The sequence below is a fragment of the Nesoenas mayeri genome (genome assembly GCF_963082525.1).
Source record: "Nesoenas mayeri genome assembly, chromosome: 3".
Taxonomy (NCBI): domain Eukaryota; kingdom Metazoa; phylum Chordata; class Aves; order Columbiformes; family Columbidae; genus Nesoenas; species Nesoenas mayeri.
Window position 1 is genome coordinate 71,977,873 of NC_137544.1, and position 288,358 is coordinate 72,266,230.

Sequence of the window (288,358 nt, forward strand, 5' to 3'; positions counted from 1 at the left end):
CAAAAAAAAGAGGCAAGTCATTACACAGATGTGTAAATACGCTTCACTAACATCCCACATAAGTGCTTCAATTTGCCCAGGCTGGACAAGTCCAGGTAAGTTTGAAATTTCACCAGCTAAGAAACAAAACTGAATTTTTTTTTTCTGATCACTTTTGATTTTAAGGGGTCCAAGTACTTCAACAATATACAAAATTTTATCTGTGGTCACAAGTGGCAATGCAGATTTATAGAAATAAAAGAGCAAATGGGGAGAAGATGCAGGTTAAAGGACTAAACAGAAGTGATGCAATTTCACTTGTCATACATTAATTTTTTATTAGGTTGTATTTAACTTTACTGTCTTGGGATTTGCTAGGCAAAATGTTTCACTTAACCCTTGGGTATCACAGGAGAAGTAACTGAAAACAGCGAAGTATTTCAAGATCATAAATAATTTCAGCATAAATGAAACGTAGATGGCTTTATTGAATTTAATTACATGTGAAATTGAATACCTTGAAAACAAAGCACAATAAAAACACAAACATATTTATTAGGGCAATGTTTCATGAAATTCAGATACGATAGCACAAAAGCAAATTTTAAGATCTCATATTCTGGTTCATCAATATGAAGGAATTTACTGTCCTGCTTGTATGAGTTAGGGCCATGTCTGCCATGGCTATGTGTGCATCGGATAAGAAAAGGGGTAGAGATAATTAAAGGTTTTAAAAATGATTCTTCATGACAATGTAGCATGAAAAGAATTCATATATCCATATTTCAGTCGTACTATTTTAATGCATGTTCCTTGAGTTGCAGTTTTGAACTACACATACTGAAAATAAACTAATATTCTAGTATAACCAGTGATAATCTCAGTATATTCTATGTATTTAATTTTAAAATGTCAGTTTAGTTTCCAGAAAACTCAGTCTCACAGAATCAGTTGTACAGAGCTGAAGCTTTGCCTCTTCTTTATTACTGGAAACACAAATCCAGTTAATACTTTTTAGGCAAGCTTTCATTTTTCAATTAATATGTTTTATTTCAAATTTATTCAGAGCTGAAACAAAAGTTACATTTGCAGCTGAGGAAAGCAAAGATGAAACTTTGTTCTTTCTTTTGTGCTCAGCCATACAATTTATTTTTCTCCTGGCAACAGATTTTAAATCTCTTTGCCTTTTTTTTTTTCCATGGGAACTGTTTAGTAAGTGCAGACATTAGACCTGACAACGCTTTGTGTGGTTTTTTTCCTTTTGCCTGGTTTCTGTGTCTGTGTGTGCAGGCATGCATTCATTAACGTAATTCCTCAACATTCAACAAGAGTGCATCATAAACCAGAGGAAAGAACCCTCATAAATATTTAGATCCTCCGTCTACCTTCCAAAACTAAAGTGAAAAAGAGTGTTTAGTGAGGACTTGGTTTGAGTTAATCTGCATATGAACTGAAAGGGGGTACAAAAGGATGAAAAGCTGGTGGAAAGGAGAACGAGAATACAAACCCCATAGTCTCCAGGGGGCCATTCATCTTGGTCTTGTCAATACAATCTCAGTCTTGCTGCTTGGCTGTTTTCTGCGCATGACCCAACCGACGAGCTGTGCAAAGACAGTGTTGCAAAGGATCTGTCTGCTTGCCTCCTAGTTTTGTTCTATCGTGTAATTTTTCGAGAGAATAAGCAAAATACTTCACGTTTCGGAAGCTGGAGAAATTTCCCTAAATGCTTTTCTGCTTGTTTGTGGTCCACACACTGACATACAAACTTAAAACGTTTACATAAAAGGACAAGCGGATTATATGAAAAGCAATTTTATGTAATTTGACAATTAATGAGAGGTAGTAAGATGACAATGTAGCTTAAAGCATATTATTACCTTCTGTACAGCTACAAAAGCATACAATTTGGACCTAGTGCTGTATACTTTCATATATAAAACTCCACTATTTCTAACAAACAACTGTCAAAAAGTCCAAAGTTACAGATAAGAAAAAACAGAATACCAATGCAATTTCATATTTCATGTATTTTCATTAACAAACAGTCACAAAATCATTTAGGTTGGAAGAGACCTCTTAAGATCATAGATGATGATCCAACTCCACACATGGAATTCTGCAAATTATTTTGTATTTTTAGTTTTAAAAATGAGGGAATTTTGCAATAAAATTTAAATAATTATTGAATGTATTTCATTATCTGACATCAAATGAATTTTGAAGGATTACATCATACTACCTACGTACAATGACTTGTGATCTCCAGCTGCTGTGCTTAGGTATCCTTTTCAGCTGAAAAGGCACAATAGCCATTAAACAGTGAAGTCTGTAATTAGACAGAAATTATGATTTCACACATAACAGACTTCTTGATCATAAGCAGCCGAAAGACAGCAGGTTTTTGCTTGTTGTGAGGACAAAGTTAGAATGAAATAATGTAACTCAATTCATCAAGCTCCACAGCAATCGTATGAAGATATGACAGGAATTATATCAGTATTAAAAGCAAAATGGTGGGTTTAGTCACATATCTGTAATATTCACTTACCGTACCACATCGCTAAGCTACTCTTCTGTACTTGTGATAACAGAAAAGTCCAAGTGTATTTTTCTCAAATTAATCTATATTTCAGGATCCTGAAATGGACTCTACTGGTTCGTTGGTAGGTTTTTGTTACCAGATCTCTCCAAAATGTTATTACTGGAGCAAGAGAGTTAACATATCAATGTAACATCAGGTACAAGCCTGAGCCTGCAAGCTGTGCATACACTGCTATGACTCCCTCACTAATCACCTGTTGTCAGTCTAACACAAAGGACTCCACCTACTCTGACAAACTTCTAATGAAGTACCGAGACATATCTGTAGCCAGAGGGATAATTGATTTCACTACTAACCTGTAAGACAGGTGCATACAAACTTCATAATTGGAAAAAAAGATCAATTATGCCTCTAGTAATGAAAATCAGATGGATATCTATAAATAGATTACCTGGAAAGAAAACCAAGGTGAGGTCTATACTTTAATTGACTTGTTAAGGGAAGACCACCTTTTGGCATGAAAATTGGCCATCTAATCAGCTATGTCATGACTTTTTAAAAGCAAGTAGAAAAATTCTAGAGATGGGGAAATGCTTTAGATCCAGCAGTGCCTTCTCGTCACCTCTAACAGAGAAGTGGTTTGCCAGCTTCCCAAATAATAGGGACTTTCCAGACCTCTCTAGGGTGGAAAAAAGGAAGGCTGCCTAATTTGAATTACTTAATACCTGTTTTCATGTTGTCTTTAATCAAAACAGAATTACCAAAATTCAAGATAACTTTTTTCCTGCCTTGCCTCAAGTAGTGTTTTCTTTATAGTTCCTGCCACAACCTGTTGGTTTTGAGCATACTGTCAGACTAGACTGTTCATTTGTTAATACATAATAAAACAGTATAGTTATGCAAACTGGATAGCAGAGTATACTCTCTGAGAAACTTCTCTGCTCCTTAAGCAGTTCTTCATTCCTGTCAGGACTGGTGGGGTGGTGTGTGTGCTAAAAACAGAGACAACTCTCACATCTGTTCTGCTAAGAAAAAACAAACAAAACAACAAAAAACAAACACACACAAAATCCCTCAAGCCCTCCCAAAATCCAAAACCGAGACAAACCTGTGATCAACAGAAGTGTAATAACCTTTCTTAGTTTGACAAGTTAAGTAAACACCTGAAAGGTAAAGAAAACTGCCCAGGAAACTTTCACACATGTATTTTTAAAACAAATACAATACCACAAGAGATGTTAACATTTCAATAATAAGCTTCATTTATGAATGACAGAATAAATTACATAATATAAAACTGCCTATTATAGAAGTTTTTAAGGCCACTTTCTCAAAGTTATAAGAAAAGTTGTAGCAGGTACATGGAAACTTCTCATGTTCTAAATAAACAGGAATATCTAATCTTACGTGAACTGGAACTGCACAAATGTAATTTGAAACATTTCAAATGAAGAATAATTAAAAAAATGTAAAATAATTTGAGAGATGGCCAGCAGGGTAAAGTGTAACTGTATATACCCTTCAAATTCAGCTGCAGTAATTGTTTTTTATCAGACCACTATATCTAAATTTTTACTCCATTTTGCATATATTTTGCCTCTATATCATAGTGAAATTTTCAGCCTACTCCCTTGCCCCTTTACTCTGTGGTCTATCCAAGACAATGGCATTATGAATGTGAAATACTAACTTCTGAAAACCATAGCTAGGGAATGACCGCATTACCTTCAAAAGAGTAATTGAGTTGGTGTCAAAATCCTGAACCTAAGCTGTTGTTCAGAATATTCTTGGAGCAAAAGTGGTTAGCAGAAAAATATTTCTGCATGCTTACAGTGAGATTCAGTTGACTGTTCGACAACTTGCAGGGGCCACTCCAGATGTCCAAAAGGTCTAAGAGACATCTGCACAGAGCTGGTAGATGTGATAGAAGAACTGCGAGAAGAGACCTTCTTGAGATTCAGGTGGAATACCAGAAGGCAAGTGAATCCCACTCTTAACTGTGCTTATAAACTTGTAATAATGAGTTACTGTAATCAAGCAATGAACTAACTTTAAATAATCATCAGATATTAGCTAAGTAAGATCATATGATTTTGTATGAGGTCACTGTAGCTCAAAATGAGTTAGATCTCCTAGATGAGCTAACAACCCAGAAACATGCACCTTTTGAATTTGAGCCCAAGAGTCAATTTTACTTATTGTTATGATTTGTCCTCTGGGCTCCAGTGACAGTCAAATAGGGACTTATAATGAACCAGGCTACAAATGCCAACCAAGATGGCACAAGATTTGGGATACTTCCTGTTTCTATGAGGAAATCCTGGATCTTCCAAGCGCTTAAGCAATAATTTTCTCTACTTTTGTAAGGGTTTCCATCCAGGAAACTTGAAGTACGTTTGTGTTTCGTAGCTTCTGAAGAGTAGAAAGCTGTGAAATGGGCTCTGGGGCATATCATAACTACAATGTATGTGGCTACAGTATTCCAGGGAAGACCTCCTACAAACAGATGGTGGGTTGGAGGAACAAAGGGGAGACTGTAAATTATCCACAAACAAAAAAACAGTTAGGCTTCTGAAGGTGAAAACAGATCATAGAAATATTGCGAGATTGAACACTACTGTTTCCTTCTAGAGAAAAGGCACAAATACCCATGAAATGCTAAAGCAGAGAACAAGTTTCTGAGCATACTGTAGCACAGAAATACAATGGTCTTTGTGTGGGAAAGCAACCACCACTGTAGCACTGCTCTCTGTCCTTTGCTTTGGATGAACACTGTTGCGCAATTCTGTCTCATCCCTAGCAGCTTTTAAAATTTGTATTGCTTGGTCCCTTTCTTTCCTTGCAACTTTTTAATGTCAGATGCTTCTCTTCACCATTAAATACATTTAAAAAAAAGTATTTAATAAAGACTTGGAATATATGAAGTATTTTGAGTGGGAAAAAACAAATTCCTAGTAAAAAAAGATTTTTTTTTTCAGACTGATTAATTACATTTTATTAGAAGGCCCAAGTTTCATGCTCATTACCGCGAAGTTGTAAAAAAATGTTACGTTTACTTATGGTTTGTTTAGATGTTTTATGCCCAGTTCGATATAAGCTCTTTGTGTAAGAACTGCTGCTCTTTGTGTACTGAACACTAGGAATCATAAGCAGTACAACACTAACAATCCCTCAGTGTAAGTCAATACACATATACATTCATACTTCAGATATTTTAAAATGGAAAGTTTAATGCACCAATTACATTTTAAGCTCTACTTGATTTCAGTAGTAATTTAGAAGAATGGTCAATTTTAAATGTATTTACAAAATTAAGGCTGAAAGCATTTAATTTATATTCAACAGTAACCAATATAGTATGCTATTTTACCAGAAGATGGTGCATCTGAAAAACAGAACCTGTTTCTTTAGCTATCAGCTCATTGCCACTGTAGTTGTCAAAATATATCTGCAAATTTCTCTGACAGTAACTTTTTTTTTTTCCTTCTTTAATCCTATAGTGAAGGTGAAAACACTTCTCACTGTGGTAAAAAGTAAAAATACTTTTGACTACCTATCTTACACAGAAATAAGTCTTTCAACATTGTATTTTTCATTACATGTAGCAAATAAAAAAACCTGCTGATGGCACTACTGTAGTTGAGATGACTGCTTCAATTAAAATTCAGAATGTTATCTTGGATAATTTTAAGGTTTGATATCTAGTGCAAGCTGGATATAAAGTAAAAACCACTGAAACAGGTATATCTGAAATAATGGCTAAGTTCTCTTAATATTCTTAGTTTCCAGATATCCTAATATTGTAATATTTTAAACTGTGTGTTAGCTGGACTCCAGTGAGATATATTCTATTCAGCAATGGTCAATTCAGTGCCTCCCCAGAGTTAGGCAGCACTTACAGTAATACACACTCACTGCTACTCCCACTTTTGCAACATGTGGCATAGGCTGGTTCACACAGTGTTTCTATATGCAAGTTCTCCACAAGGGACAGGCCAGAAGCCATTTGAAGTTCTCCCCTGCATAAGCCTTGCACTGCATAGCTAAGGTAGTAATTTGGTGACTGTACAGACAGGAAGGGTAGTTAGCACACTAACTGAAGTTATAGTACTGTGCACAAGATTAGAATCACTGGAAATATGCATGGTGTATTTCAAGAAATTATTTGGGTTCTTTTAGTGAGCTAGGAAGAATATCCATGATCCAACAGTAAAATTCACAAAAACAATGAAAATGTTTACAAATTACAAGATGCAGGGAAATTTATTAGCACAATTCAGATATGTTCTGTGAATAAACAGCTTTCTTCCTCCAGCTTTTGAATTTAAGTGCTATTATGAACAAGATGATAAAGTAGGTAAGTTTTATGTTTACAATATAGTACCTCGGTTTAGTTTTCTTAGTTGCTGGTATTTTTTTATCCTCTATGCTTTCTTAGATTGGTTTTCTTCCCTCCTCCTCACAGTTTTCTGCCTTTCTTATCAAGATTATAATAAAACTGGCATACATAAGATTCATTTTGATCTCCTACTAAAGAGTGTGAATTGAAACCAATCTAAACTTTGTTTCTAATGCACACAGATTTCTTGGGAGCCAAGCACAACTACCACACTCTAGACAGACACATTTTCTCATTGTTAGAATGGTATCTTTTCCCAAGAAGAGTCTACAAAGTAGTGCATAAAGAAACAGCATGTACATTCCATGTCCATGGAAATTATCTACTTAAAAATATAATCTAATAGGTGATTAATCTATGGCGATCTTGAACAGCACTGTAATACACTGGAACAGGTTGCCCAGAGAAGCTGGCCATGTCCCATTACTGGAAGTGTTCAAGGCCAAGTGGGATGGGGCTCTAAGCAACTTGATCTAGTTGAAGATGTCCCTGCTCACTGCCAGGGGAATGGAATAGATGACCTTTAAAGCTCCATTCCAACCCAAACTATTTATATGATTCTAACTACTGAGAGTTAAACAAAATGCTTAATGTTTCACAAAGCAGAATTTAGGCCTCTCCATCCTATCTGCATAACAGTCTTATCACAGTAACTTAAGGTACATGGAATATGTACCGTACCAAGAAAACTGCCTGGTACAAGACTTAGGTCAAAGGTAGAAAATAGTTTTTTGTTTGACTTAGCATTTTCTTTTCTCCCCAACTTAATGACTGCATAATTAATGTACAACCACAGGAACAGTGAGAATGCAGCTCTTCTTACTCTTGCATAAGTGGATGAATCAATAAGACAGCTCTTCTTCTGGCTCCTTTATTCCAACCTGCAGAATGGCCAGTTCTAACTGGAGTGATACTGTGGGTTACTACACCCTTCTTCATGGTTGTTATAGAGCTTGAAATAACTTAAGTATAGAAGAAACAAACCTGAATCCTTACAGACTAAAGTGTGCTTAAAACCTGTATCTTCCACTTCTTCAGCAATCACTTACCATCAATAGGTGACAAATTTAGGTATTATCTCTTCCAAGATTGCATACAGCACTCAGAAATGTGTTACAGTCTATATATATTATCTATATTTAATGGATTAAGTTCATTCTGTGATTTAAATAAAAGTCAACTTATTTCCAGCTCACTACTGTGTCAGGAAAACATTCAAGCTGCAATAAAGCATCCAGTTCTACAGATAAGATAAACCTGGCATCCAGAGTGGACAGGTGTTAGCATAAATACTTAAAGAACCTGAAGTGGCCACTAGAACATGGGCATACTTTTTTGGAAACTGTTTCCTTTTTAGACTATGAAGTCTTCTGCTTATTACTTTGAACGATGCACTTCTATGAATTCTATTTTAAAAGTTACCTGTGAGTTTGGCTTAATGTCAAAGGAAATACGTTTTTGTTGTCAAACACATCACAGAATTTCAATTTAATTGGTTCTTGAGATTTTTAGTCTGGGTCTAGACCTTATTCTGTTCATGTGTTAATCACCTTTCAGAGATGAATGGATTTCAGATGTCCATCTGGTAGTGGTCAAGTCTGACTGCTGCATTACGGTTACAGCAGTTACAATCTTGTATAGCATGAATGATTCAATACCTAATCACAAACATAGTACTTTTTTCTTGAGTAACTGTAATGAGCAAGTGAAGAATTGCATCATTCCCTCAAGAATAGGAGTATAGAACATTGGTACCTTCCTGTTATAGACAGCGATGGAGAAGGCAAATGAAATCTGACTGTATATGCCTATGATTTGGTCAGAGACACTGAAGTAACAGCCAACTAAAAGAGGATGTTTCCCAGTAGGCATCAGCCTTCAGCTCTCGTATTTCCCAAGGTGTTATCAGCTATGAACATTATGTCAGTAATTGAATTTGCTTTTTATGATCATTGCAGGTCTTTACTGTAATATACAGAGGCTGCTGCTGGCATTATCATAATTTTTCTTACTTCAAGATTAGATTAATGCAATAAAACTTCACCTTAAGAGAAGCTGTTGGAGAACAGGTTACATGATACAAGAAGGGCTACCTAGCTAAAAACACAAGAATTAAAGATAAGGACTTCTGCTTGTGTCCCAACAGAAGAGGCTGGGTAGTTACCTAAAGAACCTTACATGACCACAGGGCCTGATTACCTTGAAACAAACCAACCAAAAAAATCACCCCTTCTTCCCCCATATCAGTAGCACACCACCTCTCCCCTCTTACCTGCAGGACATGTTTATTCAACCCCCTGCATTCCCCTCCCCCCCCGCTATTTCTTCCCCCATGGGAAGCTGTGAAGTTCAATACAGTGCAAGAGTATTTCTAGTGCTTCTGCAGATCAGGCTGTAGACACACCAGTCTCAAAGGGAGCTATACCTTCTCGTAGCTCTTAAGCAGAACTAACTCAACTTTCCTTAAAACACCCTTTTCTGGGATGTGGAAGTGTGCGAATGTAAGGGCACAGAGAACATAAGGCAGGGGTGTCAAACTCATTTTCACCACAGACCACATCAGCCTCATGGTGGTCTTCAAAGGGCCAAATATAATTTTAGGACTGTATAAATGTAACCACTCCAACATGAAGTATGCCAAGAGGGGCTCTTAGGCAGCTTTTTGTTTTTACCATCTACTTGATAAAGAAAGATATTATGCTGATTTGCCTAGTTAAAACTAATGGTGAGTTATCTACATTTTGTTAAAGCACTCAGCTTTCCCAAGGGCATTTTTCCGATGATTTAAAGTCAGAGCCTTGAAGTATTTATGAAAAAAAAAAAATCAAGGATGAGAATTTTCGTTAAGCCATTTATGCCTGATTACATGAGCAGCTTCAGCACATAGCTTTGCCTCAATTTTTGTGCTGTTCAGGCTGAGAAAATAATTCAGATTAACAGACAGCAAACTAGAGCTTGAATTTTGCAATGCACCTGAGTGATTACTCAGTAACTGCTAGCATGCATCATCTTATCCTCCAGTAAGTAAGCACAAAATACCTTAGGATAAGCTATATTTTTCCTATTAGTAGGAAAGAAAACTGATAGTTACTGCAAAACAACGTGTGATTGTATTTCTTACCTTATACTGTGTGCACGTTATGTCTGCTCATATTCAAGCACTGGAAGCACTTTATGTGCAAGAAGCAATAATGAAGTGGTATCAGAACAGCTGCACCAAATCTGCTGAAAAAGTCTCCATATGCTATTTTTAATGTGAAAATCAGCAGTCCAGAACAATTACTCTATCATTATCTAAGTTCATCTAATTTTAAGATCAAAGCCTGCTGTCTGATGGATGCCCTTTATCAAATTGAAGGATTCAATACCAAGTTTTTTCAGGGTTAAAAAGAGCCTTCACTCACTGGTTAAAAATCCGCAAATGATGGGCTACAAAAATGCATCATATTTCAGACTCACCTACAATAAAAAGATGGCCATTTTGCTAAGCATAAAATTGTGACAAGCTAAAACACCACCTTATAAAACAAGGTTGGAAAATAGAAAACACAATCTTCTTATTAAATGGAAACTGCATTGTTTCATCATCCACAGCCATGCTGTAGTGTGCTTTGGGCATTCTATTGATAGACTAAGAATCTATATCTAAAAAAAAAATGGTTTGTAACGTTGCTATGGTTTTCTTTTTTATAACAAAGATAACATTTTCTTGCTGAATATACATTTTTTTAAAATATGAAAGCAATAAATCTGACTTATCTTACATAAGCCATAATTTTTACTTAAAACCCTGAAATAAAATAAAAATCCTCATGTCCAAATAATGAGTTCTACACATTTAAAAGGGAAAAATACAGTAAACACTAGAAGGCATGAAATAATGCAAGGCATTTTTACTATTATGAGAACTACACTTTCCCTACACTTTCATCATTGCATATCTTTAAAGAAAAGTTGAGTAATACTGCTTGACAATATCAAGTAAAATTGTACACCTGTCAAAGAGACAAGACAGCTGTACTTCTTTTTAGTTGTGGAAGCACTGTTCATTGTTATTAACCTAATATTTAAAGTTTTTTCAAATAGTGTGCAGTATATCAGCAAATAAATTTGAATTTTTACAGAACTTTAAGCAATATATAGACTTTATACCTAGTCCTATTAAAAATGACTGTTTTCAGAGAACCAAACAAAACATGAAGCGATTTTTATCTAGCTTTATAACATAAGCTGAACCAAGCTACTGAGAATTACATCAACGCTTTCTGACGACTTCCTAAATAATAAAAAACAAGTAAGAACACCGAGTAGCTGCACGGGGAAGGCATCGACCAGGGAGAATACGTACAAGCAACCGCGTCGTGCTGCTTTGCCTCTGCGGCTGCAGTGGATGGAGCACGCAAATTCTGGTTCTCGCTGCCGGATACGGCTGCTCCCATCACGTCTCCCATCCAAACCCGTCAAACGAGTCATGACTGATGCCAAACCACGGCGCTGCCCTGTAAGCGAAAAAGGGCGTCTGACTGCCTGCCGGCGAGGCTGGGGCACGGAGGTGGCCCCAGGGCACGGCCGGCCGCGGGGCACCGAAGCGGGCGGGCCGACCGGCTGAGGCACGGCGCTGCACAGCACCTGCCGCAGGCGGGGGCCGCCATCGTTGCTCTGGGCTCAGGAGTGAGGCTAGCCCGCCACCGCCCATGTTTCTCCTCCCGCAGCGGCAGCGAGCCCCTGGCCCGCCCCGCCGAGGCCGAAGGTAGCCGTTAAACCGCTCCGGCAGCACGCGGGCTCGCACCGCCCGGCCGCCAAGCGAGGAAGGGAGAGTGGCTCCCGCCACCTCCGCTTCTCCTCGCTCTCCCGCAGGGCCGCTACGGCTCGCGGCCGGGCAGCGCCCGTAGCACCGGTACCTCGGCCCCGCGCCGCGCCCTCCACCTGCCCTCGCAGCCGCTTTACCGGTTGGAAATCGCTCCTCGCGCCGCTCCGCCACCCGCACCGCCCACCGCCCGCAGGCGCATGCGCGGCGCATACAAGTCCCGCCCTTCTCCTTCCCCTCCACCCCGGTTCTACCCCCTCTGCTGCGCGAAACCGTGACCGCGCGAGGCAGCAGCGGCGTTGTAAAGGGCGGGCGCGCGCGTTTCTGTGAGGCTCTCCCCGCCCCCGAGGGCGCACGTGACCCAGCTCTGCCCCGCCCCCCCTCCTCGCGCGCAGCGGGTGAAGCAACACGACTTTGTTTAGAAGAGTTCTGTGCGCGCGCGTGGCTCCGCGCGGCAGGGGGGGCAGCGCGCGGGAGTTGCACGGGGCGCTGCGCGCCTGCGCCGCCTGTCCACGCGCAAAAGCTCGGAGAGGGCGTGGCCGGGAGGAGAAAACCCCCTTCGGCCCCGCGGCGCCCCCTTCTCTCCCCTCCCCCCGCCGCGCCGGCGCCGCCGCCCCGGGCCCCCCGAGCGGTAAGGGAGCGCCAGCTGGCTCCGCCAAGCGGCGCTGCCGCCGGCCACCGAGTAACGGCCGCCCCGCCCTTGGCCCCGCCCCCCGGCATGTCCCCACCCCCGCGGGCCCTGCCCCCTCCCCTCCTCCTGCCGCCGCCGCTGCTGCCAGCGCAGCCTGGACTGAAGCGAACTCCGGAGCGAACTGAGGAGAAGTGAGGAGGCGGCGGCGGGGCTGAGACTCACCAGCCACAGGCAGCGGCGGCGGGAGGGCGGGCGGGCGGGAGGCGGAGAGGAGGACACGCCAGGCGCAGCGCGGCGGCAACAACAGCGTCGTCGGCGGCAACAGCGGAGAGACACCGGCGGCGGCTCCTCGGAAGCGGCAGCCGCGCCAGCAGCGCCCGCCCGCCCCGCTCGTCCCCTCCCTCCCCCGCCGCGGAGACAGGGGGCAGCGCCGAGAGGAGAAGCCGGGCTCAGCGTGTGTGTGCGCGGGAGGAGGAGGAGGAGGGGGGACACGCCGAAGACTGCGCCGGCCGAGGGCGCACGGAGCAGGGAAGCGGCGGCGGCACCGAGAGGCGGCGGCGGGTCCTTGTGCCCGGGGAGGAGGGCGCAGCCCGCACGGGGGTTTCTGCCGAGTTTCCTCTTTTTTTCGGCCCTTCGGACTCGGCGGCGGGTCTGCGTTTGTCTCCGGATTTGAATCCTCCTCCTCCTCCTCCTTCCTCGGGGAAGCTCCCCTCCCCGCCCCCTCCCCTCCCCCACCGCCTCCCTGCCCGCCCGGATCCAGCCGGGCGCCCCGTGCCGCGGTCGCGTTGCTCGGCGGAGCTGCTGCGGGCGCTCGCCGTCTCTGCGCGGGCTTGGAATATGGTTGGGGAAATGGAAACCAAGGAGAAGCCGAAGCCGAGCCCCGATTACCTGATGCAGCTGATGAACGACAAGAAGCTGATGAGCAGCCTCCCCAACTTCTGCGGGATCTTCAACCACCTCGAGAGGCTGCTGGACGAAGGTAAAGGCGCTCGCTTGGTCGCCCCCTCCCCCGCTCCGCCGCCCTGCCCTGCCTCCCCCCCTCCCCCGGGCCTCCGCGGCGCTCCCGGGATCCCGCTCGGCCCCTCGCCCCAGCCCTGGCCGGGCGGCGGGGGGAGCCCGGGGCCTGTTTCCCTCTCCCCGCTCCTCTCCGCACGCTCTCGGGCCCCGGCTGGAGAGCCGAAAACAAAGGGGAAGTGCGGGCTCTCCCCGCCCTGGCTGCTGCCGTGTGGTGCCGGGGGACTGGTGAGCGAGTGGGAGGGGGAAGAGGCAGCCCCGGCCGCACGGGTCCCCACTCCCTCCTGGGGTTTCTTTTCCCCTATTTTTTTTTTTTCTTTTTCCCTTCCCCACGCCGTCTCCGAAAACCGGGGGAAGGGTAACCACGGCACGGAGGGGAGGGAGCGAGGAGAGGAGCTCAGGAATGTGCTCTGGGGGAAGGCAGGGAGGAGGGGAAGGCAGGCAGGCGGCACGGCACGGCGGAGCGCGGCGCGGCGCTCCCCTCCCTCCCGCGGCGGCGGGGAGCGGGGTCCGGTGCGGCGCCCTGCGGGGAGCGCTGGTCGGCCCGGCCGGAGGGCCCCGAGCGGGGTGGGGGGGCGGGTTGGGAGGGTGTTTGGTTTCGAGATTTGGCTGTTCTGGAAGCTGCTTGAACTTGAATGACTAAGGCGGAGGGGGCTGAGCTCTTTCTTCAGCTCCAGCACTACCCCACCCCGAACTGGCCACAAACTAATTATAATTTTCGTATATTGCGAGGCAGGCGAACAAATTCTTCTTTCAGCTCTCCTTACCTTTTAAAGAAACTAACTTGCAAGAGTCCTACGTGTGACTTTTAGTGAAGGGAAAAAAAAATTACGAAATTGCCTCGTTTACTCCAGCTACCGCTGCCCCAGCCTTGTACCCCGTTCGTGCTTAGAGGGGCGAGGGGCTGCTCCTGTGGGTTGACCCTCTTATTTTTTTTTTCTTAACTAGCTCCCTTTAAGGTTGAGTGCTTTTACAAATAAATAATCACATTTTGGAAATGAAAAAAATAAAGTATATGCTGGGAACTTCATTTGTCCCATGTATCTTCCCACTACAGTAGCAGGCCCATTGTGTTAAAAATAAGGTGATACACATGCTCTTAGTATCTTCAATTCTTTTTATGCTTGGGTTCACAGGGTTGCTTTTCTTGTTAAAAGCATTTCCTTTCTTACCACTTTGAACCTGGGCTTTCTGGAGAGTTAGAGTTTGCTTAATCGTGTTTGGTAGCTTTGTAAAATACGATAAAAGCATAAATTACTTAGGCAGTTTCAACTTGTTGGGATTGTTAGCATGAAATACTGAATTTCGAGATTTAGAGTTAGGATTCTTGTTTTCAGATGTATTCCTCCTCATTAAAAGAAGTTTGGGAAGTTGTTGACCTCGGAAGATGAAAGAGCTGGTTATATTTGGTAGAACAACTCCCCGCCCTCTCCCAAGACTGTAAAAATGAGATAGTGACTGTAGTACAACAAAAAATAGCATACCAGGAAAATAATACCTTCTGAAATAAATAATAGAGGAGTAAAAAAAAAAAAAAGCAACATGAAAAACAACACAGTGAAGAATACTGAAAGATGGATCGTGCAAAGTGATATAATGGGATATTCTGTTTTTATTTTCAAGACTCTTGGTGAAATTTGAGTTCATGTTGAAGCTAATATGCATGTGAAAATTAAAACTAGTTAAAACTTATGTTCTGGGTCACCACAGCAAACAACCTCTTCAGAATAGTTAGATTTACAACACACATCAAGAAGAAACTTGACTGAGAGGACTTCTTTTTTAGCACAAATGAGCCTTCCGGAGGTTTGATGTCGGATTTTTAAATTGGTGAATCTCTTCAACTTAAAGTATTTGGCCAGAGGATGCCTGAAACTTTTCGGTTTGTTTTTTTTTTTTTTTTGGTCTGAGAACAAAAGAAAGAAAGAAAAACATTTCACCATGCGAAAAGGCAAATGAAAATGGAATGTCTGAAATCCTTGCGCCTTTTAATATATTTTTAAATAGCGAAAGCTCTGGAAATATGTTTTGTGAAGTATTGGCATTCCAAAATGAGGGCTTTGGAGACTTGCTGAAAGAGTTTAAGGATTCTGTTGGAGGTATTCTTCACGCTCTTCTTTAAAAGAAAAATAAATAAAATAGAATTTGTGTTTCTAAATAGTCTCAGGAAGATGTCTGCTGTCCCTTTAAGCCTTTCTGCTTTTCCTGTTTACGTTGGCAGTTGGGTGGAAGTATTGTGGAGGCAGAAAACTTTTTGGAATGTTGAAAAAATGTTTCATGCAAATCTAGTAAATTGCTTCGAGACTTCAAAATTTGAACACTAAGGGGCGCCAGTTATTTTTTTTTCTGAGACGTGAGCCTGGCCTCTGAACACCATCACTGCCTTGAGCCGTGAAAATTAACACATCTATTAGAAGATACCAAAGAATGACAAAGTACTTGTGGATTTGTTCGGGTATCTATGTTCACGTGGACTTACAGATATTGTCTGCTTACATGCAGTATTATTAATATGTAGGTAGAGTAGTCAATAGCAATGAACAGTTGAGAAGTTGGAACAACTGTTGTTCTGTAAAACACCTTTCCTGGTTACCAAAGGGGCACCGTGTTAAATGTTGTGGAGCTATATGCTACACAGACATCCTCCAGAAGGGTTCTCTAGTTTTCTAGAAAGGTCTGCAAGATTTAGAATGCCTACTTAAAAGTGTAATACTTGATAGTTTCATCAGTTGTTTCATGTCACCTTTGAGAATACCAAATATTATGGGCAGGTGTGTGTATATATATATTTATCTCTCTCTAAAAATAGAGTGTTCACATACCCTCTGCCCGTGCCCCTCCTGCAATTTGGTTTGCTTCTTCTGGTTTGTTTTGTGCTTTAGATAGGTGGTGTTTGTGTGGTTGTTTTGTTTTAGTTACTATATGGCCGTTTTCCTGAAGGTTTTGTTTATGCTTGAGAAGAACAATATTACGATCAGCTTTTGTCTTCTAGTTTGTACTAGTTAAATTGAAGAAATAGTCACAACCCTAAGAATTCAAACAAATGAAACATGGCATTGCTTTCTCTCTTGGAATGCTAGGGGTTAGTTTATTTATTTATTTTTACATGACAGTATTTAAAACCAAAACTCAAATAGGCCTGTGTTGCAATTACTTCTAATTGTATGCAACAGACATAGAAATAGACCTGTTGGTTTAGATGAAGAACAGCACGTATAATCTGAGTGGGTTTCAGAATGTACATTTACTTTTTTTGGTCCTTTTCTGTGCTGTGTATGTTATCCAAAACACATTTTCCACTGTCCCAGTGTTCGATATTTGAAAATTGTAGTGCTTAACTTAGTAGATGGTCTCTGCCTTACGGCATTTGGTTTTGAAGATCAGCTTAAATGTGAGAGGTATATGGAGGAAACTTCAAAAAAAAACCCAACTAATTTATAATAAAATATTAAAGTCACAGTTTTGTTTAAGGCACCGATATTTTTGCATATATGTGCTTTCAACTTCTTATGTGTATTACTGTAGATTAACAAGGATGTTTAAAGTGCACATCATAATAACTAGGAAGCTGGATTGTTTTTATCAGACTAGTGCAAACCTGTGGGAAGAGAGGGCTCTTCCTGAATGTGGAATAGGCTTTATTTCCTGTCATTGTTTGCACCATCAAATGTGACCTGATTTTTTTGCATTTCAGCTTCTCAGATACTAACTTTCATGATTCTAACCTAGACTGTTTTTTTCTGACTATTTGTGTATTTTAATGGTGCCATTTGTGGAAGAATGAAGTTGTACCTCTTTTCTTGCACTATATATTTTAAACTCTGCAATTGCATTCTTATCTATTGAAATTACTGAGGTAACAATTAGCTGAGATCTGAGTAGTGTAATTTGTATATTTACTCTTTTTTTTTCTTGGACCTGTAAGTGGTCAGAATGTTGTACTTGATCGGAATGAGCACAGATCAAAACTATGGTCTGGCCTTTTTTAAAAAAGTATTGATGCAGGCCTTACTGGGAATTCATTTCTCCTCTGTAAACTATACACCAAAAATCTCTGCCTTCCTGTCAAACTTGTCTTGAATGTGGCTTAAAAGTGTGTCTACTTTTAAATATAAATTAAGCCATGCATCTAGCTTTTGGAGATAAATGTAATTTCATGTCTTTCTGACTAGCGGTTATAACAACGCCAACTGTAAAAACGTCTGGGTAGGGATTAAGGAGCATATTTTTTTATTGGATGTTGCTTTTTCTGTTCACTCTGTTCACTGAGAAAAGTGCATGTGAATTTGCAGAGCTCGGTGCCCAAAACTGAAGTTTTTCTATCAATGTCTTAACCAAAATGTCTGCATGAGTTAGGACTAAAGAGCTGTGCTCTGGTGTTGTAAATAAGTTCTTTCTGAGATGTTTTCTGGTTACTTTTGCACATGACCTTATTGTTTGTGATTATGTAAATGTAGCCTGTGCTTAGTGAGGGTTTTGCTGACTTGTCAGATTTGATGAAGGGGCATTGGCCACATTAGCATGACTATTTTTCAGTTGTATCAGGTCTTGCAATAGAACCTCATTATTTCCTTACAAACCGTGCCTCTTAATGCAAAGTGCAGAGAAGAATTTTCTTCAGGGTGAAGGCCTTATATAGGTTTTTGCCCAGACAGTCCCAGGCTAATTTTTGGATTTGGAGTTTTAACATTAAAATTGTACAAAACAGCATGCAACAAGAGCATCCAGTGTTGTTTGTGTGCTCTTTATCAATAGTGCTCTTTTGATTCTGGTTCTTTACTCAAATGTAAATCTTAAGGTAATGGTCTGAGGCAGATTTATGATTGTCACATAATAATGAGGCTGTCGAGCTTTTAGAACTCGTGTGTTCAAAAACTTCACAGGAGTTGTTCTGAGGTGTGTTTTTGTTGTTGTAATTCTTTGGCAGCCTCTTATAACATCAAAACAAAAGCTCCATTGCACTTAGGAAAAGGTTTATTTTTTTTAAGCTTGGGGAAGAATATTTAAAATCCGCCCCCCCGCGATCCCAATAGTTCAGATCTTTTTAAAAGAAGTTATTTTTGGAACTGCAACATTCATAGGATTGCAGTCACCTGGTGTGTATCTTAAAAATCTGTGTGGTGTTTTGACTGATAAAAGTTCTAAGTTAGTAAAGCAGTTATTTTAATCTTATGTTTTGAAAGCAGTTTTGTTCACTGTTGCGTACCAATAATTTATTATTAAGATGTCTGTCATCAGAGGGTTTTTTTAAGAGGAACCATAGTAGATGTAGTTCTATACGAGAACTGCTGACATATTTGTCCTTAAATTGTGAGAGACTTGTTTGAATTTTTCATGATTTTTGTTTTGTGTTACTTATTCCTTAAGGCTAGAATTGCATTGCATTTTCCTCATCTGAAGTTATACGCAATAGTTTCCAAAGTAAGTAGTGTCCTATAAAAATGTCTTGCTACTGATTAGATTAGGGAGTGGCATGTGATGTTTTTGTAGTGCAGAAAGGAAAAACTGAAGGTGTGTTGGTTAGTAGTAAAGTGAGGGGAAAAAAAACCCAAACAAATCAGCAACAACTGAGAAACGGTAGATTTTAAGAGCGCGCTTAGAATGTCTTATTTATGAAAATGAAATTTACATGCATCGAAAGAGAAAAGGCCATGTCAGAGAAAAGTTGCTGGTGTTTGGTGAGCAGTGTTCATGTGAAGAGAAGCCTGGACATGAATAGTTACTTTTGTAGATCAGTAGCTTTTTTTGACCAGGTTTCAGTCCTGAAGTTAAAACTTTCTTTCAGTGAGTACTCTAAACAATGCCAAATCAGGAACAGGATATTACAGTGATTTGAATTCTGTAACTTTGGTAGAAAAGCAGGTACATTTGAATTGTCTTTAATTACTGTCTGTAACCTTAAAATATTCTTCTTTTTGGAGAATGCATACTGATACAGATATCCTGTTAATTAGATGTATTATTAGAGGCTGATCTAGTGTATAGTCTGCGGCTGACTGACAGAATAGGCCTGTGTTCATGTTAATTACCGGACCATCCTGTCAGCTCAGGCTGATTGAAGTACAGCAGGAGTCTGCCATGGAGACTGATGGTTTGTATTCGACTGCTTATATGGAATGTCGGGGGAGTGAGAGACGGGGGAGACAAGGAAAGCCGGGAAAGCTGTGAAGCAACGAAATGCCCTCACTGACCCTTGTCTTTATTGAAACATAACTTGCAACTTCTTATTTGGGCTCTCTGAATTTTTCTATATTGATTTTTATCAAAATGCATGTTATGAAAATCTTCTGTTGATGTTTTATTGACATTTAATAAGCCAGTCCTAAGAAAATTAGTAGGAACAGTGAAATTGCCAGTGTTTTTAATCTCATTATGCTTAGTGCAATTGGTTAGGTCAGTAGAAGTACCATGGAAGATGTTTGTGGCTTTGTAGCAGGAGGATCTAGATCTGTGAAGGACACTACAGCTGAGACACATGATGGGTGAGTGTTTATAACCTGAGTTATAAACTCAGATTATATACTTTGCTGTGGTGAGACAAGGAGTTGGGTTGCTGGAAGTTAAGCAACATTACATTTTGACTTGAGAATATATCCCATGTTACTTTGTGCAGTGCAGGTAAAGCAGTCTTTGGGTTTCTTTTGGTTGTTTTTTGTGGAAACACTTCATAGAAATGAAGCTAGCTTTTCAATCGCAGAGCTTAGTTTTTTGAGACAATTTATGCTTGAATGAGCAAAGCAACCATGACAGCTTTAAAGAAATAATACGCATCTTCATTAGCAGAGCTACCCCTCCATGGTGTAGCTGTTGTTTCCATGGGAAAGGTGCCTGTTGCAGGCCAGTTGGGTGTCTCAGAACAACAAGGTGGTACAAGTTCAAGTGCTTCTGCTCAGGCACTTGTTACTAAACCTGTGTTGTCTGGGTCCAGTGCTAGAAGTTGCAGCTTTTTAGATACTCTCCAGCTGTTTTAGTAGGTGTTAGTGCTCAGAATGAGTGTGGAAACACTAGACAAGTGTGGGTTGTTTTTTGTTTTGTTTTGGTTTTTTTATTATCATGGTATAAAATACTGAGTAAAAATTGAAAACATGTTTCCAATTACTTTTTATTTGAGAATTGATTTTCATACTTGGTGTCAAAATAGTAAATTTTGCTTCTCAGTTCATTGCAGAACATCATTCTCTTAAAGGGAAACAGCAATAGGTAGCTATTAATGGATTTTCTTTTAGCATTTTTGGTGGTGTATAGTTGATTGAATAGCATGCTGGAAGTAATTCATTTTTTAAATCAGTTTAAAAAATATTTTTGACTTTTGCAATTTCACCTGAATACTTGTACTTTACTTCATAGTGTAGTGGAGAAGATTTTTCTGTACATCTAGGACAGAGTGTACCAGAGCAATGTTTTGATACATTTTAATTTCATTGCATTTCATTCCTGGAAGTGCATGGGCAGGAAGGGCCTCAGGATACCCCCTTTCTAAAGGGAATAAACCAGGAAGCAATTTGTATGATAACTGGCTGACATCTGAGCTATTAACAGTGGAGAAGTTAACACTTTTAATGGTATATAACCTGGGAAGTTAACACTTTTAATGGTATATAACTTTATAAATGTTTGTGCTTCTTTAAGACTTGATTTGAAAGGGAAAAAAATTCCCAGCATGACAAACAAGTAACATCTTGTTACTTTGCTGGGAAATTATGTTAGTGTAGTTCTGGGGGGTAATGCATCAGAGTGGCTGCTGATGTCAGAGCACAGGCAGGAGATGATAATACAGTATTCTATACAATTTTCTGGTGGACCAGTTTCTGGTTTAAAAGGTCAGCTGATATTTTGGACTGGTCAGGGGTTTTTTGAGTTTGTTTTGATGTGGTGCTGGCTTTCTTTTTAGATCAGAGCTATGATCAAACTCACCATATGTGATCTCAGAGTGCTTGTGTTGGCACAAAGGCTGAGGTGGCTCAATACTGAAGATATAGAGCAGAGCCTTGGGGAGAGTGCATTTGCTTAAACATTTACTTTAAAGTCTGAAACCACTAATTGATGTCAACTGATTGTGCATCTACTCCTTTCAAAATTTTAAGGACGTGACTATTTTCAGACTAGCTGACACTAGATGGAAGTCAGACTTTGCTGAACTCTTTAAGTCCTTTAGCTGTTGAAATAATGAACCGTATTATTTTGTCTAGTTCAGATTAAAGGACTGTTTTAGAAACCTCTGTAACTATTACTTGGTTGAAACATCCTATCCTAACTGCAGTATATTTTCTTCATTACTGTCTAGAAGGTACAGTACGCCTGAAATAATAAAAAGTAAGCAGCAGATCCATCTAGCACAAGTATTAATAAAAACTTAATGTTCTGGTTCATATCTTTCAATGGCAACTGAACTAAAACATTCAGTTGATGTTGCATAATGCTTCCATTTATTTATCAGGCTTTGAAGCTATAGCAAACCGGTTAATATTCTTCTTAATACAGCTTAATCTAATAACCCACAAATAATTATACAAAAAGTTAATGCATCATTTTCAATTTCTAGATGCAGAGCAAGCCAAATCCACTTCTGTTTGCTGTGGAATGTCTTCAGTTTCTTTGCAGGAATGGAGAGGAGTACACAAGGAAAAATTCTACTATATAGAATATAATACGAGCTGGTGCTGTTTTCTTTTAGAGCAATGTTGTTCATCTGTGTGTAGGGCTTTTAGATACTTTCAGTTTGTCTCATTTTGAAGGAGCATGAGCTGTACTTCTATGTCAGAAATTTAACATGGGATGTTTTTTAAAAAAGTTGTCAAACTGTTGTCATTTCCCCCCTCCTTCCTTCAAACCTTCCAGACTAACTTTGCCTAAATACTACATGTACAATCTATTGACAGGTGTGTTCTCAAACAGTTAGTTTGTGTGTTAAAGTTGAACGTTAAAATGCTGTAATAGGCTCAGCTGTCTTGTTTAAAGTATGTTTTTGCTGTGAAGATTGTGCAGTGAGAAAATGGTGCATGTTAGATGATTGTAGAGACAAGTTGTTGGTAGCTCTTTAATTGCTTGCTTAAGTATTGTATCATCTATAAAGATAAGCGTAGTTGGAGAGGCTTATATATAGTCAGTTTACGAGAAAATTACTACTACTTTAAATCACTCGAGGCTTTTATGGAAATCTGATACTGCCTGTGAATCAACCTGAAGCAAGACTGCTTATACAGATTCTTTTGTTCCCACTTTTCACATAGTTCTGTCAACTTTGCGATCAACCGGTAAATAGACTTGAACAAAATCTAGGCATAGATGATATGGTAGGAATCAGAAATTAATTCTAACCAAGATTCTATCAGGAAGACAGATTATATATGTATTAAAATGTCTTGAGCGGAAGACTGATAGTACTTCTCAGGTATAGAATTAGTGGCTGCAGTTGCTTTTAGAAGGGAAATATATTTAGCTGTTGTAATAACATGTTTACAGAGATTTGAGTCTCATATTTTGAAATTTCTTGCAATGCATTTGTGCTTTGTTGATAAATTTTGTGACAAGACTATCATAATCCTTTGGGAAAAAATCTGGAACAAACATTATCTAAAGATCAAATCTGCCTTGGAGGAAACTTCAAAAAGTACAGGTGACTTTCTTGAGAAAAGCTTATTAAGCTTATGGACTTCAAAGAAACTTTTTTAGAGATCTGCAACATTTAAGAAATATACTGATATTTTGAGGAACAGGAGGAGAAAAACTTCCCTATATCAGTTTAATATGGGGTTAATTGAGGTTGAATTCCATATGGATCAAAGTACTTCCAATTTCTAATAATTCTGGTGTAGCTTCTAGGGAAGCAAGGAATTGTGTGGAAGCTCTGTCTATAGGTAATGAGGTACCTAAGCCTAGTGCCTATTGATTTAGTAACTGTATTTTAGTCATAACTATTCATGAGGAAGCTTTTTGGTTCCAAATGGGAGGTTTACTGCACACTGAGGGCACTTGGTAGTGCCGGGTTTTAATACTGTTAAGTGTCTTCAGAACGGTATTCTTGCGTCAGCCTCAGATTAACATAAGATGAATAACAGAGCAATTCATCACCTAGGCAGCTCTGAAGAGTGTCAGCAAGAAAGCTGACGATGATGAATTGGGGAGAAATGGATGCTGCGGTAGATCACCCCTCTAGCTAGCTCGGGAGTATTGAGGGATGGCCGGTGGTATTTAGGTGTATGCTGGGTAATTAAGTGAGGAGGGACTGGGCTCCTTTGCTTGGCTGAATAGAAAAGAAACATCCCATCTACAATTTAAGATGGTTACTAAATTCAGCAGCATAAAATGACAGATGGGCCACTGGTTTGTGCTTTATTGAAAAGATTTGCATCAATCTTTAGGACTGATAAATGTGAGTGAAGTATTGAAGACAAATTCCTGAACTTCCCTTGATATTTGCAATCTCAGCAACCTTTTTGGCAATATGAATTTGGCTAAGTTACCTTTGAAACAGTTTTAGTTTATTCTGAACTTAATTTTGCCTCAAGTTTTGCACTAACTTGTCTTTTATCTTACAGCTTTTAGTTACTGGTGACTTTCAGGTTTTTTTGTTTGGTGGTGTTTTTTTTGTTTGTTTGTTTGTTTTGGTTTTGTTTGTTTGTTTGTTTTTAGGATAAAGAAAGTAGTTGTGAATTTGAGGGGGTTAAGCCAGAAATAAACTTAAGTGGTTTTTGTCATGTGCGTAGGTCTTTCTAATCTCATTTAATATGGTTTGTGCTAAAATTGTTTTTGACCACTCATTGTGGTATCAAATTGTTGAACACTTGATATGTGGAGAACAGTTTGAAGTAATAACATTCAAGTTCTTAACTTTGTGAAGGCTATTTGTATGGATTTTTTTCTGCTTAGTTACTGTAGGTAACTAACTCTACATGTACAGCCTTTCTCAGCTCTGAGTAGAATTCATTACTGAAATCAGTATTGGAGACAAGCATTTCGGTATGTCATATAGTAGTCATAACTAGTATAGTATTAATATAATGTCAAGTTACAGTATAAATTGCTACACAGATCAAACTACATTTTTAGTATGTTTTTCTCCTCCGGATTAAGCAACTTGGCTGCTGAAAGGTTTGAGTGATTGTTAATAACTAAAATGTGTTCCTGAACAATCAGAAGGATATGTTCTCTTTTTATTAAAACTTCTGTTGTGTGCTCTTCGTGTTAAATTTGAGATACAAAGGCAGGATACTAGTAAAGTACTAACACTGAAGGAGCCTTTTCCTAGCCTAGTTAAAGATCAGTAGTTTCTTGTAGTATGTAATATATATAGGTGAACCACAGCTTATGCTGCTATAAACATTTCTCTTTTTTTTTTTTTTTTTTTTAAGATGAAGGAATGAATATTGCGAGTAATGAAACCTGGATAATTTCTAGGCTGTTAAACTAATGAATAAAACAACGCCACAAATATGCAGATACTATGCACCTATCAATGTTGATACCATGAAAAAATTGACAGAAAGGGTACAGTATCTTTTAAGACCGTATTGCTATATAAGTAACTATAAAAATTGTATTACATATTGATCTTGAAACTGTTCATAAAATAATTCTATGAAAGGAGCAGAAAAATTCGAATACATTTTCTTGAAGTACCTGTATTTTAAACTGAAATGTCTTTCTGCCCAGGAAATGTTTCCAGTTTACAAAAATAATGGAACAATTTAAGTTAGCCTTCAGACATTATAAGATTATACACTATGCTTGATTTGGGAAAGGAGAATAACGCTGAGATACAGAGGTGTCAGTAACTGTTGTGTGGGATCCGAAGTAGCATGTCATCGGGTTTGGATCATCTGTTTGGCAAAACTTTTCCTTAGGATGAGAGAGATGGAGTAACTTTATATTGAAGTTAGTGTTTTTACAATCTAATAAAAATTTCCTCTGCATGTACTGTCTTTTTCCAGCTTAACCTATGCTGGTTTTCCTTGTGCTTGTCACACTGAGCTGCTCTAACCACTCCTTGTCCTAACCTTTTTTGACATAGCAAAGGATTACAAAGCAGGCATATTTCATTTTGCAGCACCATCAGTGAAACTTTGCAGTCACTTGCACAAAAAGTAACATCAAAGAGATTTTTTTTTCCCTAAACTTAATTCTTAGGAGTTTATATTTTGTTGTTGCATGGAAACAAAATAGTGTTTGAAATGAGACCTCTGAGACCACGTTCTCTGAAGTAGACAGCATCTTTTTTTAGCTTGCAAAGTTAATTGAGCTAAGTGAAAAGCAATACAAGTTAACCAGAATGGTGTTTTTCAATCTGCGATTTCCAGAACTACTGCCTATGAAGAGTCGCTGAAGATAACAAAGAAAGAGGAATAGGCTATGCTGAGCCTTCACCTCTTTTAGGAACTTTTTGTTAATCTCTAAATGGAAGAGGTTGAAGACCACTGGTTCAAAGGCATTTTCATTATAGCAATTGTCCTTGTCTGTGGGCCAAAGTAAAATTTTGAAAGATGAAACTTCAAGGAGATCACAAAAACAAATTGCGTTTACCATTATGTAAATGGAAACTTGTTTCACATATCTGCATTTATTCTTTTCTTAGGACTTCCTGCTGTTACATGTTTACTAAACTAGGGAGTATGCTGATGTTTTTTCCAGGTGAGATGTAGCGAATCTAATTATATTTATCAGTAGAGTCCAGTTTGGAGCACTGGAAGTCCACAATATTAACATGTTAATTGCCAAGAATAGTTATAAGAACTAAATTCTGTTTGGTATGCTATTATTATAGAATAATTTCAGTAGTGAAGTGTCTTTAAAGGCATCTGTAGCTTTCAATTTTAATTCTATTAAAATAGCCACACTATTGTCATTCATGAACAAGGATATTAAAGCAAATTCCAAATGGTTAGCTGAAAATATTTCAGGAGATGTTTTCTTTCAGTGTTTCAACATTGCCCTGGTCCACACACTGCTTTCCACACGCCGCTCCCCCCCGCCCCGCCCCGGCCCCGATGGACAGCCCTATGAGCTGATGGCACCTGTTTGGTGTTAGTGATAAATGAACTTTGGAGGAAATATAACAAAATGTAACTTAAAACAGTGTTTAATATGTAGTAATCCAGGTCCATATCCTGCCTGTGCCATTCCTATGCCATTCTTTAAATCAATCCTGAATATAAGGTCATAATTTGTAAGGTCCTTTATTGTGAATTTAGCAGAAGGATGAAACTAGTGTGATTCTAATCTATATTGTATTAGAAGCTTATAAAATTGTGTTTAAAAATTACACATGATTTATAGTTAGCATTCAGTTGAAATATTGAATGCTTAATTTGTATGCTGAGTGGCACTTTTTTGACTTTTTTGTTCCTAAAAGAGGCTGTTCTTAAATTCCCTGGAATTTCTCAGCTGAAGAGAAAATTGATGATTCTGTAGATACTCTGTAAAAACTTACATTATCTTCAACATTTTAATTCTATAGGTAGCATAGATCTTGGCTACCAGACCGGTAAAATAAATACTAGTTTTGTTTAATGTTCTCTATCTGTTTCTACCATGCATGAGTATAGACACAGATGCACTTTTTTTTTCCCCCAGCTTTCCCTCTCCCTTTCTTTCTCTTGTAGCAGTGGTACTACTTACTACCTGTTTCTAACAGTAAATGGAAATGGATTACCTAGTTATGGACAAGATTTAATATTATTAGAAATTTTTTTTTTTCTGATGTAATTAAAAATTATACATAAGATTGCTCTAGTTGTAAAGCCAAAGGGTAAGTGGGAGAGTCTGCTGTTTTAGACTTCATGTATCTGTCAGTTTTTAATGTGCTTTAATTAACTGAAAAGTTCTCTTTGTGAATGAAGCATGTTTTGTGTAGTTTAGAAATTTACTAATTTTTACTTTTAAGTATTTTTGTTAAAACTGTCTCATTTTAATAAACATAATGTAAATGTATTTTTATTTTTTGATAACGAAAATAAAATTCTTCTGCTTTAAAATCTATTCTTAAAATACAATGTTCACATTTACTTATAGAACATGGTGGATATCATCATGCAAAGTATCGTTACAAATTTTTTTCATACTGATTGTTGCTTGTCTTCTGAAATTTACTGATGGCGTGCAGAGCATTTTGTTTTATAATAAACCACACTTCGGTTAATTCTACAGACTTTTACAAAACAGTAATCCTTTTCTCATCGTGGTTTCAGTTAGAAAAGCTCCTATCTCAGCTTTTGCTGTAATGGCAAGAGGTAAACACTGATGTGGCATTATCTTATCTAGTTGATAATTTCATCTAATAGTCCCGGAACTTGATGTGCCAATTGTTAAATGCACTCGGCTGTGAAATAATGGGAATTTCAGCTTGCAAATACCAAGCTATTGTTTTCAATAAAGTTGAGTTGAAATCAGCTCTCTGTGCTGCATTGCAGTGGAAACCAATTAATTACAATGTGACAAGATGCCATTTTTTATTGCCAAAATAAAGTTTCTAGTATTATTCTGCAATAGGAACAAATGCTTGGCAGTTCTCTTTGAAAGTTAATTTTATAGTCAGATAGGCTAAAGAACCTTTAGTTGTTTAACTTTCATTTTTAGAGTTCATGTTTTTGAAATGGCTTCTCAGATGATGTCTCTTAATTTACACTACTGCTAATGCTCTGCAATATGTCTTTTATTAGTCATTGAGGTCTGGATGGTACTTCCATTCTATTTCATGTGACCCATCCGATATGGTGCAAAAACCTCTGCTCTGCAAGATTTAATAATTTCTGACATGTGCCCATGATTTACTCTTTTTTTTTTTTTTGACTACGGTCAGTTAGATATTGGAGATCTATGGTTTAACAGGTTTTTCTTATGTTTTCTCAATGCATGTAAGACTTGATCAGAACAACGTAATTATTTATAGTGTTATTATTTTCACTTATGTGGCCACATAAAGTGGAATGAGTTAGGAAGATATTGCAGGATAATTCAACTGTGGAATTACAGTTTGCTTGTCTGATAACAAAGTATTTTTGAAAAATGGTGCAAGAGAAATGCACCTTTTGAAATGCAACATTAGTAGATACAACTGAGTAATACTTAAATAATCTAATGTGAAATTAAGTCATACTGTGCATGTAGATTGGTTATTTCTAATACAATTTGATTATGTGTCAGTGTGACCAATACAGCTCTTTTACAGGCTAAAATGACACTCTTGTACTTTTTTGCTAGAATACTAAGGGCTTCATATTTTTAATTGCTGATTTTATGTGATCTTTAATTGTTTTACTCTAATCTGAAGTCTTCAGTTGATGAAGCACAAACCAAAATGAATGTAACTCCTGTTCTTAATAAAGATATGACATGTGGCTTTTAGTCAGCTCTTATTCCTGTTGGTAGTTATCACTTTGCTCCTTATTGTTTTCAGTAGTATGCTTTTGGTTTTAAAGAAAAATTTTATTACGTCGTACTTAGCTCAAGTAGCATTTATAAAAAGAAGCAAAGTGAAGATAGGGCATTTCTTTTGATTCTTAGCAGAGAAAGACATTAAAACATGTAATGTAGTTTGCTTGAATTGTGTTCGCCCCTATGACTTCCATATCAAGAGAGAGCAGATATTTGTAGTTAGTTTGTTGTGGGTTTTTTTTTGTTTGTTTGTTTGTTGTGTGGTTTTTTTTTTTTTTCTTTTTTCTTTCCCCTTTCTGAATACTTTTCAGTCTTGCCCCAAAATTTTAAGGAAAAGTAGATCATGCTGAGGTGGGATAAAATAGTGAAATTTGAAAACAAAGTTGTGGGAAAGGAAACAATAAGAAGAGAAAATGTACGTTAAAAAAAAAAACAAACCACAACAACAAAAAACGCCTAAACTCCTGTAGAGGGTTTACTAAAAAATACAAATATTTCAAGACAATTTCCTGTATTTTAGTAAGGAGTGCAAGGGTGTGTGTGAAGGTATAGTCAATACGAGGACTGATTTTATTCTCAGAAATGTTTTGATTAGCACAAGTAGACAAGTTTAATGTTAATATGTTTGTCTGTAAGCCTTCGACTTCTAGAAACACTTAATGTAGGCGGTGATGGTGGCTTTTACTGAAAAAGTTGAACTAAAGGTACCACCTGTGAAGAACTCCCTCTGAGGTATACCCGCTGTTAGGGCTTTTTCATGTGAGTGATAGGCCTTTGCATTACATTGGAGACGCTAATGTCTGAATGGATGTGATGGCTGCCTTGGAATGATGCTGCTGTTAGCAGTGAAAAATGTCTTCCTTACAATTCTTGTGCAGCAGGCCGTGGAGTGCAGCACATTTTTATAATAAAGGTGATGAATTTAATCGCAAACTGGCAGCCAAATGGAAATTGCAGACCTTGATACTGGGAGAAAATTGCCTATAAAGCAACTCCTGAGAGAGCAGGCTTTAAATTTATCCACCCATTTCGACATTGAGGAGAACATAGGAATTGCAGAGTATTTTGCTTGGCCTGTTTAGTCCAGACGGATGATGCTTCAGTCTTCCTTTATTTAAGAACTAGATACAGCATTGTGTTGCCTTTTTTTTTTTTTTCCCCTTAAATAAAATTGACCTTGCTGCTTAAACTTTACATAGTAGAGGGTTTCATAAAAATCTGTTCCTTTATTAGCTTGTAATTTGCTCCTGTTATAAAGTAGGACCTAATATGCATTATTAATTGAAACTTACCAACTGCTTCATGGATTTTCCCTTATGTCAGATGTAACCCTAATGTGATTTGAGTTTAAAAAAAAAGCATACCCATGTATTTGAAGGCTATTTGCTGCATTATACTGATGTGAAAAGCAATGCCGTAAATGATTTAACTAGTCTTGAAGTCCCACTGGAAGTAGAATACTTTTTCTAATAGTATGTCATATAATTTCTGATACAGGTGCAGCATTTTTCAAAATTGTTGGTACTGATACATTTCAGCAAGTCATCCTCTTAATATCTAATTTTTGGTGGTGCCGAAAATTCCTGTATGATAAGTAGGAACTGAATTTACAAATATGATTCCCATATCTGGTAAGCACTATATTAAAAAAAGAAGATAAAACATTCTTTAGGGAGCTTACTAAAAGATTGTATGTTTATCATCTGTTCATACAAATAATTGCAAGTAAGTTCCTTTAGAAATATCTGATTTCGTTAGACACTTAACGCACTGCAACACTTTTGGATTGCTCTTTTGGGTGTTTTGGGAAGTGGCCATCATTCAGGCAGAATTAAGAATGAGTAGCATTAGATTTTGTCACTGTCTTCAAGGTGAACAGAATAGGAACACTTAATGGCAAAATATTAAGTGTGGCATTTGGAACAATCTGGTAAGGATATTATTTAAACATTTCATTGGTCCAGTTTCTGCTTTTAAATGAAATCAGAAACATAGTCTGTACTAGAATGATTCTCTTGGTTATATGATCCCTAAGGTAAAATTCCCAAAGGTAAAATATGGCCTGATCCCTGGGCCAACATGAAGAATCTTTTTACCAAGTGTATAAAACAAGAACTGTAAATTTCTTACTCTCAATTTAACTTTGTTCTGCCCTTTAGAAAATCAAACCTTTGCTTAAAGTATAGATTTGTAGTAAAAGAAGATGAATGGTTGACTAGTTCTTGAATGTATTTTCACCATTTTGGATTATTTCTGTTTTTCTATAGAAAATACAGACTAAAATTTCTATGGAATATATTTTCTGTATACATTTCTGTATTAATTTTTGGTCACAGGAAGAGCATGGCCTAACTTGCTTGTAGAGTAGCATTTATAATCTAGTTTTATGTTATGTTAATATTCTGAGACTGCGGTAGATTCACATGAACACATTAACTGGACTTCTAGGCTTCTTGTAAGAGGGATCAGCTTTTCCTCAGAATTCTTGTTTTACTGCAGGTAGACAAGTTCAGATGCATACGGACATCTAGAGTTAGCTGGTATCCCTTTCACTCCTGTTCGTGTGCTTTTTATTACTTTCTGACTGTGAACATGCAGAGATTCCCATTCAATTAGGAAAGATCAAGTGCAGGTTTTGGGTAGAGTTGAAATCAGAGTGTGTATGCTGAGTTAACAGAAAAAGAGATTATGTCCAACCTGCCTACTGCAAAATAACTGCAGGACCTATTTATTTATTTATTTTTATTACTAGAAAACCTTGGAGAGAAATTATGGAAGATGGTTTTGAACTAATTTAGTAGCTTGATGATTCAAAAAGGAGATTCTTGTTTGAGAAGGTGTCCCTGTTAGTTCCGTTCTGCTAATTCTGGTGTTTGGTGGATTCTTCAGTGATCTGTTTCAGCTCAGTAACCTGGAAGAAAGCTGATGAAGCAAAACAGAGAAAAGGTTTGAATAGTCTTTTGCTCTGTGAGTTGAATTGGCTTACTATGCAGAGCTGGTGTGAGAGATGTTCAGGAACTCTGCAGCTGGAAGTGAGAAGACAGACAGTGATGACATCATTTCTCAGCGTTCAAAGGAAGGAGAAGTAGTACAGCAAAACAGACTTTTCAGAGCAATGCTCTTCTGATGGTCCAGATTTCTGATTTCTTCTGGACTTCTGTGTGTAATTTGGGATATACAGTCTCCTTCCTTTAGAGTAATGAGCTGTCTTGTAGTGTCTAACATTTCATAGCTTTCATAAGTATTATTGTTTAGCTTCTGTTTTGCTTTGTTGATTGAAAGCTCTGTTTTCAGTTTGTCCCTAGTAAATATGTATCTTGGCATTTGTCATTAATAAAGACTTTTAAATAGGGCATCCAGTCATTCCAAAGTTTAGGAATTAATCTGCATCTGATTGTTGGCCAGAATATGTTAAACTGAGAATTTACGTATTTTGAGAAATCATTATGAAAAACTCAGAGGTCCTTTTTTTTTTTTTTTTTGTTCTTAGTATTTCATTGAGATGTTTTTAAAAACAAAAATGCCACCCCTCCAGCCCCCCTTTAAACTTTTTCTCTTTCATGTTCTTAACCAGATCTGAAAGTTATATTAGGAGCAGATTATTTCAGAAAGAGAAGATTGTTTAGTACTGTTTGCTTAAGTATGGAAGGAACTAAAACATTGACATGAAGTTGTGAACCTGTAAAATTGGATGGGCCTTTTGGTTACTTTTCTTGCAAGAATGGAAAATGATGAGAAGCAGACAGGAAACTGAGTTACTTTGCAGTTTTACTGACTGCTGCTACTTTTCTAAGTGGGCAAAATTCAGTTTACTGAAATGCAGAAACAGAGTTAATTTTAGTAAGTTTCTCCAATACAAGCTATGTGATTGACAATCTCGAAATAATTTGGCAAAATCTTGGTAAATATGAGAAGTAGGTTGCTTAAATACACTGGTCTCCTGATACCAATTTAAAACTTTAATTTAGGATCTCCTAACAGTATTGGAAGTTCTGAAGAGGTGTCCAGATATCTAAATAATTTGCTTTTCTCCTTCATCATGCAGTCAGCAATACCTCCATGTTTCACTTTAGTTTCATTGCTGACCTAAAGGGGAAGTATTGCAGGTGACAGAGATTATTCCTCAAAATATTATGTCTTTGTTGTTGTTGTTATTAATTTGCATCTTGAGGAGTTGAGGGTTGATGGCAGCCACTTAACCTGGCTGGAGTGCAAAGCCCTCAATATTTGTCCCCATTTGAAGTGCACAGCTAGAATTACAGTTCACTCTTAAATTTTTGTGATTTTTTTTTTCTTTTGTTTGTTTTTGTTTTGCTTTTAATTTTGAGAGGAAACATGACAGTTGATACCAATAATGTTGCTGCCTTTCAAAACTGAAAAAATATACCAACCAATATCTTTTCATTCAATACTTACAACATTAATGAGAGAAACTATTAGAATTTGCTCACGTAAGCTTTTCCTGGCAAACTGAAATGTATTCAGCATGCACCCAGGCTGTTTAGAATAGTAATTATAACTAGTGTTACTGCTTGTATTTCCAGTTCCTTGCTACACTGTATGGAGCTTTATAAAGGGTAGAGTGCTTGTTGGTACTTTTAAAGAACACTTCACTGTATGATAGTCTGCTTCTGTTTTCTGTAAGAAAATAATGTCGAAATGAGCTTTTAAAGTGTCAGTGATGGACAGAGAACCCAAAAAAGCTCTTCTGTGCTCTTCTGTGGGGTTTTTGTTGGTTTGGTGGTTGGGTTTCTTTTTTAACACAGCACAATGTAATTTAAAGCAGTCAAGCTCTTATCAGATGCTCTGCAGGTCTGGTGGCAGGAGAGGATTGACTATTTGCCTATGCTTTTTTCTTTATCCTTCAAAGATGATTTCAAAAGAGAATTGTTTCCGCCTGCAGCCGGTATGTGGGAACAGGTGGGTTAAAAAGTTAGAGGGAAGGAGACAGAGACTTGCAACAAATAGAAGCCTGAAAGACTGTTTCAGGTTTTGGCTGCTTTTGTGTTCAGTGCTTATAAAAACAAGTCTTGAATGCTAAATGGAGAAAGTCAAACTTTCCTACTGTCGTTCACAGAATCACAGAATGTTAGGGATTGAAGGGACCTCAAAAGATCATCTAGTCCAATCCCCCTGCCGGAGCAGGAACACCCAGATGAGGCTACACAGGAATGTGTCCAGGCGGGTTTTGAATGTCTCCAAAGAAGGAGACTCCACAACCCCCTTGGGCAGCCTGTTCCAGTGTTCTGTTACCCTCACTGAGAAGAAGTTTCTTCTCAAATTTAAGTGGAACCTCTTGTGTTTCAGTTTGAACCCATTACACCTTGTCCTGTCATTGGTTGTCACCGAGAAGAGCCTGGCTCCATCCTCCTGACACTCACCCTTTATATAGTTGTAAACATTAATAAGGTCACCCCTCAGTCTCCTCCAAACTAAAGAGACCCAGCTCCCTCAGCCTTTCTTCATAAGGGAGATGCTCCACTCCCTTAATCATCTTTGTTGCCCTGTGCTGGACTCTCTCCAGCAGTTCCCTGTCCTTCTTGAACTGAGGGGCCCAGAACTGGACACAATATTCCAGATGGGGTCTCACCAGGGCAGACGGGAAGGAGAACCTCTCTTGACCTACTAACCTCTCCCCTTCTAATACACCCCAGGATGCCATTGGCCTTCCTGGCCACAAGGGCACAGTGCTGGCTCATGGTCATCCTGCTGTCTACCAGGACCCCAGGGTCCCTTTCCCCTATGCTGCTCTCTAACAGGTCATTCCCCAACTTATACTGGAACCTGGGGTTGTTCCTGGCACATGCAGTACTGTACACTTTCCCTTGTTATATTTCATTAAATCTTTCCCCGCTCAACTCTCCAGCCTGTCCAGGTCTTGCTGGATGGCAGCACAGCCTTCTGGCATGTCAGCCACTCCTCCCAGCTTGATGTCATCAGCAAACATAGTAGGTGTTAAAATTTTATTTCCCTTCTAGTAATGTAGCCTCAGCTATATGCCATTAGTAGTTCTGCATGGCTCCGATTTAATGAGCAATGGTTCTTCGGCTCAGGCAGAATATGGTTCTGAGCAATTAATGCTGGAAGCAGTAGTGTAAACTGGTGTGTAGTTGAGGCGTCATCTTGGTTCTGTTTCAGTACCCCGTGTTTAAAGTTGAAATACATTTTAGCATAGTGGGGGTGGTGGTGGTGGCGGGAGGGGGGGAGCAGGGAGGGTTATTTGTGTGTAGGGATTTGTGTTTGTGTGATTTATTTATTAATTTATTTGTGGTGTCGTTTGCAGAAGGTGATTTTCCTTAAGATGTATTGAGATAAACCATTAAATAAAATTCAGATAGTGACTTTATGGGCAGCAAATTTGATGTTATCTTCCGCTGTAGTATCTAGTGGAACACTATCACACTGAAAATAAATATTCTGTTAATATGATACCAGTAATCCTAGTATTTTTCATGTATAAATTGAAATCCTGTTTCAGTCATCCAGACATGGATGTGTTTCTGAAGAGGTGTATGAGTTATGTGATGTAACGCTGCAGATATGACCTGGAATGTGTTGTGCTGTCATATGTCTTTTAAGTAGCTCTGATACAACTTAAGCATGAGGTTGCATTATATATTCCACTAAATGACCTCTTTTATTGTATGTAACTTTGCAGAATTACTTACAACTTTTCATGTCAAGTGTGTGGGTTAGACTGAGCTATACTAAAAGCTTGAATTAAAACAGAAAATATTTTCAAGAAAGAATGAACATGGGGGAAAAGTCTTAATATTTTAAAACAAAAAATACATTTAAATTTGCTCTGAGAGGTTGCTGAGTGCTTTTATCATTTTGTCTAGCAGTCTTCCCAGATTCAAATGAAACACATCGAATGTTTTAATTTGAGCACTTCAGTGTCCAAACTGTCCTGCTGAGTATGTTCTGCACCTCCAGCTAGTTTCTCGTATGGTGCTGTCTTACCGTGGACAGGTATGCCATGCCTCAACCTGAGCAGGCCATGTAATGGAAGCTGTCGGTTTTGGTGTACCTGGGGAGTGGACTTGAGAGAATTGACGCACTTCCCTGTGTTGTGAGCAATTGGCTTGTTCTCTTCTGAAATTTCAGCTTTTAAGAAGATTTTTTTTTTTTTTTTTAAAGTCAGGAAGATACTGTGTTTGGATAAAAGCTCTGATGATGTAGCCATCCTTCATGTTTTGCATATTGTTCAGAAGTGTAAGAGAATGTTGGGTGGGAACTAGAACTGACTGAAGAACTGAAGGAATGAAGAATCATATCTTACATAGGTAAAAAATGGGATTTGAGTGGGGAGAAAAGACTGTTTGGGAGCAGGAGAGTGTTTGGGGTGAGAAAAATAGCTGAAAGGATTTGTCTACTAGAGGAAACTGCTTTCCAGAGCCTGGAGTAAACCCGAAGTTTTGGAGTCTTGCCATGTCTTTGCTGTCAGGAAATATCTGTGAAACCCAGAGGCGAATTGTCTCATTCCTCCTCTGCTACTGGACAGTATCTCCTTGTGCTGTCAGTTAATACCTTATTTCATGTGGCAGAGGTCTTTGAATGTAAAAATGCCAGCTTAGCTGACTGGTTGAATTTAGCAATTTGACAGATATGAGTACAGTTGTTATGTGGCAGTAAAGCTGATCCATAAGATGTACACAGATGAGGACTTTCAGGCATACTTTTTTTTCTCACAGGAAGAGCGATGTTTCTGATATCAGCAGATCTCAGGCAGCAGTTCTCTGAAGTTTTTTTTGTTTGTTGTTGTTTTGTTTTGTTTGGCAAAGGAGTAAGAACCAGACCTGTGTTTGTTAAAGGTGCAGTATCCTGCCATCTTGCTACCTTTTTTGATAAAGTACACTGAAGCATGCTATAAGTATATCCAGTTTTCAATTTCAAAGCTAAACGTATGTGCTGAGCGTTTTAACAAAATACTCATGCTTGGGGTATGGATTCTAGAATCAATTGTCTTGAGTGTCTTAGGGAAAAATAATCACATTTGCAAGCACTCACTTTGATTTCTTTATGATGTTTCATGAAATTGTTCATAAAGCTCTACTTCCCAGAGAATGCCTATTCCTTCAGATTTTTTAGAAAATAACTCTTGGTGTTGAACAAGAGAATACTAACTTCAAGACATAATAAGGTATAGACAAGGACCGCATGTATTTATTTACATGGAAAGAAGCATTGTGCTTATTCTTGAAAGTGTCATCTTATTGATGTGTTGTCTCAAGGCAGGGCCTAAATAACTGGTAATAGTAATAATTCCTCTTACTGATTAGTAATGATGATTGTGGATTAGAAATCTGAAGAATAATTTCAGTTAATAATGGCATTTTTGCTATGTATTTTGGAATCAAGAGTATATGAGAATATTATAATATTTCCTAGGATAGTTACATTGTACAACTCTAAAAAAGTTAGTTGTTTGGGACAAAATACCAACCTCTTAGTGTTTCTGAAGAGGGTGCAGTTGATGTCTGAGGAAAGGCTGTGGTTTTGGTTTTTTTTAGGTTTCAGCTGATTGCTGTTGTGACAGCCTACATAACCATACCACTTGGAATCTTAGGGCAAAGTGTGTTAATTACCTTTCATGTACATGTGAAGTGATGTACCTTTAAGAAGTTATTTTCAAGGTAGTTTTGACTTGTACTGAGTAAAATACTCCGAGAGCAGTTTTGCTTATGTGTTCCTCACCTGTCAAGGCAAATCTGCCTGATGGGGGCCTGATGTTGCATGCAAATCAAGTATTGTGTGAAAAACAGGATGATGAGAAGGCCCAACCTAATCTATTTTACTCTAATTACTAACAGAAGTAAGGGTAGTATCACTAACCAAATACTACTGTTTATGGAGTAGGCAGGCCATCTACAGTCTCATTATTCTTAATGAAAGTTCTGTTATGGTTGAAGGGAGCCAGCATAGTTCTGTGTTTATAGAAATGAAAAGACAGAGCAGATAACACTGTAGTTTTTGGAAAATGAGTATCTATCTGCCATGTAAAGGATGAAAAAGATTGTGAATCTGCTTATACCTCTGAAAATCTGATTTTGCCATATAATAAAAATACTCTTCATGGAGGTTTTTTGTAGTTGTTTTTGAAGGAGATAAAACTTTGAAAGATGGGCTGTGTTTTAACATACCCAGCTGCAAATTAGATTGAACATTCCATTCACTATGTGGAATAACAATCAATAATATAGGGCAAATAACAGCTAATAACTTTTTTTTTTGCGGTAAAAGAAACCTAAGTAGCAATGTTCTTGTTTCTCACTTGCTCAGAGGTTGATGCTTTAGTGGTAGTTTGTTCTCTTTAGTAAAGTTTTGCTGGCTGTGCATGTTTACAAAGTTAGTGGCCTTGCTGATTTCCTGCCTGCTGTAATATGTTGAGTCAGATGGCTGAACTAATGCATGGTACAAAAGAATGGATAACAGTAAGATTAGTATACTAATATATCACTTCAGTTTAGCTTTTGTTCAAGTCTGGAAAAATACTCAGGTTTAGTAAAAATTATAATTACTAACAGCCTATCTTTTAACCCTGAAGTTAGGCCTCAATCATGTAAAATTTAATTAGATGATTGTCAGGTTTCAGTTCCCTGGAAAAACGTCTTTGCATAGGTATATTTGTCTTTTAGAAAAGTATTGAAGTGTGTGTATTTGCAGTGAATTCAAGCACATGGATTTTTTTTCCTCTAGGTTGATGAAAAAAGAGCAGCTTTTTGAAGCTGACTGGTTATCTTAATCACTTCAATGTGAAATTGAAGTTGTTTAACAGTGTTAATAGAGGAATTCCCTGACAGTTTTTAAGTAGTCCTATTTTCTGGATATACTACCTCGCATAAAGAGAAACATTTTTTTAATCCTTTCAACACCTTGGTTAAGGTATTTAATGATACTGCTATGATTTTTTACTTATATTTTTCAAATACAAGTTTCTGACACTGATTGTGCTTGTATAATAAATTACAATTTGCAGTAAGGTAAAACATGTAGTGTTCTTAGTGGAATCTTTTTAACAGTGGTGCTTGAAATAAAGTGAATCTTACTGTAAATATGATACGTATGGGTCATATAGCAGTTTAGTAAACGATCTGCATACAGAATTATTTTATTCTTGGTTTGTGACCTGTCTAATTTGTTGTAATTTGAAGACTGTTTTGGTAAGGTATTCCTATTCCAAGCTGTGTATCATATATCTTACCTGAAAACAGGTCATGTTTTGATTTAACAATATTTTCCCCACCAACATCTTAATTTGCTGTGGTGCGTTCTTTCAAAATCACGTGTCCCAAATTCAGAGGGTTTTTTTTTTTTACTGTTACACTTAAAGCCCATTAAAATCTGTTAATACCATACAGAGCTACACCAGTTAAGATATGTGCTCTTCTGCTGCTGTCATTGCTTGGTCCCTCCTGGTCAGTGTATGATTGATAACAGGTTTTGCATCCTGTCTGCAGCAAACAGAACATTCTTCATTTGAGGGAGGCAGAAACTCCTAGTTTTGCAGCCCTTTAATCAGTTTTTAGAGATCGTTCGGTTCACCCTTTATGAGGTTTTCCATTGCCTTTGGTCAACCTCCTTGTGATTGTTACTTGGTTTTAGCTTATACCTTGAAGAACTTTACTAGAAATTGGCATTTTTTAGTTAAATTCCATGCAGAGTGGTGCATGGGAAACTAAACTTACACTGCTTTGTTTCCTTAACCACTCTTGGAGTTATGTTAGTGTATCAGAGTCTAACTTTGATAAACTTGTATGCTTTACAGATTTTCACATAGGTATTTTAAGTTTTTCAACATTTCTGAAATTTGGTGTAGTCATACAAACAGACTAATCTGTCTGGCTGGAATATTTATTCTTGAACTAAATTTTGGAGGCTTTTCCTGTGTGAATGAGTAAGTTTCATTGTTGTACTTCCTACTTAAAGTTTCCAGTTTTTCTTCTTACCAACAGCTCTTCTGTTCAGATGATTTTGCTATTACGACAGATTCCATTACTTCATCAAAGTCACCTGTTTTGAAATGTAAGCATAAATAAAAATTGTTGTTCTTAGTTTGTTCAAGATTTAGAACTTGATTTGCTGATCCATCTCCTTTGAAGTCTTCTGCTTACTAAAGCCAAATCAAAACTAACTCTCTATGTTGGTTCATCAGTGACATCATGGATAAAATCTATAAATTTATCATATCTAGGAATATTTGACTACTGCTATATTAAGACTTGCTGTCTGTGCTAATTAAGCTTTGTAACTTAAATATAAGCTAAACATGTTGGACATGTATAATCTTTTAACACAGATGAGTAAAACTTAATTTAGGGCTCTAGTTTGGTCAGCTGTGTTCAGTGTTGCTTATATGTTTGGTTCTGTAGAGATTGTGATTAAGTGGAGATTCTGTTTATGTACTGCTTAACTCTGGAAGGTCTTCCAATACTTAAAAGTTAGTTTAAAGTTGTATAGTGCATGTTGATAATGCACTTAATGTCAGAGGAGTGCAATAGTTAATGTATTTAATGTGGGAGATTATTAATTTGTTAATGTCAGTGTTGGTACTTGTCAGCCAAAACCTTCTACTTTATTATAGTCTTGTGAGTAAAATGCTAACAGGGCCAGGGTAGGGCAGTGTGTATAACAATACTGAGTGATAGGGAGCAGTGTGTTTAAAAGTAGGATTTTCTTTAATCATAGAATCATTTTAGTTGGAAGACACCCTCAAAGTCATCGAGTCCAACCATAACCTAACTCTAGCACTAAACCATGTCCCTAAGAACCTCGTCTAAAAGCCTTTTAAACATCTCCAGAGATGGTGACTCCACCACTTCCCTGGGCAGCCTGTTCCAACACCTGACAACCCTTTCCATTAAGAATTTTTTCCTAATATCCAATCTAAACCTCTCCTGGCACAGTTTGAGGCCATTTCCTCTTACCCTTTCACTTGCTACTTGGGAGAAGAAAGCAACACCCTCCATGCTACAACCTCCTTTCAGGTAGTTGTAGACAGCGACAAGGTAGCGACAAGGTTTCCCCTCAGCCTCCTTTTCTCCAGGCTAAACAGCCCCAGTTCCCTCAGCTGCTCCTCATGAGACTTGTGCTCCAGGCCCCTCACCAGCTTTGTCACCCTCCTCTGCACTCTCTCTAGTACCTCAGTGTCTTATGATGAGGGACCCAAAACTTAAAAAAGAATTTGAGGTCTGGCCTCACCAGCACTGAGTACAGTGGCACAATCACTTCTCTAGTCCTGCTGGCCACACTATTCCTGATACAAGCCAGGATGCTGTTGGCCTTTTTGTCCACCTGGGCACACTGCTAGCTGATGTTCAGCTGCCTGTCAGTCAACACCCCCAGATCCCTTTCTGCCAGGGAGCTTTCCAGCCAGTCTTGCACAAGTCTGTAGCACTGTCTGGGGTTGTGACCCAGATGGAGGTTTTCAATTAATTTTCATAATTTTTAATGTTGACCATTAAAACACTTGATTTTCTTTGATTCTTAGAAGTTTAGTTGAATTGTACTGTTTTCTGGCTATCAGCTAATTACTCATCTCGAGAAGCTTTCAGTTTTACAAAGACACTCATTTGAATGTGGATGGATAGTGTATGACAGTTGTTATTATAGATGATGTTATTTGGAGACACCAACTAGACTGCCGAAAGTCTTGTTCAGCTATTCTCTTAGGAACTTCTAAGCTGATTTTTATGTAAAAGATTTTTAGATTTTTTTCTGAGGCATAGTACTGGGATATGAGGAGACACAGGACTTCATCTCAAATGTACAGCTTTTTGAATTTATCAAGAAAATGAAGGAACTGCATTTAATCTTCTCTATATGATTTTCTTAAGTGAATGCAGATTGCCACTGTCAAATGTAATGCAGGGTTGATGGATTTTGATCAGACCTCTTCAAATTGTTCTTAAATATTTTCATATTAAATAATGTAATTGTGAGTTTTAGTATGTGGAAACAAATGCAGGACTTTAAAATTTGCTAGCTAATTATGGCAGAGTTCAGTGTCATGCTGTAAACCAAAACTGCTCACGTATGAAAATTTTTCAGAAGTGGACAGTTTTATCAGCTTTGGTGCTTGGTCATGTTTGTCTAAATCCTTATTTTTTTATTCCGTATTGGTTTCTGAAGGAAAGATGATGGGAATCTTGTTTGCCTTATGGTCAGGCATTTCAATCATTAATAGCTGAGGGTGGGTAGAGTAAGTGCTTGCCAACATTTTAGTCTGTACACTGATGATGCATGCAGGGTACAGCTCCATGTGACACAATATTAAAAATGACTTTTTTTGCTAGCATTGCTAGTTCTGCTGCATCAGCAATAGTAGTAAACAGCACTGGTGTTAACAGTGAAGACTGTTGAAATTGTGATGAATAAAAACAACTATTTCTTTGCCAAGTAAGCATACTAAAGCTGCTAGATTAGAAAACACATGAGTTGCAGCGTTCCACCAATAATAAAGCACTTAAAAGCTTTCTGTTGACATTTATACAAAAAGAACAGATGAGTGTGCTGTATTTGGTTTTGAAGTCAGTTTGATGCAAACCTTAACAACTGCCCACAACAGAAGGAGTTTTGCAGACTCTTCTTGCAAAAAGAAATGACTGAATTTTGATACCAAGAGTGCTGACAAATTGCTGAAAGTGCTAACCACTTATCACTGGACTGACAGTTTAATCATTGAAAGTGTACCGCTAGATTGGACTCAAAGGATCAAAGGAGAAGAAACTATAGTTTCCGAGGCATTAAAAGACGAATTAAAATTCGAAACGCAAACACTTTTTGGGGGGTGACACTGCTGTATGACTTGCATGCCATATTCTCTGTTGTGGTGTCCAGAAATTACAGATTTTCATTTTCTTTTTGAAAGTGTTGATTAATTCAGTGCGTAAATGGGGCAACATAGTGTTCTTTTGGTTCTTGTTTTAATTATTTATAATAAAGGTTGTATTTAAATCTGGTATGTGCTGGGTCAACAAGGTTCTTTTGAGGCAGGCGATGAACATCAGCACATCACTCATCTTGTAGTTTGAGCACATGCTCTGTGTTAACCTTCAGAATGCTTTCAAGAGGTTATAGAGCACCTGTCTTCAGAGATTTTTCATTATGAGCAGAATATATTTTTTCTGGTTTTTTTTTAATCTCCATTCTTAGTTATGTTTTTCCAGGTGCTTTGTTTACAATATTATTGGATGCTGTTTGAAGAAAATACTATCTATTACATTAAAATAACTGATATCTAATTGCAGTTGTCTAATTGATGGGTTAAGCTTTAATGGAACATGGAATGGATTGTCTGCCTGGATAAATCCTGGATCCATATTCAGTGGGTTTAGATCCTCCAAAGTGGTAATTGTGTGTCTGTGTGCTAGAATGTTTGTAGCATTTGTTTACTAGTTTTGGGACCTATCTGATTGCAAAAGAATTGTAAAAAGTCTATTTTCTTGCTTAAAAGTACTCTTACATTCTTAAATTGATGATCCAGCAGCAGTTGTGTACAGTAAAAATATTTTATTAAAATATTAACTTTTTGCGCACCTTGCTGCATTTCACATTAAAAAGAAAAAAAAAAAAAGCCCCCAAAAAAACAAAACAGGAAAAAAACCAAACCAAACAAAAACTGCAAAACCAAACAAACAAAAACTAAAACAACACGAAAGGTAAAAACAGACAAAATCAACCAAACAAAACATTAATCTTCTTAGGAGTAAAGAATAAGAAGGGACTTGAATCAGTTGTTTTCCTGGCCTGCTCCCTCAGCTCAATGCATGTGGATCTTCTGAATTTGAGTGGACTTACTCAAGACATCTCTGATAGATAGGTATCAGAAATTTTCACTTTTCACAAAAAAACCCCTATTATGGAAATACTGAAGGTGTTACTTATGCTTATTTTTAGTGCTATAGTCTGTAAGAAATGAATTTATTCTAAAAATTAACTTTTCCTGTCAAAATACTTAAAATTATACTATATGTGAAAAAAATAAATAATTAGTGTCACCGATATTTTGGGCATAACTTGATTTCTGTAAGAACATAGAAAACTGAAACTGAATGTTCTGTGTATCACCGAGATCCAAGTACCATGTAGATTTTTAGCTATATGAATGTAACTTTTTCTCACCATACCCTTTAAATTTTTAAAGAATTTGCTTGTAACTTATTTCATATGGAAACTACCTTAAGAATGTGGTGCTTTGCTTCCTTAAGGAAGCATGCTGACTGGTCTTGCAAGTTGGTTAGTGTTTTGATTCATTTGAGTTGCTTGCTGATTGTGGCTATTGCTTTGTTCTACTCATTTGCTGTGTATTGTAAAAATTAAGAATGATAAGCAAGTGGCTCTTCTGTGACAGATGAACACTTCTTATTTTCTTCAGTTTAAAGAGTTAAATTCTGTGTGCATAGATGGCTTAATGTTATATTAGACTTAGGAAGGGAACATAGGCTGAGAGTTGTATCAGTTTAGCTCGGTTTAAATGGCTGTAACTAATTTGGAGCAAATTGTTAACGTCATAAGATTTGTTTCAGTTCTTCAAATTTTTAGCTCTGCTTTAAACTGTGGTGAGGAATGTGTTGGTTTAAAAACTGTGTCCAAGTCTGCTTTTCTTTCAAAAGATAAAGCTTTATAATTTAGAAGAGGCCTTCATGATGAGAAATTCTAAAGCTGTGGGCACTGGGAATGAGGGTGGTTTGCAACTCAAAGTGATGAGAGAGGAAGAATTTGAACCTTTTCAGTGATTTCCTGCTTTGAATATGCTTGCTGAGTGGTTTATGTAAACCCATTTTACATTGCAATCCAACAGCCTTAAACACATGTGCAGACTCTTACTTCCTTAAAGGGAATGGTAATTAACAGTTGAGAAGCGGTAACTTCCTGGTGGTTTTTAATGTGGTGACAAACGTTCATCTGAACACTGTCCTTCATGTGCTCAAGAAGAATATTGTTAAGTGTTGTGAAGAAATCGAAGAAGCAATGTCTGTAGGTAAATGTAGTCAGTATAGACAGCGTCTGGCTTCAGATCATGTCTTAGGTGTTTGAGAGATTGAAAAATACTATCTTTGGATGAAGGAAACAAAAGATTACATTATTTGCGAGATTGAAAAATACTATCTGTGGATGAAGGAAACAAAAGATTACATTATTTGCATAGTTTTCGGGGACAGAGGAAGAAAAATGTTCTCCTGGATGAGAATGCATGTCATTGCCACCATAGGTGACCATGTCATGCCATATTAAGGTGGAACATGGTAACTATATTGAAAACTGTCTCTTCTTGAGTCTGTTTCTCCACTGCCTTGCTGTGAGCAAGACAAATGTGTCATTTACTGCTAAACTTATTGCTTAGAACAGACAGACCAAAGTGCTGTTAAAGGTGAATAATGTGGATTTTGAAATTCTTCATATGAGTTTCTGCTTCTGCCTATACTAGTGTACTTAGATCTTTTCAAGGGGAGGCCTATTTACTGCATTTGCAGAGCTCACAGGTTTTAGAGGTATGGTGAAGCTGCTGTATGTCTCTTAAAGTCATATCTACTATTATAATTAAGTATCTCTCCTTACTTAACTCTCTTTTAAATCCCTGGAATGTTATACAACATAATTACCACTGCACTGTTAAGATACGGGTAAAGTAGTTAGAACTGTACTTGGATGTTCATTTTGAAACTAAAGCTTTCCATATTTTTTAATCAGTTGGCTTTCTGTGATATGTCATGGTGGGAGAATTTGTAAAGAATTACAAATGTGGACAAGCCTTGCAAATGAACTTGGGAAGTGTGATTTCATGAGAGATGTGCCAAAGAAGCTTTTGGGAAGGGAAGATGAGGCATCTGCTTGGTAGTGTGCAAGAAATGATGGGAGATAAATCTAAATAAAAGACTGTTTACTTGGTTTCCTTTTATTTTCCAATGGGATGTGGTGTGCTTTGAGGATGTGACCTTCCTGCTGTTAAATATTTTTAAGTATATCAGGACAGGGTGAAATGAATACTCGCTAGAGGTGAGAGTAGAGCTTTTAGCTTTTGTAACATGCTGGTGGTGAGGATTTCTCGAATCTTATTGCACTTCTGATCAACTCTTGAGGAAGGTGCTGGAAGTACAGTAGCAGATAGTTCTACAGATATGCAGAACTGCTAAGAGTGGCGAAGTTTAAATATACTCAAAACTAGAGGCTTGAATTTGCTTTAATAGAGACTAAAATGAAAGATTATGTGATAAAAATTCAGTACTTTTGTATGGAGAGACAAAAGATGTGTGATTAAACGAGAGTCATGTATCTGAGAAAACTGCTGTTAGTCATTAAAAAAAAAAAAACAACCAAACTTAAAGATGTGTAAAAACATTCAGCATTGTCTGGAAAAGCCCAGGATATCTATTAAGCAGATAAATAGCTTTAAGAGATGTGTATTTGGGATAGTGCTTGTGGTTGGCTAGGGTGAAAAGTTGAGGAAGAAGATAGGTTGTGTTCTATCCATAGCTAGAAGTGAATGAGAATTGGTTCAGCTGGAGACTTGATCAAATTATTTTGTAATTTAAGCAGTAGTCCTTCAGTTCTGCCAAATGCAAGGCTAGTGAAGACAGGCTCCTAGGTGGTAATAGATACAGAAAGGGAATTTGGACACCCGATAAGCAGTTAAAGAAAAACTGGGAATACAGGCTTGTTATTTCACCTACTGCTTCTGAATGTTTCTTCTGAGGTTTTAGGGAAAGAATCTAAGGCAAGAGAGAAGATAAAAGGCCAGGAAGCAGAAGAAAGAGTAGCTCTTGAGTAGCTGATGATAATGATGATAATGAGTTCATGTAGCTGGCTGTCCCTGTCCTGATGTTTGTCAGTGTTACCAGTGGCGTCAGTGTGGAGAGAGGAAATAAAAAGCTACATATGCAAAGAAAACTAAATGTCAGGTGTCTGTTCCTGTAGTGGAGTAGAAAATCCTGAGTTGGTAGGTGTCTTCATTCTATATAGCATTTGAGGTGTGATAGATGGCTTAGGTTTCACACATGCCGGAATTCTGTGGTAGTCCCCAAGTCAGCTTATCCTGCTCTCAATGTGTGTTCTGAATGTCTTGTGTGTTCTGAGTGTCATGAATGTGACATATGAGTACTTGCAAGGGAAAGATTAAAGTAAGTGCTCTTTCTATCCTTTGAAAACTAGGATATCTGATGTTAGTGATTATATTCTACATGAAAGATACAATTTAAAATGAAATTTTCAGTGTAACTACTCAGCTGCCAAATAAAAATGACCACGTTGCTACTTATGCTTCAGTACTTCAGCAGACTGCCTAACTTGTTTTAGTGGGATGTAAGTTAATGGAATATCTGAAGAGAACAAGAAGGAAACGAAGTCTGCCAAAAGATAATATTTCTTCAAAGAGATGTGCTAAAGAATTTCTTTATATACTGAAGCCAGTACAAATACTGCTTCTAGTTATGAGGATTTTGTGCCTATTGCCAAAATTATTGTCAGTGTAGAAGCAGCTGTGGATTTTTTCCTTTAGCTATGATTATATGATGACAAAATTTCTCCATTGTAAACAGGCGTTAAGCACCAGATCATTATATAGTATATACAATTGAGTGTGTCAGTTGCCACTGGAGAAACAACTTGTTATTGAATATGCAGAGTCAGTTTGTTAGAATTAATTCAAACTAACTCAGTTGAAAATTAGGTCTGTTTTGTTTGAGGTTCGTAATTTGTGACATTCTCACTCTCCCCCTTAGTTTCTTTTTAAGTGGTGAAATGTTAGCTATAAATCATTTGCCAGAGAAGAAATAGTTTATGAAACAGAGGTTACATTAATCTGTCTGCTGCTAGAGTTTCAAGTGACTTCTTCTTTCTGTGGCTTCCTGTGGTCAAATGAAAACATGAAGTTTCTGGTTTCAGTTTCATTTTAATTCTGAAGATTTTGAAAGCAGTTGTAAGAATTCTAAGTAAAAGAACCATCATATGTCTTAACACTTTGGGAACAATGCCTGTTTACGTGTTAGTTTTCAGTTTGGAAGTTGGTTAATACATTCATTTTAAGTAATTATTTAGTGATATTGGATTAAACTCCTTGAGAAAATTTTAAACTAGTTGGGATTCTGTAAGGTATAAAATGTGGGGGTTTTTATTCGTATACCAGCGGTTTAAATATCAGTTTAACAGTTCTAGAAATGAAATGTAAGTGCTTGTTAAATTTGTCTTTTGGGTTAAATAAGAAACCTTTGTGTCCATTCTCAGATATTACAATTCAGTGAAACTAACCTGGATTTGAATAAAATTAGACATTTTTAGCTGCCTTTTATATAGCTGCTGAACTACATCTTGGAAGAAAATATCTCAAAGTGTGAGTAAATACAGGTGTAATTGCTAGAAACGGTACCTATAAGTCGGCTTGTGACATTCCCTGGTGCTTTTGAGGAATTTTTCCTTACTTTGCAATGAAGTAGTAGGACTTCCAGGTGTATGTGGAGGTTACTGAGGTCTCTGATACCATACTTGTCTTCATTGTTTCATTGTCTTACTAGAGGTGGTCAGTAGAATGATATTTACTAGTTTTTTTGTCACACTGTGTGCTCAGTAAATGCATTCTTGAGTTGTCAGATTTCTCATTGCTCAAAGATTTGATTTCCAAATGCTATAGTTAATGTCATAACTAGGAAATAGTACTGTATTGATGCATTTTTGTATCTTCTATGTTAATGTTAGGTACAGATTTCTAATTTATTTACCTTCTAGATAGTTTATTTAAAAAAAAATGTAAAAACTAGTTTTGTACACCTTTTAAATGATGTGCACAATTTGTGTCAACAATATGTTCTAAGGAGGTACACAAAATTTTTAATTCAATAGCTGAATTCCATAAACGAGACGAGTAGGTTGCAAATTTACAGACATGAAGAAAACATTTAAGATGGGTGCTGCAACTTAAACAAAACAAAACACCACAAAAAAAACCCAAACAAACAAAAACCCCGTGAAAATACCTCAATAAAACCAGAATAGATTTTTCTTTCAAGTTACCATGATGCTCATAAAGAGAGGAAGCAAATGACATTAAGATTTGGGAAAGATTAGAAAGCGAAGACTGTCATGCTAGATTATAATCTGTTACTGTATTTAATACCTAATATACGTTTTTCCCCCCACAGAAATTAGCAGAGTACGGAAAGACATGTATAACGACACATTAAATGGTAGTACGGAGAAGAGAAGTGCAGAATTACCAGATGCTGTGGGACCTATTGTACAGTTACAAGAGAAACTATATGTGCCTGTAAAAGAATATCCAGATGTAAGTATATCTTTTTAGTCCCTAAATTATTTTTCGATCCTTGTGGTCGTATTTAAATGTAAATTTAATGTGATGCTACCCTTGGATCACCCTGAATTGCTTTTGACAAGATACTTCTTAGGGAAGCAGTGTATCTTCCACTTGGTGGCTTGATTTGCAGTGAGTGTGAGTGGAAGGAGGTTGTGCTAAATACCAAACGAGTATGGATTGTAAAGCTGTAGATCTAAGATCTGAATTTTCTTGTTCATTCAGTATTGTAAGTCCTGAGACACCGTGTAGTGAGTTTTATGGGGGAAGTAGTTCTTGGGATGGTGTTTTTTCTTCTTAGTATGTATCTGAAAGTCAGTTGGAGAATCCTTGGAGGCCATACTTAACCTCAACTACTGTTTGTCCCATACCCGTGTAACCAGTTCTGTTGCATATAGCTGTCTTTATTTTGGGATTGTACCCCTCCTTCTCCCCCTGCCCAGGTCCTCCCCCCCAACAAGCAAAACTCCTTACTTGTATGCCAGTATTATGTTCTCCATTGGGTGTTTTATTCTATTGTAACTTCCTTTTTTGAGGAAGAATAGTTTCCTTTAAATAGAAGAAATATTCAGGACTTCTGTGGTCTGAATGGTTTCTTAAAACAACTCAGGAAAGATAGTTCTGTCAAAATCTATGCCAAATGTTTTCATTGATCACTGACAAAGTAAGAAATTGTATTATTTCTCTGTAATAGAATTTAAAAGTTCTGTTGCAGTGGAGGAGTGCAGGGTCCAAGTAAGGCATTTGCAGATTGAAGTGCTATAAAGTGGAGGAAAGTACTGAACAGCAAAAAATTGAGGTAACACTTGTGTAGTTCTGTGGCTTTTCTTTGTATCATTAATTAGATTAAGCTCTCCAAATTGAGTTTTATTATTTTAATGCTGCTTAGAACATACAGGCCTCTGAATAAACCCTCATTGTGCCATACTTCATTAAGAAAATTAAGTGCAAGTTGTTACTCAGAACAGAATATTTAGACAAATATCTCTTCTCCCCTTTCAGTTTTCACAAAGTTGTTTTGTTGCTCCTGAATTAAAATACCTGTACTGGGAAAAGCATTCAGAGAATTTGCATTGATAGTAAGGACACCTCTTTCTCCTTCCCTTCCATTTTTCTTCCAAATTAAATATACGTATATGCATATGTATATAGGTATAAGTACACATATATACATGCATATGTAATCCCACACCAAAACCAGTGATTCTTTTGAAACTACTTGGAATTACAGATTTTTGAGAGGAACTGTGCTATACGGTTCTTCCTTAGAGCAATATAAGTAGCTCTTACTTAGGTATCTGTATATATCCTAAAGTTAAATTGCTTAATGGCTTTTAAAAACGTAGCTTGGTTGTTGAAATCCTGGTTTTATAACTCAACAATGTATTCTTTGTGAGACCTGTCTAGTTACCAGTTGTAGTTTTTACAGAACTTGATCCTTGCTGTACTGGAATCATGAGAAGTGAGGAAGAAAAAGGGAGTTAGATTTCCCATAATTATTATAAGCTTTTCTTCTAGAAATCAAGGATGTGTAGTAGCTTAGCTCTTCTCTGCTAGTTAATTAGCAAATACAGTGTAAATAAGCAGGAAAGAGTTTGTCTCTAGTTAACTGCCAAAGCACTTGTGTAACTTTAGGTGTATGATTTTTCTAGCTACTGCTAGCTCTTTGTGGGCCTTCAGAAGAATGCTTTTGAAGTGGTCACTGATTTATTTTAATAAACTTACAAATTCAGAAGATGGAGAGACCTGTGATTTGTATACATGTGTCCTGGAATAAGAAGGTAGTTGTTCTTCTGAAATGTTTGTTAAAAAATGAACAACTTCTACCACTATGGTGGTACTTCGCAGTTAAAGCTTCATGGAGGAAACAAGCTCATTGTTGTCTGTGTGCTCCTGCCTGTCTACATGGTGTCTGTATTTGCTCTTAGCTACTCAGAATGGGATCTGCACAGCCTCAATAATCAGTTAAGCAACTAGAATATACCACTACCTACAAAAAAAAGCTGTGGCTTTGTATGTAGGCCTTTCTAAGGTCTTTCTGCAATAAATTAAATAACCTGCTTTTCATTCAGGCTAGTGAAGAAAGAAGGGTGACTAGAAACTGGTTTTGATGTAGATTTCATAATATTTAAATAACAGAAATTTTAAAAAATCAACGTACTTTTGTGATGTTCTAATCAACTTTTATTCTGGTAAATATTTTTTACTTGCAGTTTTAAGCATGTAGGTTTGTTGATTGTGGTGAATACTGAATAATATAATACTATTGTGCCATTTTGTGCACAGAATCCTAAATAAGTTGAGGCATAAAAATAATTGTCTACAGTAAGTTTAGACAAACTTATGTTTTTTAATATATGTAAACATACAAATAAACGTATGTAAAAAAGACAAAACAATAAATTTCTGTGGCCTGTGTCACTTCAGTATTACTGTTTCACTGTGCTTTGTGTACCTACACAGAGGAAATAATATATATTACAAAGCTAAAATAAATATATAAAATCTTCTATAGAATCTTTTAAAATTACTTTTTTGCATGAGTGCATATTGAGTATTTTTATTCTAATTTTTCTTTAAAGACCACAACTGATGCGAGGTTCAACTTTCCAAAATATCAGTTGTGTGAAACAGCCTGTGTAAAGTCTACATTTTTACTTTTGTACAAGTAAATGGAAGATGCATAAAAATCTTGCTAAAGAATAACTAACTTTTTTTTGTATGTCATAGTAGTAAGGAATACTTTGCTGTGATGTAATCATAGCTTGATAAATTACGTAACTGTTATGGTGGTCTGCTTTTCTAGATCATTGTTTTTCCCATAGTAAGATAAAATAATGCAGTTGTGTATATTTATATATTTTTTCTTCTAGCATCCTTGGAAGGTGTTAGATCTTTATAGAAATTTTAGTCTTAAAACTGATATTTGAACTACTTAGCTTTCCTGAAACATGTTATGTACTCCAGAAACTTGAGAAATAATGCAGAAGGCACCCAGAAGATTAAAATACATTAGTTGTCCCTAATTTGCCCTTCAGTTAAAAGTATATTCTCTCTACAGTTAAATATTTGTACTCTCATTTAAGTCTTTGGTGTTACAGTTTGAAGGTGTTTCCAATTCATAAGAAATATTTTCCATCAGAGTTTAAAAAAGAAAAATAAAAGATGTCAGGAAAATTGAGCTCTTAGGAAGCAGAAGAAAGGAGGATATGCTATTGTTTGTGGGTGAATAGTTAAAAGTCTTTAGCATTTCTTATGCTTCAGATAAATGATTAATTTTCTTGAATTTCCCTAAAGAGCTGAGACTAAACTTTGTGTCTGATATCAATTTAAACAGTTTTTTGGAATTAGTACCTACAAATGTTGGACTGAATAAATGTTTTCTATTATAATCATGGCTTTATTATTAATAAGTACCCTGTTAACTCTGATTAATGTGGAATTCTCTGTTGGAACTCTTCTGTGCCTCTTCAGTAAAAATGTAAGAACTCAGTAATTATCGCGTCTAAAGTAGCATGTCCTTTGAGTATACCAAAGCTCAAAGGCCAGCAGTGATAAACAGCTTGTGCGTACTTTCTGACCATTTTAGTTAAAACTGTTTAATTAGTACAACAGAATGATGAACACAGGGATTCATTTTACTACGGGGAACTTACTGACAAAACGTTTAAATCCTTTTTCAATTTGGTAATATCAGAATTTAATAGCTTCCCTAATATGGATTAGGAAAATGATAACATCCTCTTCATTTATTGTTCTGTTTCTTTTACTGAAGCTCATCGTTCCCTAGTGGTAAACAGGGAAGGAGGCTAAAAGAGCTTCTCTTGTTTACCCTTGCAATAGGAAGGAAAGAGAGAATATAACTTGTCTCTGTAAATAAACCTGAGCTGCAGGGAGGTTTGGCAAAAGATCAACTAGTAATACAAGTACAAAAGTGTACGAAAGAACTGAAGTAGTTTGATTACTGATTTCCAGTCCGAATGAGATATTTGGAAAAACATTCTAGTAGAAGTACTGGAAGGAAAAAAAGTTACTTTTGAGTTTGAACTTTCTGTATTTGTGAGAGGCTTTATGCACTCTGGTTGCAAATGGTAAGGCAATGGATTCATTGAGAAAGGTCCCCTTTGTTTAGATGCTAATAAAACAGAGACATGCATTAATATTCCTGTGAAGCTTTTTTACCTTTTCTGTCTAATGCTTTGTTGTATAGCCTTCCGTTACTAACCATCTGATTCACCTTTTGCAAGTGAAGTTTCTTTTGAGCCCTGGTAAACACTCAGTAGCTTACCATTTTTGGTAGTACCTTACTGGAAGATTACATACTTTGTCATAATTTTGTTCAGAAATATGCCTGTCAAATCTCCACAACATGTTTGTCCTGGGACGCAAAAGATTGGAAGACACTGGAGATAGAAATCCTATCCTTCAGTCTCTGATGGTAATCTTGCTGGTTCAAGGTCAATTCAGGAGTAGTGATGAACTTGATCCGTATTTCATCCTTGTGAGAATGATTTCTTCCCCGTTTAACCCTTCAAGCATTGAGTGCAGTTAAGTTAGACAGGTAATTACCTAGTCATTTATCTGTTCATATTCTTACTCCTATTTCATTCTTACTTTCAAGTTATGCTCTTTAACTATTTGCAGATACTCTATTTTGTTTATGTGGAGGAAAAAAAAAGGCAGGGTAGTAAGGCAGAGGTAAGACAAGTAAATACCTAGTAAATAGCACTTGCTTTGTCTAGTGCTGAGGCTATTTTTCTTGATATTATTCAAAGTAAATCTGGAAATCTAATAAGATAAGTGAGTTGCATCTGGTACTGATATGCAAGTTGAACATATTTGTTATGATACCGTTTTGTTACGGTGATGCTTGTATTAGTAACTTCTTCAAGTTGACAGAGGATATATATGACACTTCTAGTAGAAAGCAGTGAGTTATTTTTCTTGTAAAGTCAATATACAGGTCCAACTCATGAGGGTAGGAGTCCTCTAATATGACATTAAGGCCTAGTGCTAAACATTTAGGTGCCTTCTGTATACTGTGGATGAGGAGTGCGTATAGGGGGGGAAGCCAAGTGCTGAAGGAGGATGGTAGTCTAGAAATTCAGTATAAACAGTTAGTTTGTAGGTGCCTGTTGTTTTTTTGGGAATTAAATATCTAACATTTCAGTTGGAATAAATTAATTTTACTAAAAATGGTTAACGTTGGGAATTACAAAATTTGAGGTTTCAAAGGGTGTGTCCAACTGAACTTTTTGAAGAACAAGTTAGTAGTATCATGCTTGGTTTTGCTCACACAAAGCCTTTCATGATGGCTTGGCTCTCGATTGGTCTCTGCAGAGTTGTGCTTCCAATGGGCAGTCTATTAGATCAGAGCTATCTTCTTAATACCTTCTTCTGTTTTAAAATTCTGCATTTTATGCACATAAATTTCTTAACTTCATGGACTACAAAAGTATTTGTGTATATGGTTGATCATGTACTACTATGTTGTATCAATTTGTTTATGCTTTCTTTTGCTGAACTGTTTCCCTCAGAACTACTTTTTGTGTAGTAGTCCTTGCAAGATTAAGTTCTGGATAGTTGTGTGCAAATACAAGTGATGAAAAGTCAGTTGTGAGACTGAGATTCGTGGAATATTGATTCTGGTTTTCATTGTTTTATTGTTCAATCTGTTCTTTCAAGTGTTTACTGTAGTAAAGGTGTTTTATACAGGGAGGAGGAAGTGCTTCAGGCATGACTTTGCTTGCTGTTGTGAATAGGTCAGGTGTACTTGGGTACACCTGCTGAACTTGCTGAGAGTTTTCGTGAATTAACATCCTGTGTACTTTAACTAGGATTGGGGACTGCAGTAAACATGGAAATACATCAGTAAGGGCTAAAACCCTACCTAACACCGCAAAGTAGAGCTGTTTTTCAAATACATATGTGGATTTACAAATTGCTGTTTAGGTGTCACAATCCCTAGTAGATGCACTCAGTTATTTGAAGTCAAGAACAGGTCTTCCCTTTTCTTCAGAGAACTTAAGTTGACTCTTGAAGGATGGGGTTTGTAGCTGAGAAGTACAATGTTATAAGGAGGTTGGAAATACGGAAGAGAATTATTAAAGTTTCTAAATTTTTTCCTTTGGTTATTATAGTTGACAAAGGAGACCTAAAAAACTGACGTGCCATACTTGACAATTACAATACTATGATATCTTCCTTTTTGCTCTTTTTCCTCTCCATACCTTGTGGTCAGAAACCTTTTGACAAGAATATGAGATATTTCTGCCTTTTTAGTAGCTCTGTAGATTAGGTATTACTGTTTGTATGATCAGATTTTTATGGAGTTGCCCTTGCAAAAGTAATTCAATACTTTCTTATCAGAGGACAGCGTGAGTTCTGTAACTTCATATAGGTAGAACAGTGAAATGCAGGGCTTTACTAATTAGCTTGCTCTGTGTTTTGCTGGGATAAGAAGGCACTGAGCCTCATCCTGAATTGCTGTTAAAAGTAGTTTTGAGTACTAGTCAAAATATCAGCCTGATAGTTTCCTTGTATCTCTCCCAAGTCATACACTCAGGTAAGAATCAGCCTACATGTCCTCAATACCAAGAGATCTATTGTTTATCATTAGAGTAACCATAAGCCTTGGGAGTGCATATTAATTAAAAAAAAAAAAGTTGCCTTTTAAGCAAGAATATGGATTAGTGTTTTGAAGGTATGTGCTGTTTTTAGGTTCTACTGTTTCTGAAGTTATTTTCTCGTTAATACATTTTAAAGTTTGTAACACTTTTTAAGGAAGTCTTCAGTGTAAAGCTGCATTTATAGCATTCGTTTCTGATGTGAATTTGATCCATAATTTAAAAGAGCAGTATTGCTCTCTGCATTTTCTTCTCAGATGTTGGTCACTTGGTCTTTTTCTGTGATTCTTGTTGAGAGTAAGATTCTACACAAATACTCCAGCTTATGGAGTAAAAATTCTGTTTAGATGTTTTCTCCTTCTGTGTTTTGATTCATAGCTAAGGATCCGTTGTTTGCCTGTCTTAGCATTGAACATTGGATTTAGAATAAAACACAAATGCTACCTTTGTAGACACCTCTGTTTAGCTGATTCTGATATTGTGTAGCTAATAGGTATTCATCTATAGTTGTATGAATCTACTCAATTTATTTCATTAGTTTCTGCTATTTTTTAAAGCCTGTAAGAACAGTGGTTGTACATAGTTGCTTCATTTCAGTTACTTTGGTATGATATTAATTCACAATTCTAAGCTTTTTTATGGTTATTTTCTCTTTCTTATTAAGACCAGTGTAAGATACAATAGTTGAATTCTGTGAAGGCACTGATTGATTCCTTTGGAAATTTGCTACACTTCTCCGAAATTGTATGCATTGTTTTTCTTTCATATACACTCAGTATTTTAAGAAAAATAATGCTGGTGGTTGAGCATTCTGTTCCTTTTTATATCTTACTTGCACTTACTTTAGTTGTCTCTTAGTATAGAGCATAGTATCCTCCCATCTTTCAGGAAGACTCATGCACCTGTCCTGATGGTGTACATTCATCCTCTCAACACTTAATTTTAAGTTGCTTAGGTTGATTAATTTTTTTAGAAGCTTCTGTTTCTCTAGAGTACTGACATAAGCTTGATCAATATCTTTCAGCTCTATGGTTTATAAAAAATCAGAACATACTGTCCTAAAAAATCAAGTCCATTCTAGTTACAAACATTATGATCTGTAGTGTCAAAGGACACTGGGAGCTTTGCCCTGTCATCGGTAATACAGGGACTGCTTTCTCTGGAAGATCATCAACTGAATTATGATTTAAAGTTGTCTTAAACACGTAGCAGTTTCTCAGATTGTTTTCCCTGCCAAGTACAGGTGGTCTAAAATGTGAATGCTGCATGAAATGGATGTCTCTGTGTTGCTGTTCCGAATTTACCACCATGACTAGTGGACATGACCAGTTTTTATCTTGTTAGTGTATCTTAAGTATTGATGGTAATTAATCCGTTATTCAAAATAATATATTCAGTTTCTGGGTCATACTGTTTAACCTAGTGGTTTGAATTGTATAGTTCGAAGCCATTTGTCTGTGTTTGATTACTATTGTTTTAAAGTGAATGTCACTTGCATTGAAAGTAAAGCAAAGTTGCTGTCACTCGACACAAATACTGAAATAATATTTCTTGGGATGTGGTCTCTAGATTTTTGAACTTAGTTTGGCCAAAATAATATTTTGAATCTTTTTTTTTCTTCTACAAGTGCAAAATGTTATCCTTGAGACCTGGAAAGATGTAAACAATGGCTTGTGAGCCTTTCTGAAGGATTTCAGTTTCTTTGGGGAGTCAGCGGATGGGCAAGCTGAACAAAAGACCTGGAGCTCTGCCTTTGTAGCATAAATAGGGCTGGAAGATAACTTAGGATATAGAGATACATGTTACCATGGACAGGTAGATTGTCATGTGACCCTGAAGTGCATCTCCAAGCTTTATGATAACTTATGCCTTTTTTTCCTGTGGTAAATAGGAGGTAGTTCTTTCCTTGCAATGACTGTGGTGGCAGTCAACACAGAATGTCTGTCTCCTCACTTTCCAAACCCCTGGGTAAAAGACTACTTAGAAGTGAAGCCTGAATATAGTACTTGTTGATATGCTGCTATTTTAGTAATATTGTAATATTAAATGTGTGAGATAAGAGTCAATATGAATTGATATGCAAAGGTGTTCTTATTACTATAATACTGGACAATAATACTGCTGCTCTGTGCTGCTTGATGCTGGCTGAAGCACGTAACTCTGTAGTGCATATGTTGTGAGACTTGTACCCTTAAATGCTCCTGACCAGTTGGGCTTTTTAAGGTGTTTTCGGTGCTTTTCAGTTTTGCCTCATTTGTCTTTTTTGTATTACCTTGTTACAGATAGAACCCCAGAGTTGAGGTTTGGTAATGTAACAGCTTAAAGCAAACAAGGTGGATTAGACCTTAAAGCACTAAGAGAGATATTCAAAGGGCTATAATTCAAGGTATCTTCGGCTGTTCTCCTGCAGTTCTAGGCTTGAATTTTGCAAAGTTTCTGATTCTGACAGCTGTATATGTATATTGAGCACTTTTGCAACAGCTTTTTCAGAAGGTGAATGGAATTGTTCAGTTTTTCACTTTAAATATGGTCAACAAGGAGAAGCCTATTTATGTGGTGTTGTGTTTGTTTGGTTGGGGGTTTTTTTTGGTGTTTTTTGTGTTTTGCTTTTTGTTTGTTTGTTTTGTTATAGAAGCAATAGTTGGACATAATTACACCTCCCCCCATGAAGTCATAGTAAGTCAGATTTTGTTTCTGCTTTAGAGCTTTAATTCTGTGAGTCAGATTGCAATACTTGAATGTGTGTAAAAGTAAAGGAGCAAAGCAAAAATTAACTAATGTTATTTATGATTATAAATTACAATTTAGTCAGCTAAATTAGGTAATTAAAATCAGACACATGGGTGGAAAGCATGTTTATGTTTAGGAAGGTTAAATACCCTAATTTATGACTCACTTCAGAATTTTCATAAAATGCATTTTTTTCCCCAAATATCTTGGTTGAATATGGAAACTTTCATTACAGCTGTCATTGGTAATGCCTACCTTTTATCCACAAAACAGTGCCATGCATCTTTATCATGGGTTTACTTGCTCTGTTGTTTGGAGTAGTGCTTTATTTATTTTTTTTTTTTAACTTGTCAAAGAGAGTGCTATTGTGGAGGAAAAAATAGTAATTACTATTTATATAATATAATACAGCTTTAAGGTCTTCTGATTTCAGAGTGTATAATTTCTGTGTTTCCTCCCACCTTTCAAGGTGACTAATAAATTTATTTTTGGAACTTAGAATCATAAAGCACTGAATAATTCAGCATAAAACTTACTGCCTGAAAGGGACACAGAACTTCGTCTAAAGTTCCAGTAACTAATACAATGAAATGAAGTGGTTACTAAGCACATGCCCTTTGCATAAACATAAATGTCACCTCAAAACCTGTTTCTGCTTGGTCAGCTCTTCCTATTTGTGGGAAGAAAAGTGAGTGTATTTGTTTGATAATTTTTAAAAAGGGAATGGTGTCTCTGAAGTATAAGAATTTGTATTTCTGCAAAGTGTTTGTAATAACAGGATCACCTTCTGCAATGGTGCTCTAATTTAAACATGTATTTCTCACTTCTAATTACTGAGAATTGGAAGTAGTCTACAGCAAAATTGCTAACTTTAGGTGCCTTGGGTAATGTCACATGTAGTCACATCTAATTAAAAGGTATTATTATGGAAATTAGCTGTTGGACTGTATATCCTGAGGATCCTTTGTGATTGGAATATGAGTTTAATGATGTAAACTGTGAGGCTTAGAGGGCACTACTGGAACCTGCAATTAGGTTTTGGAGACCGATTTACACACAGCACAACTTGTTAATTCTCTAGATAAATGTGTCATGATTCCCAAGTAGAGCATGGAATTGAACAATTTTTACTTGTCTCCTGGTGTTATTGAAACTGATGTCACTGTTCTGAGAACCTCATCTTAGTGAATAGGATGAAACAGATTATTCACTATCTCACTTAAGCATGCCTGCTATTAGATTGTTCACGGGATCTGATTTCTTGAAAGAGTTTCTGTTAACAATCTTTCAATTACTGTTTAAAGGTTTTTATGACCACTTGAAGGAGGGAACTACCAAACTGTACTGTGGGCCTTTAAATCATTGCAAATGGTCCTCTAATGATAACAGAGATTCCTATTTTAAACCCGTGAAATTGTTAATTTGTCTATCTTTACAGCTCTCTCTCTTACACTGATAATTCTAAGCAATTTAAAATCCAATTATTTTCAAAATATGACAGTAATTAGATTAGTGTTTTTACATGAATAGAACGTGTAGCATAAAATTCATTTTGAGGGGTATTATTTTATAGTTACTTGATAACTTTATAGTTACTTGAAATAGAATTGAAACTACTGTATTAAGATTTTATGTAAATGTGTGGAATGAGGAAAAGGGTTAACGTTTAAAACAATCTTAAATGGAAAGCAAATGTGACTTTTGTGCAGTTTATATTAGTGTATATGAAAAGCATTGAGAAAGCAGAAGGGAAGCCAATAGTGCAAATTAATATAGTACAAATGGGAGGATTTCTGTCCTATTAGGTGAAGATAGAATAATGCTGATTAAACAAATGGCTGTTTCTCTAAAGATCCAATGTTAATATTTATATAAGCAACTACACAATTTATAAACAGTGAAAATGAGACCAGAAATTGGGGGGAACCCTAAACCTCAAATGCATTTCACTTGAATATGTTTGACAAGACATGGCTTTTGTCTCTGATCACTGATAAGGTCTCTACTTTGTTGTGTGTTCTTGTACCTTCTGGCTGCAGCACCAGTCCCTAGTGTTGGCAGCTCCACAAGGAACATCAGCAGAGTGGAGCAAAAGCGACATTAAATGGTTGACACTGAGAGGTGGCAGTAAATGAGATGGAAGCTAAATATATAGGTTTGTGTCATTCTAGCAGCTGGCTTAAGTCCTGCTGTTTGTTGCTTGGGTGTACTAGCCTTAAAAAGGAAGAGAATGCATTGTAGCGCGAGGAAGAAAAAAACAGCTGGTGGCTTATCAGTCAGCATTAATGACAGAGAAGGTTAAAGAGTTTGGAAGGACAAACTTTGAAAGAGTGCTTTTATTAGTAACAAAATTCTTAATTTTATATAAGTAGTTTTATAAAACTAGTGTAAAACTTTGAAATTTGCCATGGCTCGTTCTGTGCAAAAAGAAATTAATACCTCACTTGCTGTCTGTAAATTTTAAAAATTAACTTTTTAACTTTTGATTCAAACAGTTCATTAGGTGATTTTACAGTAACATTCTTTTGATGTTTTCTTGTTCTTTAATGGTACTCTTTGGAAGCATTTTGATACTTGTTTAAGTATCTTGCAATTTAATACTTAATTTAGAAGAAGAATATTTTTATAATAGATGAAGGCATGAATGTGCTTGAATGGTATCAACTTCATACATCTTAATCCACCCCTTTATTAGAGTTGTAGAAAATGATCATGTGATTTAACTGCGATTTTGTACTTGATGCATTTTCAAAATGGAAGTTAATGCTTGAAAACAGTGTTTAATCGCTTATAAGCCTCATATTATATATGTAACTTATAACTACATCAGTAGTTACATGCGGTAAAGCTGTTGGAATATAAGCTTGAAATCAGTCCAGTGCCTTAGTTGGAAGATTAATCCTTCTTGATGTTGTTTGCTGCTTCTTGTTGATGGACATTGCTCTTGTTTCTTCTCAAGAACTTGTTTAGTTCTTGAACCCAGATTTGATTGTTTCTCCTGGCTTATAGCTGTCAGTTGGCCTAAAGAGAAGTGAAGAGCAAAACTTTATTTCTGGCTACTCAGCAGGCAAACTAGTCATGCACAAGCCTTTCTGTCCTCTCTTTCATGTCTGTATCAGTGTCTGCGGTGGTGGGGCACCCAGGAGACGGTGCTGCCCTGGGTTTGATGGGTGAGAAGGGAAGGGCCCAGCCTTTCCCTGAGCCAAGCTGTGGGCTAAAGAGTTGGAAACTAAAAGCCTAAAAGCCATTAGTGGAGAGAACTTTGCCATTTTTTGTTTCTAAATGTGAACAGGCTCCTTGTGCAGCAGCATAATCTGACACGGTGAGAAGAGAACAGGAAATTCCAGATCTCCTCCTCTTAGGAGGAGCTGGTATGCTCTGTTCCTTAAAGTTTGTTGGAGTGGTGGTAGAAGGGTGGTGCAGCCCAGGAGCTTAGTGGCAGCTTTTAGAAGACTGCAACAATGATACATAAATCTCATGTGTCTTAATGTTAAGAGCTTGGGTGTCAAACCTATTTTCACTGGGGGCCACATCAGCCTTGCGGTTGCCTTCAAAGAGCCGAATGTAATTTTAGAACTGTATAAATATAGGAGTAGTTACATTTATACAGTCCTAAAATTACATTCGGCCTTTTGAAGGCAACCGCAAGGCTGATGTGACACCCGGCAATAGTGAGTTTGACACCCCTGGTTAAAAGCATTGTATTTTTTTTTTTTCTTCCCATGATAGGAGAAGCTTCTCCTTGTTACAGTGGTACTATCAGAATAGTTTTCTATGATATCAGTTTAAGATGGTGTTGCATTAATTTATTGTCTTTGTATGTGTTTATCTCTTCTACAGGGAATACTAAAATAGGTACTTGAAAGTTCAGGTGGACTATATGTAGCATGCTGATGGACCAGATGTGGTTTTCAGGCCTTGAATAAACAAGATTACACAGATTTTGAGCTTCTTTGCTCAGTGAATTTGATGTATTGCGTTAAGTCAGATTAACTTTTTTTATATGCCTCTATATAGAGAGGTTTATGGCTGTGGAGCTATATAGTAATCTGAAAATCTTCTCTTGCGTTTAGTACATGATACCATTTATGAAGTGCTGGTTACCTTTCGTGGTAGCAGAGCAGCCCTTTGTGGATCTCCGTTTTCAATTCTGTAAGCTTTTTAGGTCAATGCAAATATTACCTATGTGATACATTATACAAAAATATCAGAATGTCAGCAAAATTGTAGCTAATTTAATACACTTGCCTTTATTACTTTTAGTTATCCAATGCAAGTGCTGATTGTTCATACTATTAGCTTTGTGCTTATTTAATTCTGTACAGTAAATACAGAAGCACATAGCTTTTCTAGTTTTGTGTTAGAGATCAGTAACTTACGCGTTATTCTTAAATTGCTTCTCTCAAACTTTGTAGTCCATTTATCTGACTTCTGCTGCTTCTATTTAAAGTAACTTAAGCAGTGCAGCTTCTGCAGTCTTTTAAAGTTTCTAGACTCTTTGACAGTAAAAATGGTGGCAGTAAATCATTTTCACACACAAAAAAAGTAGGTCTTCCTTTTGGTTTCTTTGGATTGATTTCTAGTTTCCCTCTGAACATTGTGTTATCAAATGATGAAGTTAAATGATGGAGGTGTAATTTTCCTACAGAGAAAGGAAAAAAAATGCTTATGCAATCCTGGGACAGTAAAACTCTTTAGTTATTGCTTAATTTTAAATTAAATGGTTTACGGCTTAGGTTAATTTTTAGGAAATAATTGAATATTGGTTAGATGTGGTAATTCTTCAAATGCAGTAGATTAGTATATTTGTTGTGGTATGCTGTTAGAGAGAATGACTTTCAAATTAGTCAAAAAATTTGTGAATAAATGATGTTAGCTCTTTAGCAGCTAATCTGGCAAAATAATGCCCTTGAAATTCAAGCTACTTTCTTTGTGTTAACTTTTTGTTTTGTTTTGCACTTTTTATAATACATGTATGCATTTTTTTAAAACAAAGTGGAATCTTGTGCTTAGAGGAGCTGAAAATAGGTTTTCTGGGAAGACTGTGTTATGTTTTGTGGTTGAATGTATGGATGAAACTTAGCTGGTACACTACTAGACAAGAATATTTTGAAGATTTTGATTTTTTTTAATACACATGCATGAATTATTATATTCTGAATACTTATGGCTGCATTTTGATAACAAGTTCTGATAGAGACATAGTTCAAACAGATAACAAAGGAAACTCTATGTTGGCTTCTCTGACCAGTTTTAATGCATTCAGTTAACTAGGCTTGAGGTACTGCTGAGGCTGTTCTACCATGTGCATTAGAATTTTTGTGCTAAAATGTAGTTGTTAATTAATTAGATTTCTAGCTATCATGATAACATTTTATTAAAAAAAAATGAAATCTGAAATAAAACACCAAGTATTTAATCTGAATGCTTGATTATTTATTGAGGTGCTCTTATAAAATGCAAGTTAAGAATTTGGAGAAAAAGGTCGTATACTTCATTGTGTTACCTTAAGAAAAAAAAAAAAAAAATCTGTGCTCTGGGATTTTTTTTTTTGTCTTTAATAAAAAAAGCTCTATTACCATTATTGAAATGACCTGGAAAGCTAGCTTGAGTTTTTTGTTTTTTTTTTTTTTCTTCTTTTTTAAATAGCTCTGATCCATTGTATTTACATGGGGTTTGTAAAGCTGTTTGTCAGTTAAACAAGCACTCAAAGCCTTCAGCAGAGGTTATTAGAGGTGAATAATGTGGATTTAAAGGATTTAGTAATTCATCCTAAATCCTAGCTATACTTTTAAATGCATTTTATTTTTTGCTTTTTTTTAAAAAGGAGCATTTTAAGCATTAGGATGCAGTCTGCTGACTAAATCACATAATCCGGCTTGTCTAATTTGCAGTTGCAGCAATGAGAAAAAGATTCTGAACTTTTTGAATTATCAGCAGTGACTGATATTCTGCTCAGAAACTAATATATATAATATGGTAATTGGCAAGCCAACTCTAGCAATAAAAGTAACCTTGCATAATAGTTGTGTCTTTAAATGGAGAAAGTAGATATTTTTATTTTAGGATGGTTATATTCTTATGTTCCCGTGCTGTCTTGGGGCTTTAACTGTACAGTATTGTTTCATAAAAACAATTTAGTTTTTTTATGTAGTAAGCAATATATTTATTAAAATCAATTGCCCAATTAGAACATCAGGGGTTTTTTATCTGAAATTAACATGGTATGCTGTTTATTTTGTCATACACATTTTGAAACAGCTTTAAATTTGTTAAATAATGTTATGTTGCTGGAATATAGATACTAGCAAAGAGAACTTTTTAGTGGAGTAGGGCTCAGGGTTGCCCTTTGGAAAATGTTAATACTTGTGATTCTTGTAACTAATTGAATTACTTTTTAAAATTTAAAATGAAAAATCTAAATAGAGAAAAATCCTAATTTTTAGTATTAAAGAATCCTAAAAGTTCTTATTTTTTGTGCCACTTGTATTGTTACTCAGAGAACTTCACTAGTAAGAAACAGTGACAATAAATGAGCAGTTCTTAAGGTACACCAAATTGTTTATTATGGTAATCCACCCTTGAAATAATGAAATCATGTATTGCTGATGTCCAAGAGGGAAGGCTGCAGTTCTTAATCTCTCAGGGAGAACAGGGTGCTACTGTTCATCACTGATATTTTTAATGCCTTATTATTAAAGCCTTACTGGACAACATAGATCTGTATCCACATTTCTTATTAAAAGACTGTGTGCGGTCTGTTTATTGGCAAGGTGTGTTTACTAACTGACCAACAAATGCTGAATATTATGCTCAGTTTTGGTCAGTGAACTGACTTACACGTGTGTTTTCATTCAGGAGTTTTCAATTTGGAACATAATGTTAACTATTCAGTGTCATTTTACTAGCTCTCTAAATGAGGTGACATAGAGGTTAAACAGCATGGAGCAGGACTGACTCGTGCATGCCATGCAACATAAATATCCCAGTACACAGAACCAAGGTTTATGGTGTTCTTCCCTGCCCCAAATAGTGCTCTCTAGCGAGCTTGAAAAACTTCCTGGAGATGTTTCTACTTTCCAGAGATCCCATAGAATCTATACTGTTGCAATTGGTTTAAGGAGTTGTGCTTAATTTTTTAAAAAGTCTAATTTAGAGGAACTTAAAATGTTACTGCTACAATAACTACACTATGTAATAGCTAGGCTAAATGTAGATCTGGCAAACAGCAGTAGCTGTAGGTATTTGTATGGAGAGAACTCATTTACTATTTGTTAGCAGCTGATTTTTTCATTGTAGTATCTGAGACGCGTAATATGCAAAACCTCTGCACTAATGTGTTATTTTCATATTCCTTTACATGCTGATATTTTTGTATAATATCACAGACTTCAAACCACTGAATGTTAACTTTGTTCTCCTGCTGCAAAAATAATATATGTTTTAGTAATATATTACAATTAAGTTCATATCCTTTATTTTTGTATTAATAAATATTTTACTTACAGAAGTTTTTGAACTAGATGAAGCTTGTCTCACTCCCACAATAATTATCAGTTCTTGTCTGTAACAAGATGATTTACTATCTGACTTTGATGTTGAAAAATGCTTATGGTAACTGAACTAGGAACCAAAAAAATCTCCATAATCTAGGATAAAAAAGTATAAAATGAACTAAATAAAGATGGAGACAGTCTTAGTGAATTACATATGCACTGAAAATGATGCTTGGCCATTTAATAAACTGAGAAGAAGAAAAATCTTTTCATCATCTCCTTTCTTGACCAGTGATAAAGTTTTTGCTGTTTCCTTTGTAACAACTCAAATTTTGGAGAACTTGAGCTACTTTAAATATTTTTAGCTGTAACATGATCCTTTTATTGTATGTCGGGGATTAAGTTTCTCACACTTGGAGTAATCTCAAAGGTATTTCAAATGGTGTGCTAAAGGTTTTTATTTTGTTTATCTGGGACAAAAGTACCTAACTGCAATTGTGATGGTTCCTGACTTTCTGAGGGTTGATATTCTGTGTGTTGTTCTCTAATGGTGGTTTTATTTTTGTGTTTAAGTGATGAAGAGATTCCCTCATGATAACTTACATGGGTAACATTCTTACAGGACAACATTTCTAATGTACTAGTTCACTTCATGGTTTAAATGGTTCAATAGTTCTCAGCTTTGATTATGGTATTAGAATGGCGTATGTCAGATAAACCCAGCAGATCTAAGTGGATATATTTGACATAAGCAGATTATATGTGTCATGCTGGTATTCACTACATATGTACTCAGGCATTTATTTGGTTATTTCACTTAGAAAGCATGCTGTATTAAGGGAAGGAGGGAATGTTTCTCATGCATTGTCTGCAGCCTCTCTTTTATAACCAGTAGGTGATTGTGGAAGAGACTTCAGGAAACAACTTCACTCTTGTCTCTTGCAGTCTTAACAGTTACGTGAAGTTGGTTTGTATGTCAAAATTGACTTCTATATGGAGTTACTGTTGTGTGTGTTTACTGTGTTGACAATGATAATACCATCTGCTTTGTCAGCCTCCTCTCCCTCTAAAATCTCATCACGTAGCCTGTTGTTCTTAACTATGCAAAACAGTTGCCAAATTCTACTAGAACATATGTAATCCTCAAAATACAGGCTGATGCAGTTAATGAACAATTTCAGAATTATTTTATTCTTGAAACATTATACTTCTCCCACTTGATTCCTTAAATGTGTACAAGTGGCTGTGTATGTAAACTTTTAATTCTTTGTTTTCACTTAACCTGTGGTGTGGTCACTGAGTAAGCTGTGTATATGATGCACTTGTTTTTATTTGATAGTGGTTTGTACTACTGCTCTTCTTCAACAAAGGCTGTATAGCTGTTTTCTTTTGTGATGAACGTGGTGTTGAATCACTGGGAATACTTAGTAAAGCATGAAATATATCTGAGGTTTTCTATTCATGGAAAAGGAGACTTGTGATTTCCCTAATCATCACCTATCAAAAATCTAGTGGTATCAGCTTCTATACTGGATGAGGTAGTGTCAATAGTTTGAAGCATTTCAAGACAATATTTTGACTGAAGAAATTAGGAGGGGGGGAGCTGTCAATGTGAACTGAAAGACCATGTATTTCATCAATTCCTGTTGTTGTCTTACTGTCGGTGGCAAATTTATTCATGGTCATTTTGAGTAAAGAAAAAAATAATTTAGGTGTACATGTTCTTTTAAAAGTATGTCTGTCTATATTTGTTTATATGTATGTATATAAATACATATCACTACAGCTGCTCTTATTTAAACAAACAAACCACAACAATGACCAAAAAACCCCACCAAAATTGAGACCAAACAGAACACTGAAGATACTTTGTGATGAAGTTGTCATTGTTAAAATGGGCATTCGGTCAAGATACATTAATTTAATAAATATTGGAAAATGTTACTGCTAGAAAACATATTCAGTGTAACATAGGGTAAATTGCCCATTTAAGTTATTTCTATTCTCCTAAAAAGGTCTCAGATTAAATGGCTGAGAAAGTAGTCTCAAAGCTACCTATCTGTAATACTATTCTACAAGTTTTGGTTTCTATATTTAAATATCAAAGTACCTAACTAAAAGTATACGATCTTAACTTAGTAAGGCTTCATATGTTATATTTTGTTTTCAGTACCTGAAGTGGTTTTACGCTTGTTTCAAGTTAATGTGTATAAAATGTACTAAGCTATTTATTGTATCTAACGAACATATAAGCTAGGACTTTTCTTGGTTTCCTTAAGTTGAAATAGACTTTAAGAATAGCTTGGTTTGGCTTTTTTCCAATGATAAGTAACTAGCCCTGCAAATTGAAAGTATAGTAAATCACTGGAACATTTGCGAATAAGATGGTAGAATAAATTAGTTTTTAATTGAGCAAAATAATTGTTTAAGCAAACGCATATGCTTATGTTCTTTCCTGCTAGATCTGGATATTTTAATCAAATCATTTTTTTTCAAATTCTTCTCCAGTAATGAAAGAGTTCAGATAAGTTAGATCTTGCTATATCTTACTCTCAGTTTTCAAAGGAATACACAAAATGTAAAAGGGACAATCAATAATAGTGTGTAGTACTACTGGCCCCCCTCAAGTTCCTCAGATTTTAAGTTGCACGGAAAGTTTCTTAAGCAATGTATTTCCCATAACACTGTAAAAATCAGACACACTTTGCAGCCTCTCATTAGTCACTACCTTGGAGTCTTTAGTATAGCTCATTCTTATTTTCCTTTATTACTTGTGGTTTGGGTATAGTGACCGGTGAGACACAGAAGACTGTAAAAAAAAAAAACCAAAACACCTGGTCTGCTTGGGAAGAAGTTGTTCAATGCATGGGGAATGCAGACTCTATCAGGGAGTTTCTGATCCAGTGGGCTTGATAGGTAGGACACCAGGCAGAAATTCTGTCAGCTCTTGGGAGCGTTAGTCGCTTCAGACTAATGATTAATGTCCCCGAGTAGGTACAAACATTAGGATTTAGAACAACTTCTTTCCTAATCATTTGTTTCTGCCTAAACACCTTAAACAAAAATCCTCATGTACAGAATTTCCCAATGTATGCTGTCTCTTTTCTTAGGAGTGTGTGTTTTGAACATCTTCTCAAAGGCAGGCAAAATGTATTACTACAGGATCTTGCTCATGTGTATTTTGTACATGCTGGAAACTTCAAGCTTGTATGGGTGAACAGACTAAGGGAATGGGAGTGACAATGCAGAGGGGCAGTCAGAGCGGGAGAGCAACAGGGTGGAAATGGTTGGAACTTTGGCAAAAAAACCTTCAGCACTTGGGCTCCACTAGATACTCTAATTCTTTGGTTTTTTATGAATATTGGTAATGTTGTATACATCCTGATTCCCTCCATTGTTCCTAAAATGTAAAGGCTTATAGGTGGTTCATAGGATGGGTTTGTGTTTACGCATGTCATAAACATGTTCTTCTGGAGGTTGCTTCCTGAGTTCTGATTTTGAATTTGTATAGGAAGATTTGAAAACATGAAAATAAAACCTAGTTCAGCTCTTCTTAAAAAAATTAGGAAAATAATTGTGAAATACCACATGCCAAAATGTTAGATATATAAAAATATATTAAGTAAAGGGATACATTAACTGATGGGAAAGGAGAGATTAACTTGATGAAGGAAAGTTTAGTATTTGATTACTTTTTCTGTATTGTGGATGTAGAAGCAGTTAATCTTAGAATGGGTCACTTGAACTTAATTTTTAACATACTCTTTAACATATTCTGTATCTAATTCCAGCATGTGCGAGGTTGGATACATTCCGAGTGATGCAGTCTTAAATTGGTCAAACTGATTTGTGAACCACTGCTGTTTATTTTCTGGCAATTCCCTAAGGCTAAGATAGATCCCAGAGGATTACACAAGTGCAGAGTGAGAAAAGCTATAAGAAATAAAGGGAAATATTTCTAGCTTGGGTACTGTTAGAACAAGCAGTATTCCTGAACACAGGTGTGTTATTTGTAGGGAAACACAAGGGGACAAGGAGTGTGACTGGGTGAGGCTGTGGGACAAAGAGCCTGAAAAATCTTGAGCTAAAAGTGATAAAACCGGTCTTTTTAATTTCTCAGATATGTCTGGTTCCGATAGTACTGTCTGATAATCTAGCTGGCCTGGCAGGTAAGTGAAGCGATAGCTGCTGATGGAGCTGGACTCTGATAAAACTTTTGAGACTGTCCAACTAGAAGACTTTGTCTACACTGTGTTCCTGAGTTATGGTCTACTGGTCACTACTCACTCTACCTGGTCCCTTCACAAACGACTCAGAATTGTTTTTTCCTATGGAGTTCTCAGCTAACACTTTTGAGATTGTTGTCTGAGGAACTGAATACTGACAGTGATCCATCAGCGCTAAAACTTGTGAATAATTTGTTAAAGCAATAATTGGCTTAAACTGTGATAATTAATTACAGATGCCTCAGTTGAGACTGCAATTCTGGTGGGAGAGTTCTCCTTAAGCTTGGATCTCTAACACACTCAAGAATGACTTGTTTAGTGGGATAGAAAGTACGCTTAGAAAACAATTAAGCCATGCCAAGTGCTTTTAAAGATGGAATTAAAATTCAAAACTGTCCTGAAACTAGTGTGCCTGCAGTCAACAGTGTGGAATTCATTACACAAGCGTAAAGCAATATGTTGTTGTAGAGAGGTGTAAAAGTTGCACATTAATACAAAACTGGGGAAAAATGGCAAGTCAGAGTTAATGGAGAAGGGTATCTGGAGTCAACAAATGTTGAACAAAATGTAAGAGCTGAATTTTTAGGGGAGCGAAAGAAGCAGCTGGGATGTGTTAATAGCAGTGCAGTTTGTAAGCTGAAGTATTGCCTTGTCCAAGCATCCTGCTTTAAGAAATGAACAAATTGGAAGGCCCAAGAGAGGTAATAAGAAGGGTCAGAGTTTTAAAAAGAACACCTATCAGAAAAATTTCAGGGTACTAATCATACATTTTGGAAAGAAAAGACAGGGGGTTGAGCTACCTTGGAACAATTTATGAAGGCTCTTTATAAGAAGAATATTCTAGCTTAACATTTAACAGAACTTGTTGCAGTCTAGGTCATCAATTTCTCAACTGGAAGCCACAAATCTAAACAGTATTCAGATAACATGAATAAAGTTGCAAGTTTGAAAGTAATATAAATTCCTGATTTTTTCCTTCGTATCATAAGTTGTTATATTTACATTTTTTAATCCAAATCATCTTTTCTTAGAATTTGATTATTCTTTAACTTGTGATCCAAATTAATGAATTTTAAGAGGCTGCTGTTTTTCTTAGGAGATAGAGGATGTAATGATAAGTCACTTTGTATGTTGGTTACAGGAGTGGTCTAGAGTTAGGTTCACAATGTTATTTTAGCTTTAACAGTGGGTGAAATGGGGTAGATTATCTAAGGATTTATTGTGCAGGAAGTGTGGTTGTGGAGAAAGGCAAGTAAGAAGCCATTTATGTAAGATAGGGGTATTATTTTGCTATTAAGCATTAAATGGGTAATAAATGCAGGATTTTGATAATATTTCAAGGTTGAACTTTATAACTTGTAGCTGCTTCATTGCTTTATCCAGTCTTAGTGAATCTTCCTTCCTTTCCTATGGTTCCCAGTCTGTATATGCATTCACAAGTGCCTTCAATCTTTTTTTTTTTTTTCCTTGACAGTTGATTCAGGCTTCATAATATCTTTGTTTTTTGAGCTTAGAATACTAAATAATTTTGGGAGTGTATCTTCCCTGTGAACAGTTAAGGTATTGTGAAACACGATTATTTTTGTTGAAGAGCTTTAATTTGCTTGTGTTCATAATATCTGCTCACTCCTAAATAATTTCTGGTCTTCTCAGTTTTATAAGGATTTAAAATATGTTGAGTTGTACTACTGAAAACCAATTTTAATTAGCTGAGCAAATGAGAGCTGACAACTTCTTCATAATTCCATTGAATAGCTTTGTTTACCAGGATCTAAAATATCCAGGCTTCTCTACCTTATGCAGAGTTTCTGTTCTCTTAATATATTTTTTTTAATTTAATCTTCAGTCTGGAATTTCTAGGTTTATGTATCCTTTGAGCCTGATGTTTCATCTTTGCACTGTAGTCACACAATACTGCTTTATGTTCTTCATGCTATCTTCAGTTAGTGTTTTTTTTATTTATGTCACAATTTCCAGAATGTGTGATTGAAAATAATGAAAGGGAAAAAATCTTGGAGTATGACTAGGAAATAATGTCATGGATGGCTAAATGGCAGCTTTACTGTGTTAAGCATAGGCAGGGGGTTGTCTGCTGATATTGAAGTTATCCAACTAAACATGAAATACTTGCTCTATTTGTTTTATTCTGTGATATGCATGCACAACTGAGTAAAGGATACAACTTACCTAAAAATGACACATGCTTTTGTCATGTGTCTGTATATACATATATTATATACATGTATAGATACATACACATTATATATATGGCAAACACACTAGTTTCCCAAAATGTTTCCCATGAAAGCTAAAGTGAATACATAACAAGCACCAGTTGTTTTTTTTTTTTTTCTAAAGGAAATGCTATGGCAGCAGTCAATAAAGAAGATAAGCCCACCGGAACAGCACAAAAGGGTGCAAAAGAGTGTTTTCTGTAGACTCTGTAGCTGTAGGCAGGGAGCACACGAGCAGTGGGCCTGGGGGCCTCTCCTGGAGGCCCTGTGCCATTATGGCATCAGTCCCACCACATGGACGTTGTGTGTGTGTCTGATTGTGCATCCAGAACCTGTGTGTTTCCATGATGTGATACACATTATTGGCATCAAATGAGCATGTCTGATTATATTAGTCAAGAGGGAAGGAGGGAGGGAGGGTGGTGTGTAGTTTCTGTAAGAGCTCATATGGCTTAAAGAGGAGGAAGTTAGGACTCCAGATGCCCTAGACTACCAGATGTTCTACTTCAAAACCTATTTTCACCTGAAACCTGTATTCCCCAAAGTAGAGGTCACATAGGTACCCTATGTATGAAAATAGCACTTAAATTAATCTTTAACCTTAGGTATTTAGTGTAGTGTTCCAAACCAACAAACAGTTGTTTTTTAGAGACAGAAATACATACATCTAGTTACATTTTAAATTAATTTTGTTTACATGCTCTAATAGACAATTTTTTTTCTTTACAGTTTAACTTTGTTGGAAGAATCCTTGGGCCAAGAGGACTAACAGCTAAACAGCTTGAGGCAGAAACAGGATGCAAGATAATGGTCCGAGGGAAGGGCTCAATGAGGGACAAAAAGAAGGTAAGCTATTGAAAAGTAGTGTAGTTTCAGATGCATAGTTTTATTCCTAACAGAGGGTAAGCTCATGTCTTTCTTATTCTTATTTGCTGTGTTCTTATATATGCTTTTTCATCATCTAATGTTTTTTACAGACTTAGTAAATAACACAAACTACCCTAAAGAAATTAAATGTGCATGCTCCATAATAGGAGTCTAACTAGCAATTATAAAGTATTCTTCAGTAATAGCTAACTTCTAATTGTGTCATGTTTCACAAGGTAAAGGCAAAAATTGAACTTGAATGTATTTTTCTGAGGAAGAGCTGTTAACCTTAAAGGTGTTGTTAATAACTTTCTTGTATTGAAATACCAAAGTAGTGATTTGTGCAAGTAGTGTGGGTTGGAAAAAAATGTTTCATGTATTTCTGGAAGTGAATTCTGTCTGAGTGAACCAAGAAGCCCTGTGCTTCTGGATTTGTTTTGTGTTCAGATGGAGCTGTAATGTAATTACGGCCGTTCATTGCCCTGTCCTGTAACATACATGCTCTGCCCATATAAACGGGGAAACTACACTTCTCAAGATTGAGCCATCCTGAATGTCAAGTTCCTCTGGTGGTAACTCCTGGAAGTAATTTATTTTTGCAGGTTTATTTTCTAGCTATTTCTCTCCACCTGTGCTTAGTACTGCTAAAGTTGCACCAGTATCTCCACTGCAGTTTTGAAATGTGCACTTAACAGTATTCTTTCCCTCTTTGTTCCCATAAGTATTATTTATTTTGGTTCTTTCTGTAGAAAACCCCTTCTTTATCTGATCAGCTACACAATACATTCTATCAATACATATTTAACACATAAGAATTAAAATAGAAAGCTAATGTTTACCCATTTAAAAATTTCAGACTTGCCAGAGGTTATGACTGTGTTGCTTTCAAACTTCATTTGATTCCTCTTGTTTTCGAAATCTGCTGCAATACTGTCACCACCCTTTCTCTTATTCTACCTGTAGCTATTATGGATGTTTAGATTGCTAGCTATTGAGCAAAGATCTATTCTAAATCTAGGGAGTTTTTAGTTGGCTAGGTTTTGTAAAAGTGAGAGGGTGAAATTGTCTTAAATGATTGATTTATGAAGGTTTATTTTTTTAAATGCATTATAGTTTGTCCTAAATTTCTTCTACCTCTTCGCTGGGCAGACATCTAGCATATGAGTCCTACTGTTATGGGGTTTTAAACTGTAAATGGGTAAACAGAACTTGTAGATATTTTTGTGTATAGGATTTTGAAATACTGATCTCCTGTAAATGGGTGGGGGAGCGAGTAGGAGACATTGAAATTTCTTGAGTATTAAAACTTCACCCAACATACCAAATTGTGTGTGTAGATGTGATATTTTGAAGCAAAGCATGTGCTTGCTAATATGCAAACAGTTTTAATTACATAGCTTTGCTTGTAACTATTAATAGTAGTCAATTTTTTACATGTTCTGTCATTGTTTAAAAAAAAAAAAAGATACTATGGAGCAGGAGATTTACTGAAAATATTTATTCCCTCGAAGAGTTCGCAAACTTCACCTAGTTTTTATAAAAGAAGAGTATTCAATCTGTTCTTGAAAGCTAGCAGGTTTTGGCTGGTAGATTAATTAGATGTTAAGGCTTCTGATTACATGTATAACAAAGTAAATCTTCATTTTTGTGGAATATACTAAAATGTAGTTTGCAACGAATGAATTCTTCAACTATGATTTCTGAAGAGAAGTACCGATATCTTAGAATGAGTACTGAAAAGTTTATTCACCTTTTTGCTGTTTAAACATATTGGTAAAAATACAATGTCTTTTTAAAACTAATACCATTCTTTCCTTGATTTGTGAGCAGACTTTAAATTCATTGCTGCTCCCTCTTTGTTTTAGGAATGGTAATTGTAGGTCAGGACAGCTCATCAGGACTTAGGTTATGTAACTCTTTTCTGAATAAAAATGTTAGTTCTGGTTCATTTATGTTCATAGGTATCATGAGCTAAAACATTTAGGCATCTGTTCTTCAGAAGGCTTGTAGGTACAGATTGAGGCCCCAAGCTTAATGGTCCAGAAATAATGTCTCGCTGTTAGTAGTGAATGTATGTATATTTAAGACGGTCATTAACAGTGGTGCTGTGGAAAAGCACACTTAGTTGTGTTAGCTATATTTGCAAATAGCTACTGTAGTATAAAAAGAAGGAAAAAACCTGCATCTGAGGACTTTTTTTTTTTTTTCCTGAAGACACCCATTCTCCTGTAAATGTTTCATTTGCAGACCCTTTCATATAAAGCACTTAAAAGAATAATGATTATTTCAGATTTCAGGAAATTGCTGTGTGTTCCCTGGCCCACATATCCTAATCCCCCTGCTCCATCTCTTCCTTGTCCTGCTTGTTCGTATAAGCATGAACAGAAAGCAAGGTGGCCCAATGAGTTCCACGTGGGGTATGGTAGCCATTTCCCAGGGTGTGACTAACTACATTTTTGTTACAGCCTTCGTTCTTTGAATGCTTTTTATATGAGGCGCCCCCGAAGTTATGTGTGGCTACTGCAGCATTTCTGTTCCTGTGCTATCAGCAGGGCAGGCACTTAGGCACCACCGGCTGGTGTAGTACACGTGTATGCACCAGGTCCTTTGTTACTGTCAGCTAGGATAAACACATTCTCTACTATTTTGATGGTCACCAGCATGTGTTCTGACCTATCTATTCAACACTCATGCAGGTATTGGCATTTGTGAAATGTCTGTTAGAGAATCACAGAATGGTGGAAGTGGCTTCTGTAGGTTTTCTAACATCCCTTCTCAAGCAGGGTCACCTAGGACAGGTTGTCTAGATTGCTGTTAGGTTTAGTGCCTACGACCTCCTCTCACTGTGCTTCAGAACCTGTCTTCTCCTTTGGGGAGCCATCTCTCCAGATAGCTTGGGCAGGTTTACTGTCTGGGGAAGTGGTATTTTTGGACTCATTTTCCCCACTCTCCAAGTTTTTTTTTTTTCCAGTCATTCGAAGAAGAATAGGCAGTGTGAGTTACTGGAGTTTTGTCTTCGAGAAAAAAATGTAGAGGAGCTGAGACCTTCTGGGTACAAATCACCTTTTTTTTTTTTTGAAGTTCAGTAAGGGAAGGCATGTTGTCTTCAACAAGGACAAGTTCTGTATGGCAGATCAGCTATAACTTCATATACATTGAAAGCCACAAAATGATCCAGTCAGCACTTTAATGCCCATTACATCCTCTAAGTTGTCTGTTTGATATATTTGGAAAACAGAGTTCTTGACCATTGATGATTTCATGAGATAATACTGCAGTTAGTGTTGAATATTAAATCATCTAATATATTTGAGTCATATAATAGTATATTTGAATACCAAGTAATATAATATTGGTTGTAAACCAGTGTTGAGTACCAAATAATTTTTGTGATAAAATCTGTTCCTAATCTTTCTATAGCTCTTTTGCTTTCCTGAGGTGACTAGTATTAGTCAGTAGTTCAGCTTTTTCAGATGGGACTTTTTGTTGCTATACCATTGTTGCTACAGTAAGAAGATTTTTGTAATAATTTATTATGGTACTGTTTGTGTTGCTTCTCAATAAGATGTTTCTTCTAAAAATAAAAAACTGGAAGCCATATTTGGGACATGGTGATCACAGACTAAAGTAAGAACAACTGGCACTTAGCAGTGTGGGGACTAAGTACACTTCTTGTTATTGACTCTTGCCTCTTTTCCAGATAAATTATACTTACAGATGAACTCCATAGTCTTGCAGTGCAAGATGACCAGCTTCCTTGGCAGTCAGTACCTTTTAATGATAACCACCTTTTATTTTCTCCAGGGACTCTTCTCTTTGCAGGTTCTACTTCAAAATGCTAATGCACATCAAAGTGTAAAATATGGAAGTAATAAATAGCATTCTTGCACGGAAGGTTAGGTTATCCTTACCTTTCATCTAGGGTCAACGTTATTTAGAAAAGTGAGTATTCAAGTTCTTTCCAGTTTTTGACTGGATTGCTCTGAAATGCAGGTTAATTTGTATGTATATTTTGTAAGTACAATGTGAGAAGGAATTAATTACTAAACCAGTGTCAAACTGTAATGTGACAGCTGCATGGTACTAAATACCATCACCTGAAGTAAACTGTCCATCAGCTTTTTTTCTTCCTACCTTGCTGGTGGTTGCAGAATCCAAGAGAAAATACAAAGACTGACATGCTGGAAAACAAACCATCTGGATTTGCTCTGTAGAAAATTTTACTCCAGTTCATGCCTATGAACAGAAGTAATGAATTAGAAAACTTTGTCACATGGCCAAATCACTTGAACTAGCATCAAATCTTGAAACTTGCTGACAGATTTCCCCCAGAAAGCAAGGGGATCCTCACATCATTTGTATCTGAGGCTCAGCTGGTAATCTGAATGTCTCTCTAGGCAGCTTTAGACAAATTTAAAATCAAAACCTTAATTACTGAGAATATTATGATTAGAGCCTGGAGGTACTTGAAGATGATTATTGAGGAGGGGAGAGGGGTTGCAGGCATTCATCAAAAGCTAATGAATATGTGACTTTATTAGGACCAAGACATTTTTTGCTTAGTCTGAATGCACTTCTCATTTGGTAGTGAGGAAAACTAGCTATTTTCAGACCAATCAAAGAATACTGCTTTAAAAAAGGGAAGACTGTCTGATGATGGATGAACAAAACATTGTTTTTTGTCATTTCCCTTGTCTTACATGAATTCTCTAAAACATTGACACACCCATAGGGAGTCACATCTCTGATCTTGAACACATTGACTGCCATTGTCTCACTTAGAGGGATGTGAAGCTTTATGGCATCAGGCTGCTGGCTTCTGGCAGTCTTGCTCAACTACATTGTTTTTTCCTATTTCTTTTTGCCAAGAATCTTCTCTAGAACAATGTGTGAGGAGGGGGCATCATTTGTTTTTACTTTACGTGGAAGCATCTCATTATGATATGCAGAACTTTTTTTCTCATAATTGGTTATTTGAAAGAGAAAGGCACACAGCTATGCAGTTCTAAATTTGAACAACTCTGCCTTCATCCACTGCAACAGCTTCAAATCTGTTGGACCTTGCTACATATTAGATCGTTTGAATTGGTTTGTGATTCCTGACCTACAGCTTCCTCGTTCCTACATGACTTTTCACCTCACAAGCAGAAATTACTTAAGGTTTCATGAAAGTCAGGCTCTCCATTACTAGCTGTCTTGACCTTTGGCTGGTACAGAGTTATCACAGTAAACAGATAATTCCATTTATTTGGACTCTCCAGTGTGGTATGGTTTTTTTTATAGTAAGGCTAAAAAGGAATTAAAAAGTTATCCTTGGTACCTATGCAAAGCCTGAGGAAAAGGTTAGAGTGGAAAGATTTAACTGTCTTGTGATCAGGATATTTTACTATGTCTATATGCTGTATAGAATTGAAATATTATATATTTGTAATATTTTAATACCTTTTAGTCTCTGAAAGGCTGTCAGATATGCTTTGATTTCGAGTGGAAAGTCTTAACAAATATTCAGTTTAGCTTATAAAGTAGAGTTACCGACATTAAATAATATGCACCCGGTAGTGCATCTTGTTAAACAAGCCCTATTATTGCTACCCTAATTACAGAATGCTCAACATTCACATTCGGTGAAAAGTACTATGTGTGAACAAATAACAAAGCTATGGTGCTGAAACATATGTTGAAACAGAATATATTTAGCATATGGTAGCAAATGGTAAAGTTGTTCTTTGTTTCAGAATGAAGGAGTTGACCAGCCATCATTATTCTTGTCTTCTGGGAATAAATTGCATGGCTCAGGCCTGTTACCTCTTCAGTCTCCCTCTACACACAAGCATGCTGCTTCTGTTTGACAATTTGATATATCTGTTTTGAGAAATCATGACCACAGTTTGGAATAGCAATTTAAAATTACTTCTGTAACTAGCTGAAAAGGCAGGGTTTGAATATTTGTTAGTAACATTAGGAATAACAGGAAAAAAAAAAAAGTTTTAAGTCATTGGGGATGTCGGCATGTTAAAGTGAAAAGCAACTACATAGAAATAATACATCACCAGACTGACTGTCCTCTTAACTAACACACACACACACACACACACACACACACACGCACGCACACATATGTCCCTTTCTGACAATGCCCATGGGGTTTCTGGAGGTGAGATGCTTATTTCTACATGTAGAACTATAACTATCAGTATCCCTTGTTCAATAACCATCATTAAGCATACTATTTGTTAAAATGAATTGACTTTTACTTACCAGAAACTTGCTGGCTGAGGTAGTGTGGAGTGGTGGTTCAGCATGTTGGATCTCATGGATGATGTTTTGTTAACTTCCGTTGCACATGAAAGCTGCAACTTGTCTGTTTGAGAGGCTGCCAAACGGATGGTTACGTCCACTGGTAACTGCTGTCAGCTTCTGTGACTACTCATTAAAAGTCATTTTATGAGCAGGCCGCTCAGCTGAGATTGAGCTATTACCTGTATGGCATGTTCCTGTATCTACTGCATTCAGGTTATAAACTTGTAATAGAGAATTACTTAAGACATTCAGAATGCAGTATTTAAGGAACAATTAAGTTCATTGTCTAGCATCTTCTACAGTTACATTTCCACTAAACACAATTTCTCATAAGTATGCGTGCCTGCATTGAGTTTGATTTCTCAAACTGATCCATCAAACTCGGGAGGCTTTCTTCATACTTGTTTTTTAATCACTGTAGTAATTGGCCTTTTATTCTTAAACTAACTTCAAACAAAAAAGTCGTATTCATATAAAGGTACTGCAGAACTTAGGTATTTAGCATATCATAACTGCCATCTTTATATACAGTGCAGAATGTACCTTATTAAGCTGTATGAGGATTCAGATGTAGCTGTGTGGTGAAGAAAAATCCTCTAGGTTAGAATCCAAGCACATTTAAGAATATACTTGGTGGCTGATATCACTTTTCCTTCTTAGAGGACTCATTGTAAAACATAAGATGTAATGCAGATAATTTTGGCTCCTTGTAAGGTAGTATTTTTTCAGTAGTGAGTACTTAAAGATAGGTTTTTCTGATTTTAAAATCTTTATTGCATTTGTAACCACTTATTTTGAATGCAGGAGGTTAAAAAGCTGGATATTGTTGTTGCTGTTGTTAATAATAATTTATTATTATTATTATTATTATTATTATTATTATTAATATTAATATTCCTGGTATTCTGGGAGCAGTGACCCTCTGAAGAGATTAAGAATTTACACTATTAGCTAACAGTGGGGGGAAAAAAAAAAAAAAAAAAAGAAAAATTCCTCGTGGTAAGTTACTGGTTAAATTACATAACTAAATGCTAAAGGCTGTCTATTAGAAACTGTACTTCAGGAAATCCAAAAGGCAGCAGTGTGGAAGGTAACAGATGTTATTTCTTGAATTACCTCTGACGGAAAGCTTTTAAGCCTGTTTATGGGGGTTTTGTAGTCCAGAGTCTCTAGAGTATCATCGTTGCAATCTTACCTGCATACATCTTTTCTTTAAGTAAAAAATGGTCAGTTCACACTGACAGTAGTGAAGAATACAGCATAGGCACAATTAGCTTAGTTATGTATGGGTCTGTGAAGTTTACAAGGGAATGTTTTCCTGAACATTTATATAAGATTTGACAAATACTTCTTATTTGGAGTAATTTATTGCAAAAGGCTTTTCACTTAATGGTCTGAGGAATGCTCTTTCAAGAGCAGAATGATTTTATTTTGAAGAACAGAAAACTTTAGGTGCCTTAGGGCCTTAAGAATTACTGCAAAGCAATATTAGTCTCTCAAAAAATATTACTGAGATGTGTCCGATGCAATGCATCTTTTAGATAGATTTATTTAATACGTACTTTTGCTTTTTATTGGCTACATACTCTATGTGTCCAGTATAGATTTGGTATATTTCTGCATGTGCTCAACACAAAATTGCAGCTTTGAGCAGATTTTTACGCTATTAAGACGCCTTTTCTTATGTAACGTGAAAAGTAGCTGAACCCTTTGACTCTGATTAGCTTTAATATCAAAACGTGATTATATGTCACTTTGCTCTGACAGCACTTAAATTGGTAAATAGTTAACTGGTTATGGAAATAACTAATTTAATGGCATCAAGGAAGTATTTTGTTAAAGACACTGGAAACTGTAGACTGAAGGAGTATAATCAAAGCCATGCTGGTAGAAGCCAACTTAAACTATACTTTACTTTCTGTGTGTTTTTCTGTCACTTTCCTGTGAGTATGATCAAGAGGCAAGAGTATCTAGATTATCTTGAAAAGTAGCATGAAGTGTAGTGGAAAAAGTATATCAAGGGAATCTTGAAGCATTTTTATAAATTGGAATTCTGTCTGTTGAACAGTAAATGACTCATCTTAATCTGCACCATGGTAGAAACTGTCTGTCTGCAAAATTACTCCTAAGCTTTTGTTAGGTGGGAAGCACCGAGGGTGTTAATCATGTTATAAAAAGTTGAGAAGGCTACATACAGCTCACAGCTGTTTGAATCTGGCATTTGAATAGAAGTTTTGAAAGGCTTGGGGGCAATTCTTACTGAGTTGTTTTGAGGTATTGACAAAATTGTCTGCAAACATCTATCTACATTTTACTTTGTCTAGCAAAGTAGTGAAATAAGTGAATAGTTTAAATAAGGAAAATCTACTGTAACCTGAAAGTTTTTCCACACTTATTCAGCAGAAAAAGATGAAACAAGTTACTGAACCAGGTGAGACTTTTTTTTAACATGGTGTGGGTGTTCTTACGTCCAGTTATGATTTCTTAAAATTTTAATCTTCTCTTGCTGGAGTAGTAGTGGTGAAGCGTTATCTAATATTAAAATGAGGGAATTGATTCTTTATGAGATTCCACAAATGATAGATTCAGTGATATTTCCGCATCTTCATGATATGCTTTGAAGGACAACTAGTGGTTTTGCAGATGTTACCGCTGTTCTTATTTATCAGCACCACTAAACTGGATTCTAGATTTTTCAAGGCTGTAACCTTAATCTCTTGGGATGCCCTTCAGTGGATGATTTTGTGTTTGGCTTCTTTGGAACTTTTTAAAGAATTAATGTTGTGCTATTATAAGCTTGCTTACCAGAAATAATTTGTATTCGGGATTGCATTTTGAGTGTGTTTGCTGAGTATCGTGAAACTGTTCTTGGATTTCTGTGTGGGAAAGACCATACTTAGTTTGAGGCTCACACGAATTTCCCCATCCTACCCGAAGATTGCACCTGCTGAATGGAGGTATGGGGGCGGCACCTGTTGATCCAGGAAGGAAAGCAGCGTGCCTCTTTGTTTCCCTAGTAGGTATCGGTTTTCCATATTTTGGGGGGTGCTGCTCGCAGGTAGAATACACGTCGTTGTTTACTGTCTTGGATGTGGCTCCTTGGGGTCAGATTTAGCAATTCTATTGAGACTGATAGGAGCGAAAGAGTAAGCACAAAACAAGATACCACTATTGCTGAAACTAAATACTTAAATTACTCATGAACATTTAGAAGATAGAGATATTTGACTTTCTGCTACTTTATTGTTTTCCAGATAGAGACAAGTGATCTGTAGTGTTTACTGGATGCCTTTTCAACTTGGAAAAGTCAGCTCTGTGATAATCACAAATTGTAATTCCTCAAATGTCTGAGTGGTTTGCCATTTAAACTTGTTTTTAGGTGGTGACAGTTTTCCACTTTTCTCAGATCTGCTGGCTCTCTGTTAGCCTGTCTTACCTTGACTTGGATTAAAATAGACCTTATTAATCACAGGTTACCCTTTTGCTAGGAATGGCCTGCAGTACAGTATATTGAGCTTATGAATGAAATTCAAGTCACTGTGTAGATGTTAAGGGGTATACAGTGGGATAGTATCCTTACTGCATTATCCAGCTATAGTTGCAAGATTTTATTGTTGGTCTTTACTCTTTCCAGATATACAGAGGGATTTATTGACAGACAATTACACATTTTTATTAGCCTTTTCTGAGAATAATTACCAGCTTCTGTCTTCTAATTATTCCCATTTTTCACATTTGCTTGGGCAGTAAATGAGGAATGTTTTGATGAATGTAGGACTCACTGAAGTGCATACACACTGTGAATATATCTTAAAACGTGTTTAAAAGTAATAACTCAATTTGAAGTATGTGTTGAGGACCTGTATGAAGGGATAAAAACCTCAAATGTTTGTTAAGACCAGGTACACGAATCTGTTTTTCTGTTAAAGAAAGCTTTCTACTCTTATGTTAGCAGAACACTTAGCAGTGGCTGGTACTGAACTCATTGGGAGACTGTTTAACTTAATGGAATCTGACATTCTTTGTAAATTATCTGATTTGATTGTTAAGTGCTGCAAAGTTGATATGGAACACACACAACACGCAGTCTTCGTGCCTGCTTGGCAGATTTGTTAATGTGAGTAAATCTTGAATGTAATTTGCGTCATAAATCAATTCAGTACCATATTCTGTGAGACAACCAAAATCTTGTCCTCTAACATCAATAACCTGAAATGAAGAAAACATTAGGTGATTTTTGGATGTGGGAAGTAAAATCTGCAAAATAGGGATTTTATTCAGGGAATAGCTCATGTGTGCCTGACCGAATGGAATAACTGGCAGTTGAAGTAGCGTGAAGACTATGGCTGTAAGAAAACAACGGGAATACCTAATTCTTGGTGGCTTTCATTAGAGGATGTTATAGAATTATGCAGAAAACTTGATGAGAATGGATAGAATAAGTACAGGGAAGAGGTGTCTAGCTGGTAAAAAATGTCATTGATTTGCAACAGAATTGCTGAGAAGCACAAGGATGTTTTAATGTGGGAAGAACTAATATTTCTGTAGAATTAACATATGCATGGGAGTATAGTGCACAATCCAAAATAATTTACAGAGTAGTTATATTTTCATAGCAAGAGCTATGGGAAATTTTTTTCTCTTTGAATCTTTGTAAGATCATGGATATCTTTGTCTCTCTTAATGATTCTGTTCCTTTTGTTTTGAACTTGGTCAGTTTTTTTTGGTCTTCTCTCACGAACTTCTGCCTTATTTCCTAAGTTATGTTTATTTTCCTTGCATTGACATATGGTTCCTCTTAGTTCCTTAAGGAGATCTCCTCTGGTTGTCTGTTTTCATCTTGGTCCTCACTGACCTTCTGAATTGTCACGTGCTTTATAAATAATTCTAAAAAAATGAAGGTTAATTTCCATGGTGCTTCCTTTATCCCCTGAAAATACTGAGATGCTGTGGAAGTGCACTAAACTCAGTTTTGGTTTCTAGCAACACTTTACATATTGGCATGAAGGTAGTGAATGATATAAACAGGGGAGTTAAAACAGTTCTGCAGCTGGGGGACATGAGTAATTCAGTCAAGGAAGATAACATGAGGCATAAGACAAATCAATGACAGACTTCTCATACTACTAATTAACAATTAAAATCATTTAACATTCAGAAGACTGTCTGAAAGGGAAGAAAAAAATCCAACAGCAAAAATAACATAAAAATATTTCCCAAGGGTCAGGGCAATTGGTGAATTTGCACTGTTTACTTGCCTCGAAGTTATAGGAGTGTGAACTCTGAATGTATTAGCTTTTGCAGAGATGCAGAGGGTGCGAAGGTGTGTGGAGAGCAGATACCGAAGTTGCATGGGACCTGACTGGAGGTTTCTGTAGGTAATTGATGGATGTGGCATGAGGAATGAGTCATGGGACATGATCTGGGATGTGGCCAGTGAGTACATACAAGTGCTTTGATGTAATACTAATGTAAATTGTAAAAAAAAATTTTCTGTGGTTAGTAAGTCTGGTGTAGATGTTACTTTTTTCCCAGTCTTTCCCTACACTTCTCTGACCATATGCCAGGGTACAAGCTTGGTATGACTGTTCCCAGTGAGGATAACGTTTTGCGGAGGCAAAAAGGCAGTGGATGTTTTGGTGTTGGGTTATTAAATTATTTGGAGGTTTTTTGAAATGATGTTCTTTTAGTGTTGGTATTGTGGTGTTGGATATTTTTTTTTGTTTGTTTGTTTTAAAACTAGTGATATCAGTTTATCTTAAGAAAACTTCTTCCAGCTTGATAGTCAGGAAAATCATGCTCCAGTGTTATGAATGAAAAGCTGAAAAGATGTGTTTCTATTCTGCTGTCCTCTCTTGATATGGTCTGCGTTGTACATGTGTCATTTCCACAGTCTGGAGCTCTGGGAATAGTTTCCAAAATCCTGCCCAAAGCATGAACATGGTCTTTTAGTTCTCAGTATTTTTTCTCTTTGGCTTCTGCATTTTTCCATGTCAAAATGCCTGTTCTTTTTCTATCTGTAGGATCTTAAAACTCTGGACGACAGATCCTGAGATTTGGGCATAGGTAAACTTTTTTTTTCCCTTAGTGTGATCATGTACCTTAGTTTATTGGTGCAGAATGTTTTTGCTGTGGTGATGCTTGGAAGTGTAAGGAAAGAAGTGCTGACAGCACCTGGTCCGTTCTGTGGGAAAGTTGCAGTTCACTTCAGCAATTAGATGTATGTCTTGAATAAGGAAGAAGCAGGATTTTGAAAGATGGGACCCCTAGCACATTAATGCCAACTCTGGCACTGCTCTGTACAGTTTGGAGTATTTTTTAAAATGAATACCTGGATAGTTTAATCTTGCTTGTGTACAGAAATGATTAATGCTTCCCTGGCAATCAGATGTTGCTAAAGGATTGGAATGCCAAACCCCATTTAGCTGACTGTCTGAATCCATCTGAAGTATCTGACTGATTTTGTTGATCCACATGGTGAAATTATTTGGGCGCCAATTAAAATGCAGTACTACTGATTTCAAATGCCCACATATTTACAAGCATATGTATTCAAGAAAATTCAATTTATAGCTTGCTAGGGGTCTTGTAGGGCATTTGTTTTAACTAGCTTGCTGAACTGACAAAACATACTGTAATATGTAATTTGAAAAACTAAAAGCTAGTGGCTGTCAAAGAAATCTAAGATTTAGAATGAAATTTTACAGAGAAAAGTATCAATTGTTTTGTGCTGATAGCATATGTTGTATTTCTTCTCCATCTATTGAGTAAGTGACCTTCAAATGACCAAGAAGTCTTTGAGGTGGCTGTGAAACAATCTTTTATGTTTCGAGTTGACAACCCTGGAATTGAATGATCACCTAAATTTTAACTGACAAAAAGACCTAGAATTTAAATCTATTAACTCACACTGAGTCATAACAGCATTAATCAAAAAAGGTCTTAAAGTAAACTGTGTTGCAAGCCAAAATAAGTGATAAATTTTATAGTCATTAATGTGGTTTGAAATACAGAAGCTAATCTGGAAATTAGTCAATATGTGGTTAGGAAACAAGGCTGCTGCAAATGCCAAAATTGGGGTTTGCAGCCTGACTAGTGGAATTTTTCAGTATCCAGCCTTTTAAACAATAAGTTCAACTTGGCTTGAAATGCATCTTTTTGGAATAGTTAATTTGGTAATACAATAAAACTTCCCTTTAAAAAACAAAACATCACTTCTTTGTTTCTCAGAAGAATCAGTTTGAATTTGCCGTGTCTTCTATATGCACGTGAAAAAACAAACATTTTGAAGAGAAAAAACACATTTCATATTGATTATGTGTTTCAGCTCTCTTAAGGAAGTCTAATTTTATTTGGTTACTGCAGGCTTCAGAACTATTATTTACAGTCTAATTGAATGAGTGTTTCATGACTTACAGAATAATCTACCAGGTAGAATAAAGTGCAGTGGTTTAAAATGAATCATATTTGGTCTGTTACTTATTTTCCTATTAAACCCACTTTGCGATTAGCTAGTTTTGCCAGTTGGCGTATTAAGTATAGTAAATTTGACTAGATAATGCGGTACCACTGGCAAGATAGAGAAACTGGCAAGAATCTGGCTTTTTGAGTGTGTTTCTCAGATCCTGGCCTTTCACAGTAGCAGATATGGGATTTTTCCAGTGTCTTCCTTGGAGAATCCCATGATAGATGAGGGAGTGTTTACAGGGGCACCACTGGCAAGGAATATTTGGGTTCCTGTGTCAGCAGTACAGTTCTTTATGTTGAGCTGTATTGGGCAGGGGTTCCAGCTCCTCAAGCAGTTGTTTGTTGTGACCCTTGGGGAAGAAGCAACAGAAGGGATATAAACATTGCATGGGCAACAACAGAAAGCTCACAAGCAATGAGTTTTGCCATACTGACTGGTTCAGTAATGCTTCTTTATTGCAAGAGGAAGGAAGGAGAAAATCAAGTTTAACATTTAAAGGAAAGGAATTAAGCAAATTTGAAGACCCTCAAAATGTCAACTAATTTGTCACATATATTCTCGTGTTAACTCACAAATGTCAGTTATTGTAAAAAGTCTTTCCAGCTTTTCCTTGCATCTGAGTTTCCAGAACATTTCAGGGCCTACAGCTGGGCTTCCGTGTTTAGCTGATTTTTTTTCAGGTTTTTAAACAAACTTCTGAGTCAGGCATTTCATGTAATTTTTCCTGCTCTCCTGACCTTGAAAAAGGATCTGTGCTCCTGCGAGGGGCATCTTGAAGGGTGGCTGACAATCATGGAATCAACTAGGAAAGCTTTTTATTTACTTCAGTTACCTGGCTTCAAAGCTAAGCCTTAGGAAAGAGCTGCTTCAGCTTACTTTGTTAGTGTACATTTCCTCACAGCTGAGACACTGAAAACACAGGCTTGCTTCTAGGGATCTTTTTTTTCCCCTCCTTGTAGCTTGGAGGTGATTTTGTAATCATTTAGAGAAACAACTGACCAACCCCTGCCCTCATCCCATTTTGTTCTTGCTTCGTCAGAGTCTTGTGAGAGCCAGCTTTCAAACTGTTAATGGCACACCCTGGTTGTGGCTAACAGTATTTTATAGGCTAGCCCATCCAGTATTCCAGTAGGTCTGCTTTTCTGGGCTCTTCAGAGCTGCTGCCAAATATCCCTTCCCACCATTTTAACCTGTGAGCATTGGACCTCTGAAACTGTGGGCTCCTTCGAGAGCCCTCATGACATGTGTCACAAAGAATCAAGCTTAGATATGTGATCTAGGTGCATTAAATTGTACGTCTGCACTTCTAATAGAGCATATCTTAGGGACCTCAAAAAAAGAGGGGGATCAAAACATTTATTCTTGCCAAAATTACACTAACCACATTATTTGAGTGGTCTTCTTTATATGAATGTATTTTCAATACACAATGAAAAAAAATATGGATATTCCATAATTCTGCATTTTTAGCTGTAAAATATATTACCAACGCAGTATCATTAGGTATACAAATTAGTGAGTTTTTGTTAATTTGAAGATGCAGTGAGCTTAGGTATTGATCATAACAGTAGTGGGAGAAGTGCCAAAAGAATATGATACTTAGTTCCATCTTAGTTAACCACTGTCTTGTATATATTAAATTAATGGTAAGATCGTTTTCATTCCCTGGTGAGCCATATTCTGGGTAATGTGCACTCTAATATTTGCTTCTAAAACCCTGATAAATGCAATCTGTTGGAATGTTTTTAAGACAATAGCTATTTAATGAATAGCTTGTGTGTACAGGAGAAAAGAATAAGCTTGATTGCTTACAATCTGACGTTCAAAAAAGCATTTTATTTGATCTCTCGTATTTGCATATCTAATTGCTGTGTAATCAAAACCATGTGAACTGTAGCTACTTGAAACCAAAAAATGAAAGGCAATCATCTTTACAGGGGGAAATATCCCACTCATATGCAAGCCTGTCTGAATATCAGAATTATATTCTTCTTGTGTTTAATTATAGGTGTCCGACTGAGCAGTAAATTTATGCCTGTGTATTAAAGGAGTGAATGTGACCCTGAAACATCAGCTTTCCTTTGTTGAAGCAAAGCATTGGCATTGAGAGAACTTAACAGTGTTGTGTATTTTGGTGATAAGGGATTGTGCCAAAATAGCTGTTAATTACCTGCTTTGTTTGATATGGAAAGTAGTGGTTCCGCACTTTTCTTCCCACCAGTGACAGTACTCAATTAAAACTTGTATTAAACAGTGATAATGCTCTCGTTTATCTGGTGGAGAAGACGTGAGGTGAAGAAAATTAGCAGAAGTTTTTCAGCTGTTTGGAGGTGGCTTGTTTTTTTCCCCATGAACCTAGTGACAGTAAAGAAAACTGAGTTTTGTATTTTTGTTGTGAGGCTGTTTGGTAGGTTTCAGTGGTTTTAATTTTTTAATTTTTTATTTTGAAATATTTAATTTTACTAATATGCCCATAGTAGAAGTTAGGAAAAAAAAAATCCTTAAAAATCCTTAAATGTAATGTGGAAGTTATATATTTCAAAGATGCTTGCACTGTCCTGTCCCATGTCATTCCTCTGTGTGAAGTGTCTGTTGTCATGGGTCCTTGTTGCACTGTTTTTTGAAACTGTACTGCATTGCTTACCTGTCAGAAGGAGTGTTTCTGGTTTGTTTGGTTTTTGTTAGTTTTTAATAAAATTTATTGCCTGAACTTTTCTATTCTGAGTAGTTCAAGCATGGTTTCTAACATAGTTGGTTTTTTTGGCTTCTGTTAATATAGGCTTTTTTATAAAGAAACATCCTCAGACCTGATTTTGCAAGGTTTTATAATTAGCTTTTCCTCTTACTTTAAGTATGTGGAAAAAACTGAATGCAGTATTGCGTTTGGGAACCCTTCAGATTCTTTAAGTGGCAGCTGTTTTTTGTGTATCTAAACAGAAATAACAAGGGAGGAGTAAGGCAAGAAAGTTAATGTAGAAGAAAGACGTGGTAATCTGTATGGATCTTTGTTTCCTTCATGTAGCAATGCTGAAGAATATTCTAAAATTGAAAGTGTACAAATAACTTCAGTGGACAATAAGAAAGGTTATAGAATTGTTACAATAACACTAAAATGCTTTTATTTCATTCATCCAAAGAAATTAAGGAATGACGTGGTTACTTTACTTAAGAAGTCAGGAACGCCTGTTCAGCAAGCTTAAACAGCTCTATTCTGGAGTGAAACCTGAATGTTTGATGCCAGACTAATCTGGCAAAAAATGTGGAACAGTGAGTGAAAGAGAGTAGTTACTGTAACAGCTTTAAAGCATGTAAATGAAATTCTTTTGAAGATCTCTGTGGATATGGCAATGCATGGGAATTCAACTAGAACTTCAGAGCTTCAGCTGTTATGTGAGTAGAGGTCACATTTGGAAAGAATGATTGGTTGCCTGCAATAATTAGACACAATTAATAAGGTTTGTACAGAAGGCATATTGTACATACTGAATGGTTAGCAGTAATGACTAGTCTTAGATACAAACTTAGAATTAAATAACAAAAAAATCATTGCAGATAGAACAGTACCTTAAAAGGCTTTGTAAAGGTGTGGAAAACTTGAGAGGTTTTGTTGAAAACCTAAACAGTCTCATTGTTAAAGAGCAGAAAGCTAGCTTCTATTTGCTAGTGGAACTTTGAAATCTCATAGGCTGCAAGCAAATTGCAGTGAAAAGTCAGGTTTAAAAAAAAAAAAAAAGTTTTGTGTGAATTTATCATGGTTTACAGAAAGAAAACTGTAGAAAACCTTGCTTAGATGAGATCTCATAAATGACATGTTTTTGAAGTAGTCTGCTTTTCTGTTGAAGTAAATGTTTTTCTGGACATATTAAGTGATAAATTTCATGAAATTATTTATTTGCATATAATTAGCAATAAATTTTCACGACTGATTACATTTTTTTAGATTATTCACAAAGTCAGTAAATGTAAATTTGTTACTACTCACCACACAATTCCATTTTCATGCAAAGTAAACAAGATAAGCATTATATAAAAGTTTGATAGGGTGTTTTATGAACTGGCATTTTGGAGTGGAGTGATCTCTGTCAATTTCTTTAACTGTTTTTCCAATTTTCTTTCTTCCGCACTGTAAAAAAAAAAAAAAAAAAGTGGAGTTTTAATTTCGTTTCGCTTTATAAGAAAGTGTTGCAACCCACACACTCTAGTTGTGGATAGTTTTTTCTAACATCAAAGCTAGTTTGTTGAGGCTTCCTTAAAAACTTTCATGTATTCAGTATGAAGTCCCAACTTCAGGTAAAGTTGAGGACGAAGTTCTTCCAGAATGAATAGTTTTAAATTGACATATTGTACTTTTTGTTCTCTGTAAAGCAAAGATAATGAGCCTATTAGATTTTTCTGGTTAAATTAAATCGAGCTGATTACATTTCATTGACTTTAGTCCCTTGAAAATAATTTACTAACTTTTTTTGAGCATTTTCCTTATGCATTTGAGTTAGATTTTTGAGGAACTATTTCATGGGTTTTCTTTTGGAGAAACCTCTTATTTCAGTCTTAAAAAAAAGTGGTAGTCAGTTTTAAATAGGTATTGATCTGCTGTATTGTTACATAATTTCTACATGCAGATCTTTTTGCAGAGAGGAAAATATCGGTGTTGAAATTATTTTTAGTGTTAAACTGTGGAAAAATAAAGGAACTTTTTCTCCTTTAGTGATTGCCATTCCTAGACTCTTTTTATGTTCTTTACAATCCTTCTAGGAGTTGCAGTCACTCTTGGGTGGAATTTCAGTATATTTGATTGTGGCCTAGAGTGAGGTTCCTAAGTGCAAGACTGAATGGAAAATCTCTTCCAGTCTAACTTTATTTTTTTATTTGAAAAATGCCAGCTGGAAGGAACAAATTGGGTAATGTTTTGTACTCACCTGATCAACATTTTTTTCTGAATTTCATTTTTGTACAAAAAATGTTGGTTTAAGTCAAACAGTTGTTCAAGTAGCAAAAGCTCACTATCTCAGTAACCTTTGGAAAAAAAATCCTCAAATTTCTTCTACCAAGGAGCTTTACGACTTGAAAAGTCTACAAGCTGTGAGTTGACTTCCAGCTCTCCAGATAGTCCTTCAAAAAAGTACTGATTGTTAAGCATCTGATGACAGAGTTTACATACCACGTGAGAAAAATTCAGGCCCCTTATTTCCCCCCATAATCTGAGCTGATGGTACTTGTCATCTGAAAAGTGTATACACCTGCTAAACATGCTTTTTTCTCTCTTATGAAAACAGTACTGCTGAAAGTGTCATAAAACTTGTTTTTATTTTGGATGTACACAATGAATCATAGTTTGCAGCAGACTTAGATCCTGTCTATGTAGAATCAGCAACTAAAAAACTGAGAATGTAAACAATATATTATTTATTGTTGGGACCTATAGAGCATGTTTCACATTCATACCTTTTAGCTTTATAACAATGTACTTGCATGCATCTGGTATTTGAAGTATACTCTGCTGAGGTAATTCTGAGCACAACAACGTACGATTTTAAAGTAGATAGTGGTGATATTTATGTTCCTTATCCCCTCTCTCACTTTTCTTAGCCAGATGATTGAGAATGTGATTCTCTAAGGGGTAAAAAAAAAAAAAAAAAAAAAATCAAGATTTACTGTGAAAGAAAGTAAGGATAACTTGCCATTTTGCCCTTGGAATGTCTGTGCCTCAAAGCTAAGAATTTTTTTTAATAAGATTTTGAGTGATTCAAAATTCTCTTCAAGAAAATGTCAAGAATCCATCTAGAAACAAACTTTAATTCCGTATATTAGCAGAGTCAAGTTATGATGACCTTGGATACGCTCTAAACCAATTTATAATGATTACTGTCAGAGCAGTTCTTTTTCTGTTGAAAAGTAATGGCTTATGATATATTGGAGGCCAGATTAGATCATCCTGATGATTCCTTCTGGTCATAGTCTCTGAAATTGAAAAAAAATTACTTGGAGTTAAGCTTGAGTATTAAAAGAGGGATAACAGTAAGATATATTGAATAAAATTACAATATAGTAAAATGAAACATTTAATTTATCAAAGTTTTATATAAATCACAAAAACTTCCAAGGCCAACGGTATCCTGTCCTGTATCAAAAATAGCGTGGTCAGCAGGACAAGGGAAGTGATCCTTCCCCTATACTCTGCATTGGTGAGGCCACACCTGGACTATTGTGTTCAGTTCTGGGCCCCTCAGTTCAGGAAAGACATTGAAGTGCTGGAGCGGGTCCAGAGAAGAGCAACATGACTGGTGAAGGGATTTGAGCATAAGACCTATGGGGAGAGGCTGAGGGAGCTGGGGTTGTTTAGTCTGAAGAAGAGGAGGCTCAGAGGTGACCTCATCACTCTCTATAACTACCTGAAGGGAAGTTATAGCCAGGTGGGGATTGGTCTCTTCTCCCAGGCAGTCAGCAATAGGACAAGGGGGCATGGGCTTAAACTCCGCCAGGGGAAATTTAGGCTGGATATTAGAAAAAAATTCTTTACAGAGAGAGTGGTCAGGCATTGGAACGGCCTGCCCAGGGAGGTGGTGGACTCGCGTCCCTGGAGGTTTTTAAACTGAGATTGGACATGGCACTTAATGCCATGATCTAATAAACGGACTAGAGTTGGACCAAGGGTTGAACCTCGATGATCTCTGAGGTCTTTTCCAACCCAGTTGATTCTGTGATTCCATTCTTCATATATATATATATATATAATGTGAATACTACTAAAGCATGTAACAATTTTACACTAAGGTTGAATTTATGGAGTTTTTCCATTTGTGCATTATGGACTTTATACATACATTTTGTGTATGCTACAATGAAAATAGTTTATCGATAAGAATCAAGCTAAAATTTTGGGGTTCTAATATGGTTTGCCTACATGTAATCTTAGATAACTCAATGTTAATTGAGTATCTTTTTTAAAATGTTCTGTTGCTTTGCTCCTACTGTGAATGGGGCACTTCTATAGTAGCCAATGCCTTGTTAATCCAGAATTCAAGAAGAGTGTTCAGCAACAAGTTTTGATGATTTTGGGTACTGGGCTTTTGTTGTGCGTCTTGTTACTGACATTACCTTAGCTAAGAAAAACTTCTTAAACAGGCTTAGGATGACTTCTGGAGGTTTCGTTTGTTTGTTTTAAGAAAAAGGAGTATGTTGACTTGTGCAAAAAATTTGAGACTGTCTTTGAGGATTTTTAAAGAGAACAGAGGAAGTGGAGCATGACTGCACTAATGGCACCAGGAAATGAAATTCTGCAGCAGGTTTGAGATGAACAAGATCAGGCCTGAGAGATCAGAAGAAAAGTAAGAATAAGGTGTTAAGTCTCCACAGAATAGTGACAACTATAACAGAAGGCATTTTTTCCCCCAAACGTATTCATAAATGCTGATTTATCGGTGATTTTTACAGATATATTTTCTGTTTTTATAAACAGTTTCTTGTTATCTGCAGCTACGAAGAGTAATACGTATCAAAGGTAGATATTTTACCACTACTTTGAATTCCAGTCTGTTTACTCTGCCTTCATACCAGCAGTTACAGTTGTTATGGTGTTAAGACCTATGTAGTTACTTGGAGGTGGGGATGAATATTAGGATGTACAGAAGTTGCAGAATGCATGGATTTCAGTATCACGGGATGGCTTGGCTTACAGGTCTGTGTATGGTTGTCTACACACCGCAAAAAAAAAAAAAGCCTTTTCATGTGGGACCATATGTTTTTGCAGCAAGAACTTTGAGTATATGGTCTAGGCATTGTTTGTAAGTTACAGCAGAAGATAAATTTCTTTCAGATTACTGTGCATTATTGTGGAGAATAGCAATGAAACTGGTAGTTGGGGTACCTTCATTCTCAACTCTTTTGAAAGGTCTTTTAGTAACTACTTCTGTTCCATAACATTTAAATGGGATTTAATGCTTTGTATAAAATAGCTGCTTATGTAGGATGGTGTATGAAGATAAATAGTTGTATGGGTAGGATATACTGCACAGTAAAAAGAGTATTAAAAACATTACTAAAAAAGTAAGGTATTTTAGTGTCATTGGTATTTTTGACACAATATAAATGCACTTTTCTTTAAGTGGGTGGCGTAATGGGTATTGAGATAACCAGAGATGTCCTTAAATCAGAATTTAATTCAAAGAGTCTTTAGTGTCTTTCTTATGAGGAGAGACTGAGAGAGCTGGGTCTGTTCAGCCTGGAGAAGAGAAGGCTGAGAGGGGTTCTCATCAATATTTATAAATATTTCAAGGGTGGATGTCAAGAGGATGGGACCAGACTCCTTTCAGTGGTGCCCAATGATATGATGAGGGACAGCGGGCACAGACTGATGCACAGGAGGTTCCGTCTGAATATGAGGAAAAACCTCTTTACTTTGAGGGTGCCAGAGCACTGGAACAGGCTGCCCAGAGAGGCTGTGGAGTCTCCTTCTCTGGAGACATTCAAAACCTGACTGGACACATTCTGTGTGATCTGCTCTGGGTGAACCTGCTTTAGATGATCTCCAGAGGTCCCTTCCAAACACAACCATTCTGTGATTTACTTACATTTTTGTCAAATTATGCAGAATTGAAGAGACTCACACACTCTTAAGCAGCGTAAGGCCTCAGCTCTGTAAGTTAATCATAGTAGTAGTCCTCAAAGGACAAGATCTTCTTGCTATCACAAATTATTTAAGGTTTTCTGTGAGTGGTGTGGCACTGTTTGGATTGATCTAATGTTCAGTTCCTATTAAAGGCCAGAGGACATCTGTTCCTGCTGTTTCATGTGTATCTTCAGGAGTCAATTGAGTTTGTGAGTTTCTTACATCGGTCCCTGCACAATTTTTTAAGTAGCAGGGGCAGCTCAGGGCAAGTAGCAGAGTCAGGACCACTATTTTCAGTGATAGCTGGTTGTTAAATAAACTCAACTTGCAGAGTTGAACTCTACCGTCACATTCCATCGTATGAAATACATGAGTGTCTGCATTAAAATGGTTTTTACTTTAACTCTTAGTTTGCTATTTTGCCGTTAATTTCATTCAGTAAAGGGAGAAGTTTTTGATGAAAAGTATTCTCATTCCATGGCACCATCCCATCTTGCTTAAAATTAATGAGCTATAATGGTTGCCCCAACAGTAATGAGTATTAGTTAAAACAAACTATCCTTTTGCTCATAAGCTATCCTCTTTGCTCATTTGCATCTGATATGAATTTGACTTTTTTTTAAGATTAGTTTCATGCTGTCAGATGAAAGGCACTGTTTTTCTAGGAAAACCATTGCAGCAGCTTTTATATTCTGATAACTGCATCACTATAGCATACATACAGATTGTCTCACAGGCATATTAGCAGTGGAAGAGAAAGTCATGTTTATCTCCCTTTTACAGCTAGCCAGCTCATGATTTTTCACTCTTCCCCATTTGCAAAGAACTTCTAAAAATTGTTTTCTGCTTATTTTGCTATTCTAAAACATAAAGAGACCCTGAAAAGGACTTGAGCTTCCCGCCACACCCCCCCCCCCCCCCCCCCCCCCCCAATTGCTGTATATTTTAAAATACACTCTCAATCAGACTTCTAACTGTGGTGGTGGTTTGGTGGTGTGTTTTGTTTTTTATATATATATATAAAATGTTAATTCATAAAACTGTGTGTAAATCACCAGTAGCGATAGTGTAGGAATACTTGGCTCCAGAAAGGGATTTTATAGTGTTTGTCACTGCAGTGAAGGAGAACTTGAAGAGGTTTGCGGGCTGAAGGGAAAGAAAACTGAAGTTTGTTCTTTCTTCTGTGACTTAGCTTCTCTTGATTCTTGCATTGTTTTCCCTTAACTAGATTGTCTTATATTATGGGTTCCTCTGGATTTCAATCTCAAGGGTAAAAAAGAAGGACTATATTGTACCCATGATGGGGTAAAATAAAAGCCCTAATTTCAACTCTTCATGCCTCTCTTAAACATCTTAAAGAAGCAAAATAGGGCACAAGCCCAATTTTTTTTGCTTTTCAGGTCTCCTTTAAGACCAGAAACAACCATGATCCAACAGTTTTGGAGGTAGAGGCAAGTAAATGTTTTACTTCTTGTAAACATTCCAATCAGCTTTTGCAAATCACCTATAATTTGAGGAGAGCCTGGTTGACAAAGACTCTCAACCTTCCCCAAATGGTGAATTTGCTTTGTATGCTTGATGTGAGGAAAAAAATATTTAAGCTTTTATTGATTATTGACAGGCTTCACATCAGTTACATGCTGTTGTAATCACTTATTGGTGTAAAAAGTATACAAGTTTGATATAAGTAAGGTTTTTGTGGTAATAGTTGTTGAAGTTTTTTCTTTTGAACCCATATTCAAAATTTAAATTCTGTTGTCATTCATCATAATGATAAAAAACAAAAAAGTTGCTCATATTTGCTACCTCCAACTGCTGGTGTTCAAATCAGCTCTTCAGTGTTCTCACTAAGGGCAGTTCAAGAATCTCTTACGTACTGGGTCTAAACCTATAATTATTTCTACGCTGGGGACGTTTCTGAGAGCTCATGTTGAGTTTCTCCTGAAGGTATCACTTGTGTTCTTAAATTGCTATTTCTGTTGTTTTCTGAAGGCTGTATTGGATGTACAGCAAGGAACTATCCATCTGTATTGCTGAAGATTTAAAAATTAGCCTCAGAATGCTCCTGCTCATCAGGACATTTGACTCCTTCAGGTATCTCAGGTTGCTCTTAGGAGAGCTGAAAACAGGACCTGCTGTTCAGTACAAGTTGCATAGCCCTGGCTGGGCATGCTTTTTGCCTTTCTTGTGACAGTTACTGGTGATTTAAATGGCTGTGGCGACCTGTTTCAGTGCTAAGCCAGCTGAAAACTAAAGCTGGATACTTCCTGTTGCTTTTGGGAACTGTAAACTGGATCGCAAGCTGTGTAGTACTTCAAGGTGGGACTAACAGCAGTGATTTAGAATAGGTTAAACTGTTATGGGACTACAGGCTTTAGGCATAGTGTGGTTCTGAAATTAGTTGTGCTGGATGACCATGGCTTCTTGGTAGGCTGTGGAGATAATGCTTTTTACGTCTTCAGATGGTAAATGCAGGGTCCCCAACTTGTTTTTTAGACACAAAATATGGAACATACAGGTTTGAAATACCTGTTCTCTCCATCACTAATGACTGGATTTTCTCAGTGGTTTTGGCATCTTTTTCCTGTTTGAAAGTAGTGAAATTCATTTGTGACACATCTGGATGAATTCTTAAGTCATAATACAGTGCAAAGATTAAAATGTAATAGTGAATACTTGGAGATATTTTCATTTTGTTGGCAATCTACAATTATGAGAATATTAATGACAAGTAGTGTGCTGCTGCTGTTCATTCTTACATAACTTTGAGTGCTTTGTAAAGAACCCTCTTCACACCTAATCAGTCAGGAAGCTAGGTTTGTGGGTTTTTTTGGATGTTATTCTTCCTTATCGTCAATAAAAAGAGACAATTTGCCTCATTTTATAACAACACACCTTACATGTATTTAGGACAGTTGCTCAACTTCTCTTTTGGGAAATTGTGCTATTCCATGTTAGAGGGTTACAATGGGGACAGGAAGAGCTAAATTTTGGTCAGCTAATGTGAGAGTACAGTTCAGTGGGCTAAAAATTTTTGCTAGTTGATAAGCTGTATTGACCTAATTGAATATCTATACCAGTTTGAGAAGGGAGAGGAAAAAGCAAGTAGCTAGGTCAGGAAGTGGGAGGTAAGCACCTGTCAGTTGACAGAAAATCTTTGTCATCTGTTGGAAATGCATTTTGAACAAAGGTATTACGCTTGTGCTTTCCCGAAGAGTAGGAAACATTTAGAATGAAGGAAACCACCTTCTAGCTATCTCTCTAGCATGTGAACAGACTGTGTAATTATTTTTGTCCTCAATTCATGCATAATACTATCTTATTTTCTAAGATGGGTGAAACCATTGTGGAATGTAAGAAAGGCATGGACATAATGACCTTTTCTCTCTAGCCTTACCATCTTACTTTAACTTTTGTTATTCAGAAGTGCATTAATTTAAACTGTAAAGCTTTGGTTTCATTTTTGTGTGGGCAGATAAGCACACAGTCTAAAACCATATATAATGGACATTTTAGCAAAACAAGTTTGGAACTTGTCTTTTGAAGAGTAGAAGCAGTTAATTTTTTTTAATAACTTCTTGTATCTTTTTGATAATGTACTGGAATCTGTTAAAAATTACACACTTCATATGTCTTCAGACTTGGTTAAACCATCAAGGATTTACTTGGCTTCTGTGGCTTCCTACTGTAATAACATTCTGTTTAGTTATTTTAATCTGTCTAATATTTATTAACGATATTTCTGTCTTCATTGATATCCTTGAGCTGAAGAAGTAACCAGATCTACCCATGTTTCTCTTTGGGCATTGTTTTGAAAAGGCAGAACTTGAAATTTTGAGTATTTAATTAAGTCTTATTTTTTCACATGACAGTGACTTGCAATGGACCTGTGATAATTTGGTTAATTGTAGTTTATTCATTTTGTATACTCACTCAATCCTGTAAATGAAAATGTCAGCAGATTCACTATTTAATGAGATTCTTTAAAAAATTACATTCCTTTGGTGGATGTTTTTGTACATTTTACAAAAATCTGCAGGATTAAAAAAGTTAATGTGAAACTGGCTGTCTTTTTGGAAGGCTGATGTTGTCTCCTGAACAGCAGTTGTAGGACTTCTAGTTGTGGTCTAGAAGGATGAACATCTAGACATTATGTTCTAAGACTGGTATGTGTGTATGCAACATAAATATTGTGATATTTGACTTCAAATTAGAATTAAGTGTGGCTTTAACTTTCTTTTGTGTTTCTGTTATGAGCAAGGGTTTTATTAGACTTTATTTTCACATTTAAAAAGTCATAAATATTTTTTCATAATTACTCCTTTACAGAAAGGGTATTCCAATAATTTCACTTTAAATTACTTTTTCTTATTAAATATTTTCACAAGGTTTTGATTTTATGTGTGTTGCAGACATACTGTATAAAGAACTGATGGAGTGTATAGTGTATTAAATGAACTGAAAGAAAAGTGGGTTTCAGCTCGTTAAGTGTAGAAAGTGAACGAAGAATTCCAAACGCTGACCTGAGGGATAGATTCAGCAAGGACCAGAGAGCTCTCTGTGAAAGCTGCCAGAGAGGACTCATGGGTGCAATGTTCTAAATCGTATGTGTCATTAAAGTGGTACTGCTGAAGGGAACCACCCACTGGCTTACTGATTTTTTTTTTTTTTTTAATTACTGAATTGATGTCACCTGAGAGTTAAAGGGGGAATACTGATAGTCAGGATCCATCCTCTCTGTACTAGAGAGAGGTATTAGGCTTCCCTAATATATTATCAGCTGTATTCCTAAGAACCATTGAATATCAGTGGCCAGCTGGCACTCAGCTGTGCAGTCTTTAACTGGTATGACTATTACTGCATTTTAATGTAGCCTTGAGAACAGGTGCTACATGCTGCATATCCCTGTTCTACGGTCAATATAATCAATAGAGTTGTTGCATGAAATTGACCATGAAGGAGGTTTGGAGCAGTGGTCGCACTTCAGAGTTATGTAGGTGGTAACTTGGGTGTGTCAAATCCCTTATAATTGTAGCAAGTATTTGAAGGCAACTGCTGCAATAAAACAATATAATTACAGCCTATGTGCAAGGTTTCAGTCATAAGTACATGGAAGGTTTGTGTGCTGAGATAATTTGAGGCAGTAGTTCTGAATTCTTTAAAGAACTCAACTTTAGTTCATTAGCTAATATTTTTTCTAAGTTGTCTACTCAGTGACAAATTTGGGGAGTTTTCTGTATTCTCTATAACAAAATTTTGTTTTATTTTTAAAGTAGAAGTTAGTTTTGTTTAATTTGCATTAGTATCTTGCCTGATACTTTCTGTTTGTCATGAACTGTTGTATGGGTTGTTTACAAATAAATTTGTTTTGTAGTTGCTGCAACTGGGTAAATAGGGAAAGAATAGAACTATTTCAGGAGGAGGTAATGATTAAAACCCAAAGATATATAAATGTATGCTTATGTAATTACCATAACATTAAATTATTATAGTTTTAGAGTTAACTAGATGTTTTTATAGCTTAGCAAAAAAAAAAAAAAAAGAGATAAAATATAAGGCTAGACTGTTATTATTAAATGTATTAAAATCTAACAGTCTTAGCAGTAATGCTATATAAAATGCTATTGAAGTGCTGTTTTTTTTTCTTCTACTCAGTACTGTACTACTGATTGTGGGTCACCATTGAAGAAAAAATTGAATAAATCATGAACAACCAACTACACTAATATTTATGCGCTGCTTAGAAGTATTACCATAGCATGAATCCAAAGCAGACAACACAAAGCTCACATAGTCTATTCCTCAAAGCAAAGCAAAATAAGGGGCAGGGAGGGGGGAACCAAAAAGCAAAAGCTCAGAAAACCTGCATTGAATGGAGGCTCAACCTGAACAAAATTATTGCATGTAACTGGTGAGCTTTCCTAGCTATGGAGCACATGTCTTAGTACATGGATTAGAGTGACCCTGACATTTAGCTTTTCAGTTGTTTCCAACGGGTTAAAAATCCTCTTACCCTGTCTGGACAACACAGTAGATTTGGTAACATGCTGTGAACTTATGCCACCTGTAGCATAATGTCTGCTTAACAGCAATATTCTGTGGAAAATGAGTTTGTTATATTAGTCAATGTCTTTGACTGTTTATCATATCCAAAAGATCCCCAGACTGTAGAGGGGAACACTATTCAGAGCAGAGCAAGATGGCAGCTAAGCAGTGGAATAAGAACCGCAGTCAGTCAGTCATCATCTTAGCAGTACCTGCTCACCAAGATAACTTCCTTCTGGAATAGATGGAGTTTCACGAGGGCTGTTGACTGCAGAATTAATTTGAGTGTCATTTCTGGTCTCACTCCTCTCTAATGCAAAATGCAGAGCATCCTTCTCACGCTTCTGTAAATCTGAAAATTCCAGAACTTAGTACTGTGGGAGAAATAACTATAAAGAAATGAGGGTGAGTGAATAACTGAGAGACATATTAATTATATAATTTTTTAGTGGGAAGCACTCCTAAGTGATTACAAAAGGCTTTTTTTTAAAAAAGTCCCTCAACCTTATGTAATAGGGCTGTATTAGTGCTGCTGTATGATGAAGAGAGAAACAGGGCCACTGAAACCCAGTTGATGTCTCAAGTGAAATTGCACATTTTAAGAAGTGTTGAGATTGCAATTTCACATTAGAAGATACCAAAATTAAGGTTGCTAGTTATGACTTTTTTGTATAAATGAACTTTTCTATGGAGTTAATCACTATGCTGTGAGTGACTAAATTTTTTTTCTTTACGACACCCGTATTTAAGTAAATGAGACATAGATTGTTCCTTTCTCAGGCAAGCAATTGAGATGTAACATTTGAAGTGAAAAACGTTGGTTGCTTTGCATGTCTGAGGTGAGGTGAGTAGAAACTGAGTTTTCAAGAATATTTTTACACAGCAATTTCTATGTATTATAGTAAAATTACATTTGACATAAGGAGCACTGGTAAGTGCCCACCATGTCTACAGAGTTTCAGGTCAGGCAGTCAGAGCCTGGGGCTCCCCTCATGCCCACCCCCTGTTGCAAGTGTTTTGGCCCAGCTGTCTCAAGGTGTGACTGACAGCTGGCAGCTTCTTACAAAGGGATCTGCCTGTGCCCTTCTTTGTGCTCTGTCTGCTGCTTGTGGGATGTGTCACTGAGCCAGTTCAGCTGGCTAAACAGACAAAACCCAGTCTGACAGCAGTTGCCTGCTGCTGTGTTAAACCAGCTCTGCAAGGGCCCAGTCAGCCAGCGCTGGTGCAAAGAGGGAAGGGCTCAGCACACACCCACAAGGGAGGAGAAAAGAATGGAGCTGCCTTGTGGTGGTGGGAGGCAGCATTCACCATTTCAGCTCTGTTGTTGGAAGTCTATGCAAGAAACTCCTCTATACAAAGAAACTCAGAATACTTCTAACTTGTGATTTGGGAGTGTTTCTGAGCTGACTATGCAAGATCAGTGTTCTAATTACCACCACAAACATTGTGTCTAAAGCTGGCAATGTTCATTTAAGCAACCACTTTTAAGAAAGTTTGGTTTGTTTAGCAGTTTTCTTGTTGGCATAGGAGGAGGTGATTTGAATCTAATTATTGAGGCTAGCATTTAGCTGCCTAGGTACTTCAGTCTTCTTGCCATCCGTGTGGATTTACAGGAGGGAGAAGTGATTCAGAAACCTCTTCATTATGCATCTTTGAGGAAATGTTCAGGGCAGATTCATCCCAAAGATTGAAACAGAGAGGGGAAATGAGAAAAATACTAGGTGTAATCACATCAATGCTGATACCTCGTTTCTCATTAAGGTCAGGATTCTGCAAAGCACTTCAGCTTATGCGTGAGTTCTGTTGTAACACTGATTACTCCCCCCACCTTTCTTTTTTGAAGTCACACGGTGCATGTTCTTGTCAAGGCTCACAGTTATCATTAATTTACACGTTTATCCAGAGCAGAAAGAGCCACTCCCAAGCAGTGGAAGTTACAGATTCTGAACTAAAGCTCTGGGATTGCAACCATGTCAGCCTAGCCCTGGCACTAAAAACAACTTTGCTTTTCTGTGCACGGCCTCTTCTCTCCATTTTGCTGCATTAGTGGTACCCCAGCTGGCAAGTGTCTACTGGCAGAGTGTCACTGGTTAAAGTATTAAAGTTAGTCCCCTTCTTGTACCCTTTCTCATCCCCAACTTGCCTCCCCAACTAGTCTAAAACAAACAAACAGAGGTGATGAATGTTTGTTTCATTTGTTTTGGTTTTTTTAAACCTCACTGAGCAAGAGCAGTTTCTTTAAGGCTCGGAAAGTTATTTGAAGCTTAACTACTACCTAGATATGCTTGGTTGAGTCATGAGTCTCTTAGTTTTGTTGCTTTGACAAATTGTAAAAGCCTAAAGATCACAATGTCCTAAAATAAAGCTAACAACATATTACTATAAAAATAATTTTCTTTTTAAAGGCATTGCATTTTAAAGAAACAGTGGCAACTGTTCAGTGTTCTTAAACAGATTACTTACTTTTTTGTGCATGGGAATAGTAAAAACTATGAACCTGTTCTTTTTTATTTTAGCTGGTTTTTGAGGATAAGGAGTAGGGAAAAGTTTTCCCTTTCATTTTCTTAAATTTAGCTGGCAGTTCTGTACAGAGTTTTATAACGGTATCTGAAACTTGTCTGTTACATTGCAGGTTAAGAGGTGGTACTTTTCAATTTTCTTGGTACACTGAGGTTATGATAACATGTTCAATCTGAGTTTCTGTTAAAAATGTTCTGTAGTTACACCTTCATGTACTTTTGTGCAAAGATTTGGAGTGAAATTTCACTTTTCTTAGTGAGTTTTAAGCAGCTTCTGAAAAAATCTTAAGGAGGTTAGTAATCACGTTGTAAATGTTAACAGCATGAGAAAATGGGGAGGAGTAGTTCTCTCTTTTAAAAGATTTCAATTACTTTATAACTAAAAAAAGTGAACAGTTGGCCTGACTATTTTGATTTTACAAAGTTTTCTTTACAATATTCTCCTTTACGACCTTTACCAGGGTTTATGCAGAGCAATCCCTATTGATATATCTTATTTTTCATATACTTATATATTAAGCATACATGTTTCTCATCTTTGAGGAAACACTAAAAGCAAAATGGTTGGATTTTCAAGCAGTAGCTGAGTCACTGGACTCTGCAAGTGATAGCAAATGGAGATTAGGAAAGTAGAAGTGTGGATACATTGGCATTAAAATGCAAGGTGTAAGCAGCTCTGTTTATTCTTTTAGCTTGAAAAGGTCACTTAGCTATTACATTTTTTCTCTTTGTATTTTTTTCCTCCCTTTTTTCTTGAACAGTGCTGTAAATTCAGTCTGAAATTAAAAAAAAAAAATTGATTCCTAATTAGTTAAAGAAAATGAGATATATCAAATTATGTATTAATGTAGCTTTGTCCGTTTCTTACACTTCTAAATAAAGGAGTGAAAATTGCTGGAATTCATGCTTAGATTAAGCAGGAATATCACCTGAAGAAAAGTGTGGGTTTAATTTGTTATTTCTTGACCCTCATGGTTTCTTCAACATCACTTACATGTGGAGCTGTCACAGAAGAGCCAGAGCACAGAGAGAAATGGATCAGTTCAACACTGGGCTCAAATTGTTGAGGAGGGGAGTGTTCACCAGCTTTGCTATGCAAAGCAGCAATCAATTCTAAGCAAGGCAGAGAGGGAATAAAATGCAGATTAGAAAAATGGTTGCGTTTCAGTAAAGGCAGATGCCACAATTATCTGGGGCAGTTACTGTTGATGAAAGTTATATGATAGTACTTCAAAAGAGGGAAGAAAATGTTTCAAAAGGTCTAAAATTATACTACCAGCTGAAAAGCTGATCATGTTCTCCATTGAATACAAGAATATAATTTGTTTTCCGGTTTTTACTTTTACAAGTGCTAGCGACTAATGCAACACTGATTGCAGCGTTCAAAATTCAGTATGCTGTAAACAGTAGTCCAAATTGCAGGCAATAATAGTGTTTTGGGGGTGTGTTCTTTTTTGCGTGTGTTTTTGGTTTTGTTTTAAACTAGTAAAAAAGTCTCTAAAGAAATATTCAGGTGAACTATACTATGTAGACTAGGAGACTGAGAAACCTGTAAACAGACACTTTTTTTCCCCTTAGATACAGCTGAGGAGTAGTGGTAGCACTTCTCCTTAAACAGTAATTATTCAGCAATGTGAAACCGCAGCTCAGGTGTTTCCCGTAATCCCAGTCACGGACTCTGATGATGCTTTCTGTCTTTTGCGTTCATTACACGGACAACAGTAAAAGTTTCCTATTAATGGAAAAAGAAAAAACTAAGGGGCTCTCCATGAAGCTGGAAATAAAGGTTCTCTTCAGCGTGCTTTTTGTGAGTTTTATCCAATCATTCACAACTGTGAAAAGCCTCCAGTCCTAAATAAAAAAAGCAGGAACCCACCTCTTGGTGATGTCCTTTATCAGTGTGGTAGAGACACCTCCAGCACTGCATGTCTATTTTTTGTTTTCCTCACCTCCTGAGCAGTGATCTACCTTCTTAAAGGGTGAAGTGAACTGTTACATTGTATTTTTTTGGATTTGCAAGTTTGTTCTTTAAGCAACTTTATTGATGTTGCCATGCCTTGTTTTGGAAAGCTTAGGTCTTTCTGGATGTCAACACTTTCAGCTCTCCTAGTTTGAGAATCCCAGATGAAAACACAGGCATCAGACTTTGAGTTTAATTAATACTATTTTGCCTTTCAACAGGTACTTCAGCAGAGTTTTAGACACCTTGGTAAGTTTTTGGAATACAGAGGCATGTGTTAGCCAGTCTAGTACCTTCATGTACTAGTCTTCCTCCTGCGTAAAAATATAATGGTAAATTAAAATACAATACGACTAGAATACTGCTTAAGTAAAAGCTTAGATGTACAGAAGAAACTTTATGTGCTTAAAATAGTAAAGTTTACTATATACTATATAGTAAAAACAATGTTACTGATGTATTGATCCTACTTCAAGAAATACCTTTTTAGGTCATGGGGAGGAATAACTACTTCATAAAAAATGATATATTCTGGATATATTTTCTGTTTTGGTTTTGACATCCTGTTAATCATCAGTAAACTAAAACTTCTAAAGTATGTTAAGAGTGTAAACTGAGTAATTTAATATCTGTGTGTATTAAAGTGCATAGTGTATAGGTGCTGCTTGATACTAAGGTAGATGAAAGAATACTTATTTTTGCCAGCCTTTGTCCACCTAAAGCTGAATAGCAGAATCAGCTTTATGCTGATTAATAATGCTTATAAACTTAGAGGCAGATAGGTTTATGCAGAAGTGATATTTTTTGAAGTTAATTACATTAGTGGCTGCTAATGAATGGACTTGACTCATGAGTTGCAAGGAACTTTGTGTCTGTATTTCCTGATTAGAGAATGCTCTGAATGATGTGTCTGATGTCACAGAATAAGGTTTTGTTGATCTAAGCCTTCATTCTAAAATGTCTTTTGTACCTTGAGATTCAGAATATGAAGTTACTTCCCTTCATAAAGCTGTTTGAATTCAACTCTGAATCAAGATGATTATTGCATTCAGGTGTTATTGGTGTTTCGCTTTCTTGTAAGGGAATCTGATTTTTTTAATGGATATTATTATGTTAAAGAGTGGTCAATTTGTGAAAATAATCACAGTATTGTGAAATACCTGTACTACTTATTCCCTTTCGTATAGGGGAATAAAATTATACTTGGATATCAATGTAACTCTCTCTCCGTATGGAGTTTTATTACTTCAGGAATACTGGTAAAGTTAAAATGTTAAAACACCTGTAGTCCAAAGTCAGAGAAATGAACAGCCTCACTGCTCTGACTAGGTAAAGTTTGACACTTCATGGTAATTTTAGGTATCAACAATTGCATTAATCTCTAACAGATATAACCAGGTGTTGTGTTTATGCTGTGCATGTGATGTGATAAATTCTCATTTATTCCCTGAAGATACTGATTTTTACAAAACTTTCTTGCTTTCATCCCAAAACACTTGAATAGTCAGTCTTAATGGGTTCCTGGCTTTTGATAGCACTCGACAATACAGTTCGTTCTGCAAATCATTGCTTTTATTTTTCACGCTGCCACAATCTTGAGCCAGTTATGCAAGAAGCAAATCCTGGAGCGATGCAGTCCGGTTGCCTGTTTCACAGACACAGGGCAGTTTCTGCTGGCTGGGCGCTCCGGAGCCGTCGGGTGGTCCAGCTGTGCCCATGGGGAGCTCAGGGGTGGGAGGCCCTGCTGGCCTGGGTGGCAGCAGCGGCCGCCTCTGCTCTTGGCAGCCCTTGGCACGGCGTCAGCACCCTTGCGCCGGGAAGCCACAGTTTCAGATGGATCCTGTCTGGTGCTTCATCCCTGTAGGATCTCAGTTTGGGGCAGTGCTTGTTTTGGAGTTTCCTGAGCACAAAGTCTGTGTTGAGGCTCCAAGACAGAGAACAGAGTCTTGCCTTTTGTGTGCGTTTAATCATTAGGCTGTTTCATGCCATCAAATTTTTTTCAGAATAGTTCTTAAAAGATTTGTTTAGGTAATGCCCTTTGACAGTGTTTTGTAGCTACCAGCTAGTTTAATGTGAGTTGGAAGACACCCACTTCTTAATCCAGAATTGTGTTGAAGGGAACTTAGTATACAACAATACTAGATAATTAAAGACATACTAATACTAACTTGTCTGACGTTCGAAACAGTAAATATGTGACTGTTAATTTAAGCAATTGTTCTGTTCCTTCTATATGAGAACAACTTTGCTCAGAAATTCTAAATGTGACATAAGCTGCAGTGTTATCCGTGACCAGGTGCTTCTCCTTCAGCATTTCTTTTGTTACGTTATTTTTTCACCAGCTTTCTGCTTGTGAAACTGCTGCCATTAGAAGCTCAGTAGGAGCAAAAGTCTATGTTAATTTGCCTGACTGTAACCACACAATTAAAGCAGTTTATCAGCAGGGGTTAGGACAATCAGTGTGTTCTGATGCTTCGTGTTATAAAATTACTTCTGTTGTTCAAACAGATACTGTAATTAGTGCATCATTGTAAACTGTTTTTCTGCAGGGCTAGCTTGGAGTTTTATCTTATAAAAACCTCTACTTTTGCTACTTAGCTAAGCACTTATTTTGTTTGCAGGCCTCTTCTAAAGTGACAACTTCTATTGAAATATTAATGTCAGGAGTATATAATGTGGGTACACATGTGAGTGCAGGTTTTGCAGGCATGGGTTTTTTTTCAGGGTTTTTTGTTTGTGTTTCACCAGTGAGTCCTGTCAAGACTTAGATTTACTGGCAAAAATGGAAGGAGAAATCTCCATGTTTTTACTTACAATTATTACTACATATTAGCATTTAATGCTTAGTTCTTACATAGATGAACAAGTTGCTTCGTGTCAGATATTAAAGATAACTCTGTGTTTTGTCCTTGACATGTGCATAATTAGATTTAATTTAGGATAGTTTCATGAAACATGGTGAAGCAGTCCTTAAGTGACACTTATATGTAGTCTCTCACCTTTTCACTTTCCCAGTTACAGTGCTGACCTTGTGTTGGCACTCAGTAGCCCCTTATAATCTTATTCAATTCACTTGTCCAGCAGACAGTTAGAGGGAAAGAGGATGTGGTTGTGCTGTAGCGGCACGTTGGCCTGGCTCTCGGAAATGCTGGCGAGGTGCTGGGGGCCAGTCCCAGAGGAGGAATAAGGACTGCCTGGTAAAGGGAGGGAACCTTCCGAAGTTGTTAGATTAGCCACAAAAGGATATCATAAACAATAAGAGATGATTCAAATTATTTTTGTTTCATTAGGACAAGAGCTTTCATGAAGACTTATCAGTTGGCGTGGAGTTATTTTTATGTCTGAGACTGCTAAGTGGTTTCTTCCTTGCACAATATGTTGCAGAAATCCTCTGTCTTCCAAATGTTTATTTTCAACTATTTCTGCAGCAGAGACACCAAAAGTTTACAAATAAAGTTCTGTGGTTCAGGTTGGTTCAGGAAAAACAGTTATGAGAACCAAAGTTACATTGAACACCACAAGATAGACAACTCTTGTGGCCTGTGAAATGTGGGGAGTAATGACTTAGTTTAGGGCAAAGAACATTCTTTTTAGGTTCCTCTGTCTTGATTTTACCAGTTCAACTATGTCGACAAAAGGTTGTTAAGTAAGGTGTAATCCGTATTGGATGATTGAGTAATGTTTCTCTCGGGATCATTAATTCAGACCTGACAATGTTGCATGGCTACAGTATCTATCAACTCTTATTTAAAAATACTCAAGCTAGAGCAGGACTAGAATTTGCTTACAATGACCTTTCTAATTTATTACTTTTTAGTTAAGTTTAACTTTTGTTTCAGTTGCTTTAAATCAACGTGTTAACTTCTTGATCCATACAACTTCTTATAAACTGCCCATCCAGGTATTTTTAAAACTTTGATATATATGTCTGAATGTTTTCATTATGGAAAGTAAACATTGACCTAGAACTTCTGTCAACTGTAATGTACCTATAGCACAATTTATTAGACAACATATAGTATAGTAATTTTACTAAATAGCTGAACTTATTTCTCCACCTTACCTCTTGACTGTGAGAAGCAGCTTTGAGTGGTTGTACTGTTTCTTACATCTTAGGATAATTTTAATTAAAGTTCTTAGAATGTACTTGAATTAAGCCTTTGTACAGTTTAAAGGACTAATGCTGTTCTGTTACCTTTTAATTATGGCATTCAATTTGACATTATATGAAAACATTATTTCCTTTTACTCTCACCTTTCTGGGTTGTTTTTTTTTTGTCATTTGGTAGGGAGAGCAACAGCTTCTAATAGGTTGGTGAAAACAGAATTTAATAACCTGTCACTTCAAGATGAGTGAGGATACTAAGGTGGTTTCTCAACATTTCCTTGAGCCAGTGGCTTTATTTCTTTAAAAGGCCCCTGCTGTTGGTACCAAGCCATGTTTGTGTTTTCTAGTGGCCATGATTACTGGAAATTGTATGAGTTGGTGTGGAAAAAGTGCATAGGATGGAAGTTGTGCTTTTTTTTTAATATGGTCCATAGCTTTCTGAAAAAAAAAAAAGCCACACGGAAAACTTCCTTCCACTCTTCCCACGTTGAATTCATTCTTTCTGTGTTGTCGAACTAATATATCCCTGCCTGCATTTAGACAGATATTAGAAAAGTGTTTCTTTTCAGTGTTTATTTCATTTTCCTTTAGTGGCATTTTGACAGCTGGAAATGACTGGATTCTACTTCACCAGTTTTTAATTCATCAACTTATTTTTAGTTATTTGGCCATACTGTGAAGCTCTTTAGGCCTTTGTGGTGAGAAATAAAGTTTGAGATTTTTTTTAAAGTTCTTGCTAAAATATTTTGTGATGGCTTGCTTTGTGAAAATATTTTTCCCTTTAGCCGTTTGAATCTTTTGAACAATTTCAGTCAAGCTGATCAGGCAATTCTTTGCTTTGGGTTTAAAGTTTTTTGAGAATTATTGGCTAGATGGAAGAGACACCTAATTTAATGTCTCTCATTGACAGAAGGGACGTGCTAAGTTTTCAGTCATCTGCTTTGCATACCTTATGGACAGCTAGTAAGCTGCTGTCCCTTAAGGCAATAGTTGAGGCATTAAGAAGGAAGCTTTGGGATGGGATATGAAGCTGTAAATGGAAATGGCCTTGAAGGACTGGGATGCAAGAGGGACAAGACCACAACTTCGAATTACTGTGGTAGGATGAGTTGTATGGAAAACAAAGGATACAAATAAACAGGGAGCTGGACTTCAGTGTTTCTGCTCATGGAAGAGCTTTTCTGATATTAAAGCTTGGCTATATAGATTCAAGTTAATTGTATCCTCTGCTTTTTGGCTCACCCCTAGAACCCTCCCAAAGAAAGTAGAAAATAATTAGGAGGAATAAAAATTCTGCAATTATGTTAATTTTATTTTTGTCCAACTAAATTTCAAGGAATTTTACCAAGATTTTTTTTTAATCTACCTGATCCATTGACTTTATTAGCAAGATAAATATTGAGTACTTTCTTGAAGTCCATTATTATGTATAGGTATCCTGAGGATGAGCGTATACACACAGGCAACAGAATGAAAGCAAAATCTGTTTACAAAATTAGACTATATTTAAGTATACTGAAATTTCTACTGAACAAGGAGCACGGTGAAATTTCATCTGCCAGCTATGTTGCTCTTAATGTTCTTTAATTTAGCAGACAAGATAGTTTGATTGTAATTAAGCTTTTCTAATATTGTTGTTCTCCAAGGTTGTGACATAAATCATTTTACTCTGTAGTTCCCTGCATCTTCACTGCATCCATTTTTCTTGTATAATTCTCCCATAAACAATATCTGGAATGCAGGAAAACTTCATGCTGTAAATTACTTCTTGTGTATGTACTATAATTTTGAGTATATGCAATTGAATTTCTTTTTCCCAAGTCTTTTATTCAGGCTGGTTCTTTATTCTATGTGCATACCCTTTCTGCTGTAGTAACAAGTGGTTTTTGCCCAAAATAACTTTGATGGCAGTTTCTGTTCCTCTTCGGGGCATTTTTCTATAGGTAGACCTGGCCACTAGTCTGGATTGCTCAACAGTTGATACTGAAGGACAGGAGGCAATAGGCACACTGAAATGAATCACATCTAAACATAAGAAAAAACTTGCTTTAATTGTGACTGAACACGAGTTGAACACTGAACAGGTTGCCTGGAGAGTTGCTGGAGTCTCCATTCTTGTAGATATTTAAAACCTGGCCCTCAGCAACATGCTTGAGTAGACACTGTCCTGAGTAGGAGGAGGTTGGACTGGATGATGTCCAAGGTTCTTTCCACCTCAGTCATTCTTTGGTTCTGCGGAGTAACCTGATTCGTTGTAGCTGCAGTTCACTTGAAGGTAGCTACAGTTTGTAGTTTCCTTCTGCAGAGGTATGCAGTAGGGCAAGTTGTAGTCATTCTCTCCTGCTCATCTTTTTCTCCCCAAACAATTTCAAAAGAAAACCTTAAGCAACCCTTCAAGTTTTGAACCATATTTAATGAGTCTTAAGATACTTTCTAACTTGAATGATTGATTTACCCATTCAGACTTTTCTATACTAAAACAGGATTGGGAAAAGATGTTTTCAAGAGTTGTTGCTCAGAGTATTAGATTAATTTAAGTAAAGATTTTACTTGGGGGGAAAAAAATCTGGTTTTCCAAACCATCCCTTCGGAGTTTAAAAGGAGAATGAGGTAGCATAAAACACTGCAGCTCTTAACTGCAAGAGGTTGCATGTTCTTTCTCCCCCCACAAGCCTAGCCCTGTCATACATTTTGTATCTGACTTTCTGTTTGAATGAACTAGTGTAGATCTGAATTTCCTACTTTTGGTAAAAACAATCAATCAAATATACATATTGGTATAACATTCAGCTAGCATTTTCAATAAACCAGAAGACTTGGAAAGCTGTTTCACAGTAAGAAAGCAACCTCGCGAGAGAGAATGGAAGCAGTGGAGGAATTCAAAGCCCCAGTGTGTTGGGGTAGAACAGAAGAAACATGAAGCCCATTCCAAACTCTTATTCTCTTTTCGTTTTCAAAACATATTGTGTGGACTTTATTCTTCTTAACTTTTCTTTCAGTCTTACCATTTGACTTCAGAAATAGTATACTCCACAATAGCAGAACTTCGTATATGTACTTCATGACTGTAGAAGTAGTCATATACTAGTTTAGTTATCTTACTGATAAGAATTTGTATGATTGTGCTGTGAGGTCTGACCTTAAAATTTGTGATTATTGACCTTGCACAGGTGTTCCATTTAAAAGTAAAGTAGGCAGTGTGGAAAAAAAAAAATGTATAGTATCATCTGATTATTGTCCTATGTGCAGCTTCAAAAAAAAAAAGTCCTCATGCTACAACAGAATAATTTGAAGTATAGCACCAACATTTTCCCTGTGGTACTACAGTTGGGCAGGTTATCACACATCTCATGTGTGTAAAAACAGGTGGTGTCATCATTCTTGCTCTGCCCTCTGTTGGCTTAGGAACTTTCTCTCATTCATCATACCTGTAACTTTACTACCTCATATTAATATTGTCACGATCTTAAATGAAAACAACTCACTCCTGCTTTGGATTAAAGAAAAAAAAATGAATTGAATTGTTTAAATAGTAATGGTGGAGTTTTGATCATGATAGAGTGAAATAAGCTGCAAATAGCTTGTGGTAGATAGTTCTTTCAAAGATTAAATTACAGGAGAGAACATGTTATAACTCAGCTGCACTTTGCATCAGGTTCTGTTTCATAAATGAGAGTTATTTTTCTCTTTTTCAGCTTCTGAAAGTCACTGAGATTTTCACAGCCACCATTGTTCAGAAAGTTAGCTGAAACCCACATTTTTTTTAAAAAGGATCACTGTAGCTGATAGTATGGGGTAGTGCACATTACATGAAGAATACTGAAAAGAAATTTCTTTCTAAGTACTGATTCTTTTCCATAAATTTTCCATTGATCTCTCATTATTCTATTTTTTCCCGATTTTTATCCTTGTCTATTCCACAAAACATTTCAGATTTAAAGACAGAACATTCTAAGGAACAGTGCTCCCTCAGGTGTATACATATACAAAATACTGCAAATATTTGTTAGTATTACATCTTCAAACACTTACTCTGTATGTCTGATTTTCTGGAAGAATTTAAATGAAATCTGGGGGAGAAGACACATTTGCAATTAACTCTGCTTGCCCTGAATTTTTAAAATGTGAACTGTGGTTAAGTCACAAATGTCTCTTACAAAGTGAGAGGCTCTTCTATTAGGCCCAGGATTTTAAATTTTAACTAAGTGGTTTTTGTTTATGTGGGCCTTTATTTAGATTCCAAAGTTATACTAAAACTTCCTCATTTACTGAAGTTTTGATCTCACTCCCCTTTTTTTACTCATTCATTGCATTTTAAATATTGTCAAATTTAAATTACATTTCTGGGAAACTTAGCTAGCTTTATTCACTGTTTAATAAAAACAGGATTGGAAAATATCTTCTGTGTTGTGTTCATTATCTTATTTTGTGAAAGACTGGAAACATAAATGTGTTGCATATATTTAGTCATCTCTGTTTAAAAATGTTTACATTAAAGATTTGTTGTCCTTTGGAGTGATTCAGCTGGAGTTTCTGTGTATGGTGTCTGTTTTACTTTTCTTCAGAATATTAGATTGCTTAACCACCAGCATGTTTTATCTGTTTAACTCTTGAAAGGCTTCAAAGAATGTTCAAAGCAATACTGTACTTCTTGCTGTTGTTCCTTTGTACTCAAATCACATGTGTTTTGTAGTCTTTAAAAAAAATAAATAATGAGGTTCCAAAATACAAACAAAATCCTCAGAAAGTTATTTGAAAGCCCAAGTTCTTCTTAAGTAATCTCATAAAACTGTCTTAATAGTATGAAGAAGACTTCTGCCATCTTGCTGAAAATGCAGTTTGTACTATTCACAGAATTGAGTTTGCTTACTGTTTATGTGATTGTTTTATATGGACTGTTACAGTGCTTCATAGCTTCCATGTTTTAATTGTTTTAGGAAGAACAGAACCGAGGCAAGCCCAACTGGGAACACCTGAATGAAGATTTACATGTACTTATCACTGTGGAGGATGCTCAGAACAGAGCAGAAATAAAACTGAAGAGGGCTGTTGAAGAAGTAAAAAAGTTACTGATCCCTGCAGTAAGTATTTGTATGCAAATCTTGGATTTCCATTTCCACAAGTTATTTCTGAAATACAATTAATACTGCAGCAGTAAGAGTAAGTTGGCAGAGGAGCATCCTAAAATGAAATTTAAATATTGTTTTGTAATACTCTAGTGATCTTTAAAATGTTTCATCTTGGATCAAATTACTGCTCAAAACAGAATAAAATGTTTTTGAGAGAGATTTTTTTTTTTGCCTGTTTTGGTATAGATGGAGGAAATTCTTATCCCCTTTATAAGGCAATGCTGAAGTGTTACAAACACTTTTTCAGTATAGAAATGTTTCACTTTAAGGCTGGGAAAATATGACATCCTTTCATGTTTCCCTTTGAAATGGTTCTAATACTTTAAGAAAAGATGACATCGTCTTTCTTAGATCATCATGATATACACCTTCCAAAAAGAATGAAACCCCTCAGGAACATAGTATCAAAAACCTTTGCTATCAGTATACTGGGGAAGAATAAACATAGTGAAACTGGAAAATGGGGTGTCTTTCTCGCTTCTTTGTCATGGAAACAGCTTTTGCCCAGCCAGATGACTTAGAGCCTTTTGCAGGGACCAGAATTACCCTGGGAGAGCCCTTCTCTTATATCTCCTCTGCATTGTCACTCAAAGCAAAGTGACTCAGCGTGGCTGTTTAGTGCATCCCATGCCATTAACTTGCAATTTGTGCTGATTTTTACTGCCGCTTCTGTGCCATTATAAAATCATAAAAATCAATTATATCTTTTTCAGTGGAGGAAAAATTGAGATTATCTTGTGAAAGAAAGTAGTAGGTGGTATTAAAATGACCTAGTGATTTTGGGTGCTTAGTGAATACTAATGGCTAATAGCTGTGAGGAAACTTGTGGTGACACATGCTGTATAAGCACATTTATTCAGAACGCATTTTTAAAGTTACCAAAGATCAGAAGAGAGACTCAATTTTTGAATTAACAAAATATGGTAGAAAATTAAGCAGAAAGTATGAAAAAAATGTCATTTAGACCTTTTCACATTTCACATTTTCAGTCTCTGAAAGCAGAAGACAACTACAGAAAGTAGATCTTCAGAATTTATTAATTTACTAAAGAGATCTTGAACACATTAGCATTGAGATTATAGTCAGGTTTAGAATTGGTAATAAGAAAAAGGTTTTTTAGATGGGCAAAACTTGAAACTCTTATGTTCATTCTCCAAGTACTATGCAGCAAACTTCTGTGTGATACAGAATTAATTTAGTCAAACATCTGTTTGTTCTTCTACCTCCTTATTGCTGAATAATGTGACTGAAGGCCTGTGTCCAAGATGACCTCCAGTATGTCTGAAGTATTAACATTGTGCTCTGTGTATGTTTGTGTTACGCTCGGCTTCTGGAGCTGGTGGGTAGATATGTTTTTAGCCTCAAAAAAAAATGAATATGTTTGTAGTTTTTAATTGTGATAGCATCATCCACCTCTTTGTCGTGAAAATATTCAGTCTCATTTAGTAACTTAACCAGCTAGGGGAGCTCCAAATGTAGCATCAGTTGAAAACCACTTTGTCAGTTCATTTCATAAACATATCTATATATTTTGGGTAGGCATAAGAGATTTAGTGGTGCTCATTACATGCTCAAGAGTTAGAGGCCGTTGGTGCTCATTTCTGAAAATTATGCCTCGTTGAAACAGGCATGTGTAGTACACACTAATGAATTAGGACACTGGTGAACCTGGTTTTTGCACTGCATGTTGCATCTATTCAATTAGTATCAAAAATAGCTGTTTAATCAAATTATGGTTTCAGGCATATTAAGAGTTGAAAAATTCTGGTTTAGAGTTAAAAGACAAGAATTGAAAACTTCTTTAAAGGAAGACATAAACCTTTGATTAATCAGGGTAAGCATGAGGAAAAACAGAAATACTAGCTAGTTATAATAAGATGGGGGAAATTGTGGGTATTGGAAGATTCCAAACATGAGTGGAAAACTGGAAATTCCCTTTCACATGGTAGAGTACCTGCAGCTATTACTATTTTCCAAATAAATCTCAGAGAATTAAAATTGTGAAGAAGATATTAATGTATTTCTGTTTTAATCTCTTAATATCTTATATAGAAGAGACGATTTAGTTACATTCTTGCCAAATAGTGGCAACGCTTTGGTGGTTTTCTGAGATACACTTCAGAAAAGCAAGCTAATGTTAGAAATGGGAATGAGTTACTAATTTCTTGGAATAATCCGTTATTTTTATACTCAATATGTTAAGAAGCCTAATTACATTTTATAGTAACAGTGCATAAACAGGCACATTTCTAAAATGGATTTCCAATTGAAGTTATGTGGGTGAACAGAGAGTATTTCAGTAGTAAAGTGTGTTTCTTCTCATCTATGAATCTAGATCACTAGTGATTTATTTTTTTTTTTTCCTTGTGGATGTGAATTATTAATTTGCCATTCTACTTGCTCTTGGATTTTTACCAATGTGTTGGTATAGGCAGTTTATCTTTAGAAATAAAAAGGGCAACTTGAGGCACACCAGCTGAACAATCTGTTTTTATTCCTTAAGGAGAAAGGCCACAACTTTTTTTTTTAAATTATTATTGTTTTGTACTTAATTTACATTTCTTAATCTCTTATTATGTATTTAATTTACATTTCTTTGGTATGAAACTTTTGTTTTGGCTGTACTTAAAGTTCTGTAGAACTGTTTCTGTTCCTGTAGTTCAGCGAGATACTGGTCATTATCTGGACCTGTGAGATCATGTGCTGCTGCTGTACTACCCTTGTACCATCTTGTCTGAAGATGACTGCAGCATAGCATTAGTCACTGTTGCTCCCTGTCAAACTGTTTGTATTACTTGCCACTACAGTAATGGGATTTTAAGGTTGCAATGGGTAGGAAATAATGTTCCAGTAGAAGATGGTTTAATTTTGTTGGTACATTGGGTTCTTACTTGCAATAGTGATTTTAGACTTTTCAGTCTTGAATATCTTTAAATTTAGCTGTACATTATGGGGGAAAGTATAAAGAAAAATCATTGAGCTTAATTAAAATAAATACTGTAGCAATATTGATTTAATAATGTCAAAATCCTCAGAGTAGATTAATGTCAATGGCAAGGATTTTTCTTAAGATAATTCAAACACAAATAAAACCACGCTATAGAAGTGATAATTATTTCTTAATATGGAATAACATGAATTATGACTTAAAGTAGATAGGAGTCAACAAGCAACCAATTTTATAATAGTTCATAGAGAGTCCAAATTACCGAAATAGAATAAGCCATTCAGTAATAGAGGAAAGTTTGGATAATTCTTTTTGTATGGTAGAGCTGAAGTTGGAAATTAATTTTGCCAGTCTTCAGGTTAAGGTAAAACAAAACAAACTTTGCAGAGCTACAAAGCCTCAAATGTTAAAGCAGAAATATCAAACTGGCCTGAAGAGTGTTGGATTAACTGATGTTACTGCCCTTTAACTGTATCATAGCTGCTGTAGCCTGTTTCCAGCAAGTTGTTTGGAAGGCTGAACAAGTCTGAATTTGTGAAATTGTGAAATAAAAGAGTAAAGCATACGTTCTCACCTCTAAACTTTTTCATAAACAACAGAGAGACAATAGCTATGCTTAACAAATAATAGAGCATTAAAAATCAGACTGAGAACAACTGTGGAAATACCTGAAAATTGCCCCCAAGGGACTGAAGCAGTTGCTGAAAGTGATTGATTGAATCTTCTGGAGTTAAGGTTTTACTATGGGATGAATTTACTTTGGCCTGAGGGGCTGGCAAGGCACTATTAGAAAAGTAAGTGCAGGAGCAGAGAACAAAATGCTTAGAAGATGTGTTAACTAGGGCAGTAGGATAAGAAATACTGGCTGTTTCCAGAGGAAAATATATAACTTAACACTGCAAGATCTTGTATTTCGCTTTGATTGTAATGCAATAAAAACAGCCTCACCAAGTTGCAAATGAATTCTAGATCATGGAGAAAATGGGGAGAACCTGTGCTGATGCTGTCTACCTTCAGACAAAAGATAGGACTGGGAAAAATCTAAAGTTTGTGGGGTTTTTTTGTTTGTTTTTTTGGTCAAAAGATGAAAACAGATGACATACAGTGCTTATGAAAGAGAAGATTATTATGCTCTGTATAGGAGAAGGCAGAGGAATTAAGGATAAAGTAAATAGTGGAAAGAAATCTAGGTAAGCGGGATCTGATTTTCACCTTGAAGATAATATTCACTACCTTTCTGATATGAAGAAGAAAATGGTTGAATAAAAGAATGAAATAACAAACTCTTTGCTATAAGCGCCATGGAGCATGATACTTTTCTTTATGTTCAGTGTTGTGAAATATAGTATACCAACAAGAATATCAGCAAAGCTTTGTATGAAGAGGTAATGCAGACATCTAGAACAAATGTGCATGACTCAATGGTTAAACAAAGATGGTGTACAACCCCTCCTTCAGTATCTGTTGCTTTAAATTGTGAAGAGGTGTTAGAAGAACCAAGTACAAGCATTTTATGGTTACAGTGAATCGCTTGCTTGGCTAAACTAGTGAGTCTTTTCCGTGATAGTCCAGCTAATGTACAGAGATTTTACCCACAAATTTCTTCTTCCAAATGCTTGTTGTACTCCTGATCAAAACAGCATCAGAAAATGAAATTCTAGTGTTTAACCTGGTATAATATGCTGTATACTGCATGATTTTTATGAATTGAAACATTCTTTCTAGTGATGCTTGGTATATAAGTACTCGGTAACTGTCCTCCTTGTGTTTACTACTTGTTACTAGAGATGTTATTTTGGTGGTACTTCTATTTTTAGTCACTCCTGTATACAGCACATTTTCTTTATATAACAGGAGATAATATAATGAAGGGGCAATAGTATTGGCAGAATGTTTTATTTTCTAATTGGTTAAGTTAAAAGCTTTTATGACTACCTTCATCAAGTGTGATGAGTTGGGGTTTCTTTGTTAATTAAAGTAAGTTTCTAATACCTTCCTTATTAGTTCTAAATTGCCATTGTGGTTTATTTTCAATTTCTTAAAATATGATGAAGGATGTTGGTGAACAGTTGGACTCAGGGATCTTAAAGGCCTTTTCCACTCAAAATGATTCTATGATTCTATTAATTTTTACCTTTAGAACTTCTGTGTGCTGTTAGTTCCATAGAAATAAAACGAAAGAGTAGAAATCATTTTAAGAATTTTTTTATTGTGCTTTAGCTTTAGTTAAAAAAAAGGGGGTCTTGTATAATGCTGTACATAATTTGTTGCCCAGTAGCTAAGACTAGCAAAGCTTGAAATTTGAAAGATGTTAACAGAAGATTTCATTTGTTTTAACCATTTAAAAAACCCACAATAAATTCTACATGCAAGTTTGACTTCTCTGAATAGCTCTTCCTAATTCATTTCTGCATGGTGTACTGGTTTTACATTTTTGCTTTCAGGAGTGAGAATATAGTCTTGCCTTGTGTAGTCTCCCTGTCAAAATGTTGGTCATGCTGTGCAATCCATTGTTTGCTGCTTGTTCAATTAAAGTTATGAAATGAATAAGTGATATTGTAGCAGAAAAAGGACACTGCTGTCCTTAAATGCTTCATCGGAAATTCCTGCATTTAGATCTGTTTTGTCAGTTCAGATGCAAGTGTCTATCGGTGCATGTCATGTAAATGATTAAAAGGGAAGCTCTGTCGGTAGGGTAATGAAGCAGTCAAACTTCTTGGGAGTGACAGCATGTGGTAAACTTTCTGATGTGAAGGAGAGGTGATAGTGTGTTATTTTTAGTGGTGTGAAGCGGAGTTAATGTTTCCATGACAGTATGAACCAGGGGCTGCTGCAGTCCTGCCATTCCTTCATGATTTGCTGTTCCTGCTGCTTCTTTTGCATCAGAAAGTCCTGGCCTTCAGCTGACCGTATAGCAAACCCATTTGGTGGAGAGCTTAACCTTGGATTAGCTGACTTCTATGGGAGTCAGTTTTGCTTTAGCGCTGACAGAAGTAAGGGAATGAGAACACACAGCTAGGGGATTGCAGCAGACCACACTTATTCATTTGCAGTTCTACACAAGTTTATGTTTACCTGCAGATAGCATGAGAACAAAATAATCAGAAACTTGGTGTAGCAGAATGACAGTGGAAAACGAAAGAGGAAAGCATACTGGTATGTATGATTGTACTAGTATGTAAGTTCTCCTCTTCTGTTTTCTGCTATCCGGTATGTCTAGTACTGGTGATTTTAGTAGCTTATTCACAAGTCAAATAAAGAATTAGTTATTTTGAGCAGTCCTTAAGTAAATTCTGGTATGTATTTTAATTGTCTTACTCTGCTGAAAGTTTTTCCTGTAATGCAAGTCAGAGTTTTAAAGCACAAGAATCTCTTATACCAGTTCGTGTAGGAGACTTTTACATATTGTACTTGATATGTTAGTGCTGTGTTAAATTTTTGAGCTTACGCTACTGTTGACTGTTAATAAAATTATTTCAAGTGAGGTGCAAATGTAAAGCAGGTCTCTTCATCATTGTGTACCATGGTGGAAACTCTGAATACCAGTGGTTCCTTACCACCAAAATAACGTGTTGATGGAAATGATTTGTTGAGATCATATTTACTACAAGATATCTAGGTGATTTGCAACTTAATTGAATTAAATGTTGTGTAAACTCTGTTAAATTCCTCAACTCTCTTGAAATTATCTTCGTAACACTAAGGAGAAAACTAATATTATTCATCAGAATATTGTTCATGGGAAACATTTTGAAAGGGGTTATAAAATGTGCTTTTTTATATCATGATTATAAATCGGTTTTCAAGTTTACCTTTTAAAAAATTGGCAAATAATTAAAGGGTAAATACGAATTTATTATATCTACCATCACGTATTTCAGTTGATTGTTTTACAAGTTAGGACGTGTGGTCAAAATCAGATATAATTATGTAGATATGTCTTGTTTTATTAGCTTATAACTCAGGTAGCAGTTGATACTGATTGTGTTCTCCCCTGGGCTTTTCTTATACTAATGGGAGAAAGCAGCTCCTCCAGCAGTTATTTCTAAGAACCCAGGGAAATCAGTTAGTTGTGCCTCTACCTAAAGTTACTGCTGAATACCCGACTATTTTTCCCCTGTTCCTTCTTCTCCAAAATATTTATTGGAGTTATATGCCACCTTCCTTATGTATTCATTTATTTCAAGTGTTGCAAATGTGTAACTTGAGAAATGGTAGACTATAGTTCCTGAAGAAGACCTTGAGAAACCTACAAAATAGTCTCACAAAGAGAAACAAAGCAGCTCTATTGCCTGAAAGTCAGTAGACACATGCCCTTCCAGAGCAGGATTATGCATTGATTAGGTGCTCTAATTAGGTTCTACGTGGGTTTTGTCTGTTTTCCAGAAATGTGCTTAACCTGTTTGGTTTTTTTGGTAGACATAGTTGAGAAAGAAAAAATGATGACCTCTTTTAGTAATTCATTTTGTGGTATCTGTAACTGTTTTGTTTTTCATTCTTCATCCCATTTTTTTTCAACTCGCTTCCTTTATCCTTTGCTATTTTTCCAGTGCTTCCTGTAGTATTTGTTTTGTTCCATATCTTTGTTCTTTTTCTATTTATAGCCCTGGAACAGGACACGTAAGTTGGCATCTTTAGATGAAGTCTTGTTAAAGTATTTCTTCCCTTATGCAAGAATTAGATGACGAAGCTCTGATTCTCGTCTGTCCGTCTTGATAAAGTTGATAAGAAAACTGCAACAAATTACCAATGCATTATTTTCCTTATCCTTGATTTCTGGTTACAGTTAGGTTTTGATTGGTTGGTTTGTTTTAATTTTATTTTTTTTTAAACGACTGCCTACCATCTAAGTGGAAGAAATGCTAATTGTAGAATTGTGATTGCTGGGGAGACATCATAAAGAGTAGAAATTTTTTGTCCTGCACTTCTAACACATTTTTATACTAAATATTAACCAGACTATATTAGGGAGGTCAGATCACTTTATATTCAAGTTGCCTTGGCAGTTGTTTCTGGAGGGATCCTGGCAAATGCAAAAACTTTTGTGTGAAGTGATAGTAAAGTAACCAGTAAACATTTCCCTTTTCCAGCTATTTAGAGGATTATTGACAGTGTTAGTTTTGAAATCTGGATTTCTAATTATAGAAAAATAAACCTTGTCATAGAGACATCTGTAGTTTAGTGCTTACTAACAAGTTAGTCATCAAGTTGCTCCACATTATGCTATTTCGACATCACAGAAAATTCTAAGCTCTGGAAAAGTACCCAAAAGTTTTCCACCTACTATTCAGTAGAAAACTGAAGCATTTCTTTTTAAAAAAGTACAGAAATGCTTAAGCTTCCAGTGGACGACTAATAATAAGATTTCTTTTTCTTTCGAAGTTGTTGAATATTCTGGATCCTGTAAAAAACATAAGTAAGCATGATAAAAGAGGTGGGAGCCAACTATTTTAAACAGCTTACATCATTTTGGACTGGACCATTTGTAACATCCTTTAAATTAAACAGAAGACTGATAAACTGTCCTGGAAAATGGAAGATTAGTTGAGATATTACTGGAAAGTTGCATTGCTTGGAACTCAGTTATTAATGAGAAACATTTAAGACTCCCATCAAGTAGTGTATTTTTGAGTGTGTTGTTGCAAATGGTATGGGTTTTAGTATTTTTTTCCTTACATCTTATGTATATTAAAAGCTCTGCCTTACTTTCAAACGTATTTAATCAGTAGGGATAATTGAATGAAAACAGAATTGCGTTCTACATCTTCACTATTACCATTATTAGCTGATTTTTAATATTTCCACAACATCTGTGTACGTAGTAAGTTAAGTTCATCAGATTCAACTTATTTTGGAAAGTGAAGTGTGTTTTAAATTCCAAATCACTTGGAATTGTTGGATAGAAGGACATCTGAACACCAGCAAATCTTAGGAAATAGTTAGAGATCTGTAACACTTACCCAGTCCTTTGATATTGCAGTCTTTTATAAATGGATTTCTTTTTGACCACACGCAGCTGTAGGTACAAAAAATTTCTGTTGCTTTGTTTATAAATAAATAAATCCAGCCTTTGATAGATCATTTTCTACAGTCTCCTACATTGTATGTTGCAAATACTTTTTCATGAGACTAAAAAAATCAACCCCCCAAAACCACTATTTGGAGTTGGCTGTCTTAAGATCATTTGTAGTAATTTTGATGAAAACTAATTTGCAGTGGTGTAATTGCATGCACCACTATGCTCTCATCTTAGAAGTTGCTTCTTTGCTCTCTAGCTTGTGTTGTCCTAGTTTGAAAACAAAATTTAAACTTTGACTACCCTAGCTTTCTTGGGAACCATAGTAAGTACACTGATAGTAGTAACGTAACCAAATGATGCATCTGGAAAGGTGAAACTAGAAGGAATAGAGATTTGTCAGATGTACTCATGGGCACTTGAATTCTGTAGTGATGGAAGTTAATGCAATTTGACCATTCTAGTTCTTTGCTAAACCTGTGTTAGGCAGCCAGTGGCCTTATTTTTTCCATATCTGCTAATCGGAGCTTTTTGTTTTTAATGAGTAGACCTATAGCTGCTAGGAAACTTAAAGGAAAGTTTCAAAGTTTTAAAATGAGTGTGTACTCACTTTGTGGGAATTTAGAATCAGTGCTATCAATAGAGCTGTGTTGAATAATGAAATCTTCATGTCATATTGTGCAGGAAAGCTATTTGAGAGAGTTTGACTGCTTGTTTTGCTTTGGAAGATAAATTACAAACACGAAGAGAGCTGATAGGAATGTCTGAAGTTCTCCCACATTTTTGACCCATTGTAGTACATACTGAAAAATCAGATTAACTCTTCTTACCATTAATGCTCTTTCTTGTTGTTTGGAACAGATAGACTATTGCTGTAGTGTTGAGAATACTGTTTTTTTCTTAAGCCTGCAAAAGCAAAGCCTGTATTTGCCTTTCAGTAGTCATTCCTGAAATTACAGATAGATTTCTGAAGAAGGTGGTTGGACTGTAGAGAGGGGCTCCTTTAGGGATCCTTGCAGTATGAGCTCCTGTCTTAGTGGATGGTGCCGAACTCTGCCAAAAGACGCTTTGTTACTCAGCAGTGAGAAAAGCTTCAGGGAAATATCTTCCTTTTGAAGATCTAAAGGTCAATCAGATTCAGGAAAGAGACACATAAAAAAATGAGCTTTTAAAATTCCTCTGGTCATAGAAACACTTGTTTCCTCTATGCTAGCAAAGATACTCTTTAAAATAAATGTCAGCTTCCTCATCTATAAAGTGTGGTGATAGCTCCTTACTGATTTGTAAAATACTTGGAGGGGGTAAATGTTTACTTAAAAATTACATGAAAGGTCATTACTGGAACGCTAATTCTTTTGTAGCAATCCATAGTTTTGCACATGGTCCTGAAAACAGAAGTGTGAGCAAAGGTTATGTTATCCTATAAGACTAGAGATTGTGAGGGAAACACTGAAGGGTTCTTGATGTTCATACAGAAAGTTGTGCTAACAAGAAAAAGTTTCATTGATTTCAGCTTAGAATTAACTTGGAAATGGTTTTGTTGCATAAGACTTCATGTAAATTCTACGTATTACTGAAATATTTTTGAGGAGGAACGTTATAAATTTATATACTGAGCTACATAGCTGTTGCTTTGAGGCTTTAGTAAACGAGGTATCAAATGTTCTATATTGTTTTCCATAGAAAGTAAAGGGGAAGATGAGCAGTTTTGCAGAGTCTAGGACTGGAACAGTACCTTTTGACAAAATGTCATCTCTTGTTCCTGTGTAAATCATATTGCAGTGCTTGAAAATAAAGTGAAGCATGTAAGACACTAAAGCTGATGACTAGTGCAATTTATTCTTATTATGCCATGCTTTACATTCTATGTATTTTGCGACTGTTACCAGTAATCTCTTTGTAGCAGTCACAACATTAAATATGAATATTAATCATCATTAAATAATGCTTTCTTTCACAACTTACTGTAGTGGGGTTTTCTTAAAAGAGCCGTAGTGAGCCCAGTAACCAGATGCCATTAAATTTAGTAGTATTTTGTACATCCTGAAGCATATAGGACCTTCTAAAAATCCTAGTCTAAGTTACTTTTAGGAACTTGAAAGTAAGAGGCATGACTGTCAAAATGATGATAATAGTAATGATCAATGGTTGAAGTTTGAAAACTAGGAATTGATTTTTACTAAAAGCCTCACATTGATTTGGAGACTTTAGAAATCTTTGCAAAGACAACTCTTATGATACTGTAGTTGAGACACAATAGGTGCTGGTTTTATTTTTGCTGCATTTTAATCTGTTCAATCACCTCCCTTCAAATGTGAATCACACATGCCCTTTCAGCCCAAGTTTAAGGTTGAGGGGAACCAAGGTAAATAGATATATTATTAATGTCATGTAATGAAAAACACCTGTGGTTTAAGGCATGACTTCTCATATGGATTCACTAAACTCTCTTTTATGGAGATGTCTCTAATAGGTCGGGGGGGGGGAACAGTTACTCCTTTTGCTGTTCTGATATCAGTTTATTTTTTAATAGCTTTGCTTTTTGCTTTAATAATTTATTTCACAGATGTGTCAAAGTAAAATCCTGTTTAATTAAAACAGTTTATTAGCAGGGAGCCTTAACTAGCATAAGAGCAGTAAATATCACTCCTTTGTGACTTCTCTGAACAGCTTGTAATTCAAGGGAAGCTTATGTAAAATGTAGGAAAATGAAATTTTGGCTTTTAAAGGTCTTTAGAACATCAGCCTATTACTTGTGAATTTAAAAAAAAAAAATCAGGAAAAAAGTCTTCGTTTGAGAGTTGCAATTATAGAAATTCCTCTAAAACATTAATATTATTAGCATGTATTACCAATCCAAACAAGTTAAATAATAAATGTAAAAGCATAGAAATAATGATTTACTGTGGGTTTTGGGGGAGGAGAATTTTTTTTTTTTTTTTCAAACTATCCTTTCAGTGCTCCTCTTTGCCTACCTTCACACTATACTATTGGGGCATCCTTTAGATGTCTGATTAGACCAGTTCTTTCCCTGGCTTTGACCTCAGACATATGGCTACACTTCCTTAACTTTGTCAGGAGCATTTTTGTGTTTCTGGTGATAAAAGTTTCTTTTCCTCAAAAGAACATTGATGTATTGCGTTTCTGGCAGAGAGCAACATCTGCCCTGTGTGGCACATAACCACAGTTAAGAGGGACAGACAATGACACCACCTAGAAAGTGTGGTTGCACTCAAAGGATTTTCCCATTGAGTTTTTTGGAAAAGATATATTGATGCAGGAGACTATTCCTACATTTGTGTTTGTTGATCCAGAAGAATAAAAAGTTCTGATCACAATTTAAGTCTCAGTTCCCTTTCTTACAAGGAGTACTTCGTGCTATATTGCAGGGCCCTCATTTTTTTCTTGCTGAACAAATCACAGCATTTTGGGAATGCTAACTAGAGCATGGCTTCCCTGTCCTTTTTTGTAGAGTTTGGTTCTACACATTTGCATGAGGGAGGAGAAAAATATCTTAAAACCAGGGTCTCATCCTGCTGGGAGAGCACTCATAATCCTGAAGGATCTGATGTGAATGAAATTTTCTTTCACCTCAGTAATGAGCACTTTGCTCAAGTACAGTGCTTTGGTACATAAATCTATCCACTCTTGCCTAGCGGTCTCCTAGGTCTTCTATAGACTCTCCACCACCTTCCAGAATCTTTGTTATACATTACGTTCTGGTGCCTCGCCTCAGATATGTTGCTTTTGAAAAACAGTAGCCACTGGTATTTCTGAATCCTTCCTGAGTCCTGCACCCTCCTCCAAAAGATGTTCTGGCAGAAGAATTCATTAAATGGTATACAGACCAGTCAGTTGCTTAGGCCTTTGCAGTTAACATTCAGACCTCACACCCACAACAATGAGAAGATGTAAAAAGAGTGCCTTCCGTTGCTTCTATATTCTATTCATACTCAGCAATTGACTTGCACAAAAGCTTCTGCTATGTTATTTGCTCTTCCTTCTTTAGGTAAACCAGTTGATTTTTCTTACTCTTGAGATACCCCTTACTCTCCCTAGTAGGACTGACAGTCTGTTGTACTGTTCTGCCACTCTCAAATGTGGAACAGAGAAATCTTTGTTCCGGCTGTAATTTCAAGACTCGTTCCTGGTTTCAAGAGTCTCTCTTTTTTGGTGCCAACAGGATCTCTGCTGCTTCATGTGCGAGCAAATAATGATTAATGTATCTATGGATCTTGAAAAGAGTCACAGCTTTAGCAACTACATTTTTCATCTGTGAAAGTATTCTTATCTGGATTCTAGCATCTGTGGATCCAAAGACTGACCAGAGATACCTGTCCAAGAGAAGCACTGTCTCTAAGAGCAAAGATAAAGCATCACATTTTTTCCTTATCTGAACGATGAGCTTGTAGAAGATGACTTTTTGTAAAGGATGTGGTTGATCCTGGTTTAAACATTATATCTCCACTAAATTTCAGGATGAAATTTACAAAAATAACATCCATTTTCTATTTACCAGGCAGAATTCACAGAGCAATGGTGGACTGCTGAGAGGTTATGCCGCTTCATTCTCGGAGCAGAATTCATCCATTCAACATAAAAATCTTTCAGTAATACCAGCAGCTGTTTTGACTCTGAGATGTTGGTCTCTTGGCACCCGTGTGCTTAGATGACCTCAGATGCCAGATTTTATGTGATTTATGAAGGAACAGTCAACCTTCCAAATTTTCCTGTCTGTTGCAAACCCTGGACAGTGTTTGTAAAGGGATGCTGGTTTGTCTTTCCTCTTTGTACAAAGGATAATTTTGCTTCTGATAGGTGAACCTCACTCAAAGTGATATAGGTCTATAGGTTGCAAATTAGTACAAGCTGTACAACCAGATTCTGGAACTGGGGACTGTCATGGGTGTCTTCCAGCTGCTTTCACTGGCAAATATATGCTGGCAGTAATGGCAAGTGCAGCAATGATGGCTTCATGTCAGAAATAATTAGATAGTGAAGATCCTTCAAAATATCTAAATGATCAGTCAGCACCAGTTTCCCTGACTATCCTGTTAATTTCTCAGCAGTCCTTCGGAAGCTAAAAAGAAAAGCCACTCACTGGCTGTTTTTAATTTTCTCCATCGCCAATCAGGTTCACAGCTGATTCAGTTTTTTTGATACTGAATTTCTTGCTCTCAAGAATGACTTGGGCATTTAAAATAAAGGTGGTGTTTCTTGCTGCAGCGTAGTTCGGGTGATGTTGGCTTCTGAAGTGTTATACTAGCCACAGAGAGGAGATGACATATTTCACAGAAAGAAAAATGTACCATAAATGAAGTATGTTATTCATTTGATTTATTGTTTTGACTTTTTAATCCTTAAAGAATTATGTCTTTTTAAGACTTCTGAAGATTTTCCTGACTGTTCTAAAATATAGAGATGGCTCTAAATGTGTTCTGGAGTTTGTAGTTCCCAAGACCATATGTCTCTTCTGTATCATGTAGTTCAAAAAGTTGCATGAAAATATTGTTCATTGGAGGAGATAATTCATTAGAAACATTAGCATACTTCATCTTTATGCTGTTTGATTTTTGTTTCTGGAGATTACATGGGAGAGTTTTCCTTTACATATTTTCTAAAGAGAACTCTGGAGAAAGCTTCTCCTCTGTTGGAAGATTTAATTTCCAAAATAGTTTACGTTAGTGTTGATAGATTCAGATTTTTAAGCAAGTACCTTTAACAAATGTTGTTTTAACTATTATGATTCCATGGAGAACTTTACCCAAAAATGACTGCGTAACTATTACCTTACCATTAAACGTTTTCAGATTTTGTATTCTGAGTCTTTAAACTGTGGAGGAGTAGCTAATTTATCTTATAATATAAGTACTGCTAATTATATCTAACAAAGCTCTTGATTAAAAATTCTTATTCATACGAATTTCTTTGTATGGCAAGAGTTTGAGATCAGTTATGCTGCCCTGTAAAACGTACAAAAATAAGTATATTGTAGGGAATAGAGTAAGTGGCATTTCTCTGTTTGCTGCTGTCATATGGTATGTTACATTTGCACTTAATATGTATTTTGTAATGCAGTAGAGATTTAGGCCAATGTACTTTCCTGTGAATCAGGAAATTGTTTCAAGACTTTCCTTAGAGCAGATGTTTCTACCTTCCAAGAATTAGTCTTTGCAAGTAGGTAAGAAGCAGCAAGAAACCTTCCAGGTATGTCAGTATAAAGAGGTTTAAATTAAAAAGAGCAAAGAAAACTGTTGAATACTACCTTTGAAGATCTTCCTTATTTAGAATGCTTATATATATTTTGACAGTAATTTCATTTTGCAGTTACACTTTTCAGAAGGTTATTCATGTAAGTCTTAGACTGTTGAAATAAGAGCTTCCAGAAGGGCTAAAATGGGGGGAGCAGATGATAGTAAAGGTCAGCCTTTTTAGTAACTGAATAATCTACCTTCCTCATCAGAACTAAAGCGAAACCAGATTTTTTTTAATTGCTGTTTGGTGGCTAATGAGGCAACCAAAGGAAAATAGTTACTGCAATATAAAGTATGAAACCATGTAGTGATTTCAGATGCTGTACAAGTGGGCTCATTTACTGTTTACAGATCCTTAAAAATGATGAAGCAATGTGAGGAATTGTGGGTGATAATCTGTATTTTGATGTCATAATAAGGCAAACGGAGCTTTCTGTCTGTAAGCTGCCAAATACAAGTGTGTAGTGTAGTCTTCAACCTAGAAAAATGTGTCCTTATTAAAATACTAAGCAATAGCACCAGAGACTAATACTTACTTGATTTGAATGACAAATGATATTTCTGTATTTGAAGTTCATTGTTCAGCAGTTCTTAGGGTGGAAGGTGGTACTCATTCATATGTAGTAGAATTTAAGAAAGTATGCAGTACATGGGAACATACTAATTTAATATGGGTTGTTGGTGTCTCCCATGTAATATGCTTGTAAGCTTTAATATCTGTGAAACATGCTGAAGAGAAATTTCATACAAAATACTTAACAGAGCTGCTTTCTTGTATGGGCTTCTGACTATTGCTTCTGTTTAGAGCAGAGTTGATCTTCCGTTCTGGTTGTAGTACTTACACAGTATATAAAGGAATATGTGCAGTGTAGGTATGCATTGAATGTTTTATAGTCATATGAAGATACATAACAGACTTCTAGAACAGTAACAGGCACTTAAGTAATATAATTTGAGAAAGCATAATTAATGCTTCAGTATGGTTTTATCTGAAACATACCTTACATCTCAGATTAAAATACATCACTTGAAATTGTTTTTACCTATTCTTTGGTACTAGTCCTGACTTTAGTAACATCCTTGTAAACCAATGAATGAATTGCATGTGGACATCAGATGGATTAATATATTGGAGTTACTTTTTTTTTTTCTTCCTTGTTGATACAAGTTGTAGACTCAGCTTCACTAATTGGGCCAGATGGGTCTGACTGCTTTCTTAGATGACTCAACCTACACTTAAAAGATGTTTTTAACAATATGGCTGTATTTCATTAGAAATGTTTCATGGTTTCTTATTTACCGTTGCATATAGGTTCTTAGAACTAAATCTGGCCTTAAAATAAAAATGCAGTAAGTTTAGAATATATCGGTAATTTTTAAAAAGAAAGTTTCTGAAAGTTTATCTTTCTCATGTTACAAATCAAGCTAATGTGGAATTTAAAATCATAATTTAAGAAAACAAATATGAGATGTTAGCTACTATGACATTTTAGATGAAAAAGGAAACCAGACAATATGTTTTGAAATCGAATGCATGACTCTTCAACAAATGATGTCTCTTCAACATTTTAAAAGTTTGCTTTGTTTCCATTTTGTGTAACTTTCTAAGGATGCGTCTTCTTACTTTTGCACATCTAATTCAGTACTGGTTCTGATAAGCTTTCATCTGAAGAAAGAAAGAAAGAAGAATTGTTGTGATGTTTACCATAAGTCTTCTTGCTCTAAAACAAATGCTGAAATGACGAGTAGTTTGTAGAAAAGGTCAAAAGTTCATCTTTGTACTTCGGTTTTATGAGTAAAAGGATAGTTTTTCTTATTCTTGCATTTTACATAAAAGGTCTGTCTTTTTCCAGCTACATTTCAGATTTTTCCGTTTCAAAACATTGTCTTGACCAATAATCATAACTTTTCCTTCAACAGTTCTTTGTGTTTAGCCTACAACAATTTATTGTGTCAGTGTAACTCTGTTACACTCACACCTGTTATTTCCTTCCTTGCTGTCATCTTGTCCTGAGCATGTATCTGGAACAGCTTTTAGACTTACATTCTGTGTTCCCTGAGATGACTCAGAAAGCATTGAGTCTAATTGATGTCATCTCATCAGTAAAATATTTAGCGATGCTACACCATTCTTTTCACATAACTTTCATTTGGTGCTTCTGCATTTTCTTAAGTTCTTCTGAGACATTCCTGTTGTTTGTCTTGATTGCCATACAGCCCTTGATATGCTGGGCGTATTACAGTTATCTTTCTTCTGATGAATACCTAGTGAACTTAGACATTTATAGTTAAATTCAATATTTCTTCTGTGACACCTCAGCTCATTATTTCAAAATTGCAATGCTTTTGTTTTAAAAAAGACAATAAATGTATACATGCATCCTGAGGATTAAAAAGCTAATAGAGTAGTAGTAGTATGAAAATATTTCATTTCACTGCAACATTGTTTTCTGATGTGAAAATGTCAAAACACTTTGAATTGTGAAAGTATGTTCTTTGCTTATGGCAGTAAATGGAGGCCTCCAAGTCAAAGCTTACAATGCATTTTTTTTCAGCTGAAATGTCTGAATGAAATGTGATTATAAATACAAGAATAGCCAGCGTTGTATAAACGAAGCTTAACTAGGGTTTTGTATTGTAAGTCTGAAACCCTGTTTCCAATGAGGAGTGTTGCAAGAGAGTCAGGCTTCAGAGCAAAATCTAATAACTTGTGTGACAGATTGGCTACCTCAGTGAGAAGCCAGTAGCAGCTATATGAAGTTAAAATAGTACTTTTAAAATACTTTAAGTGGTCAGAATTAATGTAAATAAATTATTTTTAAATTACTTACGTGATTTGAATATTTACTATGACTAGAAACCAAACCTATTCAGGTCAAGGTCAATAGTGGAAAATATAGAGTGACCAAAGGTTGTTTTCAACAGTTTGTTCTTTTTCCTCACTGACTTGCTTATTAGAAATATCAATTAAATATTTAGCTTAATAAACATGTGAGTGAAGTAAATGAGAAAGTCAAGTGTAAATGGATAAAAAATGGCAAGATCACAGCATTGAAATAAAACACATGAATCTAGTGGATCTTTAGCATTCAGGAAAAGGGATTAAAACCTCCAACTGAAGTCTCCTAACAGTGCACCAGTTCAGTTTCTGAATGGATTAACTGACATAATATTCTGATAACAGATCGTGCAGGGTATGCTGTATCATATGAAAGGCACAGCAGTAGGCCCCATTATGAATATTTCTTTGTAAAAGTTTTAAATATATGATGGGGTGATTTATAAGCATCCTTGGTATCTATGGCATCCTTGTTTTGTTTCTCCAAACTGATAAAGAGATGGGATTAAAACAAACAGACAAAATACTTAATCTGTAGACATGAGCATTTTTGGATAATGTGGGAGGAGCTTTGATATGCATGTATCTCTGAACCGTGTAGAAAAGTTTTAGCAAAGTGTTTATGACAATACCCTAATTTTCTTTTTAGAGTTGAAGAAGTCAGTTGCTTGTATAGGTTTACAGAGGTTTAACTAGGGCACATCAATAGATGGGTTTCTTCTGTGGGTTATAAACAAGAGAGGAAGTAGAATCTATAAACTTACAGAAACAGTAGAATTTATCTAATCTTAAGGTTATACAGGTGAAAGCAAGTCAAGAAAAGTCATTTAAGATAAGTCAGTTATTAAATCTAGTATTGAGAAAGAGGGAGGTCAGGTTTCCATCCAAAGCATTCCCAGCTTTAGCAGTTACTTGGAAGTTAGGACCTATTAGAGATGGCACTGTCAACAGACAGTACTGCTAACCTTATAAAGTGTCTCAGCCTGATTCTTAGTGAAAGGGGAGAGGCTTTCCTGAAAGCAATAGCAAGTTATTGTTTAGCAAAAACCTGTTTTGAGGCTGATACCTTCTTCAAAAGGGTTATGAGATAATTTTGCAGCCATGGCCATACCAATTAGTTTATGATTCTTTAAAATGCTTGTTTGGTTAACCACACACCTGTGACATTTTTCCACCAATGAACAGCCTTGTGCAAACCAGCCACATGCATTCTGAAGTGCAGCTCACTGGCATGGGTGTTGTTCTCCAAGTTAAATGCCATAGAAGCCCTCAGATTTGGTGCCAAAACGGTCTAGCTTTGCTCAGACAAATATCTTTCCTCATGCTGACTCTTCTCGTGGAGGGAGGAACCTGAAATGAAGGCTGGTCAAAACTAATCCAGATTTGTTAATGCAGTCCATCAGTAGCTAACTAGGCTAAATTGTTAAAACAATTTTTCAAGAGAGAATCCTGTAACACTGAGGAGTTGTAGGTTATTTATAAAGGAACTATGGAAGATTTTAAAATAAATAAAACCATACAAATCTATTTTAATGTGCCCAGAACCCTTGGTAAAGAGGTCATTACCTCTGCTAGAACAAATAGTTAAGGGTTCATAAGTTGGTAATCACTATGATATAGCGCATTTGCCATCTCCTCATAACCTTCTTTTGGGTAGCTCCTGTTTTCGATGCTAAACCATTGAGTAAGGCAGGTAGTTCTGCCACGTGGAGGGAAGAAGAAGGTAGTACATATAAGAGAGCCTACTCAACTTTCATCTGAAGATTTACTGCTTGTTTTTATGATCACTTGCAGAAGATGCTAATGTATTGAGATTTTTCCAAGAGCATGTCTTCAAATGAGTTGTACGATGATAGTCTAAGGATGATGTTGGCCTTACTTAACTCATCTCAGGGAGGATGTTATTTTGTCTGATTTTCCAGCTCCTGTACACATTTGTAATACCTATGCCTTCCCTTTTCCCACTTTTTCAAAGCAAAAGTTCCCTTCTACTTCTTCAGAGCACTAAAAAAATTTTAGGAGAGGACAGTGAGACCATGATCTTCATTCTTTCTAGAAGATAAAATTAAGCCAGGGTTTAGGCTTTTCCAATACAATAAATGTTGTTCCAGAGACAGCAAATGTTTATTCTGTTCAACATTGAGCTGCTGTTTACATTTCAGTGGAAGAGGGAACAGCTGAAGCAGAAGAGCATAGGAGCAATCATTAGTTTCCTTTACATTTTCTTGATCAAAAATGACAGGGGAGAAAAGCATTGTCACAAAAAACCTGCACACTCTTCTCAAAATAAGTAATGCTTTAAAAGGACCTGAGTGGCTTTTTAAAAATTGAGATGTCCTGGTGACAGTGAGACAGTGGACACTTACAAATTCAGTGTAATGGCACAACACACAATATTTCGTAGTGGTTTATGTGGTTCCTTGACCTGTGGTTTAGACTATTAATAACGTAACATTAACTAATTTCATTGGAGAGATGACTAAATAACTTCAGTAGTCAAAACACTTAAAGATTCTGTTGTCTGTTTAGGTGTCATGCTCCTTGTTTTTTTCCTTCCTTATTGTTTGTTCTTCACAACTTGGCAGAGAGAAGATTCTCTGTGCGGTGGTGGAGCCTCTCGTAAAAAGCTGTAATGTGAGAGAACGTTCCTTCCTGTACACAAAGGTGTTGCTGCTGTTCTCTGCCTGCACAGCCATTTTAATCTGAATGAGAAATCTGTCTAGGGACCCGAGTACAGTAATTAGCAGTCTCTTCAGAGTGTCAGAGCAGAATTACCATTGTAATGGTTTAGCTGGAGGATAAAAGGATTGAATTTGGGTCTGCCTTCCTGCCAAACTAAATGAGTTGCCATGGGAATTTTCAAATATAAGAGGCGTTTACTTAAAGCAATTTGGCGGGTTTGAATAAACTCATAAATTACGGATTTTAGAGGAGAGATCCCTGCTTTCTCTGGCAGAGGCTGAACAGCAAAGAAGGCTGTTAGAAAGCTGCTTACATTCTTAATGAGAATAAGTTGATCCATGCTCCCGTGCAGACTATCAGCTTATTAAGGCTAAACTGTTTCTGCTAAATACAGTACAGTAAGCACATTTCGAGAGACAGAGTTTGCAACAAATCCCTGGAGTAAAAAACAAAATCTGATTGCTCTAAACATAAATTGAATTTCCTTTGCTAGATTAGATCTATTTTCAAGTAATGCTATTAAAAATGGTTCTCTGTATTGTTTCAATAAACATTAACCTGCTATTGATTTCAACTTTCCTCTGTGCATGTAATATTTATTACAACACTTGTCAAATCTGCTTCTGAAAGGGGAGGAGGGCACTGAAGGTTTCTTTTGAAAACAAATAAGGTGCTATGGCCCTTCGAACTGTGTTTTTTTCGGGTCATATGTAAATATTTTTCCAGTTCAGGCCTGCCTTCTCTCTGAAGGGAGTTGGGATTTGACCTCCTGACTTCTTTGTCAGCACCAATGCTATTGAAATGTGAGAAGATGGACTTGGTGCTTTCACAAATGCCTCAAGTGATGAACATCACTTATGCTTGTTTAACCTTCAGTTGTACTCAAGAAGTCAGCTGTAGTAGTAAGAACTGATGACCAGTATATTGCCCTGCTTGTTTAGAAGCATGTATTGATGTTCTCCTGGCCCCTTAGATTTGATAACTTGCAGAAAGAGATAACTTGCAGAAAGAGCTTGTATGTGCTTGAATACTTTGATAATAGATGTAAAAAATATACAGATTTGAGGACAAGCCATACTTGGAATAGTATACAATATTTCTCCCCCAAATAATTTATATTTGGCATTTAACTTAAGGCTTAAATGTTTCCTTGTGATCCTTTTTAGTATGTATCTCAAATCTTTACTCATCATAACTATTAGTATATGGTGGAGGAACTAATTAAAAAGAGAGAGCAGTACTGCCGTAATGGCAGTAATTTAGTCTTTTGTTTAAAGCAGTAAAAATATGCTTAGAACTCCTTGATAAAATCTTACATCACTAGCAGGAATCCTGTAAATTAGCAAAGGAAAATAGTAAATTTGTGCTGGTGATTCAGTAGTTGAACAGCTGCTAAGTTCTAACAGATTCCTGAACTGTTACTAATGATGCAGCTGAAACTCTGTGTCGTAGCCTCAGGGTGCTGTTTCTGTGAAGCTTCAGAACTATATCCAAAGAAATTAGTTGAAGGCAAGAAGAGCAGCATTTACTATTACTAATACTTGGAATTTTAGCTGTTCATTTAAAGTTGCTTTGAGAAGTATTGGTTCCTCATATTCATTATTTCTGCTACAGAGTGTATGTGCTTAACGTTGCCAGCAAATTGATTTCATCAGACTTGATCTTCACCCCCATACTTTCTTAAACGAATTCGTAAAAGGGGACAGCAAAATTTAAAGGTATTATCTAAGTGTTTGTGAAGTGGCTTGTGAAACTGAAGCTGTGAATAATTCTACCCTCTGTATTACAAGAGGGATGCTAAATGCTATGTGGACATTAACAGCATTTAAAAAAAAATAAGTATTGAAAAGTCAGTGTTGCAGAGAACAGTTCGGGATACTGGACTGAACTGAGTACATCGCTTAGATCCATAGTACCAATAGCTGACAGCAGCTCTGGAAATCGATGCTATTTACAGAAACCAGGCAGTAAAAAAAAAAAGGCAGGGGGCTTACTGGTATTACAGCTTTCAAATTTCATACTCTAGTATTTTTTTCCTGTATTTCAGAGTGCCATACATTGCGGGGCTTGATTGGGACCCATCTTAGTTCAAGTCTTTTGCTGTCTTCTCCTCCTCCCCTCTGTTTGACATGCACAGCTGAGGTAGAACAGCTCAATCTGTGTTTTCTGACAGGTCGGGTGTTGGGGCAGGGATATTTCATAATTACTTATAACTGAATATCGGCTACATAATATGATCTTAGTTTTGCAATAATCAAGAGGAAAGTGGGTGGAAAAGTGGAATCACTAGCTAATATTTTACTTTTTTTTTCCTGTTATGTGTTTTCATAACCTGAAAATTACTAATCAGACATACAAGAAACTTTCTTCTCTGGAGTGAATGAAGACATGCATTTGACCATTTATCTGATAGAAGGTGGATGATTTCTTTGAAGGATATTCTTTTTTTTTTACCTCATCAGCAGTGCAGAGAGAAACCTTATGGTTTTATTATGACATATTAAAAAAATCTGGATAGGAGTCAAGTTATCTTTTACATTGTCTTATGTAAAACTAAGTTGGACTTGCTGAGATCTGAGTCTGATTCCAACTACAGTCTGTTTTCATGAGCTGTGATGAGCCTGTGTGACAGTAAGGAACATAAGTCCCTTTTCTGCTTCACTGGTGAATCCAACTGCAGACTACTTATTTTGTGGATGGATGTAATAAAATAGCAGTTGTCAGACCTTTCCATGAGCTGATTTTATTTGCTAAATGGTAGAGGAGTAACCCACAACATTTTCTGGTGATTTTTGAGAGGTAAATCATTTTGCTGTATGTCTCACAAGCACCAGAAAAAACACCCAAATATTTTAATACGAAAACAATTCAGTTAGCTATCAGGTGGTGGATTCCAGTTAAAAAAGAGAAAAAAATCCATGATTCTAGATTGGAAATGAGGCTGCCGGGCTTCAGAATGAGCAAAACTAGACCAAGAGTGTTAATGGAGCTGAGTCAGTTGACAGCTCTGCCCAGGGGAGATCTCATCTCCATGCAGTCTCTGCTCCCTTACGCTGGCACACATCTGAGCCTGCAGTGAGTTCTTTTCAGTTGTGTGATCTGGCAGAAAACCATTCAGATTTTTTAAAAATTTCCCAGATTAGCAAATTGACATGGCTCAGTCATGGATGCAGTGATGGATACAGGAGACCAACAGTGGGGAAACAGAAGGATTGTGACCACGACCAGTTAAACTGGCATAAAGTGCCATGGGAGTGCCAGCTGAGAGGCTTTTTACATCTTCAAAAATAGGTTTTGGCTCCTTTAACAGCAGTGTAAAATGTCAGCCTAATCATCCGGAACTAATTTGTAGCCTGGGAAAAAGTCTTAAGATAGCATTTTAATTTTTTACGTTCTAGCATCAGCTGGTCTCTTTTCTAGGTAAACTTGTCTGAACGTGTTTTCTCTGAAATTATTTTCTGTAAGTTTTCCATCTGATTGATTCTCATTCCATTCTCAGTTTTATAAGGTCTCAGCTTTCTGAACTCAATCATGTGCAGATACACAGCAGCTTATTTTTACACATTCCAGAAAGAAAATTCCATTCATTTTTCCATTTGTTTGAATTGCTTCAGGATTGCCATAGCTTTTTGGACCTTTGTTGTCCTTATTTCCCTTAACTGAAGGAAAAGGACTTCATTTGTCTCTTCTTCCTGATGATGAGTAAATGAGTATTCTTCGCAGTTACTCTCAGATAGTGTCCAAAAACTTGCACTACTTCCTAGGTTTGTTTCTTAATTTTTCAGCCACATCTTCTAAGTGAAAGCTTTAATTGTTTTGTTTTTATTGAGGGGCGTGGGGAGGAGTGGTTTGATTTGGGTCTTTTTGTTTGGTGGGAGGTACTTGTGTATTTTTTGCACATGTTAAAGGAGGTTTTTAATGCAAAATGCTATGTATAATCCATAAAGTTAGAGAATATGTGAATTTAGGTATTACTTTGAAATATTCATGAGATTCTGGAGTTCAGAAGATTAAGTGGGACTAAGGTGATTTACCCTGTTGTAGAAAACGCATTTTAAGCTGCTTTTGCTTATGGGTGTGCACCTTGTCCACTGGAATATGAAATTATAATTCCACTGTCTCTGAAAGGCAGTTTAATTGTACATATTTCAAATAGCTAACTGGAATGAGTTGGTTTCTCCTGGTGATTGGGTTAGTACAATGTGTTTAGAGAACCAGAGTCTCTACACAGTATTTAAACAGGTTTATACAGAAAGATATGAAAAAAATTGAGGGTGAAATCTCGAAATGGGAAAATTGGAGAGTTTTAGTTGTTCAACAAAGACTGAAGGATCATTCTGAAAACAGAAATTTCATATTGACAGGCAGCTGACAATACTAAATGGAATGAGAGTGATGGTCAAGGCACTGATAGTAAATGTGCAGGAAGAAAGTAAGTTACCAGTTGAACCGTTTGGTACTCTTAGGGTTGATTTCTTTTTTTAATATTATCATTTTTTGTTCTTCACAAAGCTGATACAATATGCATTTGGTATTTAAGGTTAGTTGGAAGGCTACAGGGGAGATCCTATGTAGAAATATTATAGGATTATCCTATCAAGAATGGTTCCCTGAGCATGACATGAGAGGATTGATCCAGGGTGGCTCAGTGATTGTTGCAGTTTGTTTTGACCACAGGTCAGGTACTCAGCTGTTTAGAAAATGAAGAGGGAGGACTGTCAAATAAAATTTTTATGTAATATCTGATCCAGAGTCTGTAGCAAGCTGTTCAGATACAGTACTCTAAAATATGTGAAGATCAGCAACAGATAGAAGCACAGAAGTCTTGATTATTTCTGTCCTAGTACAGCTTTTAACTTGCGGGGAAATTTGATCATGTTTACACTGTGAGTCCTGCTAAATGGTTACTTAAGTGTAGTGCCTGTGTTTCTGCTGAGGCAGCAGATTTTTAAATTAGTATGTAGAGCAACAGGGAGGGATGGTAAAATTAATTATATAAGATAGGCCTGATACCTAATTCTCTCATTCTAGGACAGAAAATTAGAAATAAAGAACTTAATTGTTTTATCATGTAGGTTCATTTAATTATTATATAGAAAACAAATGCTAATTTGTCAATTCTGGTAACATAGCATTTTAGGAAAGAAGAGGTGAAAAAATTCTGGTCAGAAATTTCCTTGGGGACTTTCCAATAGGTTAACCAGTCCTTTGTTTTGGCGAGTTTCTCATTGATACTCGGATACCTCATGATCGCATTTCCTCCTGGGTAGAAAACTACATCGACTTTGTTTTACTCCAGTCTCTTTTTCCTCTGTGAACTGTTCTTACCCATAATTGCTTGTGGGAGACACGGTTCTGAAACATGGCTCATATAAAGAAAAAGATGGTAGATTCTGTTATTTATGCACAGCATAGTCTTGTGTGGAAAGAAAAAAAAAAAAAGTAGGTTTTACCCCAGAGTCCAGAAAAAGCGTTTTATGGAAACTGTAGTTTTGTTGTGTGTGATGGTTTTAGTTTTGTTTGTTTCTTTTTTGTTTGGTTGGTTTTGTGTGTGTATTATGGGCTTTTTGTTGTGGTATTTGTTTTTCTTTTAATTAAACATCAACAGTTTTAGGAAAGTTTATCTAACTATGACATATATATATATGTAAAATATTGAAATACATATTTTTTGTGCAAATTGGTAAATAGTGAAAAGGTACTTTTATTGCAGTGGAGTAACCTTTGTTTCAGAACAGAAGTGTGTGGTTGATTTTTTTTTTTTTTTAAGCACTAGCAATACCTTCAAAACTAAGTTACTGTTACTGGTAATGCTGCCTAATTTGAATATTAAGGATTTATAATCTACCCTTCAAACATGCAGCAGAATAAAATCTCATAGACTAAGTTGAAGGGAACTACTACTGTGTTACTACATAATGAAAAATAAATGGTTCTTATTGGTCAAAATCTGGATGTCAGATACTGACATTTAAGTATGTGATAAATTCCCAAAGCCAAATAGGTGAATATCTTGAACAAGAAGCTGGTTTAATTTTCTTTCACAGGAACAATGGGCCTTACTCCAGCTTCATGTTTCATTTTTTTTTTTTCCCCCAAGAACTATAATGAATAGTTAAAATAAGACTTGCATATGTCTGAATTTATCTGGATGATTACACTAGAAAACTATGTGACTACATTTTAAAAAAAGTGAAATTATTATCACTTCTACTATTCTGGAGTAGTTACGAGAAACTGAAGCCTGTTGCATGATTTTTCATTATTTACTGCGAGTCCAATAATCTTTTGTAATGAAAGTCACTAAGATTAAAGGAATTGATTACAAAATGAAAATCTGTTGCATCTAGATTTTTCTGTAGTACTTAGAAATATCAGAAGTCTTTTGGCTAAATGCATGAGACTTTGCCTTGTAACTGCTGGAGAGAGTCCAGCACAGGGCAACAAAGATGATGAAGGGCATGGAGCATCTCCCTTATCAGGAAAGGCTGAGGGAGCTGGGTCTCTTTAGCTTGGAGAAGAGGAGACTGAGGGGTGACCTCATTACTGTTTATAAATATGTAAAGGGTGAGTGTCATGAGGATGGCGCCAGGCTCTTCTCGGTGACAACCAATGATAGGACAAGGGGTAATGGGTACAAACTGGAACACAAGAGGTTCCACTTAAATTTGAGAAGAAACTTCTTCTCAGTGAGGGTAACAGAACACTGGAATAGGCTGCCCAGAGGGGTTGTGGAGTCTCCTACTCTGGAGGCATTCAAGACCTGCCTCGACACATTCCTGTGTAGCCTCATCTAGATGTTCCTGCTCTGGCAGGGGGATTGGGCTAGATGATCTTTTGAGGTCCCTTCCAATCCCTAACATTATGTGAATCTGTGATAAGGCTTTAAAAATTATTTTTATGACTAAATATATGTTGTGTAGGAATAAAATAATGATACAAACTGCTAGAAGAAGCTTTCATGCCTTCCCTCAGCACTTACGTGATAGCACGAATAACAAACTTGCAGGGCTAACTGGAGTCTAAGCCACCTTTTGTCAGTTTATCATCAAGTGAATGCTTTAACTGCTGATGTTCCTACCTGATAGACAACTCACAGCACACATATAGGGCAGCACAGGCTGCCAGTAGCAGTCTCGAAGCGCAGGAATGGCTCGTCTTGACTTCTCCAGGCAGGACAGGTCTACCTGGTGGTGAGACAGCCCCAGGTCACAGGTCTGTTTGTGGAGAAGAGAATGTGCTGAGTTGGTCAGGTGGGTGCAGGGGTGCAGCTCCCCGGGGAAGAGGAGCTCCTCAAAGGCCTTTTGTGCCAGCCTCCGCCAGGCAGCCCCGGGTTCTCGCTCCCGTCTCTGGAAAATAAGCATTGGCTGGTCTCTGAAAGCTGAAAAGAAAGCTCAATAAATAGCAAAGAAAGCCTTCTCCCTAGCAACACACTGCCTTGGGCAGCTTGTGCCTTCAAACGGAAGGTCATATGATTGACATGTTTGTCCCCTAAAGAGTGTGCACACAATTAGTTTTTTCATTTCTCTGTATTTTTAAGCTGTGTGAAAGCAGGCTTTAGCCAGCCGTACAAGAGACGAGACCAGCCGGTGGGAATATTACCACCCCCTTCTTCTGGACTTCATCAGCTCTGAGAGTTCAAGAACAAGAAAGACATCTATGGCATTTATGAAAGAGTTAATTTTGATTTTTTAAACAGTAACATTAGTATTAGAGTATCAGTAAAATGCACTTGGGACATTTATATTATATTATATTGAACAGAGCTGTGAGCTGCTTGTATACTGGTAAGCAGCTGGAAGTAATCGTGAGCTTTTAGTACTCATTCACTTTTTAACAGCTCTTGAGAATTACTGAAAGTATATGCTGAGGGCATAGGTCCTTTTAAGCTTTCAGTATTGTGTTTCCCCAGTTGGACTAGAAATTTAAAACTTCAGTCAGTTGAAATTTGGGGCATCTTCATTAAAAAATATGATTTCTCTAGATGTTAGCTTTATACAGGTCATTAGATGGCTCCAAATTAGAGGTTGTGTGTGTAGAAAAAGGCAGTGTCAACAAAACTGTGCCCTTGCACTTCCTGTTATTTGGGAAAAAAAAAAACAATTTATGCAAATGTTTTACAAAAGATAACTAGGAAAAATGCAGGAACAATCTCTTTAAATCACATTTAGCTGTCATAATTATTGAGAGTGTGACTACAGCAGTAAGTGTGACTGACAAGTCTAAAAAGCTATTGGAAGATCACTGCTCCCTGTATACTAACATTCAATATATGGATAAGCCTAAACATTCATAGTTTTGCTCTGTATTTGATTTATTCTTAATTAGTCAGTATTTCGTTTTCAGGACATCTCAAGCTGAAGATAAAATGTCTAAAAGTTACTACTACAGCTTGAATTCCTATGTGGTAGTCTGCCACCCTGAATCCTGTGTATAATGAAACACGGAAGAGAAGGTACACTTGAAAGGTGTGTACTGATTCACAGCAACAGCCGTTGTACTCCTCATCACCAGCTGTTAGTTTTCTGTTATTGCTCTAAAGAGAGAGACCTCTCACATTCTTTCTAGGTTACCCAATTTGATATGAAATGTCATTTTATTAGCTTTTTAAAATTATTATTATTTCTAGGTGGGAACATAATGGACATGTTTTCCATATGAAAACATGGGGTTGTATTTCAGTACTCTTTTGAGAATGAAAGGTTTTATTTATGTACTAAAACAGTAGCGTAGCTGGAAACAAAGTGAGCAGTCATTGGAGTCTCCAGAGTTTGCAAAAAGACCTAGTTTTGAAACCCCTCAATGGAGATTTTTCCACCCTCACCCCCACCTTGATACTATATCTGAGTTCAGTGTCTTTGCAGCTAAGTGAAATTTACAGCCATTCAGAGTGTATAAACTCTAAACTTTGAATAGAAATCCCATGGGATGAGAGAGGAAAAAATAAATGTTACAGGTCAGGCCAGACTTACCTACAAGTATTTTAATTAATCATTCCATTGTTATTTTTCTAACAACTGCCTCTGATTTGTACCAGTTAGAACAACCACCTTGATCATAGGTAGATGTGTAGCATAAGTTGGTTGATTGTGTAGCATAAGTTGGTCCCAGGACAGGTAATGTAGGAGGGATCAGGCCAGGGATCAGGTTAGGAAAGCTAAAACCTTGATAGAATTAAATCTGGCCAGAGACGTCAGGGGCAACAAGAAAAGCTTCTATAGGTATGTCGGTCGTAAAAGGAAGACTAGGGAAAATGTGGACTCTTTCTGGAAGGAAATGTGACACCTGGTTATCTGGGATGTGGAGAAGGGTGAGGTGGTCAATGACTTTTTTGTCTCAGTATTCACTGGCAAGTGCTCTAGGCACATCACCCAGGTCAAGAAAGACAGGGACTGAGAGAATGAAGAACCGTCCACTGTAGGAGAAGATCAGGTTTGAGACTGTCTAAGGAACCTGAAGGTGCACAAGTCCACGGGTCTGCAGATCCTGAGGGAACTAGCGGATGAAGTTGCTAAGCCACGGTCCATCTTATTTGAGAAGTCGTGGCAGTCTGGTGAATCTCCCATTGACTGGAAAATGGAAAACAACCCCCTCATTTTTAAAAAGGAAAAAAAGGAAGACTCAGGGAACTACAGGCCAGTCACTCTCACTCTCGTGCCTGGCACAATCATGGAGCAGATCCTCCTGGAAGTTATGCTAAGTCACATAGAAAATAAGGAGATGATTGGTGACAGCCAGCCTGGGTTCACTGAGGGCAAATCGTGCCTAACAAATGTGGTGGCCTTCTACAGTAGGGTTACAGTGTTGGTGGATAAGGGAAGAGCAACTGACAATAGAGTAGTGAGGTGGATTGCAAACTGGCTTTAGGAGAGAAGCCAGAGAGTGGTAGTCAATGGTGCGGAGTCTAGTTGGAGGCCAGTATCTACTGGAGTGCCTCCGGGGTCAGTACTGGGGCCAGTATTATTCAATATATTCATTAACGATTTAGACGAGGGAATAGAGTGTACTATCAGCAAGTTTGCTGATGGCACTAAGCTAGGAGGAGTGGCTGACACGTCAGAAGGCTGTGCTGCCATCCAGCGGGACCTGGACAGGCTGGAGAGTTGGGTGGGGAATAACCTGATGAAATTTAACAAGGGAAAGTGTAGAGTCCTGCATCTGGGCAGGAACAACCCCAGGTTCCAGTATAGACTGGGGAATGACCTATTAGAAAGCAGTGTAGGGGAAAGGAACCTGGGAGTCCTGGTGGACAACAGGATGACCATGAGCCGGCACTGTGTCCTTGTGGCCAGGAAGGCCAATGGCATCCTGGGGTGTATTAGAAGGGGGGTGGTTAGTAGATCGAGAGAGGTTCTCCTTCCCCTCTACTCCGTCCTGGTGAGACCCCATCTGGAGTATTGTGTCCAGTTCTGGGCCCCTCAGTTCAAGAAGGACAGGGAACTGCTGGAGAGAGTCCAGCATAGGGCAACAAAGATGATTAAGGGAGTGGAGCATCTCCCTTACGAGGAAAGGCTGAGGGAGCTGGGTCTCTTTAGTTTGGAGAAGAGGAGACTGAGGGGTGACCTTATTAATGTTTATAAATATATAAAGGGTGAGTGCCATGAGGATGGAGCCAGGCTTTTCTTGGTGGCAAACAATGATAGGACAAGGGGTAATGAGATCAAGGTGGAACACAAGAGGTTCCACTTAAATTTGAGAAGAAATTTCTTCTCAGTGAGGGTGACAAAGCACTGGAACAGGCTGCCCAGGGACGTTGTGGAGTCTCTTTCCCTGGAGACATTCAAAACCCACCTGGACATGTTCCAGTGTGACCTCACCTAGGCATTCTTGCTCTGGCAGGGGGATTGGACTAGATGATCTTCTGAGGTCCCTTCCAATCCCAAACATACTGTGATACTTTGTGTGACATCATCCACCTGGACTTAAGCAGCGCATTTTTGCATTACCTCCTTGTGTCTAAATTGGAGAGACATGGATTTGACAGATGGAGCACTCAGTGGATAAGGAATTGACTGGATGGTCACACTCGGAGAGTTGCAGTCAATGATTTAGATGAGATATGAGGAAGAAATTCTTGACCATGAGGGTGTTGAGGCACTGGAACAGGCTGCCCAGAGAAGCTGTGGATGCTTCATTCCTGAAAGTACTCAGAGCGAGGCTGGGTATGGCTTTGAGCAACCTAGTCTAATGGAAGGTGTCCCTGCCCATGGCAAGAGGCTTATAACTAGTTGATCTTTTAGGTCCCTTCCAACCCAAGCTGTTCTGTGATTTTTATAATTTACTTAAATCTCAGAGTGGGTTAAAGCACTTGTCCTTATACAAGTAGAGTGTGTGAATGCAGTCTCCAGGTGTTTTGGCACTGTTCAAAAGGCTACAGCTGGAATAAGGACCTGCAATAATGTAGCTTGTGTTTGGTTTCTGCTCTGTTCAGATTCTGGGGATGTTTATGGTACTTCGGATGTTGCTGGTAGAGCTGTGTGTGGGAAACTTGTGCCAGAGGCTTGCCTGGTATTATCGCACTCAGTGTGCTTATGGGTTAGCTTCTGCTTTCACAAGTAAATGAACCAGTGAGGAGGAATTGTGCATGTCTAGCATTCCAAAATTAGAAATACCAAAAATAAAATGTTCAGCTCTGAATGTTTTTTAACTGGGCTTGCACATCGCTAAAAATAGATCTAATGCATTATTGATAGCTGTTTAACTTGAATCTTAATACAAATGTTAGCAAATATCTATGCTAACAAATGCATCTTAATGTATTCTAGTATTATTCTGTGTTTTTGAAAACATTTGAGAAGGTCCTGCATAAATATTTTTTTCTTTTATGATTTTTGTGAGTTTGGTGTATATACATGTCATGGAAGATGTATTCCTGTTCTGGAGCTCTGTGAATTGCTGAAGCTGTTCTCTGTGGTGTATAGGGTTTCTTGTCACTGATTTTATTAACACTATTTAAAGGATGCGGTGCAAGGGAAAGATGAATGATAATTAAAATTAAAAAAAAAAAAAGAAAAGCCAAACAAAAAGCAAATTCTGGAATTAAGTATTGTTGAGTGTCTAGTATAATTGACACAAGGGATATTATTTCCTTGGAAGCCCTAGACCCCGTGATTTAAATATGAACCCATCACATCTGTCCTAAAGAAATGTTGGGACAGACGTAAAAATCCATTAAGGTCAAGCAGAATGCTGCTCCTGATTTATTTTTTTTTTTTTTAGTCCCTGCAATATAGTAACAACTAGTACCCAGACCGCACCTGGGGAAGCAAACCTCTAAGTTCCACTGGTGCTGTGTTTCAGTCTGGCTTTTAGAATGTACTTCATGCTGATTTTCTGTACCTTATCTGTATTTTCTTCTTGCAGAAATGGAAAGTGGGGGAGGGAGGCCATAAGGACTCTTGAAAATATAACTCGTAAGCCAAGTATCATGATTAAACAGGGGTATGTCAGATAAGGTGATGGGAAGTGTAAAAAGATATGCTGCCTTTTCCCTCAGTGTGTCTTTAACATTATGACCAATGAATTTGTCAAGTGAAACAGCACAGTCGTCTTTGCATATCATTTGAACTGAGAGCTTGCTTTGAAGAAGATAAGCAGACTGTGTTGCTCAGAAGACATAATGATGCTAATTTATCTTTGCCTGTCCTCATAGACATAGCAGTATGTGTCAGTGTTGAAAAGGAAATAGAGAAAGAACGGAGCTATAGCTTGCCACCTATTCAATGCCACAGAACTGTTGGTGGTGTACAGGGCTCTAAGACATATGAGTGGTCTTAAAGTAGTGATTCATTTTACTTTGTCTCAGAAGCATTTGGAAAAGTTTCCTCTGATATAAGAGTAGCTGCCAAATTATGCCAGAAAAGACCTCTTGCACAAGTTCTCCTCAGCACAAACAAAGCTCTTTTGTAGGCTTTCTATTCCATCACCATCAGAAGTGTGTAATCAGGGATGAGAGAGTCTAAGTAACAAGTTTACCAGAAACTTCTAACTGTCAATATTTATATTTTGTGTATGGGAAACTTAAGAGTCTTCGGCAATTTTTTTGAGGGGAAGAGATGGTGGGTTGTTTTCTCTAATACTGAGTAATAGAGTACCTTACCAAAAATAAAAGCCTTTACAAAAGTGAAATCTGATGTCTTGCAGTAGCTAATTGATTAATAGTTTAGGTACTCAGATTCAGATTCTTCAAAAAAGCTCTTTGTGTTTTACAGCTGGTTACCTGTCATCTTGCCAAGGATGTTGTTGCCATAGATACTTCAGTATTTTAACAACTTAGATATAAAAAAAACCCACAACCTTCCAAACATAGATTTTTCAATGTGCATACCTTAGCTTCAAGAATTCCAGTATGTTGTAGCCTATGATATTTTATAATATATTTTACAATATATTGATGTCTGTCTTTTGGTTTAATGTGTTTATGTCTCGGAATTTGTAGTATATTGTTTGTGAGGTCTTTTGTTTATAAATTATGAATGGAAAGGTTTTGTCCCTGAATGGAGACATTCACGTGTAAAGGCTGTTTGACCGGCGCATGGTGTGTTAGGAATACATACTGATCTACAAGTGAATTGCAGTGGAACATTTTTCTTTGTCAGGGAGATAAAAGAATTCTAGAGGCCAGAGAGTCCAGCGAGTGTGGCAGCGCAAGCCTGAGCGCTGCAGCCATGTGGCTGTGTAGCAGGTGGGCACTGCAGGCAGGCGGGGTGACAGACCCCTGTGGGGCTGCAGCACCCCTGGGTAAGGAGGATAAGATCAGTAGCAGTAAAATACTTCAGTGATGCTATTGTGTTTTACCAAAATTTGTTGTAAATTTAATAAATTGCAAGTGACTTATGATATTACGGACATGCAATTTTAAAGAATAATTGAAGTTTTTGTATGTAATGTGTGTATTTCCAGAGATACAGTGCTAGAAAGGTTATGTTTATTGTATGTGGCAATTGTAAATTACTTTTCTATTTGAGAAAGAATTTGAATTACCTATTCTTGTTCATTAGTGTAGTGTTCTTTAACTGCTAAGGTCTCTGCCATTCTGTTGAAAGTGTGTGTAAAATAGTTTCATGCCTTACTGTGTACTAAAAAATACAATGTACTATTGGAATAATTCTCTACCTGAAGTAAATGTGTAAAAATCCATATGGACTTGGACAGAATGTGGTAGCTGAAAGAGGTCCCTCTGAGGGTGGCAGGAAAGGTGGCAAGCCACTGTTCAGTATTGCTGTGTAACCGGTGGCAGTGTGGGAAGGGCAGGCAGATGGGCTGCATGAGAAGTTGCTGGGATGCTTGGAAAGCAGGTGCTGCTTGATAGAGCTCTTGTGTTGCCGAGGCTGCCTGGTCATTCTTTCCATGAGCCAGGTGGGACAAGCCTCCTGCAGTTGGCTGGGGAACATCAAGAGTGATTTCTGGCCTCTGTATTTGCAGTTGATTTATCCATCATTTTGCTTCACTGTCATTTCCTCTTCTCACTTGCTGCTTCTGCTCTGATCCTGAAAGGATAGCCCTGGAACAGCTTGTAAAGGACCGCTGCCTTAACCGAAGTCAGACTTGGTCACATTCGGTGCAAGATAAAACTGTCTGTAGTCTGTCCTAGGGTTGAGTTTGGTTCAGTTTCTGAGAATTGAGCTGAAGTCCAGGGATGTGTGTGACAGGATTGCAAAAATGTCATCCAAAATACATGACATTTGGAAGCTAGATTGTCAATGAAGGGCACTAACATCATCTAAATAAGTGTATCTTTATTATTATGAATGTAGGAAAAAGGTACATTTGTTATATTTTTCAAAGCAGCTACTTTAAAAGGAAAATGAGCATTATATGGGAAAAGTATGTGTTTGTACAGAAATGCTGAAAGCCTTCCCTGCCAGTCCTGGTAATAATGAGAATCAGAGTATGTTCTGAGACTTAGCCAGGTAAGACCATGAGGCTCAAGGAGCTCTGTCAGGATGAGGTGTCCCTGCTGTCATAGAAGTTGAGCGGATTGCTTAGTTTGTGAATTAACTCAGCTGCAGTCACCTTCCGTGTGGGTCAGTTTGGGTCTGCAGCAGTGTGGCAGGGCAGCGTGGGCATTGCCTGACACTGGATGCTAGCTCCTGGATCTCTGCTCTGGAGTAAACATTGCTACTTGATCCTTCTTTTCTTTACAGATAATATCTTTCCTTCTCTAATTTGTTATAGGCCTCTCAGAGTTCACTGTACACAGAATCTAACAGTCTGTCACCTCTGATGGATGACTGAAGTCATCTTCTGAAGTCCTTCATTGACATAGGATAGTGAATGCACATCTGTTGAGAGTCTGTATGCCTGTGTCTTCCACCTTGATAACCTGTCTGTCTAGTGTGTGTGTGTTTTGTGAATAAATAAGAAGTTAAACTGTATGATGCTCTTAAGGGTGCACTGTATACGTATGAGAATCTGAGGCATTTAAGTGCCTAATAATTATTTCAGAAGCATTAAACAAAATAATTCTCTGAGCATCCTGAGGTATCTGAGGTTGGAGTAAAGCTTGGACAATGATAATGAAAATAGCTTTATCAGAGCTCCCTGCTTCATGACATGAAACAAGCTCACACTAATAGCAATTTATAATGTAATTGCTTTCCTCTTTTTTTTTTTTTTTTTTTTTTTAAAACAGTATTGCCCAATGTAGGCGACAGAATTGTGGTTTTAACTGGGCATCAGCATGGTCACTGTTGTGTACTTCGTTTGAAATTGGTTTATTTGGGAAACATTTCCCCAGAGGTTTCATATAAGTGGCACTTGTGGTTGTTACTAGCGTTTTGAACCTTGTGACTATTAATCCTACTCTGATGAAGACTAGAAAATAAATTACTTAAAATGATAGTAGTCACTGGCATTTGGTCTCCTTTTTGTCTTTTTATTGCTAGCCCAAGCAGATCTGAGCTACTAGGAGGAGCACTGGCCGCGTGTTCACAGAACGGTAACTGCTGCTGTCTGTGCACAGCTGGCGTTGTTAGGATTTACTGCTTGTATCTCTTCAGTATTTGTATTCAGTGAGCAGCTGCAAGAGCTTACATTTAAAGAATTATATTTCAAGATACCATTTAAGGTTTTTTCTTAATCTGCATGTTATATTGTACATGAGAAATACAAGGAAAGCGCTGGAGATTTAAGAGGATGAGAGGTCTGAGTCAATCACTTGAGCTTCAACTTAGTAATGCAAATCTGGCTTTAAGTGACCTTATTGATGTTTGCTCAAAGTAGCTTCCTTTTGGTACAAATGACTGAGCTTTGTTGTAGCTATTGTACAGGTAATGTACTGTCCCTTTAGAGATTGCCTTTGTATCCTTGATGCAACCTCTCTTTGCTTTAACAGAGAGTGCCTGCAGCAATGCCTGGAGCTAAGATAGATTGCATCGGTGTGCCGCATTTGATCATCTGTCAGCAAGTAAGAGAGGATAGGGCAGGCGAAAACAGGCGCCCATTGCTCTACCCCAGCTCTTGGAAAATGGAGGCTTTGGCTAGTGGTGAATGATGTTCAAGCAGAGAGCTTGATACCAGGGAATGAAGGACACAACAGCAGCTCTGAAAGGGTCCTGGCCACCTCTGTGACTTATGCCTTGAAGAGAGGTGGCAAGCGCCTGTTGCAAGTTGAGGATGCGAAAGGGTAGCAGGATTTTGAGCAGTGTTAGTCGGTTCGTGCAAAATAGTGGTAAGCACCCATGTCTTGAGGAGATAGTATTGTATAATAAACAGTGCCATCTTCTGGGAGGCGTTGGAACAATGCCCTGGTGGTCAGCAGGAAAGAGGTTTTTGAAGGGACAGGGCCGTGTTTGGTTGGGTTTTTTTTCTCTCTGTCTAATGAGGGCTTTGAAAAGCAAAATACCAGAAGTTGAAAGGCAGTGTGAATGTCTAGTAATGTACGTCCACATCTTACATCTGTGAATTACAGCTGAGACAGTCTTCAAGGAAAAGTTTAAAAGAACAGAAGTTTATCAACTGCTGAATAGTACTCTGGAGAAGTAAATCTCAAAAATATAGCTTAAGGACTTGATCTGCTTTGTATGATGAAGTCCATTGTTGTCTTTGTAAACATACTTCATAAAACCTGGATCATGGCAACATCTTTTTTGTATAGGAAGCATAGTGACCTATAGACCAACATTAGAAGATCCAACATTGTTTTCTTTTATTGCTTTTAAGTTGTTATAACTCCTTGTGGGTATACCAGAAGGGAAAAAATGTTTTCTGTCTTAAAATTACCACCCTATAAATAGTTACTTTTGGGAAATATTCACTGTGGTGCAAAATCTGGGATTAGAGTTACTAAAATTATCCTAGCAAGTGGAATGTAAGATTCAGCATTTACTGGGACTCATTAATGGTGTCAGATCAATCACCTGAACTCTTATTTGGAGGAAGTGAACAATTTTAGTAACATTAATGGAACTATATGGGAGATGCAGCTGACATTGTGAGGAGGTTTTTTTGGTTACACTTTCAAATAAATACACAAATAAAGGAACCCAAGCAAAAAGCCAATAACAAAGTATAACCATTGTGGGGGCAGGGGAAAAGAGGAATCAGTGTGTTAATCTTTATTGCTAAAATAAATTAGATAAGACTAAGATAAGATTAGAATGACAAGAATTAGTGAGCTCTGGATAGGCAAATAGATTTGGGATTGGTTTTATCGTATTATGATTGTTTAGGTGATTTATCAGCAAAGATGCAATGCAATAATAGTTTCTAAAGAAAAATAGCTTTCTTTTGCGTGTAAATTTTAAGTCTATTCTGAGTGTGTCATATTAAGGATGCTTTAATCAGTACATTTTGTATTCCAGAGGGTCTCATTTTAATGACTGGAGTCTGAGGTTTCTGGATAGTAGAGTACTCTACGAAGTCGTACTTAACTGTACAATTGATTTGTAGTTAATATGGCAATTGAATGTGTATTTACCTTTTCAATATTAGTGTTAGCTTGGTCTGCCACACAGTATTTAATATACAATTTCCAACTGTAGGTATATTCTGAATGTTTAACAACATAAATTGTTACTGTGTGCAGCCTTTGTGTTTATGCAAGTCCTCAGTATTACAGTTAAGATTTTCATTGCTGACATCTGAAAGTGATTTAGTGTTGACCCATCTTACCATGTTGATTTTAAGTTGTTGATAAAAATCAGATGTAATTTTCCATTGCAAGGTGGTCCTTGAGCATACCTCACACTAAGTACTATATTTACTTACATACAATTTAAAAACATTTTTGGCTTAGAATTTAATTTAGTAAATTTCTTTTCTGTAGTTTGGGAGTAAAGTATGTATAACAATGTTTTGCTGCAAAATAACGTGAAAAAATATTTCCCTATACATTTGGAGCACTGTGTGTAGATAATCCTATTAACTAGTTTGAGAAGATGTTTTACCGGTGCAGTGCTGTAATGGGCACAGGGGTATTTAATATGTTTTGTTGTTACTGGTAGTGATTGCAGTTCTTTGTGGCTTTTAATACTGTTGGTTTGTGGTGTGGGGGTGGGTTGTTTGTTTGCTTGAGGCTTTTTTATTTTGTGATCACTCTTGCTCTTCGAAGTCCTAGTTCAAACCATCTGTAAGAACTGTAGTTTAAGCCAGGTGACCTTCTGAAATCAGACTTCTAAGATTTTCAGAGTGGATGGAGTAGTATGGAACATGCTGTTCCAAGTATCTGGAAAACATTGTGTGAATAGACAGCTGACGCTGCCCTCTTTTCCATCTGACTGAGAATTTCAGCAGTGGCATTCAGTGCGAGAAGCAAGGTGGTAACTCAACATTACAGTAGATGCTGACCATCTCTCTGGGGTTTCTTATATCATAAACTTGATTTCTGATTGATAGGATGTGGACGAAACAAATGGCAGTATTTCTGGAAAGACAGATCTTAAAACTAAAATTATACAGATTAGAAATACTTTTGTTAGTAACTGAAGATGTGAGCTTTTTTACTGAATACTATGTAATATTTATGCAAGCTGCAGGATACCAATGGAGTAGATAACTTTAGGGAAGTAATTTATATTGAAGCAAAACCAAGAATAAGGTATACTGTGTGAATAGTAGTTGTATCCTAATTGGAATACATCTGCATATGTCAGAATTGTGAATTCTGCCTTACAAAGTTGTTGATGTTCTGTTTGGAAAGCTACTGAAAGTTTGTTGTTTATTTTTTGTTTGCTGCCGTCTGTGCTGCCCCATCATGCCCCCACCTCCCCACAGCCCAAAGTAGTCCATATCAACTACAGTGGAGCAAGTCACAATAAACTGAAGTTGCTTGAAATTTGTAGCGTTTGTTCTTTTTCTAGCTGAATAGTATAGTATTTTTAAAGATCCCTTTAGGAGTATATTAAAATGTTTATTAACACTTTCAAAATACCTTAAACAATTTTTGTCAAGCACAACTTAATGCTTAAACTTACTTTTATTATTTATGGTATAAGCCTTTTTCAAAACTGTTTTAAGATACTGATCAACAGCTCTTAATGATAGACAATAAGCAACTTGCACTAAATTTTAAGGAAAAGTTGACAGAGCTTAGTGGTTTTGTGACTAATGGTAAGCAGGTATTTTGCTTGGATAAAACCTGAAGGCATTTTATTCTAGGTCCCTTAAATCAGGGGTGTCAAACTCATTTTCACCAGGGGCCGCATCAGCCTTGCCCGTGCCTTCAAAGGGCCGAGTGTAATTTTAGGACTGTAGAAATGTAGAAGTAGTTACATCTATACAGTCCTAAAATTACATTCGGCCCTTTGAAGGCACGGGCAAGGCTGATGCGGCCCCCGGGGAAAACGAGTTTGACATCCCTGCCTTAAATATTGTGAACTCGTGAATTAATAAGCCTGACCTTCTTTCCTTCTTTTCACATGCAGGCAGAAGGAGAAGACAGCCTTAAAAAGATGCAGCTGATGGAGCTTGCAATTCTGAATGGCACCTACAGAGATGCCAACATCAAATCACGTAAGCACGTTACAAGCTCGAGGGTCAAAGCTATAGTAATGTTTGCAGGTTCTGATTCCTAAAGCTGATTTTGGCACATGTACAGTAGCAAATGTGTTGGAGAATGGAAGGCATTAAAAAAACCCCCAACAAAACAGTAGGTAGCTCTTGGAAGAGATCTTCTGGAGATAAGTTATGTCAGTTTTGGGTATTGCACATCCTTTTTGCGCTCTTTTTGTAAACAGTATGTCTGGGTTGAAATATTTACAAACACATAGTTTAAAAAAGTTCAGCCCTTCACCCTGATTTTTCTGTCTTACAATCATTTTTCCTTAATACATAAGAAGGACAACAGACCCCTTTTCAATTTTATTTGTAGCGATTTAATTTGAAAATGTTACAGATGTTCAGGATACTGTGAATACGTTTTTCTGTGTTACGTTTCTTCCTTTCATCTTGCCTTGCATGTGTCCCCCCAATGTTTTGTTTTTCCAACAATTCATCAACTGATTTCACAGCTGAGTTCACAGGGATCAGTGATGTAATGAGCCATTTTTACGATTTCTTCCATTACATTTGTGTGACAATGCTTTTGCAAATGCATGTATGCACAGGTTTATACCTGAAAATGAATTACATACACTTACTAATGAGAACATACACATATTATGTGCGATACAAATAATTTTCTCTAGTTGAAAATCTAATTTCTCCTCCAGAAAATGTAGTTGCTGATACTGTTCCAAAGGAAATTTTTGCTGTAGCTGTGATACAGATGTCAAATACAAGCATAGTTAAATCAGTCTTTTCACTAAGGGCCTACTGATATTTGCAAATTTGTTTCTACACACAGTCACCATTTCAGTGTTGAATATGTTTAAAGGTTGGAATGCAGTTAGGTCAATTTGGGAGTGCTTACTCCAGTGTAATTATTCTGATTAGAAAAGATACATAAGCAAGGGCTTTTACCACTACAATGGTGGTGGAAAGTCTTTCAACCTTAATGAACACTGTAATATTTAAAGCCAGATCGGTTTTAAATATATTTCAGTCTCTAAATTATTGCAAATTTATGAGTAAAATAGCTTTCAGATTTGTGTAAATTGATGCAAACTGTTGCATAGAAGTCTTTATATTCATTTGAGCAATTTCTTTGTCTGATCTATTCCCATTGTTCTATTGTATCAGTGTAAGTGGGAAGATGGATTTTTTTTTTTTTTTGCTAGAGATTTCCACACTAAAATTCACTTTTTGATAATAAGACTGTTTCCCTGCTTGTGTTTTGATTTTACTGAAAGCTTGAAGATGCAGAAGCCATACTGGTTTATTTCTGTTTAATTAGAATGTTTGAGAGGGTTTTTTTTAATTATACATTCAACCTGAGCACTGCTGTTTAAAAAAGAAATTAAGCAACAACAATCTGAAATCTGAAAAACTTCTGCCACGTTTCTCATGTCAGACCACCTGTAATTTAAATGAATCAATGTAGATCAACAGCAGTGCATAGAAATCTATAAATTATAATCCTTTAATATTTACTGTTACCAGGTGATGTGTTAGTATTTAAGGAGTTGTTCATCTTATGTGCCAACATGCTTCACATAACATGTAATGAAATGTGATAGTACTGGTTTTGGTTTGGGTTTTTTTTGGCACCTATTTTCTTTAACCTGAGCAAGTCCATAGTGAACTTCTAATACAAAGATATAGTATTTTATTTTGGGGAATTTGATGTGGAAATCACTTTTGAGTCTTATTTTATTCATGCCCGAGTAGGAGAGGAGATGCATTGTGTTTCTAGGTCATCATTCGCTTCGCTCATCCTGGAAACTGGAATTGTGTATATGTTTAAATGCAATTTTAAGACTTAAAAAAGCTGTAGAATCATACGGCAGCTCTGCATAACTGAGTATCTGTGGACTCTGTAGTTGCACTAAATTTTGTACTCTGTATTTGATTATCACAGTATTTTCCTTGTACCTTCTGCATGCATCTCAGTCTCATGCAGTCTTGATAGCATAAATGAAGAAATGTGGTCTTTTTGGAGCTTTTGTGCTGTGTAACCTGTTTGAGAAATCTACCTCACTGTTTTACAATGGCTTTTTTATTTTGCATGTTCATACTTAATCACACTGGAAAATGGAAAGCTGTTTGCATTTGAATGGTGTGCTTTGGCACTGTGATCAGCGCATGTACTAATGATTTCCTTTTATTTTTCTTCTTTCCTACTTTTCCCCTTTTTTCCCGTTCTTTCCACGTTTTGTACTGCTGTCTCCATACTTTCCTCTGAATTTCTTTGCTTACTGTAGCAGCCCTTGCCTTTTCTCTTGCAGCAACAGCCCAGGCTCCAAGGATTATTACTGGGCCTGCGCCTGTTCTCCCGCCAGCTGCCCTGCGTACTCCTACGCCTGCTGGCCCTACCATAATGCCTTTGATCAGACAAATACAAACCGCTGTCATGCCAAACGGAACTCCTCATCCCACCGCTGCAATAGTTCCACCTGGACCCGAAGCTGGTTTAATTTACACACCGTATGAATACCCCTACACGCTGGCACCAGCTACATCAATCCTTGAGTATCCCATTGAACCTAGTGGTGTATTAGGTAAGATCTTTGTCTGCGCATGACTGGAGAATATATTGCGTATGTTTTTATTACATTTGCAAGGTAGAAGTCATGGGGCTTAAAGAAAAAAATTTGAAGCAACGATCTTATCTCTCAGGTATCTCAAAGCTGCCTAGGAAAACTGCTCAAATGGTATAACTCTTAAACATGTTAAGTGTATTTTGCCTTATTAAATGTGTGTATTTAGTATATTAAATATTAAAGAAAATATTAATGCTTGTATGAAACTAGGCGATGGATACGTAGGCAAGAAAATAAAGACTAGATAGAAGTCTGCATCTATGATACATCATTTGGGCTCCCACAAATGCCAGATTTCTTTGTGATCTCTTTAACATAGGTTAGTTTCCAGTAATCTTTGGAAGATGGAACTTCCTATTTTGCTATACCTTTTTAGTGGCAAAACTGGAGAGAATGGAAAGGTTTTTTAAGTTTTTGCTTGTTTTTTTACTACACAACTCAATCTCTCCTTGGTGTCAGAAAGCTGTGAATTATCTTGTAAGCAGAAAATACTTTCAGTGAATGAATATAAAGCAAACTAAGTTCTGACCAAAGCATGATACAATTAACAACTTTATAATGTCTTCTTTTATATACATTGGATTGAAATGCCCATCATTCCTAATATTTCGGATCATTGACTTGCTCTATGAAGGCTAGAATGATGAAGAAGCCATGACAGTTCAGTTAACTGCTCAATATGAAACAAGCAGTTCCAATATTTTCTTCCTTCCTTACCATCTACAGAATCTAAATATTTTCTCTTCAGTTTGTTTTGAACTGCATATGACCTTGGTGCTGCATAATGTTGATTTTATAGGACTTTGATCTTAGTTTGTTCAGTGCCAGTTATTGATTTACACAAATTCTAAACATCTCTAATGAACACTGGACAATAAAGTTCAAAGTCAATATTTTGTTGAAAGTATTGCAGAGAGTCAGTGTTTCACTTACATGACAAATACTTCTTGAGTTATCTGCATGTGCGTGTGTTTCCACATTATATTTCGTACAGTAAAAAAGAAAATGTATTTCAGACTTCTGCCTTTCAGGATTAGTGTATCAATAACAAAAATTTTAGTAGGACAAAGGTATGCAGTGGGTCTGTCTTTGAGCAGCCTATGGTTGTTGTCTGTTACCCCACAGCTAAAATTCACTGGATATATGATCATGTCATCATTCATTAATTTCTCACAAACATGTAAATATTCTTCCCAGCTCATTCATTCCCAATCTCTGAGTCCACTTGTAATACGTCCTATGGTAAAGTCACAGTTACAGGCATCGTCACAGTAGCTGTCAGTTGTTGGTTAGTGGCAAACCCCTTTCCTGAATCCGGTTAATAGCAAGTAAATAAATACATCATTTCATACTAATAATACAATGCAGAGAACTTTGATTTCTTGCAGAATCTTCTGTAGAGAGAGGAGGGGAAAATTACTCCTAAAATGGCATCTGATACCATTGCATACTTATGGGCTCAGCTGTGAGAGCACAGATGTATTGCCCAAAACAGATCTCACCAAATAATCTTACTTAAAGAAGGAAAGGGAGGGGGGGAAAAAAATAAGACCACACTCCCAGTTTGGTAGCAATAGAATCAATAACTCTTAATACATGACTCTATCATCTGGGCAAGTGTATGGAGTTAATTGAATTAAATTAGTTTTTTGTTGAGTTTCATGCAGTAATACACTTAGTCTCATGAATAATGTGCTAAACTTAGCCAATTTTTGTGGTGGACCTCTAAGATGTCTTAAAATAATTCTGTTAAAAATGGCAGACTAATGCATCCCTGTCAGTATTTTGGGGGATGTTGATGTTGAGATCAAATTTTAGTTGGTGACTAACTTACAATTCCCTTCCTTTTATCTTCAGGTATGGCTTTCCCAACGAAAGGCTAAGAATTCAAGAACGGTCTTAACTGATCCTTCATCAGATCTGAATTTTAACAAATGCTTAGTTTCAGCAGCCTTGAAAAAAGCTTGGCCTAGCAGTCAGTGACTTACTTGCACTTTTTTGCACATAGATTTAAAATAAATTAGTGCTATTAATTTGGATTAGCTCCTATTATTACAGAGTAGCTGTAATTTATGAGTGTATAGTAGTATACTGACTGCTAAGTGTTCTATATAGTGTTTGCTTTACTAATCACCTAATTCATTGCAGTTCATACTTACTGATTTAAAGTTAAAAATCACAATCTGTAGGCTTGAAGAATTGCTTTAAAACTTTTTTTTTGTGGTAGAACTGGAAGTGATCTTAAGGTTAGCAAATAATTGTCAGTATTAAAAGATGGCATTATTTAAAATAGTCCTGCTGCAAGAAAGGCACTTCAGTGAATATGTGACTAGTAAAGCTTATATGTGCTTGGGTCTAATAGATTTCATGAAATACTGTAATTTTGGGATTGTAAATGAATGGATGAAACAGGTTAAGGCCAGGATGTTTAAAAGAAATGCAATATTAATCTGCACAGATAACTTCTTTTTAAGATTAAGATTTGAAACTACTGTGCCTTAACTTGTTGCTTTTCTTAAAATGAACTTTTGTAGTTAATGATCATTTAAATCCATTTTGATAAACCTGCTGTTAATGTTTTCTTTGAATGTTTTCTAACTTTGTCTTGGTAATTGCAATTTAACTAGGTGCGGTGGCTACTAAAGTTCGAAGGCACGATATGCGTGTCCATCCTTACCAAAGGATTGTGACCGCAGACCGAGGTTAGTTTAGTTCTGCAGTTCTTGTTTGTAAGAAGTGCTCTGAGTGTACATGAGATTTGCAACACCACAGCTGGTTAACCAAATACCCTATTTTTGACCCATTCATTCTTTTTCTCAAAGAACTGAAGAGTTAATATTTTAAAGCTCTGGGAATGCTTGCGGATTTAAAAGCATTTTGTAAACTTTGCTTTCCCAGCTCAAATGTATAAATTTAGTGGTATATTTAATACAAATGCCATAACTGATTCCCTTTTAGGAATATTAAAGATCTGTCTTCATCAGGAAACACTATGAATTCAGTGCTGCAATAATTAATTTGGTTGTGGCCCCCCCTCCCCCCATTTGTTCTTTTAATTGGTTTGGAAATATCAGATTGGTGTTGCAAAATAAAATGAATGGATGGTTGCTTAATGAGAAAGAAGTAAAGGAATAAATGCCTCCTGTCTGTGTCTGGAGAAATCTGAAGATTTAGATTCCTTTTTTTCAATAAACTTTTGAGCCACTGTACTGTATATTTTGAGGAGGATGCATGTTCTCAGATACCTGACTGAATTCAGAAAGGTAAGGGCTGTGAAGATAATACTTCAAAAGTTGTTTAAGTTTGAATTACTAAGGGTAGGGGAAGGAAGAGTGTTTTGGTTTTTTCGCCAAAATCTATTGCTTGTTTTTTGCCTTTTGCTGCTAAAATGTATAACCTGAAGGAGAAGCAACTTTTGAAGTCCTGTTGGTGAGATGACATCCAATATTTGGGCATCTCTCTTTAACCCTTGAATGGAAAGTAAATCTTCATTTTTCTCCTTTGCCTCAAGTGTAATGCCTTTGGACCCCTGAATGAAGTATTTAAGCTTATTGAGACAAGTGATATTTTTCGGTTTATTGACATTGGCTAGGGAGTAGTGTGTGGGCTGAATTCTTATCCCATCTCTGCTGCTGACTCATTGTGGGTTTCGGCAAGTCATTTAATCTCTCTGTATATGTTTTCCCATCTGTAAAATAAGGGTAATAATACTTCCCTACCTCACAGGGGTGTTGTGGGGGTTCTCGTTTTGTACAGGGCTTTGAGGATGCAAAGCGTTATGTGTCAAGTATTATTATTCTGCTCTCATCAAAATCAGTGTTGTGCAGGCTTCCATGATACTGGAATATTCAAAAGCCAAATTCAGGTGACAGATCTGACATCTCTTAACATCAACTACACTTCACTTCTCACAACCTTCCATAAATTAACTACAAGAAACATTACAGATTTCAGTCAACACTGTAAAAAGGGGCCCTTCTGGATATTTGCTATATTTATGTAACACTTTGATCTTTCATATGATCTTATGCTTTACAGAAAGTATAAAGCTGGCAACAAGACACTTAAGCTTTCTAGAAGATTGCTTTTTCTTTTATATCACCACACACTATTTACAACCCATTGGCTTGTTCTCATTTTTTGAGAATTTTTCAATGGGAAACAGGGTATAATTAGAATAAGATCATAGCCCGTGTTTATAGGAAAAAAAAAAAAAAGAAAAATAGAAAAAGGATTAAAATTTACTCTGTCAAGATAACAGCTGGTAAGGATTTGGTTGTCTTAAGTTTGACATGATGCTATAAAAATAAGTTTTTGCTAATGGTCTTTCATGATCTGCAATGGTAGATTCAGGTGACGGGTGAGACTACCTTTTTTGTTTAATTAGGTATTTGCCTGAGACAACTGGTAAATATATTGATAAAGCACAGAGCGTGGGGAGAATACCAGTCCGTAGTTTAAGTTCATCATTTTAGTATTTACTCAACATAGATTTCAAATATTTTGCAAAGGGCCTAGATGTTTTGTCTGGGTCACTTATTGAAATTTATTATATAATTTCACCTTCTTTCAAAATACAGCCATTTTCTGATAGTACAGTTTTCATCTCTATTGGAAGCCCACTGTCTTACGTAGATACATACACATGGCTTATCTTCTGGAGAATAAGTCATGCATACTTCTCTCTTACAGCATGAAAACCATGCTGATATTGCAGGAGAACATTATTTTAAAGTCTTATCTAGATAATCCCAGTGTGTATTAAGAAACTTACACAAAGTTAATATTGCAACTGTACTCCATTGTATTTCAAATTTGAAATCCTTAGGTTATCACTGCACAGATTTAACAGTTTCACAAAAGGTTTTGAAGGGAAATTGTTCTGCAATAAAGCAGTTTCTTTTAATGTGCTAAAATTATATTGTATCAAAATAATCTCATTATTTGCCATATTCACTAGTTTGGCTGGTCTGTCACCAATATATTTCTATAGCTATAACCATGAGAGACAATGTCAGCAAACCGAAATACTTTTTTTAATGTGTAAACTTTTTTTTGATATATAGTTAAATGTCACTAAATCTATATTTGCATTCATTGGGTCTAAAGTTTTCTTTCATTCTAAATCAACTTTCAGATGACTTTGTAGTACTACTGCATTCACTTTTTAAGTAGGTTTTTATTCTCTGCATAGTTGGTTTTTGGTTTTGTGTTTTTTTTTTTTTTTGTTTTGGTTTTTAGAGTTAAGCACTGCATTTAAAGCAAGAATCCCCAAATGTGTAAATGTTTCACAACTAAGCATTTAGAATTGGTGAAGAGTTAAAAAATATAGCTCATTTTAACTCAAAATAAAACCCCAGTATATAAATAATACAAAATGGAATTTGACGTATATAACAGACAGACTGACTGATTTAATTGTAATAAACTGTAAATGGTGTTGCACAGTTGACAAACCTGTGTGTACTGTAGAAGGCCAGAGACTTGGCAGAGGATGTATCACAGGTGTACTGGTATTTTTAAAAGGTAGCTTGCTTTGATTATAAACTCCACAAGAAATATTAATGCTAAGAATTTTCTTGAATGTTTTATTGAAACAAACTGTCACATAATTTATAAATAAATTTTAATACCATTTAATCAAAATTGTAATCAGTATCAAGATGCTTTAAGAGTCTGTTTCTAGTATACCTGTAAAGTGGTGAGATTGTGCCACGTAAAATATTTATTTTTATTTTTGAAACAGCCATTTTAATTTAAACAAATCCCACTTAGAGTGATTCTGCAAAAATTCAGGGAGCATGTGGTCTCATTTACGTTACAGTAGTAATTTTTCTTAGTGTTACGAACTGATCGCTAAATGATAGGCCATTTTAATTATGTGAAAGTAAATCAGCCCACGAGAAAGATTGCGAAATCGATGCTATCTGTGAATATTGCACCTACTGGACTTCATTTTATGTGATGGCACAAACCTGAGTTTGCACTGAATACCTTTCTCACTTTCATCTCCTCTGCCGTAGTCAAAATGGCAACAGTACAAAAACTTTATCAACCTCAGAATTTAATAGCTATAATTAAGCTGTTGAACGAGTCTTAAAAAAAAAAAAAAAAAAAAAAAATCATACTACTGTTAAGTGGACCAAGTTTGGTGAAGGAGAATGTGAGAGAATGATTAAAGAAGGAACAGCTCAAGAACATTGGGAATGATAACTTTCCACTTGAGAACTTTTTTATGTTTTACTGTAATTTTTTTGTGATTTTGGGTTTTAATTTTTGTTTTATTTGGGTTTTTTTTGTTTATTGCAAAAGAAAATAGTATTTACAGGTGGCTTCTTTTAAAATATAAAAATATAAAGCAGGAATGTATATGAAATGTCAGATTTTATTGTATTTGCAGAGTATTAGCTTTGAAAATGAATAAAGAGAGCTGTTTGTAGTTTTAAAATGCCTTATTAGTATCAATTAGATATTTTCTCTATTTTTTGATGTACTTAGAGCTTTTTAAGTATAGACTTTAAAATGGCAGGACTTTTACAGTGTTTACATGCAAGTGCATTTTATAAGTGTCCTATATGTGTAAAATAGTATTTTGAACAGGAAAGTGCTGGCTAAAGTAGCAGGCTGAGCGTTTTCCTGGTTCCCACGATGATGCCTACGTTGCTAGACTACAGTTTAGTATTGCTTTGTATCATGAGGCCAAGAAATTCCATGTCGTTTGTAAATAGAATAAATGAAAGGCAATAAAAAATTTATTGAACAAAAACCCTTTGTTTGGCCCATAGTTTGTTGAACCAAATTGTTTCTCTAAGTCGAGAATTCCTTAGATGACTCCATTCTTTTAACAATCAGTTATTAATAATCACATCCATCATTAATAGTTGCTTTAATGCTTGCACCTGGGGAGGTACTAATGCTTAATAGCAGTCAGATACTGATGCTGTGCACTGACTGTTCCAGAAATCTTCTACCCAGTTCCAAAACTGTTCATTGTTTTTTGTTTTCCAATTTCCTTCATCGACTGCTACTAACCATTAGTCGTTAGTCGTATTTTATCTCTATTTCTCCTGTTAACCAGTTTTGTGGGAGCGGGCTTCTCCTTCACGTGTCCAAATCATGATGGAGGGCTGTCATGATTTTATTGCATTCTGTAGATGGTGTCGATCAGTATGTCAGAATTAAACATGCTTGTTTTTTTATTAGTTGTGATTAGTTTTCATGTTGTCATTAAGCCGTCACTAGCTGGAACTAATCTCTTCTCTATCTTTTCTTTCTTTTTTTTGTTTTGTTTTTTATTTTTTTATTATTTTTTTTTATTTTTTTTTGTTTCTAACCACCCAGCCGCCACCGGCAACTAACCTATGACCTTCTGACCTCTGAACTCTTCACCCAATGATGACCTGACCATGCCTGCCTGCTGATCAGTTAACTGGTAAACGCCTTTGCTTGCCTGTCTTCAGTGCAGCGAGCTGGGGCACTTGTCCGTTCGTCTTACCATCTAACAAAACAGACAAAGAAATTGTTGTCCTCCAACTCCGCTTTTTGTTGTTCTCCTGTTTGGGTGAAAGTGGTTCTAGAACCTGCACTGAATAGTAGTAAAGCAATAAGGTCCAACTCATCCCTCCGCACTGATCATCCTCTAGTGTCCCGCCCCAAGCGAACGGTAAGGAGGCCTCGCACCCCATGGAGACAGATGACCCTTAACTACCCGATGACAGAGGCAGTTACTGTGAGAGACTTCTAGGAATATTTTTCTTCTCAAAAAAAAACAAAAAACAAACAAAAAAAAGAAGTCCAAGCTCTCTCTGAATGTACTGTGTGATGATGCATCATGCATGAACCTTTGGTCAGGGATGTCATTGGGGAAGGGATTCCAAAAAGTATTCAAAATTTGATATGCTGTTTAGTCACTACCGGTGCCCTCACGGGGCAGATGTTGCAGCCTTTTTTCTATTGCCTGCCAAATTGGACGTTTTAAAGGAAAGTGTGCCATGAAATGCAGATTACGATGGCTTTTCAGAACTACATTAATGCAGAGAACAAAACAGCAACACTATTAAAGCAAAATCTGAGTTTAAATTATTTTAACCATATTTTAATCTCCTTGGAAGAGTACATGAGAACAAGGTACATGCATTATGTGTCACATTACTGGGCAAACTGTTCAAATATTTTTTTTAAACCTCCCTGTATAGAAAAAATTTCATTAAGGATGTAAAAGCCATGCTTGCCTATTTGCTGTATACATGTAATGAAATTGTAGATAAAGTGTAGTGCATTGAAACAAAATGAACAAAAAAGTAGATACTTTTACTATACAAGGGTGCTGGTGCAGAAAAAAATATATTTTTGGAAATGTAGCATTTTATACTTTCAAGTGTTATAAAAAAAAGAAAAAAAGAACAAAGAAACCCTTTATTTCATTAAATGATTTTTTCTGGTGGTTGTCAAGAAACAAAAGACCAAAAGAGCCTTTTAGTCTTTCTTTTTTATTTTTTAAGTATTGGAATAAGTCTAAAGAAAAGGAAGTGCCTTATTTTCTTCATGGTCATTTAGTCAAATGTCTTGTATAATCAGCTTCTCCCTCAGACAAGTTACTGCATGCCACTCAGTCGCCCAGTATGTGAAAGAAGCTGTGAGGAAAGACAAATGATGAGTTGACCATATTAATTACCTGATTTTTGCCACACTAGTGTGATGTGACTTTGCCAAAATCTCGTTACGTAAAATATTTGCTAAGTTTTTGTCAAAGCAGCCCATCATTATTTCAGCCACTCGACTTTTAAATCATAGCAAATGCCGTACTTGTGCAAAGTAAACCAAAGGGTTCTGTGACACTGACTGTCTCATGGTAAATGAGAGTCTTAGCTGACAGATGTTTGTAGAGCTGGAAGTATGTCCTTTTTGTTCAGGGATGGAGAGGAGTTTTCTTCGTTATGATTGGAATAAATATACATCAAATACAGTAGGCTTCAGCATCACCCAAAAAAATGATGTTCTGTGGAAAATGAAAGTGCTTCGCTAGTTTTCAGTTATAGTCTGAGCCTGTCCCCAGTTTTCACAGGCAGCTCCTGCAGTGGCAAACAACGTGCAAGTTATGTGTTTTTCAGCTCTTCTTTGTTAGATCTGCCCGCTGGTTTTTCTTCATGAGATAAGCAGGAGAGGGACATCAGCTAATCGTTTGAAGTCCAGCTATGCTTTGCTTTTAACCTTTATTTCCACATGCGATTCATATAGCTGGGCAACTGCCAGAGCTGAAGCTGTTGGGCACACAGTATTCAGTTCTGAAAACATTAAGTATTACTTTGCGTGAGGCTCAGTACTAAACTTGGCAAATATCAGGTGATAACTTTATTCCCCTCTAGTCAACTTGTTCTCCTCCTGCAAATCTTCACAGCTTCCAAATGAAAGGTCAATAGTAAGCTAAGAGGGCTTACATTTTTAAGCACCTGCATGGTGACCTCATCTAACATCTTGTCTCACCTGGAAAGAATTATCAGTTTATTTACTATGCAATAGACATTCATCCTTTCGTATTCAGCTAGCTTTTTGTTTATTGTGCCACTGGCTTTGTCTTCCTGTTACACATACAGTTGCGTTGTTTTTACTTACAGTATATGCTGTGCCATTTTGATTTTATTTTGGTTGGTTGGTTGAATAAACTTGCGACACTCGAACATTTGAAGAGAGATTTGCTAAAACAATACCAGTATTTGATCCGGTTTCATCTCAAGTATGATAAAACCCGGACATTTTAGATGTTTATCAAAGGTCTTTTACTGGGGGGGAGGGGGAGTGTATGAAATAGATGTGTGACATGTGAAAGTAATGTTTGCTCTGAACAAACTTCTGAAAACTTAGTTGACAAAATTTTGGATCAACTTAAAAAAAAAAAGCATGACTTTTGAAATCTCTGAATGCCTTGGTTCTCAGTATTATCATTCTTTAATGACTTTTTCTTTATTAAACTAAGTAGTTTTAAGACTTCTTTCTGACAGTATTATGTAATTTTTTTAGAGTGGGTAGATGGGAGTGTCGCTTGTATGTAACCGTACAGATGACATGTATTTGTCTATTCTTTATTATCTTAGTAGTTTCATGCTATGTATGTACCATAACCAACCTATTGCCTATGAGAAACATGTAAGATAATGTATTTACAGCCATTGTTACAAGTTTATAATGTATTTTTCTATCTTGTTTTATATGTATGTTATATAACATTCAAAAGAATTTTTTTCCTGATTGAGAAAAAAAGGATACAAAATGCAAAACCCACAATTTTGATAACTGAAAAATTGCCAATTGTTTTGCAGTACTTTATTATATTGGGAGTGTTGTCTTTCTTGGGCTTTTAGTTAGCTACTGGATGAATACATTAGACATATTTGGGTTTTAGTTGGGTTTTTACATAGCTTGCATTTTAATTCTTTGGTTCTTTGCTGTTTCTATTAACCCATAGCATTATTTTAATAAATGTTATAATACCAACCTACTAACTCTGGACTATGTCTGTTTATTAACCATTACATGTTTAATTAAAATAAACAAATAAAGATGGAAGAATGTAAAGTCTTGAGTTACTGGACTAACCCTGAAGAACGTGACCACAGATAACACAACGTGACTTGTTTTTATGTTGTTTGTCGGCTGACATTCTGCACACTACTATTACGTTGGCTTTGGTCATTCTGACCTTTTACCTGGGGGAGTAGGTGCCAGTAGAAATGGGAACAAAGTAGCGTTTTTTGAGGCATTCTTCTCGTAGAGTCTTGCCACTCGCCTTTCAGCATCTGCATTACTAATTCCACACTTTCTTTTTCCTTCTCTAAAATAATTACTGTCGGCTCACAGCAAAAGAGCAAAGATGCCAGTGTATTGGTAAATTGTGATGGTGTACAGAAACCAGTTTGATTCTTTGTTGAACCATTCAGAGGTTGCAGTTAATCTCACAGGAATTAGTGATTTGTTGGTGTTGGCACCTGATTCACTGTTGCATCATGTGACATTTCTAAGCACGAAATACTTCTAGATAGAAGTACATCAAAATACGAAGTCTGGGGCTTTTCCTTGCCAGAAGTGACTTATTTTCTCCGTGCCACACTATTTTTAAGTAACTTTTTTTTGATGCTTCTGCTGCGGTCTGTCAGTATTGCCTAGCTCAGGGGAGTACAATTTCTGTAAGCCAAAGGTCAAACTGGATCATTTCCTAATGATTGCAGAAAGTACAAAAATACACCTTTTCTCTAAATTACCAAGCAGCAGCCATTTCAACTTCCAGGGCTGCCTTTATGTGATCTTTATCCTTGCAGATGACTGTACCAATGTGAATGCAGGGAATTGGAATGGTGAAAATGCTATTTTGAATGTACATCTATGCAAATATTTTTACGGATGAACATTTCTCAAAGCTTCTGCTGTCTGAGGCTCTTTTATATAGTCTGGGTCATCTTCCTAGATTTGTAATCTTAACAGTAATCACAGCTAATGTCAAGGGACATCCTCAATGTAGGTAACTCTTCAGATGTCAACAGTTTTTGTGTAAGCCCTTTTTTTTTTCTGTAAATAATAAAAATTCAGATGAGTCTTTGCATCTATTCAGATGCGTTCTTCAATTTCAAGCTATGGATCTTGAAATCCATGCAATATAAAAATTAATTTTTAAAAGTTCTCACAGTATTGGTAGTAATTAAAATAGAATGCATCTTTATTTTATGGAGAAAAATCACTCCAATGAAGATGATTGTTAGTTTCTTAATGGCATGTAGCTCTTTGTTTCAGAAAAACATAGGTACAGCTGAAATATTAACACATTTAGAATAGTTTCACTTGTACAGAGTTTTTTTAAGTTTGACAGACCATGAATAGGTTACTATCCTACAAGTCATCTACTGGCAGATGATAAAAAAATTAGAAGTATACAACAGGTAACATCAGAACCTTTTGATTGGATAATCGCACTAGTGTTGTTTTAGAGCCAATAATTTATATCCCTAAAGATTTTATCAGAGGCATATATTTAACTTGGTGAAGTACTGTCTCCAGCTTAGGTAAAGCTATTCAGATGGGACAAAAGATTAGTATTTATATTGAAGAATACTTCTATTCCCAGAACTGCTGCTTTTCTGTAATATTTTTATTATTTTGTATTTTATTAGATACAAACTACTGTCACACTTTGTCCACAGTGCATTTTCATCTCATTCTTTTTCATATGCAGTACCAAAAGTTGCTGTAAGTTTTGAAGTACTTTAAAGCTGAAGGACAGCCAAAAATGAAAACTATACTAATTATTGTTGTCCACCAGATGCATTTCTGAGTTTACCTAAGTGCCTGTCTGAACATTTAACTGTTTTATACATTGCCTGCGTACAGGAAAGATGTTTAGAACTGGATTTGAGGATGGTTTCAATATTGCTACATCACTGAAGCTAGTTTGTTCTTTTTCTTTATTATTTATTCTGGGGTTAAACTGTCCTAACATTTGAAAGATCATACATTGAAGTCAATTAGAGAATTGATGTAGCATCCAAAAAAGGGCTTTATCCTAGGGTATTTTTTTTTTTTTTTTTTCTGAAGCAGATCAGAATATAAACTTAAAACATGGAGCCTTTCGAATTAAAATCTGAGCAATGCTATTCACTTCTTCAAAGTGAACTGTGGTACCACAGGACACCAAGTCTGGTTTCTCTGAGAGTAATTTTTTTTTTTTTGTGTTCTCAATCCACAATATATTTCATAGTCTTCAGGGACATCTTTCAAATGTTTTTTAATGAGAGCATGTTAATTGTATGCTGATGATATTTTATTTGAACATATCTTTTAAAACTATATACAAATTATGTGTGTAACAAATGGTTTATTCCCAGATTGTACTCTTTGATGGGGGACCACTAAAAGGTTTTCTGCCCTGAAAATGCAGGGAAACACTGAAGTGTGTTGCCATCCATTAATAAATTTTCTTGGAGGAAACATAAGTATACAAAACTTAATGCTTTGTGTCCAGGTCAAGATAGCAATTACCATAAATAGCACGTTGTGCAGAATAGAATCTGAGTAACACATTCCTAGGATTGAAAGTACATAACTGTTATTGGAGTATTTCTATTTTGTTTTTAATATAGTTGATATATTTTTCTAAAACGCTATTAATGAAATACTGTCCAAATAACCCCTGAAGCGTAACATTAACACGTGGTAATCAATGTTGAATCAAACTGGTTAACGCAAGTACAGCGCTCTTCCTTCTCTGTGCCTGCGCACTAATTGCAGGTGGTGGGTTGTGCCTGGGAGGGGGTGCTGGGCGCAGCGGGTCGCGGTGCCAGCGGCCCCGCGTCCATCTCTGACAACACGCTGACCGGGAGGAATCCAACTCCCGAAGCAAAGATTAAGTGAGATCTGGAACTCTTCAAATAATTAATTGAAAAAAAACGGCAATAACAAACCAATATCTATACAGATATGCTTTGACTTGTATTATGGCAGTTTGTGTGAAACATTTAAGGTGTTGTTTGTGCAAAATAATGTATTCTGAGGGGAGAAACAAACATGGACGTTGCCAAAACACATGTAAATAAAACACCATTTATGGCTGTACATTATGTGCAATAAAGTAACTGGAAAAAGTGCATGTACTTTATCCTCAAAAGCAAACTGACAGCTCTCAAAGCTGTAGCTATAGTTTTATTTTCTGAAAAGTTAAATTTCATTCTGTATCTAAACAGCAGAATAAAGAATGTACATTTTTCACACTTCAATTTTCATTAATGCTTTTAGCAGTGTTATGAAAGATGTTAATTGTTGGAGAAGCTTAAATTTTCATGGTCATCTGATTACCAGGGTATTTTTTACTTAGCTGTTTCTTATTGCATATGCTGCTGTTATCTGTAACTGTAAATGAGGCAAGTATGCATTACACACCCAAACATGTAATACACATTTTGAGTATAGATTTGTGGACGCACCAATTCCATAGATTTTATAAAGATGACCGAGTGATTTGGATGTTATTGTACTTCTGTAAGCATCACTGTCACAACTGTTTAGAGCAAATAAGGAAGAGGAGTACTACTCTGTAGTAAAGCTAACATACTGGTTTAGGGTGGGAGTTCTGGTTACTGTAGAAAATGAAGATAATAAATCTACCACCCTACCTACCTAGTATGAATCTAGTGAGGAACACTTTGGAGAAGAAATAGATTATGGTGTTTTATCATTTTCTTCAGTATTTATGTGATGATACCTGGTTATATTTTAAGACAATTTCTTTACCAAGGTATTATTTGCAAAAAAGTCCTTCTGCTTTACACTGTTTAAATAAAAAATGGTTTGCTTCACAAGGAAGTGTACAATAGATAAGGTCAAATGTGGCATCTCTAGGAGACTGGTGGAATAGGAGAGCGGAGGCTAAATACCAACATTTAGGTAACACTTTCTCTCCTGCATTTTTCCAGGAAGGAAGAAAAATTTGTCATAATTAGTCTTCAAATCTACCTCCTGTGATGAGTCTCAACAAAGTGGGTGCTCATTCATACCTGAGCTAGCTTTAACCTCGGTAGTTCACAGAATGTAGAGATGCTATTTGACATGTGCCACTCAAGGAGGTAACATGGCCCTCGGCGGCTTTGCTGCGCCTGTGCGCTGCAGTGCTAGACTGCAGGCATCTGCAAACTCCCCCCTTCACCCACACAGACCCCTAGAAAACAACTGCGATGGTCTTCCTTGCTTCCTGCACCAAGTCAGTAATATCTGTCTGTGATCGTGTTTGTGCTAGAAATTGCATTTATTCGTCTGCAAATTAAAGTTAGATGGGGAATTTCATGACTGGAAAATTTCTGTCAACAAACTTTACTACTGCTCTGCTGGCGCTTTCTACATAAGAGGTTTGTTACGTTTATGGAGGATGGCCTCATGTTACTAGATGTCTCCTGAATGTTTTTACTACAGTTGTCATTCCCTTGAGAAAAGGAAAATTTAACCGTTGTCTATGTCAAAATAATGCGAGGCACTCACACCCAAGAGTGCAAAATGCAGTGTCTGAAATTAATGTCTTTGACATTCAGGCCTACCAGCAGAAGTAAGAAGAGGTATTATCCAATTATTTTCTCAGTAAACATATGAAATTCTCAAACAGTTAAAAACAGACAACTGACAGCCAGTTCCTCTTGAGCTGAACTCTTCTACAAATTATCAGCCACAAGTAACTAGGAGCTCCCCAAGCTATACATGTTGAAGTTTTTGTTGCAAAATAGCATAGCATACATTTTCCTCTTTTAATTTCTGTCACTGCATTTTCAAAGTGTTTTTGTCTTCAGCAACAAACAAGGTTCACTGCTTTTGAATAGTAAGCTGGATAAACTCAGAGGTGAGGTTCAAGGAAAAAACACCGAGTAATGGCACACCTCTCAACATTGCATCATTTCAGCAGCTCATCGGTAAACAAATATACTTTCTCTAAACATTAAATATTTGTAGACCCCTTATGCAGACAAGAGGCTAATGGAGAAATTACTTTTGTTAGTGGGGCCTTTTCAGAATGAATACTATTGATTTTTCTGTTCACTGGAGATGGCCTTTGTGAAACAGGTGGTACTTCCACTGCCTGAAGCCAGGAAGATCCCAGACCCTCTTGCCGTAGGTCAGTCATTCAGCAAGTTGTCTCTGTGTTACTTCTGATTTCCTCTCATGGTCTCTTGAATAATGAAAATGAAACCTCGTGTTTTGTATCCAGATCTTTTTGTATAATATCAAGAAAGATGTATCGGTCTCTACCTTGTAGGGTAGTGTTTTAAAGGAGTATTTTTTAAAATTGAAGTTACTACAGTAAAAAGGCAGGTTGTGTGAGCAAGAGTATTATGGGCATCTTTACAATAGAGATGCTGGGATTGCTATTTTGGAGTCTCAGTCTATTATATGCATTAGAAATGTAATAATAGTGTAATATTTACTTGTTAGTTGTGTACACGTTTTCAACTATGATTTCCAGATTCTGTTGTCTGATAATTTCTAACAGTGGATAAGGTGGTTTTCTTGGGACTAAGAATGTACCTTGTACAGTTAAGAGGTGGTGAAATGACAAGATATTGGAAACCACTCCTATCTATATGCTTTTTAATGGAGTACCTCCTTTTTCAAAGGAAGGTTTTCAGGTCTTGGCCTCAGATGTTAGGTAATATATGATAAAATTGTGAAGCAGAGAGCATAATTTATTTGTTAGCCTACCTGATAATCTCCAGAAGTCTAAATAATCTGTTACCAGTTCTAAAATGTTACTGCATGTTAATTGCCATGTCAAAATCCATGTCTTAATTTTAACATGGGGGTAATCTGGAGACATTCAGATGCATACTATTCTAGTAAATCTTGAGATTGTTTAATGGTAAATCCCGTACTGCAGAGGGGACCACAGGGCCATTACTGGCATGCTGTTGTGTGCTGTTTCCCAAATAACCTTAATAATGAGACAATTTTGATTCTTTCCCTGAAATGCAAGGAATTAAACAGATCTTCAGCTTTGTTTCTGAAAGAAAATAGGAAATACATACTTATGTGGACTGAAAAAAAGATAATAACAATAATGTCAGAGCTTTCAATCCTGTCCTAAACAGATTAATACAATTTTTTTGGACCTTATATGAGCCAGGAGGAGGCAACAAACCTAAACAAGAGCACCTTTTTAAAGAAACCCATGCGATGTTGACAAGAAGTTCATCAGAGACTGTAGGCTGGAATTTTAAGTGAAGAAAATGGAAATTATCTGTCCTTGAAGAGCTAGTTTGCCATATCTTCCCATTGACTTAAGCAAGCTTGTTGATTTCTCTGTTGGAAGTCTTTCCCTTCTTCAGCCTAATTTGAATTTCATGTTGTTTTCTTCTAAGGTTCTGCCCTGCCCGCTTCTGTGCTGTCTTACATTTCATAGACAAATTCTCCTTTCATTGAAATGGCCAGGTGCCACAGTTCGTTCTTGGTATAAAGAAAGACTACAAGAAAGATTTCAGGTCTAAATCAAGATATGCAAGCGTGAGAGTATTTAGAAAGACAGTTTTAAATATTTGTTACTCGGTCCAAGCAGATGGAAGAGGAATGTCTTGATGTCTGTGGCACCAATCTAACTGGGTTTGAGATGCTGATGATTTGTGCAATTTTGGGCAAGACCCTTGCAGCCAAATCCATACAGACACAGTCAACAGAAGGGGGAATTTGGCCTTATTCAGGTGTCAAAATATGGAGTGTGATTACCTAGGTTTTCAACAGAAAAGTCCTTTTATGTTATTCCGTAAATAAAACACCATCCGCTTATCTTCATTTGTCCCTTTTTAGCAACGACATCAACAAAAAAGAAAATCTCTGATACTCAGAGACAGCATGCCTACTCAATGCAGAGGGAAGATAATGGTCCATAAACCCCCGTGTTTCAACCACATCCCCAGTAACTGGCTTGGCAGCTCAGCTGTTTGGGTATGTCTCCCTGTTTTCATGTGCACAAGTGTGAATGGTCACAACTTAGCCTTGTGCATCCCACAGTTATCCATAAAGAAGCTCAGTAGTGTTTCAGTCAAATACCTTTGTTGCTCTTGTTCTGAATGTCAGTACCTCAGTTGCCTGTCGGTGAAATGGACAGGAGCACCCCAGCAGAGCATCAGCTGTGGATCAGCTCTGAGACTGGGAGTGCTCAAACAGCACAACGCTGAGTGCTCTCCAGCAGCATCACAGTGCCCAAGTGCCTTATGATCTTGAATGTACTTAAAGTATGCAAACAAAACTAAATACCTTTAACTTCTTACTTACTCAAACCCCTGGTGTAAAAAGGTTACACAATCTCCTAGACCAGCTGAGTCCTACCTCAGACCAGATTGCCTCACTGGGTACCAGCAGTGCCAGGGGTGGCTGTCTCTTGCTTTGGCTGGATTTGTGTTTGGCACTTTCTCCATCCTGCAGGCTCACTGTGGATGGACTGAGCTACATTCCAGTTTTTCACTGTCGAGAGGTCCAAGGAGAGGTGCAAGGACAGAGGTGCAGCTGCAGGGAACAGCACTGCTTTGTCTCTTCACCGTGGAAGGTAGAAGCAGGAAGTGCCAATTGCACTTGAGACCCAGCAGGACAGACAAAATGGAATTATATTGCAAATCGGTTTGGTGGAAATCAGAATTTCCTGATACAACACTGGAGACAGGCATGAGGATAGTACTAGAGTATCTAGCACACTGCTTTTGATTTGTCAGATTATTAGTATCATACAGTGAAATGCCAAGATTGCTTAAATTTTCTGCTGCCTTTTTGAAAATGCTCCAAGAGCTCTTTGGTGTTTATGGAGCCTGCTGAAGAGTCCGGCACACAGATAGTCTCAGTGGTCTTTCTGTGTGCTGAGGTTTTACAGCTTTGAGCTCTTGACTATAGCAATCCCGATACTGTTAGAATACAATTATGGCTTAATACATGATGCCCTTTACAAATCCAGATTTATTATAATACACAATATATTCAAGGAGCTGGAAAAAGATGCAGCGAGGCAGCATTCTGCATTGCTGTTAAAGGAGCGTGAGTGTTATTGGATGTAGCAGAGGCTAATTGTGACGTACAACATCTCCATTTGAGATCTGAACTATAAAATTGGATAGATTTCTTAAAATCCACATCTAGGTGCTGAATGCTGCCTTTTATTTTATTAGTATTGCTCTTTGACCACGTTTGGGAGCAGAAGTTGGCATAAAACACCAGGTCTCCTGCAGTCACGTGAGGTTCTGATTGTTCAGTTTTCAGGTTACCACATGATTTTTGAAACTGAAATGCCCTAAAATAATTAACTTTGATGCAAGAACAATGTTTGGAGCCTCAGGCTTGTAGCTGTGAATGGTTACATCTGGGATGCCAGTTTTGCAGTGAGCCTTCTACTGGCTTCTGAAGGAAAGATGATAAATGCTGTTTTTGAGGGACAGAGCTTTGGGTTTCTCAAGGAAGAGCCAGTGTTAGCAGATGTAAACCAGAATCACCTCATTGGCCACACCACTAGTCCCAGGAAAGCCCAATATTAGTTGATGTATCTATCCTTGGTCACACTCAACCACAAGCCATCTGGCAAACAAACACTTGGCCAGCCCCAAGAGGTGGAAGGTGGAGAAGCAGGGATTTAGCTCTTCAGTCAAGACTCTTCTAAGATTTTATCTTAGTGAAGCAAACAACTGCATTTTTATTAGTTGTCGTGTACATCACAGTGATAATACTAAATTATATTACTGAAGTAGAACTTCCATCTCCTCTGGATTTGTCTTCTGACTTCCCTGTGTGAGGGGACCTTGAAATAAATGATTTTCAGTCTGGGAAGCACCTGGTTTAAAACAAAAGTGAAACCAATGAATGAAATAGTCCCAACTTCTGACTCTTTTTAGGAGGGATGGAAGCAGTAAATAATGTTGCCTTGAAGCAATTTCTCCCTCGTCATCCCTTTTCCCCTTGCAGTTTGCTGTCACTAATCACTGTGAGCCAGACTCCGCACATTGAAGAATCCTTCAGACAGATTCGGTGGGGCTGCTCATGTGAGTAATTTGCAGGGGCCATCGGGCCCTGTGCTGTCAGTCTCACTTCAGCTATAAATTCTCTGGGCAGGGACTTAACATTTCTTGTTAGTAAAACACTGGGTGCAACTCTGGTGCTGTGCTTTTTATTTTTTTTGCCTTTGTACAGCTCCTTCGCATTTTCTCTCACCTTTTTCTTCACACACAGACACAGGGAGCCCTACAAGAATGAGTAGCGGCAGCTCTGACAAGCAATGTGGATGTGCCTTGTTCCTCAGAGTGACTCCTGTGGGCGATTTAGCAATGTCACTCTGGCTCTAAACCTTTTGGATCAAGAGCCTCACCGCTGATAGTGAGCTGGGAAAGGGAGAGACCAGTTCCAAAGGCAGGAAGAAAAAGTGACACTGGTGGCAGGCGGCAACAGGAGAGTCCGGTTGTGCTGGTGAGTCAGCTGAACCTCTTGCTCCGCTTGCTCCTTCCAGCCACATACAGGCATGTGCAGGCAGGGAAAATTCCCAGCTTTGATTGCGTGTGGGGAAAGGACCTGCTTGTGCTGCCACAGCAAACTCTGCTCGCTCAGAATAAAATCTCACAAAGCAGGATTGCCAAAATCCTGGGATGAAATGCTTCTGCTTAATCCCTGGAACATCTTGCTCTTTTCAGTGAGAGAAAACTAGTCACTGTTTTGTTTTTTCCCCAAAAAATTATCAGCTTTGATGTGTCTCTAATGGGAATAATGGCAGAGAATACAAGATCTTCTGTCTGTACTGCTACCTACACACTTGCATATAAATAGCACTTCTGTTTCATAGGTTGGAATAACAGCTGAAGAGAAGTACCAACAGTGCTGTAACTCATTTCCTTTGTACTGGATCTAATAGGCCTATGGTAAGAAAAAATACCACTTATGCTTTACTTTTAGGCTGAAACTCATCCTGTGCAGAGGTCTAGCCCGGGGCAGAGGCCCCACTTCAATCCTGCTAAGCCCTCAGACAGGCCTTCCAGGTTCTGCTCCAATGGTTACAGGGTTCCAGAGGGGTTTGCATTCTGTTCATGGGTAAAGGCATGTAAATAATACCTTTATGACTCAAGGTATGTCTTGAAATACTCAACCTGATGGCAAACAATTCTACTTTATTGTACAGATACTTGTTCTGAGCCACATGGCTGGTAAGTCATGAAATATTAATGGCCATGCAAATCTCCTCTTCTGTATCACAAGCTTTTCTGTGTTCCTGACCCCTGACTTCCTTTAATCATCTCGTGGGTGTGTGGTCTGTTACTATTCTGAGACATCTTGTGAACAGGGGCAAAGTAATTACTTGATCCCTGCCTGCTGCAAGAATCTTTTTGAAAAGAAAATGGATAATTTGAGAGATGCTTCCTCCTTGCATTAAAATCAGCCCCACCTGCTTGCTTCACAAGACTTCTCTTTTGGTGGCTTGAATGCTGACCTACAGTGTTTGGTGTTATTTTCACGACTGTAAAAACAGCATTCTTGGATCTCCTAAGTCATTACCTGCTCCTCCATAGATTAAACACAGTTACTGGTCAGATGTTTCCTCCCCTCCTCTCCCTCTCCTACTGGTTTTGCTTAAGGCATCCTCATAAATAAGCTACAGTTCCAACCACCAGACGTTTTATTGTGATTTGTTGCAGGAAGGCCTGAATATCTTTCAACTAGCAGCTGTAGTGCTTATTAGTTCTTGTGTTATCTTAGCCCCTTCCCTAATAATTAGAGGCTGAATGAAAGTCTGAAACATTAAGCTTTTTAAGAACCAGGGCATGTACTTTTTGGCAGAAATTTCCTTTCCTTTCTCTACCTATTCTCTAACATCCCAGATACTAAAAAATAATTGTTACCATTCCGGGGAAATACGGAAATGCCTCCTAGCTCCCTGCAAAATGTAGGAGAGGCTGGTGATTTGATGTCATGTGGGTCTGACAAGCGAAGGAGAAGCAGCTGTACAAGCAATACGGCTGGAGAAAGAAAGAAGTAATCATGAAGGAGTGTTTGCCATGCGGGAGCTATTTTAGTAAGGCAGCGTGATGAAAGTATAGACAGGAGTAGGTATTTCTACAAGCGAGCTTGTAGTGACTGCCAGGAGCATAGTGTAACACAAGGACAATAATGACCACACAGTTTAATACAAGGTTATTAAATGTTGACCTGCAAGAGGTTTCTGATTTCTGGAGCAATTTTGCCCAGGTGCAGGAGTCAGCAGTGTAGCACCAAAACCAGTGCTTTTAAAATGATGATTTCATATAGATAAGGAGGTGTGGGAAACTATCTAACATCAAAACATTCATTATCAGAGGAGAGAAAAAGGAACTTGGATCCCTCAGGTGTTTGCAATATCCCACTTTGTAATAGCTGGGATGAAAGAGAAGAACCTTTCTGGGGCTCTGCAGTTCAGTCCTTAATTTGTCCATGCCATTTCTGAGGATCAGGTGCCATCCTGGGAGGAATCCAAACCCTGAGTTTTAAAGGTGCAAAAGTATCTACCTGACCCTTGAATTCAGTCAGGTATTAGGTGCCAACACATCTCTAAGGGCATAGGTATCTGCCAGCCACCACTTTTCTGACTTCTGGTGGTTTTTTGTATATTTTCCAGCACTTGCTTCTGCTTTCTAGCTGCCCAAACTTGTTCTTCATTGTTTTTCTTTCACATTTTTCTTGGAGGTTTTTTTATTCTGAAATAACCTTGGTGAGTTCTGGGTCCTGTGAGAAAGGCAGACTCACAGCTTGGCTCACACACATTACAGTCACGAAGCAATGTTATTCAGTGGCTTAAAACCTGTCAGCCTCTGACCCGGGGACCACCCCTGGCTTGACTGTGCCCTGTGTGAGGAGTGGGAGCCCCTCGCCCCATGGTGGAGGAAAGCTGATGTGCCACAAGTCTATTGGTGCTCAGAGATCCATAGAGAAAGCAGCCAGAGGATCCCACCTAGCCCTTCTGAAACTCTGCCACGGCTTGACTTACATGTATCTAAACCATGCTAATGAGTGCAGCTGCAGGTGCAGCTCCATTAGCTTGCAAAGGTGAGAACTGCTAACTCTGGTTTTGGAAAGAGATGAGCTTTGCTCAGCTGAAAGGAGCTGTGAGTAACCCTCATCTGTGTGGCTTTGTAACTAAGCCATGAGTCACTGTAATGAGCAATATGAAAAGCGCTGACCTGCCCATCTCATGGTGCTTCACTTGAGACTCCAAGTTAACCTGCAGCCTCGCTGTGCCTCAGAGCCACATTTTGGGCAAAGGAGAACCAGGACCAGTGGTTTTAATGCAAACCTTACTAATTTAAGAAATGCTGTTGTAGTATGTAAGTCTGCCAAAACACTCAGTATAAGTCATTAGGAAGGTGTCTTGGTTTTGTTTGTTTGTGGTTTTTATTTTGTTTTTCTGTATTCAGCATTTACCTCTAAAGCTGCAGAATTGTTTTTTATCTGAATAATGCTTTCTTACCCCTCACCCTTAGGATTTCAGTTGCAGATCACTGTCTCTTGTCCTGCGCACACAAACCCGGGCAGCTGGTACAGGCTGCACTGCTCAGCAGCACCCAGGCAGAGGGGCACGGGATTGTCTCTGGGGAAGTCCATGGCTCTGCCTTCCTGGGGACAGCACAAAGTATCACCAGCCCCTCTGTCCTACCTGCTCCTCACTGAGGCCACACTGTAAGTTAGCACAGTGCCCATCTTACCACTTCAAAGGCCATTCTGCCACCTTCCATTCCCCTGAGTGTGATGTCCTCCGTGTCCTCACTTGCTTTAAGCTCCACCTGTGGTACCAGCATGTCCAGGATTGTGAAAGCTGTTTGCCTCTGGGTTGGACGCAAGGCATGGCTGGCTTGGCTGCTTGCAGAAAAGGGCACCACTGAATGTTTTCAGCAGCTTTCCCTGCATGTGTGGTGCTATTTAAAGTGAAAGCACTTTGATTTGGAAAAGGCGAGAATGAAGGTAAAGGCTAATAATGGAAGATTATAAATGCAGCTGACATTCTAGCACTATGTGTCTTTCATGCTGTCCTTCATTTACTCTCCTGGCACTCTCGCCTTTTAATGCCCTGCTGTTTTTCCCCCATGGGCACAGTGCTGCTAAGAGCAACTGGGGTAGCTGCATTTGATCCATTTATGTGCCCATGGCTGTAGTGTGGGCTGTTATTTTAACCCTGCAAGTGAAATGATCCATGAAACCTCCATGGTGAACTATGCTAAGGTACACACTTTCATAATCTGTGTATTATGGAAGTTTCAGGTGTTAAGAACTTCAAGTTCTTACAGCTTACATTTATTGAAAACACCCCTCTTACAGTTATGAGCTTTTAACAGAGACCCATCTGCACAACACTGTGCAGATGTCAGTGGGTGTCGTTGGCACCAGCAGTGGGACACCTGACTCTGGTCCTGGTCTGGTCTTCCCAGCCAGGCTCCCTCCCTCCTCAGCTGCAGGACATGGGCAGCTCATCCTCGAGCCTGAGAAAAGTCTGATACAAACAGGGGGAATCGTTCTGCTCTGTTACCTGCCCTTCAGACAGCAAAACCTATGTAAGGTGAATGTTGCTTGCGCTGAACCTCTCTTGAAGCCCATGGCAGGCAAGGCAGACATTGAGAGCCTTGTTCTGTACCACAGCCTTGAAACAGGACTATCCCTCCTCTTCTGTCCCTTCTGCCTTTGCTTTGCAGACTGGAAGTCTATCTGGGAGGTCTACAATGATGTATACACAAAGCTAGCTGGTTTCCACTGAAGCTTTGTGTATTTGAAAAGCTGACCTTCCTGGATGCGGCTCACTCATTGCCCTTCAGGTCCCTAGGGGTTTCCTACCTCACAAGAAACAGGGAGAACTCCTCTGCCCCAAGATCCTCATCAAAAAGCACTTGCTCAGAGGTACTGGGAGGCAAAACGGCATGAGTGCTGCAGCTGAACTCATATTAGAGGAATTATTTCAAGCAGTCTGTACATTCCTTCTACTTACAATTTATTATTAACAGTCTAAGAGGGAGAAAAATAATTGATTAAACAATGAGCAAGGCATTCATAAGACATTGTTGAGATCAAGTCTCAGGGAAACACATGAGGCTTTACAAATATATTAAATTTTATCTACCCAGTTAAGTCATTTTACATAGGAAAGAGAAACTTAATCCAGCTGCTCTGTCTCTGTAACTGCTGCTCAAGGGGAAATGAATTCATATCCACTATAAACTGAGAAACAGATTCAACACCAGCTCCCCCTTATCAGAGGGAAAGGAGCAGTTTCATCTCACAGTTTCTGCAGTCTGCTCCCTGTATATCTGTTCCCTGGTGGCTACATATCAGAGCAGACCAGTGAGAGGAACCTCCTTTCAGGGGCTGGGAGGCAAAATAACTCACCATGAGATGCCTCTCCCCTCTCACAGCAGGAGCTTCACTGGCACTTTCTTTCCCAGATGGGAGTTGCTCATACCCAAACTTGAGAATAAGTTTGGAAAAGTGGCATTTCTCCCTTATCCCAAATCTGTATTCTTGCTCTAGTCAGCAATGAGGCAGTAAGGCACTGCTCCATCTAATTTGCCTCTTAGAAAGCCCCCTCTCTCCAGCATCAGACATCTGGTATACTTGCATCCTAACCATGCTGCTTTGTGGTGTGACGATTTGGTTTCATTGAGAAGGCAAAGCTCACCCACAGCCTCACTTCTCACCCCTCTACTTTGCTTTTGCTGTGCAGTGATGGTCCTGTGTGGGAAATAACTTAAAAAACATCATAAAGACATTTCTGGGAGCAGTGGAGTCTTCAAAGGAAAATTCTTGGGAGGCTGGAAATATGGTGGGAGGGAAAAAATAATCTTTCTCTCATTTCAGATGAACTTCTGCCTTCCTTGAAATTCCTGTGAATTTCAAAGCCTTTGATAGTCATGAAACATCAGAGGAGCCTTTATGCTAAGCAAAAGCTTTGTGAAAGCAGCGCTGCTTCTGAGCCCACCAGCAGCTGCTGCACACCCCATTCCTCCTTCTTATGTTTGTCATCCCCTCAGCTCATGAAGTCGATCTGCATGTGTTTGGGTGGTCATGGCTGTGCCCTTACTGTGCTGTGTTGGACGATGCTGGAGCAAAACCCATTACGGGACTTGCCTGCATGGCCAGTGGGCCACCCCAGCTGTTCTCCTGTGGGCCAGGCTGGCTGCTCCCCAGGGATGGCTGCTCTCTGTGCCCTGCCTGCAACAAAGGGCACGGCACAGCTTGCTGCTGTCCCAGCCTCCCTTAGAGGTCCATGTCAGGTGGAGAGGCCATGGCAAGGGGCTTTCCTGGGAGAGCCACCAGGCGCAGGTGGAAGATTTATAGGCAGCCAAAAATCACTGTGAATGCAGGTTATCAGAAAGGACAGCTTGACCACCACTAGCTGGGGCAGCCTCTCCTTGGGACAGGTACAGCCTGTGTACAGCCAGTGTGATGGAGCAGGGAATTTCTTCCCCATGTGCTATGGAGAACCAGCAACAGGAGACTATGCAGGGAATGCCAAAGAAATTACAAGGGCTGCAGAGGGTGAAGATGATCCCCACAGGCCCCCACTGATCTGTGTGCGAGCAGATTCAGTCCTCCCACTTCCCATGCCTTGCTTCTTAGCCGCTTCCAGCAGCACTTGTGGGTGTCCCACCATGAACTTCTTCCACAAATGTTGCTGGCAGAGAACAGCATCTGGTCAAGCAAAGAGGGAGAGAGAAGAACTGAGAGCAGGAGTCCCAAGGGGGGTGTTTTCTACCTGGGCAATGGTTATCCTGTGAAGACTGATGCGTTCACACCTTCTTCATTCAAGGGGAGGGACACGGGTGGCTGAGTGGTGGCATGGCATGGCTGGGCTGGGTGGGAGGGCAGTCCCTGCTGCAGCCGCTGGGCTGGGCCTCTGCTTCACACCTCCCTTCTCCAGGCGCCAGCGGAGCGGAGGAGCTGCAGCCTAACGGGGCAGGACCCGGTGTGCGCAGGCCCGGGGAAACATCTATGAAAGCTGAGCAAACATCGTCGTGGCCCTTGCTGGGAGAAGGCGGTGAGCACCCTGAGGAGCCTTCCCGCCACCACAAGCAGAGTGCAGGTGAACCATGGCTTGCAGCACGAAGAGGTGCAGGTCTGAATTAGTTGTCTAATTGTTGTGGTGTCATTGCCAGTTCAGACTTAGCTCCTCTCTCACAAAAGCAGGCTTATTTGTATTTGACCCACCCATCTAACTGAGTCACATCCAGGCCTATCTGTTCTATGGTGTTTGAGAGCAACACATGAGGGCTGTCCACGTTTCTATCTTGTTCTTCACTGTGTCTGTCTGTTTCCTTGCAATCCCCAGGCTTCCCGTCCCAATTTACTTCCCCTGCCCCCTCATGCTGCTGCTTCACACCGTGCTGCCTCTCAGGAGCTGGTTTGTCTCCTGCTTTTCTCCAGCCTGTTCCTGCCTGTAGCTGTAGCTTTTCTCTCCAACAGGTAGCTCAGTTGCTCTTAAACAAGCTGAAGAAATATCAGACTATTTTTGGAGCCATGCAATGTGTTCCACAGAAAGTGAAGCTTATACTTTCTGCTGGAGTGCTGTCAAGAAGTAAATTCCTTGTGATGTGAACAAATATAGTTTTGAACGTGTGATTGGCACAAAGTATACAGACAATGACTTTCTGCAAGGATAAGCTGAGCTGAACTAAGGAGTGGGGCAAGTTGAGCCTTTTTTTTATTATTATTTTTTTTAAAGCTACCTTGACTTAGTTGCTGCCTTTGAAAGGGGTGGTGAAGTCCCGGGCAGGTGTGGTACACAGCTGTACAGGGATGTAGGCAGAGCTGTAAAACACACCAAGAGTGAGCAAAAAGACCTTAATGACTTTTTATTAGATGTACCACAGAAGGACAATGTTATGACTGGAGTTACATGGACCAAGGTCAGGATACGAATTTGTAACTGAGGCAGAAGGCTGTAAAATAAAGCAACAGCATTGTCCAGTTCTTCACATGACTAATGAAGCATGACTCAGTAATGCTGATCATCACCGCCAAACACAAATTTAAGCACAGCTCCCATTCCCACCCTGCAGTGTTTATCAAGCTGGTCCTTTCCAAAATGGACTCACTTCTGCAGGGCCAGCAGACATGACTTAGCGAATAGCCAAAGGACATGCAGAGGAGAAGAGTATCAGCCCGAATTACTCCCCACCCCTTCTATGGGCAACATGCAATGGTTTCTGATGGAACCGTGTTTGAAATGTGGTGCAGTGGTCTCAACCCAGAGGAGAGAAACAGTACAGCTACCTAACACAGGTGCAGCTACAGCAGTAGAGTTACCTGCACATCATGCTACTTGTTAACTGCAAGTTTTACTAAATAAGATTTTTAAAGTGTATTATAAAAGTGTTCAGTATTTGAGGCAAGTGTGGCAAGGGGAGAGGAAGGGAAATCATGCTGAAATCTGGCAGTCTGACAGGGTGGTTTGGAAGACAAATCCTCTAGAAGAAAGAAAGTAATTCAAGAAAGCTTTATTGTAAGTGAGGAAAGGAAGATCTGAGAGCTCACCAGAAAGGCTCCAAGTGATCCAATCTGAATGTAAGGCAGAGGAGGCTTATGAAGCAATAAGCGGCAAGACAAGGAGAAAAACCCAGCAAAATAAAGTGGCAAAGTCCCATACCTGATTTAAGTCTGACTTCTGTCTTTTTCAGAAAGGAGAAATCCAATCTGAGCAAAGCTAAGAGAAAGGAAAATTAGATACAGAAAGTAAAATGTTAGTTGCCTTCCCTCAATGAATTTTGCAAGAGCCAGCAGTGAAAGATGTAGAAGTAGCTGATGACAAAGTATGCACCAGAGAGGCTTTCCTGAGAACTGGTGGGCCCATTGAGTGGCCAGCATAGAAAAGCAGAACCCTTCAAGGAAAGGTCTTCTACAGAAGTGTAGTGATTTTGGAACAGTGGTCTTCACTGTAGACTAAGACAGAGAGAGAGAAATACAACCTCAAGCTACTATTCTTAAGCAGTAAAAATCAAGGAACTGTTTGGCTTATGGTAACCAGACAACCCCCCACCATCTGACTGCTGCCAGCCTCCCTGCATACAAGTTCATTGCCTTTTCACAAAAACCTCCTATGGGGCTTCTCATTTTTCCTGAATCTCAAGCAGAGATTCATTGTCTGATCCATGTGATAGTTTTTAGACGTTTTGGAATGGAGGTGTAAGTAAAACATCATGCACTTAGAGGATCTCTATAAGGTCACTGCTGGACTTTAACCCACTGTGGAGATCTGGGAGGGGGCAGGAGCAGCCCCTGTCCCTGTACAGAGCTGTGCTGCTTTCTCGTTACCAGGCAGCGCCTCCAGAATTGGAAATACGGAAAAATCACAGAAAGACATTGCAGCTGCAGGGAAAAACTGAGCCCCCTTTTTTTTTTTCCAGTCTAGTGTGGTCATTCTCCTTCTGCCATACAAGAAAGCGCTTTCAAAAGCATGTGGAACTAATGTGCCACAGCACCTGTTGAAGCTTGTGGTAAACATCTCTCGAGTCCTGTGGGGCAGAGCAAAAGCACAGCTGCTGCTGGCGGAAGAGCTGGTTGAAGATTGCACCCATCTTGCAACAAGTTTTAAGGGGTTTTGTTCATTGTTGGAGCAAACATACATGTTTCCAAGTATTTTTATGGGACAGAGATGTGCATTGTCAAAGTCAAGGTTTGTTTTGTTTCTATATTTTTTTGTTTGTTTGTTTTCACTTTTTTTCTGTATAGATGCAACATTCTGTCTCCACTGGAAAAGTTGCCACATCCATAAAGCCATAGGGATGTTTCAGCTCTGACAAGAGAATTGATGTAGGTTCTCTTTCCTGTCCCACCTCCCCAAACAAAATGTGATCAGAAATAACCTGGCTCATTTCTAATGCAGCCAGAAAGCTGCAGATGAATGAAAAGCCCTCCCTTTGCTGAAAACTTCAGTGACTTCATGTCAGCTGGTGCAAAAGCTGATTCAAGCTCTAGATGTCAAGGCAATGACCAAATCTGGCAGATAGAAACGTGGGGGGAGATAGACTGGTTAGTTTTCCCTGTTTTTAAAATCCATGTATAATATTAATCATGTACATGCTTCATAATCCCATAGTAAATAGCCATAATTTTCCTATTTCACAAAGTTAAATGCCCACATGCCCACTTGTACACAGAAAAATTGATCCAGGTGCAGCCTGAGGAGTTTAGAAAGGTCATTTTCAAGACTGGGAGGATATTGAGGGTGTTGCTGTTAAAGAAGAGATATTTAACATCTTTCTGACAATAAACAATGCAAAAGACATTAGTCCCATTGCCATCCCTCTGGTCTGGAAGTGCTGTTAAGACAGTTCTTGTACTTAATATAAACATTATCCACTGCAACATCCCCTGTTGTCCTGGCTGGGCTGTGCAGTTTGGTGGTGCAGAATTGCCACCAGTGCAAGGGATCACAGCACCACTGCGAGTCTTGCCTTTCCTGCACTCAGACTTCTTGTCTCCCAAACCAGTTGCAGTGACTGCAGGCCGACAGTCCCACCTTCTCTTTCCCCCTCCCTGACTCTGCCTCTGGTTTTGAGCGAGCTCAATTACCTGCAGTCTCTGGATATACCTCCCTCCCCTCTGTCCTGTAAAATCAACAAATATCCCCACGTTCCCCAACCCCATTTCATTTCTCTCAGTGCTTAAAGAACTGAGAACCCAGCACTGCTAGCGAGATTTCAAAACCCAACCCAGGCTCAAGTGCCAGGTTTGGGCTAAACAGCTGCTGTGTACTTTCTGATCTACACACTACAATGATTTGTACAGCCCATTGCTGAACCAGCTAGAGCCATTTGTTTAAAAAATAAACAGACAGATAAATTCAACTCTTCCCCTTCTCCTAGCGAGCTGATATCATGTGTCTCTCTTAAAATGGCTTGCTCCAGAATGCATTAGAGCTAAATTATCATTTATGTTTGTCACAGGGATTGCTAATGTGTAATGAGATTTTAGAGTTAATGTTTTGTACAAAGCACTTAGCAGGGCTGGGCTGAAATTGGTTCAGGATTCTGATGTGGTGTTTTAATTAAAGATATTTTCCAATCAGGGCTGAGCAAACGGCTTGTCAGAAGATTTTGTACCCATCAGCCAATATACCAATGCAATGCTGGTCTCGCTTTCTGCTTTTGGGTTTTCTTCAGGGAATTAGAAGAGAGAGCCTCTCCCAATCTCAAGCAGAAGAGCCTTTCTTAGCTGCAACTCTTATAGGAGAAGAAACACAAATTCGATGCTCTGAAGCTTTCACCTGGATGTCAATGGTCTGGTTCACTGCAGCATGACACTAGCCTTACGCTGCCTTGATTTTGTTGATCTTGCAGCTGCAGATTGGTGCAGGATGTGCACAAAGGCTGAAAGAAATAGCAAGGCAGGTCTTGCAACGTGAGTCCTCAGCCCTTGTCTGCCCCAGCAGGGTCCTGAGCTCTGACTGCCACCTCATCTTGCCTCTCCTGCTCTGCCATCGACCACAGGAGCCAGGGAGGAGGCGGGAAAAGAGGTGATGTAGATAAAAAAAAAGAGGAGAGGGAGGATTTCCAAAAACTGTACCTGGTAAAACCAGCACAATGATGACCAAGTTGGCTCTGTCTTAAACAAATGTGCTTTGGATGTATGATTCGATGCAAACATCAAATGCATGTTCATAGGCACAGCTTTTATTAATTGCTGGACAATAAGGGTTGTTATTTCCAAACTAACACAATGTTAGTCCATGCAGAGAACTCCAACTACCACTAGGTCATAAGCAGGGGAATCACAAAGCTATAACCAAGCATGAAATGCAGCACACAGGGCTGGTTTCAGGCACAGGCGATGCAAGCATCTGGCAGAAAACCAGCTGCTGTCCTCATCACCTGCTTTGCCCATCAGCCCCAAAAGCCCAGCTGGGTAGAGCTGTTGAGGGAGGGCAGTGACGTGGGATGCAGGTAGTGGCTCCTGCTGGGAAGAGACAAGAGGAAGGAGTTGCGCTTCCCAGTTCTACTCACACCAAACCTTCCTCAGCCTTCCCCTCCCACGTCTCCAGCCATCACAGCTGTAAACAAGTCTTCCTTTGTCCCACACTCCCTGTTTTTTGCCCCACTCCCCCTCTGGAGGCTGAGTCAGCTCCAGGGATTCAAAACAGCAGAGCTGGAGACCCACCTGGCATGGTTGTGCAGCTGGGACACAGCAGCTTCACTGGCTTGCATCATGAGACTGAGGCATAGCAAACCATCCTGGATCTGTATATTTCCATTTTTGATTTTTGCAGCGTTTCTTACATAAACTCCTTTAAAGCTACATAGTTGTGAACCTTTCAGTAGTATGCATTGCATCCTGCTCCCTACAATAGCAGCAACAAATCCCTCTTTATACATTCATGATTTCAAATACATTTGGTTTGTGGGGTTGTTTGTTTGTTTCTGTTTTGTTTTGTTTTGTTTTGTTTTGTTTTGTTTTGTTTTGTTTTTTTGGGTTTTTTGTTTGTTTTTTTTTTTTTCTAAGAAGAAAAAGAAGGAAGCTTTCATTTTGTAGACAGTTTTGTGGTTTTAATGCATGTGTGTGAGTTTTTTTCTTGTGATTCTTTTTTGCAGGTTTGCTCATCTACAGGTTCCATGACTGGAAATAGATGAGCAGTAAGTAGGGATTTTAATCCCAAAAGCAAACTGTAACATAATCCATTCATTCAGTGAACTCCCTAGCTAAGCACTGAAGTTCACCTAAGTGTGTAAAAGGATGATACTGACTAGCACAGAGTGTTGAAGACGAATTCTGCAGAAATAAATCTCACATTTACACCTCTGCTGTGTGGTGGATATGCGAATATGCTGGATATTGTAATGTTTTATTTGCATAAACCTTGTCAGACATCACGGGATCTCAGGAAGTTACAAAAACAGAAGGAGACCAAGCTGCCAATTCAGGTCAGCCCCTCAGTGAAATAGCATCCCACTCTATAAAGCATCATACACATCGCAACTTCATTGTATATCTCTTGTCCAACTGTGTGGATGCTTTCTCTGCAAGAGCACTGACACACCACTTAATGAATGGTGTTGACCTTTTCAGAGACAATGACGTACCAACATGCACAGGGCACCTTTTGCTGCTAACCCCAAACATTCCAAAATCATGAGTCAGATCTCCCTGACTCATAAATTATAAGACTAGCTGAAAAAAAGTTCATGAAAATGCCAAATGTGTTGATGTTCTTCTCTGCCATATGTTTTATTGAGTCTATGGTTTTGAGCCTTCAGAGGTCACTCAGGTTGAATTTTAAATTTTTTGTTCTCTATAAGCAATAGAAAATTCTGCTGACATTCACACCTATTCAATTATATGACTCAGTTACAGAAACTGAGGAATTACAGTGAACTCTAGTAGATGCACCTTTGTGGTGCTTCTGAACACAGATCTCTGCCTACATGTGCCAAATTATATGAATGAAATTCGGCATGAGGTATTGCCAGGCAAAAAGCGTTAGGAGATAGAGGAGAGCTGGATTTGCGTCCACAGGGATGATCCTAAGCTTCTAAGTTTCCTGCTCACTGCTGCCAGGACACTGAACCAGTTGATAGTTGAAGTCCCTGTAGTCAGAGATCCCTCATCCATGGGGACTGTGGAGTAGAGAGGAAGAGGAGGTCTGGGTTGGTGGAGAGCCAGGGTAGTGAGCTATGGAGGGACTCGCCATCCTTGCTGTGGGTAGCACCTGAGAGCAAAGAGTATAAACTGAAAACATCATTGTGCAGAGGCTGAGGGAATATTTACCAGCTCCTTTTGGTAATGCCTGCCAAGCACCCACACCTCCCTCACTCTGGAAAGTGAAAAGGCCTGATTTTGGCACACAGCAATGGCACCATCAGGTCCACTGTGGTGCTGAAGATGAGGCAGGGGCTTAGGCACATTGCTCTCTGTTACAAGCACCACATTCACCTTGGCTTTAGGCACAAGCACTACCAAACCAGATTAAAGTCTTCTGCAGCAGTTACAGCACTTGGATAATTAGGTTTGGTGTTTGTGAGAGGAATGATTTCACACCAATGTTTTTGTTTGTTTGTTTGTTTGTTTTTTATACTCAGACTTTCATCCAGCCTCTGTTACTGAAAGGTCAGTTCTCCTCCTTCTACTCCTCTGACATCTCCTCCTGAGAGACCCATCCCTTCCAATGCAGCCTTGGTAGTTCCAGTGCAAGTGAGGCAGTGGTGACAGCAGGAATGTGAGGTAAAACAGCTGGTCCCAGTGAGCATACCCATGCCAGGGAGCCAGGCTCTGAGCGCAGCCACACCACTGCCTGCAGTGGAGTCCCAGTGCTTCCTGCAGTGTCAGAGGAGGAAAGGTTGAGAGGGATGTAGCAGGAGGAGCTGCGTGCAGTGGTTGTGCTTCCCCAGCACAGGAGAGGCTGAACATGAGGATGCACTTCAGGCATGTGTGTGCACTTGGACCTTGAACTGTGACTCCTAAGGAGGCGGTTTCAGAGAGCTGTTTAAGATACTTATTAGGCCTGAAATGCAGACTGAATTTTCAGTGGGAATCTAGTAGGTACTCAGCACTGCTTGAAATTAAGCCATTCCTTAATCTGCAGGGTAGCCAGTACCATCCGCACTGCTGGGTTGTGGCTCTGCCGGACCCATCCAGGCAAGGAGGTTCAGTCATGTGCCCTCTTCTGAGCTCCCGTATCTCATGGCACCTCTGCTCCCAGGGGCTTGTATTTGCATTTTGACCTCTGGTTCAAAGTCTTCATTTGCTGCTTGCTCCCCTAAGGTGATTATTTCCCTCCTCTGCACTGGCTCTTTTGTTCCAGAAATCTTCGGTAGCTTCTGTTTGACGTGCCTCTTTCAGCCTCAGACCCAGGGTTTTGGACCGTTCAAGTGTCTGGCTTTGAATTCTGTTGTGTGTTGGGGTGCCAGAGCTGTTCTGGAGGTTGCAGCCGTCAACTCCTCAGTGTGTCACTGCTTTAGCACATTCGGCTGTGCCCTTTGGCAGCCTTCACTTAGTGCCTTGACACCAGAGTTTTCATACTCAAAGCGGTGTTTCCTGAGAGCATTGCTTTGATTTTTCTGTCACTGGTACCAACTTATTCTCTGAAGTGGTGTATTTTTGAAGCCTCTGTAACAGGAGTCATCTTGCTCCAGCCACAGATTCATGGGCATAAGATGCCAGTGGGATGCCCTGGTTGCAGCAGCTGCTCATACCAGTGTGTCTATTTAGTAAGTACAGATGGAAAATGCTGTTGTTTTCCCCTCATTGATCACTGTCCAAAGCATCTGAGGCTCCAACAGAAGAGCCAGATGGGAGCAAAGTTGCTGTTCCCATAGCTTGGTCCTTTCTATCATATCAATTTCTTTAGAAGGTACTATGCTGTACTTCAGGCTTGGCTTTGTAGCCATGTTGGCCCCTTCTAACAGGCCTGTTCAGGCCTGCAGCAAGCAGTTCAGCTCAGGTGTAAAGACACACAGTTTCTCCAAGCCTAGGGGCCTCTCCATCTTTTAACTATGCTTCTTTTTTTTTTCCCCTCTTTTTCCTGTTGCTGTTGCAGGTGGCTGTTAGTACTCCATGCAGTTCTGTTTCAGGCTGATAAAGACATCTGTAACTGTCAATATCTACCAGCCCTGTCCCTCTGCCATTTTTCTTTTGTTGTTTTACACAGACTTTTACAAGTGGCTCCCTCTCAAATTTCCGGTGAAATGAATAATGTCAGCCAAGCACATAAATCTGTTTCTCTCTGAAGAGGGAGGAAGACACCGTAGGCACAGGAATGCCACTGGAGAGCCTGAGGAGGGCACAATGGCAAGTAGGCTGAACAATTATGGCATCTTCCCCCAATTCCTCCTCTCCTCCCCTGTCAAGGTGCTCCTCCACTGTCCAAGCAGCCTTAACAAAGAGGGTTTCCTTTCATGCTCCACTCTTTCCAAAATCAGTTAGTCCATAATGGGGGGTGGCTCAGGGTCTTGTTGCTTTACTTAGTCATCCCTCCAGGTGAGGTTTTTTCCTCCCACTTTCTGCTTTTGCCCGTGCTACAGCATCATTGCCGAGGTGTTACCTGCTCCAGTGGTTGAAGGGGACATTGCTGCCGGCCAGCTCCCCTCGCCCCTCGGTCACAGCCCATCACACTGGAGCAAGCTGCCACCCCCTGCAGAGACTCGAGTACGCTGGGCCCCGGCCCCATGCTGGGAGCATCGCAACGTCTGCGGGGTGGGGAGGCAGCGGGCATGGGCTTGGTCAGCTCTCCTGCTGCTGCCGGCTTCTGCGTAGGAGCTAACAGCCTGTCAGCTATGGACTCCTTCCCTCGGAAACTGACCCTGAAACCTGGCCCCGTGTTGGCTGCTGCCCTGACAAGTCACTGTGATGGGAACATCACAGCTCTCTGCTCAAACAGGCACTGCAGCATGGCAGACGCCTCTTCTTCCCAGGGCCCTCCGCTTGCACCTGTGCCTAATTACATCTGCAGGCAGAAGTGCTGCACAGAGAGATGTGTCTGAACAGCTAGACCGTGCTCTCAGAAGGCGTCTTAAATTGCTATTTAGATCCCTATCACTCCTCAGAAGCTTTCTCTTTGTTTAAAGGCAGCTGAGGTTTTGCTCAGTAAATCCAGCAGGTGCCTTGCCATTCCTTGCTGCCTGTAGGTAACTGACTTTTCCTTTCCCTGCCTGCGACAGGCTTGCTGCTGAGAACTTACTGTGTGGGACATCATGAAGAGCTGCACCAGAACCTTCTGGTCCCTTCTCCCCTCCTCCTCTACCCCTCTGTGCTTGCCCTGGCACCAGCTTTTGTTATAGGCAATGTGCTCTTTTTTTCTTGTATGCAAAGCTCCTTCTTTTCAAAACCCCTAAGCTCGCGACTGCTCACACGGCAGGGCCCAGCCTGGCTGTGCAGCCAGGAGTGGTTTATTATGAGAAATGGTCTGTTGGCTGCTGCAGACTCACAGCAACATAAATGTGTTGTCTGCAGCAACAACAGAGAAGTGAGGGGTGGCAGGGAGAGAATGGCTGTGAGTGGGAGGGTGAAGATATGGGGAGCGGAGGTCAGAGGAAGCGTGGGTTTGAAAACAAGACCAGAATGTAGTGCCATTGCTCTGTGATTTTCTTTTAAGTAAAAAGATAGATAAAACTGTCAGGTTTTAACATTGGCAAGTGTCCAGAAATGCCTTCCAATGCTAGTAGCTTATCTGTATCCGTTCCGCCACCCACCTCCCATCACCACTGCTCATCGGGGCATCGGGAGAGTGCCACCGTGGTGCTGGGTCACTTGTTTCTCAGCCATCGGATCACAAATAGAGGTTGCTATTTTTTGAGACTTGGAGTGAGCTGGAGAAAAATCAGTGGGTCCTTGCCTGGCCACTGACCAAATCAAAGCCTTTCTTAGGTGTGGGAATGCTCAGAGAGAGTTTTAAGCACTGAATATTTGTCACTGACTTTGCAGGCTCCATTGCTCTTACCCCTAATCTTCCTCACTTGCTCATGCTGTGCATGCAGAGGCAGGGAGGGATGATAATGGACTTGCAGTTGTACTTGCTGTTCCCATAACAAACGGCAGGATCCTCACATAAATTGTTTGAACATGTAACACTGCTCTTATTTCTTAATGATAAGGGCTCAGGAGCTGCCCTTTTCCAAAATGAAAGAAATGAACCAAATGTTATCTCTTTGTTTTAAAAAATGATCCCTGCAACTACAACAACAAAAAGCCATTATGATGATCCTTAAAAGCCTTGCAACTTTTATGGGAGAGATTTTCCACTCACCAAGTCTGGCTTTGCTCCCATTCCCTCTCCTCAGCTCATGTGGCTCAAGCTTTCTAGGGCAGATTGAGCTCCTGGATACGGATGAGCTGAACAAGCTTGCCCTGGAGGACATGTCAGAGGTCAGACCTGGAGGGAGAAGTAACTCCTTTGAATACTGTGTCTAAAGCCAAGTGCTCTAGATCTTGCTCCACTCCCAAGTGCATCCATCATCAATTATATATCTATACTCAGTGTTTACACAGGTTTCTTGTTTATCATGAAATATTTACTCAAGGCTCTGCATTTGCTGTTAAACCCAACAGTAGTATCTACTGCTTATGCTGAGAAGGTAAAGTTTCACCATAACCTTTTGGTGCTTTGGCACAGATCTGTTAGGTGGCTGGTGCCAGGCCTGTGCCAAGCCATAGTGAGCAGGCTGCTGACTGTTGCCAGGACCAACAAACATAGCAGGGATACATTTAAACTCAAAAATTTCTGAGTCTATAGAAACAAGTCCCTCCTTTATGATACATTTAATAGATCTGTGTTTTTGGATACAGGAGGGAGAAATTTTTTAAAAAGTCAGTTTGAACATCATACACAGATACGTGGAGACACCTGCAAGGTTGCACTGATGAGCCTGAGGTAAAAAGCCATCATGATGCAAAGTTGCTTTACTGCCATCCCAAGACAGCATTTGAGCCCTCAGAGCTGGTTTCATGATCTCTGGAACAGAGGGCCCAGAAACTTAACCCATTTGATTTCTGCATAGCCCTCCTAGCTTTAACATGCTTATGTAGGTTAATGCACGCACCCATTAACTTTCCCACTGTCAGCTGCTGTTAGTGTAGCTGCTTAAAGCCCTGCTGGGAGGGAGATGGATGGGCTCCTCCAGATGCCATCTCTATGCTGCTTTTTTTAGCTCAACCCCAGGGGATGCAGATCCTAGATAGCTCTTTTGGAGCTGTGTGTGGCCGTGAAAAGTAGTCCATAGACATGCTTTCTCATGTTAGATTTCCAGTTTAACAACACCCCATGCTATCTTTAGGTATATTAAGTGGAAGTAAGGTCTTTTCTAAAGTAGATGAGCATAACTGCTTCCCAGGTGGGGAAAAAGAGACACTGAGGGCTTCAGTGATAATGGCTGAGCCAGCTGCAGAGGTGTGAATTGGCTCCCTACCTAAAAGAGATGCAGGTTAGTCCTCTGCCCAAGCTGTTAGACCATGGCTGAAATCTGGCATGTGGGGTTGCTAGCAGTGGAGGGGGAGACAAGAAGTAAAAGGAAGGCTGTGATGCATGAATGAGAACAATAAGGTGTATGAAGGTAATGTCCACATTTCTCTCTAGAGGCCTTATGAACTAACAAATGGCTGCTAATAAGAGTGACTTCCTTCAGTGCATTCTGCATCGGGTACCTGTCATGGCTGTGTTTTAGTGATGAGTCTCCCAGCACAAGGCTGTAGGGAAACAGCATCAGTGTGCTGCACATAGTAGAAAGCAGGTGGATTTACTTGGCTCTTTGGGTGGCAAAAAGTGGGAGCACTTTATATTGTCCAGGCAAGAGTTAATATTAATGGATTATTCACTGTTTTCCTTTGGGTGTGTCACAAAATTGGTCTGTGCAAAGAGGAGCAGGGGGGGAGGAGGGGAGAGAGAGAGAGGTCTAGAGCCAGTGCAGACAGGAGGTGTGGCTGAGTGATGAAGAGTGAAAGATGCTGACCAGGCTTAGGCCACACGTGAAGGGCTGGCTGCCCTTCCTGACCCTCCTTAACTGTGGATAAAGACAGATCTCGACAGGGCTGCGCCTGAACTCTTGTACTCATGCCTGTGTGTGAGTACCATGAAACTGTGGAGTTGGTGCCAGAAAAGATTTGTTGGTGAGGAAGAGAAGTAGGGTTTTTTTGGTCCAGTACAGAGTTGCTGGGAGTGCTATGTTCCCACCACTGAGACAGATAGTTGGGTGGAAAGTCTTCCAGCTGCTGGACACCTGCTGCTGGAGCATGTCCACCTCCCCTGCTCAAGAAACCAGCCAGTCTTGGAGGCACAACCCACAGGTGGAGGCAGGCTCTTGTGGGCTGAAAGTGCTTCCAAACCCGAAGCAAATTCTGCTGTGCTGAGCTGTTGCTGCTTTGTATGATTCATTTCTGAGCTCTTACTGGCAATTATTCTAAATTAAAATGAATGGGCTGCTGGCCACAGTGCAGGGTTGTTTGGTGCAGCCAAGGGTGTTTTGGCAGTGGGTGGAGGAGAGGAAGGGAGGGAGATGCTGTGTCCTGACCCAGACCTCACTCCTGCTGCTTAACCTGGGTCTGTAGAGGGGGGAGCAGCGCTGCCCATCACTGCTGCTCTGGATGTCTTCAGGGTCTCAGCAGAGTGATGTCCTGTACCAAGCCCCATGCAGCCCAGGAGAGGACTTGCTGTGGCATGGGGACATCCACCCATGTTGGCTAGGGCAGACGAGGTGGCTTCTCAGTGTTCTTAGGTTGGATCTAAACTCTTCAAAGCAGCTGTAGTGGAGTGGGGGATCTGGCTGTGCTGGCCTGGCCCTGGGGTGGTGCTGGGCTGCTGCACCTCATTTTCATGTGCACACAGCCTCTTCTGTGCCCTGGGACTGGCCAGTTTTGGTGGTCTAGTGGCATGGGGAGGAGGGAAGCCCAGTGCATCTGCCTAGGTGGGCCTCTCTCACCTGTGCTGACTTTCACCACCATTTAGGGGAGAGGTAGTCATCTTCACGCACCTGCACCTCCCCAGTATTGTCACAACCAGCCTGTCTGCAGGCTGGGGGAGGTGAAGGCTAGACAAATGTGCTTGGAGAGAGCTGTGGCATCCCAAGCTTGGGGCTGTACTCCCAGGGGTGGTGTCCATTCTGTCCAATTTAGGCACTTTCCATTGCCTAATTGGAGTTGCTGAGGATCGTGTGTGCGATCCAGCAGATCATGAAGTGACGTGATGACAAATGTCACGTGTCTCTGATCTTCGCTCTTCTTCCTGAAAGAAGTCTGGACACAAGAGTACCTGGGTTTATCATCCCACAGAAAAACACTTGCAGATGTGTGTTTGTGTGTGCACCCTTGATGGCACATGCTTAGAGGAGGTGCAATTGGAGCTGTGCCCTTTGCATGGAGCTGGAAAGGGGCAAAGCTGAAACAGCCCCCGTTTGCAGGCCCATCCCATTCCCCTGTGCTCTGCAGTCAGTGAGCACAAACATGGGGCGGGGGGGGGGGGGGGGGGTGGCAGGGTGTGAAGATGCCCAGTGTGGACCGGCATTTATTTGGTTTGCATGGTGGATTTTGCTGTTTTCTGAGAGCACAAATGCTGCCTGCTCATTCACCTCCCCTAGCACAGCTGCACCTCTCTGTCCCAGCTGCTGCAGCTTAGCTTTGCCTCAAAACACATTCTTGTGCTGGGTGCTGTGCCTCTGCATTCTCAAATGGAGATTGGCTTTTAGCTGCTTCTGTCTGCATGGCATCTGCTTCTCTCTGCCTTTTTAATCCTCTGCATTTTCCATAGCCTGAAATAAACCAGTAACAAATCTGGGATGCACTTCTCCAGCCAAGGGGACAGATATGGAGATGTGGTGTTTTGCACCTACTGTAATTTCTGCAGCAATCCCTCTTTGTTTTCCCTTTTTTTTTTGTTACTCAGAAGACTTCTGAGAAATGTATTCTTATGTCAGTAACATTCAAAGGTGAAAAGAAAACCTGCCAGAAGAGAGCCTTCAAAGTCTGACATATTATCATTCAGGGGAGAAGTTTCAGCAGAATTATGCTGGAATTTTTCCAATAAATAAATTCTACAGTCTTTAAAGGGAGAGCTTTTAGATTAATGGAAATATTACTTAAATTAAAATTCATCCCATTAAGTCATCAATTTCACTGTCATTGCAACATCATGTCTTTAATGTTAATGACATGCACAAATAAAAAGGAAGAAAGCTATTTGTTGTATTATGCCAAAAGATGAGTTTGGTCTGCTGTGGAGAGTTAAATACAAACCAGAGTGGGGCAGAAGGCAGGATCAACAGAGATATGGTTAGAATGCACTTATAGAAGGTATATTGCATGGTACTGAAATGCTAAGAAGCACATTTGGGCTTGTATTTTCAGCAAACTGAATTTTTTAGATTTTTTTTTTTTTTTTCCTCCTGTTTAAACCCTCAGTGACTTCAGGAGGAGGCCTCCTGCAGCTTATTGCCTCTGTCCCTTTGTTTTTGGAGCCTCATGTGGAGGAGAGTGGATTCCAGACCACAGCTGGGACATATCCCAGCTCACTGTTGCACCAAGGCAACAGTGGGTAGCTTGGAGGGGAGCTGCCAAATTCAAACCATGTCTTGAGCTCTCTGCACTTCCAAGATGAGCTCTTCCAGGACCAGGTTTCATGACATCTGTGTGAGGACTTTCTGCTTCCAACCGGGCTGGACAACCTGAGGGATCGCCCTCCATTTTCTGTCCTGGTTAGGAGACATGGGTGGAGGTACAGGTGAGTGAGCAAAGGGGAAAAGCTAACATGCTTCTAACTTATTTGCCTTTTGTTACAATTCATGCTGGACTGGGAGCAGGGAAGGCAGCAGAGTTAATTTCTGCATTTTCTGATGTGTCACTTGTTAACAGGTCACAGAGCTCTTACTTGGGATGGCTATGGATTTGGCTGATCTCCTAGTTGAGGAGTTTTCCTCTTGAGCCAACCACTGTGGTACCGATGTCTGTCTTTGGGAGTCATTCTGGGTATAGGGTCTTCTGCTGATGCCCTGGGGAGAGCAGATGGCAGAAGCACCCTAGGGAGGAGATGGGTCTCCAGCAGATGGAAAAGATGATGTCACTCTTGGACAGGGCAGCCCCTGGCAGGAGGGCAATGGGAAACACAGTTGGACTGGGCTAGACCATGTTGATCTGCCAGAGCCACTGCTGCTGCATTGTGTGCCTGTCCCTGGGAGTCTGCTTGGGCTTCTCGTGACTGCTGTTGTGTTGCAGTACATTGAGGTGCCTTGTGGTTCTTCCTCATGTCACTTAGGAAAACTTGTCTGTCCTTCTGGCATCCAGGTGCAGACAGCATTGGGGATTTACCCTTAATTTTTGCTGGTAAGCAGGTGGGCTGCCAACCCGGAGGATTGAGTCCAGCATTTCAAGCACTGCTTATAAACCGAAAACCCACAAAGTTCAAGTCTGAGGGCTTTCATGGCCTTGAGAAGGATTTCAAGGCAACATCTAAATGTACTTAACTGCACTGAAGCTACTTGTGACTTGGTTCAGGCTCCAATTCATAGACTGAAGCCTGTCACTCAATAGAATAAGGCAGCACAGAGTTTGAAAGGCAAGAGGGGAGAGGGATCATTGATGTTGGTATGGATGATACCAATAGACAACACTAAAGGTCAGGATAGCTCTGGTAATAGCTAACAAGTGACAGCTACCCCCCACCTTTCACAAGACAAACCAGCCACTCTTGTTGTGGACACAGGAGCTGCATCTCATAAGATGTTCCATCCACCGTGTGGAAAGGAGTAAGTAGGTTTTCCTGGCTTTCAGGGCAGGTTCTGCAGCTGCATTTGACCTTCACTGAAAGTGAAAGGGTTTTAAGACAGGAGGGCCAGTTCCCAGTGTAAGGCTAAATGTGTTGTAAGGCCGGGCCTTAGCCTCCCCCAGACCTGGGAAGATTTGATCTAGAGCCTATTCCATCATTGCTGGCTTCTTCTGTTCAGCAACGTGTTGTTGGAAAAAGTACTAGGTCAGATTTCATGCCTCTATGGGCCTTGGGGAATGCTCACAGCAAATGGAGAAATGACTCAATTCAAAACTTGAGGTTGCTGAAAGTGAACAAAAAAACCCCAAGTCACTAGCACATCCCTGGGTTTCTCATGCCCTCTTCTCAAGCTTTGCTATGCAAAATGAACAGCACTTTTCTTGCTGAGACTAAGAATACCTTCCAGGCCAAGTTCCAAAGTCAAGCCATCCGTTTGGCCTTCTCCATCTATATGAATTAACTGTCTTCAGCACAAATTTGAAACTGTAAAAATACATCATTGTTAGAGCATGTTTTGAGAATGGCTTCAGGAGCACTGAACATATCATTACTTGTACAGAGGCAGGGTTCCCAGACATTTCACTGCAATTGCTCTTCAGGCCCGGTTACTACAGTGGTTTCCAGGTTACTACTTTGCCATAGAACAAGTATTTATTTTTCACCAGTAGCACAAGATGTATTTTCCTTGGATTCCCTTGAGTGTTCCTTGCTTGTGGTCAATAAAAGAGAAGTTCACAGCGAGTCTGAGTGCTATGGGTTGTCACAGCTACTTTTTCATAGCTCAGTTTCTCAGCCTTCTGAGGTAGAGGTGGCCTTTCATTCAGGCACTGGAGTTCATGTCTGGTGGGTTTTGTTATTGTTTTCCTTTATTAAAAGACTAAAGGCCCTGCAATTGCTCCTGCTTTCCTCTTTCTCTCCTGGTCTCCTCAGGTCCCCAGTCTTTGTTCAAAGGCACCTGCTTCAGCAGATTTCACACCTGGTGCAGCCCCGGGGACAATTCACTCCCAGGGAAAGAACGAGCACTTCATGCATTCCTATCATCACCAGGGGCTTCCTGCAATGGAAGCTCGGGTTTTCCGAGGCTACCTTCTCCCACAACAAAATTAACCTGTGGGCACATGTACCATTGGCACATTCTATTCATCTTGTCTGCGAGCCCTCTGCAGCCAGTATTGTTGCATTTGGGAAACCAGTGAATTGCTTTGTGTTACCCTCTGCTTCCCTGAGCTCTGACTGCCTGCTTTGCAGGGCCCTGTATGTGTAGTGCAGTCCCAGGCTGAATTTAGTTCTTTCCTTTTTAGCAGAGTCTATTCTCCATACAGCCCCACTGTTTTGCCTGTGGTTGCCATTTGCCACACTGATAGCAACAGGCCTGCCTGTAGGCCTGTACTGGTACATACAAATCGTTTCTCATTTGTGAAATGGGCATCACAATTCTTCCATGCCTCCTAGGTGCATTCTGAAGAAAATATGTTAAATTATCCTAATGTCTGGTCTGTTTGATTAGTAGATGTGATTACTGTATATTAACCAAGTAGATGTATGTAGCAAGGCCATGTAGGATGTTAAGGTGGTCCTTCTAGCTATGGAACAATTAATCATTAACAAATGTTCAGTGGTCACTTTGACCTGAGAGCAGGGGCAGGCCTTGTACTTTCCTGGTGCACCAGGAACACCAGTACTACTCGAGAGCAGGAAAACATCTCTTGGGGGTCATGCAGCAGTGTGAGGCCAATATCCCATAGGGCAAGAGTTCTAACTCCATCCACCACACTTATGCAGCACTCGCTTGTAGTCATTGTTAATCCAATGAGAGTAATAAGTAGGTATGGAGTCCTGCATGGATTTATTCGTCTGAGGGGATACCACTGGCAGAGATAGAGCAAGGGACAATATTTACCAGAAATAAATGTTGACATTTATGGAAAACTAGAGTGTGTGTTCACATCTATTTTGAATGTTTTCATGAGAGCTACCTGGGAAGCGTCCATTATGGTATATTTCCTAAACGGTAATAAGTTTTTTTCTTAAGCTAATATTCTAAAGGGACAGATTAAATTAAAGGTTCATTTAAAAACTATTTATTTTCTTCTGGAAGGTGAATAATATTTTTCACTTACACTGCTGCAGTCCATCATAATATGTTTATTTGCATGTGTAATTTGGTTATCTGGTGTTACTTCAAACTCAGTATTATTAATTTCTGATGAGTAAAGAACTCAAATTAACACTACTGGATAAAATCTTGTCCCCATTGATGTTGACAGCAAAATTGCCATGGACATCATTTTGGCCAGGGTTTCACCTGCTACTCATATGCTTAATGCATCAAGGGTTTGTAAAGACCTCAGGAGAACAAGTCTGTTGGGGAAAAAAATTCAGTGTCACCTTGCAAAAATACTGACCTGCTTTTCATCTTCCAAGAGTTGAACAAGTTAAAGGAGTGAAATTGAGGCTGTCCGCACCGTTTGCACGTGTTGGTTACTCAGGGTCAGTGTTTCCCTGTGCGGTCAGGCAGGGATTGATTTTTGTTGGTATAGATCTCTCTTGCAGCAACAGAGAAAGACATAAAAAACATGGGAAAATCTGATCCAGAAAACCTGGCAAGGGAAGCTGTTCAGTCTTTTAGGACTAATATATATACATGCATTTGATGAATGGTATATTATATGCCCCAGAAAAGAACATATTGAAACATATCAGAATTGTGAAGTGAAACACTGGTCTATGGATGGATGGATGGTGTTTTCCGACTGAATAGATATCCTTTGTGGTTGTCTTGGGTTTATTTTATCTCTTTATTTTTCACTCTCACTATTCAGTAGGGGGTTTTGGGTTTCCTGGAGTCTGTGGAGGATCAGTCATTTTCTCCCTGTGACATCCTCAGCAGAGCATCTTCATCCTGTGCATATTCACAGCTGGCTGGGTGCACTGAAGTGCTCTTTTTCTTTTTGTTTCCTGAGAAACTTAGTTGCACAGAGGAAAATCAAAAAAAGAGGGCCAGCTAACTGGGCAGGTCCCTGTAGGGAACTCGAGGACCTTGCTTCCGTTGAAACTGCTTGGAGCTTCATAATGTTAATCTTTCCCACCTGATAAGTTATCCAGATATAAGAGGTCATGAAAGGAGAAAATGTTTTGTGAGGGTTGGTTTGTTTGTTTGTGGTTTTTTTTGTGGTGTGTGTGTTTTTTTGCGTTTGTTTGTTTGTTTGGTTGGTTTTTTTAAAATGCAGCATGGGCTTCTTTACAAAAACATACAAATGCTGACCATAACCAGAACCAAAGAGCAACTGATGGTGTCTTTGCACTCAGCTTTCTCCTAGCACTAACACAAAATGCCTTTTATTTTTGTCTGTCCTGGGCATAAATTCCCAATTCTTGTTTCCTTTTTTTATGTTCAGTGCTTCCCTGAACTATTGCCATTCTGCTGCAGACACAAAACAATAACCAGACAAGCTCTCCCCTTTGTGCCTGCAATTTGGATGGAAGTGGGGAAGAGTCTTTTGCAAGGGCTGGGCATGAAGGACGGCAACTGCATTCCAGTGCCAAGAATCTCCATGCGCAAAGCGGAGATCGTTTTCCCTTTGCAAATTAATCTTTGGATGCGTGAAGATGGGCACCCAGAAAATGAGGTACAGACAGTGGCAGTGTGTGACAAATTTAGATTAGGAGCAATCTGTCACAGCCAGGGATGGTATCAATTTCTGAACTCATGAGCAAGAAATACTCATTGACATTAGTGGGAGCACAATAGGGGCCTGGCTTGCCCACAGTTACTATATTAAATGACCTGTAACTCAAAAGGTCTTGGATAGAATTTATTATTCTGCACCTGGCACATCAGTTTGCAGTGACATTTAGCTCAAGACAAACTCTGAAGAAGTGATAAGCTAGTGAAAAGCAGGGGAGGAAAAGAAATTAAATCTAGGAAGTTTTTTTTTCAGTTTAAATACCTGTGGGTACTTTCATTCTAATTCCACAGAAATAGCCCCCTTTTGCAGAAGGAATTGCAGATATCACAGAGTTTCTGAAACAAAGCAGGTGCTAGGAAGATTTTTATCACAGAAACTGTTTTCATTGTTAAGAGAAGTTTCCTCATATTTCTCATTCTTGGTACAGGTCCTTAGCTGACCTGCTGGAGTTTCTTAGTAGTCTGTTGATCTGTTGATGGTGATAGTCAAGAGTATTGCCCTCTCTGCTACCTCCAGGTGTATGTCGGTGTTGACATGTATGTGAAACGGCTTCTTCAAAAACTGTTCTATTGCTTTTTCACTTTGGGAATTAAAATGGAAAGTGCATTCACTCCTTAATATGGAAAGGAACATGGAAATCTTATTTTAAAGTATTTAAAGTGGGTAAAATAACAATCAGCATGAAGTCAGTTTGGTCCATTTCTTAAAAGCAGCCCCCTAAATGGCAGGTGAATTACAGGCCGTCATACTTGCATCAAGCTTCCCTTTGCGTTTTGATGAGATTTCTTGACTCTTTCATTTATTTATGGTAATGCATAAAATTATGCTTTAAGAAAGTTAGATGTGAAGACGAGATGCTGCTGGTTTAAAAGTATTTTGCATAAGTGCAGTGACTTTTAATTTTGGGTAACACTAGATGCTGATAATGCAGTCTAGAAGTGAATATAATACTGGCATATCCTCTGCAAGCTTTTCTTCTGTTGATAAATATCCTTGCTGCAGCAGATATGTGCATCTTTGTCCAGATGTATGCTATAGTACAGAGCCATCATTTTATTTTTTGGGCAGATAAAAGTCCTGAATGTATAGACCAGTAATTTGTTATCAGTATTTGTATCAGTGGCCTGATAGAGATTTCTGAATGTTAGTTGAACTTCACAGAACAGGGCAGAAGTTGTTTGGATAGTCTGATCAAAATCTACTTGTATTGGAGCACTTATAGTGCAGCATTTTGGTGTTTTTTCTAGCCTGAATCTAGCTAACACTTCAGATATGTATATTCGTAATAACTAAGATATACCTTCATAACTGCAAATGGCAACCCCACAAGGATTGTACTGCACTTTTGGCAGATGATGTTTCTTCCAAAAATAGTTGTTTAGAAAACTAATGAATTATTTAACTTGTGCTTCTACAACAAAATACATTGAAATGATTATTTTCTCTTTTCTTTTTCGTGTTTGTTTAGAAGCTCATTTTTGTGATATTCTTCCCCCTAACTCAGTTTGGCAAGTATGTTACAATACCCTTCAAGGAAATGGTGGCTGAAAGGAATCTGGGAAAGTAATCAGGTTTGTGAGTGTTTTTTTTCTTATTGCTGGATCTGCTTATCGTGAGGAGTTGGGGCAACAAGGGAGATTTCAGTTCTCCAGACCCCCTCTGCTTGTGAGTATTTTGGAAGCATAGGCAGAAGTGCCTCCAAGCCAGCACAACACCCTATTGCACAGGCAGGCACTAGGTCTGAATCCATCCATCCACACATGAAGGTGTAGCCTCAAATGCCTTGTGTCAGCTTTTCTTTTTTTTTTTGGGTGGGCAGTGAGCTAACAGCTCAGTAGGAGCAGTGGTGATGCCCAGGCCCATAGGGGTATCACACTCTTTGTGGTCTGGGAGGTATGTGTACTCCCCGACCTCCACCAGAACAATAAACCCAGCCCATCTACAGAGGTTGGGTGATCACCACATTCAGGTACTGAAGGCAATGAAGTACTGCACTATCTTGGGGTCAGACAGCACGCTATTAAGCAAGAATATGCTCTTGATGTACCATAGTAGGGGGCCAAAGTGCATATCAGTGATTAAAAACAAGTGTTGCTTGTAGTAGCTCATAAATATGACTCTCAGCATCTTGCACCTTCCTGGTAGGCCTAGATACTGGGCAGTTTTAACTCCGTTTTAATACTGCTATATCTATGACTGAAATGACAATATTTATGCAGGGTAGTTTTTCAAGGAGCTTACTGGATGTGCAAACAAGTTCCTGGGTTTTCCCCTTTCATGGAAACAAGCTGAAGGTCAGATTTACAACATTTCAAGCTACATTCTGTGCTCATTTACGCAGCTGTAATCTTGAGTTATGCCACTGACGACAAGCAATTGCTTCAGACTTACAGGGATATAACTGACAGCAGAATTTAGCTTGGAGTCGCCAAAGCTCGACAGAAAAGAAGCTGTGAGGGTGAATTCAGTGTTTATGAAGTATCTTATGTATATTCAAGGAATGCAAGAGCACAAAGATTTATTAGTAGTGTTCCACAGCATTATTGAAATTAGGCTTAATTATCTGTGTAATTTGCTGGAACCAGCACTTTAGCATTTTTGATCAAGTAGATGCCATTAATTTTAAAAAGAGATGTACCAGACTGTTCTCAAAAAGTGAAAATAAAAGATTTAAAAAGAAAGCCCATAATTTCTAAGCTGCATATTTCAAAAGCTTTGAACATTGTTATTGGTCAAGTCCCTCTCCCCGCTTCTCAAACAAACAGTCCACTCGCAGTTTATTCATATAGAAGAAAGTTCACATCACCCCAGAGGGTTATCCCAGCAAGCAGGGAAAGGAAACATCTCCTTGTTCCCAGGCTTGCTTAGCCCTGTCATCCCTCTCCCTCCTGTCCTTGCTCCAGCCCCACAAATACCATCTGGCAATGGTGCTGGCTGTCCTTGGAGAAAGGAGGAGAAGAGGAGCTGTGAGTGATAACCCACCCTCTCCTTTGTAGCAATTAAAGTGAAAGGCTTAGGCCTGCACCCCATCCTTTCCGCTCAGACATGCTCCACAGGTACTGCTTGGTTTGGAGATATCAGCTCCAGACCTAACCCTGTGCTTCTGCTCTGCCTTCTTGCCAGACCCCCGGTGAGGTGTAGCCTGTGGTCGTCTGAGCTCCCAGAAAAGAGGGGTGTCCTCATGTGGAGAGCAGCAGCCATGCCAAGGTGTGGTGTACGTTGCTTTCCTGCTGATTTCTGTGGAAACTTTGGAGAAGATCCTTAGCCACTGTCTTTGTGTATTAAATGGCAATAATGTTGCTTTCCTATTTCCAAAAGAGTGCTTTGAAGATACAGCCATTAATACGTATGAATAGCTTGAAGCTTACATGAACACTGCAATGCTGAGGGCCAGAGGAATGCCAAAGCAGCCAGGTTATTAGCTGTCATTTTGCCAAACCTCTGCCTGAGCAAGCTTTTATTTTCAGGACAGCTGTTGAGTGGTGGTTTTCTGTGGTCAGCACTTCTCTTGTTCAGATTTTAACTTCTTATTTTTTTTCTTCCTTTTTACCTTCCCGCCGCCTGCCTCTGTGTAGGTGTCCAGCAGCACTGAGGTGGTCAGCACGTCATTTTGGGACACAAGCAGTAAATACGAATCGGGGGTGCCATTAATGAAACTTTCTATGCCCCGGCTTGAATGGCAGAGAATAATCAGCTCAGACTTTTCCAGTAAATGATTAACTCCTGTTTGCACAGAGGATGGAGCCACGGTAAGAATGCAATTAATTATGCTGGCAGCCCAGCCAGGCCGGCAGTCAGGGGTTCTCTCACTTGCAGCTCCTGGCTCTGCAGGTCTGATTTGAGAGTAACTAATTAAACGCAGGTGCAGGCTAGGAGACTTGTTGAATTAATGCACAGTGTCTTCTTTTCTGTGTTCCCAGGCATTTGTAGCTCACAAGAAAAGAGTAGGTGCTTGATGCTACAAATAATAATAGAGTGCTGATGATGGAGGTAATTAATCCTTTATTATTCTGGTGTGATAGGCTGCTGCTAGGGCTGTCATTCAAGTACTTCTCATACAAAAACGTGTCTCAAAGGTGAAAGAACACTGAGTAGGTGAAAGACTGAATAGCATTTTAATGGATTTTCTGGTGTTATGGGCACAGATATATCTCTAGGCTTGTGGCAAGACAAGGTAGTTGAAACTCAGGACTGGGCATCCACTGTGGTATGTTCTGGGCTGTGCCTTTGACTTGCTAAGGCACCTTTAGTAGTCAGCAGCTTAAAATGAAAATTCAGGCTGGTTCATTTCGCACATGAATGTGGAAGAGAAACATAAAGCCATAACTGTGGCTCACTGTAGGCTTTTTTTTTTCCTTTACTGCTTCCTGGACATTCTTAGTTGGCCACTGTCAGTAACAGGCTACTGACGTCAGGGGACCTTAGTTTAATCCCAGCATTGCTTCTCCAGATGGTGCAGAAGGTGATGGTCTTGCCATAGGGGAGACTGTCTTCAAGTGGAAGTAACATGGATGTCTAAGGGACTGCAAAAATAGCAAATATGATTTTGGATTCTGTATTACCAAAAACAAATGCTGCAAAATGATGTTTGTTGCTGGTGACTTGCTACTACTACTTGCTACTGATCCTTACTTGTTCAAATCAAATACCAGGACCCAAATATCTTTACTACTTAAGGGAAAATTATGAAAGTGTTGGCCTTCTGCTCTCTTTGTTGCCATTTACTTGCTTGTAAACCCCTTCCTCCCAGACACAGGAATTTTGTGATTTTTTGAGATAGCAAGGAGGAAATAACCTTCTGTGGTAGAAGCTCCATGGATTGCCAAGCATTAGGTGACTTCAGCCTCAACACAGAAGGAGAAAACCCAAAACATAATGTATGTGGGGTTTTTTTTAAAGACAGTAGTGATTTTGTCCTCTTCTTTTTACTTCATGATGAAAATGGTCCAACGCTATTAGGAATGTTTATAGTGAGAAAATAATGCCAAGTTTAATAAATGGATTGGATAGGACAGACCATGTTTTATTCAGTGTGGGAACCAAACACTGCCATATTGTACAGATTTGCTGATCTGGAAGAATTGTACTTGCCTTATGGAATGCAGCTTGAAAGCTGAGCACATGAATATGACAGCTTTCTGTGTGGGTTGAGGTTTTTTTTTGTTTTTTTTTTTGTTTTTTTTAATGCAGAGAATTTTAAGACAGAATCATTGTTTGAGGAGTTTTCTAAGAGATTCTTACCAAATTATGTAAGTTCAGGAAACTGAGAATAATTTATTATCATGCCATACTTTCCAATAGCTTTTATTTTCCTTGCATCACAATTCTTAACTCATTAGAAGCAAATTATATTCAAGTATTTTGATAAGGGTTGTACTCTGCTGCATATTTTAATGCTTACTTCCTGTTAGGGGAATTGTTGAGGGCAGTTCTTGGGTTGAAGGATGGTTTTTGATTCTTCTCTTTGCTGGTTACCTGTGGTCCTGCAGGATATTTTATGCAGTGGACTGTTTGCCCTTACTGAGATCTTTAAAAGTTTGAAAAAATGCTTTTTTTTTTTGTCCACCATTTGTATTTTACAGCAGCAAGAATCCTTGCTGACCCTCTTGTGATTGTGGGTCTGACGGGAGAGAGCTTGGGAAGCGTGAAGCCCTAGATTACTGCTCAGCTCACAGGAAACTTAGTTGTAGTGTGCATATGTGCATAACCAAGTGTTGTGCTGGTAACAAGTGTGATTTTTGTTTTCTGAACACCACGTCTCTGAAATTTCCAGGAAGCTGCTCTTTGCTGCTGGCACTTGCTACAGAAGCAACTGCAACAGTGACACAGTTTTTGTTCATGTCTTTTTGTCTTCATTAATTTTCAGTGTCTCACATCAACTGAAAATACGCAGTTGCTGTTAATGTGTTCAAAAGCATGATGTTGGCTAGGCGGCTGTTTATGTCACAGTAAATATTTAATGAGAAGGTTTGCTATTTTTAGCCACAATCACAACATATTATTAGGATGTATAGGCCTGAAATATGTTATCTAACACGTGATTGTTTGTTACCTTTACAGTTTCCTGAGGGTTTTTTTCCTTTTTCCTTTGTAATTTGAATTAGCGAGTGTCGGTATGTAGTGTTGCACGTAAGCTGCATGGAAGTGGGAAACATCAGGTTTCAAAACATGGGGTCCCATGCTGATGGGGGACACTACAGCCACTGAATAATGAACCCAGGAAGGCTGTGCAAATATGTGAATGTACAAATGGATCTCAGAGCCGTGATTTTCATATTCCAGCAACTGCTGCTGTAGGAGTGCATGACTGACAGCACAAAGGATTTAGATTTACTGTAGAGAGATGTAAATTGATAAGTCAGTAGACAGCCATCATTCTTCCTTTATTCTCTCTCTGTATCCCATGTCTTTCTTTGCTGGCATAATCAAAGCTGACATAGTGCATGATATACCAAGTTATATTTTTTTGTAATTACAAGACAGTACATGAGATCTGAGGGTGTTATTCAGGAAATGGCACAAAGCTCACTGAAGTACAGGTTTTCAGGGTGATCCTCTAATAATATTGTTTTTCACATGGATTCTTGATACTCAGACTCTACATCCATGTCTTTAAGCTGTCTGGGTACTTTAAGAAGGGATAAGGACAGTGGAAAAAATGAGGGAGCTTTTCCTTTTCTGCAGAAGAAAATGTACAGTGTGGGATACTTGTTTTGTTTCCTCTCGCCCTCAGCTGAGTCTGAAGCATTGAGCTGCACCATACATTGCTAAAAAAGGAGGGGGGAATGGGGACAGGACTGACTTAGGGGGAAGAGTTAAAAAAACCAAAAGTTAGGAAACCAAAACAGAGAGATAACCTGGAAAGACCAAAAGGAGCAATCAGCCTCCCTCTTAGCACTAACTGGTGTGGCACAACCCCTGTGTCTTGAGGCCAAAGGGTCCTTTTGCACTGATCCGTCTCATTAGGCTCAGCTGCCTCTGACTTGAACTGCAACGTTATTACGTCGGAAGGGAACGGACTATGAGATACAATAGACTTGTTATGGTGCACATGCACTTGGAAATCTTGTTTTTCCTCAGGTCTGACAAAGTATGATAAAATCTGAATGTTAATATTGCAACCCTTTTGCCTCAAATACATACATTGAAAATTCAGATTCCATCTGGATTCAGTGGATGCAAAGCTTGAAAGAAGCAAATGAAGCTTTCCTCCCTCTGGGGTTCCAGCAGGGAGGTGCTGCAGATCTTCTGGACAAATCACAGGGCTGTCAGTAATTTTCCATATATTTTCCCCTTAAAATTCTAAAATATTTTTAATGAATTAATCAAAAGAGCAAAGAGCAAAAAAATGACACTTGGACTTTAAATTTAGTCATATTAGATTAAAAATAGTAGGGGAAATGGGATCATCTCAATAAGGAAGAGATTATTGATTATTACTTTTGATCAAAAAACTGTTGTTTCTTTCCATGTCAGCCTCCCTCAGACTTATTTGCACATCCAGAAATAAACTGAGAAACCTATTGCTATACTTCATGGATGTTTATGTGCAGGCCTTGTCTGCTCGTTGGTGCATGAGGTTGCCACATGGGCAGGAAAGGTGCTGCTGGTCATTCACTCCTGTCAAATGGCAGCTCCTTGTCTTATGGCAACTCATGGAGTCACAAAAGAAGGAAGAGTCCAAATGTTTTTTTGCTAGAACCAGTGAATAAAGCAGCACCTTGAACTACTAATAACTTAAGTGAGATGGGTTGCCTGAAATGTTCTTAGAGATGAACACCAGGCGACTTCCATCAGTCCAAGTGCTGTTTAAATCTTTCACCTGCAGGCACTGATGAATTACGGCTCCTGTCACTGTAGGACTTTTTCACCAGAAACCACCTTTTTGGGGGATTATAGACAGTATTTTGGAAAAGGATAGAAATTTCTCTATAATTCATGTAGTGCACACATAACTCCATAAGAGCTGCCAACAGACACTGTCAAATGATTTTGCATAGGTCACTGAAAAACTCCAGAATACTTATGCTGACTTGCTATGAGTGCAGATTAGTTTCAAATGCAGAAAGAAAAGATGCAGAATCTTGTTACCAATTTCCCAGGCCATTCAATTAACAGGACACTCATGCAAAGAATGTGTTTACTGGACTATTTTCTTAACAGAGTCATTATGTTTCCTTCAAGGTAGTTCTTAAAGAAAGGATTTATTTCTTCTCACTTTTTCTTGACTGTTTCTCTGGCAGGAATAGGCCTGTGGGAGCTTCTTAGGAGAATGTGTGGTATACGTTTGCCGCTGCATATTCCTTCAGAATTTGCTTTTAAAATGCATATTGGTTACAAAATAAACCCGAATGAGCCATTATACTCTGGTGTGCAGTTATGTATTTAGAACACATACTACATGCAGCTTTAAAAGAAATCTGTATGGAAACAAATTGCATTGCATTTGCAATAGCTGAAGGAAGTTGAACAGAAACACCTGAAGCCCTTCAAAATACCAAAGTAATTTACCCCATTTTCTGGAGCAATTATCTCCCAAACCTCAGATTCCAGTTTCAATGCCTTTGCTGCACAGGAACTGTAGTGTCTCAATATAGTACAAAAGACTGGAGCTTGGCTGTATCATAGCCTTGATGTAGACTTAGTGCTCCTGTGTGATGTACCAGAGCAGGACAGGATTGCTGCTCTTTGGGAGGGTCTAACGCACTGCGTTGAGAGTGAGGATGTGCTGAGGAGAGAGGCACCCCCAGGTGCAAGGGTGAAATCCAGCTTTCTCTTTTCTCCAAAGATTAGTGAAGAGCAGGGATTCTAGTTTGGGATGAACAGTTGTGGTATTTACCTGAGAGAGGGATGCATCTATATGGCCAGCCAAGAAGATGGAGAGGTCTCTGGCTGCTTGTTTCAGGGGTTCAAGCTGCTACTAGACCAGTTCATCTCCCCAGCTTGGACAGTGTCGTACCACTTATTCTTCCTCTTTAGCTGGTACTTAGCGAAGTACCTGCCTCAGCAGTGCGTAACAGAAGCAGCAGCAGGCACCTCTAAGGAGGCCGTGTGCCTGCCTGGATTGATGTTATGGAACAATATCAAGCGTGCTTCCCTGTCTTGTGACAGTGTTCTTGCATTAAATCTACAAAATGCCTTTCTCTGCACAGTACAGTTGGAAATATTAAGAGTCACGCTTGTTAGCACTGATGCAGATAAAGCAGAGCTGCAATAAGCGAGTTCAATGTCCTGAGGATTTGAGAACTGGGGTGTTGCGTTTTTGTTTGTTTGTTTTTTTAGAGCCGAGCATTTAAGACACTTGCATTAAACCTTGGGCTTTGCAGATCCTCATGCTGATTCTGCCACTTATTTCTTGTTTGGCCTTAGGCTATTCACTTAACCTCTTGCCACCCTAATTTCCTCATCTTGAAAATTATGTTTACTTACTTCTCCTGAGTATTCTGTGTGGCTTAATGAATGCCTTTAAGGGATCTAGAGATCCTTGGATCTGAGATGATACAGGACTGCAAAAGATTCACTGAACATGCAAGGAGGAGGGAGCAGGTTCCCAGGCAGGAGAGCCTGTCTGCATTGCTGGCCTGGAACAGAGTCCAAATGTGTAATCAGCAGGGGAGGATTGTACTGCCTGTTTTTAGATGAACTCCTCTTCCTTGTGGCCTTTTCAGATTTGCTGGAAGGAAAAGGAGGCAAGTGATTGAACAGAGAGGAGGGTGGCTGAGGTTAACTGCTTTCTGCTGTTGGTCCCCTGGACCTTCATGCCAGTGCAATAGCAGTTGGATCTCTCAGGAAGGTAATGATCTTCCTGGACACTCTATCTTGCTGCAGGTTATTAGCGAAGTAAGGCAGCCCTTTTGCTGCCCATTTCTTTAGCAGGGAAAAATGAATCTCTGACCAGGAAAAAAAAAAAAAAAAGTTCTTCCATATAATTAAGCAGCTTTAGAATGAGGCCTGTGCCTTTGCTGATGAACTTCAGTGAAAGCAGATGGTCACAATGGTATTAAAAACTAAAGACTTCAGTCAAGCTTTTAATTGAAAACAATTGGACCCTGCTGGATGGTAATTACCTTGACTACTTGCAAATAATATCACAGCACTGCTACCTATGAAGGAAGAACGGAAGCTGAGTTAATAAGAACTGCTTGATCTGCATATAATAAACAAGGAGCATCCAAAACTATTTTCTCTGGTAGCTTCTCCCCTGCAAGATGCTTTCAAGTGGTTAGCAGTGCGAAGAGGAACACAGAGTGGCAGAAATTGAAAATGTTAGCTGGGTGAATAAAATAACTTGAAGAGCCCATCTTCCCCCTTCTCCCTCTTTTTTTTTAATATCTGAAATCCCAGACAAGTCTGAGAAAAACAAGAAAAAAAGTGGAAAAGCTAAAGATTATCCAGCATTCCTCCTCTTCCAAATGGCAATGATAATGGCAGGCTGCCTTTATCTCATTTTACCCTCTTTCTTCTTCCTTGCCTGACTGACTGGAAGGCTGGGGCCTTCTAAGCACCCAGAGTGTTTTTCCCCCATTCTTAATTGGATTTTAATAATTGTTAACTTAATATGCCTCAATCTCTAACAAAGCAAACGTAGTAAGTGGCAAAATTTGCAGTGTTTCTGTGATTTGACAGTTGTCTTGTTCTTCTCCCTTTTCTGTGCTGGGATCAGGTGAGGTTTTAAGTGCTACCCCATCTAAAGGGCTCCTAAATCCTGCTATGTTATTTGTTGACACAATGTGACATTATTACCATTTTATAGTATCTTTTCTGCTGAGGAAAATGACCTTTATTGCTGTGGATGTGTGGGTGGAAAAAACAGTCCTAATGTTGTCTCTTTCAAACACAGGTCTTGCTTGTGTATAGAATGAACGAAATCTTGTCACCTTCCATGTAAACACTATTTTTCATTCAAATGCTATTTTTGACAGTACTCTTGAGCATGGCTTTTTGTCCCCTTATTAGCAGGCAAGACACACTGATGTTCCAGAAGACCCCAGAGAGTAGCAGCTGCTGAATTTTGCAAAATTAATGAGTAGCTGTGAACTTCTAGTAAAAGTGATGCAATGATTTTCCATAACATATCATTTTAGAAGCAATGACTTTCTTTTCCTATCCAAATATTTGTCTTTTCAAGGCACCAGACAAGAGTTTGTCTTGTCTTGTCTGGCAGCATGATGAAACGGACTTTTCCAGTATGTTTCATCTGGATTTGATGATTTTACGCCTGGAGTTCTACTCTCATTCACTTAACTTGTTGTGATTAACACAGAGAGTGAAGTCCTGGACTCATGGAAGTCAGAAGTTTTCACGCTGTCTTCAGTAGATTTTGCTTATTTTTGTGTAATCAAAACATGCCTAAATCTTTCTTGATGTAGTGCCTCTGAAACCTCTGGCTGAGCACAATCACAAGACAGAAGTGTATCTCGTAGAATCACTAAAACTGATGTTTTTAGTTGCACTACCATTTAAGTTGAGGTATTTTCATTTGTGTTTAGGACTTCCTGGCAACCTTGCCCTTGTCTTTTTCTCTGCTGCTGGGCTCTTGGGGGACAGGTGTTGGGGGACATTGATGGGGCAGGTGTCCTGCTCTGTCTCATGATCCTTATGTTTAAGTTGACCACCAGATCCAAGCAGAATGTTGCTCACAGCCTTTCCAGTCCCTCCTTTGATAAAGAACTTGGGACAAATTTGCAACTAGGAAAAGGCTGCCTTTCAAAAGTGTCTTGTGGTAGTGACTGTGGTGATTTTATCAATCTTATAGCAGCTGCTTTTAACTCTACAGAGTATGATCACTTATTGTAATCACTGCTTGTAGCTTCCAGGGATCTGGTACATAGAGCATATTATTTTAAAGGTATAAGTAAGGCATAAGCTTTATTGATCTAAAGTATTCTGAGCGATAAACAGCTGCTGGGTTTGATTAAAGCTGAAGGGAAGCTGAAGCATTTAATCAATCTCGAAAGATGCTCTGAGTATATTACAAAGCAATTGCGATTATTGCTATTATATGACAAGCTATAGCATAATAAAGAAAGAGGGATAGTTTTTCTTGGAAGCATTTAGAGGTATTGTGGTGCTTCTTCTCAGCCTGCCTGATGCTGTCACCTCTGAAGCTCGACAAAGTGACAGCGTGTGCTGATTCCAGCAGACTAATCCTGAAGGCAAGATGCAAGAGCTGGGCCTTTCAGCTGTCCAGAGTCTTATCTCCCTTGTGCCCAAGCTGTGCCTGACAGAAGCACTTGGGGAAGGAGGAAAAGAAACAGGGCAAGTGTTGCTGGCCACATCATAACCCTTTCTGATCCTTGCGTCCTGTGCAGCTCAAGATGTTCTGAGCTGTGGGATATGTTCGTGCCTGTCTAACAGCCCTGAAGGGACCTTTCTTCCATTACTTTGTTTAATCACTTTTCAAACCTCTGGACAGTCTTGAGCTTCACAACATCGTGTGGTGATGTGTTGCACAGTGCAGTCATATGACTTGGTAAAATTGCATTCTTTTTTTTTTTTCTTGTGTTTCAGCTTTCTGCCTGATGATCTCTTTTATTACCTTCTTACTCTTGTGTTAAGAAAAGCCATGGATAGTTGTTAGCTGTTTGCCTTTTCTATTTCCTAAACAGTGAGATGTCTGCCTCATCCTGCTCTGTTGTCTCTTTTCCAAGGCTCACTTAGACTCCCTTTTTCTGAAGCTGACCCTTTCCTCTGAGCATCCTTGTCATCCCTCTGTCTGTCCCCTTCCTCATTTTGCTGCATGCTTTTTGAGAGGGTGTAACTGGAATTTCATATAGTACTTTAAGATGTGGGCTTTTTCTGAGTGTATTATTTCTTCCTTTTTCAGGTGTTCAGTGATCTGTACTTATTACACCGCTTATAAGAAAAGTGTGTCACATAATTCTGAAGACATGGACATGAGGAGGATTTCTGCAAACTAAGGATCCGCATGAAATAATCTTAGATTTAAAATTTATCTTATGTTGCATTTAAAATATGGAAATGGAAAGTCTATGAACACAGTAAGACTTTTCCCTCTAGAAAATGTCATATGAAAACAAATTAATCTATGCTTAGTAAACTTATTTATTAATAAATCAATAGACAAACTCATAGAGAAGTTTCTTAAACCTTGCCCTTGCTGTATTGGCAACAAAGACATTACAGCACTTAATCCTGGAGAGGATGGCATTTGTAAAAGCTAACTTTGCTGTGGGTGTCTTGTTTCAGTCCTCTCTGTGGTTTATTCAGTCTTTCTTCAGGGAACATAGAGAAATAAGATCTTCTGTGACCCACACTTGAATTGTTTCTCAAAATCAGAAAGTAAAAAAAAAAAAAAACCAACAAAAACTTAAATGACTCATCTGGTCTTTATTATTCACCTGGGGAGAAATACTAAAAGTAAATGGAGCTTAAATAGCGATAAATTAGTTGGAGCATTAGGCATAGATAAAGTAGAATGGCATTAAGAAGTGATAGGATGTGATTTTATACATAGATTAATTTAAAATTGACACTGCCCTTCTGTATTTTATTTCCTTTTGGGAGAAGGTGTCTTGCACTGAATCCCTCTAGTCAGTTGTGGTTTGCTAGTCAGGCCAAATTGCGAGCTGTCAGTGGAGATGAACTGCTTTGAGTTAACTGCTTGAACTAACTTTGGAAAAGCAATGGTGGAAGTGCAGGCCTCCTGCCATCTTCTGTTTCTCACTCTGTCTTTCTTTCACTTCTTCCGTCAGCATGGTCCATGCTGTGTGGATGGACCTCTGAAAATATGCTCTTGCAAGCTTTGCTTTTGCTGAATGAATCCCATCCATGCAAGTCAGATGCCTTTGGGTTAATGGGGAAATGCAAGATGTATCTGATTTTGTTTCTCCTTTATGATACTTTTTTTAAACTTTAAAACATTTGAAGCTTGTCATGACCTTCATGCGAAACCCTGTGCATGGCCCTAGTGTGCTGGAGGCTGAGCCTAGTGCAGTTATCTGCGTTGTATAAAATTCCTATTGCAACAACTGATAAATCTTCTTTATAGTGGTTTCACATGAGAGTCATAAGTCTGCTGGGAAAATTATCCTGAGTTTCACTTCATAATGGTATGAGTGTGTCTCATGGTCTCTATAATGGTCTTGTGAGTTTTGTAAATGTATGTCTTTACGTTAGTGTTTAGATCAGTACATAAAGTTTCAATTAGGAGATCTTGAGGTTCTCCACAGATAGTAAGAGCTGGAACACTTGGTCTGTGAGAGGATACTGAGGGACCTGGGCTTGTTGAGCCGGGAGAAGACATGACTGTAGGGAAACCTAACAGCAGCCAGATGCTCAGGTCTTTGACTTAGCTTGAACATCACTAGTTTCAGTGTGCTGAATGAGTTTGACGGTTGAAACTACAGGCCTAGTTGACAGATGTTTCCCGTTGGAAAGTGGACCACAGCAGACTACTGATGAGAGCCTTGCTTTCCTTATGGTGCAATTTGAGGAACATTTCTCTCTCGATTATAGCCTTACATTCCTGTGTTGTTAACTCAGTAGTGCCAGCAAAGGTCTGGTATGGATACATGGCAAATGTCTAGGGAACTAGTTCAGGATAGAAGTAATCCTTTTTTGTTTGTTTGTTTTTACCTGTTTTAAAGTTGATTCCTCCCATGGTTCCATGAAAATTCATCTTGGTACAACGGAGACATACTGCAGGAGAAGGAACAAACAGCAGAGAGTGCTTCAGTGGTGTTGGGTTTCAAAGAGGCACTTCTCAGACTGTGACGTTACAGTCAGTTTTTGAGAGTCCCCTCCAAATAGCTCCCAACTTCACGGCTTCACAGATGGCTGTTGAAGATGACCATTTGTGAAACCAGATTCCAAGCAAAGTTTGTGGCAAAAATAGACTGTAAAGAATGACAAAACTGAAAATTAGTGTATGGTACTTCACTTGGGCTGTTTTGCCTTTTTTTGGGTTGTAGTCTAATCTTTTGTTAATTGGCCCCATCAGACACTGCTACTAGGCACAGGGATTCACAGAATTCATTGTAGGCCTTTGAGATGATCAGTGTCTCCTGAGCCATTCAGGATGGGACCTTGCTTTTCAGGTCCTGCTGCTCTTTCACATTGACTGCACTAAAACTGGCAAGCCCAGTGGCTGCCCTCTATCCAATTTCCTCAACATTGTTGCTGTTTTACAACCAGAGATTGTGATGAGCACAAGGTGAACGCATCAGCCACTTTCAAGAAAACTTTGTTTGTGCCAAGAAGGACAGGACAGGGTTTGGAGGAGCTGCAACTACTAGCTAATCTCATCTGGAAAGAATGCGTGATGCCTTGCATGAGGTGGACCTGATCCTGCACTCTAGTGCTCAACCTTGGCATTGCTTCTGCTGGGATCAGGGTGAAGCCTGGCCAAACTGAGACCCGCTTCTGTTTATACTCCTTTCTAAAACTAATCTCTCTTTTCTCCACTATGCATATTTCTACCTTTGTGCTAATGAAAGTGCTGGATTGTTCCAGGGAGTTGCATGAAAAATATCTGTGAGCTTTGGCCATCTCTCTGAAATACTACAGTCGATTTGGTGTTTGCTTTGGCGCGTTGCTGTGAAAGATTGTAGAGTGTGTGTGTTTATATATGTACAGGGAGAGAGGGCTCCTGCTCATTGTGCCTTTGTGAGGCTGCCAGACTGTCTGGCCCCATCTATTCTACTGTAAGTGAAAAGGGACGCGTGAGCACTCACTGCGTGCTTGGACCAGGGCTCTGCTAGGCACTAGATTTGGAAGCAGTTCTGTCAGCTTGAAAAATCATCTTTCTGACTGAATATTATTTGCTCCTTGCTGTTACAAGTAACATGTAAGATCACTTGCGGTGCAGAAATTTTTCCATCTTCCCTTTCTTTGCTCTGTATAACGGGCAACTTTACATACAATGCATTTCGGTGACCATTCCATACCAGGCAGCCAGTTCCCCTATGGGAACAGAGAGAAGAACTTCCATACAGAAGAGGGAGAAGTAATGTGTGAAAATCAGTGGTAAGATGCAGCCCTGGTTGAAAGACCTGGACATTGCCCTTGAAAAAGGAGTTATTTTCCTCCTGTAGCCCATGAACTTCTGAAGAAAGAGAAGACAGAGGTGGAAGGCATTTCTGTTCAATCTGAGATTTCTCTGTGATGTGTAGAAAGATATTGCCCAGCTCAAAGTTCCCACAGCGCTCGTTGAGAAGATTAAGGATGACTCCAGCAGCCCATCGGTGAATTTTCCTACCTATGAGAAAGTTCATTCTAACATTCAATGATATCTGCAGAGCTCCTACTGAAAAGTCATGGGCTGCAAGACCTGCGCTTGACTAGTAATTATAAAGTAGTTCAATGTTGAACTTGGAGTCCAAACAGCACTTTATAGAATTCAGGTCTTTTCTTTTTCTAGCGATAATAAGCTTTTATCTCAGATTCCCTCTTCTGGAAGGAATAGCTGGAAAACAAATGTGCGTTGACAGGAATTGCCAAGTAACAGGACCCAGCCTGCAGCCCACCTGGCTTTGAATCCTCTCTGTAGTAGTGCTGAGTATTTGAAGGAAGATGCAAATATTGCTGGAACGCATGGTTACAAACAACCTGCAAACAAACTTATCCACTGCTTCTTTGAGAGCTCTATGTCAGCTTTTGCTTCAAACGGCGGCTCTATTAATTTCAGCAGGGGAAGTACGGTAACTGATGCTTAACAATTAATTTTTTTTGTTTCACCTGTCAAGCTTTGCTGGCCAATTTTGCTTTACAAAATCTATAAGCAGGGAACATCGGTGTTTTCTTTTGTACTGGAGACATGAAGGAATTAAAAGATTCAAAATTGTAAAGCCTTCATGAATAATTTAGGCTCTGTTTCCAACGAGTATTCACTCTGCTACATATGCACAGACACTGGGCTTAGACATTTGTGGTATGAGCAACAGTGCCAAGCTCCCAAGAGCCAAAAGGAAACAGGCTTTTATGCAGTGTCAGCCATCAATCCCTTTCCCACCTTTGGGACATACTCTTGAGGGGGCTTCTGCTTGAGAAACCTGGCCTGTTAGCTTACAGCAAAAACTGACAGGCCTAGGCATACTACCTTACAACCTCCCCTGCAATATGTTCTGCAACCCAGCCAGCCTTGCGCCTCTTAACTGCTTTGCTTTGTGTTGCTCTTGTGAATAAATATTGCTGTGCATACATAGGCTAATGTACACAGTCACTCAGCTTCTCCTGCTGAAATGGTTGAACTACCTGAGATAGAAATGGCAAGAGCCTACTCAAGCAAACCAGTCAGTGAATTTCTCTGAGTCTTGGCCTGATGGTTTAGAGGGATCTTCATGTCATAAAGACTGATGGAAGCCTGGGAATTTATAGTTGAGAGGTAGCCTATGTTGCATTCTCTTGGTCTTGCCACTGATCTGGTGTGAGACCTTTAGGCAAGGATTTTCCTGTTGTAGCCTTCTAGTTTTTTGTTGCTTTTGTTTGCTCAGGTGTTTTTAATAAATATTGAAACACACACAGCTGCTTTTGTGGCAGGAAAAGCAGGATTCCTTCATCCAGAAATCACCTTATGAAAGGTCTGCCTGGTACAAATGGATCCTCTAATTCAAGGGCTGTTTCATACTCCATGCTTCAAAGTGTTGACCACCCAGCTTGCACCAACAACCAGCAAGGTGAGGAAGGACCAGCAGGGCCCTGCTTTCCACTAACACAAGGATTAAATGTTATTTTCTGCTTCTCAAACCACCATGCCCGAGGGCTCAAAACGGTGCTGTTCCTGCATGTGTCCCCTCTGCCAGGGCACAGGCACACGTTTTTGTAAAACTTGTCAGAGGTAAGCCGCTGCTGAGAGCTACGTGGTGCTGAGTGCAGCCCTATGCATTCGTGAAGAGAAATGAATCGGGAGGAAAAGCACTTTTGCTGTGCTCCTGCTATTTTCATGTGAAAGTGGGGCCCATGCTCTACTTCAGTAGCTCTTAGAGGAGCCTTTCTCCAGCAGTCTCTGATACCCAGATAAATTGAATAACTCCAAAGGGCTCTTTTAAATCTAATTCCCTCCCCCATGTTTGCAGTCTCTTATTTTTTTTTAACCTTTTTTTTTTTTTTTTCCTCCCTCTCCTGTCTACACCCTCTCTTGAACAAAAAGCTTTAAAATGCTCTTCTGGAAAGGACTCGAATGTAATTCAGATGAAGTTAATGTGAAGTCAAGGTTGATTGCTCATCCCCCTGAAACTACCAGCAGTGACTGAGTGCTGGTGCGAGCGAGATGGGAGTTCAAACACAACTGGGAAGCTTGTGAGCGAGCAAAACAAAGAACGGGCTGGAGGCTTGGGATCTCTGCTCCTGCTCCTCCCCATGTGACTTTCTCAGTTCATGCTGAACCCTTTGATCACTGTCCAGCTCAGGGTTATGTGGCAGCCTGGGCCAGGGCCAGGGATGTATACAGGGGCGGAGGCTGCTGTAATCTGCGTATGCTCTTGATCCACCCTGTATTCTTATTTCCATAAACACTGCCACATATCACCGTGGGGAGCATCACTGCCGATGCTCCTTCAGCTGAAATGTGGGACTGTCCCTGCCAAGCACAGCTCTGTCTTCCAGAAATGTCTCTGATAACAGCATTTCGAATAAGTGTGCTTGTATTTTGTAACCTTTACTCTATTTTTGCCAGATGCATTTTTAGTTGATGCTGAAATCTAAGGCTATGAGTACAATCATGCTATTCAGCACACAGAGTTCATGTCTTTCAGATGTTGCTGCTCCGGGAAAGCTGCACAGCTGAGCACAGCTAGCTTGGGAAGGGTCATAGCAAGAGCACCGCCAGGATCTTGCCCAAGGAAGCACATCCTCCAGACCACCTGCTCTAGGGCAGCATTTTAGCTCCGTATTCCACTAATAGGGATTTCAGTGCTGGGCTTAGTGGCTATTGAGAACTATCAAGTCCAACATGAGTTCTTACAGATGTGCTACCATTATCCTTCATGCTTAAATGTTGACATGGTAACATGCAAAATGAGCTGAAACTCTTGAAGACAAAAGCTAATTGGCTCTAAGATAAAGTGGATGGGAGTCAGTGGTGGAAGTGTGAGCTGTGGTCCCCTATGCTTTTCACCTGCATTTATCTGCAGCCATTCTTCCAGCAGCAAGTGGGAAGAGGGACCTGATTCCTCCTGTCTGTGTCTACAGTTGTGGCTTCTGATAAGTTGCCTCCAGTACAGTGGCACAAGTAGACTTTTTGTGATTGAAGACTGTCAGCAGCAGGCTGCATGTCAGCTCTTATGAAAACCTCTGCCTCCTATTAAATCCTACAGCAAACCTGAGATGGATTCCACTTTTCTGTATTATTTCTACAGGATGGTGAGAAGATCTTAGAGGAATTTTACCATTATCTATAAAAATATATCTGGAAAACTCCTGAAGTACGGTTGTGTGTTGCCCTCTTATTAAATGACACTAGGTTTTCCCAAATGGTAGAACAACTACCTCTAGCAGGTTGTAGAAAGGATGTTGCAACTCTGCAATTATTAGTCTAGCAAAAATGCTGAAACCAGTTGAAGAGGATTTAGAAATCTACCCCTTCTCTCCTTATTTTCCTCTCACAAATTACTTCAAAGGTCAGTAAAATAAATTTTGCCCAGACAAACGAAAAACAATATCACAGCATTTCCTAATTCCTTCAGGTTTCTGCACAACAGGGGTAAAACAATACACGGGGACGTATCTGGAGCAGGAGACTATGAAACTGCCATGAGCGCTGCAGCTCCAAGTCCAGCTGGTGTCACTGAGAGGGGCGAAGATGTGTTGGGGAGATTGCCTGTGGCTTGGGCATGGGTGATGGAGTGTGGTGCTCGTGATGTAGAAGAGCAGGTCTGACTGGCATCCCACAGGATCCCTGCCCTCCATCCTTTCTTCCCACCCTCCCCATGGCTCGTGGTGGGGTGGCAGCCAGGTGGGCTCAGCCCCTGTCCCCGGACAGCAGTGCTCAGCACTGCCTGCTCTGCTGGAGCAGTCCCTGTTGTGTTACTCTAGTGTGGCTCTGTAGTTAAAGTGATAAAAATCCTCTGTTGCAGATGAAGATAATCTATTTGATGCTCGACTAGGGAACAATCGATCTCTTTGTACAGGGTGGAAGACGGAGCTGTAGGAGCCGAGGATACCTTTAAGCCTGTTTACTTATTACTGTATCCACAGCGGGAACTGTGATGCCTCTGCGGCAGCATTAGGAGACAGGAGATGCTCCCTGTACAGTGCCTCAGAGCTCGATGTCACCCTGGTGCAGGCTCCAGATTGCTCAGCAACATCCAAGCCCCAAAGATGTGGATGAGGACATGGCCCTTATCCTGAGCCTGAACTGCGAGACTGCCCTGAGGTGAGATGCTGTGGTGCATATAGCTTGAGGGAAAAATGGGTCTGGTTTAGGAGAGCTACCTGTCTTGAAGAGGATTTTAAATGCTCACATATTTTATGCAGCATTTTGGAATGTTTCAGCTACTCCCATTTGGAATTCAGTTCCTCTCCCTGTTAATCAATAGCAGGCCTTAACAAAACAATTATCTCACAGGAGACACAAGCACACAGTGCTGAACAAAGCAAAACAGCTACTGGCTTACAGCAACAATTGCTGCTACACAATGGGTTTTCAAAGCTCAGTATATATTTTGTCCCTAGTGGGAAAACCATAACAAGACTGAATTAGTGGCTAGGCTTGCCAAAGGGAGAAATTAAAGAGCGATGGCTTGTCTGACACCTTGAAGTACTTCTATTTATTTTGGGGGAGAGGACAGTGTGAGAGAATAAGATGCTTATTAGGGAAAACTATTTTCTGTTGCTTTCTGAAGTGTGCAGCAGTTCTGTACACCTGAGGGCTTGGTTCAGGTCAGGGATCAGCAGGACCTTCTGTTGAGAATGAGGATGATGTCCACGGAGCTAGAGAGGTGCAGGGGTGGAGGCAGGAGTGTGGCATGCAAGGGGAGGATGGGCTAAGAGTCCCTTGTCCCTGTGAGGTGAAGCTCAGGGCTGTTTAGCAGGTGGCTGTTTGGTGAGGGAGAGAGAAGAAGGAGAGACTATACAAGAACAAAGCAAATTCCCTTCCCTGCACATGGTCAGCTCCGAGCTTGCAAACTTAACTGCTCATGTGTGGATTTTGACAGCTCCTTGCTCTGGCACTAATGGGCCTCAGGAGCTCCCAGTGAGCTATAATCGCCTTGGTTCAGGGCTCAGCTTGCACCTTTACAAGCACCTTCACCCCTTGCTGTTAACCTGCAGTCTCCTTTATTCGGCAGCTAAGCTTGTAAATTCATGTAACCAAATAGCTGTGTTGTTAACTGCCTGCACGAAAGTGAACACCACATCCATCTTCCAGTGCCCAGCCAGCAGCCTAATGACACTCTTTGCCGTGCTCGCAGGTACCCTTTCAGGCATAACTAACTATGGCACTGCAAAAACAATTGTTTCAGTGCTTGCACAGGCCACACAGATCATTGGGGCAGAGGAGGGAGGTCTCCCAGGCAGAAGACTTCCTACTGATGGCCCCTGCGCACCAGTGACCCTTTCCATCACCACCTCATGCCATGGTCTGATGGCTGGGAAGGGAGACCTTCACCCTGCTGGTGAGCCGTGTCTCATGCCCCAGAGCAGGAATCGTGCTTGCGGTGGTTTTATTTTGGGTTGTGACTGATGCTTGACAAGCCTCTTGGAAAAGCTGTGCCTCCATTTTGCTGCCGATAAACAGTGTAATTTCCTGACGTGTCACTGGGAGGACAGCTGCTAATGAAACACTAAAAGGTGCTGAGGTTTTCTGGCCTTTCAAGTTCTTGCCCAAATCTGTGGCTTGAATCCTCTAGTCTTGAAATCAATCTCAGCAAGAAGGTTTTCTGAATGCAGACCCGGTTTCCTATGAAACGAGGCTTATGTGATTGCTCTGGGTGTGTGTGTGGACAGATGTGTCAGAACGCCTTCCAAGTTGTTCCCATGAGCTAATTTCAGCTCAGCAAGGCAGAGAGGTACAGCGCTCACAGACAGTAAATCCTAGAAACTCTGAGGAAATGGTGCAAGCTCTTTCTCCTGTTTCTGCCACAGAGGAGGCTGGGCTGCAAGTTCATCCTTTGCTAGAGAACCCACATGGAAGCTCAGCTGGGGACACCGCTCATGGGAAGCAAGGCTTGGTTGATTTTGCAGTTGCTTGTGTTACTATTTGTTATCAAAGAAGGAAAATGCAGCTTGCTGTCTGCAAATAACTTAGACCTGCCATTGGCAGAGATCTGGTATGTTCCCTTCCTTGCCCCAAAGCAATCACAAGCAATCAAAGTTGGAGCGTGTGAGCTGGCAGGGGTTGAATGGACATTGCTTTTCTTTCTTTGCTGGCTGCTTACCTGGTGCAACAGGCAGGCTGAGAGAACTTCTTAATTATCCAGGCTCTGTCCTGGGTGGCACTCGTACACTGCCAGTGGGCATTATCAAAGTGTAGTTATTGCACTTTGGCTTGGGAAAGGCCCCGACTTAGTTGTATTCTTAAGGAAACAGTCTTGGAGGGCAGGAGAGAAGCAGCCTCCACCCTGGTCTCCAGTCCAAAGGCTGTTTGTTGTCCTTGTGTTAAACATCACTGGATCTAACCTCAGGGGAGAGTGGGTGGTGGGTTAATTTGGGCTGCTTTTGAAAACAAATTTGAGCAATGCACAGCAAGATCTCAGGGAAACAATGTTTACAATCTATATCCTGCCTCAAATTGTGCAGGCACCACCCTCCTGCCCCACTGCCAAAATTAGCTGCAGTCATCCGGAAGCAGCTGGTGTCCCACACATGAACCACTGTGTTCAGCCATCACTTTTACACAGTTGTGGAGTTTTTCCTGGTTATTGAGCATCACCTACTCTTTGCCTTTGCAGTGGCAGCAGGAAGCTTCCCATAGATGGAGCCTAATCCAGTGTCAGTCATGCCCAGTTTCTGCTGATTTTAGCAGGAAGCTTGCTTCATGGTGCGTAGTAGAAATGTCTGGGGTGTATTAGAAGGGGGGTGGTTAGTAGGTCGAGAGAGGTTCTCCTTCCCCTCTACTCGGCCCCAGTGAGACCACACCTGGAATATTCTGTCGAGTTCTGGGCCCCTCAGTTCAAGAAGGACAGGGAACTGCTGGAGAGAGTCCAGCGCAGGGCAACAAAGATGATCAAGGGAGTGGAGCATCTCCCTTATGAGGAAAGGCTGAGGGAGCTGGGGCTCTTTAGCTTGGAGAAGAGGAGACTGAGGGGTGACCTTATTAAGGTTTACAGATATATAAAGGGTGAGTGTCACGAGGATGGAGCCAGGCTCTTCTCGGTGACAGCCAATGATAGGACAAGGGGTAATGGGTTCAAACTGGAACACAAGAGGTTCCACTTTAATTTGAGAAGAAACATCTTCTCAATGAGGGTAACAGAGCACTGGAACAGGCTGCCCAGGGGGGTTGTGGAGTCTCCTACTCTGGAGACATTCAAAACCCGCCTGGACACCTTCCTGTGAAGCCTCATCTAGAAGTTCCTGCTCTGGCAGGGGGATTGGACTAGATGATCTTTTGAGGTCCCTTCCAATCCCTAACATTCTGTGATTCTGTGTGATTCTGTGTCCCTCAAGAAGCGGACTGTCTTCTGTTCTCCCTGAAAGAGAGTGGTGAATCTACTGCCCTGCTGGCTGTCTGCCAGTACATCACCAAAAGCACACAGGCTGTGGTACAGAGGCCTTAGATTTAAAGAGCAATATTATAGTTTTTGCCAAGCAAGATAATATTGAGTCCAGTGTTTTTCGATTAGCCTTCCCATCCATTAGATCCAGGTTGCTTTCAGCTTTTAATTGGCTCTACATAAATTTGTGCACCCTTTTCCTTAGTTCTTTGGAAAATGAGTCTCTCCAGTCGGGACTTGGGAGTATTTGAGAAGGGGCAGTGCATTCATTTCTGCCCCAGAGGAACTTTACAGGAAAAGCTCTTTAAGTTGTTCAGTTGCCACAATACATTTAAAAGAGTTGGTGTCAGGGCTTTTTGTAATTATTTAAAATATTAAATAATGCAAACTAAGAGAAACAAGGCAAAATACATAATTTATGGGGGGAAGGCATTCCTTTGCTGTCCCTCTGATTTTTCAGGTTTTACTCTGACAGACCAGCTTTGCATTCCCCAAGGTAATGACTTTTATCCTGTCTTTGTGACTGTTTTACTTGCTTTTTCTCCTGAGGGCAAGGGGAAACACATAATTTCTTCTTTCCTTCTGTTTCTTCATCTCTGATGGCTTCTGCACCGGGAAAGGGGAGATGAACAATGCCAGGATCCTGCTCATTTTCCCCTTTTTTTTTATTCTCTCTCTTTTTTTTTTTTTTTTTCTGTGTCATCACCAAGAGACAGAAGAGAGAAATTACAGCAGGCACTCAATATCCACTCATCTTTTTAATCCAGCTCTTTAACTGCTTTTATTATCCAGTGGCATGATGGACTTTGGCTCATTATTTACTGGCTGTTTAATTTAACTGTATCCCCATCAGGGAGCCAGAGGATCCAGTCTTAGAGCTCTTTCACATGATTCGTCTAACTACCCTCTAAATTATTTATCATGGCTCTGAAACTTCTGGAGGTGTCTTTTTCTTTTTTTTTATAAGCACTATTTTTATTTTCCAGAACATCTGTAAAAAATCACGACTGACCTCCCATCTGGGCAGCGGTTCTGTCCTGGTGCTGGGTAGTGTCAAGTGTGTGAGCTCTGTTTCAAAAGCCTAAAATTCCTGACATGGTGAAATTATTTTCTTACATGTTTGTTGACAGAAGGCGGGAAGGGAAGGGAAGGAAAGGGAAGATCAAGATGCTGGGCCAGAAGTGAGTGGAACATCTTGTTACGGAAATGGCTGCAAAATGCTCCTCCCTGCATTAGAAAATTAGCTATTTAAAGCTGGATCAATTGCCAATCCTCTTTATCGCTGTTGTCATTTGGATGTGGCATGTGTAAATAATACTTCCTCATGAAAGAAACCTTCCAGCACTGACAGTACTCCTCTGGCCACGTCCTGTCCCAAAGGGGAGGAATCAGCTCGTCCCTGAAAACAGCATCTCCCTCTGAAGAGAAAGCCCAGGATCTGTGTTTTGTTTTTCCTCTGAAACTTTAGATGAGTGAATTTTAACCCCCAAATGCCATCAGACTGGCACAATTTCTAAGATGAGTTTGGGCTCTGGAGTTACATAGGACAGTGCTTGCGTAAAAGTAAAAATACATGGAGAAAATGAACAAAACTCAGACAAAGCCCACTTTCCCCTAAGATCTGTATAATGAAAGTGGCAATGCATGCTTTAAAGCAGTTCTTCAAAACAGATTACTTTACCTTTATCAGTGTCAATGAGCAAAACTCCCTTTATTCTTGACTAATCACAGTTCCGGACTCCTCAGGGGGTGGAGTCATCTCTTTCAAAAGACTGGAGTTATCAAACACACAGAGATGCAGACTTGCCCTTCTATGTTTTCTTAACTATGCTCTGCTTATGTTTTTCCCTTTCCTCCCTCTTCATTTTCGATTATCCAGGGAGATTAACCCACTCCTGGCTTAAACACTCTCAGACTTTCCTCAAGTTGAGGTGCACATCTGGATCCCAGCTCTACAGTGTGAGCCTGTTGCTGTTAGTTACTGTTTGCATTGCTTCAGGCCCCACTTAGGGACTGGACAAAGTGTTCTTTAAAAAAAAATAGAAATTAAGTGTCTGTACGGTTTTCGAAAGAAGCACATTCCCTCTGTAAGGTGGTGTTGCCTGATTGTTACAGAGGCACAGAAAAGAAACTTCTGGGGCATGTAGGGCACTGGGGTTCAAAAAAAAAGAGAAGAGGTTTTTACAATATTAGTGGCTTGGAGTTCTCATCATTTCCACATAAGTCCCTGTACCAAGCGAAGGGAGAGCACCAGGCCTTTGGGGAATATTTAGCTGTTCTGTGTAAGGGAACTTAAACACCTCACTTGGCATGAGAATCTAGATGACATTTAGGCCAGCTGAACCTGGTTTTTAGAGGTAGGGATATCTTCTCATGCTGACTAATGAATCCTACCAGAGAAGGAGGTGTTGAACAACCCCATTGCAGAGCCTTGAAGGCTGCGAAGACATAGCAGAGCTACTGGGGGTGCTGGAGGCACAGATCATCTTCTTGTCTGACCTATATTTACCTCCCTGCCCCTAAACTCCTTGTTTTATTTTTATTGGGATTTTCTTCAGATGAACCCTATGAAACGCATCACTAGCACTGAAATTTGCCGATGCCAATAAACCCATCTGTTTTATTAACTAACCACAGTCCCTGGAGTGTTTCTCACCGGCTGAGAGACAAGCAGCCCTTTCTGCCATCTCCAGAGCTGTGTGTCAGCTCCCTGAAACAATGGAAGGGGACCCAGGAGGTCGCTGGCAGGAAGCACCACTTCCCCTGGATAATTAACCGGCTGGGAGACTGAGGAATGAAGATAGCACATGAGACACACACAGTACAAACCGCTGAAACAATAAACAAACAAACCAATGACCAGCACTTCCTTTTCTTATATTGTTAAGGCTGCTTCCTCAAGTCAGGTTGCCCCAAACCCACCCCTCCAAAAGCAGCCTTTTAGACTCACTAATTCTTAACTTCTTCACTGCCAGTTCTGGCTGAAGGTATAAGCGAAGGTGATGGCCAGTGCAGGGCCTCCCGCCTCCTTGGGGCTTGCTGGAGAAACTGGAGATTCCTGTTTCTGAAAGTGATAAAAGCACTTATACCAAAAATCAAATGGAGGAGGACTTAGTCTGGCCATGAGGCTGCATGGCTGTAACATCCTGGTACCAGAGCATCCATAGGTACCAGCATCCAGTTCAGAAGGTGACTCAGTCTAGCTCTTAAAATGTTAATTTCCAGAGAAACTGGCCTCAGAGCCAAGACCTGGAGGAAACCTGGGCCAGGGCTTTGTGGCTCAAACCCAGCTCCTGCTTCAGCCCTGCAGCAGCCCTTCAACATGCTGTTGTTTCACTGTCTTTGTTAGAGGAGTCAGTTTTGCCACTGGTGCTCCCCACCCCCTGTGTTTATGAACATCTGACTGCATGTGTCCACCAAGATCCTCTCCTCTGACTCCAGAGTGAACTTCTGCCCATGGTGTTCTCCCCCATCCAAACCACTCTTTGAGCAGGATGCTTTTTTGTTAATCCTCACCTCCTAACCCCAGAATTATGAAAGCAGAAATTGGGCAGTGGCAATTTTTGTGCACAGAGCATCATGACCATATTTCATCCCGTGGAGGCTGGTGCTAGTGTGGTGAGGCCATAGCCCACGCTGATACTGGATGGTGTATCTTACTCCACTGTGTCCTCAGCAAAACGCTGCCAGGGAGAGGGTGCAGCCAGGGACAGTTTGGGAGAATTAGGCTGATCCCACTGGAGCTGGAAAATTGCTTTTCAAAAGAGGTGCTGATATTTCTCCTTGTCAGCCTGCAGATTTGGAGCAGGGCAGGAGTGAGGGCGTCTGGAAAGTGGGACCATGGCCCGTGCTGGCCTCCCCCCCTGCAGCACTGGCAAAGTCTGTCCTGGGGCAGGTCCTGCCTGCTGCTGAGTGCTCCCAGCTGACAGCTTGTTTGTTATTACTTTAAATACCCACTGTTTGTGTTAAGCACAGCAAGAAGTCTAGTAAACCAAAATGGTGACATTTAAAAAATGAAGTCTCTCAAGTACATGTTTAATCTTTCTAATAAGGAAGTTAGCTGCTAAGCTCCAAGTTTAACTGTTATGTAGTGAGTCCATATCAAAACACAGATAATGACTGGTAGGCTATGGTTTAGTGATTGGTATTTAATTAACCTATAAACGTTTTCCTGCTTAATCTAAATTACACTTCTAGCCCAAGGACTGTTTAAGGTGCAGTGCTGGGAGTTTTGTCAGTAAAACAGTTGCTTTAAGTGCTGTGGCACCTGAGGCTGTGTGGTGGCTGTGAGCTCAGGGGAGGCTTTGTGCATGGGGATGCTACTCATGAGCCCTTGAAGCTGGATCAGAACCTCCCTTCTCCCTTCTGCGCTGCCATTCCTGACAGACAAGCTGTGATTGCTGTCATCCTGCCTGCCACCTCCTCCAAAGCCCTCCCTGGTGGCTTTGTCCCAGACAGATGCCAGCTGATGCCAGCTCCAGTGTGCCTGGTGCTCATCCCTGAGGCTTGAAGTGGGGCCCAGCTTTGCTATCTCATCTGGTGTCCATCACTTTTTTTTAAAGGAGAGGTCACATTTGAAATAGCTGAAGAAGGTCTTAGTCCTGAATTAGAGTTTTGGGAAAGTCAGGACACAATGCAAAATGAAAGAGTGTTAGTATACAGTCAGGGAAAATGCAAGCCTTGGCCAGGGCATGGGGAACGGGCAAAGGAGAATGAAGAAAACTGAGACAAAGTCTGGGGGGGCATGTCTGGGCAAACATGTAGGCAAAGTAAGGTGTACAGTGAAAATCCTCAATGTTTCCTATGCCTCTAGGTGAATAAAAGAGGAGAAGCATGGGGCACCACATAGAGGAATAATGAAAACTAGTTATGGAGATTAGGCAGTGGGATAGGAAGTCTGCTGCAATTGTGCATTATCACAGAAATGAAAAAGAACCACTGCCTTCTGCCACAGACACTGCTGGATGCCCTTCAGCTCCTCTCACAGCTGGAGCTCTAGCAGTGCTCTGCAGTGCTGTCAGCCATGACAGGCCACCCCACCTCAGGTCCTCTGCCACCACGCAGGAACCGCACGCCTGGAGAAGTGGTGGGTGGTGTGGAAGAGATGAGGGACAGCATATCCTGGTGCTCTACCATGGCTGACGTGTGCTGTGTGTTCGTGGCATGCTTTGTTGAGAGGGAAGAGAGCTTGGAGAACAGCTCTCCCTCTCCCTCTTGGGGAAATCAGCCTCCGTCTGACTGAGAAATGCTTCTCCCTGGCAGGTTTCCATCCTTAGCGCCTGATATATTTTGGCACGTTTCAGGGCTCAGTGAAGTGTTTTTGAAGCTTTTTCTTTTCTACTGCCAAAATCCCTCTGTGTCACAGTGTGTGTCTCCACAGTGTGGAGTCAAGTGGAGACATGATGGATTTGCACATCCAACCTCCAGCGAAAAGGAAGAAATATGGAACAAACTCTTCCTGAGCACAAGCCCTTTGATTTCAAGGGGCTTCCAACACCTGAAGTCACTTGTATGGTACCACTCCCCTGAAATCTGCAAAGTGGTGCTGTGTTCAACCAACTGCTGAAACCCGAGGTGGAATAGTGGTGCTGTGAGAGCATCTTCCAAAGGAGCTGGGAAGGGACAGGTGTGCTGGTATGTCAGGCAGGTACTGTAAAAAACCCAGTTCTTCTTTTCATGTCATGAATCAACATTTCCACCTAAATCTCCTTGCTAACTGATTCATTACTGTATGTCATGCTAACAGCAGGCTTCTGCTTTATGCCTCTTTTCTCAGTATGAAACAAAAAGCTGGGTTTTACAGTTTAAATAACATATCTTTATTTGTTGTGGAAAAGATAGGATGTGTGCTTTTTAGGACTTTATGCATGGTGTGGATGAATTGAGCAGATGATCAAAACTGTTTTTTAGGCAGCAGTCCTTTGCCTTCTTTTTAATGCTCAGTGATTCTGTACAGTGAAGTTGCTCCAAGAGCCTTAAGGAACAGCCCAAGTAGACATGGAAACCAGCTCCCTGTTCTCAGAAGACCAACGTGCAATCCCTGCCTGGCTGTGGCACTGAAAATAACATAACGGGACTTTAATCAGGAGCCCCTAGATTCTCAAAACCCTCTGTAAGCTGTGCTTGAGAGACTCGTAAAAGTAGAGAAACTTTATATGCAGTCACTGGATTGGAAAGGCAGATGTTTTTCTTCCTTCCTCTCTCTGCTGTCTAGTCCTTGTCAGTTTATTTAACATCCTGAGTCTATGTGAGACAGCAAATGTCACCTGGGGAATCATCGGGGTAAGGGGAGCATGCACGTTCTGCTGCCAGTTTTTCCAGCCCTTGCACCTCTTTTACTGATGAGTGGAAAAGGCACCTGACTTAGTACATTGAAGGACATAATAACACAGGCTGGGCCAGTGAGGAGCTCAGCTAGCATGCCAGGTCTGCCTGTAAACCTGGTGGGATGGCTGAACAGCAGGGAAGAATACAAATTGGAAAATACAGCAAGGAGAAGTATGGGGTGACTTGCCTCTCTTCCAGCTTTGGGCAATGAGACTGTCCTTAGTACTCCACCATTGTCTCGTGCTAAATGTGAGTGCTCAGATCTCACTTCTAAAGAGACCAGGTATCTAGGTGGGCAGATTGCAGGACACCGGATCCTACTAGAAAATATTTGGGAGTACTATGCAGTCCCAGCCACTTTAAAGTTTAAAGTAAATGTCAACTCTCGTGTGGCATGCCAGAGTATTTTGAGACAGGCAGAACATCATAACATACTTCTTGATTTATCTACTGTGTTTAAGGTCAATCTGGCCTTTTAATTACACACCTGCAAAAAGAGAAACTCATTCATAAGTGGAGAAACAATATTGTCCTGGACAGCAGTAAGTTTGATGGAGACGTGGCAAACTTTGCCAAAAAGTTCCTGCTTTAAATGATGTGACTGTCCTTGTCCAGAAGAAATTCACCTCCTTTTAGCAATATCTGACGTAAAGACGACACTGTCCATAAAATTGTCCCCATCTAAATTTTGCTAACCATAATGCCTTGCAGAGCTACATTTTGTGTTTTTATGCAGCCGCTGATATGGAGGAACCTTTAGGACCTATATTCAGGTCCTGCACTGCATTGTATGTGGGCCAGTAGTAAGAACTGGTCTCATCTCAAAATGTTAAACAGCAGCTAAACAGCAGGGGAAAGGACGTACTGCAGTTGGGCCAGTGATGGATGGAGGCAGTGGTGCCCCTGAGTCTTCCCTATATCTGCACCAGCATGATGCCTGGATGCACAAGAGAGTTTGAAGCTCTTGGACCTTTGGCCTCCTCTTTCCTCCCCCATGGCAGGGGTTGCAGTGCTGTGTAGGCAACGGGTTGGTGTTTGTAGGCACTGAGCATCTGTTACATGATTGCCCAAGATGCAAGGGATTGGCCTGGAGCTATCTCCCCATCCTGTGTTCCCGTGATGGTGAGCACCAAGACCAGGATGCTCATGCCAGGTCCAGAGTGCAGGGGACCGCGCAGCCAGTGCGGCATGTAGGGACAGGTACTCCTGAGAAAAATGATTGTGCCCCAGTGCTGCTGGTCTCTCCCTAGAAGGTGAACAGGTGGTCAGCTGCAGAGCTCTGAAGCAGCTGTGACACTGACCTAAGGACGATGTGTATTCAGAGGAATACACAGACACATGTAGAACTTGCCAGAGCTGATATGCCTGCAGACAGAGATGCAAGAGAGTTGTTGGAGCTTCCTGTGCTGGAGGAGGATTTCAACTGTTTTTCACAGTGTGTGTGACCGCAGCATGGTGGTGGGCAGCAAAGAGAGGAGACAGAGGCAGGAGATGAGCCCTGTGTCTTTCTAACGTTCTCCCCCCATGAAGACACAGCTTGACTCAGCTAATGGCAGTAATTAGGGATAATACTTCAGTAAGAGTTTCAGATTTCCTTTATAATTAACCCCAGGGAGCTTACATTGTTTTCTACCTACAGTAACCTGTCATATGTGTGGTGCGAATTTCTTGTCTTTTTCTTCAGTTGTCTTTTACTTCAGTTTTTTTTTTTCCTTTTCTTTTTCTTTTTCTTTTTCTTTTTCTTTTTCTTTTTCTTTTTCTCTTTCTTTTCCTCTTTCTTTTTCCTTTTTCCTTTTTCTTCTTTTTTTTTTCTTTTTCTTTTTTCTTTATTTTCTCTCCCCCCTCCAAATTCTAAGACAAAATTTTACTTTCTCCATTCATAGATAAATGGGACATCACTCATGGAAATAACTCCCTTGCCACCTCTTATATCTGTGAGCTGATAAAGAAGAAGGGTGTTTTGGGATCCTGGCCAAGAGTGACATCTATAAAGTTACTGTTAATAGCTGCTGTTCTGAAGCCATAGGCCAAAGGTGACATGAACATGTTAAGTGGCTTGCTGATACTGTTGCCACAATTAGAAACACTCCAGGGGCTGATGTGGTTAGTTCTCAAAACACATCCAAGAAGGAGGTTTTCATAGTTCCTGTTTTCCTGGTGGGGAGATTAGCTAGGACTACTAAAGTGGAATTAGGTTTAGATTTGGGTGTTTATAACAATTAATTATTTGCTCAGATTGCTAGTTCCTTACCTGAACAAATATTAATACACCCAGAGCTGAAATCGACCCAGTCAGGGCTCTGCTCCTCTTTTTTTACCATCCGTCTCTGGCCATATCCAGCATGAAGGATGTATATGTCGTTAGCAGATGTAGATGGATGTCTGCTCAGTGACGGTTTCTGATTTGTTTCTGATCCGTTTCTGATCCACTCCAGGATATCCTGGGATAACCTGCAAGCTTACGAATTTCCTGAACTTTAGGTCAGGTCCACATGTTTGTATTTATCCTCAATTTGTGGCTCTTTCCTATACATTTTTATATTGAACATCTGGATCTGCTTGTGCTTTTGGTGTTTGCACTATCCAGTGGCAATGAGTTCCACAGTTTAACTTGGTGCTGTGTGAAAATATACTTCTTTTGCTCCTTTTTACTCTGCAGCCTGAAGGTTTCTGTGAAAACCCCCACTTTTGCATTGCAGAGAATAGTGAGTAATATTCCCTGCTGAGTTTTTAAAAACACTTCTGGTAGTCATTCTTGACATCCTACTTGATTTTCTTCAATCATATAACTCAATTTTCAAGCTAAGGAGCCCTACACTGTTTAATCTTTTCTTATATGCCAGCTATATTGCTGATGATAACTCCATACTTGTTAAAAAATCCAGGTACCATCAAGGTCTAATAAATTGCCCAAACAGACCGAGAGAAGAATTTTATTTTCCAACCTTGTCCCACAGAAGCCACATGCAAGACAGAAGGAGATGCAGTGAGAAACGTAACTGAATTTTCTCTGGAAAATGACCACCTTAGCATAGTATGATGTATTGCACTTTTTAGAAACCACAATTTTCACTACCAGTTCAGCAGCACGGATATCTGAGCAACTGCTCTAAAATTATTATCCAAATTAAATATGTCTGAGTGCTGGCCTTGTAGTGGTAAGATCTGAAATGAGAATTAGTATTTTTCAAGTGTTTCATATGATGCATGCTCATGAGAACAAGTTACACGTGTTGTACCTACAAATACCCATGGCCATGTATTTTTAATTTGACTCAGATACTGATGGCAGTAACCAGAAAGACAACACAGATGCTTTGGGTCTCAGACCCAGATGTTTTGGTCGCTGTGACAACACCTGTGCTGACTCTGTTGGCAGCACTAGCAGCCCCAACACAACTGCTGTGGCTGCACAGCCCTCAGAGGAGCAAACAAGCCTGGTCCTCCCGCAGCAGAGGGCTGGGCAGCAGCCTGAGTGGGTTGCAGAGGTTTTTGTCTGTTGCAAAGTTACCTCAGAAGCTCGAGGGAAAGTATGAGTGAAGGTGCTAATGTTTGACTCCCTTTGCTCTCTAAAAAGCAGGGGGAAGGAGGACACAGCTTGTTGCTTACAACAATGCAATTTTTTTTTTTACCCCTCAGACCTTCTCTCTATTTACATTAGAATTTGGACATGGGAAGGTTCAGAGATGGGGACCTCCCAGTCAGCTCCCCTGCATAACCAAATCTTTCACAGATTCACTGAAGTGATTTCATCCCAGTGGTTTCATTTCACACTTGTTAATAAAATTAATAAGTTCATCTTTCTTTCAATGACTTTGCAAACATACCTTAAGAAATGTATGATGAAGGTGGAAAAACACTTGAAATACAGTAGTTACTGACTACTTTTTATTTGTGTGTTAGTAAACATTTATTTCAGTCTCAATGCATTATATCTGCATGAACATAGGTGCCAGGTTGTGCTGTTCATACATACCTTCCAGAGAGGGGCAGTACTTGATGATTTGGTGAGGTGTCTGTGCTTTGTTAAAATTCTCCAGGTATAACTGGGGACTTTCCTGTAAACAAATGAATAGAGAGAGGATACAGGGTTTTGTTTTCATGATTTTTTTTCCACAGGCAGGTTGTTATTACTGCTGAGAAGATGGGAAACATAATGCAAATGTCAAAAAATCTAGATGATGGCTGTATCACCAAGAAGCAGAAAACATGATCAAATGGAAAAGAGAAGTGCTAGGATAAGTGTCTCAACAAGGTCAAACTAGATGCCAAAGAAGCTGTGTCCAGTAAGATGCATGACACCCAACCCCATTAACAAGACTATTTAAATTTGGAAAATTCTTGGTTTGGTCAAAATTTGTCTGAAAGCATTTGATGGAAGGTGGCCATTAAAGATTAGCAACATAGGGCAGGAAGCAATACTTATATATATTTTCCTTGTTAGTAAAGTATTATTTTTCAGTCATAAGAGTGGCTCGTGCTGCATGCTGATCTTACAGATGGTGCAGTAAATCAGGGCTAACTCTGAAAGTGTCAGTGGAATTACCTTTGTGTAAATGGCATCTGAATTGGTCCCAAGCTGTGAAAGACAAGGATTGCCTTGGGGTGCAAGCACAGATAGAACTAAAGGGTTTTATCCCCTCTCCCCCACTCTCTTTTTTTTCCTTGAAGTCTGACTCATTTTGTGGCTTTGAGCATTTTGCATAATTCTTTTGCCTTGGTTTTCTTCCTGCAAAGTCAGCTGATAGTTCCAGAGGAGCTCTTGAGTGGAGAACGTTGATTATGGAAATTGCTATGGAAATGCTTGTTTATTACCGTTAATGGAAGTAATATAATGCATTAGAAAATTTTAGCTCAGCCAAGGGACTTGGAGGGCAAAAGGCACCACAGATTCACCAGGAGCTGTTTTTTTGAAGTACCAGCTTTTATTCCATATGATGAAGAGAACTTTCAGCTTTAAGGGAAAGTGATTATGCCATTCAAGAGTGAAGCAAAGAACACAATCCTGTGACTACACAGGTCAGACTTCAAAACTCAGTACAAGTTCCTTGTGACTTGCATGTGAATTCAATGTCAGGCAGTAGTGACCACAAGCTCATCTTCTTTGATGTCTGTTTGTCTTACATTAAAGTTGAGGGTGTTCTGCAATATCTCTGTAAACACGTAGGATTTGTAGGTCTTCTTTCCTAAGGAGAGACCTTGGGCTTACACAGCCTCTTGCAATCTTTTCCTCTCCTTATTTTCTCTTCCAAAAGACACATCTAACTTTTGGATAAAACTTGTGAGGAGTGGGGTCTGTTTTTGTTGTCTCTACAGTGACAAGAATGTTCATTAAAACATGTAGGCATGTTACCACACATAATCTTGAGTCTGAGAAAAGGGACACTCGCATATGAAAATCCTACCTGTGTACTTCATAGGGGCTGACATGCTGCCAGAAGGGAGCAAGCTGGCAACTTAGCAGCAGCGATAGATCAAAAACAGAGAGTGATGTTTTCCTAATGTCTCACATAAATAATCGAGGGCTACGTAAAGGAAAAGAGACCTGAATTTACACAATTTTGGGAAATAAAAGTGCAGAAGCCTGCTCACCATGAATGCATCCTTCAGCTTTCTAATAGAGGAGGCTGGGACATGCCAACAGCAGAAGATTCCTGGCCTTTAGTATGACTTTGGACATTGAAGGTGGGATTAATTTTGCCTAAACGTGGCCATTTAAAAGCCAAGTGTCTGGCCTCTTTCCACGTTCAGTGGAGGAAAAAGAGGTGATTTATCCAAACTCTCTGTCCCTGGGCTGTAGAGGAAACCTAGTTACACCAGATACTAACTTACAGACAGCTAAAATTAGCAAGATGAATTGCTCTTTCACTGCTTCGTATGTTTAACAAATTGCACACTTTTCCCACAGTTGTGTATAAGGTCTCTGTTTTACAGGGAGAGAGGAAAGTGAGGCTGAGATGAACTGACTTCCCCAAAGACAGTTAGCAACAGAACCAAGATTAAAACACACATGCCTCAGATGCCGGCCTCCCCCACTTTGCCATGCATGTCACCTCCCCCCTGTCCTAAACTTCAGATTAGATGGCCTCCCAAAGATAACAAATAACTTGTCTCTGTGAAGGAAACCATTTCCATGTTTCCTCAAGGGCATAGAAGTGGGTCAAAAAATATGGCTAAGTGGACAAACACAGCCAGCTCCATGAGGCAGGTTCTGAGATTTAGGGTTGCTTGTGGGACATCCAGGGCTCATTACCAAACTCTGCTAATTTCAGTTTCCTAAAGTTGGGTGGCAAGTTTCACAAAACTGGGCTTGTGAAGAAATATGCAGTGATTTACCTGCCTCGCCTGACAAATGCATTGCATCGTTGCTGTTGCTTTCCTTGTTGAGCATATGGAAGCTGAGTACTCCCTGGCTAGTATCCAGACATCCAAAAGTTAAATTGATGGGAATTGCCATGAGGGTTGTAGCTAATGGGAGACATAAAGAATGAGGCCTGTTTTATTTTTGCTTGTTTCTTTTCTTATGAGAGTTTTTTTCACAGAACAAACCTAGATAGGAGTGCATGCAGCATGTTTCTTGTGCATCTCTCCCCTGGGGATGACTTATACCAAGTTGTGATCTGTTTTGCTGTTCCAGCCCATTGGGCTCATCAGTTTATTCAACTGACTTTTTAAATGACTCTATTTTTCCTGATTTTGGAAAAAGTGGCAAGAATCTAATTGCACTTCTGGGCACAGGGTGTAATGTCAAGGCGGTGGGATGAAGGGAGGAGAGGACTGTTTCTCAGAAGGGGAAGAGCTTGCTGGGCAAACCTGTTGGGGAGGCTTGGATGATTTACACATCAGGCATCAGCATCCAGGATAGGCTTTAAGCTGATGTCTGCACAATCCAGTGCAAGGTGCTTTGTGGTTTCTTATCGACAGGGACAGATGTTACAGAGAAGCTTAGATGTCCACCTGTAGTTAGATTAGAGGACCTATCTTCTTCAAGCCATTAGAGCTTGGGGTGTCTCTTCACAGACTGTTGTATATGCACTCTGGATCAATCTGTATATTAATAGTTCTGCAGATGGAAAAATATATCTTTTTTCCTAAATCACAGTTCTGTTTCATTTTATGTTGCTTGCTAGATTAAGTTTTAGAGTTCTCTGAGGTGTGGGTTTTTTTAATGCAAAGTGAGACCTGAAATTTTTACTGTTGTACAGTTTTGAATGCTTCTTTTTTTTTCTTTTGCCGTAAGCAAAACTCTGGAAATCAAAGGTGATTCATCTTTAAGCAGCAAGTGATTTAAACCAAACAATGCTTTTTGATTTATGATAATGAAAAAGATTGCAGAGTGATGACAGGTCAGATGAAAACTCACACTGCACCGATTTTTATGATAAGTATCATTATATTCATGCACTCAACTAATTCTTCACTATCAGTTTTATTTGTGGGTTTTATTTATTTTAAATTTTTTTATTTAGGGAATTTATTGGCAGGGTGTGATTGACAGCCTTGGAAAAAGAAGGCTGCTGCTCAGAGAACAGAGATAGAATTTCCTCATGCAGCCCTGCCAGTATGCCTCAGCTCATCAGGACCACAATACAAGAGTAAAAGAGCATGAGAGCATCTTTTTCTGGTCAGATTGAAAGTCTGGCCTGGAATCTTCAACAGTGACCCATAAGAGCTGCCTCGGGGGTACCATAAAGGAAGAGGAAACACAGGGTGATACTTTCTCCCAAATATTCCCCCTGTCATCAACAATTTGTGGCTTGGAGAGTTCCCAAGATGGAGGGTCACACACGTAGGTACGCTCATGGTATCGCCATGCACACACAGACCATCTACAACATCCTGTGGCAAAATGTCAAGATGTTCCACTTTCTTAATTGCATTTTTGTGACACCAAAACAGGTTTTTTTTGTTTGTTTGTTTTCTTGTTTCTTTTTTTCTTTGTGGGTTTTGTTGGGTGCTCCCTGGTTTTGGACTGGAAAGGGGGTACTCATGTCCCTGTCTCCATGCCACTCCTTGGGAGGGATATTTGGCTTCTGAACCTTTCCTTCAGCAACAAAATTTCCTTTTTTGCTGACATCAGGTCTAAACTTCACTTAGAGGATGACCATTAAAACCATTAAATATTAATGAAAACAAAAAAAATGAATTAGTCTCAATCATAGGATCTTTAAAAATCAACTGCTTTTTTATTTTTAATATAAATAAATAATGTATTTGATTTCTCTTCTGGATTTATAATTGCTGCAAGTACTTCTCTGTCATGCTTTTAATCTGTTTTCTTTTTCTTTTCCTGCACCATAAATTTAGACAACTTTTTGTTTATTTAAGCTTGGCTTTCTTGAATCTGCTTGACTCCAGGAACCAGAGTTTTAAGAAATGGGTCAAGTATGGTGAGACTGAAAACAAAGCCATAAAAGCTTGCAGCACTAGAATTTTTTTGTTGTTGTTTTGTTTTCAGAAAACTTATTCAAGAAACATCTAAACCATGCTGTACTTAACATAGGCTGCTCCAGGGAGTCGCAGCTGGATTTTATGTTTAGGACAGAAAATCAGCAAAAAGTAGGTCTGGAAAGGGCCCTGTTAATAACATCTGGTTCGTCCCCCATTCTGAGACAGGATTCCTGTGTCATTTGTTTGTCCAGCCTGGCCTTAGGTTTCCTCTTGTGACAGAGGGTCTGCAGCCTTGCTAGATAACCTGTTCCAGTGCTGAGCTATCCTGACTACCTGAAAGTTTTCCTAATGTCTAAGTCTCTCTTGCTGCAGCCTAAGCTCATTATTTCTTATCCTACTGTCTGTGTTCATTAAAAATGTTTATTTGCTTGTGCAGCAGCCTTTCAGAGAAGTGTTACCATGTCTCTTTGGCCATGCACTCAACTGTGAGGTGACACCTCCCATTTCAGCCAAGTTTGTTACACCTCTTCATGGGGACTCAGCTGATGGTTAAGAGCACCATACTTGATGGCTCTGGACTGCTGTCCTACTACCTTTTAGAGATAATCCTCAAATGTGCTCAAGCATTTTTTCTGGGCCAGCCTGTCTGGAGTGCCCTATAATCATGGTTCTCGCAAATCCTGGACATGTGTCCAATATACCATAACAGCTGGAGTTTATTGACGGGTACCGATATATTTCATTCTTCACAATAATTTCAATATGCTTGTCAATTTTTCATTTCATGCACAGTGGCTTTAAAAATGCACTGTAACAGCATTTAAATGATCTTAATGATGGTGTTGGCTGTATCATGAACCTATGCTTGCGTCTTTCCTGCACTGGTTCAGATCTGCCTAGCCCATTCATGTCTGACAGACTTTGCAGCTCATAAAAGAAAGGCATTAAAAAGATTTATCCACTATTATTTTAAAAGAGATAAGCTGGTTCTGGCAGTCAGTGTTTTTTACCTCTGTATGACCAGTATTTGATGAGGAACTGCTCCATGCTGTGGAGCAGCATGTGGAGCACTGTGGAGCACACACTGTACTCAGTACTCCTTGCAGCTGCAGAGGCCACATCTCTCTGGGCAGTCGATGAGTCACTTTGGCAGTACTTCTCCACGCTGCCACAGCTCCCAGATGTCAGCAGTGCCTACTAGTAGAATGACAATTGGCACTTATGACAAATTTGAAAGAATTAAGTGTGGACCTGTTATTACTGTCCATTGTTCCCAGGACATCATCAAACTGACATGATCTCATTCCTACAGAAGCACAGAGACCGCAACCTAGTGTCAAAGATTAAAGAAAATCCTGGAAAATTTGTGTACTAGTGCTGTCTTGCCATTTCCTTCTTGTTACTCCTTCCAGCCCTCTCTCCTCAGCCCCCTCCCGCTCCAAAGAGGGCAGGACAGAGATGAGGAAGATCTGACAAAGTGATTGAAATGGCTTTTTGCAAGGCATTTGATAAACTTTGTTCAGTTAAGCAGATAAACCTGCCTTTCATTAAAGGAGAAATAATGAGATCCATCAATATTGGGTGCACTGCTCTTTGTGAATTTCTTTGTTTGTTTTGTTTATTGCCAAGAAGATCATAGACCTGGCACAGGGGACACAGGCCAAAATAGAGGAGGAATGGAGGGTGGATGAGATATCTGGTTTTAGATAAGACTGCCTGGAGCATACAGGTTACAGTTTTCATGATCTGCTGCAGAGGTTGAGCCTGAGCTGGCTGAGACCGCAGCTGTAATACCTTGAACTAAAAACATCTCATGGACAGCTGTATTTTACAGGCCTGACAATTGCTCAGGCTTGTCAAATTATACCTCGTCATTTTTATTAGCTTGGTATCTGGAGAGCTATCTCAACCATTAGAAAAGGTGCTTAAAACTGTATCAAATGATTTGTATGTAACATAATGCTGCTGTTGGTTTGCCAGTTGCTAGAAAACTTTCTGATGCTCCTTCCTGTGATTCGCCTCCCATTGAGTAGTAGCTCTTAGTTTAAAACAAAAGCCACTAGCAATGCTATGTGCTAAAGTGCTCAGAAACTGTCCTTACTCATATTTTGTTTGGTTGCCAATAGCTTTAATCAGTGTTACCTTTTCTGAATCATCAGTGTGACTAATACCCTTGTGAGGCCACTAAGAATAGACTTCCTCTGAAATAATTTGTCCTCTGCCCACCGAGCTACCTCTGATCCATAAAGGCAATTTTGGCAAATCCCTTTGGTCTTCCATTGTGTCACAGTCTATATCACATAAATAAGACAGGTAAGTAAAAATATTAGTATGTCTCCTCAGGGACATCATTAAGTGTTTTGCTGGAAGGAGCAGTGTTTGTCATTTCTGATGCAAAATAAAATTAGTAAAGTGACTTGCCCTAATTCCCATTCTGAAGAAATGACAGACCTAGAATTAGGATCAGTCACCTGTATCCCGATACTAAGATTTATTCACTAAAAATAAAATAATCCCAGCTTCTTTAAACCCATCACATTGCATTTTCAGATTCAGTCTAACTGGGAATATTAACATATCATTGTAAATATTCCACACTATTTACAACCCTCCAGTTGTCTTCAATTGCTATATTTCCACGTGTATGGACCATGTGTTAATTGTCAAAAAAGTTTTAATTCAGCAGAACTGGAACATGTTCATAGGTGTGGCAAACAGAAGAGATGTATTACCAGACACTGACCTTTCCTGCAGAGTCAAGATAAAGATTCTTCAGAGTCAGAGTCATGATCCTTTCTGTCCTTGGTGCAGAGTGCAGTAGAAGCTTTTTCCTGTGGGTAGGTTATTAGGAGATTAAGGATATTTTAGGGATTGTTAGTTTTGACTGGGTTCAGTTTCTCTGGGAGTTGCGTTTTACATGCTAAATCCATGTCAGTCCAAGTGGATCTTATTATAGATAGCCAAGGCATTTGTGTACTATGAGTGGTTTGAGAATTTCTGATAGCAACCTAGGGATTTTAATTTTAACCTTTTTATTGATCATCGTGAAACGTTATCAGGGAGCACTGTGACCTCACCGGTCTAGCTGCCATCGTACAAAAGTTGCTCAGACCTGTACATGCTGTCATGACTTACTGGAATGTCAGAAGACCCTTTCTTGTGTGTGCAACGGCAGAGTTTCACAAGCTTTTATTTTAATGGGGATATTGTGCTAGTTGTCTCCCTCCCCCAGTTTTGTGCAGGTGTCAGCCAGTGAAACCCAGGGGCTACTGAGGCTAAAAATCGGTTTGTTTCTGTACTGCTGTTATTCTAGCATACAATGAAAATTATTTTTGTTGGATTGGCACATGGCCTCTCAAGACCAGCTGGGCAAGCAGCACTGAGTCAGGGGCTGCAGGAGAGGGAGGACTAGAGGGAAACGTGAGCCGTGACAGAGAGGGATGGTCGTGGGGGAAAGGATTACCATACTTACAAGAACAATTAAAGATTCCCCATTCTGGCACCTAGTGAACATCAGAGCAGTGACCTCCTGTTTTGTTTCCATGTTTAAGTGCTGCAGGCACTGGAGACCATGGGAGGAATTAGTCACTGGCACGCAAGTGTAGCCTAAGAGATTGCTGTGGCACCTTAGCCATACGAGGTAACATAGCATGTGATGGCATTTTTAAAATTTAAATACTTATTAAAGAATAGCTTAATATTGTCTAATATGAATGCACATATGAATGTGTACATATATGTGTGTAAGTATATATATATGCCACCTAAAAAAGCAGTGTTTCTGCCTTCAACAATACTTCACAATTCAACAGAAAACTGCAGACATGTTCATATCTAATTAAATGGTTTCTGATCTAGGATTGCCTATTTTTTCCCTCTATTTAATGAGATTCCTTTAGCAAGAATGGAAAATAGTGTTTTTTCTCTTTTCTTTATGTTTTAAATAAGCTTTATGCTTCCATATGGCTTGCATGACTGGACCTTATCATTTATAGATTACAAAGTCACAATTAAGGTCCTAGATAAGACTAACGAGTTGAGCATAGCAGATAGAAATGCTCTTTTATTTTTTAAATGAAATTCTAACTAAATTTTAAATCTGCAAAGAAGGCATAAATTCACAGTGCAGTATTGGTTACAAAGAGTGAATTTGTCTAATGAGTCAATTCTGAAGAATTCTATGAGGCCTAACAAACAAATAAAAGTTGCATGGCTTGGTGTGATCTTCCCCACCCACTGTTCCATCATGCCATGAAAACTGCATTATTCTTGATAATGATGCTAAATGAATTTTTTAAGGACTCATTCTTTAAAGCAGAAGTTTTTTAACTGCGTATTACCCTGGATGTGTATACAATGTTTATGTAGTTGTCATTCAGCAGTCTTGTATTTTCCACTCTTGGTGGGAAATGTTGACCCAACTCTAAATTAATTATTACTTGTAAAAGTATGTGTGGTGGTTCTCTAGTAAAAGAATATGTTTTAACAATACTAATCTGAGATGCTTTTCACTTTTGTGTTAAATTTTCATCACCTGAGATCAAGTAATCCTAACCAGGGGGTTACACTTTAGTGTGGAATGAAAGCAGGGGAAGGGGTGGGCTCTGGCTATAGGGTGAGGTCCTCTTCTGATAACATGTGCTGTCTTTGTATGTTTGCTTGAAACAAGGTACGTGAAGACTATCAAATATATGTTCTCTTGCTTGTGTTAAATTTAACCTTATTTATCTCAGCAGCAGCTCTGAGTCTATACTGCTCCTTATGAAGTGGAGGAATAGGCTTGCTTATTTATTTTTTTTTTTTTGATTGTTTTCTGTTCCAGTGAGTACAGATTAGGACAGGGAGAAGGAAAACTAAAAAAGCTGGTGGAAATTCCTGCAGTGGAGAAAGTCCTGTGGTGCACTAATCTTTGAATTCTCACATGCACTGGACTTTGGTTCTCCAGAACTATGAAAAACATTATTTTAAGAAAATGGAACAGGGACTACAGAAGGGAAAAACCTTCAGAAACATATATGTGTGCAACCCTCTGTACTACCAATTAGGGGGCAGAGCTTTCCTCCTTGTGTAAGTGCAGGTGCTCCCTTGAGGTCTCATGAATGCTCTATACCGGGGGTGTCAAACTCATTTTCACCAGGGTGGGGGACCACATCTGTCTCGCAGTTGCCTTCAAAAGGCCGAATGTAATTTTAGGACTGCATATGTGTAACTACTCCTACGTCTATACAGACCTAAAATTACATTCGGTCCTTTGAAGGCAAACCCTGGTATAGTGCATCCATGTAACACAGTAGGATCAAGATGTGCTGAAATTTGAGTGTGAGTTTCATGTTCTTATTCCTTTAGACAAGCATGTATTTATTCAGGTTGCTTTAAATTACTTTTCATTGATCCAGAGATTTCATACTGAGGCTAAATTATTAAAAGGTCACATACAGTAATTAAAAACATATTCTCCTCATGAAAACCGAAGCTTATTAACTTTTAATTAAGTCAGAAAAAAATTTGAAAAGCATTATTTTCTTATTCAGCAGCTTTTCCTTGACTGTACTTTGCTTTAGGCACACGCACTCAAGGATACAGTAGTGCATTTGTTTGCTTTTTAAAACTATTATTAAATGCATTACAAATTCTTTATCCCTGTGTGCAATCAGCAGAGCTTTCACCTTGTTCATCTTTGCAAAGTCTTCATTGCTGGTGATGATATTTGAGCCTGGAGGAATTGCGGTAAGAAATTTTAAAACTGCTGTGATCTAGAGATCAAAAAAATGTGTGTATATGGGTCAGGATAGGTCAGTATAAAGATTTTAATAGTGGAATAACTATAGTATACGTGTTTAAAGAAAGTCCTCAGGTATTTAATGTGCCATGTAATTTTTTTGTTTAACTGTATACAACCTGTCTCCCAGAAGGGGATGATCTTAGCTGATGCGGGTCCTCAGATAAGCATTCTGGAGTCTTTTTAAACAAAATATATGAAATTTACCAGTCTCCTTTCACTCCTAAACCTCTACCTGAGACCACGCCTCCTGCATTTTACAGCCTCCGAACACTCATTTCAGCAAAATACAGTCCCAGACCTCTTCTAGCCATGTTCCTCATCTGCTCTGTCTTGCTAGCAGGTTGCTAGTGTCTGTGCCCACAGCTTTTGTTTTAGGAAGTTTTCTTAATTTGCTTTGTCATGTCCTCAGTTTCCTCTGGAAAATGGAAAAATTCATCTCAGTTACGAAGGAGGTGTTTGACAAAATTCATCTTGGGATACTTTCTGGAAGCAGCACTTTTTCCTTACCTGTGACTCAGGGACAGCTGACTTATTTTCCTTATCTAGGAACTGACTGAAGAGAATCTGTTGCTTTTACAGCTGTCAAGTGTATATGACAACATTCGTCCTTGTATTCATGTGCATGCTGTAGAAGTCTTCAGAAGGCACATGCTTTATCCTTTTGTTTTCCTGATCTTAGATCCCCAGGAGGTGAAAGAGAATTAAATAAAATGTAGAGAAACTTTAGTATCAGAGTTTTCAATATCATTAAGGGGTTTAATTTATTGTAATTGTTCAAGGCTTTTCTGTTTCCTTGTGGATCTATTTCTCCCTCATTAAGATTAAGTTCATGGTGAAGGCTAGATAAATATGACATTTAATGCAATCCTGTTCTTGCTGCTATGGAGACATGCCTTGTAGAGTGTGCCTACTTCACTTTGGTCTACCACAGCATGATAAGTTCAGCACATTTCTACCAGATGTTGCTAGCTCCCTGTCTTTGTTAATAGCTTAACGTTCATGTAAGTTTCATACTTGTCAACTTAACACAACATTTGTCTTCATTAAAGCATTTCACAGACCTTGGTTAATGAAACTCTGTCAATGTGGTTTTAGGTGGGAAAGGCCTTTTACAATATAGGACAAATGGCAAAATTGAGAGATGGAGACACTAAGCTCCAATCTTCCGAGTCGCTCAGGTATCTAAGAGCTGGATTTTGTGTTATGGTCTCTCCAGTGACAAAGTAATTTTAAATTTTTTCTATCCCGTCCCACAGCTCTGCCTGCAGTTTGTCCTTCCTCTCAGTCACACCAATTCTGTTGGTTGTGAGGCCTTCTGGAAAGCGGATCAGTAGCAACCTGTTGCTAATGGTATGTTCTGGCCACATCTACTTATCCAGCCCTTAATGAGGGCTGATACCGAGACATATCAGCTCATCAAAGATGGAAGCAAAACCAAACCAGAACTTCAGATTTTGCTTATGGTGACAGGGTGATGGTCCCTTTCAAAAGAAGCATATGGTCCTTGCTACACATGCACAGAGGGAAACAACCTTTCACTCTGCCTAAGGTGAAGACATGTTTTGTTAGGCTAAAAGAATACAAACAGCCCTTTCCAAATTTTTGTGGGGAGTATTTTGTTTGCCTTTTTTTGTTGTTGTGTGTGTGGTGCGTGTTTGTTTGTTTTTTTTTTTTTTTAAATCTGCACTTGTTCAATGACCTCCGTGAGCCATAACTTCACAAACAAGGGACAGGGAGAAGTACGAATTAGCGCCTAAGATCAAAAGGAGAGCAAGAACTTGATTAATCAGCTTTGCCGATAAAGAATTAATATTTTGGAATATTTTCCATGGAGATTAATGGGAGTTTAGTATAGAAAAACTAGAGGGCTCTTAACTTAGGCAACATGCATGCAGATTTGTTCATGTTAGATGAACATGAATACTAAAATCACTTTATGCTCTAGCAGGTCACATCTCTTTGCTTAACAGCTTAGCAGGCTGGGATATAGGGTCCTGTGCTTGACTTGCTGCTTAAGGTTGGAAATCCCAGTTCCACCAGGAAAGCAAGGGCAAACTCTGTAATTTTTATTTCTGTTCTCTTCATACAGCATTTAATAAAGGACATGGTAATGAGGACAAAATGACATTTATTATCCAGACAGGGTATCATGCCCAGTTAGCCTGATGGATTGGTAAGAACATGTCAGCTCAATGCCATTATTCAGTCCTTAATTAGGGAACTTTTCCTTACTAAGGGCTGAACCGTGACACTATGCAAGGCTTTCAGATTTACCTCAGGTTGCTTATAAGGATCAGTGCCTCTTGTGCACACTCCAGAAGAGACAATCTTCCACCAAGATCTGTGAAGGGCTTTGCTCAAGTTTCTCATCCAGCAAAATGTAGTGCACAAGGGCTGTGTCTGCATGAAGAAGATGACCCAGGCAGATATACCTGTGCTAATCCTTGAACTCCTTTACTTGAAAAATGTGTTAGAGGTACTTTATTTCTCCAAGTATGGAAATCAGGACTGCATTGCTAGATAAGCTGTATTACATAGCCAGAAGTTACTTCTGGATCAGTTCATCTGCTTTATATCCCTAGTCCTATTAATTGGGATTTTTTTCTTTTCACTGGACCAGCAGACCTCTAGTTGCTGGGTCAGAGACTTGCCAAACTGCTGTAAGAGCTGAGCTCCCTCTTTTACTGGGGTCTGAACAAGATGCTTGTCCTCCCAGAAGAACACTATGGGCATCTCTGGTCAAAATAAAGCCATGGTGACATGGACAGTCAATGCCTGAGGGAAAACCTCAAAGAATATTTATTTCTGTGAGCAGATGCTGTAAAAGGGCTGTAACAGCAAACTGATTGCGACAACTCGGTGCCTTTTGTCAAGTGGAAGAAAAATGTACTTGGATCCTTTGGGAGACACATTTGGATGTAGCTAATCATGGAATATTTAAGGGAGCCTTGGGGGGAACTTCTGGTGAGAGAAATTAGTTTCCAGCCACTACCTGTGATAGCTGTGAACTGTAATGTTTATTTTTCCTCTCCTGGGGACAAAAAAACAATGCCTGTTTTGACTGATGAGGGGGGCTTGACCTGTAAAACAACTTTCTCTATGACTGTTGTATAATATTTGTGGGGAGGCAAAACTGAGCAAATCAGATTTGTTTACAACAAATAGGACTTGCTCCTCGGAGGCTGTTGTGATGCAGTTTCCTCAGTTCAAAATGATGCTAATTGGCTCCCACCTACTTACCAAAGGGAGGCTCTGTGATTTCAGATATGTCACCTGCTGGAAATGACTAGAAGACTGAAAATATATTCAATTCTTCAGGGGGTGTTTTTTATCCTTTTAAATGAGTTTTTGTGTGAAGAGGTATTTGATAGAATATCCCTGGTGTAAGATAAATAGTTTCCCTGAGTTCAGGACTAATTATCCTCAGGGACACAACAGACTGAACATCCAGATGAGCCAGAAATAAAATGGTATCTTGTGGCTATAGTGGGAAGTAGGCAGTTACACTCCTACCATACACGATTAGATGGCTATCGAGCCTGTTATTGTTGGGAAGGAAATGACTGGCTTTCTCATAGAAATCTTCGACAAATAACAAAGTACGTGTGCGCTGCAGCAGCACTCTCTCTGTTGTGCATAGGTAGATATGTATCACCAGCAGCCTTTCCTGGTTGTGCATATTTCAGACCAAACAGTGCCTTTACACAGCCAAAAGAAAGATCATTTTGTGCAGGTGGTATTGCACGTGCTTTTCATGTTTACATAACATACATATGTATAATACACATAGTTTACTGAAGGATGAGAGATCGTGCTTTTGTTGTTTCTTACAAATTCAGGAATAAAATGAGGTTTTGTTGTGCTTGTCCAGTGCTTGAGATATTTTTCTGTTTCCTCTATCTCTTCTGTTTTTCTCAGATATTTTTCATTGACAGTTGGACATTTGAGGCTCCAAGTTGTGACTGGAAGCAGAAGGGTAAATGTGTGTTGAAATTGTTCTTGTAGTCTGAACAAAACCAAGGAGAAATCTCACAAGAATTTCAGGGAAAAGTTAAATTTTGCAGCTTAGGGCTAAGGTGTTTTGTTGGTCTCTTTCCATCCCCACCCCTGCTTCCTTAGCCAAAGCTTCCATTGAAGCTAGCTGTATTTTTGCCTGAATTAGGACCACCAGATCTAGCCAAATTTTGCAGAATAAAAAGTTCATCTGTTCCTTAAACTCTGGATAAGCATCTGAACTCTGTGCTACATTCCTAAATTAGATCATTCCCAGCATGAGCCTTGCTCCAGGATAAGCCCTGCCAGGCCACACCACTGGGCTGTGCTGGGGGAGGCTCCTGTGGGACCAAGACCTGGTCTTGGGGCAAAGTGGGGTGCATGGGGAGCACCAGGACCTTACAGCAGGGGAGGGTGCAGAGGAGAGGGTTTGGGGAGAGGGCGAGGGTCAGAGCACTAGCCTAAGGTCTGTGGTTCATGATGTTTGTTGAGATTTGCTGTGTGTCACCTCACCCAGCAGTGCTGCAGCGTGAACCCTGGTGGTGAGAACAGCCAGGAGCTTTGCAGCGCTGGCCACAGCTGGGAGGGGTGGGAACATCTTCTGGCTGGCTGAGGGCACATCTGGTTGAGGCTGTATCTGGGGGAGACAGAGTGTGGACAGCATACATGGCCTCCACCCCACTCACCAAAACCAAAGGGCAAGTGCTCCAGTGGAGAGGGCAGTTTCTCTCTCAGCTCTTCCAGGTGCCACTCAGAAACTGCCTTTTCTAATAAGAGCTCGTTTGTATCTGTCTGCTGAAACTGGAGCTTGTGTGAGAGCTGCAGAAGCAAACACCCACCCCACTGTCCTCCACCCCACCTCCTGGGGCAGAGCAAACACATCAGCAAAAGGACTGGAAGTGTTTATTGCTGAAGTAGGCAAATAGACGCAAAAAGGAGAAAAGTCCCAGCTCTAGCCAGTGGACTCATGCTTAGCACAGTATTTCAACGAACACTTGAGTCTGGGTGCTCAGAGTGCCTTTGAGAGCAAGGTGTGCCAGGGGAAGTTTGAAAACAGGCCTTGTCTGGCTGAAGGAGTAACCCTTTCAGCATCATCCCTTCCTCCGGGTGATGCCACTGGAAGGACTTAGGGAGCTGCCTCCCAGCATCTCGAGGACTACAAGATTTTAAATGAGCATTGTGAATGTGAAGGCAGCATTCATAAATTAGAGTTCTCTAAACAGGGTGCTTGCAACTTGTGCATTCACATATTGCAGTTGCAAAGCTATGAATTTTCTGATTTTTGTCACACTGATAAGATTAAAAAAACCCCAAGTTATAGTCGATCCTGCTGAGTTGCAGAAGTAATTTCTCATTCAATTGCAATCTAAAACTTCGGAGATTTCATGTCCACTGGAATAGAAAGTAATTTATCAATTCCAATTAACTTTGGCCACCAATCAGGTAAGTTTTTCTTTTCATTTTAGTAAAAAGCATAATGTGTACCACCTACATTTTATATACTGACAGGGATTTCAGAAAGCAAGCAGCTAAAGCTGGGCTTTCTGCTTGTTCAGAAAAAACCACTCTTTTTCTAACAAAAACATAACTTTGTATTTGGTCTGCAATTTTTATGAGGAGGAGGATTCAGAAGTCAAAACCTGTATGTTTTGAGACTTGCCCACTTTAAGTTACTTTGAACAGATTTGTGGGATCTTGTGCCCTTTCGAGCCTCTTGTTTTTGTATGTGCACATCTGCATTTCTTTTGAGAGTTGCTCTTCTAATACACAAACATTTACTAATGGTCTTACAACAACTGTAGAGTACATTTTTTCCAAGGCCTACAGGCAGAAAAGGAGAGGTTGCCAATCCCTTACAAAAACAAGAATGATGACATGAACTGTGTTCATTTCTGGTAAAGGTAAATAAAACACAAGAAATGCAAAGAGGAGGCTTTTCAAAGGTTTTAATACCTTGAAATTCCTGCATTAGAACACTTGCAAGAAGGAGAGACTTGCTATTAGTCAACTGTATTGATTTCTGCCACTGAGGAAAGTGGGAGAAAAAATATTTACTATGCTAAACCTCTGGAACTTTCAACCAGTTCATATTGAAAACTGTCTCCTGTGGTCTTTCTTCCCTGGCTTTCTCTCAGTGGAAGGGAAGACTGGAAGAGGCACCACCAGGGCACAGAAACAAGAGGGAGCTGCTCTGTGCCCGTAAGTCAAGGGAAACAATTGTGTTCTCCTCACTGTTAGCAATAGGTCGTGAAACAATTTTCATGATTGTGACAAATAAAATACTGCTGCAGTTAAGAATAGTCATTGTCACTTTTCGATCTGATTCCTCTACATGGCTTTCTTGGGTGCCATGAGCACTTGCAAGCATAGTAGTTAAAATGGTAAATAAATGAGTTGTAGTTGATTTGTTTCAAGCTGCTTGATATTTAGACTGGGTTTCATGGGAAATTCTGCTGTTTTGTGTTTTGGAAAACTGGAATAAGTCTCTTAGTTTGTTTTTTTTTTTTTTTTTTTTGGGGGGGGGGGATTGTGTTTTATTTTTTTTTTGTTTACAAACATTAGATATTAAATATTTGCTGTTTGCTTTCTTAATAAAAGACAAGCAAAACCGAGCTCAGCCATTTCACTAAACTCTTAAACACTGAGGTTGATAGATGTATTTTATAGTGTGGCTCTACTCAAAAAAGCAGCTGGGTAATGATGGTGTCTTCTTCCTCAGCATGACACTACTTGTGTGCATTCAGTCAGATCTTTGACTTTATAACAGGAATAAGTCTTGACTGTTTTTACTCTTGTTAGCCCTGCAGAGGCTACAGAGCTAAGCATCAAATAGAGCTAAGAGCTAATGAGCTAGATTCTTCAGTGGTGAGCACTGAAGCCTCAGCAGCTGAGACTTCAGCAGGCTATTGATTGCTCCTCACAACAAGGTGGTAGTAATTTTCAATCAATTGCGTCTATACAAACCCAATGAAACAGGAGATGTGGACAGGTATAGGCAAAGGCCTAATTTATCTGTCAGATTGTAGTTTTATTTATCGTGATATTTGAAATGGAAAGGACAAAGTTTCATTTTCAAAGTCCAGGTAGAACTTGAAGGACAGGAAATCAGAAGACTTTTCTAGTAAACTTAGTGTGTTTGAGCCTGAAAAATGGTAAACATAGGACCTCACATTATTATTTTGTAAGTGGTTTTCAGGACAGAAGGCACAATATAAGCAGTGCCATATAGGAGGGAAAACTTGATGAGAGAAAAAGGGTCTTTAACAATCATATCTCATAGGACTGATTTTTACTAGGAGGAAAGAATGACATATTAAAGATTAATAGGCATATGGGTGAACTAAGTGCTGACAAATATGATCAAAAAAGGTCCTGAAGGGACTAGCAAAGTTGATAGAGTAATAAATGAGCAAACCCTGTTGTGGTGGTGGTTTTTTTTTTTCCTTTTCAGAAGTTACCAATATTTAAAGATGTATATTTTGTCAAGAAGACTAAATTCTTGTGGATGGAATGATACACAAATTATCCCAGCATCCACATTTTTCTGTGCTGAAAGAAAAGCTCACTGAACTCCATAAGTGTCATATTAAAACAACAAAAACAAAAAAACAACAGTCACAACACAATACTTCTCAAAATAAATGAACCACAAATAAACCCAGATTGCTTGTGTATATAACTTCTAAGTGTTAATACAATTCTAGGTCTGCAAAATCAAAATGAAACAGTAATGAAATGGAAGTCTGAACTTGAAAGATTAAGCTTAAGTTTACCCTTTCAGGCCTATACTTTAAGACATAATTTCTTTTCATCATTAGCAATTTTTTGTTGCTAATAGTTCTTTTAACACAAATTTGATTTCACATTGAAGCTAAATAGATTGCGTGTTATATATAAAACTTCCTATATTTGATTCTTAAGGTTTTGTCTATAAGACTTCAATGTGGAATCGCTAGTGTTTGAAATGGCAGTGCATGGTAAGTTGTCCTAATAGATTTTCTGTGATATTCCTGAAATTAGCCCATGAATTTGTAAACTCCTTTCAAATAGCTGAAAATAACTACTGTGACCATATGAGTCTGAGGCAGAGACTGAAAAGAAGATGTGATGTTTTGCAATTTTTGAAAAGTATGAAAAATACAAATTGGAGAGCCTGGGGAGCTGTAAAGGGAACTATAGCTGCTAAGTCCCTTTTTCATTAATAAAGTAATGAAGGAAATATTAAGGGATGACAGCTGATGAGCAATAACACCTTTATACATATATAAAACAATCTCTGACATAACAAATTGATATATCTTAAAAATACTGAATTTGTAGCCAATGGTAATGATGGCATGATTGAAATACACCTATTTCCCAATATTATTAAAGGATTTGATACAATACCTCCAGCCGTGAACAATTATTTCTTAGAAACTTGGGTACAAGCATTGTCTCATGCATGGAAAGAGCCTAAATAAATGGTGGTGATTTGCAGCAAAGTATTGAGTCCTGGGAGGTGCCAAAGTGAGGTGGTGCTGGGCAGCATGATGTTAGATTTTGTTTATTAATGTTTTGCAAGAGAAGTGTAAACTGCACGTTAATTATGTTCCACAGGGACTAAATGGGGAAGAGGATGGACTAATCACTTTATCACTTGCTGGGCACTCTGAGCTGGTATAATTTAGTATAACCCAACTAAATGTGGGAATAAATTTTCCCTGATAGGAAATTTATTTCCTAGGCTTGTATGTGGATCTGTGTTTTCTTCCCTTCAGACACTATCTGTCTATTCTTATATGCCAAGGCTAATGGCTTTTCTTTTATTCTGGCTGCCGGGAACACTGATGATTCTTAAACTGTTTGTAGATGATAAGTGCAAATAAAACATTTTTATTAATGGTGAAAAGAGAAAGCAGATAAATATTGAGTATCATGAAGCAATACAAAAAGGACCAAAAAAGGCTGACATAGTGGGGACAGGCTGCTGCTGAACCAAACATGATTTTATTTGGGTGCTGTATATTTACTGGGTGGGCTCACTGTCCTGTGGAGAATAAGGAGGCCATAGCCTCCTGTGGAAAAGTCTTATGCAAAGGATACAATATGATGTTGTGCTGATTTTTGTAGGAAAGTTTCTCTAGTTCTTTTAGTTCTGTTTCCACCTGGGCAAGGACCCCCTGATTATGCACTGAGGAGACCCTGCTCTTTCATGGGGTGGAGGTAGAGGAAGGGCATGGGCAGGCCTCTGGAAGACACTTGAGTCTGCAAGGTAGACATGTATTTCTCAACTGGAACCCTCTGGACATCAGGTCATTTCTTGTCAAAATGAGTTTTAAGGAATTCTAATGCCTGTGCAACGCCTCAGCAGGCTTTTGGTATGTCTGCATGATGATAGAGTTGTGGTGGTGGCCGCAATAGGCTTGCATCAAAGTAGCTCTGGTGTCAACAGCACTGAAGTTGCAGGTTACAATTGTCAGCTTTTGCTCAAACCAATCAAGCTAGAATGTGGCAGCTACTTGTGCTCTGGCTGCACTGAGGCTGGCTCTTGGGGCAGGTGTACGCTGGTACGAGCTTCCTTGCCCCAGATCATGTTTTCTATGAAGAAAGAGTTTAGAAGGGCAAGTTCAAAGGCAGTCCACACAGGAAAGGCCAGTGACTTTGAGGCTGCCGAGAATGGTGTCTGTAATTGTAGTAGTATTTATCACATTGCAATGGAAATGAAAACCCTGTCACATCTTCCATAGACCCTTAAGATGCTTGTAGACAAGATAAGGTTTTCATTTAAACCATTGGCTTAAATTACTTAAGGCAAGAATAGTGCCTTGAAATAGTTTCAGTATGGACAAGTGTTTTATCCTCCCGCCTCTGGTGTCAGCATGAAAACTTTTAGGAGAGCAGGAAATGAGGTAGTTGGAGTGGGTATACAATAAATTTCTAGAGGAAGATCTTGCCTACTAAAACTTAAAATGCTCTGTGTTACCAGTGGTTTGAGCTAATGAAATATCTTAATTATTTCTTTAGAGTTTTCCCTATTGATTTGGCTTAAATGTGCTCCTTTTACAAAAATGTCCATCAGGGTGATTAAAGCTTGCATAAAAAGTGCAGTAAATTGTTCCTGGCTCCAAGACACTCTTTTGCAGTCATTCAGCATTGGCGCTTCCTCCCCAGCACCCTGTAAATCAGGAACTATCTGGCAATTTTGAATTAGTTCTCCTACCTTGTCTATTCTTTGAGCAAGTACTGGAGACAACTGCATTTGGCTACATGTGCAGTCATCTGCAATATCCCTTGTAACCTCAAGGCTGGAAAACTTGAAAAATAGAGGGCACTGGAATGGGATTGAAAGGCTTCCTCCTGCTGCCTCCAGCCTCAGGCCCAAACTCAGGGAGAGGCACCTGCTGGAACAAATACTAAAAAAATGGGGTGGATTCACACTGTGGCAAGTGCAGGGCAATGCTACCCTCACAGAGCTCGAGGGACATCCACTTTGCAGTGCAAGGGATGTGTTTGGGATTTCCTTACATACAAGGGAAGCTCATCCAGCGTAATGCATCCTCTGTGGCATTTTCTGGGTTGCTAACTTGCATCTAGGGAGAGCAGATGTGGTCCACTTGCTTGACTGCCACATGGGACATCACTTGAAGGGGAGAAAGGAGAGATTTGTGACCTTCTTTCAACATGCAGACTGTAACTCTTCTTTTCCTGGACCTCCCAAGTCAGGAGTCACCTTGTTACCTCTTTTTCCACAGACATAAGGACCACCAGACCCTTCCTCTCAATCATGAAGGTGAGATTTAGTGCAGTGCCTTTTCATTGATGGAGAGCCTATCAACCAAGGCGCCTATGCCAGTGGCTTCATTTAACCATGCCTAAGACACGCTTGACAAGATGTTGGTGTGTCACCAGAACTCATCTGATTTTCTTCTGTTTCTCTGCTACTGCAGTGCAAATTCTACGTCTGAAAGCCTTTTATTGTTCTTGGACTCAGATCTACCCTGCAAGTGTCAAATATAGTATGATTGTTAAATGCCGCCCCACGATCTGACTTAGCACGCCTTTCTTGAGCAAACCTCTTGGTGACATTGAATGACTCCCTGAGTGAGGAAAAGTGTATTTCAGAGGACAAGTTGTTTGAAACATTTCTTGAGAAGCTAGTTTGAAAAGAATAATGAGGGGAAACCATTTTGTGTGAAAGACTTCAAATTCCTGGCTAAAGTATCTAGAAAATTTCATTTAAGCTTTTTTTTTTTTTTTAATATATATATATATATTTATATATAAATGTATAATATGCATATATATTCTTCTTGAAGGCAAGACTTGGAGATTTCAGGTTTTGAAACACTTCTCTTTGTCGAGGGCACAAATCTATAAGTTGTGAGTTTTGGGTCCCTGCTTGTCTGCTGAGCTAGTCTAACTCAGGAAGGTAGTAAAGGTTTTAAACTGACAGAGAAATGCCTGAGGAAAGCTTCAGGCATATTGCCACCACTGCTGCCTCACTGCTTTGCCAGCAGAAAAGTAGTACCATACAGATCGATTAGAGGAACATGGATAATGGAAGGAGGGTAGAGGATTCCGGGTAAAAATAAACAAAACCTTCAGGAAGAAGCAAATTTTTTCAGTAGTGTTGTTTTACTGCTCTATTTTTGAGAGTTTGCCATCAACTGGTATGCCAGTTTACTCTGAAATCATGTGACTTTGCAAGTTTTAAATAGGACTACTCCTGTATTACTGCCATGTGAATAAGATGCCTTGCACATGGAATTGAAGACATGTCTTGTGGAAACCATAGTTTTATATCAGGTTCTTAACTACACATAATAAAGCAGGTGGGAGTGCATTTTGTATCTGGTTCTTGATGACATGTGGCAGCACAAGGCATTCACAGCTGAACTGAAGAAGTGTGGACCAGATGATCGGCTAGTGATGTGGACTGTGAACTAGCTGAAGGAAAGAAGTCAGGGAGTCGTGGTCAATGGGGCAGTCTAGTTGGAGGCCTGTGTCTAGTGGAGTGCCTCAAGGGTTGGTACTGGAACCAGTATTATTCAATATATTCATCAATGACTTGCATGAGGGACTAGAGTATACTATCAGCAAGTTTGCTGATGAAGCCAAGCTGGGAGGAGTGGCTGCCACGCCAGAAGGCTGTGCTGCCATCCAGCGAGACCTGGACAGGCTGGAGAGTTGGGTGGGGAAAAATTTAATGAAATATAACAAGGGAAAGTGTAGAGTCTTACGTCGGGGCAGGAACAACCCCAGGTACCAGTATAAGTTGGGGAATGACCTGTTAGAGAGCAGTCTAGGGGAAAGGGACCTGGGTGTCCTGGTGGACAGCAAGATGACCATGAGCCAGCACTGGGACCTTGTGGCCAAGAAGGCAAATGACATCCTGGGGTGTATTAGAAGGGGGGTGGTTAGTAGGTCGAGGGAGGTTCTCCTTCCCCTCTACTCTGCACTGGTGAAACCACACTTGGAATATTGTGTCCAGTTCTGGGCCCCTCAGTTCAAGAAGGACAGGAAACTGCTGGAGAGAGTCCAGCACAGGGCAACCAAGATGACGAAGGGAGTGGAGCATCTCCCTTACAAGGAAAGGCTGAGGGAGCGGAGTCTCTTTAGTTTGGAGGAGACTGAGGGGTGACCTCATTCATGTTTATAAATATGTGAAGGATGAGTGTCAGGAGAATGACGCCAGGCTCTTCTCAGTGACAACCAATGATAAGACAAGGGGCAATGGGTAGAAATGAGAACGTAGGAGGTTCCACTTAAGTATGAGAAGAAACTTCTTCACAGTGAGGGTGTCAGAGCACTGGAACAGGCTGCCCAGGGAGGTTGTAGAGTCTTCTATTCTGGAGACATTCAAAACTCGCCTGGACTCATTCCTGTGTAACCTCATCTGGATGTTCCTGCTCCAGCAGGGAGATTGGACTAGATGATCTTGTGGGGTCCCTTCCAGTTCCTAACATTCTGTGATTCTGTGAAATTTATATCCAGGTTATGATTTCTAAAATTTTGTGATCTTTTAGACTTCATACTCTTTGGTTTTGATCCATCTAAACATTGAACTTTGTTATAAAATGCTTTTTATATGTAAACATACCTTTTACTTTTCATTTTCCAGTAACCACCAGGAGGTCATCAACAAGGTGGAGCCAAGTTCCTCACAACATTGCATGTAGGGTGGATAAGGGAAAATAGGCATTAGTTGAAATGAGATACATATAGCCAAACAATGCAGCAGGTTGTCCAGAGAGGCTGTGCAGTCTCCATCCTCGAAGGTTTTCAAGACCTTGCTGGAGAAAGCCTTGAGCACCGTGGTCTGGTTTCGTAGCTGACCACGCTTTGAGCAAGAGGTTGGACCAGAGACCTTCTGGGGTCCCTTCCGAGCTGAATTATCGTAGGATCTTATGATTATTAGTTGCTGCTTTATCCGGTCTAAATCCAGAAATTCCTGTGGGCAGTATCAAATGAAGACGGAGGCCCTTTCCCAACCTGGAAATCATTTATAAATATGGAGGGGCAGCTAGGAGGCTGTCATTCTTTGATGAAGATTGATGTTCAGGAAGACCTGTTTATAAATCAGCAGAATGGGAGCTGAAGTCCCTGTGGCACTGGTTGAAATGTGATTTCTACATATTTTTAATGTAGTTCTTCAGTCAGTTTTGACAGGGCCTGGGAAGGACGCTGGTGGTTCAGCTCCATTCGTCTCCATTTCCTGGTCTCTCCAGGGCAGCAGTGCAGAGATTAATCAGTTGTGAACAGTTTTGTTGAGTTTACATGTTAGTAAAAGCTAGGAGAAACCTGATAAGCCAGGGTTTACACTGACAAACTCTCTGCTGTGTTACAGTTATCTCCCTGAGGCTTTTTTTCTTTGAAATCTTACAACTTTTTGAAGAAACTTCTTGCCTGCTTTTAGCTCTTTGATGACCGTGAAAAGGACATTTCGATCTCCTTCTCAAAGTTTTTTCCCCTCTGCCATTTCACTTGTGCTGGTCAAGCTATGACTTCCCAGATCTCCTCCTCCTTCCTCTGGCTCTACAGGCAATGTTAATGAGCCATATGCTGAGAACAGATTTTGCAGCATTCCAAATGACATCTTCAGGGAGCCCTTTGGAAAGTCCACCACTCCTCCACTTCTCCAGGTTTTCTTGCTTAATCTCAGAAGTCTCTGCCCTGAACTCCCATCCAGGACCCTCATGCATTTTTTTTTTTTTTTTCTCCAAAGAGTAAGTTAATTCCAGTTCTTACCCCCCTGACTCTAGTGGATGTACCACTGGAACATGAATATCTTACTGTCTTTCACTTCGAAGTACCACTAGTACTAAGATAACTGCAGTTTTATGAGCTCTGTGTTTAGAGACTGCCATTAAAAAAGCAGCACTTTAGTGCCTTCTGATATTTGAGCTTTACTGTGGTATTTGTGGTATCTTCTATAGCAAGAACAAGAAGTACTGCAGTAAAGACAAAATTTGAGGTGCCATAAATGTTAAATTTATTTTAAACGACCCACTGCAGGCTGACAAGAGAGATATACTTAATACTTGAGTCTATAAATATAAAAATTGATCTAAGACTATGTCCCAGGAAACTGAGAAAGAAGTAACATTTTTCTCTCAGAGAAGTTGCCTCTTTTGTGAATGAGTTACCTCTAAACCTTTCAATTTTTAGGTTATTCCATGATTAGTGATCTTCGGTGGCCTATCACAGCTTGTTTCTAATGGCTCAGTCTGCTGTTAGGGGAAGACCATCTTTGTGAGGACCTGACCCTGTCACATGGAGGGGACTGTGCACATCTAAGCTGTGATTGCTCCAAGTCTGAAGGAATAAGTGCATTGTCAGAGGCTTTAAACTGAAACTCTGAACAACTGTAACTTCTGCTAATTTAATTCTGAGGTATAAATTGAGCAGCTTCAGATTGTGTAAAGCTGGCTACTAACAGAGGAGGCCTAATTTTTAAGGCTGTTGGCATAGTTGGAAACTTAGTGAAAATTCCCAAGACTTTTGAAAATTGCAAGGCACTTTGCTAACGTTCTTCATGAGAGGGTTTTTCACATGTATTTCTTTTCTGGAGGCAAGACAGATCAGTTGGGTTAATAATGAAAAAAAGAAAAATCCTGTTTTGGGAGAGATTACTGCCGTACAGCCAAAACCCTCCCTTTGTTGATGCAAGAATATGGCTGATTTGGTCACAAACCCTGGAAGAGTTATAGTATTTTTATACCCATAATTAATGTGTGAGGAAGAAAGAAGGTAACTGATTTGACATGCTTTAAAATTTGAAAACAACTGCAGCAACAAATGCTAACCCAGGAATTTTATCTGAATTTGAATATGCAGAACAATCCTTCAGTTGCAGGTGGAAATCTCAGCTGTATCATGTTCCCAGGCCTGTTCTTTTCCTCTCCTGTTGGATGCCTGAGGAAAGAAAGATGCTTGCAACATGAAGGAGAGAAAAGCTAGTTCAAGTTAATATTAACAAAACATGAGAGGAGAAGCAGGGAGTAATTTCTGAAGTCTGAAATGCATTTTGGAAAGGACTATGACCACTTCTTTGTCACCAGCAAATAGAAGACATTTTAGCCTGATGCTTCTGACCAAATGCTGCTGTAGCAAGACAATGGCTTGAGCCTTTCCCTTGTCCTAGTGGAGGGAATTTCTAGTTTGAATATCAATTTCATCTGACTCTTCTGTCAAAGCCTTCCCAAGTTCTTGTATTTAGAGGTCAGAAAGGCTTATAGTGGCCTCCTAAATAAAGCAAGCAATGCATAAAGTCCCTAGCTTCTATTTGAGCATAGACTTTAGTAGACATCCGGTTTTGTTTTAAACATGTCAGATAACAAGAAATCTACTGTATCTCACATGAAGCTGTTCAAATAGTTATCTCTTCTCTCTCAAACTCATGCATTTCATGTTGTGTTTGAACATTTCTAATTTCAGCTCCCTGGTGTTTTGTATGTCATTATCCAAAGATGTTAACATGCATTCACTATCAGGCTTAGTTGAGATCACTGGAGCAACTCTTGCCCCAGCTCTTCACCCACCCCCTTCCTAAAGGTTGCTGCCCACTGGAGCAGGGATGGATAAATGTCCCCTGAAATGACACAGTTTACAATGATAAACTTGCAGCTTGCAAGAAATGAAGATTGAACTAGTTCTTGCTGCAGCCATGCAGTTTGATCCACTGCTGAGTGCATATCAATATTTTAATGTACAAGACTGAGCTACCTCCTATATCCACAGATGCAGTTATGATCAAATACCTTCCTAACCTTCTCTTTGAATAGACTGATCTCTGAATATTTCACTGTAAAATGTGTATTTGAGACCTCAAATAAGTTTTGTAACTCTTTTCTGAGCTGTATTTCAGCATGTGGAGATGAGACTTGGATAAACATTCCTGGACAATCATTCTTCAACCTGTATTAATCTACATAGACCTCTCTCCAGTGGAAAAAAATAATTAAAAAAAAAGGTGAGCCCTTAACACAGAGGCTTCTCTCCAAATAAAGTTCCCAATCCTGGAAGTGTGACCCGATGCTAGACTCCTCCAGAAAAATGTGGATAATTAAGCCTTGCTATTTTAACCCTCCATGTAAATATCTCTGAGAAAGAAAAAGCAAATGGCAAAATTAGGGTCATTTGAATTAAATTATTTTTCTTTGTTTTTCACTGCTGTAGTGGAAAAAGTTAAAAGGATACAAAACTTTAGCACTGGAAACACATTTTTATTTTATTTTTAAAGAGAAGTACTTCCAACAAGGAGTCGGCAGTTTAAAGCAGGATATTAGGACTGTTCATTTCCACGCAGAAGTTCACTGAAGTAGCTGTAATACGTTGTGTGACCAAATTAATATGTATGAGAATGTCCAATATGTGCATGCATAACCTCATTGTTTTTATGGCAGCTCGTTATGCAGCAATTCAATGAAGTCAGCAGTGTAGTCTGAATTCAAGTTACTTTGCAGTGAATTGGAAATCGGGAGAAGTATGAGCTACCTTGCATTGCCGGAGTAGGTGAAGTTCATTAATGTTCATTTTGGGAATGATTTAATGATGAGTGGTTGATACATTGCCAGCTCATAAAGTCAGCTCAATATCAACTCATTAGCAGGAAGCTGAACTCTGAGTTGTTCTGAGACTTGTACCTCAAACAACACTTAAGGGAGAATCACAATTTTATTAAAATAAAAAAAGTCTTTGATGTAAGAAACAATTTTTTAAAAATAAGATTAGAGTTTATAGAAATAATACTGGAGCTGCCTTGATATTACTTTCCAGGAAAGCTCTCACCCTTTAAAAATACAACATGAATAACATGGTATGCCAATGTCTTTCTCATGCTAGCACAAACCCACTATTCTTTGTAACTGTTAGAAACTTCTTACATAGAAGGCCTGCTATCTTATACTTTTAGATCTAGGAAATCAACACTGAATTTAATTTAAACCCAGTATACAAAAACAAATCAGTAACATTATATCAAAAGCACAGACTACATCTGGTCTCAATCAGTTTATGTACAACATTCAGCACACTTGAAAGCACATCACCCACAGTAACATCTCCCAGCGTGCTGAGAGCTTCCAACACTACCTTCCCTGCTTTCTTTTCCTCATTTAGAGTGTGTTGTTTAAAAACAGACAAATAAACAGACTTCATTTTCCTGATTCACATTTTCCATAATATTGGGTCTGAGGCACTAGCTCCACCTTTTTTTAAGCTATTCCTGCATTCATTAATTTGTTGTCTCAGGCACCAAACAATGTGATCCATAAAATCCATTGATCTGGAATGTACTCTGCAGCTCCCAAGACGTTTAGACCCAATAGATTCACATTTTTTTCTAAGTATGTTATTTGGGAATCCCAAATACCTGAGATTCATTTAATTGTTTAACCAAAGTACTTATGTAGTGACTTAATTGTGTCTGTTATCATTTATCTGCTTAAACAAGCAAGAAATACTAAAAGATAACAACATTGCTGATTGATTTGACTGTGTGATGTTTGATGTAATCCATATGGGCCACAAAGCCAGCATTAGGTTTGCAATCACAAGAAGTCATATCCAGAGTCTCAAGAAAGAGGAAAGCAGTTAGTGCTAGGAAGAAATTCAGTTCCTGTAATAAAGAATCATTTGTTTTGGTTTATTCACCCCAGTGACATATACGAAGGCAATGTCAGTAAATCAGCTGTCAGTTGACGGCAAAAAACTTAGCTCCAAAAAAATAATTGCAAACTAGGATCTGCCAGTTTCACGCCTGGCAGTTTTAAAATACTAATAAAAATACAAAAATCTGTGACAGCAAACTGATTTATAAAAAATCCAGCAAACTTCTGTTATTTGTAATGTGCAGTTTTCTGCCTCTCAGAAATGATTCTTGAGAAATATTCATAGTCTGAAGATCTCATTACCCTATGGATGTTTTAAGATGCTCATGCCCAGGTCTGGGTTTTGAGGGTGGACCCAATTTTTCCCAGCCAAGTCAAAACAGTAGATTCTTGTGAGTTTCTTTTTCCTCTTAGGGGCCTAACCAGCTCCTGTAGCTTAAGAAGAGAGAGCAGGAGCTGATCATGTTTTTGATGCAGATCTGTTGCAGTTTCTGGCAGGAAAGCCAGAAGCTGTGGAAAAAACAGAAAGCGAGAAGCAGAGCCAGAAAGGCTCAAAAATAATACAGGGGAAATTCTTGCTGAAGTTTGAGATGATTATATTAATTTTGAGCACCTTAGAAAAAGCAATTTTGTTTTGCTCCTGGTACATTGTATTTGTTTGAGTAAAGCCATTAAAAGTGTGGGCATAAAAATTGGTGCGGCAGCTTGTGACCCATGCTGCTTTTTCTTGCCTTTTTCACCCTAGTTAAACCTTAAAAGCTTCCCACATTATTGTCAAATGCTTCTTGCAGCTAAGAAGATAAATGCAGCAAATAATCTCCTGTTAACAGGTGAATTGCAGGTTCTCCCTACTGGAAGAGCCAAAAAACATTTTCTGTATGAGACAACAGTTTGTTTTCATTGAGCTTTGAATGGAAAATGCAGACAAACTCTGTGAACTGAAACAGTTTTGAGAACAGAAAAATGGGAAAATTAGGAACCTAATGTTTTGCTGTATACCAAGAATGTCTGTCATATTATGCCAAGCACTTTCATGAAGAAATTAGCAGCAAACATTTAGGACTGTACTTCAAGAGAACTGTAACCAACTTAGGTGTACAAAATATTTGCACTGGAGGCAGTGAAAGGTAAGCTGACAATGAAAATATATGGTTTTACATCCAAACCAGGTAAACTGTGCAGAGAAAGAGAGGCTATGAATTTCTATCCTACAAGTCACCTCTGTTCTGCAACTTTTAAATTTTCCCTATTGGAATAGTGTCATCTGGGCACTTGGGTCTCTTTTAGGTGACAGGCACTACCTAATGATCAGGAATATCTTTCAGAATAAGGAGATTCATGTTTACGGCTGTTTCTTTTCCATACCTAAAGTGTGCTGTTTTTCAAGGAATAACATAAGATTGTGATGACAGGGGTTATGGTTTCTTGAAGGATCCATATGTTTGATGTCAGTGTTAGGGGCTGTGGATACAAAGCTGCTGGGTCAGCTATAAATGGTCTCTGGTGGCCTGAGTTAGGGCTCCAAAAAGCCAGAGGCCACAGTACTGCTTTGTCTGTCCTGCTACCTCCTTGTCTGTCAGGCAGTGTGCATCGCAGCCTGGCTTGGCCACATCTTTGGCCTCAGCTTCCCCAAATGGTGCTGTTTTCTTCTCTGCTGCAGGAGGCTCACATAACAAAACTAAATACTGCTTTTCTTAGTTTCATGAGCTACTCTTTTTATTCAGGGCAAAGCAAGCAGAATATCCTGCAATTGCTCTGCTATTTTCCCTTCTTAATAATTTTTAACCTTTTCACTATCTCCTGCTGTCTGGGCTTGGATAGGGAATCAGTATTTCCTGATTGCTAATGCCAGGCTCTAATGAATGCATGTTTTACACTGTGTTGCAGCCTTTCTGACGGATTTGGTTTGACATAAGCTAGTGGGACAAGCTGTCATTTGTCACTCTCATGATGTTTTCCTTGCAAATGGGTTCTTTGGCATCCTATTGCCCAAAGGACAGTCAGACACTCTTCTCTTGCCTGTTCTGTTTTCTTCCCATGCTTATTGCTCTGCTTGTGCCTGATACAGAGAGGCAGTTGCTATGCTTTAGGAATTTGCAATAGGCATTAACCTAGGGCGCACACACTGGTATTCTTGTGATCCAAGGAAGACGTTAAGCAGCTAAGGTAGGAGGGGGGATGGCCATACCTATGAACGAAGCTGGTGCACTGTGGAAACCTTAGCTAATTACCTCTGGATGAAGAAACTGTCAAGGTCTGCTGGCCGAGACATTGGAGGCTGTTACCTGAGCAGTTCCACGGGCCCTGGGCAATGAGCCAGTGCATCTTCCAGCCTCTGCCAGCCCATTAGCTGCAAGCTACTAATATGACACATCCCTCACGACTTGTGTCCTCTAAAGCCAGCGCTGGAATCAGTCCCAGTTCCAAGCTCCTACCTCATGCATTTTTTTTCCAGAATTTCAGTTTTTTATTAGAAACAAACCAGCAGACACAAATGCCTAACCATTCCTTGCTACTTAAAAAGCACACACAGCTGATGCTGTGGTGCCTGCTTTGGTGTACAAGAGTACTGGTGAGAAGTGTGAACACACCAGGGACCTCACTATGGTGCTGATGCTACGGCCTAAAGATCCGTGAGACCCTTCCCAAATCACGCTGTGAGAAGTTGCCATGAGAAAGAAGTGGCAGCCCCAAGCCTCCACTTTCAGGTAAATACATCTACAGGCTTGAATAAGCATTGAAATAAATGGAGAGGAAAAAGAATTTGCCTAGGATTTGCTTGGCTGGAATGGAAGGGTAACTACCAGCACTAATGCTGGCTTGGGGGCGGCAGAAAGCAGCAGCCCCAGCACAAGATCCCCTGGCAGCACTGGCGGCACGAAGAGTAGCTTAATGACCGGTGCAGTGGGCTTCTTGCTGTTACGACTAACACACAGCTACTTTCTAAAAGGACACCTCTCTACATGTGTAAGACAGCTCAAAGCTATTTTAAGCAGGCACCAGGCTTGTCCACGTCAACCCAGGCAGCACCGTCATCGCCAAAGGTGGGAGGAAAAGCAGCTGAGTGAACACAACAGCAAAGGGTCAATAGCCCAGTCAGTCAAAAAGCACAGCATCCATCCCACACTGGCCAGTAATCTCACAGAATGATGAGGGTCTGTGGAAGTTCCTTCCTTTCACTGGTGGAAGGAGGCAGCTGGGCAGAGCCCTACCAGGAACACAGCGCGGTTTGGGCTGTGGGTGACAGATGGCTGCCAGATGAGCAGAGGTCTCCTGCAGGAAAGATGACCTGTGCCAGGGCCAGGGGCTGTGCTGGAGGACTAGGGCATGGGCTGGTGGCACTGGTAGGACTAGGTCGCTTTGCTTTCAAGAGAAGAGGAGTTGTTCACCAGCCTGCATGACAGCTGACACGAGCCAGCCTGAAACAGCCTTTCAGCCATCTAAATGCCCGCTGCATCAAAACATCAGCTGCCTTTGGGTTTTGTAGCTTTGCTCTCTGCGGACTTGTGTTTTACTGAAGGATGAATGTCTGTCTCAGTCTGTAGCATTTATCCAACTTTTCCTCTCTAAAAACTACTGCACAGGAAATCTCACAGTAGTGACAGGAGGAAGATGGAGCCATGTCTGCACGTTGGCTTCAGTCACAGGCCTGTCACACACACAGAATGTTTGTCACAGTCTAGTGGTTTTGGCCAAGAGTTATTTTTCACCAGTCTTCATAACCCAACAAAACCCATTCTATGGATTTCTTCATAGCAATACAAAGATGTCATATATAGCCATGGCCTGACCGTGGAGGGGAATCCTCATCTGGATGTGTTGTGCCTCCTCAATTGCAGCATACAAGCTGATTGCCTTCTGTATAGGCAACAGTGGCAGCAGCTGGCAATAGGTCTCTCACCTGAGGTAGCTCTGTTATTAATGATGGAAACAGCAGAGCCCACTTGTGGTCTTTCCATCCTTGGGCTATTTGTTACTGTTCCTCAGCAGGTAGCTGTTGAGTCTGCAGCTAAGATGATGAAGGAGCCTGGGAAAGCCCCTTGGTGAGCCTGTGTTGGATCTCTGGGGCACTTTTATTGCTTTTCTGTGGTGAATGAAATTAACCCAGATGGGCTGAGAATTCCCCTTATAGTCTATTTTGATGGGTCTGTTGTATTAGTTTGAACCTTCAGAAGGGGATTGATACCTGATGGTGAGAATGCAAATAATGTTTTAACGTTGTATAGCTGTTTCTGCAATAAGTGACCATAAACTAAGAAGGCATCCATATGTTATTTCCGTTTTTCTTTGGATATATCCATGTTGCTATCTAACCTTGCTTTGGGTTTTCTGATACCTAAAGTCCTTTGGTATTTTGATATGTAGGCTGATATTCAGGAGCAGACTCTGTGCATAGTTCTTTCTGTGTCACTGTGTTTTTCAGCCCAGGGCAAGGATAATGTATACTGCTATCAGCTTCAGTTGACCCTGACAACTTAGACTAAAACCTTGAACAGTGTGGTAAAGGCTGTGTGTTCTGTTCAGTCATTGCTCTTGTGGCATTAGTATCTGCTGAGGGAGGAACCAGACTGGCACCAGAGCCACCCTCTGGCCCACAGCGCCCTCGAGCACCCAGAGCTGGCAGCTGGTTTAACAGCATAAGAGAGAGAATGCTGTAAAAAACCAACCACTTCAGTGCCCATCTGAGCCATCAGCCAGAATAACCATCCCTGTAACTTGGTAGCTTTCACAGCAACTACTTTGTTTGGGTCAGTCTGTAATCTTTCTTCAGGAACTCAGTGTCTCAGAAAAGATATGGGTTTATCAAAGAGCAGTAGTTTAATTTTATAGGCACACCAGTGAATTTAATTATTTCTCTAAAACTTTTCTTAAGTCTGAAATGGGTGATTCCAAACTCAAGAGGGGAAGCTTTGATTGCAGCATCTCAGTAAAGTGTGTGAAATATAGACGTACTGAACCTGACAAATGAGTGTTCATTAATCCTGAAACATTCCCAAGTCACCTGTAATTCCAAAAGGCACTGAATTGAAAAGGAAAAGTTTCCCTTATGATAACAGCCCTTTTTTATTATTATTATTTTTTTTTCTTTCTTACTGCTCTCATCCAGTTGTAACTGCCAACATCTGCTAGCAAGGTCTTTGGTAGTTAAGCTTTCCTCACCTGAGGAACTGTCAGTGAACGATAAATTCTAGGACATGGCTATTCTCCCTCTGCTCCCCTTCTTAAATGGAAGTAAAAAAAAAAAAAATTACAGAATACCTCAAATAAGCTTGTAGAAAGAGTAATCTCTACCCTCCTGAGGGCTATGCTAAAGGGGAGCAGGACTTCTGAGCTGGAGCAAATCTGCCTTCCAGTACAGCCTACCAGCTCTGCTTTTAAAGGAGATGCATTTGATATTATCGTTCTTAAATGCTGCATATAACAACAGTATTTCTTCCTAGGTTTTCACACACACACAAAAAATCCCCTTTTCTAGTTAATGCTGTGAGTCTTGAAAAAGCTGAGGTAGCTCTATAACATAATATTTTAAAGATTCCCTTTAAAATGATCTTGTTTGGCAGTGAGCATTTAAATCTGGTTTTCTTAAGTTGCCTAGGCCAAGTTTCACTTAAAATTTATACAAAAGTTTGCTAGAAGGGAGAAAAAGAAGAAAACTAATAAAGAAAATGTATTTGTCAGCATAGGCAGCACCTAAAAATCTGGGGATAATGGACATAACTAGTGAGTATAAGTCACTTGAGCAGTTTCTAAATTCTGATTAAACCATTTTTTTGTTTTACAATGAAGTGAATGGCTATGTGTCTCTTACTGTGTGCTCATTTTTACCCAAAGCAAGAGTATTTCCAAGCTGTGGCCAAGCCTCTTTACGAGGTGCTGATAACTTGACTAAACAAAAGTACCTGAAGTCTCTGGGCTGTCTATTCTCGTGGATATTCACTGCAATTTTGTAATTTTTGAGAATTTAGAGAAGGTAAAATTGCCACTCTGTTGAAATCAGTGTGAGCTCTGACATCTTTTTCAGTAGGGTCAGTATTCCTGAGAGAGTCCATTACCTGAGGAGCTCCCACCTTATGGATGGTGGGTAGTCCATGTACTTATCTGAACCTGTTGAGGTTTTTCTGTTGCTAAATATGAAGCATATCTATCCTGATTTTTGTGGAGACTTTTTTTTGTTGTTGTTGTTTTATTTAAATACTGAAAAGCCAAAGGGAGAGAATTGCTATGATTAGATGTGCACCTTGGAGAAGCTTGAATGACAGACCCTCTGCAAAGGCAGTTTGCATGCTGTAAGCAAACCCTGTGCTTACAGGGCTTGGTTAAGTAGAAGTTCTTCAAAGCTATTACTAGGCAGAATGATTTACTTTGTTTTCAGCGACAAGAAAGCTGTTCTTACCCAGGACAATTCATACCATGGCTACTATACAATGAAAGGGCAATGGATGTGCCAAAGCATTTTGCTTTTACTGAGAGATGAATTAGCTGAGGTTGGATAATCAGGGTCTAAAATGTGCTGACCTTGCCTAGCTGTTAGTAAAACCTGCAAACACTTGTGGCCCCTTGCATTTTAGATCAAGATAACCATCCCAAGTTTATCTCAGTTTAAATAAAAAAAACAATCATCCTCTCCCCACCCAATACTTTTGTGGTAGAGAAGACAGTACCCTCAGTCCTGAGACACCTGTTAGTTGTCTGGCCTCAATAAAAAATTCTCTTTATGTTTTATGTAATTGAATCTTTTCTCTGGGACAGGAGAAGTGATGGAAGAAAGACTACAAGAGTTTGGAAAAAGAGAGGAAAAGTGCAAAGAAGTGGAAAAGAAGGCAGAAACAGTAAACTTGATTAATACAAAATTACCCTGGAAAGCCCTAAAATATTCTGATTTCTACTTTGTCTTATTTATACATCTTAACAGTGTTTTCCGATTGTTCTTTAGTTCTAGAAAATGATAATTGCTCAATACTTTGCAAATACTAATGGCTTTCATAGATTAAATCTGTGGTAATGTCTACACAACCTAATAAAGCTGGGTAGTTTGTACTGTAGTGTATTAGGATTTCTATTATTTCTTTGTTGGCAAGGGGGAATATGACAGCATGGGAAACAATTCTAAGAGCATGCAAACAAAACTCAGGAAAGACTTGTGATTCTTCTGACTCAGAATAAAATGAATTTATAATGAGCAGTCTTCACAAAAGGGAGCCTTTGATTCTTCACTGAATGTTATTTTCTAGAGGTATTTGACAGTGTTGCTCGTATCTTGGAATCTAGAGAACAAAGAGAAATGATTTTCATTTCTTTCCCACTAAAACATTCCCTTGATGTTTGAGTTCAATTTTGGTAATACTCTAATAGGTTGCACTTGTATACAGCTTTCCATTTTAAAATCTGGAGTATCATACGTATACTGAGCTAAACCTCACATACCCTAATGGTGTTAGGCAGTAGTAATATCCTTGAATCACAGGAGTGGAAAGTGAGGGATTGAATATGATTTCCTCAGCATCCCCCAATACTTCTGAGGCAGAGGTGAGAGGGGGAAGTCCAACAGGTTTAATCCTGCCTTTTTTTCTTTCATAGGTACTGTGAAGCTGGATAACCTATGAGATTTACTCTGTCTGTAGTTGTTTTTCTTCTTTCCTAGTAGAAGAGCCTATGACTGCAGAAACATGTCAGTGAAAAGTAGTAATGGAAAATGCTGATAAACTTGTCTATGGCTTGACACTGAGTGTAAGGACAGAACATGGCATAGAAATTAGGATTTTCAGAGATGTGTTGTGGATCTTCCTACAACAGTTTAGGGAAGTTGTTATTTGTCAGTCTCAACCACGACAGGAAGTACTCTAAATGGACTAGCAGGATGGTTCTTGTTGTCTATGCCACTGTCCTTTGCTTTTCTTGCTGTGCCTGTGAAGTGGGAGGATTTACTCAGCTGCTCATGTGAAATCTGTGTGGAAAAACAAAATAAAAATGCCAGTTTGGGAGCATGTGTGGCTAAGCAAGGGCACATGGTCCTGTCAGCAGACTCCTGTGGGAGTGTGGGAAGGGCACAATTTCTGGCAGAAAGTGTGGTTAGCTGGATATAAGTATTTACACAGAATGTTAGGGATTGGAAGGGACCTCAAAAGATCATCTAGCCCAATCCCCCTGCCGGAGCAGGAACACTTAGATGAGGTTACACAGGAAGGTGTCCAGGCGGGTTTTGAATGTCTCCAGAGTAGGAGACTCTACAACCCCGCCTGGGCAGCCTCTTCGAGTGTTCTGTCACTCTCCCTGAGAAGAATTTTCTTCTCAAATTTGAGTGTTCCAATTTTCTTGTGTTCCGGTTTGAACCCATTACCCCTTGTCCTATCATTGGTTGTCACTGAGAAGAGCCTGGCTCCATCCTCATGACACTAACCCTTTATATATTTGTAAACATTAATAAGGTCACCCCTCAGTCTCCTCTTCTCCAAGCTAAAGAGACCCAGCTCCCTCAGCCTTTCCTCATAAGGGAGATGCTCCACTCCCTTCATCATCTTCATGGTTCTGTGCTGGACTCTCCCCAGCAGTTCCCTGTCCTTCTTGAACTGAGGAGCCCAGAACTGGACACAGTATTCCAGGCGTGGTCTCACCAGTGCAGAGTAGAGGGGAAGGAGAACCTCTCTCAACGTACTAACCACCCCCCACCCAGGATGCCATTGGCCTTCCTGGCCACAAGGTCACAGTGCTGGCTCATGGTCATCTTGCTGTCCACCAGGACACCCAGGTCCCTTTCCTCTACACTGCTATTTAATAGGTCATTCTCCAACTTATACTGGAACCTGGGGTTGTTCCTGCCCAGATGCAAGACTCTACACTTTCCCTTGTTATATTTCATTAAATCTTTCCCCACCCAACTCTCCAGCCTGTCCAGGTCTCGCTGGATGGCAGCACAGCCTTCTGGCGTGTCAGCCACTCCTCCCAGCTTGGCTTCATCAGCAAACTTGCTGATAGTACACTCTATTCCCTCATCCAAGTCATTGATGAATATATTTAATAATACTGGCCCCAGTACTGACCCTTGAGGCACTTTGGTAGATACAGGACTCCAACTGGACTCCGCCCCATTGGCCATGACTCTCTGGCTTCTTTCCTTCAGCCAGTTCGCAGTCTACCTCGCTACCTGATCGTCCAGACCGCACTTCTCCTGTTTCCCAAGACTTGGCAAAGACGATGGAGAGTGGTCCAGCAATGACCTCAGCCAGCTCCCTCAGCACCCGTGGGTGCATCCCATCTGCACCCATGGATTTATGGATGTCCAGGTTGCCTAATTGCTCCCTAACCCAGTCCTCATCAACCGAGGCAAACTCCTCCATTGTCCTGCCTTCCTCTGGGGCCTCAGGGGTACAGGGCTCCCAGGACAGCCTCCAGCAGAGTAGACGGAGACAAATAAGTAATTCAGTAACTCTGCTTTCTCTTTATCTTCTGTGACCAAGGGCACCCACCTCATTCATCTGTGGGCCTACAATGCCTCTGGTGTTAGTTTTATCTGCTGTGTATTTGAAAAAGCTCTTTTTGTTGTCCTGAATCCCTCTTGCCAGGTTTAATTCTAAGGAGGCCTTAGCTTTCTTAGTTGCTTTCCTGCATCCTCTGACAACAGCCTTATATTCTTCCCAAGTGGCCAGCCCCTCCTTCCATGATCTATATTTAGTGTGCTTTGTGTATACGTGGAGCTTACAAAATTGAAAAAAAAAAAAGGGATTTTTTTTTTTTCCCCACAAAAATCCTAGTTTTTATGTCTGAATGAATTGTTTCATTCTATGTCTGTCTCTTGATTTTTTTGTTGTTATAAAAGTTGGATTTTTGACTTTTGCAGAATTCTGAGGAAGAGATACTAATCATCTTGTAGGTGTACTTGCTACCTACAACATATTTGCATACTGTATGCTGTTTTCACTTCTTGTTAAAATAATTATGATGAGTTTATGAAGCTGGTTTCCAAAAACTCTGACACTGAGCTGAGTACAAACTCAAAAATTTCTGAAAAATTCACTTCAATTATGTATGTTATGCAGTGCGTTTGAAGAAACTTTCTGAACTGCTGCTTCCTTGCCTGTAAATCTGTCCATCAAATGCTCTTTGAATGCCCACTGCTGGGCACCAAATAAGTATTGCGTTTAATTCTTATGTTCCTTGCTTCCTCTGCTGTAAATGCCTACTGACTGTCTTTCTGAAAAGACAAGAGATCATTCTGGATGATGAAGTCCAATATAGGCAGGGAAGGAGAGGTAAAACCATGTGGTCTGTTCCACAGTTTTCTTTTGTATCATCTGACATAGATATTTTGGAAGGAGGAATAATTTCAGGGTTTTTTTGTGTGGATAAATGTGATAGGACTGAAATATGAGTCTGTATCCACAATACCTTGAATGTATTGTCCTAGAACATCGCATCAGATTTAATAATATATATGACTGGATGGACAAATACCTATCTGATCTTCTTCCATTATCTTTACTCATAATGAAACCTAAAGCAGGGATTTCCTTTGCTCAGGCTTTGAGGAGCTGTATGGATCTTATCTCTGGGTTGAAAGATCAATGAAAAGACTTAGCAAGAAGTTGTTTATGCTATGTTAGATATCATTGGGAGTTTTTTCACTGTCATTGAAACAATAAACTTTTATGGAAACAGATCAGTTCCAGCAAGGAACAATTCTATGGGGGAATGCAGAACAAGGGTTTGTCTGTCGGTAGGTGTAGCTGCCAGAGATCTGCATAATGTCCCCATTTGACCCTTTCAAAATAATGTTGGTGAAAAAAGGCAGCTTTAGATGCGTAGAGATGTGCTAATTTTGATGTTTGGTCTTTGGCTGTCTTAGGTGGTCTTTGTTTTCTCTGTTTTCATGGTGCCTACTGAGGAGCAATGGTATTGCTGCTTCCTCGCTGAACCATGGTGTTACTAAGCTGAGGCTTACTAGCCGTGTCAGTGCAGGTGTGAAACAGTAATGTTCATTCCATGAAAAATGTTTCTTTAAATACAGAGTTCCTGTGTGTGTACCTGTGTTTCAGGTGATCTCTGGAAGTATTCTAATGCTCTCTTGCTTGCGATGCTTAGATTCTTACAAGTTTTGAATTCAATAAAATTTCTTTCAGCAGATTCCACTGTCTCTTTCCTACATCTTGTGTAGTTTGATTCTTCTATTAATGAGAAAGAAGTAATTTAGCATTGTTAATTCCTTCGTCTTGTGACTCTTCAATTGAATGAATAATAAAGATCCATTATGCTCTTTACAGTTATTCTGGGTAATAATAGTCCTAATAGTTATTTGTAAAATATTTTTTTTTCATAAATCTTCACCTCTACCCACAGTTTTTCATGTTTGGATGACATGGGAAGAAGTGAGTCACCATTGTCATGCTAATTCAATTTCTAATAACTTAGCAAGGGCTTATGAACTTCTTAAGCTTTAATTACATTGTGGCAGGTCATACATATTCTATAACTATATTTAGAATTTTTCTGTTTATTATCTCCTGCTTTACCCTTGATGAAATCTCTCGGGCAGCTCACTTGTTTGTGGTCCTAATATAAAACTGGAAAGTGCACATGAATAGACACTTTCTTTAAAAAAAAATTTAATTTTTTTTTTTTTAATTAGGGATACAATATAGGTGGATATTCATGCAATTATTTTAGTCTGGTTGCATCATTCTAGGTGGTGAGTATAGCAGAACTGAAGCCTGAGACAGGGGACTACATGACTATGGGCCTGGAATAGGGTTTTGCATGTACCAGGAGAGTCCTCCAAGGAGCAGGTAAAACTAGAAGGTGGGCAGGTGCAGAACTGCAGCCTGTTTCCTCCTCTCAGTTGGTTCACACTTCACTGTTCAGAGGTATTCATGTTTTTTGTTAAGAAAACTCTAGGTAATACACTAACCTTTGACTGGCTGTGGATAGAAAACTATGACTAAGAACCAAATCAATACTTACATGGTACTGAGCAAAAATCCTGTTTTAGTTTTCAGATTCATCAAAAACTCTGATCTGAGATTACATACTATTTGGACTGGGTCCTTGGGAAGCTTTGCAAGTGTGGTCCACTTAATAATAAAATTTGAATTAGCTGTGTTCCTCTTGCTTTAGAATTTTTCTTGGGCAGTTTCAGTGTGGTCATGTCTTTTGTTCTCAGTTTTGTCAGACAAATCTAAAGTGTAAAGAAGATGAAGGGCTTTTGGGGCCCTCTGTGCAACTTTATTTGATCTTTCCCTTCCAGTCAGCAAACCAGAAAAGCCCTGGCATGGTTCCTCTTCCTGCTTCCTTCTTTTGGCAGCAGTACCTGACGGGAAGCAGTGCATCAGGTTTGCTTTCCCTTTCCAGTCATGCTCTACAGCTCAAGGCCTAAATGTTGTGATTCAATTTGTTCTACCTCTGCCTTTCTCCTTTTATACCATTACTCAGGAAAAAACTACCAAACAGCTGCCTTCATTATGCTGGATCTCTGAAGAGTAGGATGACAGTACTCAGGCAAGCCAGAAGTCACTCATAAACAAGAAGATATTGTCTTTATGTTATATCCCTTAACCATTAAGTTTCTGTTGTCCACTGCTATTATGAAGATCCTAAGAGTACTCCTAATGTGATACAGGATTCTAGTCTGGCAACACTCCTCTAGAGAAAGATGCTTAAGGATGATGTATGAAATAATGCATCTTTTTCTTTAGTTATTTTGCACTATGTTTAGAGCTGAAATGAAACCTGCACTTTCCCATCCTTTTGGATGTTTGGGAGAGGAAAAAAATATCTGTCCTGGATTGAAGCAGACTCTTTGAAATAATTGTCGAAAGAAAAAACAGGTCTATGAACTTGAAACCAGAATTTTAGCACAGGATGCAAATCCAAGGCTAGGGTCTGGTTCAGTGAAGTATTTGGGCTGCCAGCTTTATGATGGGCAGGGTAGGAGTCCAAAGCTTCTGGGACTCCCATTTCCCACTAATAAGGGCTACTGGTTTAGTCTGGGATGTCAGGGTTCTGCTTCAGAGAGCCTGGATGACATCTCACCTTGCTTCAGAAGCATTCAGCCAAATTGTCTGCAGGGGTCCTGTGTTGGCAGTTTGGCACTGAATCCAGCAAGTTCCTACTCTTCCCTGAGTAGGTGTCTAATATTGCTGCATTCCTACAGATGCTTCAATTTACAGGGAATTGCTGGTTGTCAGCAACAACAAAATATTTCATTGAAATAGGACTTCCTCTCATAACTATGGTGTCCTGAACCACAGAAACGGAAGCCACTTATCTAAATTGCTGTTATATTTCAGGTAACAAAGGAAACTTCTACTAATTGTCTCATTGCTTCCTATTCTTTTTACCACTGTAATAAATACAGTCTACTCAAAGATGTCTTTTGCAGTTCTTTCTGAAAGGAGGGGTAATTGCTGAAAGCTACTTTTCTGCTATTTGCAAAAGTGTAACACCATTCAGATCTGTAAGACCTCAACATCTCTTTTGTCTCAGGTGACAAATGAATCCTATGTGATGATTGACCTTCCTAGGAACAGACGCTTCTTCAGAAAGACATCAGATCTATTGGTTCCCAGCTGCTGCTAGGTAAAAATCGTTATCAAAGCACGCAAGGGAAAACTAGTTGCTTAACTCAATGAACATATTTTTTAGAAAAATCCCTAAAATAATATGAACCAACCTGGGCATAACACATGACTGCTTCTCTGAGCCTTTGAGGGGGGAGTGCTGTAGCTCAAAATTGGTAAGATTTGTGGAGGTGAACAGTAGAAAACAAGTAGTTTTGTTGTGGTGCAGGGTGTGTGTGTTTGTGTGTTTTGTTTTGTTTTTTGTTTTTTTTTTGTTTTGTTTTTTTTTTTTTAAAAAAAAAAAACACTTCAGAGTTTAGATTTAGTTTGCTGTCTGCCTGTTCTTGGAAGGGTAGTAGACGGTGCAAAGTCAGACAGTCTCTTCCCTGGTAGGCAGTTTGTTTTCTCACTTCATGTACAAATGGAGACAGTGTGCTCGTTTGCCTAATGAATTAATTTCATTAATGATTTTCATTTCCCACTAATCGAGTGGCTGATGATTGGCTAGTAGGGCCTCATGCTGTAGTCAGGGTTTTGAGGGTTGAGGCAGAAATGGCATGTGATAGTAAGAATCTCCTTGGGTATATCTACCTGAAAGAGCAGGACCTTAGTCCAGTCCTTCAAATGATTCATTTAAATGACATGCATTGCTTGGCATCACTGAACCGGGCTGTGACTTTACAACTTTTCCCAGCAGCAGACTGAGATGATGCTTCTCAGCCTTGGCATTGTGTCCCTTGTTCTGATAGTACTATGTTGCAAAAGTATACAGTGGGAAGATCTTGCTTTACGGTTCTGGACAGTTGTGCTGGCTGCTGGTAAAAGGCAAGAAGGGACAGCAATGAGCCAAGGCTCTCCCTGCCCATAAAATGAGAGAAGAATGGTTTATCCTTCAATCAGAAACAAAGATTTTTGCATGGGGGCAGACTTCGGAATAAGGAGACTTCTTGTCCCACCTTTCTCACTGAAAGAGATCCTAGTGGGTATGCCCAAAACTGTCTCAGTAGCTTCAAAGCAATATTGAAATCCTCTGAAGTTAGTAGATAACTATATTATGTTATAATCTATACCTATTTCCTGCTCCCTGCAAAACAGCTGAAAGGAAAAACATTTCTCTAAAATTTTTATAAAGAAAACAGTTAGTGATATTTCTGAGACTAAAATAAGAAACAGTAATCCAAGAAATGTTTGTAATTAACTCTCACTTGTTCTTTCCTGATCAACATCCCCCACCCTGCAACACAACCTACACATGTAACCTTCCTGCTCCAGCTCATACTAAATCCTATCCTCTAGTGAAATGCAATATAAAGTAGGATATAGAGCATGAATCTAGTAAGACTGTACTTGGTAATCCAATTCTGGGTTGCTTGTTTCTTATCCTTTATTGCTCCATTTTGTCATTATTGAAACTCCAATATGTTGCCTGTATTACTTTATATTCCCCAAGTTTGCTGGGTATGCCCAGCAGTTACTGCCTTTCAGTTCTGTTCCTTTCCTTCAAAACAGAAAGTTCAGGTTTTTGGTAGGCTTTGAGAGTCACACCATTTATACTCCAACTTCTTGATTGCTGTAATCACCTACTGGATGACTTTGCAATATCAGAACTTGCATGAAAGCATCCCATGAGGACCAGGCAGATGTGATTTCTTTAGGTTCAAGTTCAATAAAATCCTCTTGCTATTGCCTCTCACAGGAGACTGAATGTGGACGATTGTCTTCTATTGGACAGTGAGTCCTTAAAATGAATTCTCCTGTCATTTTGTGTATCTTTACATTTTGTAGTTTTTTTTTTTTGTCTAAAAGACCATTCAGGTGGTGATCTAAGATATAGAGTATAAGATATAGAGTATTATTCAGCTTCAAAGGTGCAGCATATGATGTTGGGAATTCAAATCCGAGATTGCTGCTACACTGACAATAAGCCTTTGTAGATAACTATAAGGAGGAAAACCTATTTTTAATTAGAATAAATTATCATGAAATTGAAGGTTTTGATCACTAATTATCCACAAAATGGCTGGAAATTTTGAAACTTTGGGTTTTGAACAAAAGCTCTGTCCACTGGTATTCAATATGTATGTCTCCATGAATTACTTAAAAATTATGTTCTATTCTCTGAATTTACACTGTGTGAATTAGTAAATGTTGTGGAAAAGAAGCAGAACATAGGTGCTGAAGGTGTGCCTTTATAGCAAAGTTGGGGTAATATACCTTCACAATAAGTCTATATATAGCTCAAGCGGTTGAGTATGCACTGAAATTATACTCAGGTGGCGGCATCTGTGTCATTGCTGTGCTCACTCATGTATGTATGAGACGGAGACTTCTGGGACTCTTGCTAATTCTACTGTTTGAGATGTCCTGTGTAACACACAAGTTAAGGGATATTTTGGGTTTTTTTAAATTTTTATTTAGTAGCAGCTGAGCCCTCATGAGGAAGTTGCTCAGCAGAGCTTGCTTAGAAAGACACAAAAAGAGGCTGCCTTCATGCTGGGCAGGAGCATCAGCTGAGACACCTGAAACTCCTCTTCAAAACCAAGGTTCAGCCTGATTCAGGCTTGTGTTTGGATGAGCAACCACACTCTTATCATGGCCCTTTTTCTTTTTAAAAGAAACTTTATACAGACTTGTGAGTTTTGATGTTGCTGTCTCAGGAGAAGTTTTGTTGCCATTGCCTGTGACTAATTACAGTTCCCCTGCAGTCACTGGCATACACGAGTTTTTCTTAAATTTTGATCGTGTATCTCACATCACAGTAACAAAGGCCTCTTGGGTTGCCAACCTCAGCTGTGCCCTCAGAATACATGCTGAGCTGAGAAGTCATGACTTTTTTCAGTTCTTTTTTTTTTTTAAGCTGTACTTCCTGGTTTGATGTGTATTCGTTTCATGTTTTTGTCTCTGCTCCCCGAGAGCTAGAAACTTATTGAAAAATAAATAATCAGATGGAAGATGCTTGTGCAAGTCCTGAATTGCAGCTGTGATTAGAGCACTAGTTTAACGATACTACTTTAAGAGCTGACCATGCTGAAGAATGATGGCCACATCCATTCAGCTGGCCTAGTGGGGAGATTAGAAGTGTGAGGGTGGTACCAGCAAGAACATTGCACATCATTATGTCCATAAAAAATTACTTTGAAGCTGTTTCTGTGGGTCAACAGCTTGTGCTATGAAGAGAGAGCTCAAGACTGAGATCTCTTTCCAGGGATTTGAAGCCCACTGTGGGATCTGTGTGCTCATCTCCTGCATATTGCAGACCATGGAAACATGCTGGAAGTAATTTCCATTTCAACAGATGTTTTTTAGAGTGATGAAGAGTTGGAGAGTGACAGTGGGACTTCTGGAGGCAGGGGGACAGTGAAATGTCAGGGAGTAGGAAGGTCTCTGGAGTTTCAGGAGCTTTAAGAAGCTATGGTTGTGGCTCTTCTCCCACACCCCACCTCTCCAAGTCTGACTTGCTCTCTGCTCTTCCCTGAAGGTACTGCCACACTACCTCTTGCCTGGTGCAGTTTCATACTGTAAAGTCAGGAGGAGCCATGTGTTCCACCCCACCTTGCCCAGAGAGCTGCCCCCAGCCCTGTCAGCCACTGGGCTGCAGAGAGGCTGGGGTGCAGGGCTGGGTACTGCAGCAAGGAGGAGCAGAGCTGGGATGTGGGCATTAAGCAGACACCTCAATTGTGCTGCTGCTGGCAGGGCTGCCCCATGCGTGTGACAACTGTTCTCTCGGCAGTGGGGGCTGTGCAGGCACCTGATGGCTATTCAGGCTGGGATGAGTATTTCTTATCTCCTCAGATGCAGAATAGGCAGATTACTGCTCACTGCAGGGTGCTGACCTGTGCAGCTAACTGCTGTGTCGGTGGCCTGCTCCAGGTTCACTTTATGTTGTTGCTGCCAATATATTAATATGAATATTAATGTTATTTATTAAGGAAAATCAAAGCAGCAAAAATCACCTGGGTCACCAAGTCTAGTCTCTTATGACGGCAGGCAGCCAGATAAGAGATGTTGGTCAGGACAGCATCTGCTTCTCCTGCTTCAAACACCCTGTCACAAGCAGGGTGGCTTTCGATAACGAGGGTCAAGATTAATTTCTGTCCAGAGTACAACAGTTCATAAGGATTTCACAATCCACCATAGTCTATTCATTTAAATGTTAATAAGATTCCCATTCTGTTTTGATATGTAGAGAGAATCTTGCTTCTTTATACTTTATTTCCCTTTCTCCTCTTATTTACAATCTTGCTTTAGCAGTTCAATCCAGTTTTGCAGATAAAAAAACCCATTTGCTTTGGCCAGGGTGAAAATCTCTTCTAAATATACTTTTCAGAGAAGCATATGCTGGATGTGAGCAGTTCGTACAGGGGCAGCAGAGATCTCCCCACCTCTTTGGACTTACTCTATCCATGACACCAGCCTTTGTTTTGCTTTCAGAGATCCAGTCCTGAGAACAAAGGCCTGTTTTACTGAGGTGGGCACTAATAAAAAGAGAAAATGTACCTTTAAGACCTCCACAAGTGGCCTCTGGGGACTTGCTGCTCGAAGAGGGCAAATCCAAGATAACAGCATAGTTTCTGTGGGAGGCTGACTCCACTTAGGAAAGGATGGCGCTTTCCCCATGATGTCAAGCTGGTACCAGAAATAGAAGCAGGCTGCCTCTGTGTACCATGAGGTTTCGATAACTTCATAGCAATGACATGAGTAACCCCGTGAATATGTTGTAATGGTGACAAGAACCTGGAGAAAGTGGTGTGCATGGTTTTCTCATTACATGTTCTCGATACAGAAGCTAACAGGAGTCCAACAGTACATGATTTAAATAAGACCCAAACTATTCTACATCTCTCTGACATCTCTCTTGGGAGTATGCATTAGAATTAATAGAGAAGAAATTGGAAAGGTCCTGCTAAATTTTAGTTATGGTTTTAGTTGTTGCAGTGACCCAGGGGTCCAAATTTATCTTGGCCCAGGCTATGACCACACACATGCACACACTAAAAAAAAGTTCCTGTCATCACAGCCTCAGATTATAGCATGACCCAATGATACTTCTATTTTGAGTTTAGAGACATCTGTGGTCCTCCTCTTCAAACAGCAGAAGCGATCAAACCCTTTGGTGCATCATGTTACTCTTCAGATTGTGGTCTATATGCGTACTAGTTCCCAGGTTAGAGGAGCATCCTGGATCCTTCAGGTGTCTCTACAGCACAGAAGAACCACCGAGCTTCAGAAATGACAGGGGAGAAAGGCAGATATACCTGTGGGCACATCTACCTTCTGTAGCCATGAGAATGCCAGGAGAGAGTGTTTTTAGATTGTGTGCTGGTAGGAAGATGCAAATGAAGAACTGATGTCCTGTTGCGTGACACCCGGCAAACAGGACTTGGTGTTCCTTGTCAGAGAGCACGGTTTCTGTAACAGATACCAGGCTCCACTGCCAAATGCTTCCTCCTGATAGAACAATTTGAAAGATCCCAAATTTTTGGGAACTATTGAGTTCAGAGAGAGTAGCAACACAGCTGAAAGTGCTATGTAAACAACATATGTTAGACGTCTGATGTGCAGAGCTGGTTTGCTTCACACAGAGCACTAAAAACGGCATAGAACATAGGAGCTCAGTCTTCCATTTTACCAGGGCACAAGAGCTCTAATAAGCAGAAAGTTGAATCTCTATTTAATTTTATAGTAAGATAATAGTTTTTCTCTTGTATCCTGTTGGATGTTTGCATAAGAAACACCAGTACAGGAGTTATATTTCAATGAGAAGGCACAGTCAGAACATAGGCTCAATATTTATGCTTTGATTCCTCTATGATGGCTTTTGCTGTCTAAAATGCAGGAATCAGGTCTAAGCCAGCTGTATAGGCACCCTCCATAGCTGAAAGGGGGTTACCTCCTGAGGTCAACTCAGCCCTTTTCAGAAGGACTTCTAAAATAAGCAGGATGATTTGTCATCTGAAAGTGACTTGCTCTTTCTTTGTTGCAGAGCAAGCTTTAGATGTCTGGCTTATTCATATGTGTTTACCCTTTATATAGGCAGAGTTTGCTAAAGCGTCCAAGAAATCTGTATTTAGGAAGGTATCTGGCTAGGACTGATCAGAGATCAGTGCTGGCTGTGTTGCTGGTTGTTGAGCTGCTGTGTGAAAGCCCAGCCTTGCCAGGCCTGCTGCAGCCTGGGCAGACTCCTTAGTTTTCATGGCATCCAACCATGAATTACTGCAACAGCACTAAAAAGCCCTCTGCAAACTGTTATTTTTCTCAGTTCTGACTTGCGTGTTCTCAATCGATTGCTGTTTCTGCTTTGTCTCCAGATTCATATTCAAGTGCTGTCTTCCTTGCTGGTTTTCTTATGAATTGTGCTGCTGGTGCTCTGACAGCTGAGCGCTGCCTTGGTGGTGGCATTACTGCAGGGCATTTGCGCTGTGCCTACAATGACAGGGCCTGACATTCAAAGCTTGGCTTCATCCAGTTGCTTGAGAGGGGTCGAGAGCGAATTCTTGCCTGCGAGCTGCAGCCATTGTGCCAAATCTTTTAAGGAAGCTTGCATCTCGGAGGTGAGAGCTCCCCTTCTTCCTGCTCATTAGGTGGTAGGATCTGCTACAGTGCTTTGACTTTTACAGTGCCACAGGCAAGAGTTGCTGCTGCTTTTTGCATTTTTACCTGGATCATTGGCATTCTGCCTCTCTGCGTTTGAGACTTGGATTAGGTGTCAGATTCAAGAGGAGGCTGTAAGACACAGAAGCATGCTGACTGCTTTCTAAATCAACCCTGATTAGAGATGAAAAATTCATTTCTCTTATATATAATATATATTTATGAAAACATTGTCTCTCTGCAAATATTAGCATTTTAACCAACTTATTACAAGTCAGTCAAAATAGATCATTCTTTGTGTTTGTGTGTGTTTGTGTATTGTTAAACCTGCCTGCATTTTGTTTTTATTTCTGACTGTGGTTTCTTCTTTTTTTTTTTTTTTGGCTTGATACTATTGATCTTGGTGCCTTGTTTCTGATACCTAGCACTTGTGTTGCAGAGGAGAGAGACAGAAATAGAACATCAGATCCCTGCTTGGTTGGGAAGGCATTTGTTCCCTTGCAGTGATGAAGAGGGTGACAGCTTCTCAAATGGTGGTGAGGGAGCGAGCAGACGTGTGAGGGAAAACCCAAGCTGGCTGTCATTGCAAAGACACGGTGGTGGTAGAAACCTTATGCACCAGAGCAGTATGAAGGAGTAGAAAATGGGTCAAAAATTCATGCATTCCCTCCACTCAAGCAAAAATCCTGTATAAGCATGTGGATCTGTCTGATCTCAGGCTCCTTGAGGCTCCACGTCTGCTCAGTGAGCTGGCTTGCTGCCTTGCTTCCTCCCTCTGCTACTTTCTCCTTCCTTCCTTGCTCTCCTCAGGGAGAAAAAAGGATTTGCTTCCTTTCAAGTTTCCCACGCTCTACTTCCACTGACCAGTTAATTCTTCAATAATTCTCCATTTCTCCTTGCCTAATTACCCCTTTTAATAACCTGTAGATTTATGTATT

General features: G+C 39.1%; 1 protein-coding gene across 7 annotated transcripts; it reads left to right on the top strand.

Annotated features, from left to right (window-relative positions):
* The first annotated feature begins 12,559 nt into the window (after positions 1 to 12,559).
* Positions 12,560 to 169,269, top strand: QKI (QKI, KH domain containing RNA binding). Of its 7 annotated transcripts, none has more exons than XM_080341360.1 (9): positions 12,560 to 13,337; positions 48,874 to 49,016; positions 73,085 to 73,201; positions 96,996 to 97,050; positions 115,169 to 115,308; positions 155,960 to 156,047; positions 158,339 to 158,632; positions 161,302 to 161,376; positions 166,016 to 169,269. In XM_080341360.1, exons 1-9 carry the CDS (start codon positions 13,196 to 13,198, stop codon positions 166,030 to 166,032), a joined length of 1,071 nt encoding a protein of 356 aa, XP_080197486.1. In that variant the 5' UTR covers positions 12,560 to 13,195; the 3' UTR covers positions 166,033 to 169,269. The 7 variants fall into 7 exon arrangements, with proteins under 7 accessions (XP_080197486.1, XP_080197487.1, XP_080197485.1 ...); XM_080341361.1 differs by having other exon boundaries at positions 158,360 to 158,632; XM_080341359.1 differs by having other exon boundaries at positions 158,336 to 158,632; positions 166,016 to 169,268.
* Positions 169,270 to 288,358: the final 119,089 nt, after the last annotated feature.

Coding starts and splice junctions, on each gene's coding strand:
- QKI (XM_080341359.1), top strand. CDS start 13,196: ATGGTTGGGGAAATGGAAACCAAGGAGAAGCCGAAGCCGAGCCCCGAT. Junction 13,338..48,873: donor CGAGAGGCTGCTGGACGAAG/GTAAAGGCGCTC, acceptor TTCCCCCCACAG/AAATTAGCAGAGTACGGAAA. Junction 115,309..155,959: donor AAAAGTTACTGATCCCTGCA/GTAAGTATTTGT, acceptor TTTCACATGCAG/GCAGAAGGAGAAGACAGCCT.